The 288,358-nt window shown below is 39.4% G+C and overlaps 3 protein-coding genes across 6 annotated transcripts; 1 reads left to right on the forward strand and 2 right to left on the reverse strand.

Moving 5' to 3' along the window:
- The first annotated feature begins 18,994 nt into the window (after window positions 1-18,994).
- Window positions 18,995-39,222, forward strand: CDCA7L (cell division cycle associated 7 like). Of its 3 annotated transcripts, XM_042801902.1 has the most exons (10): window positions 18,998-19,036; window positions 25,663-25,809; window positions 29,067-29,198; window positions 29,667-30,026; window positions 31,937-32,011; window positions 33,455-33,640; window positions 35,114-35,248; window positions 36,116-36,265; window positions 37,421-37,557; window positions 37,913-39,222. In XM_042801902.1, the coding sequence occupies exons 4-10, from the start codon at window positions 29,670-29,672 to the stop codon at window positions 37,941-37,943; spliced, it is 1,071 nt and encodes a 356-aa protein (XP_042657836.1). In that variant the 5' UTR covers window positions 18,998-19,036; window positions 25,663-25,809; window positions 29,067-29,198; window positions 29,667-29,669; the 3' UTR covers window positions 37,944-39,222. The 3 variants fall into 3 exon arrangements, with proteins under 3 accessions (XP_042657837.1, XP_042657836.1, XP_032847404.2); XM_042801903.1 differs by lacking the exon at window positions 25,663-25,809 and having other exon boundaries at window positions 18,995-19,036; XM_032991513.2 differs by lacking the exons at window positions 18,998-19,036; window positions 25,663-25,809; window positions 29,067-29,198 and having other exon boundaries at window positions 35,117-35,248.
- On the reverse strand, window positions 38,231-194,930 carry DNAH11 (dynein axonemal heavy chain 11). Its single transcript, XM_042802166.1, is given in 99 exon segments — window positions 38,231-39,290; window positions 39,293-39,335; window positions 40,010-40,080; window positions 41,937-42,074; window positions 43,344-43,456; window positions 44,273-44,388; window positions 44,520-44,702; window positions 46,521-46,763; window positions 50,349-50,447; window positions 50,449-50,472; window positions 53,706-53,779; window positions 53,782-53,848; window positions 53,850-53,897; window positions 56,233-56,466; window positions 59,122-59,255; window positions 60,322-60,464; window positions 61,406-61,601; window positions 62,152-62,212; window positions 62,214-62,279; window positions 64,157-64,325; window positions 64,951-65,093; window positions 65,582-65,639; window positions 65,641-65,744; window positions 67,062-67,247; window positions 67,249-67,267; window positions 74,516-74,638; window positions 75,929-76,044; window positions 76,046-76,165; window positions 79,499-79,672; window positions 83,839-83,973; window positions 90,398-90,499; window positions 91,318-91,502; window positions 91,981-92,123; window positions 92,506-92,588; window positions 93,536-93,549; window positions 95,588-95,605; window positions 99,766-99,916; window positions 101,953-102,041; window positions 102,044-102,161; window positions 102,623-102,632; window positions 105,943-105,956; window positions 108,989-109,138; window positions 118,639-118,781; window positions 119,581-119,704; window positions 121,323-121,479; window positions 123,654-123,847; window positions 125,519-125,680; window positions 127,893-127,896; window positions 128,766-128,917; window positions 133,478-133,491; window positions 133,763-133,816; window positions 133,819-133,966; window positions 135,287-135,466; window positions 137,382-137,422; window positions 137,425-137,514; window positions 138,383-138,528; window positions 140,188-140,336; window positions 141,436-141,563; window positions 142,124-142,256; window positions 142,929-142,974; window positions 142,976-143,004; window positions 144,434-144,628; window positions 144,756-144,799; window positions 144,802-144,847; window positions 147,866-147,921; window positions 147,924-148,003; window positions 151,339-151,385; window positions 151,387-151,459; window positions 152,236-152,383; window positions 152,498-152,652; window positions 153,464-153,624; window positions 154,581-154,631; window positions 154,633-154,713; window positions 156,969-157,000; window positions 157,003-157,109; window positions 157,111-157,195; window positions 158,417-158,525; window positions 162,595-162,675; window positions 162,678-162,825; window positions 163,237-163,355; window positions 163,630-163,752; window positions 165,327-165,389; window positions 167,698-167,790; window positions 168,723-168,795; window positions 168,797-168,834; window positions 170,346-170,565; window positions 170,962-171,131; window positions 171,212-171,294; window positions 171,297-171,337; window positions 171,339-171,415; window positions 172,093-172,204; window positions 182,423-182,745; window positions 184,478-184,517; window positions 184,519-184,709; window positions 187,034-187,122; window positions 187,125-187,238; window positions 188,527-188,626; window positions 189,373-189,562; window positions 194,788-194,930. Coding segments are annotated over 99 exon segments (10,779 nt in total). The 3' UTR covers window positions 38,231-39,183.
- A 10,219-nt stretch (window positions 194,931-205,149) lies between these two features.
- Window positions 205,150-232,119, reverse strand: SP4 (Sp4 transcription factor). 2 transcript variants are annotated; one of them, XM_042802030.1, is made up of 6 exons: window positions 231,649-232,119; window positions 230,874-230,974; window positions 228,740-230,297; window positions 210,245-210,473; window positions 209,812-210,011; window positions 205,150-208,727 (listed from the first exon to the last, which is right to left on the reverse strand). In XM_042802030.1, exons 1-6 carry the CDS (start codon window positions 231,653-231,655, stop codon window positions 208,480-208,482), a joined length of 2,343 nt encoding a protein of 780 aa, XP_042657964.1. In that variant the 5' UTR covers window positions 231,656-232,119; the 3' UTR covers window positions 205,150-208,479. The 2 variants fall into 2 exon arrangements, with proteins under 2 accessions (XP_042657964.1, XP_042657965.1); XM_042802031.1 differs by lacking the exons at window positions 230,874-230,974; window positions 231,649-232,119 and adding an exon at window positions 231,039-231,555.
- Between the last annotated feature and the right edge of the window lie 56,239 nt (window positions 232,120-288,358).

Consider the following 288,358-nt stretch of genomic DNA (forward strand, 5'->3'; position numbering starts at 1 on the left):
TTCATGTGCCAAAATTGCCATCCAAGCAGAGTTTCAATAATACAGAAGTGTCTACAAGCTAGGCCTGAACTAACCTTCTACCTATAGATTTTGCAAACTCCAAGCCTTAGGCTGGTCTTTTGCCTCTGGCTCTGCACTACTGTTTACTTACTGCCATTACACTGAGCTGCCTTTCTCTTGTCCCCCAACACTGCTCTGCATCAAAAAGATGAGCTGGTTACCCTTCACTAAGCTTTCACAGCTCCAGGTGTCTGTCAGACATGCTCTGTCTGCAGCTGAGCTAGGTGAAGAGGCCTGAGCTGCAAGAAAAAAAAAAAACAACCAACCAACCAAAACAAAAACCACTAACACAAGCCCTTTGAAGCCCTCTGCTCTTAGAAGCAGCTGGAGTGAACCAGGATGTTTGTCTGGTCTCAGGGCATGCCAGCAGTAGCGACTGCTGTCTGGTTTCCAAAGCTTACCCCAAAAGTGTGCTGAGGTGAGCTGGGCTGAAGGCAGGAGAAGAATCTACCCCCAGTAATGAAGAGCTGAATGGGCAGAAGAGCAAGAGAGATGATTCAAACATGATGAGGAAAGGAGAGAAACATGAAAGAAAACTTCTACCCAGATTTTAAAAGCCCTTCTGACTCCAAAGGGATTTTTTTTCATGCTAGTAAGTGTGCTCTGCCATACACTTTTAATCCTTTTAGTGGACAGTGGCTTACTCATGGGTGCAGAGATGCTCATGATGACTGTAGGGAAACCCAGCATAGGTCCAACCAGACCCATGAGCTTATGTCTGAGAGTGCTGTGCAAATGCCATGGTGCTATTGCTGAAGCCAGCAGTCACCTGCAGTTGCGTGGCATCAAGCCCAAGGTAAGAAGCTTTTGCCTGGCAAGGTGGATCAGCACAGCCTCAGCACTGGCTGGGCTGGAGCCACACGGCCGTCACCACTCTGCAGTCCTGCTTCTGCCAACGGCCTTTAGCCTGGGGTCAGTGCAGAGAGCGTGCAGCTCTGCTGGTCCTGGACCTGTGCTGATGCTGTGCCTCTATCTATCTGAGCCAAAAAAGCATGAGCTCCATGGGAGAGGATGAGGAGCATCACCCAAGCTGCCAGAGCAGTGGCTCAGGTTTGTTGTGTTATGCAGGTTACTTGATTTTTCTCACTCCCTCACTTTCCCAGAGAGGTAGCAGAAAATTAACCTGAGCAAGCTGAGATTCTGTTCTCTGAGATGCTCAGTTTTATTCCTAGTTTGCCCCAGTCCTCCTAGCCTTCTTTTTTCCCCTTCTGCTCACTGTTTGCTCAAAGAAAGGAGTCTTTGCTGAAGCCAGCTTTGAAAAGCTAGTGCCAACCTGTTTTTGCTTTGAGCCTAAATGAGCAAATGAATAATATGGTTACACAAGATTGGCCGCGTGCCATCAGTCACACACAGTAGCACGGTTGTCTGGCACCCTGCAGAATTGGCAATGGTGACTGGAAAAAATAATAAAGACATTTATATTTTTATTATGGAGAGATTGGCTGAATAACATCCTGGTGATGTACCACAATGCCTTGGCTGTCAGAGAATCTCAGAAAAGTCTAGACACTGATGAAAAAAGGTTAAAACACATTAGTACTCTGCAACCAGGATGATACTGAAGCAAACAAACAAAAGCTATCTAGGACTTTAAGATATGGCCCTTTCTCTCCCTCTCTTTTTTTTAATATTAATTTCTTCCTTGATTGTCCCCACTGTTACCTGCAGAAATAGTGGAGCATTCCTGCTTTTACTTTGGTCACTTACATTGCTGAATTCTTCATCACATGTCAATAGCTAATGCAGTATATGACACACAAAGCACAAAATTAAGGACTGTTCTGAGCCATAGTATTCAAACTGGAGATACTTCAGAGCATGAAGACATTCAGGCTCAGGTTTTTAAAAACTAATCAAGCTTGAGGTAAAATGAATTAAAAAAGGCCCTGAGGATCCTTGGAGTGGAATGGTGAGTAGCCTCAGATGAACTGTGATTGGCCTCAGCAGAGCCAGAAGTGAGGTTTATGAGTCCCTCATTAGTAAGAGTCCCCTGGGTTTTCCATGCTTAAGGTCCAAGGCTTCAGCTGCTGCTTCCCCCAGACAGGGCATTGCCATGCCCCTGGGCCCATGTTAGCTGTTGACTGCCTCCCCTCATCCTTCCTAAGGAAGAGAGGCATGGTGGAACAGGCGGGTTCCTCTTTACGCTGCCCAAACTTCATCCTTTCTCCAACAGTTTGGAAGTGGAGGCAAAACTCCACTCTCCAAAGTATGGACAGAGGTGGGGGCCTGCTTCTTGGGCATCTCTGCCTGAGGACATGCGTCCTGCATCACACTTTACCCCTAAAGGCCCCGGTCTTGATACACACCTCAATATTCAGAGAGCCTATAATTTGGGTGGCGTGTGGGCTGGGGCATCACCTGACTGAATCTGTTATTCCTCTTGATAAGGTATCTGGAAGGCAACTGGTGAGATATAAGGTCAGGCTGAGGGAATGAAACGAAGGGGAAGGAAGGAATGGTAACCGACAAGCTTTGTATTTTTATTATGTTGTGCAGATGTTTCTCTTTGTCTTCCTAATGCTGTTGAACTGCCTTTGTCTTTTTAAACTGTAAATTCTTCAAAGCGGGGCTTATTCTTCATTCTCTGTGTGTAAAGGGGTTACATATTGTGTCTAAATAGCATGTACAATGCAGAGGAATACAAGAGTATACAATCCTCCCTGCCCTGAGATTATCCATGTTTCTATAAAACAGAATGATCTCCATTCCTTGTCCAAAGCTGTAGATTTGTTCTATACACTTTTTTCCAGGATTTACCTTAGACATCACTGCATTTGTATGTACAAACATTTTGCAAATGAAAAAATGCCAGTTTCTGCCTTGTTTTAATCTCTTGCGGGAAGTAAAATTTCCCTGTGCTACCTGGAAGTGCACAGAAACCTCTACCTTGGGCCCCCAAAAATACAATTAGGCTTGATATTTAAAAACTGAAAAGTGCATGGGGAAATCTGAATCAGAACAAACAGATAGGAAGAAAGGGTTAATTGCCATGAAGACCAGCATAATAATGACCACATTGATTGTAGTAAGGTTTTCATTAGCAAACAATTAGTAACACCTACACCAAATAAAATGAATTTCTAAACAACAGGTAGTAATAACAAAATATGCTTCTTAGCCAAGAGTCATTAGAAGGTAGAGAAGGATTATCCATAAAGAGAGGATTAGAAAAAAGAGAAACCCCTGATGTAGCAAAGGGAGCCTCAGCAGGCCAGCTGGCTAGATTGAGGTAATAATCCTGCATTTCTTCAAAGAAATAATAAAAGTAAAAAGAAAGATCAAAGCCAATAAAAGAACCCCTTCACATGATACAGTGTACTATGGATAAATGCGTGTGCCTTTTTAACAATCGTTTCTAACAGGCACACAAAGAAGAATCAGCAGTAGAGTTCAGTAATATTTAAAGAGACCCAGGAACTGATAATACTGGTTTTATACCCATGTAACTCCACTGGCTTCTTGATTTATACCAATAAAAGTAGGAGGAGAATCTGGACCCATACAGTACAGTACAGTGTGCTATAGGACAAATTGTTGCTCGCTGTTTCTTTGACTGCTGGGGGGGCAGACTGAATGAACTAATAGGTCTCTTCAGTTTTCTGCGATTTTTATTTTTTTTCTTAGGAACGTTTTAGAACCCAGTTATTTTCCTGCCTTAGCACTAATAATCACTGTTCCATCTGCTTAGCACTGGGAAAAACAGAGTGAAAGTTTGCCTAGTTTGACCGTTACTGGAAGGCTTTCCATCCTTCCCTGGAGCGGCATTGCTTTGGCAACAGGTACCTCAGGCAGGAGGGAGAAGCGGTTCAGGGACCCGAGGCCAGGTGTGAGGGATCTCTTCTCTGCCTAACCAAAGCTCTCAGCCCCAGCTGGGAAGGTTTAGCCAGATTTTCGGTGTGATAACTTAGACTCCAGTGGCCTGCTCTGGGCCTAGCTTGCCTCTCAGTTTCACAGGATGTGTTCTAGCAATGCTCAGGGCTTTACACCAGCGTGCAGCGGGGGAATTCAGCACTGCAGATTTTTCAGCTGAGCATCTCAGGTCCAAGGCTTCCTCACAGAAGTTTCCGTAAAGTTTCAGGCTGGTGAACCTAGCCGGCTCACCCCTGGGATCTGCCTTGGCTAACATTTTCTGTATGCCCCGCCCCCCCCCCCGGCCCTGCACGCTGCCGTTTCTCGCCTCCCCGTCCCCAGGCCGTGCCCCTGGGCCGGGCTGTGCCCGGCGCCCCCCGAGACCCCCGCCCCGGCCTCTCGCGGGCCGGTTCTCCGCACACCGGGTGCTGTGGCAGCCGGGACAAACCTCCGGCCCCACTCACCCACCCCGCGCAGCCCGGGCCAGGCCCTGCTCTTCGGGCCTCTTCCAGGAGATGGCACCATTGCAGCACCCAAGCGCCCGCGGCCCGCCCCAGGGCGGCGGGTGGTGTGCTTCCCCCTCACCCGCCGCAAGCACAGGGCGGGAAACAACCCCCCCCAGGAAAACCCAGCTTGTCTTTTTCCTCCGCCCTGGGGGGTTTTTTTTCAGGTGAGTCTGAAGACCGAAGAGGTGAACCAAAAAGCAGGCACCAGGAAATTTCACCCTGCGTGGGGAGGTGTAAATTTACCTGGGTGTACCTGAGAGGGAGGTTTCACGGGGAAAAGGTTAAGGAATGTCTGTGGAAAAAGTGGTTGAATCTTCTGGGTTTTGTACCACACCTCCAAACCACAAATGTGGCTTTGACTTAGAAGAGCAGGTTTGCATCTGACATAGGTCACTCCATAAGGCATGAGGAGGACGAATGGATTATCTCCTGCCTCGCAATATCCTCCCAACAAGCCCAGCTTTGTCTGCCTGTGTCTGCTTTCTGTAGTGTCCTCAATCGCACGGCAGTCTGAGAAGGCAGAAGCAGCTTAAAACATTATTGTCTCTGCCAGCTTGTTACTGCGTTGCTGCTGGAGGTTGTCATCCGAGCAGCCAGGGTCGCAGAGCCTGTGTGCGCTCCCAGCTGGGTCCAGGGCAGAGCCATCCCAAAAGCTGCAGCAGCTTATGGGAGCTGGCGTGGCCTGTAGCTGTTGCAGCGTCTCACCTGTGGGGAAACCACTTCTGGACCAGAGGTGGGAGATGAAGAGCTACCCTGCAAGCCAGTGCCGCACTGCACCCTGCGACTTCTGCTTGCAGGAGGAACTCTGCCCGAGCATATGCTCAGAATTAGGAAAAGATCTACCAGATTCCCTCAGCTTCTATCATACCAAATTGCAGGAGGCTGAACTTCACCTGCTCTCAGAGCTCTCGTTTAAAATGAGTTCCTAAATTAACAAAAAGTGTTAGTGAGAACAAGTCACCTAGAACACTGAGTTGATCCGTGGCATAGGGAACCACAAAACTGTGCTCTAGAAATGGACAGGTTACTAACACTAAAGTCAAAACAGGGTCCCTGTCCTACCAGAGAGCCTGGGCTATGGCCCCAGAGCCAAAAGGATGCACGGCACGGCCATCAAATGCCACGACCCCCGTAAAGATAACTGGACATTGCTGTAGTAGTGATGCTGTGCTTCAAGCTTGTCCTTTCTGCGTGCCCAATGAACCCCAAGCACAAAAGCCGTGCCAAGAACAGCCCACCTATCTTCTCCTGGCCCACCTGAGACCCTCATCAAAATCTATTCCAGGTGGAGTGAGTGTCTTTTTACACCTCGATTCACATGAGTGGGAGGAGAGGGCAACCTAGGGAATGAGCAACTCCACTCTCATGCAAAAGCTTAGGCACAGTCTGGACAAGGCAAAACTTCTTGGAGACTTCCTCCCACTCTGCTCCTTCCTGTGGTTTCTCCTGGAGGAGGGGGCAACCAGGCCCATTATTTATTTAACACCAGATTGCTCAAAAAGAGGTTTGAGCTGGATGTATAAAGAAAAGTAGGTTTCATTACCTATAGCGCTTCACATTTCAGAGGAGCTTGTATTGTTACACAGTTTGAATTGTTTGACAATATAATTATTATTATTAGTCCATAATGTACACTAACAGGTCTGGTGGTGAAAGGCTGTATATTAAGGCACAGTAACTATGTTTCACTGGAGGGGGTTAAACAAAACTGTAACTAGGGTCAAAGCTATGCCTTTGACTCCATCTGCTAGAAACCAGACGTACTTGCTTAAATGTTAATTACAAATTAATCGAACAAAAAGATGGTACATTTTGCACTGGAGGGGTAAATGTTAATTTTGCAGCTAATCAAGAAATATCTAACATGGGAACAGTCTTAATGCTAAAGGTTACTGTACTTTGCATTTGAAAATACACCTGATAAGATCCTTGAATTGGAACTGAACAGTAAAAATCAGGAAAGAATGGCATAGCCCAGTGAACTAATTTTTACACCTTCTCTATTTCTGAAGGTTCAGATAATTTCCTGGCAAGGGCTGTTAAACCAATATTTTTTTCTTAGTAAAGACTGACAAGTTTCTGGAGCTCTTCTATAGCTGCACTAGTTTCTGGGAAGGAGAGATAAGCCCTTTCCTATTTGCCAAACAATGATGGCAAACAAAGTGGTATTCTACAGGAAGCAAAAGGCTTTTTAAAAAATGTGGTTTATTTGTTTGGCTCAAGGTAGTCTCCTGCTAGACCAAACAAGCAAATACATTTTACTCACATTTCTCTGTAACACATGTTCCAGTGCAAAGTACAGTCATTAAAGTACAGGTACAGCACTGGTTTCAGGGTGACTGGTCTGTTTTTTTTCACAGGAAAAGGTTTGTGTGATAACAGTGCTGGAGATAGAGCACGCTAGTAAGAGCCTGGAAGGTAGTCTTCCTACCTAGGCCCCTACCAGTGGAGAAGCTGACAAAACGGTTGTCTCTGGGAAGGATGGAGATGCAAAGGATGACTGCAATGCGCCATCCCTTCTTCTGGATTATTGAAAGCACATAAAACATGATGCTTCCTGAAGAGAAGCAGTACCCTTCGACAAACTAGTGAAATTCACCCAGAAATGGGCAGGAGGCAGAAGATGGAGATGGAGGCTTGAAGATGTGAGTCCAAGAGACAGACAGTCAGATAGACTCTTGAAGGATCTCTTACAAAATACTAGTGAAACTTTACTTTTATCTACATGCTTATGTTTAGGCCGACACTAATTTTCATGCCTCCTAATCTATTCAATATTCTGCTAAATGCACCTTTTGCTTCCCTACATTCAGTGGGCTGCACACACACAACCTGGTTCTTCTGCTACAGCAGAGCTGGAACTCACATTTCTGTGCCGAATGTCTTAGGCAGCCACGACATAGCTATGCCACTGAGGAGCACCTTGTGCCCTCATTGCTCGACAAGCTTTGCTGTAAATCCACCTTATCACTGCAACGACCAGGGGAAAGCATATGCACTATGTTATGGTTGCTTCATCTCCCAGTTATCTTGAAGGAATTTTCCCTCCTGATGGGGTCTCCTTTGAGCAAGGACAACCCCAGTAGACAAATTTGAAAAATGTGAATTTCCTCAAATCACGGTTTTGCTGGTGCCAAGCCATTTTGAGGAGATATATTACTTCTGCTGTGGCTGTCACCACCTCCTCTTTTCTGGGGTGTGAGAACTCAGCTGCTTTTTGGTCTACCAAAGTCCCACTTTCCCAGTCCAGCTGTATTGGTTACCCTCCCAATGGCAAATGGAGAATTGGCACAAAGAACCCATGAGAGAAGAAAGGGAAGGGACACTGGGCTGATACATTTCTGTAGGGGGAAGAGGCCATCAGTGGTGAGAGGAAGGAAAAACCAGCTAGGCTAGGCCAGCCTCCACTTTCTTCACATCCTACCAAGGGAGAGAGCTAGTGCCCTGCCAGCCACACAGAGGAGGGCAAGCCAAACTGGAGTCAGACCAAAGCTGCGTAAGGAAAGGAGGGAAAGTCAGAGAGCTAGTGCTCATGCAAACCTGCTCCCATTCTTGCGTTCTCTATGTGACTACAGGGAAATTGTCAGCCTTTCTTTTCTTTGTGTTTCTGCCTGTTTCCAATGGAGGTAATATTTGAGAATAAGTATTTGACATGTTTGCGTTCCACAAAGACAGTAGAAGTGTTTGTTCCTCAGCCATCACCTGGGTCCTTGCATTCTTCAAGCAGAGTAGGTGTAGAGCCTGTCCTGGAGATCAGCCAAGCCTTTTCATGGCATGCTTCCCCATGGAAAAATTTCAGGCTCTCGTTACTGTTCACTGTGGCATGTTAGCAAAGGGCTCATCTGCACTGAGTGATTTAGTGGTTTCGGTGACTGATTTGCCACTTTTGTAACAGGAGCTTCCCAAAAGAAATCTAAGCATAGTGATCTGTCTCTCCACAGTCTGTCAATCAACCTGGATATACGGTTTCTAACTGTGTTGCCAGTTGCCTTGAGGCCTTATGTTGTCAGGCTCTGTTTAAACACGTAGGAGGTATTGTCCCTGTCACAAGGAGCTCTCTAACTAACCTGACATATGTAATGCTACAACACATAGGCAAAGCACGAGCCAACCACTAAGGATACATAACAGTTCTCTTCAGATTTCTGCTTGTGTTTTAATTTCCCTCGAACTGTTCTCCTACCTGACTTTTCCTCTCTATACTAGACTCAGTTAGTACCTGCTGCCTTATGAGTTGCTCAAAAATACATTCAGTGTAATATGAGTGCATAAGGGAGAAGGGCCACTGAAGACAATTGAGCGTTATTAATGTTGGAAGAAGATTGGCAGTATCAAAAGGCTTCCCTTGTTGTGTGCATTCATCTCATGCTCCTATGGGGGAAAACTGTGGTTTGAGAGCATAAATATTCCTAGTTCTTATTGCATCTTTTATTACATCTCCTCCAGAGAAGGGCATGTACTTTTTTCAAACTGTGGGTGACAACTGCTCAACAGAAGACACAAGGAAGAAGTGATGCTACAACAGCACAGGGAGTCCTGGAACCAAGGTTTTGTCCCCCAGCAGCGTGCAGGAGCTTCTGTCTGTCTGTGGGGGACGTGGCTTTCCCTCACCAATCCTTCAAACTATACTTTTGGTGAGGACAGGTGAGAGGTGTGTGCAATTCACTTAATTACTACCTTATCCTCCTCTGCAGTGTGGAGCAAGCTTTATTTGTAATGAGTTCACTCCTATAACAACTGAAAAAAAAATAAAAAAAAAGAGAGCACGATCTTAACAAATGACATAAAGACTCTTAAATATAGAGTACTCTCCTAATTGTATGGTAGTACAAACCTATCTCTCTTTAATAGATATGCCTGTAAGTCCTCAGACTAATGAATTAACTGTTTACATTTACTAAAGATAGGGTTTGATCCAGAGCATCTTTGCACTGATACAATGGAGAGGATAATTCTAGTTATCAATACATAAAAATAAAAAGGAAAGGGGTTATTCCTATACTAGACTCTATTTTTCCTTCTTGACTTTCTTGAGCCACCCTGCTCTACTGATTGGGCAGGAAAAGATTTTTAAAACACAACAAATTGTAGGGAGTTTGCTTTTGTGCTTTATAAGACAAGGTGGAGAGTCTCACTGCACTCCCTTGTTTCGGTGAAAGAAAGCACCCACAAAGTTTCACACAAGATCCTGCCCACCAGTGAAGTCAGCAGTGTGAGCAACAGTTGTGCCCCAGGTTAGGTACCTAGTGCTCAGGATCAAAAGAAAGTCAGATGCAACGTGATAAATGTATTGAAAGATTCCCCTTGTGCCACGCATCCTCTCCTTGCCCCAGAAAGGAAATCATGGTGGTTTGAGAACAGGAATACAGGACATCTCTTGAATCTGTGACTATTCCTCTTATTCCCACTTATTCATTATTGCATCTATATATTCCTTTTCTTAGACCGTGAGGGACAGAATTACCCCCCAGCACCCAGCACCGGGTACTGATTAGGTACTGTGCAGGCTCTTGCAGGCGTTCGGTCTTCTCACATTCAGTGCTGTTAGTACCTTTCAAAACTTACACCTCAAACGTTAGAATAACAAAGAACTTTGATGTATTTTTGCAAGAATTATTTGGTTTCACTTTAAAGTTATTTGAAGTGATCACTGAAGGCACTTACACCTCTATGGGCTGGATTTAAGCTGGATTTAAATTAATTTGCATAGTAGACAACATTTTCCAGGTTTTCTGTAGTAGAACATAAATCCTCTTGACCTGTGCCACTTTTAAATGCAAAGGATAAAATCTCTAACATGCTCCTTCCCATAAAAAGCTATGAGATTTTGAAACTATTCTAGGAAGACAGTGTTGAAAATCCTTTTATGGTGGAGTTCAATCAGCACATTGGAAGAGGGAGTATGACACGGTTGACTATAAAAGCAGGGAACAGGACACCTACTTCCCAAACCCTGCATTTCTAATGAAATGCACTGCTTTATGATAATTTTTCCCATGTGTTGCGAGAAGACTTATCTGCTCCTTTAGAAGCTGAAGGGTGGATAAAGCCCAGGAAAAAAAATCATTCAAATAAGCTAATTCCACTGGGGCACTCTCCAGCCCTGTGTTTACAATCTGTGCTCCAGCCAGTGACAAAACATAGACAGTGCCAACACAGGCAGTCGTGTCTACCAGATGCTGAGTACTGGCACAAGTCTCATTCTCTCCACTGATATGGCACAAGAGATAGTGGCAAACATTTTTTTTCTGGGCTATGGCTCTAGATAACTCTTCCTGATGGACGGCGTAGGGTTCCTTGCTGAGCTGGAGATGTAGGCAAACACTCCTCGCTGATGGGAAAGGCCATCACACCGCAGTCACAGACTGCACCCTCAGCAAGACATGGGATGCCTAGCAACGAGCCTAGACATTTTGCATGAGTAGATGGTACTTCTGGAGTTGTGTGAGGAGCTTGTTTTGGCCCACACAGTTCTAACAGACTCAGGTGGAAAGGGCCAGAAGTAGAAGATGCTTGGTCAGATAGTTAAAGGTCCCTGGCTAATGTGTTTGGAAGTGGTGGCTAACCCACTAAACCCATAGCTACAGGTGCTTGCTGGGGGAGATACTGCTTTGGTTCATTTGCAGGCGGCAAAAGAAGGGCAGTGTTCCCAAAATAATTGCAGGCTTTCAGTGAGCTGCAGTAGGGCCACTGAGGGTACATGGGACCCTGTTATCTGCTTCTCTCTGGGAGTATGTCAGCAGGAAAGGACCTCATGCAGATGCTGTACAAGTACTGGGAGAGGGTTGAGAGAAGTCTATGGACACTTACTCATCAGCAGCTTCTAAGTGCCACAAAATAATACCCGAGACACAGCTTCTCTGCAAGCTGGTAGTCTTCTATCATTTAATTCTTTGGGGCATAATGATCAGCTTGAATTGCAGACATCTGGCCAAAGGTTTTATGATGCCTCCAGCAGACGCGTAGTGCTGTCAGAACGTCACTTGATGATCCTGTTCAATCTATGGGAGGAAAAGGGGAAAGTGTTAGCAATGCTGCTTTCATAGACTAGTGCCAGCAGGCTATGAATGCACCTCAAGAGTTTAGACTACATCCAGGAGAACTGGGGAAACTGTTCCCAGAAGACTGGGCTATGAGGAATCATAGAATACCAGGTTGGAAGGGACCTCAAGGATCACCTGGTCCACCCCTCCTTGGCAAAAAAGGAGAAGGTGCCTTTGCATAAGTACTGATTCTGTGCTCCGTGTGAATTAATTCTGGAAGCGTATGAAAAGTTGGGTGAGGGTCAGAGTTTGTTACTATTTAGTATAGTCACCTTAGTCCCAGTTGCTAGAATTAAATGTGAGCCAATAATTAAACAGTTTCTCTAAGAGACTCTCGCACACAGAGGCATTTACTGAGGCATAGCCCAGCTGCCAGAAAATAAAGCTCAGGCAAATGGGCAAAAGCAATGCATTGCCTAAGCCATTTGAGGCCTGGGACGGTACAGTGCCGTGGCCCATGGCTATTGCAGACTGTCAGTGTAACTGGTCACCCTTCGCTCCCACTGGCAGGGGAAGGTGGGAGTCCTGGGAGCCTCTCACCTCCTACCATCCCCTCTGAGACAGGGCAGCACAGCCTCTAGTGTGAGTTTCTAGCTGGCTGCCCTAGAAAGGCAGAAAGGTGGTGGCATGAGCAGGGCTAGTCTTCAGTCCTCTTTAGATATCCCAAGGGATGTGTCGCTTTGGGTGCCAGAGAGGAGGAGAAGCAAAGGCTGCAGGAGCCTATTCTCTGCTTCTGTGCTTCCAGCTCCCAGTTCTCCTCACCTCCAGATTCGCGTTACTGTGGCCCAATTTTCCAGCCTCAGTTTGTGCTTTGTCCAGTCCACTCTGGCATGTTGTCCTGGCTCCTTTTCCCCCTGCTGCAAAGATTTAGTACATGGTGCACTGTTAGCAACACCTGGTAATAAGTTAATTCCACTTTCAGTTTAGTGGCTGTGGAAAACAGTAAGACACTATATCATTTGGATTTTGGGGAGAATCCAGGTGGCATAATGCTCTGTGTCACGGGAAGGCAAAACCCAACACTTCTACCTCATAGTGCTTTACACTTTGTCTTTGCCTCCTCTACCCTTGTGGCTCCAGACATCCATGATATACCTGTTTAATATATATTAATTAATGTGCCGTGCCATTCATAGTATTACACTGCAGCTTGTGTACTTTAGATTTTTTTCCTGTGTGAGTTCCCAAAGCAGGTCAGGAGAAGGAAAGGTGCAGACTGCAGAATGGAGACACTGCCTCCTTCACCTGAAATTTAGATTACCTGGAGAGGAAAAAAAATTGTTCCTTTTTCCTTTCACTATATTCTCAGCAGTAGTGTAGAGATGGGATATTCATAGCAAACACACATAGCAAGTGACACCATATGTGATGCTGAAACATACTATTAGCTGCTAATAAGTGTGTCTAATACGGGTTGAAGCTGATGGGTCCGCTATACAGATTCTAGGCATACTATGTAAAAGAAGTGATTAAGCCTTTTGTGGATTAAATGAGCTAACACAATGGAGGCCACCTGCCAAAGTGTTGGCCATATGAAACGCCAGTGCAAAAATTATCTCAGAGGAAAGAAGGGAGGCTTTCCCAGGCATTTGAATACAAACACAGGACTGAGATGTTGAGTGTTTTCAGAAGCAGAAAGCAGTGAGGACACATGGCCTGAATGGAAGCTAAAAGATAGAAAGTGAACTCTAGTTTGGGGCAGATAAGACAACTGGATGGGACGGATGAACTGGAATGGTGCAGAATAAAATAATCTGTTTTTTTTCTTTTTCCTGTTTTATTGCAGAAAAGGGTCTTTAAGCACACTGTAAGTAAAATGAAACACACTGAAGAAATATCTAGCACATATCTTAATTTTCTACTTCTAAATGAAAGAAGATGTGATTCCCTGTGCTTTCAACTCATCACCTAAGTCATGCAGGTGATTTCTAAGGCAGATCCAGAAGCCCAGGAGAAATACCCATTGAGTCAAGATGTAACTGAGTTGAAGGAACTCTTATATCAGGTGGTAGAAGTACCTGCAAAACTCAAATATTGAATTTGAAATTTAAACTGAACTTGCCAAAAGCAATGAAAATTGCAGCCTGAAGCATCCCAAGAAGTCATGAAGAGTGACCTTTCATACAAGAGAAGAGCTTTGATGCAAAGACTTTTTTGGGTACAAGAAGTCAGAGCAGATTGCTCTCCTAGCTTCGGATGTCAAAGTGAACTGGCAATTAGTAGGGACACTGCAGATTTTTTGAGGCAAACTTTGGTGAATCTGGAGTTTTCTAATGATGATGACCTTCAGCAGGATTTACAGAACTGACAAATTGGCCTCATAAAGAAATTAAAAGGGTGACATAGGAGGAAGAATTGGGAAGTGAATCACCCAGGGAATGTGGATGAAACGGGCCATTGCCATACGTTCCTAGCCTTTTTTCAATCCATGGAAAGCAGGAGGAGAAAGGTCAGGATTTTGTATCATATAATGCTTCCTCTGAAGGGAGAGTCCAAAGCTTGTTTCTTGGAAAGAGCAAGGTTCATTTGTCCCAGATGAATGGCTAGAAAGGTAGGGGAGAGAAAGGCATGTCCCATATCCAACTGAAATAGCCCAGCTCTGTTGATGCTGCAGAATTTACACAAGGAGGAATTAGCTAAAACTAACACAGTCCCCTCACAGGCAGTTTAGAAGCAGCCATCCATCAGAGTGAGCTGAAATACAGCTAAGAATTAATAAAAACACATGACACTTCCAAATACCAACAAAGAATTTCAGGATGAATTAGCAAAGCAGACTGGTGTTCACCTTGACCTGAGACTTGCAGAATTAGATCAAGAAAAGAAAGCCAAGGATCCTCTCAGAAATTTAGAGTGTGGATTTTTTGCTGTAGCAGTAGTGTACCAGAAAGGAAAATACCCCCTGTGAGGAAGCTGGAAGCTGGTGTTCTTCCGGCTTTTAAGTACGGCTTGCTGTCTAGTAAGCGTAATGGAAAGGGGGAAGAAACACTTAGCCTGGTTCATCTACTTTATGAATGACTGGAAACTAAATATCAGTTTGCAATATGAAGCAAGAAAATGAAACTTTCAGCGAGGCAAGCTTTATTGGTACACCGTTCCCACCCCCCGGCCCTTTCAGCTCTTTTAACGTAACTATGAGAGAGCACAGGGAAGACACTCTTAGGCACCATTTAGGCCACTATTGCAAGAGCATAACCTGAGGCTTCATCTTCAGTTGGTAGCATAAGGTCACCCAAACTTTGCCCTCAGACTCACCCATAATCCAGTATGTTGCAACAGCCACCACGTGTGAGGACAGGTTTTGAGATGGGTGGGTGGAAATCAAGGTAGTAGGAACATTTGTGCTTTTGTTGTTGTGTTGGGTACCACTGTCACCCCACCCTCAGAGCACAAACGATCACCACCACTACCAGCATCTTTGGCGCCGGCTTTTGAAAATTGTCACCAAATTGACCTCAGGCAGTTTAAAAAAACACTAGTTTTTGTATATAAGTTAAAAGTATGTTTCTGGGGTTTGTTAACAGAATACTTAATATTAAAAACTGGGTTCAAGTTAAGGCAATTCAGTATCTGTAGCTCTTTGTAGATACTTTTGAGAGAAGTGTTTTGTCCTGACCATCATACACATAGCAATTGCGTGTGTATTCATACAGCTATTAGAAAATAAAACAGAAGATATCAAAGCACCAAAACCAGTGATGGAAGATGCCAATGAGTTAATAGTCAGGGACACAGCTCCTGGACAAGCGTGACCACAAGTAAATCTTAGATTTGTTATTTTCTTCTATACCTTCTGAGATGGTGATTTGCCCTGCACAGCAGAACAGATCTTGGCCTTTCTTTTTCACTTACTAGAGGATTTGCAGAGCAGGAAAAGAGGATTACAATTCCTCTCAGCAGAAAGTAATCCTTTTAAGTTAGGTATGTCAGCATTCATTGAGAAGTGTGGGAAAGTGCGTGCTACTTAAAATGCTTGACAGGTCTCAGAGAAACGTGGTGGCAGGAAGATGGGAGCAAAGCCCCTGGTCGTGATTACAATGGCCCCCAAATTAGAAATTGTTGGAGGGAGCAGTGAAAACAGAGCTCAGGAGCCAGGATTGATTTTGATGTTTATCCAGCTCGGTAAATTCACAGCATTAAAGTCCAGAATTATAACCTAGAATGGTATTTGTTCATTCAAAACTATTGGTGAACAAATTTTCCATTTACAAGGCCACTTCAGAGTGACGGGAGTCCCGTCCTGTAATTTTACTGTGTATCAGCATGTTAGCAAGATGGTCCCTATAAATTGATGGATCTGCTATACCTGATATGTATTCTGAGCAGCTCATAATTCCTTCAGTACACATTTCTTCTGTTCAGAAAGTTATTGTCTGATTATAATTGTCACACCAAGACCAAGACAGAACTTATGCGTTTCATTGTATAGCTTAGGAGTCCAAAGACCTGGACTGAAACATCATCAGCAACGCTCTCATGGGGCAATGAGCACGGTCAGAAACTATTCTGGACCCAGTTGCTGCAAAGTAATTCAGGCTTAATAGATAAGGCTGAAGTTGAAGAGTACCTGGAATCCTGCTGAACCTCATCTGAGCAGCTGATGAGATCCTACTGACAAAGCAATAGCACAAAAGCTATTGGGGGCTAGGAAAACAAACTCTGAAGTGATATCAAAAGAGGTAAAGAAAACGGGCAGGAATTCAGTGATGGAAAGTCCATACTGAGATGTATCTGAGGTAAAGCTGCAGACAAGTTAAACTAACAGAATTAAAAAAAGAACCCAACCCAACCCAACACTTCTAATAGAGCAACATAAAAAGCAATAACTGACATGAAGGGCTTGAAAACTCTGGAAGGAGAATTATTATCAAAGTAAAAAATGAAGTGGAAAGTTCACAGAAAAAAAAAGAAACAAAGCAAGAAATTGCATAAAATAACAGAAGGTATTACCAGGCAGTTCATAATGTATTTGTAACAACATAATAGCTGCACATCTCTATTGTAACAAAATGCAATTTTATTCACTCTAATTTAGCCCAGGATAGTCAACACAGTAATTTCAAATGTGCTGTTCAAGATAGCATCTTGACAGCTTTTAACAAACAAAGTGCTTCACAACGTAGACTGTTGAGGACAAGTGAAAGAACCAAACCCAGGGTGAGCAGTGGAATACAAAAAATACATGTCTTTCAGGAAGGTATCACACAAGAGATCTTCATTCTTTCGTATTTTAAGAAGTCTGCATTTCAATTTTGCTGATATTATACATAATTCCTGCGTTTTGTCTTCTACTGAATTCCCTCCTCCCCACCTCATCCCCAAAGCTTCTTATTTCTGCAGCCTGAGTGACAACTGCAGGTGCCTCTATAGTGGATATTGCAATGCAAACCAGTATTTAAATGGCCTGCTTTGGCTAAACCGTTCTTTGTTTGCATGTAACTACTTTCCTTACATTCCCTCCTAACAAATACTCTCCATATGGATGGAATATAAAGGCTTGGAAGTACTTAAATGGGTAGTCCATCATGTGTTACACTGAGGATCAGATACCATAGTACACGGAGAGGCTCTTCTTCCCCATTTTAGAGTGGCTGTTCAGAGAGGGACAGAAGACAACCGTTTCTCATCTGTACTTCACTTTCCTACAAAAACATTACTTTTCTCTGACTTTTATTTTAAGTCAACATTTACAGTACATTATTTAAAATATCCAGTCAGGCCTGGAAACTCATTGTAGTAGGCAGACTTTACAATGCATTTTGGAGCCCCTCCCTAAATTAAAACATATATATAACATTTAATCTGTTGGCATCCAGAAAGTATTAAAAGTCAAAAAAATCTGAATTTATTTTTAGCGTGGCAATTCACAATTGGGTTTGAAGGCAAGCTACAGAGGAACACAGTTCATCTGATTTGCTCTTATCAATGCGAAAACTGTAAAGGCGGTTATCATGGGTTTATTTCAGCCGGATTATGTGGTCAAGTGAATTTCTTGCTGTCCTGGTCCAACTATCCAGATTAGACGACTTGGGGAAGCTCACCCACGTGCCGCTGGACAGAAACCTGGGTGTGGAATGTGCCCCCAGACCTTATCCTGACATCCCCCAGTTCAGACATAGCCATCGAGTGTTCCGTTTTCTCAAATCCCAGAGAGAGACCGGTAAAGACACACATTTATTTCATGGCACTGCACACACTGAAGGTCCTTCAGAGCTCTTTACTGGGGAGCCACCTGCAGCTGAGGTGGATGATGAGCAGTTGGCAAGAGCCCCGTCAGAGGCAGCATGCACCAGCAATGCTGCCAAGGTGGAGGACGCTGCTCAGGCCCACCAAGGGAGAAACACTCAGACATAAGAAGGGGAAAAGGGAAGGAAACTTTATAAAACATGCCGTAATCACAAGAGTGAATTTAATTCCAACCATATAGGAAAGTACACCATTCCGTTACTGAAGCTGCAGCTTAAAAACACCATCTCAACAGGTTTCTGACAGACCTGCTTCACATTGCATCGAAGAAGTGAACATTCAGTGTCAGCCAGACCCCGCAAAGCTGTGCATGGACCTCCACCCCACCCCATCAGCCATCCTTGGGAGCTCAAAGTCTCTGCTCAAAGGGCTGCTTTTCTCACTGAATTACTGAGTAATCATACAGTGCCTAATCTAGTACCACCCCCCTTGGTTAATAAAGGGACACACATAATGTTGTGCATTTTTAATAAACAGGAATACATATTCTTCAGAGGAAAGTAGAAAAATAGTTTCCATGTCTGTGTGCATTTATCCTCCGGCTAGCTTTAGATAGGAAGAATATAACAAAGTAGGAGATTGCTCGTAGGAAAAATGCTTTAAAAATTATATATGCCCCTTTTTCCAATTAGCTTTCTCTAATCTGACTTACTTTCCACCGCCTGTGGTATTTTGAAATTTGAACTCTCTACTTGCTGTTGAAAGAAACCCGCTTTGCTGCCCACAGCTTTACGCCTTTAGGTTCCACTGGCACGGTTAGGTCAACCTAAAGTTGACTCGGGGAGCTGGGGAAGGCTCACAGAAAGCGTTTAAAGCTACATCGTCTCCATTCCCCCCCCCCCCCCCCCCCCCCTTTTATTTTTATTTTTTTAAAGAGTTTTTCAAAAGGCTTATGCTTCACGCCTGTAAACATTTTAAATTATTTGGAGGATGAAAGCCTATTCCCCCAGACAAGGCCGCTCCTTTCGGACTAATGGCCGCTGCCGTGTGAGGGAAGAACCGAGGGCGCCGGGGGCCAGCGGGGCTTCACCCGCGCGGCCCAGCGGGCCCGCAGCTCCCGCAGAGCCCCCTCACGGCCCCCCGCCGTCCCCCCCCAGGCCGCGCTGGGTGCCCAGTCCCCCATCCCGCCTTTCCCGCCGTCCCCGGGCGGCTCCACCCCGCCACCGCCTCCTGCTCCTCCTTCCTCTTCCTCCTCCTCCTCCTCCTCCTCCTCCTCCCGCCGCAGCGCGGGCGGCTCCGTGCGCCATGGCGCGGCGCGGCCGGCGGCGACGGCGGCGGCGGGGGGCGGCGGCGGCGGCAACGGCGACAGGCCCGGCGGCGAGCCGCGGCAAGGTGAGGCGGCCCGGTGGCTGCGCGGAGCGGGGCGGGCGGGGGGAGGAAGGGCGCCGGTTCGGCTGTTTTCCGCCTTCCCGGGGTAGCGGCGTCCCTTTGTCCGCTCCTCCGCGGCGCGGGGAGGGTGGGAAGAGCTGCCCGCCGCTGGCGGCGGCGCCATCGCGCCGCCGCCAGCGGCGGGCAGCTCTTCCCACCCTCCCCGCGCTGCCGGCGCGGTTCCCCGCCCGGTACACGCGGGGCACGGCGGCCCACGGTCCCGCCGGGCGCCCTCCACGTGGCGCGGCAGCGCCGGGGAGGGGGTGGGAGCCGGTTTTGGGGCGGCCCCGGCGCGTGGGGAAACCCCACGGGTCCAGCAGCGTCTCGGAGAAAGGCTGATGGGCTTGGGCGTCGCGTATTGGGGAGGAGCGGTGTTAATTAATTAGTCTCTGTAAGCCTGGGCATGTCACTTTGGAAATAGCTTTTTTTTTTTTTTTTTTTTTTTTTTTTTTCCAAACATGTCCTTTTTTTTTTTTTTTTTTTTTCAAAATGCCTCAATACCCCAAACGCATATTTGAGTCGCCTGAATACATGTGAGCATTGATAAAGCTGGAGGGTTTAGGGACAAACCTGGGCGCACTTCGGTCAGCGCACCTGACTGCGGTCCAGTCCAAGCCCAGCGTTTGGATGCATCAGTCAGGATGTTTGTGGGGTTCAGGTCTTGAGAGGCGATATGGTGAGTCTCCCAGGTGGTGGGATGGAGGAGAAAGTCAGCATCTCCATCAGCTCTTGCTGACGGAAGGCTAAGGAGTTACATGAGTTTTGGTGGAACAGGAGGCTTGCAGGAACACTGAAATGTTTGTTAGGACCTCTGCCCTCTCAGGGGCTTTGTAAACCTGCCACCTCTATGGCTTTAGGCTCTCGGGTGTCAGAGTGGAGATAAGGGTGCTGTAGAACAGTTGGGGAGAAACCTGTTTGACATGGATGGCACGCACTTCTCAGCTCTGGTGCTATAAGGAGAGGCTCTTACTGTCTACCAGGCACCTTTCTACTGCACAGCTAGAAGGCTAGCCGTGGTGTTTCTTTTGAAGGGGAGAAGGATGCAGTCTGTACTCAGTGCTCTCCTGTTTCTGGTGGGAGCTTGTTTTTGTCAGAGCAAGGCCTTCTGATGCCTCTCGCTCCTCCTTGCAGCAGGCTGTCAGTGGATTCGGCCCTGGCTGAGCCAGAAGGATGTGGTGGCCAAGGTTTCCTTGTCTCGGAAGTCACAGGTCGTCCACTGACTGGTAAATTAGCTTATGAGTGCATGCCCCCATCGCCAGGGAAGTCAGCATCACGAAATGGTTTTGAATCACAAGACCTGCAGTTCCGTTTCCCATCCCAGGGTCTAATTTAACAGGCCCTTGCACAGTGGCTTTAGTACACAGAGCTTGTTGAAGGGGTGCTGGCTGACAAAGCTTTAGCACCCAAAAAGTGTGGGCGCTAGCAGTCCAGACATGAAGAGGGGATGCGTTGCGTTCCTGTGGTGTTGTGCAGAAGTGTTTTGCTTGGAATGCCAGGGCTCGGAAAGTAATTAGGCATCACCACAGATGAAAGGGATGCTCTTTGAATTATGCAGAATTCATTCAGAAATAGCTGTTACTACTGTTTGGATCAGTGAGAGATTAGATATTACAAAAGAAGAGATAGTAGCAGTTGACAGAGTGTTTGGGCTGCGTTCATATGCTGGCGTGCTGGTGTTCACATTATTATCAGTGTTTTTGAAGACTACGGGATAGTTTCCAGGTAGATGTTGCCTATGGAGAGTAACACCTTAAATGACATGCTGTGTGATTATGCTGGTTGGACGTTCTTTATTTTAGATGAAGTAGCTTGATGGGTTTTAGCTCATTTAATTAGTTTAAATAAAGCAATGTAGAAACCATACTCTACTGTTCTGAAAATAGCTAAATTTACTAAAATGTCATGGAGTACTTGGCTTTATCAGTAGGTTGACTGGGGTGATAATTACCGTAACTTTTTGTGGAGGCAGGGCGAACCACCCTGTGACAGATTTTTACAGGTTTAGGCATAATCCATCTTCACCCTGGTGGAATCAAAGTATCTCTGCAAAGATTGTAAAGCTGTGATGACTGCTTATTTTATCACTTATTCCTTCTTCTCTCTGAACACTCACTTGCCTTTTACCCTGCTGCCAATTGTGCCAGGAATGCACTTCACCATCCAGAAGGTTTCAGGTTTTTGCCCTCTGATGCTGTTGAGAAATTGTGGAGGTTATCTGGGATCTTCCTTGCCTTCCTAGATTTCGTTTTTGTCCTTAAGTCTCTGGTTGGATGGCACTGACAGTCCTGTTGATCATGCATCTAGCTGTGTGATTCTTCTGCACCGTAATATATGACTTTGCCTCTCTTTGCCTTCCAAGACTTTCATGTGTTTGTATTAAGCTTTCACACAATGCTGTTAGCCTTTATGATTCCAGCAGAAAGACCAGGATCTTGACTTCTAAATAGTTTTGGGTTTTTGGTTTGGCACTTATCGGCGTTCTGGCTGGGGCCCTCTATTCTTGTAGCACTGCCCGTAATTGTCAGTCTTGGAGTGCTTCCCTGTTCGGTTGTTACTTTGGGGCTATGAGCCAAACCCAGTGCCTGTAACCCATGGGTGGCGTGCTTTGGGCTTGCCTCCATACTGAGCCTGGGGCAAGTCAAGAGGTTTTCCAGCGTGTGTTGAAGGTGTGACTTTGCACAAGTTTGGTTTGTGTGAGTATGCATTTGAGATTAAACTGGGATTATTTCAGTTTGATGTGAGTTTGAATGTTACTGAAATTATCTGTCCTCTGCTTAAAGTAGGAATGTCCATACATTGTGCAAGCTTGAAGGAAGGGAACACGGCCCAACTGACTCTTTTTCATGGTAGCAGCAAAAATAGAGAATTATATCTAGCCCTGCTTTCTCACACAGTATGTTCTCCTGATACATCATTGTCAGAGAAGAATGCGCTAGTGTGACAACTGGCAATGAAAGCGATAAGAGCAAATACCTCTTGAAAAAATTAAATATGGTTGATAGTGGTGTAGAAATAACTCTGATGCTTCCCACCGAAGCTGAGGGGGTGTGTGCAGGCAAGCGTTCTCTCTTGTAGCTTGCCAGGGCTCTGCCTTGCAGAAGGACAAGTTGCATCTGTTTTGGCTTTGGTATCAGGAAAATTGCTTTTTCACTTGAGACACCAGGATTACTCTTGTTGATGTAGAAAGTAAAACAGATCACCCCGAGCTTTTATTTTTCTCCTTGCCTAACAGGGCCGGTGGAATTTGTGGGGATGGCACTTGGAGAAATGTTGTTTTGACTGGTGGGGACCTCAGGTGCCTTACTTTGCCCATCGCTCATGTGGTGAATGTGGGAGCATCACCGAATCAGGTCTGACATCCCTCCGGGCCTTCTTTCTCAATACTTGTTGCCCTTGGCCCTTGGTGACAGATCTGCCAGCCCCCACGGGCAGACAGGAGCTGCCTGCTCCCAGTTCTGTGGGAGCTCCTCCGCGCAGCCCGACAAACCTGGGTGCGCCTCCGGGTGTACCGGTGGTATTTTGTCAAATTTAGAGAGGGGAAACTGAGAGATGGGGATGTCTTGTTGAATAAACATAGTTAGGTCTGGTTATTCTGGTAGCTGTTGGATTGTGTGCTGTTTTGCTGCTTTTGAAAAGTACCTTTTGGGTGTTTTAAACAAGCAAGTGTATTTTATGTGCAAAAATAACTACGCTCAATAGGAATAAAATTTCCTATTGGAAATAAGACTGACTTTTTCAGCAGCTGTGAATTATTTTCAGCTTTTACTAGATTTTCGGTACTTTGCTTTTTGTAGCTGGTATTTGTAAAAGACAGTATTTCTCACGTCTCTGCAGCATTTCAGCAGACCACTGTGTCTGAACCTGTGGTTTGTTCATGTTGAAATATTTTCCCTGAGCAAGCCTGAAACTTTCATCATCTCTCTGCCATCCTGCTTTTTTTAGGGGTTTAGTGGCAAGAAGATCCTCTCTTGAAGTGCCTGCAGCTTTCAAGTGTTTAGAATAGATTAATAGTTTGACATTTGTGTTTAAGGCAAATATGTATTTTCTTTCTTGGTATATGCTACTTTGTTGACAGAGTTAAAATGCTAGGCTCTGATGCCGATTATAAATCAGTTTATGAGTGTATTTTAATTGAAAGCTAGAAATGGAAATGCCTGTGGCTTCCACAGCAAATAACAGCGAACCAACCCATCACGTCAAAGGTGTTTGGTGCAAGCTCGTCTTTGATGTCTGTCTGCTGAGGGCAATGGACCTCTGCTGCGAGTAAACTCGACCTGTGATTTCGGGTGTAGGAGTACTGGCAGTGAGTAAGCTTGGTTGTGAGGGTGCTCCTCTTAAACCCCCAAAGTATGCCCACCCTGTGTGTGTCAGGTGTTGCCTGTTAGCAATCCAAGGCCTTTTGGTGAAAATGGAACTCACGGGTGGCTAAATAGGATTCTTCAAAGTCAGGCTACAGGGAAGAAGTCACAAACTAAAAATCTTTGAAGTTCTGGAGTAAGTTACTGAAATCAGTACCTTCTTATTTGGGAATCCATAAAGATCAGAAAAGATCTTCTACTGGGAAATAATTTTTTGTTGTTGTTCAGAATCAGTAATTACACCCCCATAACGTCTCCTCGGGTGCAGATGCAGAAGTAACAGGTGAAGAAGAAGAAATTAGTTAGGCATACAGTAATCTCAGCAGTGACTAACTCGGCTGTACAATAGCACAAGAACTAATGCAGTGGCTCCTGGAAGCAATTTTTTCACAGCAACGAGCCTCACAGCTCCTTGTATGTTTTTTTCCATTCAAGTGCATAATGCTTCATTTTTAACACCGCTCTGTACTGCGTGAATTCTGTCACAGCAACGGAGGCGGATTCTGGCTGTTTGTTGTGAGAGGTGGGGGTGAGGGAATATCCAAAGCGGTTCAAACGCGGACAGCACAACTTCTGCAGCAGTGCATTGGGTCGTGCTGTTAGTGCCTGCAAGGGTCAGTTGTTCAGAGGTGAGTTCTGCTCTCGCTCAAGCAACAGTAAATCAGTTTTGCATCAGTCTACATCAGCTTCATAAAAGCAGAGCAAGAATAAAATTAAGCCTATGTATGCCCATTACTGCAGCTTATTTCAGAGAGTGAAGCATTGGTCAAGGTGCTCTTGTTCTTTTAATGAAAGTGGAATTTTGTCAGCAATGTTATTTTTGGAGAATAAGCTTCCTTTGGGCCATTTGCCATGGCACAAATAACTTTTTTTTTTTTTTTTTTTAGTAATTTTAAAAATCATTATGTGGGGCCCTGTGTAAGCAACCTTGGTTGTCTGTGACAGCAGACAGGGGCAGGCTGCTCTCCGTTCTGGAGTTCACCTCGGGGATGTTCTCTTGAACGTTCAGGGCTGGAGACCTCCTTTGGTCAAGGAACTGGCCCCTTTCACCAGGCGGCTGTTGATCTCACGCTCCTGAGAGTTAATGAGAGAAGTGGGAAATCCACATGCGGCTTTAGCACACGGCAAACAGCAGAAAGGCTTGCTTCAAGTACGAGTAGCGTGCGTGATGTGTACATGTGGTCCTGGGGACATAGAAGATAAATGTCTGGGTGCTGGTGAGCGAGGTGGACACTTTTCTCCTTGAGCGTTTCTGTGAGAGGCAGCATGGTTTTGCAAATGATACTGGGACATGTAAAACTGTGTTCTGAAACTTGGCAAAATGCCTTCTGTCTCAGTTTTTAAGGTTGGGTCTGTCCATCCCGTCCTTCCGCACACCAACTCCTAAAGCAGCCTAGGTGGGAGCTGTCTGAAGGCTTCCTTTGGCCTGTTACATGGAGAGGCTTCTCCAAAGTGCTTGGTGAAATACGTGGCCAGGAGGAATGGTTGGATGTGGTGGAACCAGGTCTCCTTCCGTGCTGGCGCTGGACTTCTCAAACTCTGAAGTTGTGACCTTGGTCAGCTCAGAAAGTGCCGCTGCCTGCCCTTGGCAGTGCTTCCTCCTGGCAGACTACATCCCGGGCTTCTAGTAAATGAGAAACGTTCTCAGTTAAAATGTGTTTTCACTTTAGTACCGAGTGTTGCGGAAAAAGCTCTGCAGCAGTACTGACAAAGAGAATGAGCTGCATTGATTTTATTTTTGGAGTTGGCTAAGTGTCTGCTAAAATATGTAACGTTGCTGTTATTGCTCTAATTGGTAAGGTTTATTTGTACTGGTTTAGCATTACTTTAAATATAAATGTGTGTTCCTCACCTCTGAACCATCATTGCTCTGTAAGTGGAGGAGCGGTGGTGGGTTTCACTATGAATAAAGGGTGCCCCGAGCATGTGCTTACAAAATGAGACGCACATGTATTTTTACGTCAGAGAAGTACTGTTCTGTGAAGTTAAACACCCTGCATATCGCATACTCTCCCTAGCCCCAAATCTGGAGTCCGTATTGAGGGATTAAAACAGTCTGTAGAGAATTTTCCTGGAGCTTAGCTAAATGAGGTACAGTTTACGCATAGCATATTTTGCGATACATATTTGTACTTGCATAGGAGTGTAAAAATAAGTTGTACTGCTGCCAGTTTGAGTTTTCCTATTAAGTTGGCGTGTCTGACTCGTATCTTCCGTCTCGTTTTGAATCAGAAACAGATATCCAAGGATGTGGCTGACATTTTTAATGCCCCCAGTGACAATGAAGATTTTCTGGGGTTCCACGATGATGATTCGAGACAGAGGTTGTTGTCAAAGGACAGCTGTGCTAGTTTTGATTCCCTGGAGTCAGGAAAAAAGGTAGGAATGGATTGCCGTGGTCCACTTACGCTCTTTGGGTGCAATAGTACTCTGAGCCTCTGTCAAAGCTGTGCAAGCTATAACTCACAGCAAAACCCATAACCTACAGTCCTCATGTTAAAAATAAATGTAAACAAACTTGCTATCCTTTTTAGGGTTTAATGATTGCTTTTAAAAACTCTTTCATAATATAGAAAGGAAAATGGCTTTCATTAGAAGATGGGTTTAAGTGAAGTAGGTAAGTATAGCAAACAGGAAAGAGACAGTTGCCATCCTGGGCTGGTGTGCTCTGGATACATAAGACAGTGGAAATGTGTGATAGTAGGTGGGCATTTGTGAGTATGCAGACCTCAAGGCATTTCTACCAGAAATTTATCTCAGTGCAGTTTCTGCACTAAAAACATGTTTTAGTGGTGGTGACCCACAGAAACCATCAGCTGCTGCTGTAATTATGAGATTTGCTGGTTCTCTGCTTTCTTAATGATGAAGTAGCTTGGGTCAGCATAACCATTTGATATTTTTCATTCTCTGATCTGGCAGCTGGAATTACCAGCTGAATTCACAAGAAAGGAAGAGAACTTGTGTGCTGTCGTGGCTGCCAGAAAATTTAGTTTTTAGTCTTTTAGAAGCTTTATATACTTGATAGGTAATGTGCTAAAAGATACCATTGTCAGTTGTGCTCTCAGAAAGGTCCCTCTGTTCCGTTAATAGAAAAATCGAAAAATGCTTTTTTTTCCCTTTTCTTTTCCTAGTCCATCAGGTCAGTACCCAGTTAAGAAGTGCTGAAGACATGGAAGATGACTAGTGTTAGCAAGGGAAACAGAATGAGGCTTGTACAAATGCATGCTGTTTCTGAGCCTTGGTAGGCAAATGGCCTCAGGAGAGTGCAGAAGCTGTTTGGGGATAAAGCCACAGTCTGGGATGTGGAGAAAAACAGTGGCTAAAACATAGTGAAATACACCGGGCTCTCAATCACTTTGTATTCTTGTTGCTAGACAGCAGTACTGGTGACTTCAGAAAACCAGGCGGTAGCTTGTTCTTGTATTTGTGGTTCTGTGTGGAGCATGAAGAAGAATTTACAAGGAGAGGTGGTGGTAGCAGTGGTGGAGGAGGAGCCTTGTGTGAGAGAGAGCCTGAGCTTCTGCTGCTGCGAGGCGACTGCGGGCACCTTACTTTACTTCTCTCTGCCTTGGTTTCCCAACTTGTCAGATGGAGATTATGATAATGATCTTTGCTGCAAAGCATTTTAAAATCCTCTGATGAAAAATGCTGTAGAATAGCTAGGTAGTTCTAGTTTAATATGCGTTACTGGGAATCCCAGTGAGACTTGTTCCAAATTTACAGCTGGCAGTGCAGCCTTCCTCACCGTTCCTGTGTTTCCCTTGGGCTGAGAATTATTTAAAACCATCAGTATTGAGTTTACCTCCTTTACCACTAAACGGTACAATAAAACCACATTTTTTTTTATCCTGAGTTCCACCCATTCATGATGCCAAACACCACTGTTGCTGAGAAAGACCATAGGTACTTGTGGTGCAGGAAACTAAAAGGCTTTGGTGTGAAGAGCCAAATGTGATGGGAAGTTCAGAAAAATTCTGCAGTTGTTGGGAGAGGAGGCAAGGCCCTGCCAGGGTGGTGAATGAGACATTGATACATCAGGTGTTCCCTTGGATGCTGATGTGCAAATGCATTAACAGGTGACCCCTCCATGTCTGCTTTTCCTCAGGGCTTTCTGCAATCCTACTCCCATAACCTCTGCACTTCTGCTGAGTTTTGGCCATTTTTTCCTATAGGTATCCCCGATGCGTGTTTTACCTTGTATAGACCATTATTCCTAGGTGTGACAGCATAGCTCTAGGTGTGTTATTTTTAGCCACTTTAGCTGTTTTATGCACACAGAATGCATAAAAACTTCAGTTTCCCTCCAAGAAATCCAATTTAACTTTAAAGTAACTTCCCTATTGTGTTTGTTCCTTTCGCAAGCAGCTGCACTGCAGCTATCAACAAAAGAGTAAAGTAATTTTGCTCAGATAAAACTCACTCCAGTTACCCATAATAATTTGTAGGAGATGTTTAAGTGTAAACAAACAACATATGCAGTAGCTCCCCCTCCAATTCCCCTATAAGTTTTTGCACTCATCTATTGTATCTGTTTTTCACCACATATTAACGTAAAGAAGTGTGTAATTAAAGTCAGGGGCGGGAGGAAATTGAAAGGAAGAATAAAGATATTTAGCAAGTGCATCATATGAAAGGTCATTTTTGTATCTCATTTGGGAGGAAGAAATAGCAGAGGAAGATTGGGGAAACAAACTGAAGTGAGTGTTGCTGACTTTAGAGAGGCAAGTGTGGTGTGAACATGGGTTATGTTCCTACTATGAACAAGTTTTTCAGGAGACTAACAGGGACAAGTTGACAGATGGTCTTCTAATTCTGATTGGAAGCATGGAAATACATTGCTGATTTAGTAAATGCGTAGAGTTTAATTGGTATGTAATGTGCGTATTGTGAAGAGTGTTTTAATGAGATCTTAGTTTATTTTCCATGGACTGACTTTTTACATCCTAGCCTATGGGCAGAAAATTGGGGTCTGTTTACTCTAAAACATGTTTGAATGACAAAAACTGCACCATTAAAACAGAGAGAGTTGAGCAGTTGGAAGGTGGAGGGATGTTAGTCAGGCTGTTCAAAGTGTTGTGGTTTTATATTGGTATTTGTCACTTCAGTGGTGGTGTAACAGCGTGAGAAGGAGCAGACTCGATCTCCAGGAGCCTTGTGTATTGCTGTAGCAAGCCCAGAGGAGAGTGTTGTTTCTACTGCTAAGTGGAAAAAGGAGGACTCTTTCTTACTGTGGTCATGGTTTATATTTTCTTCCATTCAAGATGTTTTTTTACATCCAGAAGAAAACATACAAAACAACATGATAATTTACACAGAAGAAAACTGGTAGTTTATTTTTGTTGGGTAGTAGTGAAGAGGAGGAGGAAGAGGGGGAGAGTTTCCCCCACAAGGAGCAGCTCAGTTAAAGCCCTGTGCTCAAAATGCTGAAAAAAATTTCTTCTAAGTTAAACTAACTCAGTGCTGAAACTCTGAATGTGTTCTGCTTTTTTCTTTTAGCAGGCTTTGCCTGCAAAGTGCTTTCACAGTATATGCCATCTAGTTGGTACCTGCTTGAGCCTCAGAACTGGTTTATTGTGACTGTGTGACTATTTCTGCATCTGACTGTCTCTCACAGCTACTGGCTGGTATTTTTACAGGAGGTTCCATTTCAGTCCAGATACCTCACTGAAGAACTGCGGAGGATTTTCACTGAAGACACTGACTCTGAAACGGAAGCGTTTGAAGGCTTTGCTTCAAGCGAGGTGGATGTGAACAAAAAAGGAGTTCTGGTAAAGACAGTCACCTACACGAGAATGTATATGTTGGCTTGGTTTTTTCTGTCTCTTCTGTGTAAACCTCATGATCTAGTAGAACTGTTTCTGATACACCATGATGTTCTTTCTTTATGCTGAAGAAAAACGTGTTATCTTAAAAGAGAAAAAAAGCTTTATTTATTATAACATCACATATTAGAAATGAGAACTTCTTCCCCTGCTTGTGGATGGGCTGTGCTGGCCAATATTGTTCCTCTGAAGACAGCCATGTCTGTGTTTCAGACAATGTTAATATGTAAATAATGTGTTGGTCTCAGCACAGGGAGAAGTCATGTACTGTGAACTTTTAAAAATTTCTTCACTTAGGTGAATTTATGACAGGGCCTTCAGGTGGTGAGACTGCTGCCTAGAATTAGTGATTTTAAAAATGACCTTTCTTGTGTCACAGCCAATAATGTAACACGGGATTCTTCCTGCCTCTAGGCAATGGAGTCAGACTTGAGTGGTGAAGAACGTGAGAATTTATTGGGTAGTGAGGAAGAAGAGGAGGAAGAGGCAAAGAAGAAAGTTTCCCCCAAGAGAAGAAGTTTTGGCCTTCGTGTTGCCTTGCAGTTTCCTACCAGAAAGTCATCTGAGAAGAAAGTGCCTGAACAGGATTTTTCTAGCTTACCTCTAAAGGACAATGAATCCCTCACACCTCTTTCAAAAGAAATAAGCTGCAAGCGGTGGGACAAACTAGAGGGCTCTGCTTCAGAGTCTGAAGAAGACATTAAAGAAACACAGGAGGAAAGTTCCAGTGCTCTGCTTAAGAGAGCCATGAATATTAAAGAAAATAAAGCCATGGTAAGACTTAGGAGCAGTGCTTTGTTCTCTGACATTCCCATCCGAGTACTTAGCTTTTGCACGCTTAGATTTTGGGGTCCTGCTGGTGCTGTGCGGGGATTTAGGAAAAATCTCATGGTGGTTTGTGTTTGAATTTTTCTACTTAGGAAAAACCCTAGAGGACCATCAGGGCTCAGACATTTATGCCTAAAATAGCTTCAAGTAGGACTAGCCTGCTCCAGTTTAAAACTGGAGTTGAGCCAAGCATTTTGTATGCGGATGTGAACAAAGTTACAGGTGCCCAAATGGCAGTCTTCTACTCAGAACATGTTGGAAAACCAGCTGGTCCCTTCAGGTAGTTCATGGTGTCATTTGCACAACGGAGTTTCTACTTTTCATTTGTCTGACAGATCTGCTGCAAATACTGATGGGAAAGCCAACTAAAAACTGCGAAGGATGATAAATGTAATTTTTCACTTGTGTGGGATGTGATGTTTACAGTTATGCTTTACTATGTAACTACTGAGAGCGCGTGCGTGCCTGTGAGTGTAGGTGTAGGTTCAGAAAAGAGAGACATTGATCATTCCCTAATGCTTTTTCCTCTTGTCCAAAATGCCACCAGCTGTCGTTTAATTACCACGCTGCTCTGCAAATTGGAGATGATGATGGGTCCTCAGTGGCTCCTTCAGTTTTACTGTATTGCAGGAAAAGTTGCAGCTTCCAAACAGTCTTGGGGCTCAAGTACACCTCTTGGGTGTGTGAGCTTGCATCTCCCACATAAAAACTTGATTTAGTTTTGTACCTGTGTTTCTAATCTGTCTTGTATCCTCACTGCTGTTCTGTTGGTCTTGCTGCTCTTCCACCCTTCTCACCTTACACTCTTCCTTCTAGTTCAACCATTGCAAAATTGATTGGCATCCTAGTTGCAGTACTGTCATGACATTAAAAAACTCTTAAGAAATGCCACACTGAAGTATTTACTGAGAAATGCTGTATCCAGCTTTTAATCTCCTGATTGGTATGATGGTCTCAGAGAAAGCTAGCAGCCTGGCTCATCCCTGCTACTGCTGGCTTTTTCAGAAGATATCCTTATCCTGGCCTTCCAGAACAGGTCAGTATTTTTTTTGGACCTGTCAGCCACTGCTTTTCTTGAAATGTACCCCCAGAACATCTCCTACATGGTGCAGCAGATCATCCTGCTGAAGTGCTTCTGATACTGCATGGTTAGGGGAACTGCCAGTCAGGCTTGTTTTGTGACTTGCAAATGAGCATGTACCCATGTTGCTGTGTGTATCTGCACAAAGCAATGGGTATTTAAATTACTTGGCTGTGGTTTGCAGCATTTGTGAAATCAGCACTAGCTGTCATTATTGAAAAAGGGATGTTGCTAGTCATTGCTACTAAGGACCACTGAGAAGTGGGGAGCAAGGTTTCCCTGCTGCAACGTCGCTGCTTAAGGGGAGACACTTGAGTTCCCTGGCAAAAAACACAGGTGTATCAGTAGTCATTCAGTAAAACAGCCCAGAGGGAACATCTTACAGTCTTCTGACCAAGGGCACCCTGCCTTCCTTTTCTCCCTCCTGCCATATGAACTGTGAATTTCTCGTTATCAGTTGTAGATATCATAACCATGTTGTAATGTGCTGCTACAGTGCTGTTTCGACAAGATTGGATGTAATTCTAGCTAATTCTAATTCCCAGTAACAATGGGAGCGGTGAAGTTAGTACTGCCCACAGAATTTTGCTCATTCAGGGGTAAATGAACCCCTTTTATGAGCCCCAGTTAAATAAAGTGCCTCCAAAAAGATTTCATGCACTGAAACTTCATGTGTTTAGATGTAATTCGGGGTGCATGTGAAGAGTGGATGACAGGTGTTGCTTATTTGCAAGTTTGCAGTGAGTTTTCAACGTGGCATCACTGTTGATTTCAGCTTGCCCAGCTCCTGGCAGAACTGAATTCCATACCTGAACTGTTCCCGGTGAAAACACCCACTTCACCTCCCTCGGTAAGTCTCTGGTACAGGCTAGAGGTGACAGTCAGTTTTGCTAGACTTCATGTGTTTCCCAATGAAATGCTCTCACCAAGTTTGTTCTGGTTTTCTTTGGTTTTAGTCACCTTATGTGCAGATTTGCTATTTCTCTGTATTTAAGTACTAGAGGTTATGTGAGGAAATGGAATATTATAAGATAATTTATGAAGCAGTATGGAGACCAAGGTGAGATGCTGCTTTATCATTTTTGCTCCAGAAATACTGTTAGGATGCTAGACAAATGTTTGTGTATGTGGGAATAAGGAAGAATAGTAGCTTTCCTTTGGGTTTAGATCCTGGTAACTTTTCTCTTGCAGGCTTTTCTTTTAAAATCCACACATCCCAGTAGAGCTATGCTGATGAAATTGAACCGCTTCAATATGAACCCAGAATGATACTGTAGTTATTTCAACTGACTTCTCTTGGCTAGAAACAGAGAACTGTTAAACCTTCTAGGTTCTCTACATAGTATTGTTTTTCCACATATATTATAAACTGAAGAGATTTGATGGAAAAATTGAAGAGCCATGTCTTTGGGAAGGCTGTGTGGAAATGCTGTTGTGGTGGTTGTCGGGTGAAAAAGTGAAGCCAAATTATACAGTCTTTGAAAGGCCAGAACCTTTTTACCTCTAGTTTAATGCTACAGAAACTTAGACATCCTCAGAATACATACATAAGCCTACTACTTCTATTTAATACCTTTACTTGAGGAAGGGGGAAGGCATCAGGAGTAGGCTAGTTACCTCATCTGCTTAGTTTTTGACTTCCAGGCTGTCTCCTTGTAATGTGCCTTTCACTTCTTTTGAAGGAAATAATGAAAGTGTATGGCAGCAAGCAGACTTGCTTCCTACATCTTGTTTATACTGTCCGATTTAGTAGCTGCCTTTATGGTAGGTGTCCATGCATGAATTCAGTCACGCAGTAGTTGGCAGATGTGACAGTCTTGGCCTCCTAGAAGTTTGCAGGTCTTAGGAATATGGAAGTAGGAGAAGCAGCTTATCAATTCTCTTTCAATTTAAAAAATCTAAAAGAAAATTACCTAGAATTTGGATTATTCCTTGAAGGTGTATTCAGATTGTAGAAAATCTGAACACTTAACTACTGAAGAATAGTGAGAGCTAGCTTCTACGTTAATATGCTGCACATAAAATTTTGATATGGTTCTGTGATGTTAATTGGAATAGAATTTGAATGTGAAGATGTGGTGTTTAAAAAGGAGCAAAAAGATACAGTGTGTAGGGAGAAGACTTAAGAATGCTAGAAATCGGTGAGGTTTGACTTAAAAAATAAGGAGTGGGAGAGGAACAGATCAATACATGATAGAACAAGTGTGGTACAGATATTTTCAGATCACTTTCAGTGTTTATCACTGCAAACATAACTGAAACGACAGTTACTGGAATCTTCTTCTCTTTTTAGAAACAGAAGAAAATCCCAAGGAGGACGTTTTCTGAAGGCCAGATAGTACGTCGCATGAACCCAACCAGGAATGCTCGTCCACCAGAAAAATTTGCCTTGGAAAAATTTACTATGTCAGCTGTCAAATTTGCAGAACACTTGCACAGCTATAGACAACAAAACCTCTTGAAGAAGAGACTCAGTATGGTATTTGCAAGACTTCGATATCTCCAGTAGTCAGGGATTAGGAAACATTTAAATTGTTGGCCAGTTTTTAGAGCAGGCATCACATCCTACAGAAAGTTAATGAGAAACTTTGGTTGGGATTAGCCACAGAAGAAGTTATCTTCAGGCCTTCCTGCCTCATCTTTCTCCTGTTAACTGGGCTCTATTTGTGACCTGTGTTGTTGAAACACAACAAGGCAGTTTACTTATGGTCAGTAATTTATTATCTGAAAATTACTAGAGCCCACAATGTCGAAGGCCTTTAAGTGGCAAGGTGGGGGGGCTGGTGGAGGTGACAGAGCAGATCTTCTCTATCTTCAGATTCAGAAGAAATTAGCTAAACCCATTCTCTGGAAATAGCAGAGGGGAATAGAGGAGTTATAGCTTAACTGGTGTGACGGATGCACTTGACACCCTCCCCATGCCCCCCGCCGCCCCATTCTTCACACTCCAGTGTGAATGAAGGGAATCTGCATCAACAAACCACTGTTTTACTGGCTAGCCATTCAAAAATTGCAAGTTTCATTTTTCCCCATTTTTTTTTTAAATCTGTTTAACTCCCTTAGTTTATGGTGGCCATTTGTCTTGATTACATTTACTGTATAGCCTTTATGAGGAAGACTCCTGAAGTCTGCATCTGCACAGGCTGGACCCCAGTTTTGCTTGTAGGAGTGAGTGCTGGGCATAGTTGAAGCATTACAGAGGGAACTTGGCTGTTAAAAACAGTGGAGTGGCGCTGTGTGAAAACCTGGGCTGGTAAATGACTATTTTGGAGAGAACAGAGCCGATCTAGGGTGAAGGACAAATGAGGTGTTAAGAGTGGGGTAGGAGGAAGGCTGATGACACTTGTACATGAATAGGGGTCAAAGAGAATGATAATTGCAAGGAAAAAAATACTTCTGCATAGTGGATGGAAGACTTTGTTCCAAATACCAAAGAAGATAGTAAGAAAGGGCTGGGTATGGCAGGACTAACCTAAAAAATTAGTAAAGGTTTTTTGTAGAACATTAGAGATTGTCAGTGGAGAAAGCACTTGGGAGAGTGTGCTAGGAGATTGAAAGAGCAAAGCATGGGGAGGCAGATGGTCACAGTTCCTTATTTTGAGAGGGAAGAAATGGAGTTACAGGGGAGGTGTGCGGGGAATGCAAAGAAAAAGAAGTAGCAGAAAAACATGATAGGGATTTGTGGAAATTGAAATAACAATGATAGGAAGGAAAGAAGAACATATAAATAGAATAAATAATAAATGGAGTAGAGAAAAGATACGGGAGGAGATGGAGGGAAAGAGGTGGTGAAGATTTGAGAACTCTATTCCCTGTTCTTCCAGTGGTCCATGAGCCTTTAGTCCACCCCCTCTAGACTGCATACACTTTATAAATGAAAGAATTTGTCACCAAGTGTGGTGACAGAATCTTCATGACACCAGACAAAAGGTGTTGAGATGAGTTTGTTTAGCAGGAGGATTGTGGAGTGCGCAAAAGGAGGAGATCATCAAAGTATTCATCTCACCGCCCAGTAGAGGATATTACTGAGGAGGACTTGGACAACATTGCAATCACTGTTAAGGACAAAATCTATGACAAAGTTCTAGTAAGTGGCTGCTGTATTCTTTAGCCTGTCTGTGTGCTTGAAATTGAAAGGCTTTTAATAGTTCACTGGCGTTTGCTAAAAGGTATGCTTTCCTGAGGTGCTGGAGAGTGCAGCTTGGCATTCTTATATTACACAAGCACAACTTTGAAAGCTTTGCCAGGCTTCTGTGGGCTTGCCTGTGCTGGTTGACACGCCCCACCAGCTTTTTGCCTCTGCAAAGAAATGCTTTTTTGCCACAGAGCTGTTAAGTGGAATTTGCTATAGCTATGACTCACCACTGATAAGATCTGACATCCCTTTTATCTCTCATTCTCACTTAATATAAATGTGGTGGTGGTGGTGGTGGTTGTACCATTAAATAATAGTGATCCTGGCTGTTCCTTGTACCCTCTGGAAATTACATTTCTGTATGGGCTGGGTAGTTTCCAAGCTCTTGATGGAAATCCTCCCTCCTTTCCTTCACTGGATTTGGCTATTATTAATTGTCATAAAGATCTAGATGATCAGCTTACTGTATATTTCATGCTTCATTGTATTTGCAGACGTGAGCCACAAGGTCATTTTCTGACTAGTTTTTAGCTTTTTCCTAGATAGAGGAAAGGATCAGAACTGTGACATGAGGCTCATGTAGTTTGAGACTCCCATTGCAACTGGGGCTGGGCATTGTCTCTAAAATTCCTAGTATCTCTCCGGAAAACTGTATGATTTACCATAGTAACAGAATATGGTTCTGGCTAAGATTTTCATTGCTGAATTTGATGTTGGTTTGAAGTCTGTGCTTTGCTATCAGCAGATATATTAGGAAAGTTCAGCAGCGAGCGTTTCAGAAGTCCTTCATACATACGTGTTTCTCCTTTCAAACTTCAGGGTAGTACTTGCCACCAGTGTCGACAAAAGACAATTGATACAAAGACAATCTGTCGCAACCAGGGCTGTGGAGGAGTAAGGGGGCAGTTTTGTGGACCATGTCTTCGAAATCGATACGGGGAAGATGTGAAATCAGCACTGCTTGATCCAGTAAGTGTAATTTCTTGGGCCTAGAAAGAAAGTGTAATGAATACGGTTTTGTTAGTAAGCTGTGATGAGTATATATGCTCATGATAACATGGTGTTTAAAGTGTTTTGCCATGAGAAGATCTGTAGTACAGTTAGGACCGACGCTGATCTTGTTGGAATTCGAGTGGAAGGTGCTGGACCTGGGTTACAATCCACCGATCTTTGGGCTTGGAAGCTCCACTTGCCTACCAGATAGTGGAGGGAAAGCATGAGAGCTTTTAAGGAAATGAATCCGAGCCCTTTCAGAAAGATGCCAAAATGTACCCTTTTTTTTTTTTTTTTTGGATGCTCTCAGTAACATGGCATGCAAAGCGGGCTCTGTGTTTTAGATTCTGATTTTTAAATAAGAGGGGAAAAAAAAAAAGAGAAGGATACCTAAGAGTCTTAGGGTTGGTTCCCTTTTCTCTGTTGAGCAAGGAGAGAGCACAGGCTGCTGCCAGAGAATAAGGCACTGCTACACAAAGACCTCTCAGCAGAATAGTGTGCTCTGTGGTCAGCTTGTTCTGGGACTTCCTCTCCCCCACCTCTGCTTTAGAGATGGGCTTCTGGGCTGGTCTGAAGGACAGTGAAGAACTAACAGCTCTGATGTGTTGGCCCATATGGCAATGGCTGCTGTTCTGTAAAGCAGGCTGCGAGTACCTATGCCTCTATGTTCAGTTGCTGAGCAGCTGGGAGATGCCTGACTTGATGTACACACTGGGTAGTTGAGTCCCAGGAATTGTGCTACACCACCAGGCAGAGCCAAACTTGTCGTAGTGGGTACCTGTCTTTTCCTGGGGAGTTCATTATGGTCAGCCTAGCCCAGGATGAGTTATCATTAGGCCTTACAGCTGCCTTCAGTCTATTTGAAAATGAATATTGAGCACATCAGAGAACCCGAGTCTTCAGAGCAAGAAGTATTCAAGCAAACAGGGTAGTACTTGATTATTTCTTTAATCCTGCAGAATTTGGGAAGTGTTAACAAGGTTGGCTGGCTGATAACAGGCTTTTAAAATCTTGCCTTGAACAATCACAGGGTAGGGAAGCCATACTCATGTCTGTCTGAACAAATGGAAGGCGAATATAACCTTACTCACGGCTTGCCTTTCCCCTGCTCCCACATTCACCCCCTTTCAGGCCTGGGTCTGTCCTCCCTGTCGTGGGGTCTGCAACTGCAGCTACTGCCGCCGGCGGGACGGGCGCTGTGCCACGGGCATGCTCATCCACTTGGCCAAGTTCTATGGCTACAACAACGTCAAGGAGTACCTGGAAAGGTGAGGGCTGTGCCCTGTGGTCATTCATTTTTAAACCATTGTAGCCCTTTAAATAACTATTGACTTCTGTGGCCTGGAGCAGATCCTGGACCTATGCAAAAGAAGTCTCTTGGACTTCAGGTTTCTCTTAGGCTGAAATCAGCTTCATTAAAGAGAGTCATAATGTCTGTGTAAAACAACTAATTTGCTTAAGAAATTGAAATGCTTTTGCCTATTTTGAAATCTGTACTGATTGCTTGAAGCATATAGAAGTGCTGTTTTGGAAGTTGTCATCTTCAGCAATGGAAATTGTCTGTTGATGGGGAACCTGAGTTTCCTAAAAAGCACTAACACTGTTTTCTCACATGTCTTCTAGTTTACAAAAACAACTGTCGGATGACAATTGAGAACACTGAACCCAAGCTGTGCCCGCAACTGGTTAATATGTTGACAAATTTTAACTTCAAAAGGTTATTACTATGTTTTATATAAGATAGAATTGTAGAGTATAGTATATACATTTCTGTGTTGGGAACTTTTTGATTGATGTGGTCTTATGCAAAAGATCTCTCAGGAAAATGTTTTGGTAGAGAAATCTACATGCACAGACCTATACATTAACTTAAATGGCACTCTTGAACCTTGAGTGGTTAATTCTTAATAGAGCTACACAACCACATAATGGAGAACTAGGTCAATTTTAGCAATATTTTTATTTATGTAATTGTTAAAGTTTGCAGAAAGAGTGTTTAACAACTATCTGTAAAGCCTACCCCATCTTTAAAGAAACAAAAAACCCTTTGTGTTCCAGCTTGACAATAAAGATTCAGTTTTCTAGCCCTTGCTTTCTGAAACTACAAGTGGAGGAATAGGTTATGGAACTTGTCCCTGCAAAGAAGGGAAGGCTACTTCTATCTGAATGCCATTATATTCCAGCCAAAGCTGATTCAGTCTACCTATGGGAGGATGACTCTTACTTCTATTCCGAAGTGCAATTAATCACTGAAACATGAAAGTGGAAGAGTGTTTTGTAAAACAAACAAAAAAAAATTTAAAGAATTTCAAATACCATTCCAATAAGGAAAAAGAATTGCTCACCAGCCATTTTTGTGAGATGCACCTGCTCCCTGATCCAGCTATCTTACAGCATATCGTATAACTGGTTAACTGTCACAAATTCAGGATTACTTTTTTTCATACAGTTCATACTTAGATGTTTTTTCATATGTACAACCAAGCTTTCAAACACCTTTGTTTAAATGCACGATGTTTGTACTGCAGTAAGATTATGTTAAAATTCTTGTAAGATACTCATTTCATTTTATGTAGAGAAAATAAAAATAAAAATAATGAAGAGGAGTATTTTGTGAGTCAAGCTACACCCAGATGCTGCTGTTTCCCATTTACTTTCCTGTAGCTGGTGTAATGAAGGAATGCTTGCAGATCAGTAATCATTATGTGGAGAAAGACATGAACAGAGCACTGACAGATGAGGAAATAACACCAGGCCATGTAAGTGTTGCACTAAGGATTGTGATTCTGTGAGGCAAATCTCCTGCTCCAGCTCACTCTGAAAAATATTTATCTCCTTTTGCTTTAACTAGGAGGCAGATTGAGAAAGCAGCAGGTAATATTGAAAGCTTAGTACTACACTGCCAAGAGTAAAGCTACTCCTGCCAGAACCCATTTAGCTGGCTTCTCCTTGTTTTTCACATTGAAAGTGAAAACTCTGCTTTTGGTTTTATAAACTGGTTAGTTTCCCTTTGATCCACTGGAATAGCCCTTTGTTACAACCTGGACTGGGAGCCCAGGGACTTGTAAAAGTTCTGTGGTCCCCTCTGGTTAAATTAAGGTGAAAGGAAAGGAGAAGAGTTCAGTCACCACCCCAGGTTCCAGCGTTGTCTCAGGTCTGGAAATCTTGGGTGGTGGGTACACACATAGCAAAGTTTTCTGTCGCCTTTTAAGTTCATCTTTATCATCTGATTAGCATAGTAAACAAACAGGCAGGTATTCCAGGAACTCAGTTCTGTGAGAGATGAGGGAAGGGTAGAGCATGGGATCTGCACGTGCATGGAAGGGGAATGGGGTGCACCAACTCCCTTATCCAATTGAGTTGGTGGTCATGCTCCCCCCTACCACCTTTACTTCCTCAGTTTTTGCTTCTCGGTTAATTGTCCAGCCTCTAGCTTAGCAGTCTTTTTAGCCCTTCTTCAAGGATACAGTCATAAATTAAAGTGTAGGCGTTAACCCAATATCTGCTTTCATTCAGTCTGTGTCTCCCCTTCTTTGGGGCTTATCTAGGGAATTTGGCAATACAACCACAAGGGAGCGAAGCCGTGCACCCTTTGATACGCTCTGCACTTCCTTGGGCAGTGTTTTTTAGACTAGTCACAAAGACCACAGCTCATCCTCGAGGCTTTCTGTGTCGATGAATGTTTGAGGCATCAATTCCTTCCATTCCTTACACACTTACAAAAATTGCTGGAGTTAATTCCTTGACCTGGGCTTCAGCTATGGCCCCCAGCTGGATGTCCCACCAGGCACCTGCAATAAACAGGCACAGGGTTTACATGGTGTTCTGTAGTGCAAGACCAGAATAATTTGGGCTTAAGTAGTTCCTTATTGATAAATACATAAAGCTACATTTTAACATACAGATTTAGCATAGACTGTTGTTGGCCTGTTTTGCATCCTCTCTTTGTATGAATGAGGAGGTAAGTATGTACCATCTGCCTGGACTGGACTTCATCAGCATGCCCTTCTACTGAAGGCAGGGACTGGAAACGACTTACAGTTGGGACTTCGAGTATGCCCATGACTGAATGTGCTTGTCAAAGTCAAGTGCTCAGATTTTGTCCTAATTCTCCACTAGTTTATGGTCAAGTATTCCAAAAGGCGGAGAACTATACTGGAATATCTAGCATATGTTTGTATAGGGAGATACCAAAGCGGGTACTTAGGTGTCGTTAAAACAGATGAGTTCTATGCTCCTGAAGGGCCATGCACTGTCTGAAAGCTGCTGGATTTGTTGAGTTTATTGTGTGTTCTAACATAAACTAGCATATAAAAGGTTGCAGATGTCTGTTGTGGATTTTAGGAGTGTTTATGTAGCAACAGGAAAGTCTGTATCTGCCAATACCAACACAAACACAGAAACCACAGCTCACAAGGTTCTTTGATACCTTCCTCATGCCCAGAGGAAGAAGGAAGAGTGTTGCCCTTTGAGTGACATGTTTAAAAAAAAATCCTCTGAAAAATTCAGGCTGTTGTTTCAAAAAGCAAGTTAAATGACATGCTCATCATCGTTCCAGGCCCCCACCCAGACTCACCCCTTGGGGCTTACCTGCTGTAGTAGCAACTCCCCAAAGAGTTGCTTTCCTTCAGATCTGGTAAAGAATATGAGTGGTTATGATGTTTCCTCTAATTAGCTGTAACTTAGTTGACAGCCTTTCTAAGTTAAAACTAAAATCTCATTTTGACTGTGGGCCTTAGCTGTCATTCCTAAACTAGGTGCTTCAGACTCAGGAAAATACAATTCCAAAAGAGCAAGGTACAATGTTTATCCTCTGAAAGTTGTTAAAAGAGGGGTTGCAGCTCAAAAGATGATTTCCATTCAGGGACAGCCTACAATTGTATTACATCTACTGCAATATTTGACTGCTTGGAAACCCAGATGAAAAATCTACTGTCATACTTACACATCACCCACTTATGTGTGTCATTATACTTCATGCTAATACAGGGGTTCTCAAGTATTTCCTTGCTTCTTGGTATGTCTCCCCAGTGGCCTATAAGTATTTTAGCCTCGTAAATTAAAAATTCAGAATTCTTCAGCTGTTTATTTAGGACTGACAACTTTCTGCCAAGCTGAAAGGAAAAATGGGAGAAAGATGATTTTGAAAACAGCTTTTTTGTGGTGTGGATTTTTTTTTGGGGGGGGGAGGGGGTTGGGGTTTGTTTTGGTTTTTTTTTTTAACTGCAACTGTGTAGATGGTACCAACATCTGCTAACTACTAACCCTATTCTGCACCTCCAAGAGCTGCAGAAAATTTCTAGGTGATCAGTATCAGGGTGATATTTAAAGTCTCTGGAATAGTCTTTAAGCTTCTGGACCGCAACTAGATTAGAGCTGCTGCTTTACAATGCCGACCTTGTTCAGACTCAGTGAACATTTAAGTTCATGAAGTATAGTCAGTGATTAGGACACCAAGCTGGTATGAAATTTAAAGTCACAGTGGACCAATGCCAACAATCCACCACCACTCCCAAACTTCCTTGGTGCTGTTGATAGGATCACAACACTTTAACCCAATTTCTGATGGAATTTACCTACCTAATGAAGGAAGCTAGAGTCCCTGAATTAGGCTACTGAGATAAAGCAATTTAAGTTTATTTCTTACCTTCCATGAAAAGTCAACAAATATAGTCTCCTTCCCTTCATAGGTGGCCGTAATCTTTGGTCTTTTTGGTAACATCTGCAGTCAAGCACACCTTATCCAAAGGCCAGTTGTTCTTTTATGCCATGCTTTGCATTACAGCTTTAAAAAACAGTACTTGCAACAATTCAATATCCAGACAGTAATTTTAATGTCAGAACTGTTAACATGCCCCTCTTAGGCCAGTTGTGCTCAGGCCTGAGACTGACTGGGGTTGGGTTGGGTTGGTTTACTTTCTTTTCTTTTTTTTTTTTTCCTTTGCCATTATTCGAAGTAAGGCAAAAAAAAAGCTGCATGAATGCAACTGTTTGGAAACAAAACATTCTGCACACTACAAAACAAACCATGCCCACTCCCCCGCCCCAGCAGGGAAGCAAGTCTGCTTTGCTCTCTGCACTCAGAGACACTGCTGCTCTTCTGCCACGTCCCTGTTCAGAACAAGCCCGTGCTAACATCTATTCTAGCCTGCGTGGTCCTTATGTCCCCCCAGCCCTTGACGGGAACAAGTGCCCAGAAGAGAAAGATTAAAGAGAGGTAGTAAAAGGCGTGAAGAATACAGTGGGGTTTCCCTATGCCTGTGGCACAAAATGAGCATCAGCTGGGGGCCCTGACCTGGGCGGAGAGAAGAGGAGCTGCCCGCCCGGCCTCATGCTGCCATCCCCGTCTGCTTCCAAGCACGGGGCGAGGCGCTTCGGCGTCCAGGCTGCAAACACTCCCGGGCTCCCACTGCCCATCTCCAGGGAACGGTGGCAGCCTGGCCAAAGTATCCTGCGAGGAGCTCCTGGCCACCTCTCTGCTAGGCTAGCGGAGGGTTATCTCAGTGCCACTGGTGGCCATGCGGAATTTGGGGTACAATGTTCCTGGGCTTTCATGGGACTTCACCGGGGTCTTCAGAATAAACACAGGCATGTGTGCTGCAGTCATGGCAAGAAGTGAGACATTAATACACTGCTGAAGATTTTTCATCACCTACTGTGGCAACAACTACACAAAGAGGACCAGGAGACTGATTTATTTTTTCTACTTAGCCTGGTAACTGCATTAATACTAAGAAATAAACCAGAATGGTACCGTGACATATGCATTGAATTGGTTAAATAAGAATGGTAGGAAAACTTTCACTCTTAACCCTTTTTTAATCTATGAAATTCAAGCTTTTATTTCCTCAGCTGCTTTGTCTTCACACTTCTGAGTAGACCGAAGACAAGTTTGGATTGTTCCCCTGCTTTCAGGAGACGGTTATTCCGATATTTGGCTGATTTTTAATCTTTAAACCATGCTTAACTCTCCAAACAGCTAGCACCAATGTTAAAAACTAAATGTCAGACAGTGAAACCATATGCCTGGTTCCTTACAACTATCACTGCTTACCTGTCAGAAAGGACTGAGGATTGAACAAGCCAGAAAGCCACACCGCTGCTGGCAACACAAGGTTCTGTGTCCAGATGTCAAGTTCTCCATACTGCATGAGAAGATTGGTAATCCTAGAAAGAGAAGCAGTGATAGTTTCTGCCTTAATCTATATGCATGGCATTTTTTAGACAAAATAAATTGCAGCCTTCAAGTGTAAAAGTCCATTTGTACAGGTAAAGTACATGGCTGAAGTAACCTGAAAGTATATGCTTATGTAGGTATAAGGTCATCGTTTTAGTGGAATTTGTTCCTTCCCTGATGTAGGTATGCACAAAACCAGCTGTAGAAGGTGATCAACATGAGACAGGTTGCTGGCAACAGAGAACATGAGTATGCTCAATCCTGTAAAACTTCTTGTCTTGGGGAGAAACCTGGATATCACCATTAGTCATGTTGACACACCTTCAGAAACTGCCAAAAATTGGTAGCAACAGTTGATGGTTTCTTAAATGCAAATTGTCTGATACTATTTAAACTTCCAGTAAGCCAAAGCAAAATACAAATCAGGAGCACGAGGGAGTTTGACACAGACTCTGAATAATGGCATACAGTAGCATACATCGCCATGACATATCAGAGGAATTTCCAAAAACACTGCCTATTTTATCCATATCTAACTGCAGGTGGGTATTACTGGCAGCAGGGTAGGGGAAAAGGGAACCCTGCAAGATGCTGAACACCCCTAGTATTTATGACAAAGGGAGGCGACAGAGCCTTCACTTTAGCAAAGTGCTCAGCATTTATGCAAAACTCTCTTCAAAGTAAAACTGACTTGCATTAGGACAAATTTTGGACAAAAAAAAATAAATGGAACAGAGCTGCTCATTTTAGATCACTGGAATAGCTCTGTGCATAGTAGCTAAACCCTGTTGCTGTAGGGTACTTACCAGTGGGCAAGGCTGTATGTGGATGGATATGCCAGTTTAGTCCATGTGTCTGGCACAGCCTCATAGGAAAGTGCAGATTACAGCGTTTCCACGTGAGGAGAAAACATCAACTCCTCCTTTGTCTGAGAAAAATAAAAAGCACACTGGCATCATAAAGAATAGCTATTCTTTCATTTCCAAAAAAAGCAACAAAACCCCCCAAAATACATAGAAGATCAAGAGTACTGTTAATAAAAAAGTCACTCGCCTTTAGACTGAGGTCCAGCTGTTTAAGAGATCTGCGGATCTCTGAAAGGAAGGGGTTCATCCTCTCACACTCTTGAAGGCAAACAAGGGCATAGGGGCTCCAGGCAGTAGTCTTCTGCATGATTTCTGTCATGTTAAACTCCTCAGGAAGCATCTTCAGAATATCACCCAGAACATTCTTAACCTGTCCACACCAATACAAACAGAGCCATCAGAAACCACTGCAACAAATTCTTTTTGACTCTTCTACTTCCAAGTCTGATTTCTTCTCTAGGAAAGGACAATCATCCCATTTTAGGCAGATAAAACCCAGAGATGCTACCCCACCTTTGCTGTCTCTTTGGCAACAATATTGAGAGAAATGACTGCAAACCAGTTAACATGTAGCAGCTTCTATTTAGCTTTACATTTTCAAGTAACATTGACCCCCAAAGCCCACCAATACATCGTCCATGGGCTTGGGATGATTGCTGTTACAAGGATGTACCCTGACATTGCCTTGTTTCTCAGTCAAGCATGATTAACAGTTTGTATTTCTATAATACCTAATAGATTCCATCACCCTTTCCACTACCCACAGTCCTGACTGGCTCAGACATTAGGCAAAATACAGCACAGGCATACACATATCTGACCCCCAAAATGAGGCTCTCTCCCTGCCTGCAGTCCTGCTCTGGAACTGAGACAGAACATAAATGAAGAGCAATACGTAACAGTACTAATGAGCAGGAACAGAAATCACAACATTAACACAGCTCAGTCTCCATTTCAGCCCTAGCTTTGGCAGAATTAATGATGAACGCCATATATAACTGTCCACACTCCCTAAAGTAGATCGGAACTGAATGTGAAAAGCACAAGCTCCCCCTGGGAGATGAAGACTTGTTCGGCTACTTGCATGCAGAGCTGTCATACTCCCTCCTGCAAAACCTCTGATCTGATGGTGATAAAAAAAAAAAAAAAAAAAAAAAAAAAGAGTGCCCAGAGGAAAAGGAGGGAGTAAAGAAAAGGATGTAGAGTTGCAGAACAAAAGTGACAGTCATGGGGCAATTTAATTAACTCTGGTAAAGATGAGGAGCTGAAGGCTTGGTCTCATGATATGCCAGTTTTTGGGGCATCTGGACATAGTTTCTCAGGTCTACACTCAGAAAGGAAGGTGCAGAAGACAGCAGGATCTGATAACAGAACTAGCAGAGATTTCTGATTACATTTTCCTTTCCTGCTCATCCTTTATTCATTTAATCTATTAAGCACAGCACCAGTGCTGTTCCATGCTTGAAACCCAGTCTCTTACATTTTTTTGGAATCGGTTTGGCTGTACTAAGATATCTGGCTGTCTGAGACATCTTGACTATGAACAGAACTACAGTGCCCCAGTTAACTCCATATGAAATGACAAAGCTTATATTCGTATTAGAGTTTGTCTCTTTAACCCAGCATCTGACAGCTTATAGGAATTAACGTTATTCTCCTAAACTCCAGATTTGGTACAAGAGAGGTGCTGAGGCTAGGAGATAGTCAGCCTCCTTGCCCAGATTTCACCTCTTCAGACTACCAGAAAATGAAAAATCCTTGAAAACCTCCTCCTCAGTTGCTGCCTGTAAGGGAAATCTCTTGCATCAGCCACAAGGCTCTAAGATCAGCCACATGCCCAGATCAACGAACAGTAACTTTTTTTAGTAAACTACAGTTGCTGTACTTGTTTATAAAATCACACAAGAAAAGCAGGATAGATTCATACCTTGTTTCCCAACCCACATTAAACCCAAATTGAAAAAGAAATGGTCTGCATACCAGGTTAGATGTTTCTCTGGCCCAGATTCCTCCTTAGTGCAGCACAGGATGGCCCATTATCATCATTACTATTAACACTCAGATGATCCTTGATAATTTGATGCATATTTTTTTTTTCCAAGAAATTAAGTCTCTTGCTGAAATATCGCAGTACGGTATTCCACATATCATTAGCAGCACTGAAAATGCACCAGTGGAAGAACTTTACCTTTTCCTCTGCAAACTGGGCTGCTCCCTCTCCTACAAATAAATTCACAGGTTGCATTTCCAAAAGAGTTTTGAAGAGATTATCTGACATTGTTGTCAAGTATCCCATCTCAGCATTTTGGTGCAGTCCATATAGTACAGGACTTTCAGATGGTAGCATTTCATCTATGTATTTATGATATGCAGCATAATCCAAATTTGGTGGGGCCAAGAAACCTGCTGCCACAGCCAATTCCCCTTCAAGCTTCAGTAAAAGAATCAATAACGTTATTGACAATGCTGTCACCAGTTCTTGAAATAGTCTTCTGCATCTACAAAGTTTCAGAAATTTGTCTGGGGTCTATGAACATGACACCTACATGTTCTGGTACAGTGGAACAGGGTTGCCAAACTATTTTTAGCACAGTTACTATTTGCACACTTTTCCAACGTTCCTGTTTTCTGCAGTATTGAAATACTGTTGCTGCTTCCTTCGTGAGGATGCTCTGAGTTTATTTTAAGAACAGTCACTACTGAGGCGAGTATATTTTAAGTAGTGAATTTCTGCATCCCCTCAGCAGACGAGCAAGGATTATTATGCCATTTTGCAAATAAGAGTCTGAGACCCACAGGACAAAGTCACACAGGACACCTGTGGGAGAGGCAGGACTGGAACCTCAACTCACCCGAACCCCCATCGTAATACATGAGCCATAACATTAATCCTATTTAGTGTGTCATTAATTAGGGGCTTTGCACAAACACACTGCATTCATAATAACCTTAAAGAGGTCACAGGGAGAGACAGGTAGATGAGACAGGTGAGTGTGGAAATGGGATAGCACACGTCAGTTTATGAGCAATCTTAGCTTCTCAGAAACAGCGATCACATTCCACTTTCCACAGAAATGGTTGCCAGTTAGGACATGTGTTGATGTCCCTTCCTTTCTCTTCTGCCTGGCTGTTAATACCCAGGAGCTGGAACAGAAAAGAAAAACAAGCTACTTCACTACATGTCTGCAAATACAGGAGTCTTGCTGCAGGGTTTTGTACTGCTGCTTTGGCGTCAATGAGACAGACAACGCTAATTTTCACAGCCAAAAAAATTAAAGTCTCAATCAGCTTAATATTGAACCAAATACTATTAACTGCACCGTTCCTATAGAACAGGCAGGCCCTACCCCTGTCAGGATATTAAAGATAAGACTCAGGACTTTGGAGCAGGTCAGGAATTAAATAGGTAGACAAAGGGTGAGATGTACTCTTGGTGGGTTGCCCTCCTGCTCATGACAGGACAAAGTAAAAGCTGTATCAATCACATTTATTTTTTCAGGCTCCCCCAGCTCCTGTGATGTAAGGACTTCACTGGATTCAAAGAGTTTCTCTGAATGTATTGTCATAGAGCTGTCTGGGATTAAAAACAGACTTGCAAGTTGTTTTTGCTGAAAAATATTTCTAGCTCTAAGTGGTACTTTTCACAGGAGCTATTTCTTCCTAATGCAGGGTCCAGTCCACAAAATCACAATAAAATTCACCGGCTTGTGGCATTTAGAACAGTCAACAACAAGCTGCTGCTCACAATAACACCACTAAGCACTTATTTCTCAAGTCATTTTGGTTCTGCAACCAGCCATTTACCTGCGCCTGAGCCTGCACCACTAACCTCACCCACAATAAGCTGTGTCTTAAGACGCCACTTTGAAGTAGTGCCGAGGTTTAGAAAAAAGCCCTGTTATTCACCTCGAGTGGAAGATCAATTCTGTCAGACAATTTGTACTTACCAGTCTCTCTGCTGGCACTTAAATCGGGTTTTACTGTATTCCTGGGAGTCATGCAGGTTATGAGGCTTCATAGCGGGAACTTGCCACTCTTCTGTCCTTGCAACAGATCCCAGAGGAGGTAGAGCAAAGCTGATGTAGAGTGGTTTATTCTAACGCACCCAGTGGAATGAACTCACAGCTAGAACTCATCAGTAATGTGAGTAGGTAAAAGAGAAGACAATCTCTCCAGCGAACACAAAACACCAGTGCTAGGAAAGGCGTCGCCATCCTGTTTGCATTCATTTGGTCATCAAAAGATCTTCTGGTTTTGCTGGTAATTTGGGGCTCTCATGTTTTCCAATTATGGCAAAAATCTTGGAAAGATATCTCACTGGTTAAAATACTAGTGGAGCCACGCTCGGGGTTGGGTCCCTAAACTTTTCAAAGGCCATACAAATAGCAGTGATTCTGCTCAGGTTTCACCACCTATACTTATTTTACAATTATTTGAATGAAAGTTCAGGCTTGTGAAGGTTAATGGACTGCCTAAACTGGAAGCAGTAATTCTTTACTTATCCATAGGCTAGAGGCAGAGCCGGAGCCAGCAGGATGAGCTTCCCACCATGCCCCTGCGACCTCAGCTGTCATTTGGAGAAATCAGCCTCTGCCAAGGTCAGGAGTACAGTGGTGTTTAGCCTTTCCATCTCCATGGCAACTTACTCTTGGGCACCTTCTTCAGAGCAGTTACTTCCAATTGCCTTCATCTGAGTGTGGCTCTTTGACATATGAAAACCCACTCGTTAGGGACCGAGGAGGCACCAGCAAGCTCATCTTGCTCACAACCCAAAGGCTTTAGCCACACCGCCAAGGGCGAAAAGTGCACTTTCCCCAAGTTAGCCAGGCTCTGCAAATGGCCTACTCACACGTAACATGCTAATTTTATTTTTTTTTTTTCCTCCCCAAAAAAGCTTTTTACCTTTGGACAAGGAAAAATAACAAATCTGGAAAGGTCACGTGAAAAACCTCTTGTCTGTTTTTAGTAAATTGTGTACAATCAGTTCTCTAAAGTGACTAGTTCAGCAGCTTAGGAGAAGAAGCAAGTTAGGTTTTGAAATTTTTTTATACACATATATATATATATACACACACATACATACACCTATATATGCATACACATTTTATATAAATGTATGTATATGAAAATAGATTAAAGTAGTTTCCATGCAAGACTTTTTAGAACTAAGGTTAAAGCAACATTTTCTTCTTGTATCCTCAAAAATTCTAACTTTTGTTTCTGATTAGAAACATCTTTGGCAACCTTGCACCTTGGACTCATGGATGTTCCACATACACTGCTGTTCTGGACCAAAACTCAATAGGGAAATTTGAATAATTCAGTATATATCAGCCGCTGATAATCTGACAAAGCTACAGAAACAGACGTGTGAGAAGGTGGTGGAAAATGAGAAACAGTCTTACAAACTGTTGTCCCTATTTTAGAAATGGGAAAATGCAAGGAAATGTGCAACTTTTGCATTATATTATTTTTCCAGAGAAGAAAACATACTAACAGTAAATGTAAGCTTTGAGGATAGTGCCATTCTGGACTGCTGTAACTGGTGAGTCTATCAGTCACATTGGTTGAAGTGCCGTTCCATAAGAGACACTTTCCTACACCCACCCAGCCCTTTCTGAACAAGCAGCACCTTAAAAGCGAGTGGGTTTATTAGGAAAATGTAAACCTAAATGTACTATGCCCTAATGTCATTAAGCTGGCTATACAAGTGGTGTTATAAAACACTGAATTCAAGTGGCCAAGTAAGGGTGCTTGCAAAAGTATTTAAACAAGCAATACACCAAGTCACAAACCCCTGCAGACAAAATCTGCTCACGATGACTCGCGGTACTCATTAAAAGTTGGAGAATTTATTCGCCCACAGACAGACAAGACCTGGCTACAGATGGGGCTGCACAGATGAGAAAGCTTGTGGTCTTCTCCGCAAGACTCCAGTTCTGAAAGATGGCATTTTCTTAGGCTGAACGTGCTAGATACATGTTCAATGGCTCTAGGCATATATTAAAGTTCTTACCACAGGTGGGCTGATGAATTCGTGCAGATATATACAGCAGAGCCTGCGGTCCCAGGCGTCAGTGAAGTGGCCACTGTACATGATCTGACTAAAGAGGTAACTAATGCAAGTCTTCCGCTGGAACCTGCCCGGGGGGAACAGAATGCATCACTGAATAAAACAAATCAGCCTTCTAAAGGACAAACCAAAGCTGCTCAGAATAAAGGCTGTTAAAGAAACAAAAGAAATTCAAATACTTCATTTCAGAAAGCTTCATGGTTATGTATTCACATTGGTGGTTTTGTTTGTTTAGCTAATAGCTACATTAAAACACAGATTTCTTTTATTTCAATCCAGTGAGAGGTATCTATAAATACCTGAGTAAAAATATCAACTTTGTGACTAAAATTCAGTAACGGTGTAAAGTGTATCATCTGAGCCTTATGTCATGTTTTCTACCTTATCCCTTATAAAAAGCTTTTAAGAGAAAAGTACATTTTTGGAACACCGCATGATATAAGAGAGCATAACTCATTAACAAGTGCATGTATTTTCCCATACAGATCTTTAAAAACATAATCCTCATGAGTGACAGGAAGGTAACCTACTGTGCCTTTCTTAGAGGAGAAATAAAAAACTTGTATCTGATTGCAGTCTTTTATATCTCCTCACTAGGAAACACTCAGTAAGTGAAATTCTACATTATTTGAATTTGGGATGTATTCAAGAACTTTGGTAAAAATTGAATTAATATTAATCCCATTACTGCCACATCATGTAAGCATTATGTTTATTGTAGAACTCTAGTCATAATGCCACTGTTATAGCATGTGATTAACAGTGGTAACACATTTTATTCAAAGAACTACTGTCTTTCTCTTTTATTTGGCTTCACAGAGTTTGTAGCTTCTTTTTGCTACCCTTTGGTTTGCAAAATATGTCAGTTTGTGATGAAGACTTTCCAGACAGGAACCTTTACCACCTTGGGGGCAGTATTTTCCTCCCAACAGTTAAAGTAAAAACTTAATTATAGGCTTTAAATATTGTATGATGTGATAGAACAGAACAAGTGAAATAGCTGCAGCTATTCCAGCCTGCTTGCTACAAGTTTATTTCAATTTGAATATGTGAAACTCTAATCCATCTTTCTTTTAAACTGGTTTGAAGAAAATGAAAAAAAAAAAGAGAAAAAAAGGCCACTAGAATATAATATACAGTGCTGCATGCTGGTGATGAGAAACCTGAACAGAGAATCCCTGTGAAAAATGTCAACAACTTGGATTTAGAATGAAACATTCTTGCAGTTAGAATAAACCTGCTTTTCTCTTTTTTGGCAACAGAAACACATTTAATGTTTTTCCCATTTCATATATATTTATCTCAAGAAATGGCTTTTTCCTCTGTCTTTTAGAAGAGTGTATCAATATTCTAACTCAGTACAAGCTCATTCAGCTGCATACTTCTGGGGCATTGATTACACCAGGATAATCAAAGCTTGTGATATAAAAGGGACCATTTTTGCTAGTGAGGGAAAACTGGGGGGTTTGCATTAGAAATATTTGGGGCTGTCAGGTTTGCATAACTGCCATTTTACTCTATAGAAAACTGGTCTGTTGTACTCAAAAAACAACTGAGCCATTGCTCAGTGGATGGATATGGTGAGGACAGAGTCCACATCCCCCTCACAACACCGAACAACAACTCCAGTAACGTGTGTATGGGGATCAGAAAGCAGAGGGGAAGAGCTGGACAATGAGGCAGGATCAGGCATCCTGCACTTCACCTGAGGAGCCCTTAACTATCAAAGGTTAGCGTGGTGCAGTTTGTCTTAGCAAAAATGGGTTAAGTCAAACTGAGATGCTAGAAGATTAAATATTCACAGAGAAGCACCATAAACTGGTACAAGTGATGGTGGAATTAGAGCAATTTCCACTAGCTGATGAGCTAGCTCAAGTTTCCCAGTGTATGCCTTCTGGTCAATCCCTAGTTGTCTTAAACAAAGTTGTCCCCAAAGGACACTCAGTTGGGAGATTTTTTAGATATATAGATAGGTAGACACATACAAACTCATACATCTGTATATATACACATAAAGTCACATTTTAAAAAACGATTATCTCTTTCTCCAATTATCTGTGTTAAAAAAAATGCTTATAAAGCCACAGGGTAATGAATCAATAACCAATACAATGAGAAGGGCCAATAAGCAATATTATCAAGAGAAGAGAAGAAATAATTCTAGCTCTTACAGACCTTTCTAGTCCTCCCTGTCATTAGAATCATCCCTCTCATTAATTAGCAAAATTAATTATCAAGCTTATGAACTGTGGTTTGAAAAAAACCCAGAGCTTAAAGCAGCAAGATTTATTAGTAAATAAAACTAAGGGTTGGAATAAGCTGATTTTATAGACTTGTTTTCCAAATGGGAAGCATTATTAAATCATCACTATAAAATTAAGCAATTATTTCACTATACCACCAAGTACCACAGAAAGAAGAAAGAGTTTCATGTCCTATTAGCTAAATAAAGGTCAGTAGGGGTAAAAAGAAAAAAAGAAAATTAATTTCTAAGGGTAAATACAAGTTGGGAGATATGGAGAAAACCATGTCATCAAGGGGTGACATTTCCCTCTCTTTTTTTCTTCATAAATATCTCTTAAATTTCTTTAAATTACCAAAATGGGAGGATCTATTCAGTACTATCCTATATAATTCAGTAATAAATAATTATTGCTTTCGTTTAGGCATTTCATATACAGAACTTACACAAACGACCTCAACTGAGTATTTAAACTATACAAGTGTGAAATATGCTGTAGCTCAGAAATAAAATCACTCATCTACCCTTAACTTTGACTCAAGGGGAACATTACTGAGAAAGTCACAACAAGGTGGCATCCTTAATACATAATAATGACACATGCAGGAAATGCACCATTATTTATACATGTGACGTGCTGTAAATTGCTTCCATCATCAGAACTAATTGTAGTGATTATTAATGCAGTGTTATGAACTGTCAGAATTGCTGTATGTAATTACATTTGTGCAAATGCTTCATTACCTGCCTAATGAATTTGGCATATATGCACATGTAAACCACTGTTTTTGTTAACATAATGAAGGACATTTTTTTCTCCCTTAGCTACTGATGTGGAACTGGTTTGACCTATATTACAAAGTTCAAACAGCCACTGCCAGAAAAAAACCTCACAGCTCCCCCCCAGTCTTTGATCTGCTTTATTTTCATACTCAGCAACAGCAACATCTAATGCCAGTTACTTAAACAACACCTTCAGAGAAAGAACTTAGTCAGTATAAATGTCTGACTGAGTTGAAATGACCTTGGTGTGTGGTTACGTGACCACTGCTCCTTACCTTCGTATGGGTCTCTAAGGATTTGCAGAGGACAGTGATGGAGACGGCGAGATCTCTAGCACTGAGCAGGTACCTTCCATGCAGCCCTGAGGGCCAAACTTCAGTCTCCCAGCAACAGAAGCGTGAAAATAGCACAGAGAAAAAAAGGATGCTTTTAAATTCCCCTCCTCTGGTACGCAGTTCAAGGGTATCCTGTTAAAGAAAAAAGGATTACATTTATCCAGCTAATAACGGCAGAGTTATCCATAGCTGTGCCTGCCTTGGCTGCCGAAAGGGAGCACTCACAAGCTTGGACTTTGCAGGAGAGTGAGAAACAGGTTTCTTAGTGGTCAGTGACTGTTAGGCAGTATTTTTTGCAGTAATTCTCAAATGCAAAAAGTGTTGATGGTTACCTTTTTATTTCTAAATGTCCCTTAGGGAAGGAGAACTGTTGTGCTACTGAAATTAATAAAAATAGAGACTTTAACTACAACTCTATAAATATTACTCAGATAACTGCTATAGTTTGTTAGCATGTATCATTCAGAGACTTTACCCCAAGCAGAAAATTTGCCAGGTTAACATTTATTAAAAAGCAAACTATTCCTTCAAATTTTACACTGCTTCCCAAGGAGTCATGTTTGAAATTGAAATTTAATATTTTTTTTTTTTTTTTTGCCTCCTTTGTTTATAGTGTTAGAGAATCTCGGCAAGATGAGAGTCTGTCCAGCGCTTCACCTGTTTTTTAAATTACTGAGGTAAACTATTTGGCATTTTCCTATAAAATCTGCAAAAATTAATTCTTAGTTCTCAGACAGTTTTCTATATTCTATCTTTTAGCTTAAGAAGTAGTTGACATAACAAAATGACTTTTGATATCCATAAAAACATAGATGTGTGGAAGGAACTTCAGAGGGATAAACTCTTCTCTGTCAAAAGGAAATAGGTCATGCTGAACTGAACAACAGGTATCAAAGTCTAAGCAAAGGTGGAAGTCTGACAAAAAACCCTCCTTAAGTCCTGAGTTTAACCATGAAAAATGCAACACAAGCTTCTATCCTGAAGAAAACCACAAAACATTAAATTTATTCTACCTGGATTAGGCAGTTTGTTTTTGTTGTTGGTTTTGTTTTGTTTTGTTTTGTTTTTTAATTAAAATATCTTCACCAGAAATGTATTAAGGACAGTGTCTGCACAGGAATTTGTAGAATGCTACAGACACTCAAGGCTCAAAATAATGAAGGAGAAAAGAAAGTTTTCTAAAGTACCAAGCTTAGAAATTAGCTAATTAAAATACATAGATATATATGTATATTTCTTGAACTGAACACAGTCTGAAGTGGAAAAACAATGCACGTAAATTATCTTGATTAAAAACTTTGCCTAGCCTTTTCAGCTTTCCACTAAAAATGTCATTATAATAACTTATTAAAAAAAAAAGAAAAAAAAGATTGCTGCATTAATAGTTGTCTGTTTAGCTAAAAACCCACAACCATTCTTCCTTTCTCACAAGTACCTTTCCAAATCACCTAATACCATTCAAAATCAATCCATTTGTAGCCAAGGTAGCTTGACACAGATCTTTTAGTGCAGGGCTCTTTTCTTCTAGGCACTGGTTAGCAGAGTTCCCTTTAAAAGAAACTTTTACCCTTTTCACATCCAAGCTCTTCATGTGTCCTGTGCTCACATACATACATGCTAGTACCTTGCTGGAAGGCTAAAGTGTACAGTTAAGTTGCCTTCACCATGGGCTGCTTTGCTGACATGAATAATTTTGCTGCTCCATCGCTTTCTCCACTGTGGGGAAGCTGACTTGCACTGAGCTTGAATATCTGTCTGCAAGTTCCTCGGGATAACAGACGGGGATAAACAGGGACCTGGAGGGAAGGAGGCTACGCATGTCCAGTGACATCCCTGTCCCCCACATTCTCACGTCTTCCTTCTCCTACTTCTCCCTACCTACCAAGAGGCTCTGCAGAACCTCACACAGAGAAGGAGCAAAAGGCAAAACAACAAACGGCACACAATCCTTCCCCACGAATTCCTTTCTTTATGCCTGATTACAGGAATTCATACACAGGGTACCGAGCCATTGCCTGAACATCTGGGTATGTAAATCCACTCTGTGGGAGAATGGACATGGTGAAATCAAATTTAGAGCTGAGCAAAGTTCTCAAGTAAATCGAATGGAAGAGCTCTAACTTCAGAGCACAGACAGGTTTTTTTGTAAGACCACACCACTGGGTAAAGCTGGTGCGATAAATGCATTTCTTTCTATCTTTGTAAGCATACCTATGCATGTCTATATTGAATAATACCAAAGCACTCATTATTGTCACGCCTTGCCTCCTGCCCAGCATTGGTGGGAAACACGGAGGCAGCGCAGGGCACGAGAGGGCTGGCACCCCGCAGCTGCCAGGTTATTTTGGAAGCACAAAGATCCCAAAGTTCGGGTCTCCTACAAAGCGGTCACCAATGTTACCATTTCTCCCCACAGGGGAAACAGTAATTAAAACAAATGCAACAACAACAAAAGAGTACATCTTGCTTTTGTCTGGTCAAAACTGTAGAAAGAATCATGCAAATTAGCCATTATCCCTGTAGGAGGCTCACTGGTAATTTTAATCAAGTTTTCTAGAATTCCTTGAGAAATTATGTGCTTTTCTGGACTCGGAGTTGGTTCAGCACTGATAAAGACATGGAGATCATGGTGACTTTCTTCACTGTATTGCTCAAGGACTTCTTCCAAGGTTCCTAGCCACTTGGCTACTAGATGAATATTGTGTGGAAGAACAGCCAATACCGTTATTGTGAGAAAACAATTTTTTTATCCTTAAGACACTGTTATTGTGACTTTATAATGGAAAATAGTTAAGTTACTCATTTCAGAGCATCATTTTATTATTAAATAAATTGATAATTACAAAGAATAAACTTGAAGATTCTTAGCTACTGACATTTTTTGGTATGTGTTGAAATAGAAGAGGTTTCACCATTAGTCTCTAAAGTTTCAGGCCTTGATTCTGAAGCTAAGAAAAATATTATAAACTCAGGGTTAAGTGATCCGGGGGTGTGGATGTTCTCACATGTAAAGACAAGCATAACTCAGCAGACACCTGGACTCTACTTAAATTCCCTGTAGAATTGGAACCTGAGACAAAACATGTCCAATGCATACCAGAAGCAAGACTGAAGAAGTGCCAGACAAAGAAAAAATGTTTACACGTATCCTCCTACTTAAAAAATATGTTTCAAACCATTCCAGACCTAACAGTCTTTAAGGTTCTTTATATAGGAAGAGAGTGGAAAGTCATTGGCAGATGAGAGAAGTGAGATATAATGGAAAAGTATCTGCTGCCAAAGCACCTACTGGTGAAATATAGGAGTTTGAAGGGAAAGGTTTAAAATGTGGCTGAGCTACAGCTGTTTTCACCCCTCCATTGGCCTATACTCCACTTCTTTTTTGGTACAGTACTAGCATTTCAACTGAAATTGCAGATGAGGCATGCAGCTTCTCCCTGGCCCTTCAGTGCTGTGTTAGAACCCGCTGATTGCACTGGCTTCCATCTCTGTGCAGCGCAAGAGGAATTACAACTCCACACATCAGCCAAGGAATATGACATGTCAGTCACGCTCTGGCTGCTGTATCACTTTATCACAGAACCTGCTGAGAGGATATTCCCAAATTGTCCCTTGACATGTGGAAAAAAGAATAGGGGAATGGAAAGACTGGGAGGCTTTCATATCACATTACATGATTGCAGCCCGGTGGCACCTGCATTTTCATATAGGCTACATCCATCCACTCCAAAATAACCATTCAATATATCAGATGTCCGGGTCTGAAAAATTAATTGAGTGACAGAAGAGTTAAACCTGTCACCAAAAAATTTCAAGTCAGTCTTTCTTCTGCCAGTTTACCAACCACTGTGTCAACTATTTTTGCTAGATCTGAAGCCAAAACAATTTAAAAAGTATTTCCTAGGTCAGTCAGAATAGCAGGGTTTTTTTTATATCTAATTATACACCCCCTAGCCTCCAACAAATGCATCATCTTTTTGCTCCAGGATTTGTTTTAAACATAAACCCAGAAGAATTAAGCTTGAGAAGCACTGAGTACATTGAAATCCCACTAGCCCTAGCTAGATTTACACCATTTGGGATTTGGTCCAACATCTTTATGTAGTCTCCTTTTGGACTCTCCCCAATCCTTCACCACTAAAAATCTTCACAGCAAAATCGTCACCTCCCTCCTCCCTCAGAAGCCAGGCATAATGGGCTGGAAAATGGAGCAGGCCTGTCACACGAGAAGCGTCTCAGATGTTTCCAATTTATCTCTGTGGCTTCAGACAAACAACACTGCTGATTTAAGGCCTCTGCCATCTCCCATTTTCTCACCCTGTCCCCAGAGCAGCTGAGAGACCCGAAATTCCCCTGAAAACCAGCTCCACTCTTTCCTTCGTAAAGACATTCCTATACTTACTAGCAGAAAATTAGGGTTATTTTCAGACTAGCATGACTAGCTTACTTGTGTGGAATCTAGTTTAAGAATTCTTCTGGTTTCACTGTTGACGAAGGGGTCAATCTGTGCGTGTTTGCAGAGTGCCTAGCACGCCAAGGCCCCTCGCTAATCCCATGGTGATTTTATTTCAGCCGGCAGACAACACAGAGCCTAGCCCATCTCTTCATTTGTTGCAGGCAACCTGACTGACAGACAAACGTTGCTGAGGTGAAAACCAGAGGGGCAGGGAATCACCCCGTCCCCATGACCTCCTTAATATCAAGGCCTGGAACATGCGTTTCCTTGTCTGGTTTCAGGGCAAGGTGGTTGTTACAAATATATCCATTGGCTATTTAACAGAAAATGGCGGGAGAGGAGCGCCTTCTTTCAGTAGCATTAACAATTGCAGTGCTCCTGGCCACCCCGTTATTGTGCTGGGAGCCGCAGCTCACCAGGGGATGATGGCACAGAGCTTTTTGTGTGCTGCAGAGTGGGTTCTCAGCCCATACAATGCCGGCCAAATCTGCGGCTGCTATCGCAGAACAGCAGCTCTCCACGGCTAATTGTACAGCTTCCCACAGGGGAGTCAGACCCATTTCATTAAAGTCTCCATTATGGCCCACTGAAGGAAAGGGATGCTCTTAATTACGCCGGGGATGCGTATGCCTGAGGGCAGCACTATCTACCCACCTGAGGCTTTCTGTTTTCTCTCTCCCGTTCCTCCTGGGAGGGTGAGGACAGTGTTCAGCAAAACATGACACACATTCTCTATTAATATGATGTTTATCCTGTTAAGCAAAATCAAAAGCAAAAAGGAACAAGATTATTAGCTGTTTAAAACTTTTGCTGTAACCCACTGCGCAATTTGTTTGTGTTCTAGGAATATCCCCCCAACTGAGGAGATGGTCCCCATCAGTGGGGCTGTTTGACACTCAGTTGGAAAAGAACCTGAAGGCCATGTCTGGCAGCCTTCTTGAGTGCTGCCTCTGCAACCGTCTCCTGCCCCTGTCCAAGAGAGATGTTATGAAATCTTCCACAGTCTTTAGTGAACCCAAGCTTTTTGCCTGTAAAAGAAATAATTGGGGAAGGGTGAGTGACAGAGGGGGAGGAGACAGGAAAATTAGCAGAGCAGAAAGGAAAAAGAATGATAATGCCCCCATTAATTTCACTATCACTTGTGCAATGCATATTACTTCTTCTGAAGCACTTCACTAAACCCTTACAATTTCAACAAGCAAAATTGCGAGCTCTCAACAGTGGCCTTATTGCTAGTATTAGAAAAAGCCTGCAGAAATCTGTTCCCTTGGTTTTAAGATAATGAACCTTTTGACATTTTGATAGATGCTCGGCATTGTTACTGAGCTTTAGAAACTCTTACAGGGGGTACAGAGCAATTCCCTTATGAAAAAGGGAGCAACATGTGGTAGATATCACATCAGTTTTTTAACTGATTGGTTCAGTGGGTAAATGCACAAGCCTCTCACCTTGTGAGGCCTGAGTTTAAATTGAGCACCGTGAGGTCACAGCTGTATTAACCTGGTATTCTCACTATTGTCTGTGGGGAATAGTAATCCTAAGTATAAAGCCACAGAACCCTATACAATTGAATATAGTTTGTATAATGACCATTATTTAGTCACAGGGGGCACAAGATTACATGAGCATGGAGAAAATTGCCCTCTGGCCCTCATCTAGTCAAAAGGTAGAAAACAGTACAAAGGAAACCTGCATTATGCCAAGCAGAGGAATGCTCAGTCTAAAAATTTCTTCATACCGTAGTGCTTATGGCCTTACACTTTTCATCCACCCCATTTAGCAGGAATATAGTGGGGGTGGAAGAAACTTTAGAACTTGAATCTTCTGCTGAAAATAAACCGTGCCCAACTTTCGCACAGTAATGCATACTCCACTGTAGTGACAGATGATTCCAGAAGGCTTTGTTCTGTTTAGTAAAAATACACCCACACACGTATGTGTGTACAGGCACATACACACAAGTGTATAACCAGATATTGATTTATCTACGTTTCTAGACCTGCATGCTCCATTTCACTTTCAAGCTCAATTTTTCTTTCTTTAATGAGAAGACAGCTAAGTGATCCTTGCACCAGAAGCAAATAAGAGGCATTCCTAGTGTCTCAATATCTTCAAGTGGATCTGCTCCCAGAGACAAAATGAAAATCACAGGAGTGGCTGGACTGCTTTCTTCATATGATTTTGCTAAGTCCATTCTTGTGCTTTCCACATAACTTGAGCCAAGCTTTTCTCCCACAAAGTTCCTATACATATGAGAAAACATGTACTAAATACCAAAAACGTTCCCTGATACAGGCTCCAAGCCTGCACCATTCTCAGACCCAATCAGCCAACAGCAATGGTCTAACAGTCATTTGTTTCATCAAAGAAATTGTCAGGGAAGTAAACTGAGGACAGGAAGGGTAGGCAGGTGGTGAAGGAAGACAGAAGACAATCATTCCCATTTCTCTGTGGGATAAGGATCATGTGACAGAAAACAGCAATTTCTGAATGAAAAGGACCTGTTCAATAACTGAATCCAAGAAGTCATCATATGCAAGCAATACTGTCACATAAAGCCAGGGCAGTTGGGCAGAATAAACACCCAGTACACAAAACGTGCATTCTCAGAAGGCATGTAAATGGGTTAAAGCTGTGATGGTGGGGTGTGGAAGATCGGGTCTTTGAGACCATCACTTGGGATCAAAAGATTAGAACAGTGCAACTGGAAAGCACCTGGGAGAAGACTGGTAAATATCCACAACTGAATCTTTCTTGGTATCACAGAATTTTGAAGAAGGGAGACCTGAAAAATTGTCATCCCATGGGGTTAGCTACCAGCCCTAATCCACAATGAGAACTAACACTGAGAAATAGACTTTTAGCTATTAACAACATAGCTTACTATATTTCCATTTATTAGTGAGCACTCTCCTCAGGGTACCTATATGCAATCTAAAAGAAATCACAAGCATAGCTCTCCAAATATGTCGTGGCTCATGTCTCACAACACTACTTCTTTATAAACTCTTTACCAGAAGAACAGGCTTTGAAGGACCACAGTTATTGATTTCAAATTCTGGTTGATCACCCAGTTTTAGAAGTTGTTTGACTGCATTTTAAGATCTGAGTTTTCTGCGTGCTGACACATACAAGCCACCCTCACACACACTTGCCCCAAAAGACATACTCTCAGGTTTCATACCTAAAAGCGTACGTCATTCTGTCTTGATGGAGTGCCCTTAGTATGATTAATTTCTGAAGGGAGCTTTTGTTTGTCCATTCCTGGGAGACATTTTCCTTTTCTGGACATTCTGAGCCCACCCACTTCTTCCACCTCTTGGTGGATCTTTCAGTATCTTTATTTAACCCCCTGAACACATTAATCACTTCCATAGCCTGGAAGCATGCCAAAGACATAAATACAGATTATGTACATTCTGAGTCAAGACTGAAACAGGAAGAAAAATACCGATACTTATGAGGATATGCAAAAAACCCGTAATTTAACCAATTACAATGGACTCATGACTTACTTTAAAATACTAAATTATATATATATACACACACACACATAAACATAGCACTATTAATAAGTTTACTTTGGTCAGTATTGCCATACTCTCTGCTTATTGTTAAACATCAAGATATGAAAAACTGGAAACCCTGTGTGGGTCATTTACTATAGTAAGGAGTGGTATGAAGATCAAAATCGTATTTCTAGGAGACCAGACAAATTATGGTAAAACAGAATTTCCTTACAAAGCACAGTAGGTGATGTCTAAGGAAAATACACTCAAAAAGCAGAGGCAACTCCTCTCTGAAAGCATTACTAGTTCTACTAAAAAATACGGTGGAATGTATGGCTTTGAAATTGTCTAGTTGTAGCATGCCTCCAGAAATAACATCGAAATAGATTTAGAATTGAAAAGCAATTTTCCCAACCTATCCTAATGGCACTCCATGACTGAGTAGTTAAGAAGTCAACAGTAGTCTTGTAAGTGTGTTCAACTCTTTGCACTCAATTGAAGAGGGAAGTCCAATTCAAAGAGTTCTATCTCCTTACTTCTTAGAAGAATCTTGACAGCATACAAAATTGAAAAAGGTCATCAGACTTCCTTCAGACCAACTTCTGCTTTAAAGTATTCACCCGGTATTCATGTATTACTGAGTAGGGAGCTCAAAGTGACAAGAATTGCTACAGTTGCAGTTTTCGAAACTCTGATATAAGAATTTACATCTTGTTTTAACAATATATAAAAATATTTATTTGCAATCTATTGCAAATGGAATGACATTCTTGGATACTGGTCACTAAAGGGTGTGACAAATTTTTTCAAAATCATCCTACACACACAGAGCTGAACTTTACCTGTTAAAAAAAGACACTATGAAACCAAACACAACCTGTCAGTCAAAACTTTTTGCAGATAATATAACTGCTTTTATAAACATAATTTATATATATAATAAAAGTTATATATAAATATGATATAGATAATAAAATTATGTACTGAAAGACAAACTCACCCGAATTTTGGAGTGAGCTAACCAACAGCAGTTATTTTTCTTTAGCTTGTGGGAACATGAACAAACAAAAATCTAAGTCTTGCACGCTGAAGTTAACCTTAGACAAACTTGGCCACATATTATTTTATACTAACACTACCAAAAAAGTACAGGTTTCTCAATTCCATTTAATTAACTTTATGTGTCCTTTTTATGTCTCAGAAGATAGAGAGAAGAACAAATAGTACACAGTTCCAAGCTCTCTTCAGACTGCAAGCTCTCACAAGGCTTTGGGAAATTTGCAAATCCAGCATGGGTTTTGTTTTTGTTTTTTGTTTGGGTTTTTTTCAGGGGTTGTTTTACACTGAATCAGTTCTGGCATATGAGCTATACATATACTGAAGAAAACTCCTCATGTTCTGTGAGGGTTTTTCCTAGTTCTTTCATCACTTTAACCACATGTAGTGGGAAAAAGAAACACCTTTGCCATGATACCATATATTCTCTGTCCTTTCTGATATAAATACATCTTTCTTCCTCCATTAAAAGCCCTCTCTCTTTCCATCTAAAAATGCATTTAATAAATCAGAAGTTTATTGTGACCTTTCCTCTGGTTTACGTCTACTCTGTAATTGTGATTAAGCTTATTTTTTAGTTGCTGTACGGATTTCCACTCTTCAATATCAATCCCAGTACCGCTGCTACAAAAAAGACAAAAGTTAAGCAACACAGTGCTAGAAACCTGTGTGATAAGAGTAAATCGATCTGCACCATGACACAGAGAGATCATCACCAGTTTTCTTCCCTCCTTTTTTCTCCTTTCTCTTCCATACATTTATGCCTGCTTTTTACTCTCATTTACACACTGCATAGAGTGATTTATGTTTTTCTATCCCCCCTCAAATTAGCTTCCTCAATTTATGATTTTTTACCTTCTTCCTAAACTGTTGGTTTCTACTTTAATGTGTACCTCTGTTACTGACTAGTTCTGTGATACAACCTCTTTTGGAGCAAGCTCTTCAGGGCAAAACCTGCCACCCAGAACAACTGAGACCTGATTTTTTACCAGGGCATACAGATGCTAAAATTAAAAGGAAAAATAACAGCCTGAATGTGATATGTATATATATTATTTTCTGAATTTTTACTTTACATACCACATCAATTTCAACCCTAATTATCCAACCACAAGCAGCTAAGTCATGCTATTTATCCTCAGTGTAGCTTCATGAAGTCACTGAAGCATTTTAAATTATAAGAATTACATAAAAGCATCTTTGGAATTTCTGCAATTATTATTGATGCTGAAGCAGCAGTCACACTGTGTGAGAAAATGCACAGCCTTAAGGTAACAAGATAATCTGTTTGGGCAGAGGCATCACCTTCTAGCAAAGAAATAGCAAACCCAGTAAATATCAGCATCACCGATCTGAAAATTTTTCCTCACCTGAAAAGCTGTTTGGGCCAAGAAAATGAGCTTATCCTTTTCAAAAAGTCCTTGGCTTGTGAAAAGAAAGCTTGAATATGTGACGGCTTCTGTCAGCTTTGAGATACAACACTGAATATGCCCTGATTTTTCAGCCTGCTTAATAGCTCTGTGGAAGACCGCATTGAAGTCGTGAAAATAAATACAATTACTTTTATTTATTTGAATTCTGCTTTTTTGCTTTTCTACTCATAAGATAATCAGTTTATGACTGTAGGTTTCTCAGAAGAGCTGCCCTAAGCAGTCTAAAATGCAAGGCACTTCTGCCAAGAGGCTTTTAAGGAAGCTTTCCGCAAAACAGGGGTGAGGGCTGCCAACAGCAAATGCTCTATCTGCTTCCTTATTTAACTCAGCAGGCAGAACGTCTCACTTAAGCAAGCGGGTAATTTTGCAGTGGGTGATCTCCCTTCCTCATAGCATTAGAACATTTGGTAGATTTGCCACAGCAAATTGTTTACACAGAATCCCTCAAAACTCTTCCTACCTGACCCTGTGGGATGGCTTAACACAAGGAAGGCAAACTTTGCAAGCACAGTCAGAAAATACCATCAGAATGGAGACAGCCGACAGAGACACCTGTGGGAATGTACCGTGTGATGGACCAGCAGGAGATCACATCGCGTTCTCCTTTCTCAGACACACAGCCCTGCAAATGTAAACATCTGGTACAAGTCATTGCTAACATATTGGGCATCACTGCTGGAGGCAGAATTCTGTTCCTTGCGTTCTGAAACCAAATCAGCAAGATAAATTTTACCTTCATTGAAAACTGGTAGATGGGGTTGATGCTGCCCAGACTGCTACTAACGAAGTAAAGATTGGATGCTCTTATGGGTGTTGGTCTGTAATGCTCTCTTGTCACGTTAATCTGAGCTTCGTTTTCTTTGGCTTCAGCTATCTATAGGATGACAGTTGTCTCAATTATTTTTTAATGCATGATGATTATCCCACACAATTACCAAAACATTTCTAACCGCACAAAAAAAGAATATGGATATACTCTAGAAAACTGACTATTTCAGACAGTAGCAAATATTTAAGGTAAGCAAACTTATCTTAGACAAACATTAGGGAATGACTGTTCTCTGCAGCAATATGCCTGTTGACCTGTGAAAACATGGCAATCATATATGAATACATTTGTTCATATTTCATGCTGATACTTATTTCTTTTACAAGTACTAGCTCAAGCACCTAAATTAAAAGGAAAAAAAAATAATGTAACAACTACATACTATAGATATGAATCAGAATATGCGGGTGGACAGCCCTTGCTGGACAGACAGGAAATGCTCCTAGCTCATAGAAATGTTTCACTAAAAATAATGAATAATACATATTTTACCGGTGACTTTAAGCTGTTAAAAATAGTTAAATTGTTATTACCTTGTGCCATGTTTCTGCTGCAGTTGACTTTGTTGATATGAGTTTCTCTACAAGTTCAGTCATCTAAGAAACTGCCCTGAGCAGCTGACAGGCTGAGCAGCATGTCATCCTCCAGCTGCCTGGGCTCAGTCTTGAAACGGTTCCACTGCTTGGCCAGGACTGACTAGCAGAGGGGATGAAAACACTGTATTTAAACAACCACAGCAAGAAATACTGGTTTATAGCATTTGTGAGCTATATTTTCTGTTTAATTACATCAACTGTTTTAATTTAATTTCTGAAAGAAACAGTTTATCTTCTGTTGCATTATACTAGAACAGGGGTTCTGGGATACCCGAAGTGAGAAGGTCAAGACCACCATGGACCAGAACTTTATCTCTCTCCTGGCCTCCTTCCTCAGACTACAGAAAAGGACTGGGATCTTGCCAGAGATGACAAGTGGCAATCTACATGCCAGCTGAGAAAACCAACAGTAGCACAAGGCTGGAGAACTCCACTTTGGCAACAAGGGGTGTGGGAAAGCACGGTCGTAGTCCGTGCTGCTGGACTGACCTTCTGACAGTGGAACAGCTTGACTAGTCTTATGGGGAGCGCTCCACCAGAATCTGACCCTTGCACCAAAAAACCCTAGGAGATACAGGCACTGTAAGCATACAGCCCCACGTGGAACAATGTGCAGATGCAGAGGAAAATGGCCAGCTGTTTGCAGACTGTGTTCCCAAGTATACAGCTTTCACTCTTCAAGGGGTAATTAAACTCTCTGACCCAGTTTGCCCTTGCGTGAAGCAGCAGTACCTCAAAGAGGGGCAGCAAAACTTTCTGGATGTAGTTAGTAAATTACATGAGATAACTGGAAAGACACACTAGAGGAACAGGAAGTATTCTTATTATTAATTTCACACCCCTAAGTATTTTTTTCATTTTTTAGCTCATAGATCACAGTCTGCTCAAAGTCCTTTCTACAACTAGCTATAAAAGTGTTTCTCTTTAGAAGTTACTATACACTAGTATGACTGTGACAGCCACAGAACTGCATCTCTACAGGAATAAATTATGATTCATTAACCAAATGCCCCAGGTCCTAACAGTGCCATCATATCCTCTTATGGACTGGCATGAAATCTTATTCACACTTATTGGCTCAAGATCACTGAAGCATAAAGCACTGCGGAGGGCTTTAATCCTGCACTGTAAATTAAATGCAATGCACAGAGCAAACCAAGCAGTAGAGAGAAGTATGGGAATAAGATCACAATAAATTTAATTTCTAGCAGAGCTTTAGGTCAAGACCAGCCCTCTGGGAGCACAGATTTGAGCAAATCAGCAGAAGTACTTTCTACACTTTGCAGAATCTGACCCTTAAAATCTTTCTAATATATGGGTTACTAACAATTACTGTACAGCAGATTAAAACAGACACATTTATGCTAGCCTTAAAATCTCAGAAGGGGCAACTGACTGATCAAAAGATAGTCTTTACCTCACTTTTTTCTAAGTCTGGCCTCTCAGCATTAACAACCTCAGCCAACAGCTGGTCCTCCAGCCTGTCCCTGGTGACAGTGAAATTAATGAGGGTGGTCTGAGCCTGCAGTTCTGGCTTGTAGTGAGGGGCAGCCAGTTCAGTGTGAAGGATGTGATGGAGATTCTTGTTGAATTCACATTCCTTTGTCTTTAATCTTGATATATCTGAGCAGGACTAAAATGCAGAAGAACGGGGATTTCACAGAATTAAAAAAACACGTAATATCTTAGACTGCAAAAGATGAGGACTGCGTGATCTTGGCAGCATAGCAAATGGATACAAAGCAAACTTTAGGTGCCTGCAGCTTAAGAAAAAAAAAAAGAAAGAATGATTGAGCACACCAAAATTATATGAAGAATACACAGAGCATTTCTTAATTGGCATAGTTTCATTTGCATATACAGCAGGCACCAGTAGATTATTCACTGCTGTACTGGAGTCTGTGGCTTAGGGGTATATGCCCATCTTCGTTACTTACCACAAACTTAGAAAAGTTTTCAAACAACCCTTAATGAAACAAGAGTTGTTATTATACCTGTTACTAATGAGATGAGCAATAATTTCCTTAAATATAGCTCACTTTTCCATCTTTTGAAATAGCTTAGCAGTAAATCATAAAAAACTAAGCTGATGCATATATCTATAACAAACTGATAGTGACCAGAGGAGAGAGAAGGGTTGGTGACGGAAGTAACAAAAGTAATTTTTAAAGGCAACCTACTAAATGTTTTCCTCCAAATCCATCATTTGCTGGGTGAAAGAATAAGCGATACTAGGTTCACCTTTTATTCACTGAGTAAGATCCCTTACTCAAAAGATATAATTTCTTGACCCCCTGTCTTCAACGAGAGGTGCCAGCCTGTCCCACTCAGCATCACTACTACTGCCAAAGTACCATTTTGGAGCCCAGCAGTGAGGCAACATAAAGTTCACCTTCCTACTTCTATGGCACAGCACCAAAAAATACCAGAAAGACTGCTTATAGACTACAGTGTGTGCTCTGCGTCTGGTCTGGCGTGAGTAGGTGCCACAACTTTGTGTCATCTACTTGCACAGTATGTCAATCTTCAGCCATCACCTAGACACTAGAGAAGTCAGTAGAACATTTATACAGTGGAACATAGGTAGACACAAACTCTTTTCACAAAATTCAAGTTGATATATGTTAAGCCAAATAAATCTTCAAAGTGATTGCAGTAGTATAGATGCTAAACGCTTAAAATCTAATTAATGAAAGCCACATCAGACCATGAATAAAACAAGTACCTTCTATACAAATTTTAACATCACTTTCTTTCTAGGGTATCACAGGGCATTGCCAGAGTCAGGGACATAAATTTCAGCTCTTAGAAGCCTTGCCTGCTTCTGACATCCCCTTAGCCAGAAGGCGTAGGCTAAATGAAACGGTGTGCTGGAAGCATTTCTGCATTTCACCAAGTATCAGAAAGAAAAGACAGTCACTTGTGATACACTGCAAGTGAATTCCTAAAAATAACCTAGTATGTCTAGTGCTAGGAAACCAATGACTCTACAAAATTCAACATCAGACGTGTATGTTTCATACGACTGCCATGCACGCAAACTACTGGAGATTAGTTTTCCTGGCTTACGCTTGTATAATAGTGAAATAATTTAGCCATACAGTCATGTCTTTCAGATAATACAACCTTTCTTAGGTGGACATGAATTCACCTTCCAGTTCTGCAACATGGATTTCGATTCTGATACTGTGATCTCTCCACAGCCTTCAAAACTGGCTACAGCTGGAGGGTACAAAACAGTAGAGCTTGACAGAGAGAGCACAATTTTGCTTCACTTTCAGTACAGACACACAGAGACAAGAGAGAAACAGAGATCTGACATAAGACAACTTTTCCAGTTTGTTTTGTCAGTGGAAAAACCTCTGTTATGGGAGTCACACTCCATGTCAGAAGGTCTGTGTGTTGATATACTAAGCGTCAGAGTTCTGGATTCAAGTACTAACTTTATGGGTTCTCAATTCACAGCAGCAATAAATTACCAATTTCTGTGATTATCACCTATGAAAGGCAAAACCTACATAATGACTCAGTGGGTTTTATTACTGCAGCTGTTCTAGGTTTTCTGTTAATTACAGATCTGGGAAAAATAAATGTTTTGTTATTGCTCTCACACGGTTCAAGGAGTATAAGTAACAACGATAAACACAGAGGTGGGGAAACCCAGTAGAGTTGCTTATTTTTATTCAATGAAATGTATCTGTTTAGAGGTTAATTCTGGATGCTGAAGAAATGTAGCAGATATAGGCACTATTTATGGACGTCCATGATAGAAGGCATATAAAAAAATGGTTGCCAAAGAAATTACTAAAGACAAGTTCTAGTTTTGGTAATTCTTCCTTCACCATCTCCTATTCCACTAGCACTAGAGCAGACTGAATTAATGCACCATTCTACCCAGGAACAGACAGAGCATCTTTCATGTGAGCTCCAGCTCCCTGTTACTGAAGAACATACAAGTAAATTAAAGAGAGATTGTTCTCCACTAGTTTTTTTCTGTTTAAATTTTTGTAGATCTTGAAATAAAGTCGATTAAGGAATTCAAAAGGGATTCTCAAAGCACTTTAAAATTCCTGTATGCAATTTGAGGAATAACTGATTTTTAGCAAAAGCAAGTATAAAAACAAATAAATTTCAAAAGCTAACACGAGCACTAAAGTCTCAGCTATGAGAAGCCTAGGAATAGTGCAACTTCTGATCTGATCTGTCAAAATTTCACCTATTGTCACAAAGACCTGCTTTTCCCTTGCATACGTGTTACCTAAGGAAACAATGCCCAAGTGTTTCAAATATAGGATCTCATGAAGGCAAAAAAAATCTTGAGTATAGGAGCATGACTTCATATTGTGAAATGGCTCAAGTGTTTATGTAAAAACTTTTCTTAGCATAAACTTTCATGCAACTCAAAATTAAAAAGAGTACTTTCCAGGGCAGATGTTCTCCAAAACATGCCGTAACTCTAAATGGCAGAAAGTAGGATCGCTTCCTGTAGCTAAACGTTTTGGATCAGCTCAGCAAGAATGAAAAGAAGTGATAAATTCTTGGACAGGAAAGGAAAGGGAAACAATATTTTTCAGTGTGGAGAAAGAGGGATAAGCACATTTTCTGAAGGAGCCTTCTTTCAGTTCCCGCTGATAAAAATTAAAAGCTTCTGGAACCGACTTGCAAACGCCAACAAGTAATGCAGAGAATGAAGTTGAATAAATCAGGTGAAAACAAGTGCAGAATGGAGCTGTTACTAAGCAATCTCAGTAGTCAAACTGTGCAAGTTGGTCAAACTATGTTCAGTGGGGAAAGAACTGCCTTAAAGTTGCACAGCTGGCAAAACGTTCAAGGCAAGGAAAGCTTCTCCCTGTGGAGAAACTGAGTGAATTGTCTTGCTGTTTCATGAATAATAGTCATGCTTCATAAGAATGGAAACTTGTTCATACAAGCTACATTTGCACATAAATCAAATTTCAAGACATCTTAAAGAATCTTGTAATAACCTAATCTTGCAACTGAGGAGACATGATTACTGCTTTGTGAATGTGCAAAGGATTTGAGCAGGTGTAACAGCTCACGTGAATGCAAACAGGGGCCTTATGAACAATGAATTTATTCCTCTATCTTCTCTCCTATGAGACAAAATGACATTGTTCCTATTATAGTTAATGCTCATATCCAGTGATCTCCAAAACAGTGGTGCTGGGAAGACAGGATAGGAAACACACAGATAAAACTCAAATATTAAAGCTTATCCATACCAAACCTATTCAGTGGCATCACTCCTCTTATAGCAGGCAAGGGACAAAACCCAACACCATATAGAATTGGCATCTGTTTACTTTTATGACTTGATTTACTTGCTCCAGAAAATCTAAGTACATGCATTTTGAATAATTTTTGCACACATTGCTAATAAGTTGCACCCGAATTTTACTTACTGTTTTTTTCTTGTGCCTTTCATGCTTACATAAAGCTATGCAATACAACAGATATTTTTTGGAAATTATTTTATTCTCTTTTCTCCCTCTTCTTAAAGAAAACATCTGAGAATATTTTAATAAAAATCTTAGCATTTTGAAGCCATTTTGAACATAATGTCACAATGTAAAGTGTACTAAGACCCACTGAGCAGGTTTGGATCTCCAAAATTAAAATTAAAAAAATATCCAAACTTGAACACCTAAAATTGTTAGACTTCTAAATATATACTAATATATACTTAAGCAAGAAGTCTGATTTGCAGAGATAACAAATGCCTGTAGTTCACCCTATAATCACACATGTTTTGAGGAAAATATAAATTTATACATATATGAAGTTCCTTGAAACTGAGACTTTATTTTGCAGGCTTCATTCAGAAACAATACCAGAAGCTGGTGTTACAGAATATTCAAGAGTCCAACACAAGAACAATCTTGGTAAACAAGAAACGGGAGAGATACTTTTATGAAGCTGCTTCACAGATCAGCAAGTTCTCTAATATGTAGGCTAGTAAATTTGCTTTGGAAGGAGTACAAGTTGATAAATTTCCCTTGCTATGCTTTCTGTCGATTGATATGATAAGATATATTTTACTTAAAATTAGGATTGTCTGAAGCTCAGTGGATTTAATTATTTGTAATTATCCAGTTGTTGTCAGTATGTGGCCATTTTATGACAGTGGTATCTACTGTGTGGGTCAGGTTCAACTGTATATCTTTTCAAACACAGAATTAATGTACTATTGATGAAACCATTACTAGAACCAAATTAAAGTCTGGGCTGATGTATTGGTCCACAGGGTGCTGTCAGACATGAAAGGAGTAATTAGTATTCATTACTTCATACTCTGCAACATTCCAATTATTAATGAACTTCAACTGCTGGACTACACCATATCTATCACAAATATCTTTCTAGTCTTTCTTTATTAGGAAAAAAAAATTCAAAGCACCTGACACAACTACTAAAATAAACAAATAACAGAAATCAACGCAGAATTACGGAAACTCTGCTTATTTGGTAATAAAGGGGAATATATATTACCAGTGCCCCACAAAGGAGACTTGCCACATCTTCAGTGAGCCACAGAATGCTAGGTCGTGCAACACTGCATAAAATATTCACCAGAAGAACATATATGTGAATAGCTTCATATATTTGCATTTGTGACTGTGTGTAGAGTTATGCTGTGCTACATGGAAACCTTTGCTAAATAAATGCAAAACTATATTGCTGTGACCCTTGTCCTTTTCAATCCAATTTCTTTCTATTGTTTTACATCCATGTGCAATTTCTGACCTCTCTTTTAGACCAGTATAATTCTCAGTACAGTTTCTTCACTACAGATTCTAAAAAGCAAGCTATATGGTTCTACTCTAAAGTACTTCAAATACCACTGCAGAAAAATGTAACGAAGAGGAATCATTTCAGGATCTCACAGTGTAAGACAAGAGTGCATCCTCCAGGAGCTTTGTGTATGCAAGCAGATTTAAGCTTATGTATTGCTTAGATTTACTGTGCATGCACCAATGCCTGAAATATGGAGGGAAGGAGGGAGAAAGACCTTGGGTAATTTGTCCAAAACTAGATACCATTTTTATTTAACCTTTCTTTCATATTTTCTCTTTTAATAACCTGAAACTGTGCAAGCACTCTAAACACTCTTTGAGTAACATTTGAAACCCATGAAGAAACGCTTCAGGGGTATCTCTGACTATTTTATGAGAATAAACAACATATTCTTCAACATGAAAAATCTAGCTTGTTGACGTGTTGTTTGAAAACAGGAATAGAAGAAAGGAACACATTTGGGCTTAAAAATAAATCCACATTTAAGCAGAGACAATAATATGGCATTTCAGTTGACCAGGTGAAACATTTAATGAGCTTTACTGAGTTTACTCTCATGCCACTGCAAATTAACGTTATTCTTTCGGTTGACAGCCGCACTGAAGACTCCACAGCCACGTTGGAAGTTTTCATGAAAAGTGATGGAAGACATAACAGACTGAAATTCTCTTGCACAAAGTACAAGCTCCTTTATTTTTGCTGTTATCATTCTGCAAATGTGCGTTTAAAGATATCTCAATTAGATCTTAGGAAATATTTTTGAGTACTTTCTGAATTTGACAATAATTTTTCAAAATCTAGGGAAAAAGGGGGCATGGGAATGAAAGATTCACAGACATCCTCTACAAAAAGTCAGAACATAAGGTTACCTCCCTTGTACTAACTACCACTCCTGCCACTGCCGTTTCAGAACAGGGAGAACATATTAACTCAGCCTTGTGTTACGCAGTTTGAATTTCAATCTCCTACTGGAATGACCAGCTACAGACCTCAGGGGTGGAGCTCACACAGCTGACAGAGCTGTAGCCCTTTCATTAGGTGAGAGAGGTCAGAAAAGTCCCTGTACTCAAGTATTTGGAGCACTCACATGAGAAATAGGGCATGTGAGTTTTGGTGGTGGCAGACTAGGTTTCTGGGTAAAACTGAAAAGACAGTAACGAAAATACAGTAACACCCCCACTACATTGGCCTCAGTGGATCTGTAAACACTATCAACTGGACTGGTTTGATGCACGGGACGTTGCAATCATGTAATGATGTAAAGAGTCCTCATCTCTGTCTTGCTTATTTCTACCCCATGTTGTACCATATCAGTTTTCCCTCGTTAGCCTTACCCTTTTAAAAATTTTATTTTCTTTTTAAACAAGTTCATTGATTTGTTTCATGGGATGGCCCAACAAACAGTTATGACAACACACTGCAAAGTGGTTTTCTTAAGCTGATACTGCAGCTGGAAAACCCTACACTGTTAAATCCAAATCTAACCTGTAATTTCCAATGCTCTCCCCTTTGCTATAGATGCCTAACATGAAAATGCAGTATTTTCTTTTATTTTGAGCCACATTATAATATATGCCTGCTGTGGAAACTCCCAAACAAACAAACAGACAACAAAAAAAATATTTTTATACACAATTACTCAACACTCCGCAAACATACAAATAGCAGGTTCAAATGTCTGTGAGAGGAGAACAAACTATCACCACACAAGCTTTTGGGGTTTAACAACAACCCAAAACGCTATCCCCACCCCTCCTTGTTTCGTTCCTTTTTTGAAGTAAAAAAAGTAAAGATTTTCACATTGGGTTGAGAAACTCACACATGTCTATACCGTATTTCAAGTCCAATTTGTGAACTGAGAAGAGAATTTTGTTACCTAATCAGATGCATATACGAACATTTTAATACCCACTCATCATCAGTTTTTATCCATTGCATTTTAAAAAGAATTAAGTAACTTCACGAAGGGTGATGAAGTAGTAAGCAAAATGTGGCAATCAAAGCAATATAGATCCAGTTATCATAGCAAAATTCTGATTACTCAAGTATACTTACTTTCCATTTTTAACAGTATGTCTTCCACGCAGGGGATCAAGTATGAGATCAATAGATTCATCCATGTTTTTGATTAGTACAGTCTCTCCACAAGCCAAAGCTCTTTCAGTGGTCTTCAGAAAACTTAACATGAAAAATAAAAAAATAAGCCCTCAAATATTAGATAAATGATGGTTTTAGAACTATTTCTTTTACAGAATAGAATTGGAGAAGATTTTCTAAAATATCATGGTTAAACCATGCAAAACTGTTCACAAAGAATTTCCCAATGGTTAAGAGTTCGACAGTTTTGAATTCAACATCTTTCTACCTATGCTCTTGCTAGTCCTCATATTAAACAAAAATATATATTGCTAGGGCTTTTCTTATAAGGAAATATGAGGATATAGCCCCACACTAAAGACACTGGAATTGACATAGTGAAGTTGGGGGAGCACATATATATTTTAGCTTTTGTTATTCTTTTAATTTTACATTTTTGTGTTATAGCTTTTGATATATCCTCATCTAAATGATAAACACTTTCGTGAAGGGTTAGAATCTGAATGACTTGGGAGAACTCCATTTCATCAGGCACTGAGAAGAGCGTAGATAATAGTGGAAGGATAAGTAAACAGAAAATATAGCTTCACACAGAAGGATACTACAGGGTATGAATGAAAAATCACAATTATTTGCGAGGGTTGGAAGAAGAATTAAAAAAAAAAAACAGAGCAGGTGAGGGAAAAGAGCTTATTCAGAGGAGCAGACAGGTTAAATTATTAACACTTATTTTAAAAATGAGGCATTATTGTGACCACTTACTGTGCTGTATAATTGTGTGTTATATCTGGAATTCAGCAAAATAAACTCAGATAGCCCTTTGAAATGGAGCAGTTAAATCTTGTCTAGTTGTCTCCCTAAATCAAAGTAAACATGAGAAAAGATGTGAACAGATAATTATATATGAGTGCTATCAACTTACATATAATTCAGTAATAGCAATAAGAATTAAAACCATGTTTGTTTACCATCAAAAGACCTGATACTGGCTTCTTCCTTGAATGCTGTACCCTGGATTGAATCTATCCCTCTGTAAGGTGCATGTTCTGTGTTCTGCTGACTAAACCGTACAGTATAAATAAGTTCATATCATCAGGCTTTGCACCTTATCTATTGAAAAAGTGATTTGCCCTCACAAGAAGCGCACCTCAACTTCCACTTTATTTCCTCCTCATACTTGAAAACAGCATAAAAAGGTCCCCTTTCAAGCACCATTTTAAATGGAAAGTGATGCTATGGATAAATAAGCAGCAGTGTTGTAATATTTAAAATCTTCAAGTAAGCACATTCCAATAAACACCAATCCTTTACAAAAATGAGGGGAACTTGAGGGCAGTAAATGTGAAAGCCAATTCTTCAGCATGCACATACCCTTTTTGTCCTAGACGTACGACTTTAAGGTCAGCTCCATATTTATTCTTTATCCATTTAATTCCCTGTTGCTGGGGATCTATCATCAGAGGCCAGCACTCGCAGTTTGTTAGAATAAGTGGCATTTTCTGTTGACATCCCATCACCGGGCAGTCCCTCGTTACTCCATGCCGCAATCGTAGCATCATCCGTCAACATGGCAATTGAGTCCAGGCCCTCCGTCACAGGAATAGGAACCTTTGAATCAGAGTGGAATATAATCTTCCAGCAAGGTTACCAAGCAGCAAGACATGACTCAGTGCAATGCACAAGATAACTGGGCTGATATAAATTCAGGCTTTCTAGGCAGAAAAGTAAGAAGGAAGCCTGTGGAGTTTCAGATGCAAAAGAATATACTAGGAAATGTGACGAGAAGCAGTTTATCCTATTTATAACATTTTTTAAAAAAAGTGTTTTCATTTAAGACATTTAGTTCATAAAAAATGTTTATAGTTCGATAAATTTAAAAAACCATCATCTATTACAAATTTCAGTGTATACAGACTCTGATATTGCAAATTCAATGGTCACATATGCTCTTGAGCAGGTATTTCTGGAGCATAAACCAGTATTTATCCACAGAAAAAAATATAAAGTCAGTATTCCCATGATATCTTATTAATATAGTACCGCTGTGTCTTAACAAGCTCAAAAGCCAGAGAATGGGACCATCTCCAGGGGCAGAGGCAGCCTTGGAGCTCCTGCATGGCACCAGCTGTGGCAACACTCCTGCGAGTGCCCATGATTTCCACATACCCCCCCAAGCAGCTGCCAGACTGCCACCCTTGCTGGACACTCTCTCGTTGCAGGCATTTACAAGGAGATGGATGCAAAAAGAAATGGAACATCTGAAATCAGTGCTTCCCAAATGGGTAGGGGTGGGGAGGGAAATGCCTAACAGAGCACAACAGAGTAAGAGAGAGAGAATAACTAAGTTTTTGGGAAAAAATAAAGTGGAAGCATAAAAGAAGATCTATACTGGATGCCTGGAATTAAATTTTTCCTTACTAAAGCAAAAGGCAAACCCCCACCAATTCCTTCATGATGTTATCCCAAGCCTCCTTACTTGCGATTTCTGAACTGAATTCTAAACCCATAAATTAAAGTACAGCATCATCAGTATTTAGCCTGAACTATCTTTTACGCTATTCACAAGTGTTTTAAAACCTCTTCCATCGAATTTTCCTCCTCCCTAGACATGTATAGACCTTAGTGCAGGCCTGTAGACTGGAGATTCTTTTAGAAGTGCACACTGAAATAAAAAAACCATGTAAATCTGGTGGTTATTTACAAAGCAAATCATTACATACATTTAAGTTGAGCCAAATTTGCACAATTATTAGTAAGAATGGCACCATACCTCTAGTGCAGTTTCTGTGGCACAATGTCATTGTTACCATATTGTTACAAAATACATACCACCTTAAAATTGTCTGACCCCTGATTCTAATCATAGAGCCCAAAATAAACCTAAATTTTGATGAACTTGCTGAAAATACACTCACAAAAGGACCAACATGCATATACTCCCCTCTCCAAGCATGCAATGTATTTATCTCCTATGTGCAACACATTTATCTAAATACACCGGAAGACCAAAAATATGATTGTTTTATCTCTGGGCTGTAAGGCAAGCAATACAATAATTTTCACAAGCTGAAATACTTCCTTGTGGAGAACACAAGCATTGGGGTATTATCAGGCTTTCTAGTACAAATTTCCACACAATGCAAGAAAAATATTTTAATATATAGATACATCTGTTGTTCCCATATCTGCACAAAGCTGAGACTTCATTGCATGGAACTACTTGCTTTTCCTTCTGATGAGGACTATTAATAGACATCTATTTTTAACATCAGTTCCCAAATACTTTTCTCTCATCTTTTCCACTCTTCCACACTTGCAGGAAAACAATCAAAACTGAAATGAGGTATTTTATCTCACTGCTGTTCAGTGAAAGCATCTTAAAAAGTAAAAAGTTACAGTATGAATTATTTTTATTTATAAAAATGTCCAATCCATTTCAGAGGATTCCTAAAAGAGTTAAGAATGACATTTATTTCCAGGGTTCCACTACTGAAAACAAATATACAGTGGTAATTTTTTCTACATAACAGCATTAGGCTGCAAGGTTTTTGAGGCTTTTGAGAAAGAACTTTATCTACAGACAAATTTTTGATGGAAAATGACAGGAAAGTGTTCCAGGCAAAACAAAGCTCCACACAAATTAGTGACTGCTAAGCTCTTGCACAAAGCAGATGTCTACAAAAGATGGTCCCTCAGTTCTGAGGGCTGACCTAGGGAAGCTTGGATTTGGCTTTAACTGTATCTCCAGAGTGTCCTCAGGCAATTCATCTTGCCTGCTGTGCCTCAGCTTTGTGATTTAAAATGGGGCGCGAGTTCCACATGTCATATGTTTCAGAGAGCAAACTACATTAATTGTGATATAAAGCTGTGATTTGTGGCATGTGAGAAATAGGAAACAAGTAGGAAGAGGCGAGGAGCATTTGCAGCAGTAAGGAAGAAGAGAATGGTCCAAAGCTTCTGTCCCGGTTTTGGTTGGGATAGAGCTAATTTTCCTTCTTAGTAGCTAGAATAGTGCTGTGGTTTGGATTCAGTATGGGATTTGGTATGGGAAGAATGTTGGTAATACACTGACATTTTTATACGTTGCTAAGAAATCAAAGATTTTTCCACTTCTCATGTCCTGCTGGTGCGCAGGTGCACAAAAAGCTGGGAGGGAGCAGAGCCAGAGCAATGAACCCAAACTGGCCAATGGAATATTCCCTATCATGTAACGGCATGCTCGGTTTATAGATGAAGGTGGGCTAGGAAGCTCTCTCTCTTCCAGGATTGCAGTTTGGGGATTTTCTCTTCTCTGGGATTTCTGGGCATTGGTTGGCAGGTAGTGAGCAACTGCATTGTATATTACTCCTATCTATATTCTATCATTACTATCATTATTATAGTTATTATTTTATTTCTATTATTAAACAGTTTATCTCAACCAATGAGTATCTTTACTTTTACCCCTCCAATTCTCTCCCCCATTCCCTGGGCAGTGGAGAGTGAGCGCGCAGCTGCGTGGTGTTTGGCTGCCAGCTGGGTTTAAACCACGACAACTTCACAAGGAAGGATGGAGAAACCTTTTGAGAGACAACTGTAAGGGTTAGAGCCTCTATACATTTATTGAGTATTATCACAGTTTCCTCTGTGTACAGAGAAATAGGGAGTATCATAACTACATGCTCTTCCTGGAGCTGAAAAGCTAGGCAGAATAGGTTTCTGTACAGCTCTACCACTATTTCCAGCATTTGCCTCTTACACAGGTGTCACAAAGGACAGAACATGGCACTGAGAACTGGAAAGGGAAGAGATTTGCTTTTTGCCAAAGAGAACTTAACCTCTCTCTCCCATTGCAAAGAGCCACATCTAAATACAGATCCGTAATTCAAATATTTGAAAGATGGCAAGTTTAACAAACCAGACTATTCACTGGAGACTCCCATTTTTAACAGCAAATTTTACCTTCTGTAACTTTAGAAAGGGAATCCAGAAATGTTCCATCAGTACCTGGTGCTAATGTTTTGTGAAGGATCCAAAGTAAGACACACATGATGCTGTTAATAAGATGTCACCACATAAAGCTTCCTTTTGTGCTTTGAGGATTTCAATGGACTGGCTCCAACGCATGTTTTCAGACTGCAAAGCAAAATTAGAAAGTGTTATCTCCTGAACAACTTGGAAGTGACAGAACGTTTAATCTCCACATTAGAAAACAGAAGCACACAAAAGTACAGCAGGAAAGGTACCCTGTCAGCAACAGATACACTTCCTAAGACTGCAGGGCTGGAAACAATCCATACTTTCTGGTGGTAATTTGAAGGCTTTGAAGCTGAAAAAAAATAGGATGGAGCTCTTCATCAAGCATTCTATGTCCTTCCCTCATCTGTTTTTTTTTTTTCAGTAATCGCTGCTTTTGTCTAGACCAGATACAGTATGGCAGACATATGGCAATACTGGCAGCATCTGGCATACTACTGCCAGGTACAGCATGGCACCGCTGCCTTGTGCAAAGTGCAGTCATTTCCAGCAAGATTCAGAAAAGGCAAGGCAACAAGAATATTAGAAGAAAAAAAAAATTAATAAAAAAGAAAAAGCTGCTTCAACCTCAAAAAGACTTATTTTTTTTTCTCACACTTTTTTCCAAGGGAAAGGGCAAGGCAGAAGAGTTGCAGGGTTTTTATCCTCTTCTTTGTCTGGCTTGTATTACCTATTAGTTACAGAAATTTTACTGAGTTAAGAGCTGTAGTCATCTGGAATTTCAACAGGAGGAAAACACACAGATTGCCCAGAGAGGTTGTAGAGTTTCCATCCTGGGAGATATTCAAAACCTGACTGGACATGTTCCGGGGCAATCTGGTCTAACCAACCCAGTTTGAGCAGTGGGGGTAGACTAGATGATCTTGGAAGGTTCCTTCCAGCCACAATGATTCTGTCAAAGTTTAATTTTTTTTAATTTTCCCCTCTCCCCCCCCAAGAGATTCCCAATTTCTGGAATCCCTTATGCACTTTGCAAAGTTCATCTTAACCAAACTTATCCTGGGATATTTTGGATGATTCAGGAATAGTCTCAGATATTGATGATTTCTAATCAGTAGCTATATGGAAAGCTGTTGTTTTATTCCAGTTACATTGTAAAGACAGCCCCTGGTCTATTTAAAATGTGGAAATGGTGACTAAAGAATTCCAGGGGAATTGAAATATCTTCTTTAAAGAAAGTTAACGTTTAAGATATGGATCAAATCATCATCTCCTTTTCAAGTGGAATTTATAACATGTTATAAAACCCAAACTATCAGTATTTGGCACATTATACTTTGATTGTTCTGTGTATATCATTCCCAGCAAAGGAATGAATGTATGCTCAAATAGTTTCAGCATGGAAAGGAAGGTAAAAATTGATCATCCATTAGAGTACTATTCAACTGATGAAAATCTGAATGTAAAATTGGAATAGACTGCCATAATCTTTCTTCCTTGTTTTTATTGTTTGTAATATTCACGATAAAATAAAAGTTGTTTCATGGTTTGTTCACTTGCATCACGAAAACCTCAGGAAATCATTCTCCAGGGAGCAGAGGGACTGAAGCAAAGGAAGAGCCAGAATGAGAGAAAGAAAGCGTACTGCTGAACAACTTATAAAGACTGCCCTTTACCCACTGTCCATACAGACATTTATTTTTCAGAGCAATGACAGTAATCAAAACCCAGTCCTTTACATGATGTAATCAAAATCAATGAAAATCACTGAATATAAAGTATCCTCCATACTGCAAATAATTTCATATAAAATGCTTGAATTTTGCTGGTGCTAGCTGCTCGACAGCTTAAAAGAATACTCTTAGATGTGCACATTCTTGAAAGCCTTAAAAATGTATAAAATCAATCTCATATAACAACTCACTCTCATATTAAAAATAAATTTCTATGTGTACAAAAACAAAGTAACAAAATAATTGTTAAATTTTATATTCATTAAGTATTTTCCATCTATACTGTTCAGAAAAATCAGAAATATTTACTGAAGTGGCTAAACGTCCTATCGTGCAAAGACAGACACAGAATTCTATGATAACAGAAGACTCGAACTCCTTTGTTATAAAATAGGAATAAAAAATATCCACTAAGAAAATTGAAGTATCTTTAATCAAAGAACCATGCTTAAAGGAGTTAGCATTTAAATGATTCACAGTGTAAATTCAGGAACTCAGTGTGTGAGGGCCTCCTAAACCCCAGTTATATTCATAAGAGATGCCCAACAAATGACAAGTAAAGGACTATTCCTGTTGAAAACTCTAACAGCAGTCTTTGTAATGTAGCAGTTCTCTTTTGAAGTATTTCAGACATTCATTTTTGCCTACAGAAGTCTTTGGCTTCTTCTTTAAACCACTAACTGAAGACAACAAGACAATAAATCCATTAATTTACAAGAGGGCTTTCTGATTTATCCATTCTCTCTTCTTGTTGCCACTGACTGCTAAGTCATAAACAATAAAGAGCACCCACCTCATTCTCCAAAATAGCTTTGAAATTTGAAGATTTACTAAACACAGAATGATTGTCTATTTAAATCTTCAGTAATTTTACCATACCATCCAAGCACCATAAATCACTAGTGACATTGGCTAACAAGGGTTTAAGAGTTGGAACATGCAGTGTAATAAATTTCCAGACAGTTAAAAATCACTATAATTTTATTCTAATGTATTATAGATTGCCTGTAATGTCATCCTGGCCGGGGTGACCCATTTCTAATTTTGAACAGCTGTTCAGCTCGGGAGTTAGTTAATGATTAAATATAAATTGCCTGATTTATTAGTCTGAATGGTTGAGCTTCCAGGTCAATGCTATATAGACAAAATCATCAGTCTTGATGCTTTTCAGAAGTTAACTGTCTCCTGTTCTAGTCAAAAAGAATTTATTCTCAGAGGAGAAGACCTGACGTTCTCAATTAATCCTTTAAAATATTTTCCCCTTTAACTTACATAATAGGATCACTAATAAAAATTCAAATCTTGGAGAAAAACTTCTTTTAACTATGTATAAACCTTCAAATCCAAGACTTGGAGACTACCTATAGGCAAAGACCATTGGCTTTCACAGAGCTTCCAAAAGCTTTGGAGGTCTGCAGAGTCAGGCCAACAGTGACCATCTCAGGTGTCCTGGGGAAAACAAAATTTTTCATATGCAGATAGTAACGTTGACTTCACAGTTTTTCAACCAAAGGAAAGATTATTTACATATTTTACATTTCTAGGCATATTAATTTTAGAATCAGGTATCAAAACTGGATTTATTTTAATGACACTGGAGATTTTTGGTTAGCTCTATACTCTTACAATAATTTTTCTCCAAAATGAATTAATCTTGATTTCCAGCCTTTGCTAAGAGATTTGCAGAAAAGAAAGTATTCAGTCTCTGATCTTTGAAAGCAAGGTCACAGGGATTTTATGAAATCCAACTTAAAATATTTATTCAGATTGCCTTGGGAACTCATGTAGTATTGTAAATATTCTTTGCATTTTTTAGTTCCTATCATTTACACTTTGTCAAAAAAGAATGGTTAAAATTCTAGATGATGAATTGAGACAGCACGATTTCTGTAAAGACCTAGGAGAGACTGCACAGTAATGCTGTGGCTGACTTGAATGGTTACTGACCGTTAAATAGGCAAGTGTTAGCTTTAATGATGTTTGTCTGCAAATAAAGCTAATAACCACACTGAAATATATACAATTTTAACATAAATACATTTCATTCTTATTTAAAAATTAATAGTTTCTGCAAAATGAAAAAACCAAAAGCAAACAGCAAATATCTGATTGGTGCCTTCCACTTATTTGCAATCTGAAGTGCAATGGGGGCAGATTCAGGGTGACTCCATTCTGACCTAGAGGATTATTCAATCTTTCTGCTCATTAACTAGAGGCTGCCCAGGCTGTCACAATGTGTTCACAGTTGTGTATAAATGTGGTGACTTAGTTACTGAGACTTCTCTCTAGCAATCATGCCAATATCAGTTGCTCAGCAATAGTGATTTTTAGGAAATTAAATTGTGGTGCAGCACATTTACTTCTCACTTCTTAGGATTATAACATTTTGTTTGTTTGTTTGTTTTTGTTCTGTGAGTTGTTTTGGTTTTTTTTTGACATTTAAATGATTTCTAGTAAGTGTTGTCATCTGACCCCCCTAGCCTTTTTTCCTCACACGATCCTCAGAAATTTACATCTAACCTCGTGCTCAACAAAACATTTCAAATATTTCAAAACTCACACTAGGATAACATTCAGGCAAAATCTTCTTACCTCAAATCCCTTGACCAACCTATTAGCCAGGTCAATAGTTTTGTTTGGTTGGCTCACATCACCTTAATGTTGGACTTTCTCTGCAACTGCTTTCTTGAGTGAAGCTGTGAGGTTACACAGATTGCTGTTCAGAACCTCCTCAGAAAAAGGATGGGCAAATATTATAGCTCAAGGTTTGGTTTTGGTTTTCTTTCTGTTTGTTTGGTTTGTTTTTTTGTTGTTGTTGGAGTTTTTTGTTTGCTTTTATTTTATTTTATTTTAAATAATGTATTTTAATAACAATAATTGTAGACATTAAGTCTGAAGGATGCAAACTTCAGAGGAAAGGTTTTGTTATACTCTACATTCTCTCTACAGCTCCCAGCACAACATAAGTTAACTAACAACAGTTTAGAACAAAACCATCATAAGAATCACTTACCAAGTATCCATTTAAATGGTGGAGATCATGTGCCTGAAGATAATAATAGGAGGAGAAATGTTTCTGATTGATGACAATGGCCTGTATTGCAATGGCCAGATCTGGAGGTCACAGACAAAAGTGCATTTCTTGTGCTAGATTCAGTAACAAACATCCTGTAACACTGTAACTATGTCCAGTGCATTCTGGAGCATTTAAAATTGTAACAGAGAGAAAAAAAAATACAAGAACAAAATTATTATTTTCATTTTGTATATGAGCTTGGTGCCATAAGAAGATCCAGCAATTTGCTCTTGGCCAGACAAGATGGTTCCACTAGCATCAGAAAACAAGCAGATCTACATGCTGATCCACACTTTCACCAAAGATCTTTAACCACATGTTTATGCACTCTGCTCAAAAGGCAGCAACATGACCTCTCTCTGCTTTCAGGGGTTTCATACTGAACGTACCTCAACTTGGTAGCAGCCACTGCCCACCCTCAGTCAGCCCCTGCAAATTCCGTCTTTTACACTGCTCAGACCCTTTATTTTCTTCAGTCTCCATCACTCCTGCCTTGTAACTGGTAATTCACTGAGATGCAGCGTTTTCTCCAGATTCTCTTAACTGAGCAGCCAGGATACCATGGAATTTTTAGATACAACCATGTAAAATTGCTTCTCTTAATGCCTACTTAACTAAAACAGCTGAAGGACGCTTGGATGAGGAGCTGTATTGTTATCGTTGTTGGAGCTACAACACCCTGTCTTTCTGAAAAAGTCAGAGAAACATGGTCACAAACAGTCAAGAATTGTTGGTCACCAAAACTGGGGGGAAAAAATGTAAATCACAAGCTTCTTCTGGTTGTAAAAACAAAAACTCTGAACTACTGCATTAGTTCATCAAAAAGAACCAAGAAGATAAAATCCACCCACAATATGTTTATCACAGTTTTCCATTTCATCAGGAAGGTAAACACATTCTTTCCCACTCTATCAGAAAAAAAAGAGAATCCTTTTCAGCTCAGCAAACTAAGAAAAAATAATGAAAGTGTTAAAACAGTCAGATAGTTTTATGATAAAAGCTAAGATGTTAACACCTTGAAAAGTACTATTTTACATATAATCATGTGAGGCAAAATTTGAATACAAGAATAGGGCTTGAAAGATCATTTTGATAAAAGAAAAGGCAAGACAACAGAGGCTGCAGCAGGCAAGTTGCCTGAAACTGTTTTACTTCTCTAGAGTGACTACAGACCTAATAACACTGAGTTCCACTTTAGAACAAAATTTTCCTATTTCAGGTTTAATGGAAGAACCGTAACAGGAACAGAGAGTGCATACCTCCACAAAAGCCTGGTGGTTTTGCAAGATCAAAGATTTAGAATTCTTCTGCCAAGTTTAGTGCTTGAATCGGTGGTGTGCAATCATGAAATTTAAAAATAATATATAAATTAAAAATAAGAAATTAATTGTCAAAGGGGGAAAGACGAAATTACAATTTACAGCTTAAAGAAGGTTGGCTTGATTTCTTAGGAATAGTGAGGCAGCCAATCTGCTTTTCAGTGGTGATGGATCTTAAATTGAGAGACTAATGAGGACTTCTGCTCAATAAGGGCATCTCACAGAGATGGGCTATAAGTAGTTTCATCAGTTTAACATGCAAGGCTTAAGAATGAACACAGAAACAGTTCTCTACTCTTTGTTTTTTTTTTTTTTTTTTTTTAGGAGAGACTTATGTTCTAGACATCTCAAGTTTGCCTGCATGATAACATAGATCTGACCATAGTTCAAGTACACTCATCCATCAAAGGCTACATCCTAAAGATGGCAAGAACATTCTTCTGCAGTGAGACAAACAGTAAGGAATGCCCCAACATTTCTGTGGGGTTTTATCTGGTACAAAATAGCCTCCTTTATCAGAGGACTTCCCCACCTCATGACTTTTGAACAGGAAAGCTGTCACTACAAAACATGCCATTCTCTTTTGTAATTCCTTCATAGGATGTAACAGAAATAAAGTAAAAGCCTAGCAACAGCAGGATTACATATCACATTTTATACCCCAGTACTTTAAATTCTATGGGATAAATCACATGTTTTACAAATGCTTGTTATTGAGAAAGTTAGTGCCATGGAACTATGCTCCACAAGTCACAGCAAAAAGATATTTCTCCCCATAGCAAGTCTGCTGGACTGTGCCCTTGTATAATCCTTTTCAATCACAGAGTGTATTTTCACTGTATTTAAGTGCTCTCATATGTTAATGACTATAATGATGAATGATACAAATCGCACCATATCTGCCAAAAGGATGAACTTGGCCCAGCTTTTTAGCCTTAACACTAATAAACAAAGTACCGTCCTGTCTCTTTTTTTTTTTTTTCATATTAAAGACATGCTTATTGTAATAGATATATATGTGAACATAAAATTATAATGTTCACAGATATTTTTATCAAATAACTGTAGTCTCTTTAAGGAGGGAAATCTGATTTCACTGATTTAATTTACTGGCCTTCTTGGCCACCTGGGCACACTGCTGTCTCGTATCCAGCTGGCTGTCAACCAACTCCCCCAGGTCCTTTCCCACCACGCAGCTTTTCAGCCACTCTGCCCCAAGCCTGTAGCATTGCACGGGGTGGTTGTGACCCAAGTGCAGGACCCAAAACTCAGCCTTGTTGAACCTCATACAATTGGCCTCAGCCCATCAATCCAGCCTGTCCAGATCCCTCTGTAGAGCCTTCCTCCAGATGAACACTCCCACCTAACCTGGTGTCTGCATTTATGAGGGTGCAGTTGATCCCCTTGTCACTTCTCACTTAAAGTTACATTCTGGAAGCCATGAAAAGTGAAAGGAGGTTAGTTTAACTGTACTGTCTAGGCTGAAGATGTATTATTGATTACTAACAGCTGCACCAGTTATCATCACTGAGAATTGCTGGCCACAAAGACTTCCATATGAAAAATATGAGTAACTTTCATTCTCTCTCTCTTTGCCAACAGAAAGAAGTGAATTATGAGTCAGGGATCACAGAACATCCGTGAATGAGGGAGCAGACATCACTAACAACTGATGTTCTGCCTTCAAGTTTATTCTTTAGAAAATTGGATAGAGGAAGATGGGAAAGAGACAAGCAAATAAATGACAAGAAGGGAAAAGGGCAAGAAATTAAGTGAAGGATAGGGGGCAACTGAATGTGTGGACTGATGCTTGGATAATGATGAGAAAAACTCTAATGCCACTTCAAAGGCATTTAAAAGAGACTAGATAGAAGACTAACTGCTTTATTGCTCTTACTGAATTTGTTTAACTCCAAATGGAGAGAACTACTGGAAGGCTAGCATTCATAAATGACATACAAAATATATCTCTCTTCTATACTGCTTGATTTCATGCAGATTCAGATGAATTTGCACTGGTGGAGTACCTTCTTCTTGTAGGCTCTACATACTGGCCTTGTGCAAGCTTAAAAGAAATTTGGCTCTTCAGAGGATGACAAATAGGGTTGCACAGCACTTCTACTACTCCTGAAGAAGAGGTGGTGGGTGAGGTAAAAACTTCCTGCAGACTCGATACAGTCAGCAGGCTGTCTGGAGAGACAGATATAGAAAAATGTCCATATATCGAGATTGAGCGGCTTTCAACATTAGAAGAATTCTTGTTTTTATGGACTATGGATGCATACAACTCAAGTAAGGAATAAGAGCTTTCTACAGGCTGATGGGGTACAGAAGGTTATCAGCATCTAAGGTAAATAAAATCTAGGTACTTGTCCCTGAGAAGTACCTGCATTGATCATTTTTTTTTTCTACAGACAAAATGCAAGTTTGCCTTCTCTTTATACCCATTTCACAGACGCCCTTGCACAGTGAATCACAGCTTTAAAAGGCCTGACATGAGCCAGCTGGAACCAGTTGCATAAGGCAGGGGTGCACATTACAAAATACTGAATGCAAACATTAAATGAAGCAGATCGAGAAGCCACCATAGTTGTAAAAATGGATCTGATGAAATTTTGCTCAATGTAAAACTCTCTGGAAATGTGGAAGACAACTGGTGAATATTTGTACAGCACTTCACTCTAAAAATGCATGCCAGCAAAAAGTCAGTGTTTCTCTCTGAATTTGCATCTTTTGATCAGCTAATCCTGGTTAATGCTACTGCTGTATGTAACAGTCCTCCCCATGGGACAGCATGTTGAATATCATGTCCTTTAACATATGGATTGATACAAGTTTCCAACTGAGGACCTGAAGCTGATTTTAAATTAAGATTGAACAGCACAGTTCAGGATCATTGAATAGTGTCGAAAATCTACAAAGTTATTCACTGTTGGCCGTGTTGTGCATGTTTAGGAGAAAAAAGCTGAGCCCAGAAAGCTAAACAGAGGCTCTCTGAAATGCCAGCTGTAGCTGTGTTTAAAACAAAACCAAGCAAAGTGGTGGATTTCATGGAATTAGTGAGTGTCAATCCTGTCAAAAAGCATAAATGCAAAGATAGGAAAGGATCCTGTTCTGTACCCACCAGTGTGAAGAGCACATTCTAGCTACTGAACCTTACTAATGAACTCCACCTGTCCTCGTCCTCTAACACTTCACAGGTAGGAAACTGAGCACTAATGATCAGAGGAAGTGCACCTCTCAGCCATACAGTTTGCTATAGTAGAAACTTCTTGGATCAATGTTTTATAAAGCAGGTGTCACATCCCCAATTTGTTATAATTCTTGAAACTTAAACTTCCTTCTAAGATTCCTAGATTGTTTGAAGTTCTGGTACATGCTAACTTGCAATATTTTTCTCTCTATATTGGTATAGATGTGTGAAATAAAAAACTTGATTCTTTAGTAAAGCTATCTTTAGTGTAAATACAAGCTTCACTATGGCAGATGCACTTTGTTTTGAATGGGCAACTTCAAGGTCACAAATCTAAAGCTGTATCACATGGAGGCAAAATACATGCTGTAGCAGCTGATGGGGTTTTTTCAGTGGCAGCAGAGGGGCCGGAAGAGTAAGAGAGATGGCAAAAGTTATCTTTGTTTACCCGTTAAATCTGCATCTCCTTCAGAACAATAGAAAAACATACTATAACAGCAGGAGGAAAACTAAGAAATTGCTGAAATAAAGAATTAAATTCTCAGATACCATAACTCACACATTCCTAAGAGTTTTGGTAAAAGTTCTCTTAAACTGTTAATTTAAGAGAAAACAGTGAGAATAACTCATCCCCACATTACAGACCTGCTCAACCTTCATTTATTGCTTGATATCTTAACTTGTGAGATTTCAGATCTAAATATTACCAACAAAAAAGTCTTAAGTCAAAGCCTTCTGAACCTAATTAATGCCATATTTTTTGAACTATTTGAAGCCTTCTTTGCTAAGTAAGGGTAATTAGCTGGCAGCAGAGAAACTCCTTCCACCCACCATCTCCCAAGATACCATGAGATGTCTTTGCTTCAAGAGTACTTTGTGTTGCAGTTGCTCCATTAAATGAATACTCAATAAACAACAAACAATCCCTCTCAAAAGTTCAATAGACACTTTGTGGCAAATGTGGTCTTCGATTCAATCATTAAGTCAAAAGATTTTTGTCAGTAAAAGACTAATCAAAGTTTCCACTTCTATGTGCATGTGTGCACACATGTGCACATGTGTTCGGAGGTCTTTCAAAAAATCAAAGGAGATTTCAGGTCAATTTTATGATATGTTTAATGACAAACATAAACACAGACGAGAATGAGATTACAAAGCCCTTTCAGAGAGTTATTCCTACATTCCAACAGATCATTACTCAGAGAAACACTTGGCATATATTCCTTGTAAAAATCATAGCCAGTTATTTATATCAACTGTCATTTCAGTTTACTAATCTGTTGGTTAGAATGTGCCTAGATGGTTTTGAGGAAATTCAGTCATTTCTGATAAACAGATTCATGTGCTACCACCCAAATTATGGAATGTTCTTCAGTAAATTTGCAGGAAAAATAGTGATAATCTCTAATGAAAACATACCTTTAATACTTGAACTAGGAAGTAATAAAGTGAATAAAAGTAAAATTAATTAACAAAATGAAATAAATAAATAAAATAAAACTAGTAAAATTAAGTGGGCTCAAGATATTAAACAAAAATGCTTATTAATCAAGCAGTACTTACAATAAACTTTTTCCTGATGGCTCCTAGTTTTTCGGTAGCTGCTGTTAATTCAGCATTTGCCTGGACCAATGCACAACATTTTGGCTCTACCTCACAATATACCTTAAAATAGAGATACAACATAGATAAATTAAACAAGAATTTGGTTTCACATTCATTATAAAAATTACAAATGACTCCTGATGAAATACTTTCAGATAATTCTAGTAGTCTCTTATTACATATATTTGCTGTAGAGCCATCTTTCTACACATAAGTAAGACATAAGTAGATTTCTTTCATTATTGGCCTTAAGACTACATGAGATTTGATTATAGCCTATATAAGGAGATCTTAAGCAAAACTGAATGCATCCTTAGTGGGTCTACTCTCCAACTAAAATTAATTTATATGTATCACTTTCTTGGTTTTAGAATACATGTGGAAATCAGACAGGCATTAAGCTTGAGTAGATTTCAACTAAAATTGATTAGTTTTTTACTATTTTGGAATTAAATGATAACATACTATAATAGTAGGATGAATGGAGGAATCCTGCTGCCAGGTGCTCAAGGGAAAAACAAGTGATAAACTGTTTTACACTCCAAACAGCCAGACTCAGATGGATGTTTCAAGTGAAATGTACATCTGGGGAGGGATATTTCCCAACTGTTGCATCATAATGACAATTGAAAAGTCCTGTACAGCCACATTATTTTTTACCACATTGTACTACAAATAAATACATGTGTACATCCTGTTAAGCACTGAATACTTCCCACTTTATCTGTGCTTGCTGTTATATTCTCCCCAGAACACTAAACTGAGTTTACCAAAATAATAAACTACTTTAATAACAGAAATTCCCTCCATCAGGGCTAGGCAGTAGAGGAACTTATATATATATATATATATATATGTGTATATATATATACACACACACACAACTCATCAAATTTTAATATATTGATGACCCAGTCACAGAGACCAGCTGCTGCAAAGGATTTTGTACAAACATAATTTGGGTTGAAATCTGGATCCTTTGAGTAACGTTCCTTGACAACTTTCAGACAATTCTGAGGAGTATGTTCCTTATCATAACCCATTAAAGCTTCTAAGAAGTCACCAAGAGGAGAAGTTCCAGTGCATCAATGCTTTTCTATTTCAGAGAATCAGAAGCTAATTCCTATTTTCATCACAAATGTAAAATTGGAATCCTGCACTAGCTTACTGTTTTGGAAACATAATGCAGTACAAAGCAAAAATATTATTTCCCCCAAAAGCCTGAAGTATTCACCATCACAAACACATTTTGTGATTTTATGATTCACTTGAGGAATTTGGCAGAGATTAAATAAATATCATTAAATGCTCTCCCTTTGACTTTTCTTCTGTTGTTACAATTAATAAATCCCGGTGGCACTTAGGCTGGCTTGAGTCTGTCACCAAAGTTACACAGAAAAGAACAATGCAGGGTCGTATCTTATCCCCCTAAATTCAACCTGTAAGAAAATGTTGTGATTTAGTTTCTCCTTCTCTGGCTCTCACTTTTAACTATTATTTTCCTCTCTCATCTCACATGTTATATGATGTCTCATCGATCATTACCTTTCTCATAAAGACTTCTGCAGCTTTCCAGCTTTGGTCTTTGGCCACCTTCCCTTTATATGCCAGTAAAACCATTACTGCAGCAATAACATTGATTACAGCCATTGGTGGGTTGGTGAAGTTTTTCAGTTCTGTAAGACTAACCTGAAAAAAGGATAGAGGAACACGTACAGAATTGTGCCACAATAGTGGATTTGTTCCACAAAAGCTTTCTGATTACCAATATACAACTCTCAGCTCTTTGAAGATTATCGCTAGTAATTTTATGTGGCAAAAATACTCATGATCACAGCCCTTTCCTTGCTCTGCAATCCTATGTGCAACTTGGTCAAGTACAGTGATGGGAAGTGTACTGCCAGGTCAGGTACAGCAGTTGCCAACCTGTTGTTTTGGAGCATGATGCCCAGAGAAGATGGAAATTTGATTATGCTTGGCAGCTTGGCACCGGAATGACCATTTAATAGCCCTGAACTATTTGGATGATAAACAAATTTTTTTTGCAGACATCAAACTGTATGAACTTTACCATATTGAATGTACCTAAGGATGCTGCAGCAGCAGCAAGAGCAGGTTCAGCTTTCGGCAGGTCATCCTCACATTCTTTCTCAGATATACTTCTCATTAGATTGGTGCTACCTATTAAAACAATGAATCTTAAGACTGATATTGAAAACTAAGGCTGCAAATCAAATCAGAGCTGCTTAAGCACTCACATTTGCAGTGTAATATCTGTATATGCAAACAGATTTTAAAATCCATTATTTTATGTTACACATAAAAAAGACCTCCACAACTGACATGCAAGCAGATTTGTGCTCAGCTCTAGACTACATCTGTTCTGCATGGTGAGAATTACCATCTCCTTTTTATACCACAATACTGCAGAAGAGTCAGCCTCACCTGTGTGCCTGGAAAGATCATGAAACAGATCTTCCTAAAAGCTATGGTAAGGCACATGGAGGACATGAAGGTGATTCCACACAGCCAGCAAGGCTTCACCAAGGGCAAGTCTTTCCTGACCAACTTAGTGGACTTCCACAATGGAGTGACTACATCAGTGCACAAGGGAAGAGCTACAGATGTCATCTATCTGGACTTCCGTAAGGTCTTTGACACGGTCTTTCTAAATTGGAGAAAGATGGATTTGATGGGTGGACTGTTCAGTGGATAAGGAATTGGTCAGGTGGTTGCATCCAGAGAGTAGTGGTCAACAGGCTCAATATCTAGATGGAGATCTGTGATGAGTGGTGTCCCTCAGGGGTCCATAGGGGGACCAGTACTGTTCAATATCTTTATTAATGACATAAAGAGTGGGATTGAGTGTACCCTCATCAAATTTGCAGATGACATCAATCTGAGTGGTGCAGTTGACATGCCTAAGGGAAAGGGATGGCCATCCAGAGGGACCTTGATAGGCTTGAGAAGTGGGCCCATGAGGTTCAACAAGGCCAAGTACAAGGTCCTGCACATGGGTTGGGCAACCCCTGGTATTGATACAGTCTGGGGATGAAGGGATTGAGAGCAGACCTGCAGAGAGGGGCTTGGGAATACTTGTGGATAAAAAACTGGACATGAGCCGACAACGTGCACTTGCAGCCCAGAAAGCCAACTGTATCCTGGGCTGCATCAAAAGTGTGTCCAGCAGGTCAAGGGAGGGGATTCTGCCTCTGCTTCGCTCTGGTGAGACCCCACCCAGGGTGCTGCATCCAGCTCTGGAGTCCTCAGTACAGCAAAGAAATGGACCTGTTGGACTAGATCCAGAGCGGAGCCACAAAAAAGATCAGAGGGATGGGACACCTCTCCTATGAGGACAGGCTGAGAGAGTTGGGTTTGTTCAGCTAGGAGAAGAGAAGGCTCTGGGGAGACCTTATTGCAGCCTTTCTGTACTTAAACAGGGCTTATAAGAAAGATGCAGACAGACCTTTTACCAGAGCCTGTTGCAATAGGACAAGAAGTGGTGGTTTTAAACGAAAAGATGGTAGATTCAAACCAGATATAAGGAAGAAATTTTCTATGATGAGAGTCTGAAACACTGGAACAGGTTGCCAAGAGAGGTGGTAGATGCCCCATCCCTGGAAACATTCAAGGTCAGCCTGGATCAGGCTCTGAGCAACCTCATCTAGTTGAAGATGTCCCTGCTCATTGAAGGGGGGTTGGACTAGATGACCTTTAAAGGTCCCTTCCAACCTAAACTATTCTATGACCCAACGATTCTAAGAGCTGGTGGGCTAGATCCTCAATGACAGCTGAGTTTTGCAGTGCCAGGACTCCCATAAGGCAGCCAATGCACACTTCAGTAAAGCTCCTGTATGCTCTACATTAGCTAGCTCATGTAGCTGCTCAGGAGTGAAGCCCTGTACACAGGGAGGATAATGTGATAAAGAGCCAGAGACAGAGGGATGTGCTGGTAAATCAGCTATCTACAATCATTAGAAGCTAACAGGCTTCTCAGTGACTTATGACCTCATACTGTATCTGCTAGTTCTACTAAAGCAGTAGTTAACCTCTGGGTAGCTAGATCACATTTACCCTCATTGCTCCAGAGAGAAAATTTGGTATACAAAGTTCCTTTCTTCCCTGCTGCTCTGAATCATGAAGCATCCCTGCATGTTGCTCTGCCCTTTTCAGGACAATAGTATGAGACAGGAGATGGAAACCTGCTGACTACCCCCTTTGTGGAGGAAACACACTGAGACTAAAAGAGATGAATAGGAAACAGAATAGCTTTGGATTGGCATACCAGAAACCAGTTTTGTTTGTACTTAATGGACAAATGTCTGTATCATCACAAAGAATCTTTATCTGGGTTATTATAACAACTGGATAGTCTTCATCATCCTCTGCTGCTCAGTTTTGCAAACTTAAAAGTAAGAAACAGGTATTGATGCTTTATCTGCTAAAAATAGTTTATAATTGAAATATTCACTTTTCAAATTCTCTTCTTCACAGGTTGATCTGATTCTGGCCTCAACAACTTTACCTTACTCTCATTATAATGTTGAATATATGTGCACTTAACCTGATTAAAAAAAAAAAGGTTTTACCTTTGGGTTACTAAAGAAAATATGACACTTCCACACAATTTTGGTAGCATTCACCAGATTGACGGTGAAAGGAATATGGGTGTCTCAAAGACCAGTTCAGCATTTGTAAGACTAAACCCCTCAGGTTAATTATCTAACTAGCACAGCCTCCTTTCCTTCAGGGTAATGAAGAACAAATCACTACTACCATAGTGTTAGGGGAGGACTACACAACAGCCTTATAGTTTTTGTTAATTTTTGTGAGACTATAAAAAAACACATACACTTTTCAAATGGGTACTGGATTGATAGATTTTGTGTGATGCTCAATTTCTTTCTTGCATAGGACACTACAACACGAAACATTGCAAGTAATGCTTTCTTTGACATCTTGATATCTAAGGACATAAAAGAGAGGTACAGCTGTAAGAAGGGTAATACATATTTATGTATATATTTTTTTTCTTCTAGGTAAGGTTTTAATATCTCTTGCTGAAAAATTGCTAGTATGAAGACTACCCTAGTAGATATACCTGCCTACCCGACTATGATCAAGCATGTCTGTGTGGATGTGAAATACCACCTACCTGTATGGATGCTTTTGAAAAAAGAAGCCTGTAAGCTTGTGAAGACACATCAGACAGTGAATGTTCCTGGTTGCCAACAGAAACCTGGAGATCAGTGAGATACAAAAATTTAGAAGGACTCGTGTTTTTAGGACTCTATATAGTACTGTAGGATGCAAAGGTGAGAGGTTTTGTAATGCAGGATGGGAGACCAGGTAAGGTATCTGTACAAAAAGCTGGGTGGTATTAGGGCAGTCTGTTACTTCTGAGGAGTTATCAAACACAGGGGAGAACTTAGTAACTTACAACATTTCAGTAAGTAAGCTGAAAGCATTTAATGATCTATGTTCAAATGCAGAAGCTGGAGCTAAATAAGAGATGTGTGACAGAGAGAAAGTGAAGATTTTTCACTAAGATATTAAAATCCATGGCCTTTATTTCCTCGCTTCCCCATTTTTCCCTTTTAAAGGGCTCCCTTTTAGAAAAGCAGAGAAAATACCAGGGATCCAATGGTCAGTTCCAGTGATGTACTGGGGGTTTCCCTAGCCAGTAAAAAATTCACTGCATTTTGGGGCTACAGGTAAATATATCACATTTGTTAAACCAGTTTCCATCTGTTGGTAAATTTGCCTTTTCCTTTTAATTCCTCAGTTCCAAGACTGAAACCACAGGCCTCAACAAGGGAGAGAAAAGGAGAAAAGGAAATATCCTATATGAAAACACTGTACTTACTTAATTTCAGGTTTGGAAATTAAACAGATACCTATCCAAGCAGATTTGTCAAAATGTTTATTTTGGCTTAACAGTGGCTTAGATCAGTGGCCTTACATCAGCCAGCATTGGTTTTAAGTGAAATCTGAGCACCTCCACAACTTTCTGCAATGATTTAATTATCTGTTTAAAAGCTGATTATGATTTCATTGGTGTAAATTTATCTGGTAGAGTAACCCTGGAGGGTGTCCTGTATCATCTGCAATTGCCTATTTGGAAGAATACCATACACATTTTTAAGGATACATTGCCTAGGGCTGAAATTAGTTATATTTGATTCATCTTTATCCTTGTACCTCATGCTCATCTCACAGGCTCGTTTCCTGTCAGGTCTTGCTAAAACAAAGTCTAATTACAGAGAAAGAGGATATTACAGTGATCAAGATGTTAATACTTAGATCAAGCACTATGCATTGACAGCAACAAGCCTCTAAGAATTTAATATCCTAACAAAACATGTTTCTACAATTGTTGGGGTCACTTTCCATGTATACACATTACATAGGATGCAAACAGACACTGTCTGTGGAAATAACAAAGATTAAAAGTCAATATACATTACATTAAAAATGACAAGTTACTAATAAAGTTAAATGCTTCCCCTATCTCTTGTGATGTAGCTTTTAGGATTAAATTCCCCATGTTTATTGATTTGTATCTAAGCCACAACATATTTTTGAAATTAAATACTTCATATACAGTTGTGGTTTTGGTTTCTTTTATATTTTCTCTAACATGGTTTGAGACATATGTTACTGAAATTATAGTGAAAAGTTTAGAACAGCCACTTGCTCCTTCTGCTAAAGCTTTTAAGGATGCAACCAGGTGAAGAAGAATTACATTTACAGTACACAGTGCTTCTAACATGACATGGTATTTTCCATCAAAACAAACAACTAATTTAAGTCCCACAAGTTGCATTATAGTTCTGTCTCTTTTTTCTTATGCTTAGTTATTCTTTGCTTGCTGATGTCCAAAGAAAATAAGGGGCAACATAATTATTTTTTTTAAGGGAGGAAAAATTAAACAGAGCAGATTGCAGATAAGCCTTAGGACAGTACTTCTCAACTCTACTTTCCCTCACAAAGAGATGAAGGAGCTTTTCATCCCTGTCTCCAGAAGTTTAGTCCCCTTCATGTCAATAACTTCTACAGTATAGAACTCTTCAAGGATGGCTAAATTGTTAGAAAGGCTGGAAGCAGTGGGCCCTTAGCAATCAGACCATGAACAGAGTGGCTCAAATATACCATGTAAATAAAGAAAGCACTTCAGCTGAGGGAGGTAAATCAAAAAAGCTGGTCAGTCTGGATCCAACTTTGCTCCTACTCCTCAGCTAGTGTCACTATCTCCCATATACCTACACCATGCTCTGCATGTTTTCTTCCTTTGACGGGGTAGGTCCCATTTTAAAAAGCAATGGCATATGCATCTTCATCTGTAAACCACTCTGGCTGGCACCACTCAGAGAACACAAATGGCCAGTAAAATGACAGCAGTGTTACTGCCCACTATTTCAAAACCTCAGCAGTGTTATGTTCATACTCAGTCCCTTGTCGATTACTATACAGATATGTAGCTCTGCCACATTTATGGGGCATTCAGACTGACCCCACTTTTCCTGATGAGTCTGATCTAAAGTGATTTCCACTCTTCACCTTTCCTTAAGTAAGGCTTCACTCTAAGGCAATACATCCAAAGTATTTACTGGCTTAATGCTGTAAAACTCAAAAAACCTTTATAAATTCCAGCTTGAAATCTACAGAACAGGAAAGCCAAAATAATTTTCTAAAGGGTGACAAATTTTAATCAATTATAAAGAGTATTCACAAATAACTTAGCTGGAAGATGTGTTCTCATTTGTTGGTTTGCTATTTTTTTTTTTTTGGTAACCAAAATTACAGAAAATTAATGTTTAGAAACCATCACCAGCCTTATGAAATAGTTTTAGATTAATGTAGCACTTTCACTGCCAGTGAAAATATTTCAGAAGTGTAATAAAGCAATGAACAGGAGAGTAGTACAGTAATCATTACTGTCATGCACTGAACTTTATCCCTGAAACAAAGTGGCCCAAAGATGTGATTATCCCACGATAATCACTCTGTGTGTTTCACCTAATTGCTTAATGAAGTAATTACAGTTGTGTTAAGGGTGTATTTCGATCATCCAAATCCATCAGAAGCATATGGAACCAATACAGGAAAAGCACCACTGAAAAGTGGTTGGTAGGATGTTGAGCTGTTGGATCCAATTTGTGCAAGTTTAATTAATTACACTATTTGGACTTCAAACTTCATAGCAATTTTTAAGTCCTATATAAGGTATGGATGAGCAAAAGGCTGAAGTCCATAATTAGAATAATCCAAAGAAATATAAAGGTCCTGATCGAGTCTTCACTTATGTCAGAGTCAAAAATCACTTTTCCCTCAATAAAATTAGGATGAGACACAAGATCATTAGAAAAGTATTAAGTATCACCTAATAATAATAAGCCTTTAAGAAACAAAACAGAAGAGAATGAAAGACCACTTTGATTGCTCAGACAGTATAGTCTTCCCTGTTGATCAGTATCTGAAAACTACTTACAAAGTTCTTGGTCACCTGAAGTTTCCATAGCTCAAAATCAGGTGTTAGCATCTATAATGAGTCAATTAAAATTTTTTCTCTGTAGTATTGATAAATGACACAGTATACATCAGATCTCATAGCAAAATGACAGAGTTGAATGAATCCTTCAGACTTTAAAGGCAGAGGAACTTCAGGTTATAGCATTCCATACTGCTGGTGTTTCATTTAAAAAACTGCTGGTAACAGTAGATGAAAATTTTAGAGTCCAGATGAAATTATGCATTTCTATGCATTCTGTGGTGGTGACTAATGCATGAACTTCTATGTCTCCAACATGGATATTGATAAGTAATGTTAATAGGCTGAACTGAGAGCAAAAAGAAGATTCAACACTGATGACACATATTATTATGAATGCTATTATAATCTTAAAATTCAAAGTTTGCACCTTGTAATATTGTGAGATACTGGAATGAACTTCTGTATCAATTGAGTTGTTCAATTTAGTTAGAGCCTCAAAGCCTTTAGAAATCTGAAGAGCTCTGAGATGACTCTCTGACCTTTACTGTATAACAAACAGGTCTGATTCTCAAGATCCACATCCATTAAATGCTTGAATGAGCTCAGTATTTATTGTTCTTTCATCTCATTAAAACAGCTAAAAGGTTGGGAAAAGGCATAATGTAAAGAAAGGTCAAGTGGTAATCATGGTGTGAAATGCTGTTACATGTGTAAGTATAATAATTCTTTAGACTTTATGCTCCCTGGAGAGGAAGTTGTTCAAAACTGTTCACCTAAAAAGGTTTATTTTGTGCTAAATATAGCTCAACAGCAGTAAATGGGGGAATTAGACTGACCTTTTGCTCCTCTGCATCTGCAGTGGCCTTTTCTTGGCTCACTTTCTCAGTCTGAAACCCTATCTGAGCAATCAAAGCTTCAGCATCTTGATTTCTCAGTTGCAGTTCTGCCTCTTGAGAAGTAAGTTCGGATTTTAGATCTTCTACCTATGAGGCAAAAGGTATCGTGTTATTCAGGAGCAAGGATCATTAGGCATGGTTCTGGAAAGATTATACCACATGGGCCCCAAAAAGCTGAACTGAAAATAAAAACAATGTTTCGTGGGTCTCAGTACTAAAAGTGTTTTCCTCTTTTTAAAATTTTGTTTCCATTTGACAGCTCCTTGTTTGTACCTCACAGAATTTCTTTGACATAAAGAATTTACTAAGAGCAGCCTAACTTCTCCCACCAGGGACCCCACAGCTCCCCTGACATGCTCAGATGTCTGTCCATCTGCTGAGGTTGTGTTTGGAACCAGGTGTCTCAGCAGTGCACCAAGGCCCAGCTGCAGCACCTAGCAAAGATGCCAATGTAAAAGCAAAAGGACATTATGGAAAATGCTTAGTAATCACTCTGAGCAGATAATTCCCGCAGAGGTTTGCTGAAAGGTTAAGACAGACTCAGAGAGTGATGAACAAAGACTACCTGTTAGTTTGCTGGAACAGCAATTTATTGCCTGCCAGGTGAGAAACCCATATCAAAACATCCAGCGACAATATCTTTCCACACATAAAGGAATTGTTTCAAATACTAGGTTTTTAATTCCTTTCCCCGCTTCCCTCCAATCATTTTATCTGGAAGCTATTAATGATAAAAGGTTGCATTTTAACCAGAGGGGGCTCTTGTTAACCTGATCTGGATAGGGGTGATAAGACAAGGAGGAAGACAAATATTAGAGGGCTTGAACTTTTATCACATGGAAAGTCTTGAGGGATTTTCTTTGGTGGGCTCCTGAAATCTTACAAAACTTACAAAATCTACCTTTCCAAAATTTGACCATTTTGAAATGAGAAGACAAAGCTCTAATACTGAGTTGTAACAGATGACTGTAAAGATCCCAAATCTCTCCACTCTATTTTTCAATTTATTTGAGATGACTTTATGTCTTTTACTTTCTGAAAAAAATAAACAGGGCTGCATTTGATATTCTTGTGTAGAGCTCCAGCGTGCAGGATAAAAATGGCTCCCTGTTCAAGCACCTGGCTAGATAGGAGCTGTGGCTCTGCTAACACAGCGTGCAGGACTTGAAATTGTCAAATTACCTTTTGGTCATCATCAAATTAGAATTCAGAGAAAAAGAGCAATTTTATAACTTACTACCACAGGACACTGTACTAAAGATAGATTTTAAAAAAGCAGTTACCCTTTCTGTTGAACATTTATTTTTGCAGGTCTTCAGCTGGCAAAATGGGAATAAGCCAGCTGGCTCCCATTATTAATCTCATGCAGTAGCGCCAAGATGCATCATGACGCAAAGACTGCAACTGAGCATTTAATTTGCATTTTTTTATAAAAACATGCAGAGTTTTTATTTTTAATAAAGAAATCACTGGATTACGGCTTGTCTTCAGCACTTGCAAAAGGGATTATGGAACACGTGTGGGGGTGGGGGAAAGATTTCAAGCCAGTTTCACCTTCCTTCTGTGCTGACCAGGCACAAATGAACAGGCAGAAGCACTGACTGGGGGTGAAGTGGCACTAGCCCCGCAGGAGGTGACAGCAGCTGATGGAAAGGTTCCACACTTGTTCCTCCTGCTTTCATTGCCCTGCAGCTGGTCACTGGCCACGCAAAAATTCCCTGTGTACAGCCCTGCATCTTCTCTCTCCATGGTCTGGCTTTTACTGTGGCACTTGCTTCCTGTCCCACTCTTTTACTGTGGCCCCACTACACTCCCCTTCCCTCCAGACTTTGTCCTTGCTCAAAGGGATGGGACCCTGTTTCCAAAGACAGCTAAAGAGCTCATTGAGCTTCTATGCTAAAAAAAAAAAAAAAAAAAACCAAACCAAACCAAACCAAAACCAAACCAAAACCAAACAACAAACCTCAGTTTCCAAAATCAGGTTATTTCAATGAAACACAAAAATGTCAACCCACAACTAATCAGTCTAATGAAAAGGTGTTGTGGCAACTTTGTTTTATTTGCAGTAAATCCAAGGTTATTTATAAAGAATGAAAGAAAAGGTTGTGACTTGCACAGTTTACCTGGAAAACTGATGCCTTCAGCTTCTGCATGCCATTCACCAAGTTCTCCATGTGTCCTGACATCTTGCTTTTCTTCTCTAGGAGAGCATGATTTGCTCCAGAAAAGTCTTCGAAGTGGTGTATTTGTATCGCCTCTCATTATGATTATATTTGGCACTGAGCATATTCACACTGGTGAAGGCATAAGCCATGAAATCACAGATGGAGTCCTGGATGAGCGAGTGAACATACCCAAGGAAGAAGAGCAAATGTAAACACAGGAGCAAAGAAATGTTTCCAAAATTAAGTGTAGCTATACAAGTTAGAAAAGGTTATGTTTCTAAGGATGGCTCATTCACAAAACTATTCTTCAGTCTACCCTAATCATAATTTTGCCAGCATGTAATAAACATTAAAGCAAAATGATCCTTCCCCAACTTTTTTGCATATAAACTAATTAATTCTATGCTGACATTCATTAAGTCTTCATCACCACAGAAGCTCAGTGTTTCAACATACTTTCTTTCTTTTTTTTTTTTAAACAAATATTTGTAAAAGCTAAAAACAGAGATTAAATCACTGACCATACTGCTATATGCAGAGTTATTACTATACCAATCTTCTTTTTCACCTCTGGAAATTGTGTTTAAGAAAAATCCTGTATAGGTTAAAGAAATACAATAGTGGTTACTCTGTTCACACTGATCCCCACATACCTCATATATCATCAATCTCTGGTTGATGTGCATTTATGCCACTAGCTTCAGATTGAACAGAACTGGACTGCACGATTTAGATTTTTGAAGATGTACAAGTCCTTGCTTATCTGTGCTTGTCAAAGTCGGTGATAAACTAACATAACCTGTTATGAGGACAAGATTAGTCTGCTGTGGAGTGCTTCTGAAGTGGACTCTCTACATACCATAAAATGTCAGAACATCAGCAACATTTCTGCGCTGAAGAGACCTTCTATCAGTTTCAAGGGTTATTTGACCAGAAAAGTAGTTACCACTTAATTGAGTTCAGAGTCCCTCCGAGCTGTGACAGCTGACACCCTTCCCTACACATGCCACCCAGGCATCAAACCACAAAGTATGCCTCCAGCTCCAAGCAAACCTCAGCACGCCGCAGAGAGGACCCAGAGCAGTCCTGTGGCTGCTGGGGGCTGTGCTGGGCACCGCACAGCACTGCAGGGGCCTTCTCTCTCATCACAGGGAGGAAAATGCAGTTGTGAGACTGGAAAGCGCTTTTCATATACTACATGGTAACCAAAACAGGTTAGACATATTGAAAACAGCTCCAGATGGTCGTTTAGTCATGTATTTCTGAGTCAAATGCAGAAGTAAAATGCCTGTCTTTATTCACCTCTCACAACAAGAGGAGAGGTGGTTCCAGGACAAAAGCTCAAAGATCCTTTTTCTAAATTTATTGAAAACTGAACTAGCAAATACAATATACTGCTACACTACATTGAATTAGAGTATACTTCCCCAGGATAAAGGTGAAATAAGAACCCCCCCAAATTCATTTTTATTTGTTTTAAAGGACCCTACCTACTTCTATTACTAGAATATATGCATATACATGTCTAAGCAAGAGTACTGTATGCAAAATTACATGTCTAAGCAAGAGTACTGTATGCAAAATTAACAGGCAAATACTAAGAAAACCCATTTAACTCCATCACTGTAACTAACTTCCATTTTGTCCTCTGTGACTTCTAGCATACTTAAACTTTATAATTTGTGGAGTCACATCTCCCTCATTTTAATGATTATTTATTGCATTCTGTACAAGACGAACCCAGTTCAATTAATCAAGGGAAGCCTAAAAATCAATTAATATGAATTAAATGAGCTACACCAACTCTTAGGAAAGTCACACATAATTTACCAAAGCATTGTCAATAATGCTTAGGGAACTTTGGGAAAATTGCTCATGAGTGGCTGTTGATGCAGTTAAATGTTTTAAGCCTACATCATTAATATTACAATCAGGTTGATGCAGAAAGACTTGCCATTTTTCTCAGTAAGAAACCTCATTATTTTCTTGTGACTTTTAAAAGCTAGTTTAGAAGAATACTTATTTCATCTATGATTACAAAAACAGAAATTAAAACAAGGACTAAATAAAGAATGATTTGCATTCAGGGAAAGCAGAAATAAATTGCTTTACAAATAAAAAAAAATCAGAACATCATTAGTCAAGGCAAAGCTAGCATAAATTCGTCTTAAAAAATTGTTTGTAAAAGCAAGGCTAGTCAGCAGGAATGGACATTTTATGCAGATTTGAGCAGCGCTTGGCTTCCAACTGAAATGCATTTCAGCTTTTTTCTCCTTTTTTCATTGTTTGTGACATACATGCACCCTGCAGTACAGCTCTTCCTAGCGAAAGACAACCTCCTTACACATGATCCTTATGAGAGGTCTCTACTCAGCAGCCCTGAAAAGCCCTCTAACAACAGTTTCATTTGTAAATCAGTGAGGGAAGAAGTGGGTTCCGGTAGAGCTGGAAGTGGCCCGAGACAACTTATCTCAATGGGGCAAAATAACTATTGTTATCGAGCTTAACAAAATGGCACAGCATGGGAGACTCGCCGAGCCAGAGAGCAGCTGGTTGTAATTCACACTGGTTTTCAGAAAACACTAATCGTTCCCGAACAGACCTCTTTGAGGATTGGTCTTCCCTGCATTTTCAATTTGTCACTTTCTCTTATGATAAGGTCAGCAGTGACAGCACTTCCTGACGTTAACAGCTGTGGCTTTTAAAAGGGTCATTGTGGAACTACTAATTGCAGTAATTTCATTAGCATAAATTATTTATTCTGCCATTCATTTATCTCCAGGTTTTGGTGTTTGTTTTTTTTTTTTTTTTTTTTAATACTACATTGTACTTTTCAATATATGCCCATTCAAGGTTGTAGGCAAAGGAAATTATTATTGCTAATTTAGCCTTAAAAAAAAAAAAGGCAAACAAAGAAGAGTTGATACAGTAACAAAATCTGATTTAACTGTAGTTCACTAGAAAGCATAAAGTAGCTTGAAGCCAATAATGAAGATTAGGCTGGTAGAAATCAAAACCATTAAATAGTCCTAAAGATGACTGAGCTTTAAGTCCATACACAATCCAAAAGAAAATATAAGGGTAAAGTCTGTTCATTCTTATGCAGCCTCTCTATTCTAGGTCTTGGCTGACTGACTTGCATGTATGTAAAACAACCCCAATGCAAGTTGTAAATAGAGTTTAGACAGGAGTTTTGCCTGCATCCTCCCTACAACCTTCCTCAGGATGGAGAATACTCACACCAGATTGATAAATCTTAACTCCTTGCAGTTAAGCTGAGCTAGCTGAAACATGCCAAGCAGAGAGCAAAAAAGACCAATGTCACTGCACCTGAATGCATCCCGCAGTCAGTTATCAAAACTGAGAATAAACCCAAGCCAACATTTGTCTGAAGGAAGAGGCAATCTGGAAGTGTGTGTGTGTGGGGGGGCATTGGGGAGTTTAAGAGGCAAGGGGAGAAGGTAATAACATTACTTCAGGCTGCTCTTTGCCTTACCACATGTTGTAAAATACTTTGGAGTACAATAAACTAAGAGCATAATGAATTTACCCTTGGTATGCTTAACAGTATGTGCTGTTTGGTGCTAAGCAGGGGAGTAGCAGCACACAAGACAGCAAGAGCAAAACACACAAAGGAGATGGCAGAGGTGTACATTGCTGTTATTTTCAAAGGGATGTATTAAACAATCCTGATTCTTTTATTCTGTACTCGGTGCTGATCTGCGACACCAGCTCAAAGTAAGGAAGAAAGATTGCCTGTCATGTTGAGTTTGGAGACAGAGACATTATTTTAAAATACTCTAGATCATGTTTTATAGCAAATGAGGTATAAAGGCACTTTTCTAAGTTTGTTAAGCTCAGTACATGGATTTCAGAACTGCTGCACAGTGTTCTCGTTTGTGCTCTTTTAAAATTAAGTTTAGCAATTTGGGTACTGAAACAGAAGACGGTTCTTTTCCTTTCTTTTTTTCCCAAGAAATCAAAACTGGTTAAATCTCCCTCCAAACACAAGACCAATGTCCTTCTGAGTGAAAAGAGGCTCATGGGACTTATTTTCAACAGGAACCATAATTAGGCAGGATCACTTGTTCTTTCTGTTCAGATACTTTTGCACAGGGCAGAAGGTATTTTCACAGCATCCTCCAGAGCACATACTGACACTGCAGCTCACCATGATCTCCCTGATGAGCTCAGTCTGCCCCTCTTAGTTCCCTGGATAAACTGTGTCTTCCAGAAAAGTACCTAGATGTGGTTTGAAGATAGAGAGATGGAGAATCTAAGACTTTCTTCTCGACTCCCACAATTACTGTCAATTTTTTATGGACTTCTCCCACCATTTAAAAACAGAAATTTTTCAGGTTTTGTTAAAGCAACATAGGTATGTTGACATATTTATATTGAACTTTTAAGAGGGGAAAAAAAAGAAAGGTCATTAGTTTAACTTCAAGCTACCCTAATTAAAAATAACCTGTAATATTGTTATACAGTGATGAACAAAAATATATCAATTACTATTGCTGTATTTTTGGAAACTCTGAAGAAGGACAATTAGGAGCTAATTGTCAATTATGCCAAAATAATCACTCAGTAATAGGCCTTGCACTGCTCATCATAAGGGACAGCATGGTTACAGTATGTTTCAGAAGTACAAGCATACATGAGCCCTGGTTAACAATATTTCCCTACTAAGAACAAACAAAAGGCTTTCCTGAAATATCTAAAATGGAGCAAGTGAAATGACATATTAGCACACCAGGACTAGAGATGAGAGAAGGAGGAGGAGACCACCTCCCATAAATCTTAGATGGAGAGGGGATGGCAGTTAAGATTCCCTCTTCTTCAGGGTGGTCCTTTTCTACCCAGCCCCTCTCATTCTTCTGATGTCCTAATATACCTCTGCAATTCTTCTGTCCTCCCTCCGTTTACTATTTTTCTGTGATCATTCTCCTTTCACCTCCCTCTTACTCCTCCTCAGACTCTTTGCTGTACACCTCTCCTACCTTCCTGGTTCAGTTTTGGTTTTCTTCTGTCTCTCTTGGTTGAGTTCCCTTTCTTCCCCCTCATACACTGTCACAGTTGCTGTTTTTGCAACACCTCTGTTCTGGATTCACTTTTTCCATCACTTTCAAATCCTTCCCCTGTCTCCCTGTCTCCTCCTAATATTTTTTGCATTCTGCTGTCTTGTCTGTTGGTTTTCTCATCGGCTGCACACGCAGGCATGACTCAGGCACCCACTACTGCTTTATGTATATTGATGACAGAAACCTTGACTCACTGTCAATAAAGTGTCATGTTATTTTGTTAGTTGCCATTTATTTCACTTGCTGGGAACTGAACAGAAAAGATATTTACCAGGAGCAGTTAACACCAGTGTGAAAAAGAGACTCATCAATGGTTGCTTGGATGAGTGAAATCTTTGCTAAATAAGCAAAAAAAATAATTGTATAGGAACATAATGTTTAAATTAAAAGGAAAAAGTTTAAAAACCCCACAAAACAGTTTCAATATTAAAAGTTTAAATTCTGATGACCAGATGTGTTTTCAAAGGAGAAAAATATAATTAGTTAAGGATTTGAAAAAATAATGTATTTAAGTCAAAATAGATTCTATTCTCTTTTCTCCACATAATGCTATCAGTTTATTTCAAATAAATGGGAATCTGTAAGTTGGTATCACATTAAAAATTAATGCAAGTGGATATCACATCCCCACAGCTCACCAGATAACTATTCTAATAACACTTTAAATCTCTCATGAGCTGTTAAAATAAAGCAGGAGAAGCTGATGGAAAATATAAACGACGGGGAATTGCAAACACCTCCCTTTCCCTTGCAGCCCTATAGGAGGCATCCGCATGCCACTGGAGCGCAGGCACAGCTCCCCACAGCCCCTCGCACAAGCCCCGGGGAGGGAAAGGCCCGTGGGGTAGCCTGGAAGCAGCCCCCAGCATCCCTGCAGGCTTCCTCCCTCCTTCACCTTAATTTCACAATGACTCCCGTGTATTTTATATGGGCCTGAATGGAGGACAAATGCTGTAAATGCATCAATCTCTTGCACAGAGATTTGCTCGGGGACTAAAGCCAGACAGGCTCTTCCTTGGGCATTCCTGAAATCCTCAGTTGGTCATGATTAAAAATCCCCCCATACAAATAAATGGGCCCAAATATAATAGCACCCCAGAATGAAACTACTGCAATCGCAATCACTGAAGGAAAGTAAATCTTTTCTAGATCTATGTGATTTAATCCACCAGCAAATTCCTGAGCAGTCTCACCGCCAGCACAACAGTGTCCTAGCCATGCTGGGTGGGGTGGGACAACAGAAGCTGCTTGTTAGAACTCTCAAGAAAAATATGAGAAAATTCCTTTTCCCTGAAAGGAAACTCACTAATGCATGATTTATTTTTTTTTTTTCTGAAAACAAACAGCTCACACTCCAGATTGATCAGAAACAAAAGAAATAATTGCCCAGATACTAAAACTCTAAATGCATTTGCCATTTGGTTAGAAAGGAAATTTTCACCTGCTTAGTTGCTGAACAGAGGGAAAACTCTTCTTTAGTTAGCCTGGACTGTGCGCTGCAGTATTTCAGCCTTGCCTGCTACAGCATTAGTGAATATATTTAACTGTATCGAAAAGGGTTAAATAAATTCTGTATCTATAAGATCCAAAAAAACGTAGAACTGAAGGACTCTGCAAAGACAGTGCTATGAACTACATGCCTCTCTCCTCTTCCCTCACTTCTCTGCCTGTGCTAGACAGCTTCTAAACTCTGCCAAAGGAACTGGGCAGCGACACAACATAAAAATTCAGCTTTTAGCAGGGGTGAGCTTGAACAAGTCTGAAGGCAACAAGTATGCAAGGAGTAAAAAGAGCATTGTTGTGTTTTTTTTTTTTTTTTTTTTTCCAGCTTATTCAGTTATAGATCTTTCAGTGATCTCCGTTGCTTTCTTAGAAGACTAACAAGCTCAAAACTCTGTACCTTGACCCCCCACGGATTCCTCAACGAACCTCCTGCTGACGGAGCACAGGGCCTCCCACGGCCACCCGTGGAACCAGTCAATAGTGGTTCAGCTAACGATGGCTGGGAACTCCCGAGCGTGCGCCCGCAGCCTGGCACCGGCAGGAGAGAAACACAGAATGGTCTGTGGAGAGGAGGGAAGGAAAAGGGGAGGGAAAAGAATCACAGGACGAGTTGAGGCAATCAAAGACAGGCAATGCAATGAAGCATTGCCCAGCGCTGGCACCGACCAGCGCACTGCTGAGGCTTCAAAACAAATTTGGCAGCTGATAAACTTTGTCAGCTAGGATATCGCCTCGGGCAAACAGGTTTTACTCCTTTTCCACAGTACAAATGTAGCACACTTGCAGCTTTCTTCCCCTCTCTCCACCTTGGTATCACCTACTCAGTTTGATAGCTATAAATAATAATGCAGCCACAGGGACTGGCTGGCACGCAGACAGCCAGAAGGTGCACGTTCAGCTGGTCATGGTGACACAAACCCAGTTCTTGAGTTGTTAAATCTATTCAAGCCACTTCCTGACATTTGAATACTCACTGCGACCCCATTAAAAGAACAGGAAGAAAAGGAGATCTGGATCTTAGATTGTACGTGAATTTTTAGGGACTGTTCTTTAAAAGAGTGGAAAGGGATGTCCAAAACAAGGGTAGGCTAAAATATTCAAAGGAAAAATAAATCTGTGATTTGCTGTTAGTATCACTAGGCCTACCCAAAACACACATTTGAGAAGGAACAGTTATTCTAGTCTCTCAGTTTTGTCTGTGGACCTACTTACTGCAGTTAGTATGTATTTTGACCATTGTATTTGGTTTTGGTTAATTAGCAAAATGACAGACATCAGGCTGTCAAGACAGGACTGGAGTCTCTCCTATATGCTTCCTATGAAATGAGCTATTTTTGCTGCACAGGGCTTCTCAAACCATATGGCATTGATATTGTTAATTCCGATGGAAAACATCCAAATGGTACTAGAAGAGTTTATCACTTCACCAACAGCCACAAAAGTCAGGACAGAGCCCAGTCAGGCATACCAGGGAAGTGACAGGTTTATTCTGCCTCTGGATAAATCGGGAATTGACTTTACCTATTAAGGGAAAACTGGATGAAAAAAGAAGAGCAGAAAGAAAAGAAGGAAAAAAGGAGTGAAGAAAGCAGGAGGTTGACCTGGTACAACACTTCACTGGCTTTTAAAGCAGTCAAGGAGGAGAGAAAAAGTGCTGAGTGGATAGTAACAGTAGAAAAAGCTTCTATGGTATCTGGAAAGAAGACTACACAGAAAATGGAAAAGACTTGCTACTATCTCACAGTTTCTAAAAATACACCTCTGCACTGGAAAACACAAGACAACAACTCCAATTATCATTTAGTTATGAGCAAAGATGAGTAAGTTTCAGTAGAACTAAGTCAAAACAAGAAAATCTTTTACTGATATTCAGAAAACCCTCTCCAAGAGAAACTGTTTCCTAGGACATTTATACATTTTGTAAAGCTTGGATTTTATGCTGAATTAGAGAGTATGTTCTTTTTTCATTCCCAATGCTTTTAGCAAAATTAATTAAGAAACGGCCTCTGGCCACAAGCACTGGTCAGGGCTGTATCTCACAAAAACCTTCTCTCTCATGGCTATACAAACTGAGTGGGATTTTGAGATTACTGAAGGCTTCAGATCAGTGACACCATTTTCAGGAGGGTGTGATATCGCCAAGTGTAACAGCAAGGAAAGCACAAGTGGTCCTTTCTGTTGGGAGCCATGGTGGAAACAGGAGGTAAAAGGCAGAAGATGTGTGAAATTCTTACAAGAAAAAAAAAAAAAAAGACCCGAAAAAGGGTAAAAGGCAGAAGCACGGAAGGCAAACAGAAGCAATGATAGCCTCACATGTTGCAACAGACAGGAAAAGAAATTACGCAGACTAAAATACTAAATGAGGCATAAAAAGAGAGAAGAATTCACTGAAATCTTTACTGGTAAGTGAAACATAAATATTCAATAAATTAGAGCCCCCAAGCCCATGTTTTAGACTGCACTGCGCAGTAACTGCATGTTCCAGCATTTTTTAGTCCATTTACTTATTTCTATTTCTAAATGGAGGGTGTTCATTAGTACATAATTCTATTTTCAACATGCTTATCAGCTTCCCAGAGATACAAGATCTCATAGTACGTTTTTCCTCTGTCTTGTGGCACAGGATGCAAAGAACTACTTGATGTTAAAACAGGGTGTTGAATTGCTGTAGTTATTTGGGTCCCCCTAATGATCTCCTTTATTATCAAACAGAGAAAAATACCTCTCTCACATGAACCTAAACATTCTTCTATCCACAGGTGATTTGCACATTTGTCTAGGGAGTAGTTGAGAATGTGTCAGCAAAAGAAACCACCGGTTTTAAATCACTTGTGACCTTTGACTCGTGAAAGAATTACCAACAGCAGTGTATGTTCTCATATTTGCAAGAAAGTAGTATTTTCCCCAATCTTCAAGAATTTAGGCAGAAATGTAGAGACCCATGCAAAATCACAATGGAGTCCAGGTTGTCCAAGGATATTGCAAAGACAGGCTGATCAGCAAGTTGGTCTACGGCACAGAAGAAAATGCCATCTACTTCAAATATGTTCAGCACAAAGAGGCAAATGGCAGAAACATCCATGTAGAAATCCATTCTAGCCAAGTGATAAAAATGACACTAAAACTGTACAAAGACCACAGAAAATCTTGGCATTTACAGCAAAATTTTATCAGGCTGATAAGAAAGAAGGGAAAACATGGAAGAAACAATCAAAAAGATGCAAGAATAAATGGTCTCCACCCCAAAACTCTGAGTCACAGAAGAAACATACATGAAGAATCTGCTAGGTCTGTTTTGCGATTCTCAGAGACCTTGGGTACTTGTGTGAGTTTTCTGACATTTCTTCTGTACTATACCATGTATCATTCAATAAGACATTGTCTCTCCCTCTTATTCATGTCACCTCATTATCTGATAAAATTACATGTTCAGTTATAATACCTCCTTTCTTATACCTCTAGTAGCCACCTTCTCAGATCTGTATACCATCCCTATTATGGTAGCAGTAGTAACGGAGAGCCTAGAGATATCTGTTCCCCCTCTGATGGGCTTCTCACAAGTGTCCTTGATATAGCAGTGATGCAAAACTGCATCTATCACACCTCCAAAGCTGGAAACCATACACTGTCTTGCTACAAGTTGCATCTTCTACACCCTCCTACACTGTTCCCATTTCTCATATTTGGACTCAACTCTCTAAGGACTGGACTTTAAGAAGAGTCCAAATCAACGTCTTGGACCATTTGCCAAACACGAATCAGAATGTAGTGTTTTCTTTAGTCTTGTACCCTAAGTAATATTTTATCCTCCCTAAATAGGAAACATTTGTTTGTATGGAATAATTACTATTTATGCCCTATTTATATCGATATTATGTTGAACTTTAGGGAAAGCACCTTCTCCCCTATCCAATGTAATTTGTTAGGAGTGATATAAAAGAGCTACTTGTATCTGTAAGGAGCTGCATTAGTTTATATGAACTGCAGATCCAGAGAAGATAATACTGACTTTTCAGGATTGTTTACTTTCTAATTTTACCCTAGCATATAAATTCTAGATTTACTAAGTCATACCCACAACTCATCTGTTTCCTCCTTGCCCTTGGCCACCTCTTAAAAAAAATTCTGAAAGTTTTAAAGTGTACATTATAGTTGTATGTTCTAATCTTTATTCTAATCTCGTTCTTATTCAACACAGTACTTCTTGCACTCATGTGGATAACCACAGGACACAAAAGACTCTCAACAGTTAACTTCCATAGCAAAAGAGTAAGGAACAGGAGGCAGAGTGGTGAGTGAAGGCAAACAGGAGAGAAACAGTTGAAGCAACAGTGCATCCAGTGTAAGTTGCTAAACATGGTAAGCAAATCCAAGTGAAAGTCTTTGCAAGGAATACCAGACACACACTTGTCCTACGAGGATTATTTAGCTGGAAAGCCCAAGCAAGAAAAAGGAAATATACCTAAGTAAGTATCCCAGGCTCAGCTGTCATGACTATACTGTGAACATCCCTGAAAACATCTAGTTTAAAGGCAGGTGAACTTAGTATACATGAAATACAGATATACCAATCTTGCTTACAGTGCAGACATATTCAAATATGTAGCTGAAATTTTATAAGAGCAGATTACAAAGCAGAAGATAACAACTGGAAAGAACTGCTATGAAGGCTAAGAAGAGAGGGACTAGATGAGAGGATCTGCAAAAGCCAATAATAAAGAGAACAGCAGCAGGAGATCTGAATTCTAGAATCCTTGCAGAGAATGAACAGAGGAAATTAAATTCAATAAAAAAATAACAATAGGAAAATTAGTTACCTACACACAAATGTTGTAGATTATCATGTCAGGATGAAGTTTAGAAGAACAATTTCTCAAGCCTTTAATAAATTACTTAATGGAATAGCTAGTTCTAGAGCTCAAATTCAAACACAATATTTATAATTTCCACTACTTTTCTCTAAAACACAAATTTACACTTGAGTGATTTATACTATACTGTATTGTTAGGCAGGAAATTCAAGCACAGCTCTAGCTATAATATAACTCCCTGATTAGATAACTGTGTCTTTGCTAATAATTTTTTGTGGACAATAAAAATATAGGTTAGAGCATATACTTGAAAATGTAATCATAAAAAGAAGGTAACCAGATCCTCATCATGTCATAACCTTCATATCCCCTTTAGCTTTAGTGAAGTTTGGTAAAGTCACACAAGGCATGGATTTGATGTGGCAAGTATTCAGGGTTCATTTGCATGCACCCTTAGTGGATTCCCAATATTGTAAAGGACTTTGTGCACTGCTTGTGTTGCATGCAGAATAATGAAGATGCCATGTGATCTGATAATAAGAGATTTGTGAGGAAAAATGAGTAATTATTACTGACTACAGTTTGAACAATCTTTGCTTAGTCAAGGTCATATTTTGAAAACATTTATCTTCTTCCCAGGCCATAAATGACAGTCTAATTTCACAGAGGGGAAAAAAAAAAAAAAAAAAAGAAAAAAGATAGGAAATGCTCCATGTAAGAAATGCTTCACTTTTTGCAAGATAACCAAGATATAAATATTACAGAGAGGGTATTCCATATAGTAAAAGAAAAATTTAGGAAGTTCTCCAAGATAGATCCATCCCTTTGTTGGAAAGAAATATAGATTGAGAGGGACTATGCAAGAGTCTTTCATCTGACATTTTTAAGATTCAAATTTGCACAACTGAGTAATGAGGACAATCAGTGTGGACAAAAAAAAATGGTATGATATGAAATTAATATCAACTTTCATGTAGCATTCACCACTCCTAAGAACACAAAACCCCCTCTTTTCTCAAATATCCCATGAGCCCCACACTCAAAGGTCACTCTCACAACAGATGTGTCTCTTACACTGTATTTTTTGGTTCAACCTCCTCCTGCTTATCTCAGATATACAAACTCTCTAGGTTCACTAAGTGCTTCAAACAGAGCAAGGCAGACAATGGCATATCTTAATACTAATGAACTAAAGAACGCCTTGGCACATGCTTGACCACTGGTCTGACAGAGCCCATCCTATTTAAGCGTTAGCACACTCACTTGCATGGTTTTCCCATGTGAAACTAAGCAGTGCTGCAGCAGGAGTAAGGAGCTGTACAGACCAGGAATCATTCACAACCAGCTCTATGCTGCCACTGTCATGTTGTGAGCAGAGGAAGGAAAAAGCTAAGCCACGTGGACACCAGCCTTGTCATGCTACTAGTCCTCAGGACCACAAAATACACCTCAAATTTACTCATATAGATGTATCCTTAAAAAATCAGCTCTCTAAGTACTCAAGAAGAGATGGCTGACATCCAAATGAGAAAAGCCTGGAGCTTTTCATAGAGAAACAGGAACTCTGTAAGAGCCTGCCAACTGCAGAAGCAGCTGTTTTATGTGCTACAGAACTTAGAAATTCTCAATAGCTTCTTGGCTGTCTAATAACACAACTGAGCCTTCATTTGGTAGGGGGTAGTAACTGTGTCTGTCTGTCCCTGATCCACCTTCCTCCTTAGTGGCAGCTGGTTGGTGAGTTCAGAAATTATTTGGGAGGTGAGACTGATCAAGTGATTGACAGCATGATCTTTTGAACCCTTATTTCCCATCGAATCAAACAAATATGATCACATCTGGGATTAGTATTAGTTTAACGTAGAACCAGAAACCCTAAAAACTTGGTTCTCTTGGCTGGGACTAAAGCAGTCAAGCTGACAGGTACATGTATTTGTGTCCTCAAAGGGAAAAACTGTGAGAGCTGGCCAAAAGCTGAGCTGTGATGGGGCTGCACAAGTTCCTCTGAGATTCACAGATAAAAAAGATGTTCTATCAGTGGTGAAACAGACTACAAGAAAAATGCTGACGTGTCCTGATGAAAAAAAGGATTTGGAAATTGAAGTAATAGCAATAATATGGACAAGATTGCCTGTGGTGACGCAGAGCACCTGCCCTGCCTATGTCTGACATTAATTCTGGTTGAAGCATGAAACTGCTCTACTGCTGAGTTCCTTAGAAAATTGGGAGCCAGCTAAATACTGACAGGAGTATGCAAGGAGAACACCACTATCAGGATGTATTGACTGAAGTAGTCCAGCCAAGTCTGCCTCTTGGAAGGGAAACTGGAGAAATAGTATTCCCTAAACTGAGCAGATTTAGTTCTTAATGCTGGGACTTCACAATAGCCACTGAGGGATTGTAAACTTTGAAACATAAGGAAAATACACGATGAGGAAACTTGTTCAAGAGATGGGAGCAAATATTTGTAGTAGAGATCCACCACTCATGAAGAAAACTGTCTGCACAGGGACCAAATAACAGATTCAGTTCAGAAGGAAAGGCATATAACACATACAGCTTTAGAATACATAGTAATGTTTAAGAGCACTGAGGAAACTGAGATGATCTATTAGAAAATGTAGAACTTGGAAAACAAGCAAAGATTAAATGCTGTAAAAAGTATGTTTACTGGAAAGAGTACATTTAAGAGTATGTTTGTGTAGGAAGTAGGTTGTGAGGCATTTAGGCACAGTGTTCCCACTTTTGTGAAAAATGCTGAAAGGTTGCCATGACCAAAAGAATAAAATAAAATCACATGGAGTTGAAGAGAAGCAGGACTGACGGGCCACACCTCATATACATGCTTTCATTAAATAGTTGCTTCTTCTGGCCTTTACTTTTATAAAAAATGATGATAATGTGAAGAGTATTTAAGAGTGATTACTGGACAGATATGTGGGATACTGAAAAAATTCTGGAGCTCCAGCAAATCACTGTTAGCCTTAAACTTCTCAGCCTATGCAATGATGTGCCTTAGCACTGTCAGCACATTACCACTCACAGTGTTTGGCTATCAGCTTTGTTCACTTAAGCACCATTCTTTTTTAATTTATTTCACCATTCATCACAAAAGCTTCTGAAATCCTGAGGTGCATAATGTCCTCGCACACACTTCAGTTGTGGGCCCATATTTTATAAATGGTGCGATCCACTGTTTTTAATTGACATACTTCCAACTTAACACTGACATAAATTTGCACATACATACGTGGCATGTTCTCAGTACGTTAACAGCAGAATTGATTACAAGTTCCAGACTGAAAACAATCTAAACAAAACAACACAAAACCAAAGAGCTATGGTGGTTCAAAGAACTACACTGTGTAGTCTGGGTTCCTGAACTACAGATTCCTCATCATAAACAGAACTGTAAGGTATAAGATGATGGGTGAGCTCAAGGGAAATGTAGCTTAATGTAGAATGTTGAGGTTTCAAAATGAAATTGAAAAAGGAGTCTTCACTAAGCTTTAACATTCTCAAACTGTCTAAATTATCTTTTTTGTTCTCTTTCATATTTTATTAATCTTTTATTCCTCAAATCTAGGGAAAGGAGGAGGTGATAGGTCACCCAGCACTAACTAAAAGCCCATACAGATAACTGCCAGTGTGTTAACTCATGAAATTTATGTCTCCTTCAGTACTATAATGTCCCTACTTTGCTTCCCTGCAACATGAATAGATATCTCCTGTTCTTGCCGCCAGAAGTGCTAATTTGCACAGTGGGGGACTGGTGAAATTGTTGCAAGGTAAAAGGCATTCGAAAACTGGCTTTCAAAAAGCTCTTAGAAAAAAAAGAAAAGAAAAAGAAGAAATTGTTGGGGGAGTAAGGAAAACACAAAGGGAAAGAAATGGGAAAGATGAAAATGAAGAGAGATATTGGACATAATATTTTTTTTTCCTGTCTTTTCTTAAAAAAATGTACACAAATGCAATAGGCATGAAACAGAGACAAATAGAACTGACCAGAAATAGATACACAGTGGGTGAGCACCAACATTGACCATGTCACTCAAGTCTGAAAAAGCAAAACCAATACAGAATATTACTAGATAATACACTAGATCCCGTAACAAGTCTCCACTGGCTTTTAAGTTACAGAAGAAATTTGAGGAGGGACAGAAGTGATGACAACACAAATAGCGATAGGAAGGAACATCAGCAAAACTAAAGCAGGAGTGGAAAAAGAGAGAGGATGAGAAAAAAATTTAGGGAGTGGCATGTTATGAAGTGTAAGAACTTGAAAAAAATCTCAGAACCAAATAGGAATGGTCTTTAGGTCAACGGTGGTTAAACACTTCAGAAGATGCAGAAAAAAACCACACAGAAGACTATTGTGGAATAACCTGTTCAGGGAAGGCTCTTCTTGTCACCAATCAAACAGATCAGTTGAATAAAGAAAATACAAAATAATAAACAAAAACCAAAATATATTCCTCTCAAAACACTCTCTAAAGGATTAACGGTTTTCAGACTTTTACTTTTCTTATCAGCTACATACATATTTCAGATGATGTATAAAATTGAAGCCTGCATAGACCAAAATTTTCTAAAGATTACACTTCAAAACCAGTGTTCCCAGCTTCTGCTTTCTAGCTTTCAAAAGAAAACTACAGTCTGCCCCAGCAACATCGCCTCTAAAATGGAGTTTAAGAGAGACACTTGTAATTGTTGTATTGTATTAATGTGTATTGGTAAACAACTTTTGACCTGAAAACAGCCACATGGATATTTTATTTTTCCAGTTTTAAATAAAGTAAGAAAAGTATAAAGAATTAACATTTACTGTGAAATTTCAATTATTTGAGCAAATGTTTAAGGGTTGACTACACATACAGAATTACTATACGTATAACTAGGAAACATATTTACAATTGCACTACTTGCACCACTAACTCCTCACCAGCACCTCACTTCCCTCTGAAATGCATTATTATATTCAAAACATAGCCGCAGCGTGGCTATGTGACTTTCCTATGAGCAAGCAGGAAGTCAATAACCAGATCTAGGAGTAAAATTTGGTGTACACCAAGCCTCCACAGAGAGAAGGCTATTACAGGGGTAACATGAGAGGGGAAAATTCGACATCACATGTCAGCGAGCAAGCCTTTCAAGAGCAGTATGCCAATATATGCTGGGTTGTAACTGAAATTGAAATGTGCTGGTATTTTGACCAGCTCAGCACTGCCTCTTGTCCCTGAAATATGCCTTACTTTTATCTGCAGCCGCACTCTCCTCGAGAGGAACCTCCAGCAGCTTTCTCTGTTGTCCATCAGGCCCAGGGCTCAGACTTCTTTTCTGACTCCTGTAACTATGCCCTCCACATCTTCATCACTGAACAGACCTGGAACCTCTCCTGTGAAAAGACAAAGAGGTAGTCAGGAGAAGCCTTATGCAATACAACCTGAGAAATAATCTTCTACATGGTATTTAGCACAATGGTGTTTAGGTGCCTAACTAGAACTATTCTACGATAATAGACAGATCAAGTTTCTTCCTGTTCCCCACACCTTTTTACCTAAAAAGAACATTTTTTTTTTAAGGGAGAGGAAAAAACATTGGTTTAAAAAGAGAAAAATATTTGCCCTTATAAGTTCACTCATAAATTAGGTATCCCTCAGAAGAGTGGTTCCTTTTTTTACAGGCTGTTAGAAAATTTTTTTCCAGTCTGGTTAATAAATAATAATGATTAATAAATAATATTAAAAAAAAATAATATTTTGAGATGCTCTCCAACTGTACAGCATGGTATTATTCCCATTTTATCTCCAGATCCCCACATTCAGAATCCAGATTCTCCGATTTCCAAAACATGGGTAAAACTGCGTTGCCGTCTGTTACACTTGTGCAGTCACGAAGATGTTGCTTGAAGTCAGTGAAAGCATAACAAAGCAAACAGCATTAAGTCAAAGACAGATTCTCATCTCTCTCCAGATCAGCACTTATGCAAGATAAGCCTTAGCAATTCATCTCCTTGGTGGGCAACGCTTTCTTAAGCAAGACTCAATGCTCAAGTTGGAGAGGTTGACTTGGCCTCTCTAAAAGCTCTCCCTACAAATACCTGAAATAGAAAAAAAATCCCTTTAAAGTTCAATGAAAGCACAGATCATTTGTCATTGGAAAACATCTTTCAAGAAATGTGTTGGTTTAATCACCTGATGCCAACAAGTCATTAATCAGCACAAGAAAGCGTTCATCTGGAACCTGGGCATCTGTCAACAAAAACACTGTGGGCATGTTCTTGGCACCAGTCTTGACATACAAACTGGCAAGATCTACCTGTAAGGAAAGGAGGCAATCACTCATATCCTGTTAAAACATTGATACAGAAAAAGTGTGAAATGCGTGTCAGCAGATGGCAATACATTGATGACTTCTTACTTTTTTCAGTTTACTTACATATCACTAATTTGCTGCATAACATCCAAAGGGAAAAGCAGATTAGCTTTGTTTTCCATATCAAACACTGAGGTTTTGACACAACCTACTGGTAAAGATCAAAATGGACTACTAATCAAGAACATTCCCTCATAAACGTACTAAAAAAGGGATACTGCAGTCATGAAAATTCTCATCAAGAACAGCCATAACCACATCAATAATGTCTGGGAATTACACTGAAGAGTCAGATCCATTTTAAACCCTCTTATTTCTGCAAAACTTCTTTTTATTTTTTTTTTTTTTTTTAGTGAATGTATTTAGGAGAGCTTTCTCATAAGGAAAAAAAAATGTAGTAGAAGAAGAAGAAAAGAAGAAGAGGAGGAGTAGAGCACTGGTACACTTTTACTTTTGGTGTCACACATGGGTGGCCCAGAAAGAGACATAGCATGGGACCATTGTGCTAGCAGCCATGCAAACATGGAATGCTTTTTGGCATGGGGTTCCAGAAAAAAACCCAAACAACCCACATCGGTTGCATTTGAGTGTGGTCACATTTGAAATACAGAATAAGGTGAATGCTGGCTGATATGAACAAGGTGCCACACAACCTAATAGAAAGAAAATCCTCAGGCTTGTTAACAGAGGCTTAGAAGTTTCCCGGCTTGGAAACAGCGTGGGGGAAATGGCCACCTGATCCCACATCTTACACTGCCCAGGGAAGGAGGGTACAAGAAGTCAGACACCATGTAAGACACTGAAGAACACACAGCACTTTTCCAAAAACGAACAGCATATACCTCCCTCTGAAAACTGATGCCTTAGGCTGCACGCACTGTGGTAGTTTAGCCACGGCCCAAGGCTAACAAAAGGGCTTTTTGGGAACCACCATCCACCGAATTTGGCCATACTCAGATCCTTATTTAGCCACATCTGAGTTTCAGAAGCATCTCTTGTTGTCTGCATGGAGTGAAGAAAATGTTTCTTCTTTCCCTGTTTGCTCACATAGATAGGGCTCAACCTTGCAAGGTCCTGAAGTCTGTAAGCCTGACAGAGCACCTCACTCAACTATATTCCTTATCTTTGCTTATAATCAGCTTAAGTGATTAAATCACTTGTATGTAACAAAGACAAAATTTTGTCCTGTGTTCACTCACATCAATTTTATTCCACTAAATCAATACACGTGCAATGACATGCAAAAATTTGTAACAAACATCTAACTTTAAATACCAGAACTCCAAACACATCTTTGTAGTGTGTGAAGTAGCCACTTTGGAAGAAGTGAAGAAACTACCGAAATTCTGTGAAGCATATAAAAAGACACTAAAATACCTTTTGACCACCCATTTTTCAGAGATAATGAAAATAAGTACAGCTGGAAACCACAGGAACCACAGGGGTTGTTAATGTAAATTACACTGTTTCGCCTGTGATTTTATCAAGCCCGTGCAACAACAAAACAACACATTCTTGAAGTAGTGAACTCAACAGACTCAAATAATATCTATTAGTTTACCCTCAGGTGCTGGATCCTGTAGTCTTTCTTCACTGTGATTTGGAAAACCTCCAGGGAGCAGATGTGTGCTGCCAGCCCTGACAAGCTGTGTTTACCACTACCACCTACTCCAGTCAGAAGTGCATCACCCCTAGGGGCTTCTAGGATACGACTGGATCTGGCACCTGATGACAAAAAAACAATAATGTAACATAGACTTCAACAACCAAGCTGCCAAGTAGCCAAGTTTTTAAAATTCTTTTTATTGCACCAAGCTTTCTTTTTCTCCTCTCCTCCTTTCTTTTTAGTCTGCTTTCATAGTAATGCACTCCTGACACCTAAAGGTACATTATCTTCACATCAGCATTTTGTTTCTTTCCAATATTTGAGCAAGTGGAAAGAAAAGCTGTTTTCCTTCGTCAAATATTGAAGGTCTGCACTGATCTCTACATTGACCAGAGCTGTCTGCTTGCTCATCATTTACACTGAGCTGCTCCAAAGCATCATTCCAAGATCCTGATGGACCCCAACTGGACTCAGAATAAAGACCTACTTAACTTGAAGTGGGGTTGACTGTGCCCTAGGAACACATGAGAATTTCCAGTCTAGCAGTTTGAACCACAAAGGCTAAAGGATGATGAATCACTTCACGAAAAATATGCATCAAACTTTAAATTACTCTTGGAATATCTAACCCCCTCATTCTCTTTCTGTCTCATGCCACTGAAAAAATTATGCCTGAAGAAACACCCATGAGAACCTTCTTAAATAAAGGGATAATGTGTCTCATCTGCTTGTATCTAATAAATAGGTAGAAACCTGTTCAACCAAAACATTACTGGAAGCCAGTTCTCTTTGACCTCACTATAGAACTTTGTCAGCCTTATTCATGATTTCGCAATGGATCCATAAAAAAAAAAAAAAAACAAACAAACAAAAAAAAAAAAACATAAAAGGTGAGGAAAAAATGTACAGGATTTAATTTCACATACGCTTTTCCAGGACTGCCAAATTGTAAGGCAAAGACACCCTGCCACTTTGCTTGCCAAACTGGGATACTACTCTCAGTCACTAGACTTCAGAGAGAATATAATGGCTAACCAACAGTTTCAAGCAAAACGAGCGATACCTGAGAAGGCTTCTGTCTGCAATTCTGATGATTATCCCATCAACCTCTAAATCAGCAGAACAAAATCTACAGTCCCTATGAAAGATCCATATGATTATCTTTGTAATTTAAGCTTTTATTTAATCCTCTTGGAGAGAAACTTCTACAATAGACTGCTTTGTCAAGGGTGCCTTCTCTTATATAGCTCCTGATTGAATATGTGCAAAGTGAAAAACGATGACACTGAAATCCTAGTCCAACTCAATGAGAAGAAAAGGTTCCGTGTTAAATGATTTGACACTGCAAATAATAGAAACTGCTTTAACAAAACTAAGCTCTGCCAGCATGGGCCTCTCTCTCTTTCTGGAAATCACTGATATTATCCATGACCAGAATGACGGTATATGTTGAAGAAAGATTACAAATAATGACAAGGAGCAACAATGAAGTCTGTGCCTCACTTATTCAGCAAAATCTTCACTTCATCTTCTGAAAACTGTCTGGTTTTCTTCCATGCAGGAAAACAAATGTAGTTAATCAGATTTCAGAAACAGAAACTGAAGTTTTGGGCCATGATGGATATTAAGTTATTGCCCAACATGAGAAAAACAAATTACATTAAACTGAGATAATGTAAGAATACATATGAAAAAACCTACGGAAAAAAATAAAATAAAATAGATCTATGATGACACTTAGAAATCTGGGCTGGTTTAGATTTTAAAAAGTACAAGCCTATGCAGCAAAGCAACGAAGTCTGGCATGCAGTGGCATCATTTAGTACATGCTTAAGGTATTACTTGCCCTTGTTTTGAATTAATCAAATTTTAAAAGCATTTTCCCTTTCTTGGAAACAAAAGATAAATATTACCTCTCTTATAAAGGCCTGTTATATCATTAACTACTTAAAAAATAGGGCAGACTATCTACAGCAATATAGATTATCTTTTCAGCCTCAGAGAATAAGTGGTGTTAATTTCTGTGCAGTGCCAAAAAGGATGAATCTCTGTTTAAACAAACAAAATGGAGGTTAGCTTTAACACTGAGACACAATCTACTTTCCTGTAATGGCACCAATAAAGATATTTGACAGTTCTATTGCTGCATGGTGCCCTCACATAAGCCTTCCATTAAGAGTGTTATGAGTCTGCAACAACCTCCAAACAGTACAAAGAAACAACTTCATGCAAACATTGGTAGCATCATGATTAATTTCTTGCTCCCCTTATAGATATCCCACTGACATGTGCTGCATGGCACCCTCAAATAAGACTAGGTTCACAAAGGCCTGCATTTCATTATAGCTTTCTAGGGACTCCTCAAGTATTTTCCTCAGTGGTCCCCACCCTTTCACTGGCTTGTAGCAAGGGTCTGCTCTGCTGTTTGCAAAATGGCAACAGAAGAGCAGAGATGGCAGAAACACTTGGTCTTCCATATTCTACCACAAAGCAAGAGAGAAAAAGAGTAGGTAAAAAATGCTTCGAACACAGCACATGAAAAATGTTCTAATGAAAAAACAGTTCATTAGTATAGTGATTGATTTACCCATGCACTATGCACTGAAGACTAAAAGTAGGTGCAAGCATGGGCACAAAGCATTTGCAGAGAACATCCAAACATACAGGATCCAAACTACTATTAAAGTTGTCTGCATCTTTAATTGTTCATGTATAAATTACTTAAAATTAAGCAAAAATAATTTATTTGTGACAGGAAGTTGCTCTCAATCTACATTCAAACATTCCCGAATAATTGAAATTTTATGTTTGGGTGCCCTCATTCCTATACTTATTCTATTTCTTTTCACCCCCTTTTTACTGGCAAATAGAAATTATAAAGGAAGGGAAATAAGGCCTAGTAAACAAAGATTATGTTTTCCAGTTTCCATTTTTTGTCAATTAAATTAAACCATCAGGAAAACGGTTTTCTTTTTCAAAAATCAAATATACATGAATTTAACATGTTCATTTCAGTTCATGTTTCTGCTCCTTTGCCTGCTGCAAAATGGGTATGCTTTTATGTGAAGAGTTTTTGAAGGACAAGCAGAAATGGTATTGTGGTCCTCACTAGTTAATTGGCACCAACACACATAAATTCCAGAAGATACTGTATATGCAATAGTACTGTATGTGACATTATTTTGTCTTCCTTGTGCCATGTCGGATACAATGAACAATATTGAGAGGTACTATATTTTATTACCTATGACAGGTTAAGGAAACAAGAGGCATACATAGCAAAACTTAAACTGAGAATATCAAGGCAAAGGAACCTACTTGTATCCTGTCTTACAGTCACAGCATTTTTACCTTGGAAGTCAGAGGTTGTATTGTCCCTCATCTCCATACAGCGGAAAGACTAAAATGAAACCTGTATATCTATTTTATGTCTTCCAATTTACAGTGTCTTAACTCTTTAATAGTTTGATTCTGACAACAGGTACTTTTATTTGGATAACCAACAGTACTCACAGCTCAAAAAGTACATGCTGTTTTACTGACGTGCTCTGAAGCTCAAAGAGAGATTGCAATTTAAAATTATTTGAAGAATAACATATATATGAATAAATATATATGCACATATATACACACACTTACTATTCAAATTAAACTATTCAGGGAAAGAAAACTAATACAAAAGGAACATTTAGTCAAGGGGAAAAAAAAGTATATTATTCTTGTGCTTTGATGCACAGAATTAGGAAGCAGAAAAAGAAGACTGCAATCTGTTTCCACATATCCAGCGAAGGACATGAAGAGTCATGTCCACAGGCAGGTTGCTACTTTCCCATTCTAGTGAAGGATCAAGTCTTTGCTTTAAGTTACTAACAACATTGCAACAGAGATACTTGACAGCCCTCTGCCAGTCAAACATTACATTCAAAGTAAGAATAACCACCTTTAAATATTCTCAACGGAGAAGCTTCTTTGGTTTCCCCTTTTCACTCTCCTCTGGCACCTGGTTTTCCTCAGTAAGGAAGATGCTTGCATTGGGGGCTGAGAATTAAAAGATAGCATGCTACTGATACAGTTCCAGTAAATAAAACCTTTCACTACCCAGTTTTTAGCTTGATGGCAATAGGCAAAATACTTTCAAGCTACCAATGTACCTCAAAATCCTTGTGCACGCTGTCCATCATAATTTTATAAAGGAAATTACAGTCTTTGTTTTCCACCCATTTATCCCCACAGACATGTTCTGATTCATGAAGCCAGAGACACTGAAGAACATTTGGTTGCTGTAAACACTTGGGTGCAGTAAACAGAATGCCCTAAAGATAAGACAATATTGTTTTGGTTTGTTTTTTTAATGCTGTCATGTGGCATCAAAATAAGCCACCCTTAAGGGAGACTAACTGATACTCTGCAAAGACAATTATACTGAGTAGATACGCAACACACATTGTGCTTGAAACTATATATTCTTTAACATGAACCAGAACTCTAAATTAGCAACTTCTCCAGCCAACTGAGCATGCAAAATATAATTAAAACAAATGTCTGCTCTCTACTGACTGGTACACTTAGGTGACTCATTATGGTTTGAGGCCTTGAAGGAGTACAGGACACACGAAAATATCAGCACTGCCAGGATCTTACACGTTCACTAGTCGTGTTTTGCAATACCACTCAAGAAAACAGGACACAGTTTATCACGACAAAATTAGCACTTTCTCAACTGTCACCACAAACTTCCTTCCTTAACAAATTACATGCCAGGATGGGTGCAAACACGAGTGATGGGCCAGTGCATCCTCATCAAACCAAGGTATGTGTTATAATAGCAGACCTGACAAAACTCTGCCTCCTTGCTAACAGTTCACAATGATCCATGGGGTGGGCAGGTAAGAAAAAAATATTCTGGAAAAGAACAGAGCTGCACACCAAGGAACAGAAAAGCAGGTAAAACCAAACCAGGATTGGATTTACCCCATTTTACAAGAGGGACCAGGATTTGCTGACCCTATTATATCCTTCTCTCATTTCTTCTTTCCAGTCCCTGCTCTGGTGTTTGGCTACTGGTTTTAGCCCCTGTTTCAGAGCTTCTTCAATCTCTGTTTTGTTGTACCTAGTCCCCAGAAAGTTGTTCTTCCTTCCAAACAAATGTTGACCTTCTCTTCTCAAAATAATAAGCATAGCAAACTTTGAAAACTATTGTTCTATTTCCACCAAGTATCTTTTCTTTCTCAGCTTTTTATCCCTTTCATCTACCTGTCCATAATTACCTCAAGGCAGGGACTATCTTGTACTATGCACAAAGGGCATCTGTTCTGCATTAGTCCACAGGCAAATGGACATCATTAAGCAATAAAATCCAAACAAACCTGGATGAGTACATCGTCAAAGGAAGTTCAAATCAGTTTGAGAATGCACACAACCATCATACATAAGAGCAGACAAAATTAACAAATCTCAGTAAGAAAAAAAAAAAAAAAAAAAAAAAAACAGCAAAGATCATCATAGAGTATGAGGTGGCATGCTTAAAAGACCACTTTTTTTCAGCATCATCCAATAGATACTGTTTCTGGCCTTCCAGATGGCAAAGCTCCAGGTGAATTAACAGGAAGCCGCTTAAAAATACAATATGAAAAATTTGAGGCTTTCAGTAGCTGGCAATTTGAGTTCTGACTACCGAAATCTGAAGACAGAGTCTTGTTTCTTTAGAAGTTAGTGTACAACTGAACTAGGCCAAGCAGGTACCATCTTTAAAAAACACACTGTAAAAATAAAACTCCTAGATAATGCAGACATTCCCTGCTTAAATCAACAAATCCTTCCCAGAACTTCATAGTATAATACATTCTCTTTCCTTCCATGCTTTTGCAACAAATTTTTCTGTATTTTAGAGATCTCAAATGTTTATATTTAAAATTCCTGAATAGCATGGTCAACTGTTTTCTTAATTTGATTTGTTTTGTAAAATGAAGATTTTTAACTTGTGGTTTGGTTTTGTTTCAAAAGAAACAATTCAAAACAATTCAAAAGAAATAAGCATCAACAGTTTTAATCAGCAGGGGCTTTTAAGATCTGAACTTTGAAATCTTTGTAAGAAACAAAAAGATTCCTGGCTAGAATAGCATATAGCTCTGAGAAGAAAACAGAAGGACATTAAGAATTGAGCTTTTCATGCCACTGAATTAGATCTGATTGATTTCTCTGAGCTACAGATACTTCAGATTTGAGCAGTCACTTCCTTTTTTCTGTCTTTACATCTTGTTCCTTAACAACATATTCAACTGACACCCAGTATCATTCCCCCGTGAGCTGAAGTAGTGAAAAGCTTATACAATCCAATTGAAACTGTATTAAAACTTTCAAGAATAGTATAGATGTTACTGCCTCACCTTGGTCACAATTATAGTCAGGATCACAGTGTATATGCCAGTGAAAAGAAGAAACTTTTATGAAACAAAAGTTTTAAGGGTATGGGTAAAATCCTTAGGCATATGCTGAAGAAGCAGAGAACAGAGTAGGTACACTCACCGTCCTAATACCACCACAGTATGGCTGGTTTTGTGTGTGGAGTGCCTACTATCTCCTTTTGACAATCCAGACAGATAGCTACCCATATTTAACTTTTTTTTTTTTCTTCTTAATGTCTGATCATGTCTCTCCTTGACTCACCAGATCATTCACAATGTATTCTTTGTATGTTACGTTTTCTTCATGTCACATCAAAGTGACACACTTGTATATGAACAAGAATCTAATATGCATTTATAATAACAATGAAGTATTTACACAAAATATCGATCCTCCTGTAACAGAATGGAATGAAACACTACTCAGTTGATTTTAGACTGAATACTTCTTTCCACCGACTCCGGTGAAATGATACTAATATATTTTAGCTCCCAAAAAATTAAATTTTCATTTGGAAAGTAAGATGGAAATTACCTTACTTGCCAAAATCAGCTTAATTATCCTTCAATGGTCATTTTCTGTGGTTTCCTTCTCATGGCAGAAAAAGAGTATCCATTCTAAACCAGTACCATAACATTTATGTGGATTTTATCTGTTATCTTTTCAGGGTGACGAAAAGATAGAGGGTGGTAGCAGCTAATCATCTGGCAAGCTGCATTTTAGGGAATCAATCTGTATCTCAGACATCTGTGTTCTCATCAGGTCAATCAATGGGGCCAACATCAGGAGCAGCTGAAGGATACTTTTATTCCAAGATTCTCTTCCTTCAACTTTCTGATTCTCTTTTCTAAAACTGTCCATAACCTCCAGGGAGAATATGCCTTTTTGTTTAAGCAATTCCCCTTGAAGTTTTCTGTTTCTGTGTGGCTTAGGGATCCCATCATGGACCACAATACGAAAATTATAGCATAACATTAAGAAGTAAATGCTTACCAGTGTCCATAATCTATATGCTGGCAAATCAGCGCATGAGGCTGAACCACTCCATATCTATCCACTTCAGGCATATTCAAATCATCAATAAAATAGATAAATTTCTTATTTCCTACTGGACCATAGTTGTGACCCTTTTTTTTCAGGCATCTCTGAAATGTAACACAACATACATAAAAATTATTACCATACTAAGAAATAGTGAAACTAAACAAAATCAAGAATTCAAAATCATGCTGGCTAAAATTTTTGAAACATTTCACTACCTACAAGGGTTTTTGAACTACTAATCAGTGAAACACATGGAGTGCCTTTGAAAAAATATCACACTGGGATTCTGAATTCCAGAAGAACCTTATTGATTTAGTTGGTTGACTGCTTCACAGCTTTTGAAAAATCTCATTGAATATCCATCTGCATCCTTTGGAACTGAAATGCTTTGAAATTGAAATCCCCAGGTATACTGATACTCAACAAGTTTATCAGTGAAGTAGAATATTTTCTCCTTCTCCTGGGAAGGATTAAACAAGGATTTTACCATACGTAAAGTGTAAAAATGTGAATGATAACTATCATTTAATCAGGAAACTAGTGTGGCATCTCCAATACTAATGAATATTAAACTGATTAAATTGAATTTCAGCCTATTCCCCAAAATGAGGTGCTTACATGATGCTGAATGAAGACCATCAGATAACAAAATTTTTACAACAGTGAACATATTAATTCAAGTACTCATGTATTCAGCAGAACTGTAAAATCTTGTGACATAAATTTTCAGTTTATACAATTTTTATCCAACTGCATTTCTTCCCTTACAGGTATAAGGGAAAGAATAACTACAGAAAGCCGCTAAGTCATCTTGAATATACAGAAGAAAACAACTTGTATTGAATATTATTAAAATACTGAACTTTGGTATTATGTGATCCTCAACTTTTACCACTTAGTGAAATATTCCACAGATTCACAAGAAAGGATTCATTGTTCACGGAAGTTTGACTTCTAATTGCACTGTTTCTGTTTTTTTGCATGGAAATAAGAACCTGCAGAAATCATTAAGAATTTATTAAAGCAGGACCAGACTAACAATCTCATCTCTCTTTCTTCCTGGGTCATATATTTTTGTTGTCTAAACAATCACATAAATGTTTTGCACAAAATGAAATCACAGCAGTAAGTGGACTTCATGGAAAACTTTTCAGCATGTCCCAGTGACTGGGGCTGTCACCTTTGGTGAGCAGCCTCATTTCAAAAGCTCTCTGCCTTATTCAGAGCAATATCTGAACCAAAGGTGATTATGAAACATTTATGGAAGAGGGTGGTTACAATCCTTACAACACAGGAGATAATTTATTTCAGATTTTGTATGCATGAGATTTCTCACTCAACACTTCTGGGCAAGATGAAAAAAGATTTCTCCAAAATTTTGTGCATCTAGCCCAGATTTTTTTTGTCCAATCAGTAGTGTAATGAATTTGGGATACACCTGCTATTGGTTTTGAGATGACCAAATCCACATTTTTGAATACTTTAATACTTGTCAAAAAAAAAAAAAAGGAAGGTGAGAAAGGAAAAAAAAAAAAAATATCAGTACCATGTATAAGTAGAATAGGAAAAAACATGCAGACTACTGACTTCTTTTATTCTTTGTGTTCATCTGTATGTTAAAATCCTTTGGGTTAGATAAAAAAGGTAAAATGTAAGCATATGGTTTTGAACTTTTGTAAAAACTGGGAAACACATTCATGAGAGCTTGTAGGAAATGGAAACTGAACTTGCATAGTGACAGCTGAATGTTGTACGTCACAGCACTGCCATGGTTCTGACTTGCAGCAGACTTATTTCCTAGGCAAAGCAGTATAAACAAATACATCACTGCAAGCAGTTCCCATTAGGACAAAAGAAGCATTACGTTGTCATCTTAGATTCTTCAAACAGTGAAATAAATAATCTGCAAACCTCAACAATGACTTTTCTGGCCAATTCAAGAAAGGTAACAAATATTTCCAAGGACATTTCCATCTAGTGACAGTCAGCTAAAAAGATGGTTGCTGACTGGAGAAGAAAAGCAAATAATTAAAAAGTGAAGGTGTGCTGGAGGACAGGACAGAAATGTAGAACCTCAACGTATTTGCAACTGGATGATCATAAATTTAGGGGGAAAAAAGCCTTTATTTCACTTATCCTGCTTTTCTACCACAAAAGGGAAAAAAAAATTTGCAGGAACTATGTGCATATCAAAGGTTTAAAGTATCTTAATTACCTTAAAATCTTAGGTAAAAGTAGATATTCTTTTAGTTGAGGTACGTATATACCTGTACTTTTAAACCCAAAATTAGAAATACTCCTTGATCTTTAACCTTATCTAAATGTTTTAATAAGGTCCACAATTATAATCTATTACTCATATTTTTATAAAAAATACTGCATTATTACAATATGTTAAGGAAAAATATTTTGCACAATTCCATTGTACATAAATGTTTATGAAAATGTCTTCTCTGTGGCACTGTTCCAGACTTCTGTACTACTAAAGACCCCAAACTTAATATACCAGTATTAGTTCCCATCAGAACCTGCCTCCATCAAGTAACATTTTGAAATTTTCTGCTCTTCTAGAGGCAGAGCGGGTGAGTCATATGCCTTCAGGGAATGCTAAATAAAACCCAACACTACATGTTAATCTCACCCACTCTAAGCAGATACCTCAAAAAAAATTATGTGGATACAGATAAAATGGAAGCTGGCATAAAATACTGCAAATTAAAAGTGATATGATCTGTAAGAAAAATCTTTTAACCTCTCAACTGTGGAAGGAACATGGCAATGTAGTGAATAACTGCACTTCAACAAGTTTAGCTCTTAAACTGTTCTTTTTGAACTGAGACTTAATTCAAATTGCTCATTTATGTAATTTGATATGAATGTCTCTTTCCATTAAAAAATAATCAAACAATTTGATTATTCCAAGAAATGTCTTGAAGTGGCAGCCTAAAACATATAAGGAAGGCATTTCAGTGTATCACTTGAAACGTATTCTATAGGAAGAAGCATTGGTACACACAAACACAAAAATAACATAAGAAGCAGCAATCACTTTGAGCTATACATGACAGTACAAAAATCATTCAGTCATGGCTTACCAAAAAAATATTGTGTAAACAATGGTAAGTGAACATAGTATTTTTTTGCACAGTTCTTCACCCTCTGTGATTAGCAGAGTGAGTTGCTAGCAGAGAATTTAACAAGAGGGATTGGCTGAAGAGCAGTGGACAGACGGAAGAGCTGCAGACAACCAAAAGGAAGACACTTCTTTGTTCACCTCTCAGTATTTCTTAGAAGGAGCAGTGGAGGTTTTAAGTCAATATTGTAAAATCTGAAGGAATACTACTAACATTTCACCACAAATCCTTAAAAGTTCATAAACTCTCAAATTTTATGCCACAGTACAGTTGGTGGGTGTGATACACTTGCAGAGAAAGCTCCTGTGGTGCTGACTTCACCTATTTGGTTTATTTAGGAAGTTTCCTGCAAAAATAATACACCACATTTGCTGCCTCGGAGCTCCTTTCATCAGCTTGTGTTTGCAATGAAAAGTGTTATGCCTTTGTGCTCTAGTGCCTTGGTCATGGTTGCTGCTGGAATGGCAATCATTAGCTAAAAAATCCCTCTCTGATCAGAAGAATACCTGAAAACTTTTTAAGGCTGATTCACCACTAAAAGAGCTATGACAGTTTACAACAGCTCATGATCTCATTCTGACGCACAGCATATTTCTTTTCTCCTAATCCCTCCGTTCATTTTGAGGGGCAAAAAGGCAATAGAGCTCTGTTAATGCAGGATTCTATATTAACATGAATTCGGAAATACTTCAAAGAATAAACTAAGGAGGTACAAAGTAAACTGAAAGCGGTATTTGCTTATCTGACCTGAATACAGAAGAAATCAACATGACATAGGGAAGAAAAAAACAGGGTAAAAACTGTGGAGATTTGTGGATTTATGCTTATTTTGTTAAGCCTAGTGACAATTTAATCCTTCAGCAGCAATGTAGATTGGCTAGAAAATTAAAAAATTGATCACACAAGTAGTTAAATTAAGCGCCAGGAAAACTTAAATGCTTCTAAAGATTTTATCTGAATATTCTTAAATTTTGAAAAGTTTTTAAAAGTGAGAAATTTTTTTCTGTATCTTTTCCCAGATATATGAGAGGATAAGCCAGTTTATTAACTTATTTCTCCAGTGTTTTTTACAGCTGTGAAAACCTACACAGTGTAAAGGGCATGTCATTTTTTCTGTATAGTTGTATAAGTTCAAATTACCATAGGGAATTACTATTAAAAAAAAAAAGGCGGCAAAGAGGGCTAAGAGCAGCTGGGCTCTACCTTGATTATGTTGTTCAGTCAAAGCAGAAGAGACAAAGAGCTTTTATAAGCCTATTTTACTTCAACTGATTGACTCCTCCTGTTCCAAAACCTACCCCCCAGTGTAATGTTTTCAGCCAACATACAGTCCCCCTCTGCTTGTGTGTTATATTAACATTTCATTTGTTCTGTATCCATCTCATCTATGGAGGCTCCAAACTTCTCCAGACAGGGGCTGTGCCTCCTCGGGGATTGTATGGTACCTAGCAAAAGCAAGCCCAGCTCCTGACTGTCCTTTTTGGTACATCTCCAGGCACAGTGCAGACACACCTAGGCTAGCCAAACCTTGCTCAAGGTTTCTTGTTAACAGAGGTACAGCCAAATTTTCTCTTGTTCACAAGCACGGAACAACCTGTGGGAGCATGGTGTCAGTGCTAGTATGCCCCAAACAGTTTGATCCTCCTCTTTTCCTCTTGCCAGCCCCAATTTCACTAAGTTTCCCACTTCACAAAGCAATGAGCTTGCCAAGACGCAGGCAATGGCAGTAGCCAACAGCTCTAACGAGACCGTAATATTTTTCACCTTTGCTGTTGAGGGATGATAGGTTTCTTGCATCTGTACAGAACTTACTCTGGAGCACTGCTGATGTTGTGTAATAGTTGAGAGGGATGTTAGCCAGGAGGAGTCTGCAGTGAGAGCAGCAAGCCTATCACCTACAAACACTGTTTTTCCTACTCTGGTATTTCCAACATGCATGATTGGTTTGCCTTTTGTTAAGAGCAAATCAATAAAATATTTGAGACATGCAGTCTCAGATGTGTGAACGAAGATTGCCTGAAATTAAAAAAGGAAGAAAAACATCAAACACTTGTACAACGCAGCTTAGTTTTAAAAGCAAGCAGCAATTTCTGTCTCTCCCTCTCTTTGGCTAGGACTGAATTCTAAAAAGCCATGAAATGGGATACACTGTTCTCATTCTCAAACATAATTACTAGAACAAAATACTCTACTGGATTACTTTTTAAACAGCATTTCTACTTGAAAATTTGTATTCAACTTCTCCTAGTAGGAAGATTTTGAAACTGGGTTGTAGCTGAAATGCATCGGTTCCATTTCAACCTTTACAGAATGCCAGTCTCCCCAAAACTGGTAGAGAAACAAAGGCTGGTGCACAACAGGCAGTTGGTTTAATTTTTCAATTAGTATTTCCATTTACTTTTTAGCCTGGCTTTCAGCATGCCTAAAGCTGTTTGGGCAAATGATTGGCAATACATTAGCTTTACTTCCTGTGAGCACCTAAAACCTTCATTGCCTGATAAAGCTTTCTTTTCCATGCTCTGCATTTTCCTACAAAATATTAACACTCAAAGAGAACTTGTTACAGGATAGCTGATAATGGATAAATTATTTTGATCATCAGCTCCATGCTTCTATGCCCACAAATTTCTAATCTCCCTGGGAGGATTCCTACTCATCTAAGCATTTAAAAAGAAAAAAAACCCTACAAGTTAATGCAATCAAACCACCATGAATCATTTGAAAATATTCTATGTAAAACACACTGAAAAAAGAGCAAAAACAACTCCCCCCCCAAACTGAGGCAATTACAACTGATAGCTCATGCTTTCTATTTCTCAACTGCGAGGTATATATCATACTATCATAACTTCTACAATTTTTACTCAACAAATATAACAAGGTGATAAAGTGATTTTCTTCCCCTAGAACTCACACACTTCTGTTAGTATGAAGGCAATTTAGCTGGCAAAAGAATACCTGTGCATAGAGCTGGCAAAAGAAAAATGTTAAGGCTTCACTTTGTGGCATACAGTTGCTGTGGGCATTATTTTCAATGATTAAACGGATTTGGAGACTGAGTTTCTCCTACTGTGGAAAGAGGGTATAAACCACTAACAAAATGAATATGGTATGTCTTCAGGCGTGCATTAATAATATAAAAATCAATAAAACCATCACTTTATTGTTAACCCTCAACTCTCAACTAAAGGCATGCTGCCCAGATAGCAGGGATTTACCCAAACACATCTAGAGAGTGTATTTTCCAGGACATCTAAGAAGACATCAGAAATCATGACAAGACCCTAAAATGTTCTTGCAACTAGCAATGCTCAGTATGTGGTCACCTGTGTGCACTGTACCTGCCAGGGGTGCATCTGGATCCACATCAGGACTCAGGACCTTATCTACCCAGGGCAGGGAATTCCTTGTCTCTGGATCAAGGTAATAATCGAACACCACATGCAGGGATGGAAACTTCACTGCTTTCATCTTCTTAAGCCACCAGCAGCTGAATTCAGCTTGGTAATTTGAAAGCTACAAAATGGTACATTATTTGTTTACAGTATGTTTTCCATGTCTAGACATTCATGTGAAGCACATATGAAAAACAGACCTACAAATAAATCTTGTTTTTAAATGCATACAGATGTAGACTGTGATGAAATAACTAAGAAAACCAAAGCAGTATCTTAGTGTTCCTGCTGTTTAAGGGGCTAAAGACAGGCCACCTTCTGCTGACATCCTGGATTGTGTGCAGGTGTCAGGATGCTGGCAGCGGAGGGCTGCAGGGTGGCCTCTGTGAGGAGAGGATGGGGGCTGCCCCGTGCTGGACATGGCTGGTTCCTGCCAGCTCCAGCAATCCACTGCAGCACACTGCTGAGCCCCTCAGCCAAGCTGGTGCTGCCTCAGGGAAAACACATTCAAGAAAGGGCGGAAAGACTGAGAAACAGCAGAACACCAAGGTCAGAGGAGGAGCTCCACGTTGCTGGAACAGATACCCGCACTGCAGCCCCCTGAGGACCCTATGCTGGAGCAAGTGAATATGCCCTGAAGGACTGCAGCCCATGGAGAGCCCATGCTGGAGCAAGGGTAAGGTGTGAGAAGGAAGCAATGGCAGAGAGAAACCCCTGTGTACTGACCATAACCCCCCACCCACCTACACCACTGGGAGCGGGGGAATAGAAAAGTCAGGAGTGACGGAGTGAGGCTGAGCTTGGGGGGCAGGAGGGGAAAAGGTTTTCTTTTAATGTTTGCCTTTGTTTCTCACTATCCAAATAAATTTTATTTGGCAACAAATTAAATTAATTTTCCTCAAATCAAGTTTGTTTTGCCCGTGAGAGTAACTTCTTACTGTCTTCATCTCAATCCACAAGCTTTTTCAGCCTATTTTCTCCCCCTACCCTGCTGAGGAGGGGAAGTGAGCGAGTGGCTGGGTAAGTGTTTGGCTGTTCACCAAGTATAACCCACCACACATCCAGCCCAAATATTTTATTTCCTAAAACTCCTAAATTCAGTTTAAATTTATATAGCTATGAGACCACAGAGATGACTTGATTCAGACAAGACCTTCCTGAGTATGTCCACAGAACAGCAAGTCCTTTTGAAGGATAGGAAAACGGATGTTAATATGACCAAAAAGAACTTCCCTCTCTCAATGCAATATTGTGTTGCTTCTGATTCTTCAACTTACGCAAGGTGCTCTCTTTACCTAGGGATGACATATGTATAAATTTGTTCCTTCACAAGGGCTTCATCTAATTCAAACAGTAATAAAAGACAACTGTAATATTTTAGCTTTTAATAGGCAAGTAAGACTAGGTGTTTCTCAAGAAATCAAGGTCTATCTAAGCAAAACACTGACAAGTATTTATAGAGTTTTAGAACTTTCTTCTTCAAACCTTCTGTAGCATCACAACAACAACAACAACAACAACATCTCACTAAGGGGAATGCATTATAATGCCTTGCTTATATCTAAATTTCTCAGTATAAATCCAGGTGAGATTAAACATACCTCTGTCCAGCCCTTTACTAAATGCTTTAATTCTGGAAGGCATGACCCTCACGTCACTTTTTGTTGCTTGCCAGAGACTTTAGTACAGGTAAAGTACAGCCAGTAACACTTCTGTAAGTAAACACAGCTTCTCTTTGTATGGTAAATGACTCTGCACACAGTCTTGCACTGTAGGCAGTCAGCTCCCTCCAGTCAAATTAGCTCATTTACAGATGAGCTCTGATAGCTAAAGTACACAGTAGTATAGGCCAACAAATCAAATGCATGGGCCATTGCTCTGCACTCCCTGTCCGTATTAGCGAGAAGAAACTCACGTATATGTATAAACACACACATAGGTATTTATATCTATTTAAATACGAAAGTAGGTGTGTATATATATTATATCTGTATTTCAAGCACAGTGAGGTACTGTGGTCATTTTCATTAATTTACCTGATCTTGAGAGAGTGCCCCACCAAATTCCCAAATACAAAGACAAAATACATTTCATGGAGCTCTCTGGGGCAATCCATTGGCACATTTTCAGGGGTCAGAAAACAATTCAGCAGAGAACAGAGTGTTTGCAAAAAATAAATATGTGAAGAGTGACCTGTGAGTCTTTCTCCATAGAAAGGTGGCAGTGACCTCTAAAAGGTATTCAAATTCTAAGTAGTGAGACTGCCACTACTTGCTGTGCTTCCTTATTGTCTAGGAGATCCTAGGGGGTCAAAGGCATGAAAAGGTCTTCTGATAAGATGTATCAAAATACCTTCATTCTATACTATTTAAAGCAAGGTATATAAAGAAGATGATGCAGTTCAGGTGCATATGTTATGGCAAATTCTTAACACTCCTACTCAATAATTAGTTTTCTGTCATATTGACTTACTTAAAAGCAGACACTCAGAGGAGTTTAGAATAACAAGACATATTACGCAAAGTTAAAATGTCAACAGAAGGATGTGCAGTATCCGTTCATTTATATACAAAACAGAACTCAGCTCCATTCTTTAGTAACATTTAATAATGTAGGGCCTCATTATCAGAGTATGAGAGTATCTAACGCTAATGAATTCAGTGAGCATTTAATTAGAGAGAAGCAGAATGCTTGTACATAGAGATGAAACGGCTAGCCCTAAGCTACCTACGACATTACTAACAGAAGCAACACAAGAACTGAGAAGTCAGGGAATTACGTGCAGTACCATAAATACACCACGTTTCTTCTTGTTACAGTGGACTGCTGCAATATGAAACCTTTGAATCCCTGCAGGTCTCCAAAACAAGGGTCCGGGTTCAATATATAAAAGCATCTCAATTTCACCTCACATACGCTTCAGATACACAGTAATTTTAAGCATTTTTACACCTGCATAATACCACATGCTCAGTGAATGTTTCAGAAATACTGTTTCTTAAAATATAAACAGTTTTAATCCTAATGCATACCCGAACCATACTATTCTCAAGAATAGGAGTAACAGTTTCAAATCTTGTTCTGAGTCGTTCAAAGCAAGGAGGCACACATTTAACAAAGAGAACAGTCAAGTTAGCCTTTTCAGATTAGTATCTCCTTGTTTCTTTCCAGCTGGCAACATAACTACAAAACAAATTGGAAAGAAACCTATTTTTTATCAGAGAAAAGTTGAAAAATTACAAAATTTCTTCCCTCTAGCTTTGAAATGCAAACTTTTGTTGACTTTTGAGAACTGTTTGTGACTGCCTCTAGTGCAATTCACAAATACTACTGCACTGGCTCCAAATCAGACATAAGTGCTGCCAGTCTTACATTTTTATTTGCTCACAAAAAGGTCATCATGCTGCTACATTTCTTTATTCATTTTCCTCGACTGCATCCTTTATTTCAGGAAGGGCAGGGAGAGAGAACCAAGACGATAGTTTGCTCACACTTTCAGAGGGCCTCACCACCAAAAAACAGGTGGGAGCAAGGATTCTGCAGTTGTTTTACTTTGCTTGAGAACAGACTCCTTAAAATACCAGTGTGTAAACTGTACACAAGACCAAGGATTATGTGACACCCAAGTTCAACAGAACTTGCATTGCAGGTATCTATAGTAGTATACATAACTCAGTGTAGCTATATGTAATTGAAGACAAAAAAATAACCCTTCTGCTAGTTCCTATCACAACCACATCTAAAATTTGCTGTCATTATGCTATTGCACATGCTTCAGGTTAGCAGCCATGTGCCTAACTGTCCATATTCCAAAGGATTAGTCAATTTTATCCCCTGTTTATGTTCACACACTATTAGTCAAGCACCGTCTAAACTGATATTTACTCATTCACAGCTATTCTATTTGGACAGTTTGTTGCCTACTGTTTCCATCTCCCCACTCCTCTGTTTGCTGTGAGAGATCATACTGCCTCTCTCTGTCCTCACCAGTCCTCTGATCCTCAGCACCCTAGGTGGGCAGCTTGTACAGATTCATGCTGTTTAATTAAATTCTCCTACTGACAAGATTTCTCTTGGAAATATGGGACAAGAAGCCTTCAGTGCACAACAGCATACAACTCTAACACAGACAGCAGTGACTGAAATGTTAATGATGTATTAGAATGCTGCAAAACTGAATTTTGACATGAAACATCAGTAATGCTGCTTGAAAATAAAAACACTGACTGACAAATGTTAAAAGATTCACTTAAATTCGTAAGAACTGTTTTGGATCAGCTCAACAAATGCAAAATGAAAAGATCACACTGGACTGCTTCAATTTAATGCACTGAGCCTTGACCAACTAAATTCTCTTTTATACATGGAAACCCATATTCTTCAGAAAACACTATTCTCATAATTAATTTACATGAAGCACAGATATAAAACAAGGTCAAAGAAAAGTACTGTGATCCAATGGTGTAAGCGAAACAAAAAGCCAAGCTGATACAAACCAGTGTCCTTAACAGTATCAAAGACGGTGACAGTTATTAAAATGCTGTCAGAGAACAGTTGCCAAGTTATTAACTTCTTGCTACTGCCAAATTTGCATTACCAAAAGCAGTCAGTTCACTAATGCTTTGATTAAGCAGTATGCATAAAAAGGAAAAACAAAACACTTAACTGCTGGTGAAATTTTGCACAGTGTACACCTGAGAATATACATGGTCACCAACTAAATCATCCCCTTATTATCAGAGTTAAAACTAGAAGGAAGAATTAATATAAACAACAGAGCCTACTCCCATTAATCTTCAAGATGTATTTTAAAAATGCTAACTAATATCATCAGATACTCACAGATTGCACCCCAGGTCCTGGCTGTTCAGGTAGAAAATACCAGCTATGAATACTGTAGCTGGGGTGGCAGCTGTTAAATGGTGTACTTCAAACAGCAGTCGCATTGACGAAGTCATAGGCACACATTCATTGCTTGTAAGGGTCAGAACCTAGGAATCACCAGTAAATTTTTCAGCAAAAGCAAGCTTAGACACACTAACAAGAAATTGATGAGGGCAAGCATGTGTTTATTATAGCCCCACAAAGGAGCAAGGATAATCTGCAAGACCATGCACAAACACTATTTCTTGTATTTATCTAAACAAACTTTATTTCGAGAGGGCTAGAAGATTTTTTTTTTACTGTAGAAACACAGAGGAGGACAAATTCAAAAGTTTCTACTTGATCTTGTATGAGATTTTCACAGTTTGATTAATACAAAAGATGACTAGCCTGCTTCACCAATGTAAGTACTCCTGAAAGCTGCTAAAAGCAGGGGAGTAGTCTCTCTAAATGTCAATGGAAATAAACAGAAAATGGTTTAGAGCACGTGCCTAAAACTTAAGTCCTCTGAAATGTTCCTTGAAAAAGCCACTTTCTGTTCATTACCTAAATTTAGGCTATATGGATAGCCCCAGACAGGCACTTTGCTGAGTAATCAGAGACCATGTCCCTAGATAGGTTTAAATTTTTAAAAGGGGAAATCTTAACAGAATGCCCTAAACCACAATCATCTTCCTAAGGTTACATTCTGATTTTAGATTTGGATTTCATTACATTACAGCATTTCAGACAGCCAACAAAACTGCTTTAACTGTGTAATTAATAAGAAGGGAATAAGAAGTCCAGATACTACTGCTAGTTCTTAAACTGACTCATATTTCCTAACGTTAGCCTTCCTTACACTACAGTGATGTAAGGACTTCATTCATGGAATCTTAAATCTATTTTACTAAGAGGCTTTCCAAATGCCAGTTTCAATAATCTTATGATTGACATCTTGAATTACATCAACTCGTACACTAGGAGGCACAATCACCCTTACAGGATATGTAGGCTACTTTAAGTCTTTTTGTTGTACCAAATAGGCAAGACATAATGCATTCATCAGATGCTAAAATATTACCTAGCAATAGTGAAACCCAAAGAAATTGTAAGAATGGAAGAAAGAATGGATGCACACTGAAAAACTATCTCCAGAAAAAAATGAGAGGAAAATGTGAAAACAGGTAGAGGTGAAGCCCCTGTACCTGCTTCTCAACTGCTCACCTTATTACCACCCATAACAGTGTTGAGCAACTCAATCCACATAGGACCTGAGTTCCCATCTAAAACTAACCATTCTGACCCCTCATGGGTGCTATTACCTTTGTCTCTCAGAGGAGATGACAGGAGACCTGCAAATTATATTTCAGTAGAATCCCATCACTTTAGTGCTTAAATAACAAAACTACATAACAATTAAGACTTCAGAAGACTTAATGCATCACTGAAACAAAAAGCTTTTGTAGCATTGAAAGCCTGCTTTTTTCCTTTGCTTGTTTATTAGGTGGCTATTCAAAGTAAAAATCAAAAATATTTTCAGTAAGCACTTGATACAGCAAAATTACTGCATTTTATGTCATAATGACCTCTTTTTGTTTTGATTACAGGATAGTGTGTCATTAGTCTTAATGATATGGGTGAGATACGGGAGGTTTGGGGAGACGGCAACTTTCCCCTGAAGGCAGCAGAACCAGCAATCATTCAGGCTAGTACTTTTCTGTCCACGAGCATCCTGCCCTGCCTCCAGTCCTTCCATGACCACCAGTGCTCTGCATTCACATCTCACATCAAAACACAGAAAAGCACAGGCATTTGGTCTCTAACACCTTTTCCAAATTCTGGCACTGTCCATTTCTGATGGAGAACGATGCCTCCAGGAACAGGTCCTAGCAAGAACACGTGTGCTATTTGCCACCTTTCCATTCTCAGGGTGCGTGGAGTATAAAACCGAACAGCTCAGCAGCTGTCAGAGCTTTTGAGTTAAGGTCATTCCAGACAGGTTTTTGTTTCATGTTGATGTAAGTGTGATGCATAACTTCCAGCACCTGAAGGAGGCACAGGCTGCATGTTAGTGACAGAGTTTTGATGCAACAGGAATCTTTGACTTTCTCCCTGAACTGGGTCTCTGACTGCAAAACCCTGCACAGAGTCAACTGTTCACCTTGACTTATTCCTGCTTCTGTGCTAGTTTAGCCCCAAATTTCCATTAAGCCTAAGGGTAGGAAAGAAGAATCCTATTCTGAAATGGCTGTACTCTGCAGCTGATCTTCTCTAATAGAAAGTGTTGAATGGGGAAGAAAAATCCATGCAGCTGCCAACATTTAGTAGCAGAAATGGGCAAGCATGATCTGTTAGAAGTATTTGTCTAGTGTTTTGGCAATATATTTCACTATTTCTGTCTAGAAGCCTAATTAAACCCTCCTGCTTCTCTTTACTGAATGAAGTATTACTTAGCCTATGTGTCAAATTGTATGCTTATTTCCTGGTGCCACAATTAATCTTCCCTTGGGACATGAAAACAACACATAAAATGTAGAATTTGCTCATAACGTTTGAGCTTTGCCGTTGCACATCATGTGGCTGACTGGATGGCCTGAACAGCGTGTTATTACACTACAACCTAAGGTAAAGACAACACACAGACTGTTTTCTGCAAGAACCAAGGCAAATTCTTTGCAATGTAAGATAGCAAACACATGGCATAGGTAGGCAGGTACCTTATTCTTTCCAGTCCCTGCATTTCCAGCGAAAAACACAGAGTGACACTGCCAGCATCTCCTTCAGCTGAAAAACCTACGACACAGAAGGGTTACACAGCGAGCTCCTTTCCTCTCCTACTGTCCTTATTAGAAAAACACAATTATTCACTAATTCCCTTTAACAAGAAAATCTAATTCCCTTTAACAAGAAAAAAAATGAACTTACGCTTTCTCAGGAGATTTGCTTCAGCTGAGCTCATGATGCAACAAGCAACATTGTTTGTCTCCCAAAAATGGGAAGAGAATTGACTTAAATTAATGACTGCAGTCACCTCAACAAGTGAGAACAAATTTTATTCTGTTAGCTACACAGTCCAGTAGAACTGTACTAACCCAGGGATACAGAACAGTTATCACAATTTTGCCATCACTTTACAGAGTGAATTCCACACTCAGAACAGTTGTGCAGCTGTAACTCGGTAGAATATAAAATCAGCCCACTAACATAATACAGTTCTTCCAAATAAATAGTTCTGTGTGTCACAGAATGAACAGTTTGGCTACTTACGTGTTTCTGTCTTAGAAAAGAGCATCCACACTGATTTTCTAAAGCCTAATAGGAACACGTCCATATTCCTCACTGGTCACCATCTGATTCACACAGTATAGCAGGAATCAAAATACTCTACAGAAGGCTGATTACAAAGTTCATAATACTCCAAGGTATGGCTTATTGTCTTTCACCCTTCTGTCAGGATAATGGGACAAGACAGACAAGAGAAGAAAATCCTTTGTAAATCCTGAGATCAGTCACATTTAACCAGCTTTATTATTTCAGTTTCCAATATACCCTAATAAAGGTAAGGACTGTGCTACTGCATTCAGTCCACGTAGTTGTTCCCTGAAGGAGGGTGCGAATATACTTTCTTAGTTGTCCAAATAAGCACACTTTTTATTTGGTCCACATACTAACCAGTGTTTCTAAGTTTCACCTTTTGACCCTGTAATTAAAACTAAAGTTAGTGTTTAAATTTAGCTTATAGACAACGAGTATGCATGCATACATACATGCACATGCATATTTTCAATGTGTATAGCCCAACGTGCATTATATCATACAGAAATACCAGAACACACAAAAGTCACATGTAGCCACTCACATTCCAAATCCAAACCTTCTTATTTATATGTTTTTGCTCCCTTACTCTTCTTTCCTCCCTATAGATAATCACCAACAATTACTTCGCTACTGAGTACAAATGCTTAGTACTGTACACAAACAAACAGGTTTGTCACTGTAGACAGTGCTTTTGACCAGGACACGCGTTTCCTTATGGACTTATTTATCATACTGAGGAGCATTACTGCCATGACAAAATGCCTTTGAAATACTGAGACATTGAGGACACCTTATCAATACTGTAACATACTCAAAAATAACCTTCATGTCTAATACAACCCATTTGCAATTATTTTGATTGAAACTCTTAAGGGGAGTAATTAAAGGCAATTAATTGTTTTACTTGAAGAATAAAGCTCTCTTCAGGCTGCAAGAGAAGCTCCAGGGTAGATTGTTCAACCATCTGTTCAAATTGCAGGTTCCTCTTCCTTGGAACATCCTCAGCTGGAAACAGGTCATTGATCAGGCCTGTGAAAGTTGGGATATCATCTGTCACTATTTTAGGCAAACTGAAGTCTCTTAAGGCTCGCATAAGCACCTGGAAAAGTATGGTAAACCACGTACTGCAAGAGCATTAAAACCTCATTTTAGGATTCTGCTTTTATTCGAAGGCAAAACACCAGAAACTGTACCTACTCTTAGATGCTTTTATGTGAAGATTTTACCTGATCCACAGGTATGTTCTTGTCTCCTCGTTTCAGTGAGCCGCAACTACCAAAACTGACTTGGTAACACAAAGTCTCCAGTCATAATGGTTCTGTGAAAACATTTTAACTAGTCATGCTGGCATAGGAAATAAAACTAAGTGGTAGTGTTCATGAATATAACAATTGGTTTACACACAGAGTAAAATTACACCTTTTTATTCCCTTGTATTCTTGCAGTGGCTTTAAGCCAGTGTTGGAAGTCTAATAAACAAATGACAAAAAGGGTGAAACGTATATCTATCTAATTTTTAGTATTCCACCACCTTGTTCCCTATTTTTAAATGGCAAAATTTGCACCGTCAAGCATTATTGTATTGCAACTATACCTCCTTGATGAAACAAGGCAAGCAAAAAACTGCTGCCAAACTTCTCCTAATTTGACCTGATGCTAGCAATACCTTTCTGTTTCCAAAAGAAAAGATTGAACAGACTGTCAACATATTTTGCAACCAGCAACAACACCCCCAAACTAAAGGAAAAGAGAAACAGATAGGTATTGAACCTATAGAAAAAGCCTAGAAACATTTGGTGAGTGAAGGGCAGAGAAACAGCCTATATCCTCCCCTCAGCCCTGCCAGTGGGAAGGCAGATATCCAATGCAGAAGACATAACTTTTTCCATAACACATGTGCTCTTCAATCCCTCCTTCTCCTTTTTCGAGGGCTGTGTAACACTCACCTCTTTCCCTCTCCTTCCTAGGGACACAGAAGTAGGAAAAGGAGGAGTTTTAACCATTTTGGACATTTAAACAATTTGAACAACAGCAGGTTATATGATTGAAGGGAGTACCAACAGTCAATTTTGCAATTTGAAGCGGTCTACCATGAAGCTACAGCTCTCTAAGGCTACACCTGCACTTAAAGGTGTTCTTGCAGCTCATGCAGAGATCCCAGATGATCAACTTTGGCATAACCAGCAGTGGGACAAGCTACTGTAAGAGCAGCTGGCTAAGCACATGGATTATCCATCAACTCCTCTCTAACCTCCATGCTGCTGCAGCCAACAGTTACACAGCCACCATCTCTTTATGTTAGCATACATCACACCCCTCTGGGTGGTCTAGTTTCCTTAGTGCATGCACACAAATTCTCCATCAATTAAAAAAAAAAAAAAAAACAACAATTTAAAAAATTAAAAAAAAAAAAAAAATCTATCTGGGATTGCAACTACTCTGCTGTCAGCACCCAAACTGGCTACCAGTCAGGTAGAATTTGAGAACATTTGCTGCAACCACACCTATGACTTCAATATAAATGTAGCCTAGTCGATATTATCACCCACACCAACAGAAAGAAAAAATAAAAATAAAAAAAAACCAAACCAAAACCAGAAACTAGTAGCAAACGCACAACTTAACAATATACAATTTTTAAAGTTAACAGATGTCACTGTCCCCTTCCATGATAGTGCCACTCCATAACTACAAATCAAATGCACTAAGAAAAAAATAAAAAGCAATTTTCAACTTTAGAACAGTTCACCATCAGCAAGAAAAGCTGCCTTTTTTTTTTTTTTTTCTCCTGAGGTAGTAAAGATGCTAAGCATCTGCAATGAAAATAAGTCTCCACATTTTAGAAATGGTACACCTAGGCGAAGAAGTTAAACACAGATATCATTAGGAAAATGGGAAATTTAGGAATCTACTGGGCTTAATAAGCTTTAGCTTAGATTTAGGTAAGATTTTTTTTTTCCCCAAAAAAATGTTTGTTGGTTTGCTGTCTGATGGCTTGTTAAAGAGCAGGCTGTGCATCTTTACAGCAGGCTGCTGTGTAGCTTGTCCAGTGTACAAGGACTTTAAGACATCCAGGCTACTTGCCATGGCATGACAGGACCAGAAGTCCATTCTTCACAGCCTGTGCCCTGAAAGTCCTGATGACCCTGTTCTGAAGCAGTTTTCATAGGCATAGGGCCCAAAAAAGGTATATTGAAAGTCCTAAAAGCCCCAACACTGGACCAATACTTTCAGAGCTCTATGAACCACTGTTCTGCAGCAGCCCAGAATTTTTGTCAGAGAGATTCGATTTCTTCCATTTCCATTAAAAATAAAACAAATAAGATTTAAAAATTAAACAAACAAAAATATTCTAGCTTTTGCTTCAAATGTTAATAATATTATTATTACTATTATTAATATTGAAGTGGCAAGAAATGATATAAATTATTTTTCTGAATTCAGAAAATTACTCCAGGACAAAGGAATCAGAATTGATGAATCCCTGTTCTAGTAAAGCAGACAATATTGATATCTTAAGATATTCAAGGTTGAAATTCATTATCTCTAGAAACATGGCAAGAATATGTCAGGAAAACTTCAGGACATTTAGAGATAATTTCAAAATTATGCAGGCATGAAAATAAAGATGCTTTTGCTTTCATAATGGCCCTGCTTGCTAGAGTTTATGGCTTAAGGTTGAAGGGTTCTTTGAGTTTTTACTCGACTAATAAAACTGAGTATTAAGAACATCTTGCGAAAAATTATACAGCTAGAAATGAGTAAACAGCATACATACAGGGAAGAAATGATAAACTTTCCAAGTCTTATAAGTCATAGATTTTTAAGATAACTATTCTGAATACGAATTCTTCCTAGTATAATAATTACATTTTCAGCAATGTTTTATTTTCAAACAATCCTCCACTGCATTTACAGGGGAAAGCTTAAAAAAAAAAAACATTCACTCAAACAGAATACATTATTTGTTATTCATAATAAAACCACCTTTCCTTTAAGCTTTTTCTCTTCTCCAACAGATAGTTTTACCTCTAATACAGATACTACACAACAGCCTGATGTAGGTCAGCCATCCCAGGAATGAAGCAGTGACACACAATTACCTAATGCAAAATTAACGCACTGCAAATGTCCCAAGACCAGAGGAAAGGAGACTTCATTCTAAATTGATATCTGACAACCTAATATGGATAGACATGATTTAAAGTGTCTTCAGAATAAAAGATAAGACTATATATATTAAAATCCCCCTATATTATACAATGTCCAGCCACACTGGTATAGAGTGTGTGCTAATTAACATGTATCAAACCCAGAAGCCCAAAGAGACCCTCACCTGTTTAGAAAGCAGCTCCCTGCAGAGAACATACAAGGTAATAAACTTCCTGGCTTCAGATGTGCATCAATAAACCCTTCAGCAACCAACATAATTTCAGAGATCAATTCAAGGTCAGGGACAGCCATGGTATGGGGTCTAAAGGAAGAAAACAAACCTCATAATCCAAATACACACAGATTAGGATTTAAATGTGGTAAGAATAAGTCACTTAAATCAAATGACTGATGTGTGCAAACATTTTTAAAAACAGAGCTTGAGAAAGTCACAATTAAGAGTGTCAGTCAAAGCTAACAAGGACCTTCAAAGTAAAAGGAGCTAATTAGGCACTGTTGATTGTTAGCATTCAGTAACATTGCTGAACACAAAGGAAGCAGCTGAGAAAAGCAGGGCTCACAAGACAGGTAGTACCGAAACTTAGTGGGCACAGTCTGCAGTGGCACCACTTGCCACCACGAGCCAGAAGACGCTGCCAGCAGCTATACAGGGTCTGGAAGTCAAGCGGAACACCCTGCCATTGCTGAAAATGCCATCATTTTTTAAAGGACTTTGATTTTTTTTTTTTTTTTTTTTTTGAGGGCTTTCATGCTTTTATATGAAGTTATGGTTGCCTTTAGAGGTTTCATGTTTTGTTTTCTTGGGGTATTTTGTTTGTTTGTTTGTTTTTAAATATAACCTTTAGTTCAAACTTTTAGAACAAAACCACAGGCATTTTAATGATATGAGAAAAATCTCCAATTAAAAAAATGTAGTACAAAGCAATATTGCAAAGGCTAAACAATTTCATCATTAAAAATCACTACTTAAGTTACATAGTAACAGAGAAGAGATCTAGAATTTTATGTTCAGGTCACCTATAAACCAGAAAATTTGTTCCTCAGAGCACTCTCCTCACTACTGACGAATACAAAGATTTCTTTTGTTCCCCATTCATATTTAAATACGACAAAATTAAGACCAGTGGTTTAAGTACAGCAGTATATTTCTGATAGAAATCAGTAACATATAGTCTAGAAAAAGAGCAAGCACTCTGTTAAACAATTTTAACTATTCCCCAAGAAGCATTTCTTCTTAACTCCAAACAAGGGCTGCTATATGCATTGCAGTCAATTATAAAAAACTATATGCTCTTCTACCATAACCAATACCCTTCCTGCAAACAGAATAACTGCCTACACAAGAAATATCAGGCTCATAGCATTTAATATATCTTCTCTTCCTTGTGAGATTTCATTAGGTGGCAAATATGTGGAGTTAATGCTTTACCAGCAGTTACCTCCTGCCTTTCCTGTGCATGGTACAATGGATAAGAGCTACCACAGACACCAGCTACAGGGCAGAATTCCTGAGTCCCAAGTGCAACAGCTCATACTTTAATTCCCAAGGCTTTTTATTTTATGTGACAACTAAGTAAAGGTAACACGCTGGCTCTATGTAGCAAGTACATTTTGAAAATTAAAAAACAACAAAGAAAAGCATAATAGAAAGCACATAAAATAAAGCAATAATTTAAACTTTATCTTTCAATAGAGATATTGTTAATTAATATTATTTCATATCCCTTACTCTTTTTCTTCCCAAAAGAAAAAAAAGAAAAAAAAAAGAAAAAAAACCCCACTAAACAAAAATAAATCACATGCATTTTCCACTCTCTAGTAGTCCACCGAGAGATGAAACACCTGGGAGCAACAGGGAGTGATCCTTCCTGCTCTCCTGTCAAGCACCACATCTAGCTGAGTGCGGGAGGGGCGGCCGCACAGACACGGGTGGAGGGGGGTCCCCATCACCCTGTCCTCCCTCACGCGAGGGGCTGCATTGGGGGGCTGCCCAACGTCCTTCCCTCAGTGCACGCTAACCCGGCTTTGCCTTGAAGAGTTCTTCAGCAGCAATTAATGAGAAGGCTTAGTAAAGCAACAGCTAAGTTGTGAAACATTAAAAAAAAAAAAAACAAACACTTATGGGGAAGCGGGATGCATTTCTCAGGGTCTCCTTCCAATGTTGCTAAGACCCAACTATAGGGTCTTATTCAGTGACAGTCTTTGCAGAGGCACATGAATTCAAATCCTAACCTCCTCCTTGTAAACAGATGTTACTTACTGCTTGTTACAAATGACTAATTTAGGCGCAAAGAACAAGAAAGCTAATTGCTGCTGCCGCCCAGTTCTGCCATCTGAAGCAGGATCTTTGGTTGGCAAGAGGATGAGATGCGCCTGAGCAAACATCTTTCTAACTTTAGCAGACTTTGTGTCTTTCTGCAGCAAAAGCAAGAAGGAGTACAGTGTCAGGAATTCCATGGCTAAAGCAGAAATAATAAAACACACCAAAATCTTGATGTACTTTTAATACAGAAGAAAACAATACCTGTGTTTCAACCTGCTCACAGAAGCAACAGGGATGCCTGGTTCTGCCCTAAGTTTCTATCTTTTAAAAATCAAAGGGATTTACCGCTCAGAGAAGCAGATCCCAGACAGCACGCCTATACTTGTACCTCCCCAGACAGCCTGGCAATGCCTTGCAGCTTGCCCCATTGAACTTCCGTAAGTGGAGAAGAAATGAAATCCCAGAATCTTTTTTTTTTTTTTTCTCCAAGTCTTGATTAAATCAGTCCAAAGTGTTAATGCAATGAAAAGGATTTCAAGTGACAATTCTTTTTTTTTAAGCAAACCCTGCACCATTTATATCAGAGGCCATTACCACGTAGTTCAAAGTGCAGCTCCATCACTTTGTCAGAATAAATTGGCATCATTTTACTACCTGTCATGCCAGAGCAACCACTTGTGGAATTAATTCACTCTCAGAAACACCATTTTGATACAAATTCACCAAGTGCAGCACGCAAAATACAGTCAGATCTTTTCAATTCAAAACCTTCTTCCTTCAAACATTAGTGTTAAGAGATAAAGCACAAGTATGTACTTTAAGAAAAGGATAATGGGCTGTCCTATAGCATCCAAAAGCATATGATTTTTTTTGCTGTGCACTATACTTTTAACAGCTTCTCAACAATCACATATTCAATATCTTACTAGGTAAGAGTATGTGGCTTCTTTTTCAACTGGAAGTTGCGAAACATTATGAACGCTTGCATGCCTACACCCGTGGAAGAATGTGATAGCTAGACACTTTTCAAATGATCATTTTACTAGGTTAAGCCACCTCTGAGGATTCCTATTTACTATAAAACAGCAAATATTCTTGCACATATTTAGGTACATTCTATGTGTTCACAAGTACCTTTAAAATTGTAAGTAAATTTTAAAGAAAGAAGACAAGGTATACATTTAATTTTCCTTGTCATTACTCTGGTACAGGCAGGCACAACATGAATACTGATTTTTTTTCACAGAAATCCTGAAGCAAACAGAAATTGCACTTCACTGCAAACCAAGGCTAGTAACATTAGGCACGATGTGCACTCTAAATGTAGACTTGATATACTAGTATACCATAAAAGTACACTATAGCACACTTGCCTGAACAGAGCTTTGAGGTTTTCAGGTAGTTCTGTCTGACCTGCATATCTATCCTGGGTTCATGGTAATAAATATTCCAACTGACGACATCGATGTAATGTTTTCACCAATGAATAAAAATCTGTTATAAGAAAGATAATGACAAAAAACTTACAGTTGGATTAGATGTGAACAACTGCATTATACAAAACCAGCCATCAGGGGTCAAATGACAAAGTTGCCTCTGGGCCTGCATCTCATCTCTCACAACGGCCAAAAGCAAATGCCGAGGAAAGTTTATTAGAGCTGAGCAAACAGAGACGCCTGGTAGGCACCAGCTTTGAGTTAACACATGGCTCCTCTGGCCAGCACTGATTTTGGAAGGAAAAGACTGAAATGTTAGAGCAACAAACAATGCATATGGCTGAAGTATGTCTATAGGAGGAATTATCTTTTGAAACCTGTAGAATAAATGGGACCGGTAGGGATTTGGTGGTCTTGAAAAGGCCAGGAGACAGGACTGAATAAAGGAAGCAGAGGAAAGAAAACACAGGACAGTGGAAACACAAGGCATGTCTCAAAGGCACTGGGAAACCCTGGAACCCCTAGGACTTCTTAAAAAATTGAATCCCACCAAACTTCTCACCATATGATGCAATGACTTCACATGGTGGGACCTAAACAGGACCAGAGTTTCAATAGCAACACTTTAGTTGGATTCCTGTAGGGCCAGGAGTTTACTCGCATTTATTGCTACATTTTTAGGATAAAGTTATTTTAAGGTAGTATATTACACAGGTGATTTAGTGTTACCATCTACTCCCTCACTGCATTTACAAAGGGTTTCAGATGAACATTGGAAGATTTTACTGGCATTTATAGCCTGCAAAGGACAATAAAGGAGCATTGTTAAAATACTCTTTTCTCTTGTTCCTAATTGCATTGTGGATAGACTTTACTTGTACTGCCATCACTGACAGAACTTCTACTGAAATGTGACTGAATTCATCAGACCATTCCCAAGCTCCTGTCTGGACCAAACCTTTATAGATACTCCCTACAGATTAAAATCAGAAGTAAAAGATTTAGCATCTTTTTCTTGAAAGCAACAATTTCCAATATACTTCATATGAAAATGAAACTAAACAATTTATATCCTGCTTAGCAGGACATCTCACCTTGTAATCCATTTGCTCAGAACAGCTGAAGACATACACCATCACACCAAGGGCATGGCCTAGGTCTTTGGTGGTCTCTCTTGTACCTGCGCCAGCTGGTCCTGCAGCAGCACCTCTCGTTGCTAAGTGGAGAGACTAGGTTAGAGTAACCTAACACCTTAACACAAGAAAAGTGATTGTTACCATTGCAAGAAACATCTACAATGTTGGAAGGTGTTGTTTGGGGTTTTTTTTCCAGACCTTATGTTTCATGAGTGATTTATTCTGAGTCCATTTTCTCATTATAATTTAATATCCTAAACCAGACATGTACCTCTTTCATGTTAATGTAAAATTATGATAGGTCACTACTTGGAAAATGCTTATTTCAGAGATGAAAATCAACCACCATCAACATTTTTTAGCAAGAAGGAATCAGTGGTCACACAGGACAGGAAACAGGAGGCTGTAGTTGCCACTTTGCCTACATCAAAGACTTGAGCCCCAGAACTGTCCCTGCTATGAAGCCAGCAAGGATTGCTGGGTGCATCTTTCTGGATCACTGAATATGACAATAAATTCCATTCTGAAGCCAAGAAAATGACAGAAAACCAGCTTCATCATATGTTGTGTGAAAAATAGTACTGGGGTTTGGACTTCAACACACACACAAAAAGTATTCTTTTGCTGAAAACTCCCGATTAACCTTGGTACATATCCACTCATACTCTTCTTCAGACTAGACACCGAGTGTATATATAAAGTTATGCAAGAAATATTTCAGTTATTTGAAAAGTAATGGACGTTAAAATCATACCATTCCTTAAGCATGCACACCTACCTGCACACACATGCTCAGAGATATTGTGTCTTAATAACCTTATAAAATACCTATGAGGTATGAAAGAACAACAAACTTCTAAGAAACATTTAACTTTTTATTCAGTGAAACAGATAAAGCAGACACTGTTATTAGGAACAGTCATTACCTGTCAGTCAAAGGTGTAATAATTAGCCGAGGGGTATTTCCCAAGTACTCATAAAACTACTGAAACTGAGCATCACAAATGTTGGCAAAACAGTGTTTCTGGGTTTCATCCCATCTATGGTGTAGCTGTGACAGACAAGCAAAAACTCAGGAACTGGTGATCTAAAAAGCTCTTCAGGTGGAAGACATGAGACCCATCACAAAGCTACAGCTGTCATCAGTAGGTCTCCCACCTCATTCCTGGCCACTCATGAATAAGAACTACTACAACCAATTATAAAGGATTAGATGCACCTCGAGGCATTTGTGCTTTTATACAGATGTAAGTGTAACACAAGATCTTTTTAATAGAGCTATTATAGCAGAACACATTGCCACTTATTAAACTAAGACCTCTCCTTACAAACAATGCAGTCTTTGCATGGGAGCAGTCATTATTTTGACCACAATGAGTTTCATTTTACTCCTCAAGCCTTGTTTCTTCTTGTCTTAATGCTACCTTAGAAACCCATTTTATTTCTGAGGCTCAGAGGGAAAATGAGAATTCCTTCCTATTTCAATCTCCATTCAGTGAAACATTTTGTGCATTCAAACCAGCAACATGTGCCAGCCACCTTTGTTTTGCCTGAACAAAGTTATGCACAGAGTGAACACTGGTTTAAATTAACACTCAAAATTGTAATCGCATTCATTTACAAGGATTTGCCAGAGCAGGAGTGTCCTTCTCTAGAGATGCACATGTATGCCTCTAAAAGGAGAGCAAAACACACCGTGAACAGTTGAAGATGGAATACTTAGAAGCAGAGTAACTAAAGACACTTCGAAAAACTGCTCAAATTGCCCAAGGATTGTCTACACAGTTTTGTGATCTGAAAAGAAATATCTTGCTGCTCACAGAAAACCTACTAAAGTTTTGAAGGGTTCCTAAAAGCAGGGTAAAAGTTGATACCTGACTTTTTTTTTCAGGTAACACTTAAATTCAGAGGCAGTAGCCCATAAAAACACAGGCACAGCACACAGCTCTGAAGCAGGTTGTCTTCGTGATTAAAGTACTATTAATTCCTGTCAAAACCGCTAAAACTGTGCATGTAAAATATAGCTGACCCAAACACACCAACTTTCTGAGCTACAAGGCTTGCAACAACATGTTTACTGTGAACACCTACAGTGGCAAATGGTCATGATTTTCTGTCAATTGCCCAAGGAAAGTTTGCCAAGCAGCACAGTAATAAGAGCATTTAGCTATGCGACCTGAAAAGATTTAGGTAACCCTCTAAGACCAGGTGTATCCCGGTAGCATCTACCATTATTGTTACCAGAAATCATTTCTGCCTACATCATTTAATTAATCACGACAAAAATTGGCTTGCATGTTAAACATGAGGTGCCAGAAGAAATCCTGGTTTAAACAGACATTTGAACCACCTCTGAAGAAACAACAATCCAGATGAGCACAAATACAGAACGTGGTCAGCTAGGCGGGGTAGGAGGAATGGATGGATAAGAAAGTGTTCATGAAGTTGAAGTATAAATTTTGTGGTTACAATCTCCATAGAGTATGCACCAGAATCTGCAGAAATGGTACTAATTGCATGGGAACATTTATTGGCAAACTGTTCGAAAAATAGTCTTTAGGAAAGATCAGTGACTTAATGTTTTAAAAATAAGCAAAGCAATGAAGGGAAGATCACAAAATAGGATATAAATGATTATGCAGAGTTACACAGTAGAAAGATCCAATGGTATTTTTCAGCTTCCATATTAATAAGAAAATCATACACAGCTACTGCATGAAATGCTAAGGAGGCAAATGTAACTTTATCAGAAAGACATAACTTATTCAGTAGCTAGTGTGAGACAGAACTATGCTTGTACATGTTTTAAAATTCCAGCTTAAAACCAGACTGAAATAGTGAGACCTTAAACACTACACTTTCTGTATTGTTTTTACACAATATACAAAAACACTTACTGGTGCTCTTTTCACTGAGACACAGTTAAAGGTCCAGAAGGTAATATTCCATGCAAAAAAAAAAAAAAAAAAAAAATCATTTGATAATCAGTCTAAAGCCCTAATACATTTTTAAAATGCTTACAGAAATAAAATCAGGAGGTAATTTCACTGAGCTCCCTATGTTTGCTGTATCACATTATTAAGGAGATATCAATAGCAGTGTTTGGAATGAAATTCTCTAGCATCCTGAAATATTTCTGGCATCTTCCTTTAACCACACCCAAAACTCCACTTCTCCATGGCAGTGAGCTGCCATCTGCAGAGAGGTTCAGATGATCTTTTTAGTCCACTCTTTTTAGAGCAGAACCTCTCCAAAGTCCTCACTGCAGGTTCAGGAAGCAGCAACAGCATGAGACAGTGCTGTGCTTTGCTCTACACCTGGAAAGTGACCACAGGAACAGCCTGGGTCCCACACAGGTTCATCATGGATCGGTCTCTGCCTTTCACAGAAGCTAGCAGAGGTTGTTTTAAAAAATACAAAAGGAAAATAAAAAAAGCAAGTCCAGGAGAAGCATATCCTGGGAAGATGTGCCATAATTTGCCACAGACACAGCAGCCAGAATTTACAAAACAAACAAAAAAGAATCAAGACAAAAAACCCAAACCCCCAAAATTATGTTACCTATTTTATCATCATATTTAATAGCCATAAACTAGACCGAAATTTGGTTAACCCTTCATTTGACCTTTTTTATACTTTCATCATTCTGTAGCCAAAAGTTCCCTATTTTGAACTGTACACTGTGTGAAAATAATTCTTTTGTTTAATGTCTGCTACCTAATAGCTTCAGGTAGTGCCTATTAGCTTTTGTATTATGAGAAATGGCAAACAAAGATTAATCTTTATCCAGCTTGTCTATTACAGGGATAATTTTAGACACCTCTGTCAGATTTCCACCCCCACTTTAAAGTGTATTTCATACTTCACGTTTCCCTTTTCCAACCTAGAAAAGCTGCCAAAGAAAACCAAAACTGCTTAAAGTTTTCGCAAGAAACAATACTCACAGCAGGACAAAAACATTCAAAAGAAGCTGGAGGTAAACAAGGGCAAGGCAAAAATCAAACTGCAGAAGGTACCCTTCTGAAGTGGGACTACAACTAATAATATGAGAATTAGTTTGTTTGATTTGACACAAATAAAAACAACAGTTTTGGCTTCCTTACACAAATGTAGGCGTCTAATATTTGTAGATGTACTGGTTGTGTACTCTGTTCTTGCCACACTATCATGGTTGATGTTTGAGTATCTTTGCTTTTTCCTTTCATCTCAGTTCAGAATAATCCTACAGAAACCCCAATAATTAAGGTGTGCTAACAATGCTCATGAGATAACAGAAATGGAAGCAAAAATTGTATTTCTTTTTTCAGTAGGTGCTAATAGTAATTAATTTACTACAATTGAAATTACTAGATATGCCACTCACCTCTTTTTGAGACCATTTTCACACTGTGCTTATTTTCACTGAATTAAGCAAAAAGCAGATATCCATACCTGCTTCTTGTGGCAACCCTTCAAGGCTGAACCAAGCCCTCTTCCAGTCTACTGAATGCCATTTCAACATCTGAAACCCACCAGATTTGTGAACCAGTAAGTGCAACCTGGGCTGGATAGTCAAAAAAAACCACCATTCTGCTTCTCCTCCTAGGCCAGCATCACATCTGTGATGCAGAGACGCACTGTTTTGTGTACAATTTCCTCAAGGTGCTGCAACCAAGACTCTATTTTTTGAAGAAAAAAAAAAAAACAAAACACATATAGATTTATGCATGTAACATAAATGGTTATTGTACCATAAATGGCACAATATAGGAAGCTCATCTCATTAATCTTTACAAAGGATTTTCTTTAGATCAACATTCTTTACAAACTTAAAATGAGAGTGGGTTTCTCCTTCCATTTCCTCTCTCCTACTGCCTCTTCAGTAGAACCTACCTCAGAGGAGCCCTTCCCAGTTAATGTGATACCAGATATTGCTTTGTTTTACATATCTCTTTGACTTGAACACACAGGCATACTGTCTTAGAGCTCCAAATATGAAAGTCTGAAGTTACTCTGTGTCTGTGAATAGAAAAAACACAGACAAGACAGTCTTTCCTATGTTTCCATGCACTCATACGTAGCTGTATCTTGGAGAAACTCTCTCTACGAGGCAAGCTGCATGTATTTGTCCATTCAGCCTGGGGCCTCCCTGCTGAGATGATCAATCATTAGAACCACATGCAACATTGATTTTATGCAATGTGAATGCTTATCCATTCAGCACTGTTCTGAGAACAATAAGTTATTGTCTCAGAAGCTGCTGATCTTTCTTTCTGACCTACCACTAACAGTTAGCACATGCTGGCTGGCCAATTAGCAAATATGAATCTCAAAACCTGCTAAAACCCTGTTCAGCTGATAGGGGACATGGGAGAGAGCTGGAAGTCAGGAGAGGTGTGTGCTAAAGGATAAGAGAAAGGGATCTGAAAGTATAATGGAAGATGAAATAAAAAGGCAGAAGAAGAGAGGAAGTATGAGAAATGCAACATTCAACCATAGGCTTCATCAGTTCTGGGGCTTTTAGTACACTTTTTTTTTTTTTTTGCCCCCCATTGCTCCTAAACACAGCTCTTTACACTTCTTAAAAAAAAACAAAACAAAACAAAACAAAACCAAAAACCCAACCCCAGAACTTATCTACAAGGGGCACCTAGACAATATATTAAATATTTAGTTTCTTACACAGTTTTGAGCCACAAAATGTTTTGAAATTTGGAAAAAAATAGTTGTAAGGAGGTTTTTTAAATTATTTTTTCTAAATTTACATTTTTAAAAGCATCATTCCATGCCATTGAAAGTGTCTAATCTACAACACAAAGTGGGCAAAATCCATAAAGGAAATTTCGCATAATTCAACATACCTGACCACTGCATCCACACCCTTCATAAACAGAACATACTCCTTTTCTCTGTTGTACATCCAAGGGCAGTATTTACAGATTCCTCTATATTGTCTTGAAATTTAACATCAGCAATGTTGTCAAAAAGTTTGGCAAGATGATGGGCTACCTGCACCCAAAAAATACCAGACATATAAGGAAATAATTTACCTTAGATTTGTGTCAATCACTCTAATGCATATTTCTCTTAAAGTGGATGAATACCACGTTAACATTTGTTATACACATTAAGATTTTGTGGTTCAACAAAATTTAACACAATTTTTAGCAACTAACTGGATAACGCGAAGTCCTTACACTAATCTTACAACTGTGTTTCTTATTCTAATGCTTTCAGCACAGTGCTTATATTGATCTTAGCAAGTAAGATGCACTGAGTGACCAGGTGATTAATCAACATTTCATTCTTAAATTTTAAAGACAATCAAAAAATGAAAAACCATTTTTTTCACAGTATTAGAACACTTATGTCAACTGAACAAATAAGAAGAGTACTTCTGACTCCCCTGGTGCTGCAGACTGACAAGGCAATGCTATCTGACTATCTGTTCCATGATCACTACATAGGAGGTTTTTATGGGAAAAGCTGGGGTTAATTACACTATTGTCAGTCATCAGAAGAATCTCAAGGACAAAGACAGCTCAATATAAAACCGGAAGACTTGAAATTGTTATTAATTATGGTTAGTGCTTATTTCACAAATTGTTGACTCGGGTCTAAACGCCTTGTATAACTACTCTGCACCTCTCCAAAGACCTTGGAGTTTGAAGATCACTGTCTACACACCAGCACGCTCTATGCCTGATAACCACAACAGATTTGTTTGGTTGTTCTCCTTATATACGGTGCAGAGCAATGACTGAATGAAACCAGCCACTGAGAGTTACGCGAAGAACCTACAAGTCACTGGCGTCACCTTTGGAAAGGCTCAGTGCTCAAGCCTCACAATCCCTTCATCCTCTTGCAAAGTACCCGTTCTTTTGTTACATGTCACCGCACCTATAAAGGCTTTGCCTGTGAGACACACCAATAACCACAACTCAGAGGATTAATGGCCATGGCTGGATAGTCACCGAGGCCAGGAGTATCATCTGGCATTTAGATAACATAGTATAAAGCTTCTGAAATACATCAAAGTGCCTGTGCTTTTACATAAATTGGTCTCAAAGTGTCACAAAACCTAGGAGATTATTGTTCAAGGCAGGAAAACAGAAGAATAGCTACAAAAACATTCCTTGTACAATGGTCAGCAGCTCAGTCAGTAACAGCCTGACAGACACCATAGATCTTTCAGTCTTACTTATCATCACTATGCATAGTGTGCCTGAAATTTGATCAATCTGTGCCAGAAGGAGAATAGATTTGATGATCTCATTGACCTTTTCCATTTCTAATTCCTTCAAATCTACAATACAAAAATCCAAATAAATGCAAATTGCACGTGGCTAAATTTCCAGCAAGAGACAGCACAGGATTTGTAACACTTCTCCTCAATGATGGTTTGATATGTCCTTGCCGAACACCTTGTGCTTGTCCTAGCTGAGGGGAAAATGTTTCCTTATACAAAGTGTTCAGATTTGTAAAGTAAATCAACACTCAGGATCATAGAACTGCACCTTTGTTTCCATCTCTTTACATGGTTAACTGGAAAATGTGCCTTTCTGTACACAAAATGAAGCACAATAATATCCAAGGAGGTTCACCTGTTCTGGTTGTGTTCCTTTTGAAAGGACATCTAGCAAGTCTGCTGAAGAAACAATACAGAAGTGAAGTAAAGCTATGTGCTTCGATTCTAAATATTCAGCCAGATCTTAGAGCTTTTTCACAAAGTCTGAAAAGAAGACACAGATTTTAACGATATGTGCTTTTAATCACACTAAAGCCAAGAATTTCCTCCCAGCTAAGGAAGAAATCAGACCAAAGAGTAAACCAGAACAATACAATCCACTTTTAATTTAAAATAACAACAATGGATACAGCTGTAAGGAACAGATAAGGTGGTAAACCTTATATGCTTCCTTTCCAGAAACCAAAAGAGAACATGCTCTTTTTACTCATTCATACCAAGGAACCCAAGAGAATGGAATGGTGCCAGAAAAGTCCCTGAAAAGGTAAGTTTGGCTCAGCAGAAACTCCCCTTCAACCTTTCAAACAGTCCAGCCTTAGAAAGTAAGGGAGAAGAACTAAATTTCATGCTTGGCAGGGCAGTTATTTGCACATAAGTTTAAAAAAAAAATAATAATAAAATGGGGGAGCAAAGTAACCACTTTTCTTAAGATGCATATATTTTTTTATGTATGAAGGATAACAAACATGAAAATATATGTTGGTATTGACACAAAAAGTACTGAGAATCAAAATACTCGATTACATGCCTATCTGGAGAGGAAAACACATTTATTTTGTGTGACTGATGTACTTTAGCCATTAGCTTGGTATCTCTCATAACAAAAGTGATATCTCAAAAAACAGGTTTGTGTTTTGGTTTTTTTTAACTTCTCATTATGACTTTTTCCTGCAAAGAGAAACAGGCTGTGACTCCAAACATCACTGTCTCTACAGGTAGGAAGAGCAAACATCAGTGGGAAGTTCAAGGCATACCTTTAAGGGTGCTGAAGGAGGAACTTTGCTGAACACAATTCACAGTCTCCTGCTGTAAACGTGAAAAGACTCCCAGCTCCCAGGTTGTGGATGGGCAAAAATTAATTTGATCCAAACTGAACATATTTTTAAGACCTTTGACAATTTTTACATTATGCAATCCATAAATAATGAACCAATGTCTCAAATGTAATTGATCATATAAAAAGCAGTAAAAATCCAGTATGTCAAATAGAAACAAATGACAAAAATATCACCATTAGATCGTCTTACAACTGCACAAAAAGCAAGTGCAACCTGACAGCTCTCACTTCTTGACTGTTCCAGAATTGCACTTTAGAACAATTCATAATCATGCTGGAAATTTTACCTGTGCCACAAAGCTTCACATTTTTCATATAGCTTTGGCTTGGTTGTAGCTTCCATCACATTTTTGAACTTGCTGTGTCAGTCACCAACCCTTGTACAGAAGCGTAAGGAAATTATTGCAACATGTGGAATTCCCCTCAGTTTTTTTTCTACTTCATACGGTTTACTATACTGGGACAAGAAAAGCACTAGGGAAAAGAGGTGGAAGAAGGCACCTCATCAGATTGTTTTAGGTTCTATTTCTTACATGGCAAAATAAAAAAAATAATCCACAAATACCTATTTTGACAGTGTTTAGACTGAACACAAAGGAAATGTAAGATGAACAGAGAACTGCACTGGAGGAAAGCAAATACTGCTGATTATACTACTAGAACCTCTTCTAACAAAATAAAAATGACAGATCATAACAGAAGCCTTAACTTGTACAATAAGTCTTCTTATACATGCAAGCCCAGTGCCTTTTCACCATGCACCATTAAGAAACTTAGGCATGTTAAATGCCATGAATAGTTTCATTGTTCTTAACAGGGTTCTTAACTTGTACAAAGGTGTGAATATAGATTTCTATTTTTGGCATAGAGTTAACATGCAAATTATTCTCTTTACTAAGTGAGTGTTCAGTGACTTTTTTTGGTCAGAATGAACAATTAAGACACAATAGTTTGTGTAAGTTCAACTGTTTAGGTTGATTGTTGTAATTACCTTTGGCCAATAATAAATAGTAGACCATTAACTTACATTTCAACTATCACTGTCCTAAATGATACGAAGTTTGGTAGAGGGATATCTGTAATTCAGAAGTATCTTATCTCTATGGGATTCCAGGAGGTTAAAGAGCTAACTAAGAGTAATAAAAAAAGATATTAAAGCCCTGTGAAAAAATGGCCTGCAGAACTTTGTCACAAACCACGATCTGTGACAATGTGTCAACCAGCTGCTGCCAGTCCATGTGAAAGGAAAACAAGGCAAATAATTACTTTGATTTTAATAATAAAGAATGCAAAATCTACTTCTGACATTCTCCCAAGTAAGCCTGAGACTCTCATATTTATTAATTCAGTGGTTTAGAAACAAGCCTATCAAAGTAGTACTCAAACTAAACTGTCAAATAGTATTGTTAGTTTTAAAAATATCTATTTAATTACCCATTCTAACTCATTCAAATACAAGATATAAATGGACATCAACCACTAACTCTACTAACTTTGAAATCTCTGTTTATTTCATCAAATCTGTTTGCATCCTCTGGAAGCTGGCTTCTGACATCTTCAGAGACAGTGAAGATAAGGTATCTACATAAGACCATGTGTGTTGAACTTCCATCCAAATGGAAATGACAGAATCTGCCATGTTTAATTTATTTTGCCAACCTTTCACTTGTTCAGTGAAATATGCCACATATTTACTTTTCAGAATCATTGGCAGCTGAATCTGGAAGAAAAATAATCCAGAAAAAGAACGGCACTAATCAAAATAATTTAATCAAACTGGAACTAGGGATAATAAAAGTTTAACAAATTCTCCTGTAACTTGTTACTATCTTATATCAGAAGACATTTTTAAACACTGAAAATGGACAGCATATTATTAAATGATTTTTTTTTTAAAAATCTAAGAAAATATAAGTTTAGAAAGCAGTAATTTTGTTAGCTCCTACATGGAGACAGGAATTTTTCTAGCATATATGTAGTTACATAGCATACATATAATTTCCCAGGATTAACATCTGGAGAAAACATAACTGTCTGCAATAAAGAGTCAGGAAAATAGTTTTAACTATCCAAGTGTACCAAGGGAGTGAATAATATCGATATATTAATAGTATTTCTATTAATTAAATCCTTACTTGTTATCTAAAGTTTCAAGCAGCTGTTTACTTGACTTTAATAAAGGAGCTCTGTTCCTGTGACACTCTTTATAAGAAAACTCCGTGGCAGACTATGTTCACCTGATTTCTGCCAAAATCTGGGAACAAGATAACTAGTAATAACAGCTGTCTATACATATCATTTCATATTTTGAGTTGAGAACTTTAATTAAATTATATTTAATTCACCATGATGGTAAACTACACCACAGACAGGAAGTTAGTTTCACGGGGCAGTGAATTTTGCTCCCTAGGTAAGTCACGTGAAACTATTCAATTCTATCATTAATTTCTTGAAACAAAACTTAATCAAACAAATAGTTTGTTACACACAACTCTGCAAAAACAGAAGTAATAATGGACACCTTTCACCTTTCCAGTACTCAACTCTTTCACAGTGTTGTCAGCTATACTTTGGACTTCATCTTCTACTTTATGAAGCTGGATCCCCAGAAGGTCTGTCAAGGTAGTATCTTCTGCTACTAAAAGCCTGACCTATAAGGCAGAAAGACAGCAGAGAGCAAAATAAGTATACATACAAGTAAAATCAGACGTAAACATATAACGATGTGTTCAAATGGAATCCAAGTAAAAAAACAGTAAGTTATATGTACTCTAAATACTGGATATATTTTCAGATTTGCACCAAACTTTGAACCTAATCAGCCTAGATTAAGTATTTCCTGATGCTGTTACTGTACTTTTTTGTTTTGAAACAGTCTGTCAAGAGACAATCTGCATGTTCTTGTACTGTGATACACTATATGTTGTAACATTAAAAGGCAAGTTTATTTGCACAGCTGCCATCGAAGCTGATATAAGCTACAGACACAGTACTTGCACACTAGAAATCTTGGGGGCTGGTGGCGGTATTTGCCCTGTTTTGTTAGTACTATGTAAGATATTAATTAAAAAAAAAAAAAAAAAAACAACTTCAAATTTTAATTAAGGCTTTGAAAAGACGTACCATAGTCAATCTTTTTTTTACTTTTTGTCAAAAAAAGAAAAAAAAAAACACAAAGATTTTGTGCTAGGCTTGTTTAGGAGCTTTCTGAATTAAAAGGAATTTAAAATGTCTTTTTATTAAAACCATAGTGAAAAACGCTTGGTATGTTGGAATAGAAACATTCTATATGCTCACTCTCTTCTGTGTTCTTCTTTCAGCTTTCTTCATTCTAAAAATCATCAAAATCTGAAATTTTTCAAAATAGTTAAAAAAAAAAAAAATTCAAATTTTTAAAACCAAAAACTGGTCCATGTTATACCCAAGGAACCAAAGCCACTGGGATTCTTTTTGAGAAACTGGAATAACTTTTTTTGGTTCATATAAACTTCTTTGGTTTTTCAGCTATATGATCAACAGTTGGCTAAAACGTATGTATCTCTTCCCCCATTCTGGCACCTCCTTTTTTTTGTTTGTTTTTTTTTTTCCCCCCCTTTTTTTCTACTGTCAGGTCAACAGTCTCCCTAAAAACTAATTCTTAAAAATAAGTTACTAGTAGACTGGTATTTCAGGTGGCCTTTCTTTCCTTGCCTTCCATTTCCCTCTGCCCTTCATTTCCTCTGTTCATTATTAAGAAACTTTCTCTTTTGCTATCCAAGAAAGTTTCTATCCACATTGCTGGGTTTTCTATGAATATTTAATAGAAATTATTACTGTAGAATATTTCCCTGTCCCAAACAAGACAGAGAAGCTTTCAGGCTTACTGCAATTTTCAGGCTGAGCAGGAAGATAACCTGCATGAGGTATGGAAGAACCCTCCAATTTAGCAGGCCAGGTCTGCCTGCAGAGTCTTGGGTCCGTTCATCTGAGCAGAGACGACAAATTCAATTCTCAGCCCACGAGATGCCTCTGTCTGAAAGCTAAATCTCTGCTCCACTTACACGTTGAATAGTTGGCAGCCTGACAGTACTGCTGCATCTATGTGTAGAGAAGAAAGACCACCACCAAGGTCTCTCTGGCTGAAATACTCGCTCCTGTCACATTCATGACCTGGTACCAGTGTCATTCTGAGTTCATGAATTTGCAAGTTCAGCATTACTCTCAGTGATGACATCAGATTCCTCACCTTTAACTCCAAGCCTCTATATACATCCCATGAATGAACTTCTTTATCCAAAAACTGTATTCCCTAAAGAATACAATAATTGCAACAATTACTTACCATTAACAGCCACCTTGTTGATAACTTTAGGAAAAGTTTAGGTTTGTCACAAAGATCTACTTTCCTGGTTCATGTGCAGGTATGTGGGACAGTTGTTAGCACAAGACCAGGGAAGATTTTTTGGGGGTCATAGGTTTATGTGGCAGATAAAGCAAAGGCTCTGAAAATGTACTTTCCAGTATGTTACTTAAACTAATGGAACTGTATTAACACTGAATTTACACAGTGATTTTATGATTCCAGTTGGATCAGAGCCATTTACTTAACCACAGCCCTGATGATTTAGGTCTAATTTTCTTATTGATTATTTCACTGCAGATAAAAGTAACCATAAATTTAATACATTCAAAAGAACCATTCAGAGGGGTAAGGGAGACTCATATGCACACTGAAGCGTGATGAACATGACAGAAGTGATCAGCTCACAGGCAGTGATCAGCATCTTCTCTGTTCCAGGACATGGCATATGTGCCACAGTGAAGGATGCAAAAGCAGAAGGAGAATGCTGTTATCTCAACCCTCTCCTTCCTTTTACCACCCCTATCACAGCATGACAAACACCAGCATCGGAACTGGTTAGGTGGAGTCCACGATTTTGAAGCAATTTAAGCCAAGACATCAGCCATAAAGTCTGATTCTTCTCTTGCACTACTAAATGCACATGCAGTTAAACTTATTAATTCCTGAATGAGACAAAATGTGTAATGAAGAAAGTTATACCCATTAGGTTCAAGACTTTCTTCCTTCTATACTCAACTACTGTACTCTCTATTAACCACAGCTATTCCTCTAATGTCCTGCAAATAGTCTGAGGGCCTTTGTTGCTATTTTTGCTTCGCAGTTTCCTTGTCCCATTGGAACTGTCTTCTCCAGGGCTACTATCAACACACATTGTAAATACTTCAAACAAAGAAAGTTCCCTCCCTTTAAAATGGAGCATCTTTGCTGAAACTCCCAACACTCTGGAGCTATGCCTAAAAGCAGAACAGATAAACCTCTGCAAATTTCACCTGTCTCTAAAATAATGACTTCCATCTGGCGGGGCCTGTCATAAACCCCCACCCTCTTTATTCTTTCACATACTGCCTCAGTTCAGAGAAGTGACAGCCCAGTTTTACTGTGTACCTCCACAGGGACTGGAAACTCATCCAGAAGAACAAAGTTTTAAAGGAAAACCCCTAAAACAAAACATGTTCCAGAACATCCAGTCTGGACGTGAGTAACAAATCCACTGAAACATCAAAGTGGGTGGGAAGCGTGAGGAAGGGGTGGCACCGAGACAGCTAAATTGCAGAAAGAGACAGCTATGGAACCTGCCTTGGCAAACCTTCTGAGCTGCACATCCATCTGTTCCACATTAATCTGTCTCCACTGGGTTTTAGTCCAATCATCAATTCTGCTCTGCATCAGAAAGTATAGATAAAAGCGTCAACAACATTTGGTAAAAACAAGCTTCTGCTACGTAACAGATAAATGGATGCAGGGGAAAGCCCATCACACATCTTGGACCTTATTTTTTTTCCAACCCTACACCACCACTACCTAGAGAGCACACAAAATAATCTATCTACTCAAAATTCAACCCAAACATATACATACCTTCCCGTGCTATTGAACACACACCTACATCCACTGACAACATACAGGTGCACCTGAGAGATGGGGGGGAAAACTGCCCCGCATCCCCTCCTGGCAATACAAATGCTACACACAAAGTTACAGAAAGAAAGTCTAGTACACATATTTTTAACTCTGCCTATGAAAAATAACTTCTGGAGAGAAACAGGACTTTGTAAGGCTGATTTCCCATACAGGTCTGTACACTGACTTTTCTGGACTCTTCCAGCCTTCTACAGATTTCTAATGTACAATCCTCAGAATTGAAGTGGAATTTTTTGGCTTTCAGAATTTTTATTCAATGATTTTAACTATTCAAGGAACTTACTGTTATTAAAAAAGCTTGAAATGAAATTATAAAGGTTGTTCTGCTTTGGGATTACCTTGAAATCCATTAACTTGAGAACAGAGATATTTTTACACTGAGTTTCCTAAAACATATCTATAATTTCAAAACCAAAAGAAATATGAAAATCTTCAGTATTTTATACTTTTTTTTTTTTCCTAATCAAAACTATAACACTTCTAGGACCAAATTAAAAGTATAACATTCAAAATATATTCTAACTTTATAATTAAAAAAAAATCTTAGATTAATACAAGTACTAATATCCCAATCTATCTTGAGCAACTGAACTTAATTTTGACATTGTTTCACTTGCTTGTAGTCTAGAATAGCTACTTCATATAGTTTTGCAGATTCCTGAATTGGTGACATTTCTCTTTCCAACATCTCAAATTCTTGATTTGCCTTGAAGAAGAAAAGAGCACTCACAGAATGGTTATAGAGTATACTGAACTTACCTAAATCTGCAGTGAAATCTACAGAACCTGTATATATGATTCAATATAAGAAAAGCTGAGAACAATTATTGCAAAGATGTTAAAAAGCTGCATTTGGATTGTCTATGAATGCACCCAAAAGGCATACAGAGGACTCTATATTTGAACCATAAAAAGAAAAGCCACATAGAAAACAGTTAATTTGTACTCTTGTAATAAATTTCTTAACTTATAAAGCCAATTCTCCTTACTTTAAAGTTGTATAAATGTTTAAAAAGTCCCTTCACGATGTTTTAAAAAGATCCACTAAATAGTCCACTTTGGACTACTATATTCAAAGAGCACAATATGCTGAATTTTTAAAGGAACATGATAAAGAATATGAGCAAGTATTCTGAATTTTTTTATTTTATCAGTGAGTACATGCAGCACTGGACAAGAAACAAGAAAAACCTAGATTTGGTGGTGCTAGGATTATACCAGCTTCTTGGAAAAAAACAACCAACCAAACAACAAACCAAAACAAACAAAAAAGAAAACAACACAAAAAATCCACAGAAAAACCCAACCAAACAAAAAAAAACCCAAACCCAAACAACCTCCCCAAAACTCTGACCCACAAACCACAAGTATTTTAATAGGTATATCAAAATATCATTAGATTTAGTATTGAAAAATTACAAGCAAATATGTTCTTCTGAGATTCCCCATTACCTTATCAAGATGAGCATATGCATTTTTGCATCACACTGAAAGGGAGCTTCCATTTTAAATCTTCCTCTGAATTCCATCTGCTTCCCCTGATGAAACACAGGTAATGTCACCTATCACTGATCATGTTCTCATAAAAAAAAAAAAAAAAAAGATATAAAGAAAGACTAATCCCGGAATTCAACATACATCAAGTAAAGTGAATTTTCTTCTGGTAACTGCAGCCTCAGATACCTGAAGAGGAGCTACTTTGTGCTTTACCAGCACATCTCTCAAGGGCATTCCATTTTCCAGGCAATTCCTACTTAACAGAGTAATATTATCTTGAAGGAAAAAATATGACACAGTGCAGAAATACGTCAGTAAAATTTGTCTATTAACAGTGAGGATACCCCAACACCTGCCTATGAATAAGAAAATATAGTGGAGGATTTATTTAACCACAAGCTATAGTCTATATTGCAGCTTTTACTAGAATTCTTGTCAACCATAAAATAATTAATTTTATGGATCATCAGTAATCATAAACTACTTCAGCTTAATGAACTCAGTTATTTTACATATAATCACGTGAAACTTCATTCAAAAATATGTCTGGAATCTTCCAGACAGTAAAACAGAGAGCTCTGCTCCTGCTGCTTTAACACATGTTCAAATATATGAAGCTGATCCAGAAATAGCTTTCTCATTCTAGAAATCTCCCCAAGATCTCTAGAAAAACCATTCAGTAAACCATGTGGAAAAAAAAAAAAAACATTCCATGAGGGTGAAAAAAAAAATACCCTGACAGGTTTTTTGACTGTGTCAAAAGAAAGTACAAGAAAGAAAAGCCTGAATCCAAGTCACTTCAGAATAACTAGAAGACTAGTTTAAGGTACAGATCAAAAATCCTACATTTATTTTCCTAGTCATCCCCTCCATCTGGTTTGGACCAGATTGACACACAAATAGAAATTTCACTAACTGGAAAACTCACTGAAACTGATGAGACGCTTTCATTTTGACTAATTAGATTATCTGATGAAAACATTAGTTGAACTTCTACCCAATTCTATTTAACAGTATTTACAGTGTAGTGTATCTCCCAAAACAGACCAAATAAAGGTCTCTCATATGCAGATGCTGATCTTAAAGCCATGGCTTAATTAGCTCATCTTTTAGACTCATTAGGAAACGTAGCAGTTGTAAGTGCTTTCCCACCTATTCTTCCTGCTGAGTTTTGCTTAATTCTGGTAACTCCCCCCGATTTCACTTGCCACCCAAAATAATTATAACTGGGATGGGTGTGGGGCAGAATATACACTGAAACAAGTGGCTGAGGTTGTCTGAAAAACAGCATCACCTGACAGGCATCAGATCCCATCTTTTGTGTCCGTAATTGAACAGAGCCCAAAACTACTGCTGGATTCAGGAAAGCAAAGCAACATAGGAGACACTCATTAGAGTTTCTATATGGCTCAGCTTCTAGAAGGAGGCTTACAAATGTGAATATGAGTTGGTCATTATTAAAAAAGGAAAAAAAAAAAAAAAGGCGAGGAGGGGGCAAAAAATAATCACAGACCTCATCAGCACAAAATGTAACATCTCTTTTTGAATTGCTTTTCCGTTGTCCTGGGTTGCCTAAACCACGACATCCATCATTCACATAAAACAAGTCTTTTAAAGAACATAAGAAAAGCTACCTGGTTTTACTGCTGGTAGTTGAGAAGGGACAAGGGGAGTAGAATTATTTTACATCACTGAGATCAAATACTGCTATTTTAGGACCATATACACATATGTAAACATGAAATATTACTTTTTCTACAGTACCTCTAACTGGGCATGAACTTGGCATGGTATCTTCTGTCCACAGTTTTCTAACAATGGAATCATCTTTTTTTAAAGGTTCAAAGAGTTCATCAGCAGTTGTCTGTTCTTCACAGCCAAGAGATGGACCATGATTTCTACCAGCACACAGTAATCTCCCTCGGTCACCTCTCTTCAGATTCCAGCATCTGCGACTTTTATAAATTATTCTAAGTCAGTTAGACTACCAAAGAGAGGCAGGTATGATGACAAACAGAGCAAACATGCCTTATCATAGTGAATAAACACATAAGCAAGCCCTACTGATACTACTTACATTGTTTTACAAAATAGATATAGTTATTTATAAAACAAAACCAATACAGTTTTACTATTATTTTAAGACTTTCTGGGCCTGATTTCCAGAGGTGACAAGTGCTACAATTAACAATTAATCAACAGGATATACAAGTACACTATCTGGGAAAGAAAAACAAAAAACCTACACTAAAAAAATCACTAAGAAAATAAAAATAAAAACTGCAAACCCAGTTTATTGAAGTATTATGTGTAGAAAGACCCTAAGCTTATAGCTATTCCTTTAGTGCATGAGAACATGCACACACACACTCCATTTTACCTAGCAACAACAAATCTCAGGAGATACTCCTTAAACATCCAGCTCCATTTGTTAATAATGTTTAGCAAGCTCATTTTGAAAGGCTTCGTATCCACTTTAAACCAACTTTCAAAAACTTTTCAGTCTTCAAAGTTGCTTACCTGAGCATAAATATTTTCATAGATGTCAATCTGGAGCAGAAGAGAAATACACCCTTCCATTTTTTCCCCTGAACTAAATAGTCGATTACTAAGACCAGCTGCTTTCTTGCTAGCTCTTTAAACAGTTTAATAGTGAAAGACTGTTGAGAGACTTCATCAGTAAGAGGAATCTCTGTGGATGATAAACCATGACATGGAGAAGGAACTGCTTCATAAACTCTGATCGGTACTCCAGTCAGAGACGTGTAGCTAGCAAGAGAAATTCTGTAATCCAGGGCTTCATTGGTAACATTTATCACTCTCTCCATAATCTCCTGGTGATTTCAGACAGAATATGTTGCCTATATATTTCTAGGTATCAAAGAAAAGTTTTGTTATTTCAGTAAGTGAGACAGAAATACCAGTCAGTCAAATTTACATGCAGATGTAAGACTGGAATACTGCCCCTTTTCCCCAGAGATCTATTAACAATCAGAACTACAATTCACTCAGCTGTTCTTATTTTGGGTTTACATTTCATTATATGAACACATAAAAACAAACTAAATACATATCCTTTGCAAGTTTTTCAAAGCTGAACTTTTCATGGACTATATATATAATTCTGATCACCAGTTTACCGTATAATTCCTTACTTGGCTAAGAGATGAATTTTCCACTATGTGCAGATTTACAGACTTCAACATGGCACCCAAGGTGGAAGCTCACAGCATAGGAGCAGAGAGATAGATATTCAGCTAATCTAAATCAGTTTTGCATAAAATGGGTAACTTCATTCTGCTGCTCACAGCTGCAGAAGTGGGTGAAAGCATGAGTAATCCTTTGGAGATGAATGGGACTGTGCCTCTATAAACTGCGTAACTGAGAACAGATGAGGCTCAGGATTTGAAGACTGGATGATATTAAATGAGTTTGCAAATAAAAATAAAACTTATTGCATCTTACAATTAATTGGATTAATTATTTCCAAACACAAGAGGAGAAGCTGTACCTGGTAGTGTTCTGATCCCAGCTGTGCTGCTACCCTTTTCACCTGGGCAGACATTCGGAAAACATCACCCAGGAGCTCATCTACTAGGTCATAAAAGCCATCACCAGCCTCTCTATTTAGAGAAGGTCTAAACTGAGTATCTCAGCCAGTAAGGGATCATTTGTGCTTGAAAAAGCAGAGCTTGCTTCAAACTGTCTTCCATGTTTTCCAAAAGGAACTCTAAAGAACGAGTTACAGTGTTATATAAACCACTGACCAAAACATCAATGTACTCTATATAAATCTTCCAAGAGGCTGAGCAAAAATCTGCTTTGAAGAGCTTTAAATTTCCCTAAATAAGCAAAGAAAAAACAGTTGCAAAGTACTTTAATATGTGGTTGCAATAATGTACATCTTCATTCTGTATACCTCCTTGTTTCAGTATAATTTTATATAATTTATGTATATTGCAAAACAACACTGCCTAATATTTCTTATTGATATCTATTGATATTTGCATCAAGTGTGTTCCTGGACCATACTCTGGTCAGGGTAGAATACTCCTGAACCTCCCTGGAATTGCATTTACAATAGCTAAACTCAGTGCAAGGGTGAAGGTATCCCTGCATTGAAAAGACTACAGGTTGGTAGAAAACTATCACACAATACAGCAACTTTGATGGAATATGCATGTTCCGTAAGGATACTTCTTCATGTTTGCTCATACTGCAACCCTTGTTATATTTAACTAAATGCTAAAAAGAGACTTTTGTTTTGACCTTTTAAAATAAATATCAATACTATAAAGGCAATAATACAGGTAAAATTAAGTCTGGAATGGAACTAAAAGGTACTCCAGATAGTAACACTAATATTAATGTTGCTAACAGACATAAAAATTTCTTGCAGTAAACACAGCAGGTCCCTCAAAAAATTAGCAAAAATGGGGCAGAGACAAAAAACCCGCATCTATATTCACACCTTATTCAAGTTAAGTTCTCCGACTCAGTCACTGTACAACATATCACTTGTAGTCACGTAATCCAGCAGTTCCTATTTAAGGATATTATAATCTGATTTAGCATTCGAAAGTAAACCAGGGAATTGTCTGTTGTGTATTTTTAATTACACATATAAGGAAGGAATATTCACATTTCCAATCAAGATAATTTCACAACATATCTAGTGCAATAAAGTGCTTCTGGACAATTTCTCCAGCTGCAGAAATTACTCTGCCTGTGGAGATCACAGGAACAACAGAGCTCAGGTACAAAAATGAGACCACAGCACTACCATGACTGCAGCTTGCCAGTCATTCCCAATTTACCAACTTTTACAAGCACTAATGTTCTTTTCAAATGCTGCCCAGAATTATTCCCTCTTCTCCCTATTTGTCTTCAAACATCAGTCTCGAACTTTTCTGCAATTTGTGCTATTACACAAATAACTGAACAAAAGTATTAATAACCAAATATTTAACACCCATATCACCACATCAAAATACAGCTCACTTGGCCATTACCTCAACAAGAGGATGGATCTGGTGGCTACCTTCTTGCAGTATTTTGTATATTTTAGCAAGTCTTTCTCCTTTGTCATCCAGGTATAAGAGAGCTTTTTTTTCCTTTCCTGAAAAAGAGAGCGTGTTCCATCCAAGCATTCATAATTCCCTGGACTGATCTAATATTTTCCTTTGATTGCTGAACTCTCTGCTCCAAATCACACATTGAGATTTTCACTTGTTTGATGCAGTCCCAGCAGGCTGTTGCCTGCCACATGCATCCTTCCTCTGCTTTTTTTAGCTGATCATCAATAGTTCTCAGCCCCTTTCCAATCAGAGGATATTCAAACTCCAGAGTAGTCTGCATTAGTCTCTTGTGCAGCTGAACAAGCCCAAGGTTTCCAATACACTGTTCAGGGGAAAGACACAGACAGGATGAAATCCCTCTAATGTCCCACACGCGATACGATGCACTTTGCTGGGCCAAACAGTTCTTTGAGGGAGCTCTACAGAGCATGACAGGGAAACCACGCAGACCTGGAATGCCATCAAAAGGAACAGGCTGCTGGGCAGAAGGCAAGCCAAGGGAAGGCAACTGGACCCACACCCTGGGAGATCCAGGCTGGGGGTGCCTGCTGGTATCTAACGCTCAGCGGTGGCCACTTGCAAGCTGAAGCGTAAGCTGCGGGTGGGATTCTGTTAGACAGAGATGTGGGGTTTCCTTCCAGCAACAGGACAGTTAGAGCCATGCACGTGCTCACACGCATGCATACAAGCTGCAAAGGATGGGGGAAGAAAAAAAAAAAAAACCAAAAAACCAAAACACCCTTTGCTAACATATCCCACCATCACAAACCTTTGCAAAATTATTCCTTTCCTCGTATACAGCTGAAGCAGAACCTGGAATGCTGGGTTGGCTCAACATCGAGCGGTATTTCAGCTCTCAGTGAAGCCACTAGCTTAGAAGGAAGAAAGAAAGAGTTTAGTTTATATTTATCCTTTCAGAAGCCTCAACATCATAACTTTTTGTTTATTTTGTATTTAATCCCAGATATGAAGGCATTAGAATATTTATTTGATGACTGGATATAAGAAAGTATACAGGAGACATATTTTAATTAGTATTCAGCAACTTAAGAGTAGGAATTTAAGGGCTTTTTGAAGCTTGATAACTTAAAAAGCCACTGCATCTTACAGGGTAAGAGGTAACTGTCTTTATTATATTCCTCTATGTGTCTCTGAGGAAACCATTTACTACTGTAATAACCTTCTTTACCGTTTAAAGTAAGAACTGTCCCCCGAGCAAGTATAGGGCAACTAGATTTCCCAGCTGGAAAATGAAGACAACAAAATAAGTATGATTTAAGATTTACTCAGACCCTAGAATATTACTGTCATTTTATGACTAGGAAGTCAAGGAAAAAGATCAGATACAGATTAATTACAATATACATACATAGCTTAGGATCAAAATTCACACTCAGGAGGCCATTTTTAGGATTGCACTTAAATAATTAGATAATTGGTCTAAATTAAAGTGACAAATTTAATCCACATGAACTTTCCATTCACAGTAGGTCTGATCTTTGTACTAGTCAAGGAATTTCAACATCTCCACATATTTCTGAGAAATAAAAGCAGCATCTGGACCTTCTAAGACTCTGCAAGGAAAAAAACATGCCTCATTAATTTTCTTTATTTAACGACAGCAATTCACAATGAAATTATGGTGAAAAGTTTTAGTTTCCCATATAATTCATTTTTAGATGAAGTTCTATATATGCTGGCCATTTTTAAGCTAGCCATAGCCTTACCAAACAGAACCGGAGGGGAAAAGATGCATAAAGCAAGTAGTGAGAATGCTGGGAACAATACAATTCTGGGAAAAGAAGGAGGATATGCCCCTTATATCTTAGTAGCTATGTCAGTGGTCAACAGTTGGAGAGGTTGTTACTCAATAATTTAATTCAGGTGGGTCCAATTCTCTCACAGGAGCTCTCTGTCCTTTGTGCTGCCACTGAAAAGCATGTTTACTGAAGGATCATGAAAGAGAAGGAGAAACAAGGCACAATTTTCAAATACCTTCGATGTCTAGGTCCCACATGGGTATCTCTGACAGTGCTGTCACCATAGAACAATAATGCTGTTTACATGGGATACATTAGTGTTGTCCTAAAGCAGCGAAATTCCCGGTTTTGTTAGTTATTGGCTCATCCAAAAACTCCTCAAACAAATCTCTTACAGTTCTTACAAAGCAGTTCTGAGCGTATTATTGAGCGCGCTTCACTGCAGAAACAGGTAGTTTCCAGAAGATACCACAAAACTTGAACTGTACACATGCATAACATAGATGTATAATTCACATGTAAGGGACCATACAATGCAGATCATACTTTTCAGTGATTAGCAGTGCCTTTTTTAAAGGCTGCTAACTTTCCACTGAATTAGTGACTACAAACACTTACAGGTGAGGCAGAGATGAGAAGCGGGACTAAAATGTCTGTATTCGCTCCTTCCATTCTTTGAACTATCTAAGATTTCCTGAAGTAACCAGCACATTTTTGTTAATTATTTAATTCCCTTCTTACACCTGCTTATTAGAACAGAAATTAAGCCATTATGAACTAACAAGAAAATCCCTGATTTTTGCATTGTACAATACCTTATTGTGTTCATCACTTATACCTTTGCAGTTATCTAGCTCTTCAAACATTTCCAATAACATATTGTAATTTGGGCTAAATATCTCCATAATGACAGGGGTTTTTTTTTAGAAAGCTTCCAAAGATTATTAAAAGCTTAGAAAGCAAATAAGGAAAAAAAAAAAAAAAAAGAAAACAAACAGCAAAGTAAGCATTAGAATTCTCTTTCTGTACTACTCAACTTGAAATCTCATCCAAAATGTTTCTGAAGTACAAAGATTGGAATCGTACCAAGCTCTACTGTCAGTATGTGCCATGTGGGGATAAACAGACCACATATTTCCAAATATGCTCTTAAACTGTGCTAAACAGATGAATTTTAGAATGCTATAGAAAGTATGGAACTAGGATTTCCAGATCCAGGCATATACTGCGCACTCCAGATACTTTTTAAGTCCTACCCTGCACATTTTCTCCCCTTTTTCCAGATATATTCTCTCTAAATCACTAGCCTCTTCTTCCAGTGTCTCACACAAATTCAAAGTCTTAATAGTATGTTAATGAGTTTTTTTGAGAAAAAAAGCTTACTGCTGTAAAAAATTAACAAAAAAGAGACAAGCAGAAGTGACTTCTCTGAGGATAAGCATTCTTCCATTCTCCTTGCTATGTTTAAATATAAGACAAGTTATCTGCCTTTTGAAAGAGCAGATTTAATACTGTACGTATTCTCTGAATTCAGTGAGAAAATATGTTTGGAAATAAACAGGGTAAATGCCAGCATTAAATGAAGGATACTAATTTGAACTGCTAACGATGCTGAAAGTCACACCCTAAGGAAAATTAATTTACTCAAAATTTGTAGTTAACTATTAATTATTACTGCCTTATACTTACCACAACTAATTTGCAATACTTTGACACAGTTTGAGCATGATGCATACAATGTCATAGAAAAGTATGTCTAAAAGGGACTTCAAGAGTAATTAGTCTGTGTTCCCACCCTCAGACAAGGTCTTCTGTATCTATGCCATTTCCAAGAGATGTTTTTCTAGCCCTCCTTAAAAGATGATTGAATAATGAAGAGCCTGTCACCTCCCCTAGCAATCTATTCTAGCAATTCATTACACTTGGCATAAAGTGGTTTTCCCAGTCACCATTGAACCTTCTGCACTTTCATTATGTTCATTATGTCCTGGATGCAGAGAACAGACTCCTTCCTTCCTGTACGCAGAAGTTTTTAATGCATTCGAAGATTTATGTCTGTTCTCTGTTTTTTCTTCTTCAGCCTCAATAACCATCAACAGATGATCTTTACTGAAATGTAATGCTTATTATACCTGGGCACAATACTCCATTGGAGGCCTCATCGGGGGTGATTAAAATGTGAGAATTCTCCTTGTGCCTTTCAGGACAATCACCCATTTGAACATCTTACATACTTACCTCTTTCTTAATAACATGACATCACATACTCAGGTTCTACGTAGGACAACTCCTAAATCGTATTTTGAAGAACTGTTTCTAATCAGTTGTTCCCTATCTTACATTTTAATTATTCCTGCTTAAAAATAATACGTACTGATGCAGAAACACACTCCAACTACCCAGGCTAACTATATGCTACACTGGATGGAGAGCCTGGATACATCTGCCATCCAGGAGACTCTCTGTGCTTTGTGCAGTCAAGTGCAAATACAGATTGCTAGTCATCAGGGAATCTCTCAGTTTCTTTGAATTTAGTTTTAGATCTGGCCTTAGCTATGGGTTAACTTCCAAAAAGGACCAGATCATCATTAAAATGAGAACAGAATCCAAGAACTCAGTTTGGTTCTGCAGCTGAAATACATGTTAGTCAGTATTCCGAGGCATTCAATTCACAAATAGCTTACCTAGATATAAAGTATAATTTAAGTAATGCACAAAACTATTTTTCTAATAATAAATGAAGAACAGTTTCATGTGTATGGGTAGTGACCTTGAACAGTCATGAAATCTTACACAAAGAACTGAGGCAAGACATCTGTTCAGATCCAGGGGGTTCGGCTTTAAATTAAGTATAATCATCTTCAAACTCCTGTAATGTTAAAAAACAAAACAAAACAAAACAAAACAACCAACACACCCACAACTGTACAAAATGCATGTATTTCCAATGGGAAGAAAAGCTAATGGGCAACATATGGTTATGCTAAACACAGCTCAGATCTCTCACTGAACAAACTGTATTTCAGGTTTTTCAGTCCTACTTTAACTGATGAACTATGATCTATGCAATCTAACTGTGATGCTTTTGGTTTGTTTCTTTTACAGAAACCGAGTTAACGACTGAAGCACTTGCTGTGCACTACAGATTATTTTTAAATAACATTGTAAGATCTGTGCGTGTGTGTACTAGTGCAAGATCAATACATGTACATACTAGTGATACAGATATTCAAGGAAAGAAATTATTACAATATTTTGTTTAGGTAAGAGCCTAATGCCTATCTGGCACAGCCATCTATGCCATATAATATTACTCCTTACTTTTATGCTGTTTCACTCTGTTAACCCTTGCATTAAACAAAGAACTTCTCAACAAGTTTTTACAAGCCCAAATTATTTCTGCGTATTATCATTAAAGAGGATATTGTGAGCATCAAACTTCAGCTACTCAAATACTTAAGCTCACTATGTAAACACTATCTTTTGACTCTGACCCACTGTTACATTTGATTAGATTATCTTAAGAATCTGCAGCTACCACATGTATTAGATAACAGAACGACGGTCATTTCCTATAGCGCAGCTGTACTTTATTAATACGCAAAGTAATTAACCATGGTCACAGATGAGGACTTTTGGAAAAATCATACCAGAGCAGAAAATACAGGTGCATATTAATGCTGGCTCTAAAGGGAGATCTCCCACACGTTCTGCTTTGTCCTTTTAGCAACACAAACAGTAACGTGTACACGTAAAACAACACTTGTTCCTTTGTTAAATATATTAAACATTGATCATCTCTGAGGAAATCTTTTTTTCTTTACAGCTTGGCTGCATCTCTTTTCTGATGCAAGCCACTTGAAAAATAGATTAAAATAGAAGTACCAGTAGTCAAGGTGGGCATTTAAATAAAATCCAGAATCTTTGGAAATGGCATATGAAATTAACTTCTTTATTTAACAGTCTTCTTTTCTAGCCCCCTCTCCCCTCAACTAATGTGTTTTTTGTTTGTTTGGGTTTCTTTTTAAACACTCTGTACAAACCCACACATATACACCCAAAACACATGACTGGATGAACTACATGCACTTCTCCTTAGCAGAGAAATTCAGATTTAGTTCTGTGACTGCATGTGATATGTATTTAAAAATATATACATTTAACACATCAAGGATCCATTTCAGACAACCAGTCTGAGAAGCCCGCATTTGTGCCCTGAAAGCTAAGCATCCTTTGTCAGGGGTCAGAATCCTTTGTCATGCCACAAACCAGACCACTGCTCTGTTCTGGATTTTGGGCAATTCCACCCACCTATTAACCAAACACATATCACATATTGTCTATTCAGAAGCATGTAAAACTTGTTCCTGGAAATACGTGGACACTATTCATATGTCATACAGTGAATAGCATGAACCTTGAAGCTTCTGACAAAGGAATTAAAGATAAGATGACAGCTATTGTTTGAAAAAGCTCCTGAATAGTACTGTCAAACCCAAAGGCAAATAGTTTGTGATGAACCTGGGGAAAAAAAAAAAAAAAAAAAATTAGCGATGACAGCTTGGTATCCCACTTTTACTTCTTCTGTCAACACTAAGCCAGCATACCTGGGTGAGAGTGGCTCAAACTGAAAATAATACCCATTGACTATGCTTCACTTGGCAATAAGCTGCAAAGTCAACAAGCTTACAATGCAGAATTATTGTTCAGAAGTACGCTAGAAAGGTTGCTTTTGTCCTAAGTCGGTAAAGTCATCAAGGATTCACTGCCTTAAAAACAGATCAGCTCAAACCATCTTTCAATCTAGTCTGGCCAAATACAGTAATTGCTGTATTTTAACTAGCAGCTTAAAACAGTCATTCAAACATCTCACCACCATTTGCCTTCATATAAACAAGTATGCAGGGAAAACTTCACAGAAGTAAAGGCAAAATGAGGCAAACTATACACAAACCTGAGAAAAGGTGTCTTGAAACCACATCTTGCACAGACAAAGACTCTTCAGAGCACCCTGCTGCCTCAGAAGGAAAAAAAGGTAAAAAAAAAAAAAAAAGACAGCATCACTAGGTCTCTACTGCCACTCACCTCTCCCTTTGGAGGCTGCTTTGTAGCTTTGTGCAGGGATTAGCAGGAATTTAGTGTGAATCATAAGGGATTTTATCAGGAGCAATGAAATTTAGAAGTACAGGATTACAGCATAGCAAATCCTGACCTTAAGACATGGGAAACTTTGTTACGGATTTTAAAGCAGTACCAGGATTTTATCCCAAAGACATTAACAACTTTGCAAGACTTCTGCATGAAGGAAACCTGTGCCATTCATTTATTTCAAATCTGGTTTACAACCATTCCTCTGGGGTTTTAATTACCTAGATCAAGCCATGTATTTGCAAGAAAAAAAAAATCAGTGTGCATACACACAGAATATATTTCCTACCCCATCTAGCAGAACAGTAAATTTCTATGTTCTGCTAATTAATATATATTATTTTAATAATAACAACTTCAAGATTTGGGTCTGCTTCAGAAAATTTGCCTCTTAAATCTTACCCAATTTATGTGTTCCTTGCACACGCAGAGCTCTCTCTCATTAATGCACTGCCAGAAATACCATGCAGTAGGCCCAAGCTCCTGAAGGCCAGCAAAGCTTGCACCCCCAGGGAGGCTGAGCCCACCCCCCCAGTTGTCTGTGCAAACCCAGTATGGCTTGTGGGTACACAGGTGTCAGGAGCACAGGGAAATGGCAGGGACACACCTAGAAGATTCAGCTGGCCTGAGGTGTTTTGTGGGGGGGAGGAATGTGTGGGTGTAAATGTAAAAAAAAATGTAAAAAAAAAAAAAAAAATTAAAAAAATTGGTCGTCCAATAGAGAAGAATTTCATTTAAATGAAGTTCAGTCAGCAAACAGGTTAGAAAAAGTATGTTTTAAAATGTAGATTGTTTGGGGTGATTGAATCCCGCTAGTGATGGTGATCTTTTGGACCAGGACAGAAAAGAAGAGTCATCATGGGGCACCCATTAAATCTGCAGGGGTGGTGCCTCGCCCCCCGCCCCACTGCTGCCTTTCCTCCCCCTGGCTGGGACACACACCCGCGAGGGGCCAGACCTGGGTTCTCCAGCCTCCTCCCTTCTACAGGAATTTAATCAATACCTCTTCACTCTCAGAAACGATGCCCTGCTCCACAAAGCCACAGGGTATAAAGGCAGGAGAAGAGCAGGAATTTTGGTGCCGTCCTGCCAGGCTGAGCAGCTGGGGCTCTGCCTTCCCCCCTGTGCTGGGCTGCCCAAGGCTAAGGCTGGAAGCATCCTGGGCACTGGGACCGGAGCCCGTGCCGAAGGCAGCCGAGTGCTCCAGCCAGCACGCAGCAAAGCCAGCTACATGACATGATAAGGTACTTCTTTATTTGCACTTATGCTAAAAATGGATTAAATTCTTCAGAAAACGCCATCTTCCAAGCTTACTGATACTTACAGCTATGAATTAACAATGAAGTCTTGAAAATTACAAAAAAAAAAAAAAAAACCAAAAAAACACACCAAACTATGAAAAGAACAGTAATAAACATTCTTTATTTTATTACTTGTTTTATATATGTACCATGATTGTTAGCGATCACAGTGTTAGGAATTATTTTAGTTTTTATTGTGAGACATCAGTATATACCAACATTTTAAAAACCTCTTTCTTTCAAGTAGTGTTGATTTATTATTTACATGAGAACTGTATATAAATTACATCCTAACACTCAGGAAAAAAAGCTTATAGAACTGACTGCCAGTTCTGTATACTGTATGTCAATAATTAACTTTTTTTCTTTTTTTTTAAATTTTGGACAATGTTGGTGGGGGATTTTATTCCTCTTTGTACAAATTTATTTTATTCACTCAAATTCTTTGGTGAGAGCAATCTGAATGCTTCTCCACATGTGGCACTTCTAAATAATTCAGCCATCTGATCAGGAGAAAGCATCCAGAAATCTTTTCTTAAGAAAATTAATTCCTGGTTTGAAGAAGAACTGGTAGACACTGAACCCAGCTGTGCTGGAAGTCTATCTCATGCCTAGTTCCATTCAGCACTATAAAATTCCCAGTTTCACAGCCTCCAAGTTCACAGATACTTTTAAATAAACAAGGAAATAACAGCACAAACGCCTGTGTGCAGGGTACAATGTTACCACGATCATATGTTCTCTTTCTGAAAACCTCACAGCTTTCCAGAAACTCTTCATTCATTTTGCAGATCTGCTCACGTAAAATTTTCCCCTTGATTCCACCAAGCTCCAGCTTTTTCAGCTTTTGAAATTCCAACATGATAATGAAAATTTCCTAGGTCAAATAAATAAAAACTAATTAACAGTATTCCTCTACAAAAACCTGTAACAAACCTGATATTTGAGGTGGTTTTTTGCTTCACTTGACCCCCTCTCTTCCAGTCTGGCAGAATGAGAGGTTGAAATCTCTGCCATCTCAAAATAATTAATAGGAAAAAAAAAAAGTGAAGGAGCAACAGGTAATTCCAGCAAGGCTTTATCCTGGTTGAGTCACAGGATTAAAACACAAGTGGAAACGAATTGTCCCATTGAACATACAAATTTAACTCCATTTTAATTTTATCAGATTAAGTTAAAAAAGGCCTAGATAAAAAAAGAGCAAACACTACTAAGCACATACTTTCATGTATAAACACAAGATTTATTACTATAGCACAAAATGTTGCTATGAAAATTAAACATAAATCTTTCTCAGAGGAGTGGAACTGAACCCACTTTAACCTCCTTTGTAACACGTGCCAGATTAATTTCTATGGTCTCTGATTTCACTTGAATGAAGTAATTGTCTCATGCCCCAAAGGGAGGAAAATAACCGGTTCCTTGTCTGTTTAGAAACACGCAGCACCTCTTCTCCTCAGCGGAGCAGACCAGCGGCGGGGTCCCCGGGCAGGCTCCCGGTGGACTGCAGACCCCTCTGCTCAGGAGTACGACCTACGGGGGGTTCGCCCGGCTGCCCCCTCACCCGGCAGGGACCCGCTTGCCCAGGGCAGGGCTCCCAGCGGGCCCCTCCGCTTGCCAAGAGCTGGGGCTGTCAGCGACAGTCAGTTCACGTGCCGTGGCCGTACGTGATGCTGCTGATGGGCACCAGCAGCCGCGCTTGCGAAAACTGCTGGCACAGCGGGCGGCTGCCCCCCCAGCACCTCCAGCTACCCCCCCAGCCAGAGCGCCTCGACCTGCCCGACAGCCACGAGCCGCTGCATCCACCCCAAATCCCCGTCAGGGATTGCTCTGGTGGGCACTGTCAGGCACCGCAAGACTGGATTTCTGACTCTCATCCTATTTGAAAGGGGTGGGATGGAGAAGCACGCTAGCTAAGTAACTGCGGAGCTAAAGTACATAATTCTCCAGCTCGGATCCCCAGAATGAATCTCCCACTTCCCAGAAGGGCCCCCGAAGCAGCAGCCAGTCTAGACTCCTACTGCAACTGCTTCCAGGCTCAGGAAACCATAAAAAACAGGCCCCAGGAGCAGGAACCAGAAGCCATGACTGCTCCCATCCTACAGAACTAACCTCACCACAATATTAGAAAAATATGCTACACTCCTCTCCTGACCTCAGATTTTTCATCTTCCCTTTCTTGTTGGCACAGATTTAAAAGGGGAGGTGAAGATTATTCTGCCTCATCCAAGAACTAGCCCAAACCACCACATTTTTAATAGCTATAAACAGATGACTCCCCAGTTCTTAGGAGAAAACAGAGGCAGGTGCCATGCTCAGGAGAAAGCCCCAGTCATGGGCTGCATGTGAAGAGTAGCATTTTACTCCAGCAACTTTCAAAACCCTGGGAAGGGCTGGATTTAGGAAAAACATTTGTCATTTTTCTTACTGCTAGTACTAGTTTGCTCCTTGCACAGCATGCAATATTTTCATCCCATTCAACACTCCTAATTCTTCCTATGCAGGAATTCTGAATATTAGAAACCTGAGTTTTGCTGTCTGTATAACTGAGAATAGCCTGTATTTCTCAGATACTATATTTGTCCAGCAACATAGATGATGAGGAATACGTCAGTCTTCAGTAAGATGTTGAGGAACATAAAAAATCTGGAAAACCATTTCAGATCTGAAATCTCATGGTTTAAATCCCTTGCCAAAGGCGAAGTAACTCTCCAGTCTGTTTCTGTGACGAAAGAATGAAGCCTTAAAGTTTTTTAAGGCAGTTTTAGCTATTTTCACATGCCTTAGTGCTTCTTCAGTTTCTCCCTTGAAAACATTTTCTGGTGAAAGATACAACTTAGACTAGAATGTAAATAAATGAACAGCAGAAGAAAAAAGTTTTTAAAAGTAACTTTTTAAAATGCAGTCATGACATCAGTCATTTTTACTTTCTCCTTTATATATGAACACAAAAAATACATATTATTTTTAAAAATTATCTCTAACTGTTCTAGTTTGTCAATTACCTCATAATGCAACTCTCAATTTTGAGATGCTCCCAAAGTATGTTTAACCTGTTACAAATCCCTCCAGCTAGGCTGACCCTTACGTATCACTTTTCGTATAGTGAACATTCAGGAAATAGAGTAAATGGACTTCTTCCTGCCCAATAAAAATGATACTGGAAATTTATTCACCTGTTTGCCATAACACCTCCATAGCCTTTGGGCAGTAATTCTCATGTAGCATATGCTGTGCCAGCACATACAGAATTGACAACATGAGTCCTCCTTACTTCTTCCATTTAGTAAATTAGCGGAAGAGGGCTTCCCCCAAACCCAGAATCAAACCTAGAACACATGCATACCTAATGTAAAATCCTGGACAGTAACATGAATAACCTGAAAGGGAGAACCAGGATCCATGGATAACAGGGTCTGCATGTAGTAAGGTGGGGTGGGGGGAGCAGTGATGAGGATGGGACTATAGGTTTTCTGTTCTTCTTGTTTCATCAGTTTATCCAGAACTGGCATAATTTACATTTATTGCAGATTTGCATCAAACACATGATGTTAATTTCTTTACTTAATGCAATACAAACACATTTGGCTGGAGAAGGGTGTGTGGGGAAACAAAAACCTCTACCTGGTCACAGTTTTCATTCTGTTCCCCTCCCCCCTGCCATAGTCTTCTACTTCACATTGCCACCCCTCCTAGGTACTTCTCGACCTCTCTTTCTCCAAACCTTGCAAACTAAGAAATATATGGCTCTGTCCAAACCTTTTGGCACCACTTCGAAACCTCCTATTTTGGGATGACATCAGAATGCACAGGCTCTGTCATTCATCAGTACTTGCCTTCTAACAGACAGCAATAATTTGCCAGGCATTCAGATTAATTTCAGTGAAAACTTTATGTCAGCCTGTTAATGCCCAGCTTAAACACAGGAGGAAGGAGATGGTGTGAAGTCAAAGAAATGGCAAATGGGGCCTTGCCGTATAGAACAGATGTTTGACAAAATGAAAATAAATGGAAAATCTGCTAGTGTAGCAATGTGTGACACGGGAAACAATGATTTCTTCAGAACAAGTTTTCTTCCCAAGCAAACCTAAGCACTTCTAAGTACAAATTTAAGTAAATCTAAGCACATATCTAAGCATCCAGTTCCCATCCTGCCAGAAAGAGGATGCCTCCAGCACACAAATGTTCACACCACAGTTTTTTCCCCTGAAAAAAGAGTGAGGCACCCCGTACCCTCTCACCACTTCGATACCGCTGTAAGCTTGTAACAGAGAAAGCGGATTTAATCCTCCAGGTGCACGCAGGGGGCTCCTGTCCAGCCACAGCCCTGCCAAGCCTCCTCCTACTTCCATAAACATGACCCATGAGTTGTTTCTTTCAGGAGAAAAGAACCAGGTGTCTCCTCTCACTCCCTGGTCACAGGTCACCCTGGAAGCTGCACACTCGTCCCCGCTGGCAGGGGACGTCAGGGAGCCTGGCTGCCTGCTCTTCCCGAAGGAGGACTGTGGTCACCATTTAGGAAATACAACAGGCTGGCTTTGAAGGGAATTCTCCTGTTCCTTGGCCCACAGGAGTGCCTCCACAAGTGAATCCTACAGAATGGCCTTGCTTGCCAACATTTAAAAGTTCTCATACTCCCACCAAAACAGCGAGTTTCAGTGGAAGCATCAGGAAAGCTTACTGATGACAGGAAGACAGAAAAATGCATCAAGGCAGTTCATTCACAGCTTGTTTGCAACCCCCCTATTTTCTTGATTTGAGTAGCTCCTACCAGCATTTTGAAATTCATGAAAGGAAATACCTACCAAGAAACATGGTAAGAAAAGAGGCAGCAAACTTACCTACCACCTGTTGCTGTAAGAAACAACAACCCAACCCGAAAAGATTATATGACTTCTGAAGAATATTTTTCTTTCACTAGACAAGAAGCATATTTCATTCTTAAATACAAAGTATGTGAATGATACAGCTGATGAGCAATTATTCAGCTCGACTTCTAATTTAATAATCTAATACTCGTTGAAAGTATCTATAATGTAATTATGGTGTTTATTAGACAACTAACAGACAGATTAATTCAATGTCTTTGCTATTGGTGTACTCTATATCAATTAACATGTATTTATTAGGTACTTATGTGGTTTACTACCCTTACTTGAAGCTACCTGGTCAATAAGCAAGTTGCAAAACTCCTGTAGCAGAACTACTATTCACACAGGCATGCTGTAGAACTCTGAGTGGCTCCATATCAGGAGTGAAATAAAGGTGGGATTAAATTACAGATCTCTGGGAATTCATTCTCTCGAAACAGCTGAATGTATTTTCCCCATGGTCTCAGATGCAGATCAATATCTTTCACTTCTACAAGTGCTGTAAAAATATAAAAGGGAAAAATGCTACAGTTTAAGAGATGATAGTTTCCAAACTAGCCTAGCCCTGATGAGGAATGCAAAGTCATGCTTCATTTATTTAAAAGAGAAAGATATGTAGGTTTTCACAGCATGTTTCAGCCAAAGATTTCTCATGAAAGTGCATGGAGGCTCGTCAAGTGACTAGAATGGTTCCCATTCCACTTCTGGTAGTTAAGGATGCTTAACACCTTTCCATAACGAGCCTGTTGTTCCTCTCACTGCTGCCAAACAGACCAAGGAGAAGCAGGAATCATTGCAGATACCCAGGTCACGGAGATGTGCAATTCTAGCTTGGAATGAAAGAAAAATATTCTCAATTCTTCAATCATTTTAAGGAGGATGTACGTTGGACAGGCCAGATCTGATCACAAAAGGTCAAATGGTATCAGTTAATACTCCTGACTAATCTGGCACCGAGAGGCAAGTGCATCTTGACATTCTGAAAAGGGCTGTGTGCTCCACTGCACCTTCCAGTGCTGTGTTCAATGGCTCGGTGGTTTTCATCAGAGAGAAAGAGGCCTCCACATTTGCTTTAAGCTGGATGTTTAACAAACACTGACAACTCATTTCTTTTCATGGACTGCAGAAGCTTGTGGTATTTTGCCCTTCAGCAGAAGGCACAACAGGCCTGCTCTGGGCTGCTGCACGGGATGACACAGGGAGGATTCAGACTCACACGAGCAGTTAGGTTGCAGTTAGGCAAGACTGTACTTGTGAGTGTAAGCTGTTTGCAGAGATAGTTTATCATAAACGGAATAACATTACAGAAGCTGTCATTTCACTACATTCCATTAAAATTTAATTTTATATAGGAAGTAATATATTAGCTAAATATTTCTTTATTGCTAACTGCCTTATTTAATTTCTTTTAGCAGTAGAATTTATCTGTCTACAGATTTACTGCAGCTAAAGAATCTGGAGCGATGCTGAAAAAATGCACATACTAATTGATTTTGCTACTGCTGTATCTCTCACCTATTTTTATGACAGGAAATGTATCCACATAAAGTTTAAAAAACACAAACAAACAAACAAACAACAACAACAACAAAAAAACAACCAACCAAACAAAAAAACCCAAATAATGAAGCAGCTCAGCACACAAAGGATCCTGACTTAATATGTGTATGCCCTGGAAGCCCTGATATATCTTACCATCATGTTATGTCAAGACAAATTACAGATTATTCTGTAACACACACATATAAACATAGGCAAAATATACATCTCATTCACTCTATCCTTACCGTCTTCTACTTCCTTGAAAATGCCCTGAGAAGCAGGATAATAGATGCTTTCTTTGGCTTTTGAGATCTTAATCATTTTTTGAACAACAGGACTCTGAAGCTATAATTTAACAAAGTAGAAAGAATGCAATTAAAGATCATGGTCACCTGTCAAACAAGTAGAAGGGCAAACTCAAGCAACTTACAACCGCACTCAGAGAATTAATGAATAAATATGTCTCAAGCAGAAAGAGGATGATCTATGCCAGCTGAAATCCATGGAAAGGCCCCAAAAGCTTTTAGTGGTGAATGAACTGGCCTGTACATAATATTCACTTACCTGATATCACAACATTGCTAATAACAAGCATGGAAGGAGTAGAGAGGATTAAACACAGCTCCCAACAACACTTTATATTTCAAAAGTAAATAACCTTGCATATCTTTTTCAATTAAAAAGAGCTGTTTCACTTATAACAAGCTATGATTATTATAATTAAACAGTAGTATCAGTTTCATAGCCAAATTTGGCAATAATTTCCCAAATATAAACTTTGTTCTCAACCTCATTTTCTCCACAGTTTGAGAAATGTCATGGGAAGAAATTTAGAAAACATGGACAAGAAGAACAGAATTCCTTACAGCTACACAGCCCTTCATCACTGACTTTCACTGGCCTCTAATGTTTAACTCTGTTTTAATTTGGTACCATATGTAAAGTCTGCCTACTTTGGGAAACCACTATAAGCTATCTGCAAAAATAAAACCACAAAAAATAATTTTGGCATCTCATTTTTCAGAGTGCATAGAGAAAGGCAAGCCAAAAGCATGCTCTTCTTGTCTACCGTAACACCTGAAATCACTAACTTGCTTACTTATATATAAAAGACTGTCTTTTCTTGCTTTCCAGAAGTTCAGCTCAGTTTGGGGGTCTAGATGACGGCCATGCAGAAGAGGTTCAGCAGAATCCCTACACACAGTGTGATGAATCTGATGTGACCACCCAATAACTATTGATTCAATGGCATGTAGTGCTGCCCTGGAATTAGAAACTTGTCTGAAAAATAGGAAAAAAGCCCCTGAATTTCAAAGCAAGTACTGTACCATGATAGTACAGAGCTTTTCTCCCCCCATTCCCCTTTACATTCAAGGATGAACACCACAAATTTGGAATTTAGTTCTGAAAAGAGGAAAATCATATGAACAAACCCTCAAGACAGAGCTAAAAGGCTGTTTATGAAGACACAGATCACACTTCCATATATATTTACTAAACAAAACTATGGCCAAACACCCTCTCAGAAATTACTGGCAGCAGATCCTTTGAATGGTTCCTTGCAATTATTCCAAGTGTGAAAAATCTGCACTTTACTGTTTAATTTCCTAATGAGTAAGTTACATGGTAATTTGGTGTTTGAATGAATGCTGATAGTTAACGTCAAATAGACTTTATTTAATGTAATGTATTTTTTATTACACTTTGTCAGTGTTTACAAAAAAAGTCACTAATAATACACAGCAAAGCATTCTAATAAAATATTAATGGCACATTAAAGTTTACATTCTCCCTTTCACACTATTTTTCCCCATTCAGTCCTTTCAAGCAAATTCATCTGTTCTGCCTCAGTTTTAGCTCCATACTTGCCTGGCATACCTGCTTCAGTGCCATGACGTACAGCAAGGAGCTGACCCCAACCAGGGCCTTCAAAATCATTTATTATTGACAGGATTATAAACCTTCACTTATCCATGAACTGATTATCAATCTTCTCTGTATACAGTCAGTCCTAAACTGAAATCAAGCCTTTGGTTTACTTAAACTGTGAGTTCCCTGGGACATAGTTCCTATTGTTGGTGTTTCTACAGGTAACAGATGCACATCCCAATGATTAGTGCCATACTCATTTTTGATGCCATCTTTTGAGATTAGTACTAGTCTCAGAAAACAGTAAGACGCCTTTTATGAAAAGAGTTCAGTTCACATTAAATACTCAAGGCAACAGAGAAGTGCAATCTATTGGAAACACATTTAAAAGGTAACTCAACAGAATAACCTTATTTTGTACTCTGGAAACATACCTTCATGTGATTCCAGATTCTGGTGACTCTATGGACATCTTAAGTCTTGCCTTTGAAATTAATAAACCCAAAATATAAAGTCATTGAAATTCATGTTTTCATATGATAGAGCATTTACAGTGTTTAAAATATATCAATTGCACAGAAAACACTTTAAAACACCTTCTAATGCTTAGAAAAAATGGATTAATAAAAATATTATGTTTGGAACACTAAGAATTTAATTACTTTCTCAATTCAATTTACTATGTTTACATCTCAAATTAAAAAAAAAAAGAAAAAATCACCAAAATGCAGCCCGCTGCTTTTTTTTTTTTTTTCTCCCCTCCTACATTGCATAGGTCACACAGTAGTCTTTCCTCACTTATTTTCGGCACGTATTTGATGCAAGGCAGTCTTTGCTGCAACTGTGGGAATGGGAAGATGAGTTCTTTCTGACATCAGTCTTTTCATAATTTGTGTTTTCTTTTTCATGATTTCTACATGATGCTCTAAGTCTTGGGAAATGAAACCTGGCTAGGATGTATGGTTTCCCTTATTGCTTAGGATAGGTACTAACACCTAGAGGAGAAGTGGGAGAAGTGACATTACAAATCAGTAATAACAGTAACTTGGCTGTTGGTGACATACTGCAAACTGCTTCTTTAAATCTGAGAAGAACAAGCTAACCCAAGCCACACTTCTCAAAGTCATGACTATTTGAATCAAAAGCAGCTTTTTATTTTCTTTTTCTATCAACATGAATATGTACTTGAATCTCAGTCAAACTGATCTGTAGATGGAAATTATGTTTGGGACAGTATTACTTCTCTAGTCAGCTGAAAATGAATACTGAGCAGCTTTAGAAACGCAGAAGTTTACACCACTTTTATTATTTCTATCCTCCTTCCCTCAGAAAATAGAAACAGATGGGGAGTAGAGGGAGAGGGGAGGAGCCATAGTGCTAGACCCCCTCTACCCAGCATCTTTCTAACAGGAGAAACAAATCCTATTAGTAGCACAAATCTCCATGGTTTAATAGCCACTAATACATACCAGTTACATCAAGTGTACTTGCAGGCTATAAGCTCATGTTTAAATTACTTCCTAGAAACAGGCACCTCTGATATCCTTTGGAAAGATAGTTTTTCTGTGGTGCAAATGCATAATGCCGATTATGAATTTTGCTCCAGTTCACACATTTATTTTAAATCCATCTTCTTTCACTACATAAACGTTTCCTAACTTCTCTCCACATTGCTTCTTAAACCGTGTCAGTCCAGAGTTCCACTCAGGAAAGCGTATGAGAACTTGAAGTATGTCACTATTTGTCATGACAAAATTAAGCACATGCTCAAATCAAAGTGCTTTGCTGAATCAGGTCCACGCCATAACAGACTTATTAAAACTTCACACCAGTATCCCAAGTGAGCTTCCTGGAGCAACGTCTTCAACAGCGTATGGACTTCAGTCACTTCAGGCCCTCGGAAGGCTCGAAGTGTTTTATTGCCAAACATCAAAATCGATAAGCAACATTTTAGTTACAGAATTCAGGGAGCTGGGCCCTTGGTATGAACTCAGTTTTAGGGCCTAGTGCAGCTAAAGATGTGCTGCTACATCCGTACCGCGTCCCATTTACTCTGCTGGAGTGATTTACAAACAAGAAACTGAGAAGTAACAGAAAGGGAAGTAATAAGGAAAATAGTGATGCAAATCTGCTCTTGCACAAGGAGTTACAAGCTCCAGGTTCATTTTTAGGGTTCAGTTTTCCTTGTTTTGACAGCAAAGACATGAATAGCACAAGAGCAGCCTCAGCATTCCTGTCGCTTTGCAAACATTACTCAACTGTGATGTGTAAGCAAGTGGGCAAAAAAAAAAAAAATGAGGTAGAGAAGCTAGGATGAGCAGCACAGTGCTTCCGTTTATCTGTTTTAACCATCATCCCCCTCCCAAGATGTAGTTTATGAGGCCCTGATAGAGTACCAAACGGTTTCTTGAGCACTCTGAAGCTCACGCTCCCTCCAAGCCTGCAGCTGAGCGCTGCCAGCTCCGGCAGCAGCCTGGCCTCCCCTCCCCAAACCCTCCCCTCGGACCTGGCACTCAGGCCAGTTCCCAGCTCATCCATGAAGAGGGCATGTCTTACACTGCGTGCATGCTCCCCAGAGACTCGTAAGGCAGACATTCATCTAATGAGTTCATTTGTGGCTTTAAGATGGAAGTTATGCTCCCTTAACATAATAAACCCCTTAAACTTCCCAAAATTCATAATTCTGCTAAGGTTCGAGTTTGCTCCAGTATGGAAAAGAGAAACAAAACTGACATTTCGGGATATTTTTCCGTTGTTGAACATTCAAGTCAGGATATGAGGTGTCACTGGAGTTTAGAGGCTAGATTTAAATATCAAGACTACAAATGAAACTCCTGGTGTATATACTAAGCGAGCACTAAATTCATGTCAAAATCTCTAAACCTTCATTTCTCATTTAGTCTCTCATTTGCAAAAGGTTTTAAAATATTTTAATTTTAAAATAAAATTTTACACACTTCTTGTTGAAGACTATTTTTTTTCATAACACAGATGAGCAACACACAGAGACTGGAAGTTCTGAAATATTTAAGTTAAAAACTTTTAGCAGGTGCTGTTGCTGGGAAATTTTGGCTTCTCTCTACAGAATATGCTAGTTAAGTAAACAGCCACAATAGTGCTATACTGTATGTGACAACCAAATCTTAGATATTTGTTTCCACAACATCAAAACAAAGCAAAAATAATCCCATTCTCATTTTAAACAGAAATACCCAAGCCAGCTGAATGCCTAAATTAGCTTTCACAAAATCACCTTCCTTAATAAACACAGATTTAGCAACAAACTGTGAACTTAGCTGTCAACTTCCTCTTCTCTTTTGCTAGTCACGATTTGTTCTCATTCTTTTTCTCTTCCTTTACTAATCTTTAAAAAAACCCTTGACCTTTCCAAACCGCCCAACAGTGGATTTCAGATGCATTCAGGTTGCTGTGCTTGAAATCCTTCTCCTTTGAAGTTGATGGGAGTTTTGTTATGGGCTTCAATCAGGAAGAGATTTCCTTCTCGGCAGGAGAGTTGCAGTTCTATCCCTACCCCTATTCATAACTGCTGTCTCTCAAGATCAAACCGCCAAGATAATGACCAGCCTGAAACCAGAATGCTGCTAACAAAGTACTAAAAGACAGGAAGATGAAAACTATTCTTTTTGTTATTGCCATCAGTATTTATACACAGTATCTGTAATACTGTGACATAAATGGCACACATTTATTCTTGGAACATCAATTTTTCGTAGAAATGCAGGAATAACAACTAAAACTGTTCTGTGAAACCTGTTTGGCTGTCCTGGTCTTAAATTTGGGTTTCCTGAATCCCAACTACAGACATGAACCACCACATTGGTCTCTTCCTCAATCCAAAATTTGATCTCGGATCTGTAATTACAAAAATTTACTCAGAACTAGGGTGTTTCCTCTTAAAAACGTGTTATACTGATGAGCCAACACTTCTCAAAAATTTGGGAAAGAGTCTCAGATAATCAGGGTCAGGACCTCAGGCATGACTCAGGACCTGGAGAGAACAGTATAACACCTTCACATCCACGACATCGCCATTTTGTACCAAGCGTAGATCCACCACCAGTTTAATGCAGAGCTTCAAATGCAATTTTAAGGGAATTTTTATTGCAAAGGTAGGAGTCTGATCTGGATTACAGGCTGTCTACTTCTTCTTTAAGATATTCCCATAAACTCAACTATACTTCACAATGAAATATTCCATGTTATTCCCAGAAATTTTACAAGACAAAAAAACCCAAACAAACAAACAACCATTTTGCATCTAGCACTAATTCTGAGTGTCTTTTATGTGGTGTTGTTAATAAAACAAGAGGTTTCTATGCAACTTTAAGACATGTACACTAGAAGAAATTGCACATACATGATTGTAAATATGCCTTATTCTTTAAGAAAATCTTATGTAAGCACTTGTTTTTATAGCTTAATCCTCATAACTCTTATAAGACAAGTTTTGAAACCTTGTATACAAATCTCTTCTGATTTACATTTCAGAAGCAGCACAACTTTGGGAAAACTGGTGGAAAACTAAATACTTCTGTTTCTTATTACCTTCTTACAAGCCTTCCTCCCTTATGAGCCATAAAAGCCTTTAATCACATGACTTAATAAATTGTTTTTACATCATGTAGTCAGCAGATAGCGGATTTGAGGTGATGACTCCCTGCGTGCCTAACGGCTGGTGCGGTAGCTTCAGCGTGTCATTGCTCCCGAAGGAGAAGCGGTTAGTCATCACTGCCGGCGAGGGAAGTGACTCATCCCCCATCTCTCGCAATGACATAACACTGGACAAGAAGTACACCACCTATCACTGCATCGAGGGTGGCTCCAGAGACCCGAGCACAGGACAGAATATCTATTTCGTGCTGTAAACAATTCAGATGACAGCAGTCACATCCATTATATGAAAAGCAAAGAAAAGAAAGCAAGAGTGACACGCCACACAGACCTAAGCCTCCAGCAACAAGCCATCTCTGATGAGCCTACAGAGAGTGGAGTAGCTTTGTGTTCTAAAGAGTGACTTTTTTTACTTTCATAAGAATTATTTTGCATCAGTTGTCTCTGCTGCCTGTTAAAACCTCACCCCTGTTTTTGCTGCTTTATTACAAGTATTTGGCTATAAATTCCGCTTCTGTGAATGCTACTGTGTGCTTGGGGGGTGTTTGAGACAGCGTCCCAAACTGAAGGTCTTTTCTGTTGTTCTCCATTCCAAGCCATTCATGTAGCACCTGAAGCAAGTAAGATGCAGGTCATCAGTCTGACAATGTCACTGCTGCACTACTGTTCAGACAGAATAAAGAAGATGAGGAGAGCCTCAGATACCCGTCAGAGCTCTCCAACAACTGATGCATCAGAGAAGTAAAAATCTCAGCATGTTTTGTTGGGACTGAATGGAGAAAGCAAGGTATATAAACAGGCAAGTTGCAAATCCAAAGAATGTTTTCCAGAACACCCATATTACGTGAACACACATATACACCTTATTCTTCCTCCTAAACCTGTTTTCCAGCTTTCCTATGGATATGCACTGACCTTTTCCAAGCCTCTGGCCTTGGAAATATGACCATGTAAATCATCTTTTGAAAATCATCCTTGCATACTTCATACCACCTTTCATTGATGCCGTATTTCAATATACATAATTGCATTTAGTCACCTATACTATGATCTGTCAATAAGTTGTATATTCTCATCTTCCAGAGAGCCTGCATCGTAACTAACAGGTACAGAATCAGGGTCACACTTCCAGATACCAGCGAGGTTGTGCTTTAGGACATGAAATGAGACTGCCACAGACCTAACTCTGTTCAACTCTATGCATGATTCCTTAAATTAGTGACAGCCAAAAGAATATTTCCAACAGCGTAATCTCACCATAAAGCATGTATCCATGTCCAAACCCACCGTAACTCTTCACAATCTTGTTTGCCAGGGCTCTGTATTTCATGACTTGGCAGCTGTGCAAGTTACTGTGAATTTCACTGCTAGCTCAGAAATACAAAATCTGAACTTTCATTGAAGCAAAATACTTTTTACCTACCTGAAAAAGTTAAAAGCCATGACGTGCACAGTCTGAACTGGATGCAGCCTGGGGCCATGCCAACAAGAGGTTAGTCCACTCCGCCACGCCAACAAGCACAGAGAGGATTAAGTAACCCTTACAGTTAGGTTGTAGCCCACCAAATGGTATCAGGCAGAGCACTAAGAAGGACTGAGGCAGCTCCTCAGCAGAGGAATAATCCCCTCAGAGAAGGCGAGCATGCTCCTGGCATGGACCAGCAACTAGAGGTAAGAAACAGCAAGAGTCCTGGCCATGGCACAAGCATAAAACTCCATCAGCAGAAGGAGAGGGGGGAGAAGGGGAGCTGTGCTATGAAGTTTTCACAGATTTTCCAGTCAAACATTACACTCATGAAAACAACTCATTTGCCACAAAGAGTTTTAACCAGGACTTAACTTGACACAGTTCTCAGATTTCTAGTTCTGAACACAGATGCCACAGAGCCAGTACAGCGGAGGAGAAATCCATGACCTTTGTCAAAGTAAATGGCACAGAAGATTCAAGGGAGGAGAAGGAAGGAGAGGAAGATTGACACTATAAAGCATCAGGATTTCTACCCCTTGATTTCTATCAAAAAGTTAAACTATTCTTAAAATGTATTCCGTTTATTTGAGAAGAGATACATGTGCAGCCTCACGGTGATGCACAGAAGTTACATGAACAGTTAATTTTTGAGCCTGCTGGTCAAACCAGGAATTTGGAATCAGCTTGAGGCTTTGTCCATCCCCCATCCCCTCCAAAAAAAAAAAAAAAAAAAAAAAAAAAAAAGAACAACTTTTTTGTCTTGGGCTAAAACTGAATTTCCTTGAGCCAACATTTTCACTGCCTTCGCTGCAGGTCGCTACACCCTTTACACCCTTCAGACTTGCAGAACAACACAACCCTCCGCATTAAAAACAAACAAGCAAGCAAAAAAAAAAACCACCCCCCCCACACACAAAAAAACAAACAAACAACAAAACAAACAAACAAACAAACAAACAAACAAAAACCACAAAAGAGAAGGAGAGAAAACAAAAAGAAACACAATCCCGCTGCTTTTTCCCCACTATTCATCCCGGGGGCGGGGGGGATGCCACACAAACCTCAATTCCGCGGAAAAAGCCCACGAAGATCCCGCCGCGACCCCGCGCGGGCCGGCAGGAGGCACCCGCGGCGGCTGCCAGCGCGGCCCCCGCGGAACACCGGCGCGGGTGGGTGGGTGGGTGTGGGACACTCGCCCGCGGAGTGGCGGGGGGGGGGGTGTCCTCCGCGCCCGGGAGCGCCCCACGGCCCCGCGGGGAAGGCACCGAGCGCTGCTCCGCTGCCTCCGCCGCGGCCATTTATCCCGCCCCCCCCCCCCCCCCCCCCCCACGTCTCACGCCCCCCCACGCCGCCCCGTGTCCCCCCCTCCCCGCCCCGCACTTACCGCCCACCGCGCCCCGGGGGCGGGGGGAGGAGGGCAGGGCCGGCGCGGCCGGATTTCGGAGGAATTCGTGATTCGGTTAGAGCATCGGGTCCTTACGGAGCAGCACCGAGACGTCGCCGCCTTCCCCGCCGCCGGGAAGGTGGGGAATACGGGTCCCTGTCTCGGCACCCCCCTTCGCAAATGTTTGCAAAACTGCCGTCGGTTAACTGTTTGCTGTCTGCCCGTGCTTGCTCCCCAGCACCTGCAGCCGCCCCGCAGAGGGAAGGTGTCAGAAATAAAGCACACCATAAACGTCCGGTTCCCACCCGCGGCCCAGCGCCACCGCCACCCGTGGGACGTGTCCTGCTGGGCCGCCGGTGCAGGGACGCACAGGGACAGAGGCTTGGAAGCAAGCGTTGCAGCTATCATGATTTTATTTGGGCAGCTCTTTTTAAAACTTCGGGTTATGAGAAGAGTAACTGCCTCTTCCACAGCGGTGTGAGGCCAGCTGCTTTCTGAAGTTACTGCATAATAAATCTTTCCTACTGCGATTTAAAACTGCTCCTTCGTTTCCTTTTTTCCAGAAGAAAGAAGAAACAGGTCGCTGGTGTTTGCCTTCCCAACTTCACAGCTGCTAGAGCTGCCTAATTGTATCTGATTAAGAACAAAAAAAAAAAAAATACAGATATTTGCAGAATATGTTTTCAACCCAGTGAAAGCAAAAAATCTGTAGATGTTTGAGAAAAACATCCATTATGTCAGCTGCAAAAAAAAGCCAGTTTCATTTGGTGTGTGATGGGTTTCTCTGTGAAGTTTCTTCAGTTTGGTACTTAAAGGCTGTTCATTCCTCTATCAGCCCATGGCTGTCAGTGAAATCGCTGCTCAGCCAAGCTGCAGAGCACCTCTGTAGATGGCCAGCTCAGAAAAAGTTGTTTTCCTTTGTGTGACTAATGCAATAACATCCTTATAAAATACGTGCATGCTCTGGGCACAGACATCGAGAAGACCTCTGTGATCATGGAGGGTTTTTTTTTTTCCAGAAAACCAGGTTGTATCTAGGAAAAACTAAATGGTGACTGTGAGTTGAGCTCTTCTACCAACGTACCCTAGAAACGGGTACCTGTGGGTGGGCGAAGCGCTGACTGGTGGAAAGCTCTCTCAAAAGTTGGGCACAAATAGTGAGGTGGTGCCTAGGGACAGCGATCCCCCGCATGCCAGGCTGCTGCCCAACAGACGTTTGGAGCTGGCTTGCCTTCTCACTTTGTGCAAGAAACTGCTCCTTGATGAATTCTTCTCTCATTCTTCTGCAGCACAGGGGACATTTCCTCCCCTGGTTTCTTTTCTGTAAGCACATTTGTCCTTATATTCTTAGAAAAGGGAATTACTTCCCCCTTAGCAGGGGCCAGCCGGAGTTCAGCACTGTTGCCAGGGCTTGGAGTTTGGCTCTCTTGTCAGTGCCATCCGTTTGCTTTTCGTGCTTCATTTGGTCAACATTTAGCACGTAACCATTTTCCACCTCTCTCAAGGAAACAGCAAGAGAACTAGGTAACTGTTTTCTTTCAACTTCACTTATTTTTTGGAGCCATTGATCTGTGCAATATAGCTCCTCACTGCTGGGCTTGATCCACTTCTCTTTTCTGGGATCAGAAAAAGAGTGGCAGAGAAAATAGCTGTCCTGGTATAAACACAGGGGTTTTTCAAGGCTTCACCACAGACAAACAAACCTACTTCTTGGGTCACCTCCAGAGCAGTCTATGATCTTAAATGGGCACTGGTGAAAGTCTCATCCATCCATCCATCCATCTATCTATCTATAGAAGGCAAGTAACTTCCCCATGTCCTCGGGGGAAAACCAAGTGCACTATTCTTTAAAGAAAATAAAATAATTCTACCATTAAACAAGGGCTAAGAATCCCAAAGATTAAGCCTAAGTATCTTACTGATGATTTCTGTAACCTTGGTGACTGACATAAATTAGTAAGTTTTATTTGCCTTATTCTTTTCTGATAATCCTTTTGTTTCTTTAAATCTTGTCTCAAATATTTAGCAAAACAGAAGGTCTTCTAGCAGTCAACATAAATTTTGTAGCTAGCTGTTGCAGATGTAGCACAATGGATAGACACATTCAACGAGATATGTAGAGTGGATATTTGAATCTCCTAGTTGGCCACTCAGAAGGACAATTAACAGATGGTTAACGGCCAAATTCAACAGCAATTTGAAATCATAATCTTAAATCTTGAGGGACATAAGGTGAGAGTTGATTAGATGTACATGGAGTAGATATCGATCCCTAAGATCTCAGTGAAATAGTTGAATAGAAGCTTTTGTTCTCTGAAATGAAAAGGGTTGGCACCTTCAAAAAGTAATTTTCTGATTGTTATTTTAAACTCCTGTTTGTAAAATCTCTGGAAAGCTTTGGCTAGCTAATTCATCTGAGGGATTACCTGGGACATTCTGTGAAGTCATTTAAATGAAAGGATTCATACATATTATTGTGATACATGAATTTTCACTTCTTCAATATGACAAAAAGGTAATCCCCAAAATTCCATCTCTGAACCTGCGACACATGTGAAATCTGTTATAATTTCTCCCAATAAATGTCACTTTTGATTTTCCTCAGCATATTGCTGTCCAGCTGGCAGGGTTTGGTTGCAATAATTATTTGTCTCAACCAACTTTTTTTACTGCGTGTGTTCGTGTGTATTAAATTTAGCATTTTTGCAAGTAATGCCTCTTTACATATTGGCTTGTTACATACTCCTTTGCTTTCCAGCTCTCTGCTGTTGACATGCATGCTACTGGGTGATCAGTTAAATAACAATGTAATACAGAAGAGAGTTCTTAAAAGTCTAAGAAATTTTATTCTTACAGTGTGCTAACAGACTACCGTGCTGAAACCAACAGAAGATAGAGGCTACCAAACAGTTATAGCTAAAGGAAGAACGAAGGTGCAATCACTCATTATTCCTGGCTAAACAGCAATAATAAATAGCAATCAGAGTGGTTTCTAGGTGATCCACAATAGAAAACTCATTTTGAAAGCTTAAAGTGTAAAAAGAGAAGGCTACCCAAAGGTTTCCATATTAGTTTCAGAAGAGACTTCAGGCATATAGTTCAACAGAAGTGAAATTCATAAATATTATTGTAGATGTGTGGACTGTGTTTAATGCAAAAGCCGTAACAACCATAGTACATCTGAATGACGTCATTTGAACTTTTTCAGTAAGTTGATGTTGGAAGACAGTGAAATCAGTTCGGCTCATGTTTAAAAGCAGGAGTTTAAGTGTATTGCTATTTCATGTCTTAAGCTCTTGCCATTTAAACCAGAGTTTTTTCTGCATAGTTTCATGCTGCTAGAAAAGAGGAGAGAAAAAAAAAGCTCAGAGAAAATGATTTTATTTCTATATAAGTAGAAAATTCCTTCTGTTTTATGACAGCCTGTAAAAATTAATTGCTTGTCCTAATGTAAACAGATGGTGACAGATCCAGGATGACTGACATTTACTACATCCATGCACAGCTCCCAGGGGACTCTGCTTTTAACATCTTCCACTGTGCCTACAAATCCAGCATTTTCGAAAAATAAACACTAACAAGTGTTTCCACTTCTAAGGAACTTTTACTAGTGAGTCTACTGAGTACTCAGTGACTTCTGCTTCTCATCAAGATTGAACGTAGCTGCCTGCATCATGTGCATGACCAGTGTTGTTTCAAAAGTGAAAAGCATATATAAAAAAAAAAAGGTATTTGCAAAGGGACAGTCCTACCTATTCTCCACCCCCTTCTAGCTCAAAATGGGTACTCCTTTTCCTACTCCTCTATCATCGTTTTAGATCCCATTCAGGTTTGTTTCTGTTCTTGCCTCCTGTTTTGTAATGTACTCTTTTACATCACCCTCTTTTCTGCTAATTATATATTATATCATCCCTCTCATCCCACTCTCAAGTAATTCTTGCCTCCTTCAATTTTTATGACTTCTTTTCCCATTACCAGCTGCAGCAAGCTTTAATGACAGCTGTCAATAAAAACCTAAAACTTTAGAGGGGAAAAGGTATACCAGCCACAATCCTGTTTATGCTTTAGTTACCTTTTTTTTTTTCATTGAAATAAACACTTCTTCCGCATCTAGTTATGGAATTTTCCTGTTAGGAACTGAAAAATTCAGGTGATGAAAATCTCACATGCCTGAGTAAAAAATATAACAGGATAAAAGTAAAATACGTGCCTAGAAAATGTTCATTCACTTGGTTTAGTTTTCACTTTCTTGGCTTTGTTCCACGTACCTCTGTAATTTTATGTATGAGTTCCTTAGATTTTTAAAACTGCAAGCAGAGGATGTGTATCTGTAGCACTGAAGTAGGACTGACTAAAAGGAATCGGAAAGAGGATAGTGTTTTATATACTCGATGGACAAACTCAGAAATCTTTCAAGTAACTCCTGAAAGATGCATATGTATCACTTAGCAGACACACACCTTAGCTGATAGTTTGTTAGTAAATTGAGCTATGAAAATAAATCAATACCTCATTAATTCAATTACATTTTTTAAAACTCTGAACACACCTAGGTCTATGGAGAGCATACTTCTCTTAATGCTTGTTTTTAATTGTTTTTAAAATATCCTACAACTTTGATAAATATATCAACACCAAAAGGTCAGCCTGCTTTCAGATTAGGTTCTTCCTGGAATTTGTCCCAAGACTTCCCTTTAAAATACATACAAGCGACACAAAGCTATGCATTGAACTTAAAACAGCTTAAAAACTAACACAACAGAATTTTAGACCAGCAGTGCAAACATTTTTTGAGAAACACTCCCTGCCCTACAAACTTATACTCCATTTTAAACTCTACCCTGGACTACGCTTCCGTAATATGTGGAGATGGAACAGAGACCTCATTCAACTCAAATACTTTCCAAAAGAGTTTTCCAATACAAATATTTGAGTCAGAGTACTTCTTTTGTCCAGTTCATGTGTTTCTGCAAAGGAGAGCATTAAGATAAAAAGCTGTAGCATCCGAGAACACAGTAAGAAAGGTCTTAATGGAAACCTAAGCTAGGATACAGCATAGGGGACAGGTGCAAGAAAGTGAAAAATTCTAGAAATGATGTAAAATATATCGCTGGTAAAGAAACCTCTGAATATTTATGGGCTCCAATACACTTCATTTTAGAACAGAAAGGTTTTCTTCTCAGGGGAAACTAAAGGTTGGCGTTAACTTCTGCTGCCTTTTTTTACATGAAGAAGTGATGCTAAAAAACCTTCTTATAAGAAATTATTGAATGGTTCAAGGCTAGGCATTTTCCATACATAGAAGTATAAATGATAGGCAAAGCTTGGAATCTACATATTATGAATTTTACATTGCACAGCGCTGCTCATATAAGTGAAAGAAATGCAAATGTTCCTTGATCTGGCAATTTAGAAGTAGGTAATTTCTGATCCTTACTAAAAAAACCACCCAACAAACTAAAATAAAACTAGACAGAAAAATACCTCAGCAATGCTAGTGGAATTTGAAGAAACATTTCACTTGAACAATTCCCAAATATCAGAGCCTGTTCAACCTCCCTTGCAAACTATAAATCGCCTATCCCAAATGCTTCCGGAGAAGAGACAAACAATTCCACAGTGAAATAAGGGACCTTTCAACATTTCTGCTAATGGCAAATGACTTGCATTAGGGAATGGGCGCGTGGAGTCACAAACCCCCTGTGCGCGGTGGTTTACTGTCTAGCTGAGTTGAAGAAAGTGCCTTTAGTGACCTTCACATCCGTTGACCACATCGCCAGTCCAGCTGTGAGTAATAACATCTAGCCATTTATAGAGTGAGGCAGCTCTGCTAGAAAAGGTATCTTCTTGTCCTCTCCGTGCAAGAGCTATTCGAGCAAGCAAAGGCAGCGTACGCGAGCTCACGGGCCCCGCAGCATTTCCGTGTGCACTGACAAGCTTCAGAGCAGCGGGGAAATGATGCGAGTAGCTTTGGGGAATGGAAAGGGAATGGGAAGCAGGGACATGGGAAGCATAAGGAAGTGAAGGTGCCAGCAGGAAGCTCAAGATTAATTAAATAGGAGTATTACACATAGAAAAAACCACCCTGGTATTCGCTACCTAGCTGGATATAAAATTAAGCTAATGGGATAAACATAAAATGTAATATCAGAAAATTACAGCAATGGCACTGAATCTCAAGTTGCAGAAGAAATGACTCAATTCGGTATTACACTTTCAGAGTAGAATGATCACATTTAAAGGACTAAAAAGGTAAATTTCAACATGCATATTTGTCCTTAATGTCTTTGTGCTAGATTTTGTTATATTTTTGTTAATACTGTACAACTGTGATTGTGTAAACAGAATACTACCCTCTCATCAATAATCTAGAAATTTTTTTCAAAATCCCCTATATTTATCAACAATAAAAATGCCAGTGCCCCAATACTGAAGAATTGCCCACTAAAGACACATTAGTTGGTCAGCCACAGTTACTCTGAATTATGACATAGTTTAACTTCAGTTAATAAATTTGTCTGCCATTAGAATCACTGCATTCAAAGAGAGGTTAATAAGACTTAAACAGGTATTTCATCAAACATACAATAAAGATAAGTGACTTTAGCTCTCAATTAGGAAAGAGGAAAGATGATTCTGTCTTGCAGTACAACCCTAGAAGCCACATCTTTTAAGTATCATCTTCTAAAGATGGAACAAGCAACTGGTCTTCTTACATGTGGATGTGGCACTGGGGGACATGGTTTAGTGGTGGACATGGCAGTGTTAGATTAACAGTTGGACTCAATGATCTTAAGGGTCTTTTCCAACCTAAATGATTCTGTGATTCTGTATTTCTTCCTTTGTGAAATACTACTGCTTGTTCACTGCAAACGTATAGTACGGCTTACCATAAAAATCCTGTTACTATTAAAAAAAAATTAGCATACCATTATAATTAGCACTTTAGTATACCATCAAAGTTATCTTAGTATAACACAATGCAGGAGCCTGTTTATATTTCACTAAGAAAAGCTCAGTATATTTTATATGATTTGAAGTCAGTATTTTTTAGGTTCCCATTTGCTTTTACTCTTCATTCCCTGTCTGCAATACAATGGTGACACTTCTATTATTTCTCTCTCTCAAACCGAATTACCTTTTCTTAAAAAAAGAAATAATTATTTACATGTGTGTGTGTGTGTGTACACATACTCCTTACCTTAGAAAAGTTTTTCTTTTGGTTATCCCTTTGGTATGTTCAGGAATAACTGTAACCTCCATTCGCACGAGCAGAACAAACCCCACAGAATTCATGCTGAGCTAGAATCTGCTGGTTTAATTCCCTGCTGGGAGTCTGCCAGTTGGGAAACGCTGACCAGCAAGTACAGGTCTTAATTACACAAATCCAGAAGCTGCTGCCAACCTTTCCCCATTGAGAAGCATTTGCTTTCTAGTGTTCTTCTTGATGAACAGATTATCACTCAAACATAATTTATTGCTGCTTTATAGTCTAAGTAATTAAATGAAGAAACCTTTTAAACTCAAGGGAATTTTAATAGGTTACTTGCAAAATGTTATTGCAGGCAACAACTTGTACATGATTTTAGTTCCAAACCCACCAAAAAATTATACAAATCAGCATTGTAAAAGTGTCAAATTAATGCCTTACAGGCTTTGCTGGCAGAATTAATTTCTAAATTCTAGATGCGGGGAAATGTTACTCTCATTTTTTTCCTTTTCCATTTTTTTTTAGAAAAATTTACAAGTGAAATATTACTACAAAACTTTTTTATAAGGAATTTTTGCAAAACATTTACATTTTTACCATCAACTATTTTTCTGTTTCAAAATCATTATGTAGATTTAATACCCTATGCTGCACATCAATTCTTGCGGGATGACAATTCAGTGACATGCATAAAAAAACACCACAAGGCATTAAAATGAAGACTTAAATACAAATATTGTTGCAATAAAACAGTTATAAAATTGAAAAATAGGACCTAAACATCATGCTTACTTAACTTTGACAAATTAACTTTTTCTCCTAGATTACACACTTTTATTACTGCTCTCGTGAAAGAATGTGATAAATAATGACTTAACACCAATTTCTAATGTAATCGGCAACACATACACGAACCTAACCAAAGAAAGTATATTGTAAGAAAAAAACTATTCTAACACTGGAGTTCTACCATGGTAAATACACTTTGCACTGATAATTACAATAAAGCAAAATTTTTAACGGTGGCAAAGGGAATGAACAGTGAAATGCCATTAAACAAGATACTACTGCACATCTGTGCCCTATTACTTACAACAGCTATATCCCACTGAGTCAAATAAAGGACATTGAAATTTACGATCCTTTTAAGACAGAAAAGTGGATTCAGAATGGTATGCAGAACAGACTGTCAAAATGTTTCTAATTCCAGCGGTAAAATGTGCACCTGCTAACACAAGTTAATGTACTTGAGATGCTATGAAGCCAACCAGATTTAGATTTTGATACATCTATAATAGGGATTCATTGCAGATTAAAAATGACTTCAGTTTCCTATCTGCATACATACGTATGCATGAAAAAATTATATATGAAATGGTTGTGCAGAATGATCGTAACTTCAGTTTACAAAAATTGTTAACTTCTAGGAAACATGGTATTAACATTAGGAAAGTTCTTCTTTGCATAAAGAAATTTATAGCACTGATTGTGAAGCATAATGATAAAATATATATTTGACGTTTCATTTCCTATATAATAAAATTAACAGTTAGTACTACCTAATGTTCATCTGTATTAAATGTAACATCTAATCGAGTCTGATGTTTTAAATCCAGATACATCAGTTAAGAGTACTTTAAATAAAATATACAAAATAATGTACAAAACCCAACTAAAATTTAAAGACTCTGTTACAAGTCTACAAAAGCTTTAAGAAACTTGAAATTTATAACCACAGTGTAAAATTGTTTTTCTTTAATCTCAAAGCTTTTTATGTAAACTGAAAGTATAAAATACCTTCAGCTTAGTATTTTGCTACAAAGGGCTGGCCTAAAGTGTACACAGTGTAAACAATGATTGGTATTTCTTTTGCTTCAAAAATACAGAAAACACCACAAGATTGATAAAGTATTCAGATGAGAAGTATATGTTTTGTGAGGGAATGCACAAGGTATCTGTTACACCTCTCATACCAACAGCTACCAAACACATTCTTCCTTTTGTAATTTTCAGGGAAAAAAAAATCTTATCCTTCTTGCACTGTACTTGCACTGTACTTCCTTTAGTTACATCAAAAATATTTTGGTGTATAAATTTTTTAAAAAACTGGTCATGAGAACTACTACCAAATGACTGTTATGTGTAAAAGGTTACATCTATGCCCATGGGAAGTAATTAAAAATCCTGAGTATGAAATATTTGGCCATCTTTCCTCCTTGTACGTAGTGGAGTTTTCACACAGAAAAGAGTTTGTTTTTGTTGTTGTTTTTCATTTCCTCTATATTCCTATTCAACTGGCACATCTGAAAATGTAACCACACCTTTGAAATCAAAAGTTGTGTAGTAAAAAGATAACTATATTCCTCTTTCCCCCGTTTGTTTTGTGATTAGAGGCTCAATGTAAGATTTGACAGGTAACAGATATTTATTACCAGCCCACAGATTATTCCTGAAGAGCAAATGAAGACAGTAATATTTAGGGGAAAAGAGAGAAAATGTTTACTTTCAATACCTTTTTTTTTTTTTTTTTTGGTTAAAATGTGATAATTAATTCTTTTCTTTGGCTATTAAGTCAAAGCAGAAAGAACTCAGCACATTAACCACAATATAATAAACTAGTATTTACAGAGAGAATATACTGGAGAATGAGCTACAACACTCAATTGTCTGATTAATTTCCATGGATTCTAACAAAATTAAAACATTTAAATACTTTAAATTTAGTTTTTATGATTCATGTTACCTGTGAGTTAGAAATGGACCACGAACGCTTTAAAATATAATGAAATGAAATACCAAAAATTGACACAAAAGTTGCCATATTCATTTTTCATTCTACATAAAGATACCATTACTTTTGTAAAATCTTACATTAATAGCTTTCTATGGTTTTATCTTTCCTACTGTATACACTAATTCTACATAACTTTAGCTCTCCAAACAAAGAGAGGAACCAGAACTTACTGATTGTCATTTATACACACTACTATAATGTAGTGGTCAAAATTAATCTGAGGTCCATCTCAGAACCACTTCGCAGCATGCATCATCCAGCTGCTATTTAAGTAATTCCAAAACTTGAGAAAAGACGGCCAAAATCAACTGACATGTTCTATGGACTCAGAAAAACCTAATATATTTCCAGTATCGTTCAATCGGTATTCAGTTTTGCTGTGCCTTATGGGAAAATGATATTCTCATGAAAATATTACAAATTTATTTTAAAAACAAAGTACCTTCATCAAATGATATTAATCCTAGTCAAGGTCCACCCTGGTATACATTGATATCTGATTTTATAAACACATTAACATACAACACTAAAATAGGGGGGGAAGTTCATTTAAAATTATTACATGATATACAGACATATAACTAAAAAAGTACAGTATGGAAATAATATTCCCCCATCTGTTAATCCAGTACATCAATTTGCGCTGTTTGTATTTTTGAAATTTTTGTCTTGTTGCACCGGTGTACACTTCCCATGCTGACCCTCCAACCTGGAACATTTACAGAAGTCACGACTGAAAACATGATTTCCTGCTCTGTAATCCACTTTACCAGCCCACTTCCATATCCTGAAAGGTATGTAAACTTAAGTGCAGCACTAGGCGTCCGTATAAATGATCCTTTCAGAATTCTTCCATGTTTGTTGAAACATTAGGGGTTGCTGGGTTTGAATCTTGAGAAATGGCAGCAACAGTGACAATTCTTGGAGAACCAAGAACCTCAGTAACTGAAGAGTCCAGTTCTCCTGAGGTAACAATAGCAAGGGCTGTTCCACCACCCTTCTTGTTCTGATGAGTTTTGACATGTTTCGAGAGATGGTCACTTCGCATAAACCTTTTAGAACATTCTGGGCACTCAAATCTCTTTTCACCTTTTTTAAAAGAAGAACAAAACCAAAATGTTACTGAAAGAGAGCACTGAACCCTGCTTGATCATTTGAATCTGACCCTTTCCCATTCAACATTTGAAGTGTCCTTAAAAGGATACAGTGTTTTCTTCTCTACCTGTCTGATTTCCAAGGGTGTTATGTACAGTCACAGGCTTTTGGCAATCTACTCTTCACTACTAAAACGTTCTCAACAAGTATTTGCTATGCTGTGATTAGCGGGTGAGAAGTTTGAATTTCAGGTCACAAGAGACTTTTCATGAACTTCCACAAACCTGACAGAGTAGGAGAGGTAAAAGCCCTGAAAGAATGACTTGATAGCATTTTTTAAGAATACTTTTGTTGTGCAGAATACAGGGATGAGAAGGGCATTTGGAAATGAGAATCCCAAAGCTCCATAAGGATGTATGAAATCTATCAAGAGAGATAAATTCAACATACTAAAAAGTCCCGTCACTGTTTAAATGCAATTAGGGCTTAGAATTCAAGTGCTATCTTCTGATGCTGTAAATGGGGGGAGAGGGTGGGGGGGCACCTTCTTGGGGCTAGAAATACAAAGGCTGGTAAAATCTTCATTTTCTATAAGGTCCACCTTTCTAATACGAACTGTTAAGAGAACTTGCTTTATCAGTTCTCACTTGGAACTTCAAGAAACTTCCCAAGAAGACCAAATCTGACGTATGTGTGAGGTTAATAAAGTTCTTAAGGATTGAGCTAATCCGAGTGAGGAAATTGTGACCCTGGTCCATGGCCAATCCTACATGTTTGATCTAAATTTATCAAATTTAATTTGATACCTAGTGTACATCAGCTATCTGTGATGAAAAGGTAATCCTTTTCTAGCACAGGTACAGAAGAACAGTTTGCACAGATCTTGTTTTATTTAATTGATACAGTCAGCTTGAATTGATGAAAACTGAAATCTACCACTTCCTCTGTTTTGAAGCTACTTTACATTTAAAAGTAGTTTTCAGAGGTTCTAATAAGTGAGAACTTTGATATTGCTGTTTGACCATGGCCACTATGGTTCAGACTTGCCGTACTACGCATGCAGAGAGGGCTGACCAACCTGTGTGGGTTCTTCTATGTCTTTGTAACTCATCACTCCTTGTAAATCGCTTGCCACAAAAAATCCAGTTGCATACAAATGGTCTTTCACCAGTATGCCAGCGCAGATGCGCTCGAAGATGAGATGTCTTGCCATAAACTTTCCCACATCCTTCAATATGGCAGATATGTTGTTTCTTTTTTCCTGGCTCATTGCTTCCTCTAAAAAGATCAAATTTAACAGTAAGTTAACTACTTTTTAAAATATTTTTAGCTATTAGGAAAAGTACTTCATGCCACTAGAGACAATTATAATCCTGTCTAAAAAGAAATACATAAAACATACTTTCTAATAGAAGACATTAAAAATGTAGGCAATATAAGAAAATCTCGTGCCCAAATAAGGCAAGCTGTGATAAGATGCCTAAATACATACTGATAAAATTTACATTTACCTTCCTTCTCCCTCTCTGCAATTAGGACATGAGCAGGCAACTCTTCTCAATCTCTTGCCAGGTTGCACTTCCTGGTCAGAAGCTTGTTGAGCTTGTTGCAGCTGCACTTGTGTTATCTGATCAGGACTAACAGCACCAATTGCTGCATTAGCAATGCCACCTACTGCTACAGTAACAGGAGCTATGGTGGCTTGCTGTACTTTTACTCCATCCTGTCCTTGCTGTTGACCTGTAAAATAAGAAAGTGTTTGTACTTCTTATTAGTCACTTCAAAAATTAAATGCAGAAATAAACTCTACATGTTTCATAGAACAAAAATCCACCTATCATTAAGGGAAGCCACAAAACAAGTATTAAATCCGGCCATTTTCCTGAAGCACTACCAGAGTACTTACCTGCTAGCCTAGATAGCCCTGTTTAATTTATTAGAACTGTACAAGACTACAAATTATTAAGAAATGTGAATCAGTTTAACAAGTATTTTCTTTTTCACAAAAGCTGAGATGAGAAACCATTAGACAAAACCTTACAGAGAAATACTGTTAAATCTATTGCCAATTAACGTGTCTCTAATAACCTTTGAAAACATATCTACATTCAGAAAACTATAATTAGCTAACTTTAAAAGTTGCTTTATGGCACGTACAGAATTGCCACTTCTACAATCTGTCTTGGATCAACACTGAGCCACAAAGGAAGTTTCATAAAAAAAATAAATGTTGTAGAACTAGGTTTGAACAAGCTAGCACACCAGAGCTTTGTTGGGGTTTTTCTGTAGCATCCTCTACCTGGGATGGGGTAATCCTGACTATATGTACAAACTGGGGCACAAGAGGCTGGCGAGCAAACCTGTGGAAAGATCCAGAGGTTTGGGTTCATGTCAAGTTGAATATGAGTCAACAGCACGTCCTGGCAGCCAAAAGGGCCAACTGTGCCCTGGGGTGCATCCAGCACAGCATAGCTCGCCAGTCGAGGGAGGTGATTGTCCCACTCTACGCTGCACTGGTGTGGCCCCACCTCGAGTACTCCGTGCAGTTTTGGGTGCCTCAATATAAGAAGGACATCGAACTATTAGAGTGTGTCCAGAGGAGGGCGACCAGAATGGTGAAAGGCTTTGAGGCCAAGACTTACAAGGAGCGGCTGAGGTCACTTGGTTTGTTCAGCTTGGAGAAGAGAAGGCTGAGGGGTGACCTCACCGCAGTCTACACCTTCCTCAAGGGGGACAGCAGAGGGAGAGGTGCTGATCTCCTCTCTCTGGTGACCAGCCACAGGACACAGGGAAATGAAATGAAGCTGCATCAGGGGAAATTCAGATTGGATGTTAGGAAAAGGCTCTTCACTGCAAGGGTGGTCGGTCACTGGAACAGGCTCCCTCGGGAAGCGGTCATGGCACCAAGCCTGTCAGAGTTCAAGGAGTGTCTGGACAATGCTTTTAGTCATGTGATTTAGTTTTAGGTAGTCCCTGCGAGGAACACGGGGTTGGACTCAATGACCCTTAAGGGTCCCTTCCAACTCAAGATACTCTATGATTCTATGAATTTGTTTTGGAGAAGAGAGTATGTTTCCAAAACGACTGGAAAAGCTGCTTGACTGAATCAAATCGAATTCTAAGACTGATTTAATGAAATAAGAATTCAGTTTCACTGCAGAAGTTCATTGATCTCATTGGCTTACTTGATGAAGAGAAATCAGAATTACTGTCTGGATATTAAAGCAAAATAAAGACTATTCCAATATAGGTAAGAAGTGTAGTTTCTTGAGCAGCAGGGTAACAATATGCTTGCTTAGAAAGTTAGTACTATACAGTTTAAGAAAATAATATGAGAATTTAAATCTGACACAGAGATATGACTTCCAGCAACAACCTGAAAACACTGAATACCAGTCCTGCCATTAACAGGAATGGGACCAAGTATCATTAGATGCTGCCATTTTCAAAAATTCAGTGCCTTCATACAAATGGGAAATAAGAGGAAATACTTCCTATTTACCGAAAGAGTATAATGACCAACCCGAATTCCTTAGAATAGACTACAATATTTTAAGACTTGAAAGTCCTCAATATTGAAGCATTAATTTAAAACTTAGAAATCCCTTGGAGGTAACGTGATTCAGAGAGATCCAAATGGGTACTCCAACTTACTTCCCATGCATCTGTAACAGACACCATCAGTGGGGATAAGACTAAGAACACCCTCTCAGAAGTCTAAACTGTCTAGCTACCAAGTGAGTTCATACACAGTGCAGCACAAGATAATGACTACTTCATTCACATGATTGCTGAGGAGCAATATATGATTAGACAGGCTATCTCATACAACACCATGATAACAGAGATAGATGAAACCTAACATACACCACCTAACACCACCACATACATGCAGATAGGTTAGGACTAAACACAATACACAGAGAACCTCCTGAAGTAACCTGACTGTTCTTCAACGGGCCACTGTTGGCTACAGGAAATGGAATAAATCTGTCTGGTGCCTAGGTCAGTACCAGACTATTTTCACCAGAAGCACTGATGAAATTTTCCCAGTTATCTCTTTTGGTTTCCATCTGGAACTTACACCTGATTTGCCTAGATATGTTTTCTTAAGAAGGCCACAAGTATTGACAGTTGTTGATTACTTTTGGTTCTCTGCAGAGAACAAGGACAAACCCAGAAGAGATGTTTGAATCCCACTTGCTGTTGGGCAGACAGATAGTAAAACAAACAAAATCTAAAAGAGTCTGGTATTTGCAGCAGAGAAGCCATAGAAAAAGAATTGCAGGCTTAATCTTGAGTGCAGAGTCTCCATGCGTCTAGGACAGAACAAAGTTTTTCTTTTCAGAATAGCAATGTACTGGAAATAAATTTATTTCCCATCTTCTAATGGGAAATAAAAGCATTTATGACAATCCTTGAGAGACAATATGGTAGGGTATGGAGAACATTGGTCTAAATGCAAATAATAATATCTAGTACTTGGGTCTAACTGTGGCAGAAGAGGACACAAGAGCTTCCAAAGAAAGTGCTAGTCCAGGGGCAATTCCTTGTCAGGCTCTTAAGCTGCTGAAGTGCTGGCCCAGTGCTATAAATAGCCAGAGTCAAAAAAGGCCAATCATTTTTGTTATATTCAGTGTTCATCTTAGCATGATAATGTGATTGCTTGTGTTGAAAACCAGCTGCAGTTTTTGGTTAGCCAAAGGTAAATAAATTAACAGGAAAAACTTGCTCGGCTTGTAGTCTCTCAGAGCATGGACCGCTCTGTCTGTTAAACATACTCAAGAAACTCCTTTAATTCACAGATCAGCACTATGAATAAGTCTATGAATGGTCACTGCAAAAGTTACATATGTAACAAATATTATGGCCTGCAGCCTCTTATGCTATTTTCACTATCAGTCACATCTTCAATTACATTAATAAAAATTATCCTTTGTCCTTACAGTTTCTTAGAGGGATGACTTCATCCATGTCACAAGTCCTATTTGGGCAAAAAGTGGGGACCTAACCAGTCTGTGGTCAGAACACAGGTGAAGAGCATAATTTCCTCTCAATTTTCCCTTTCTCTCTTATTTTCTTGAATTTGATATTAAAGTTTCAATGCAACTTCCCTACCAGGCTGCCAAACAAAGGCTTTCCAAGTGGGATGTGAATTGAGGCACCTGAACCCTTAAGAGGACAACTAATTTTTTGACTCCATGACTAGTGCTGCAGGGATGAATGTCTAGCACATAACTCTTGCTGGATCTGACCAACACAGATTTATGTGGAAGCCTGTTCAGAACTTTTAAAAATCTGGTATGTTGTGCTGATTCGATATAAACCAGTTTTCAGTCTTTAAGTCATGAAACGACCAACCACACAAGAGTCTTCTGGTACTTCTTCAGAATATCAAGTACCACTGCTGACACATACTTTATCTGCTCTGAACTTTCCCTCCCTCATGTGAGGGCCATGTGTACCTTGGAGTATAGGATACACAATACTGAGCTACAACCTTAATCTATTTATTAAACATAATACAGGGATACACATGAGTAGAAATTTTTCACATTAACTGTAAAAGTGACAATAAAAATACAAAAGAGAAAATGCCAGAAGTAAGGTTGCTTAGGCAAACAGTTACATTATCCATATTATTTCAGCTAACCAGTAATTAAATGACTGCTCTTTAGATGGCATTAACAAAGTTATTACATTTTTTAATGTGAATGTTGATTTTCTTCTTTAAATTAATCTCACAGAGTTGTTATTTTAAACTCCCTTCCCTTGGATTCTGCTTACTAAATTCAGAACAGAACGTTCTGAAACTCTCAAAATATCACACAAATAGCCTTATTTAAAGATCCAGGCCACAACATTAAATAAGAAAATCTCTACTTTTTGAGGTAAAGAGTAACTGAAGGAAGCACACATATCTGATAAATATTCTTTTCCAGAGATTTGCATAGTTAGCAGAAAACACTGGGAAGTTCAACAATGTACTTCCTGGACTTAATTTTTGTTTTGAACTCCTGAAAGAGCATCCTAGAAAGCTAGCACACTAGTGGTATACAGGATAGAAAGAAATGTGTCTATTCTCATTTTAAAGTTATTAAAAAGAACATGCCCCTGTCTAAATCTCAAAATGAGCCTGCTATAGACTTGAGTTGTATGAGATTTTGATTTTTTTAAACTTTATATTAGAATCCAATATGGATCACTAAAGGCTTTAACTTTTACATTATATATACTTATTCAGGAAAGATAAAGGAATTTCAGTATTTCTTAAATCAGGTTTACTGAAGAAAAGATACTGAGAAAACTTAACTGTTGATATGAGTTTGTCAGCAGCCTACAAAAATAAATCAGGGCAATTTCTAAAAGTTTATAAAAATTAAGATTTTTTCAACAGAGAGGATCTAAATATAAATGAGCTTTTACTTGAAACAAACCCTGCTTATTCTAAGAACAGGCAGCTGAGATAATTATCCATACCAGAAAAGAATGATCTTCTGACACTTTCTAAATGGAGGAAAAAAAGACCTATTATAAAAAATCCATACGACTTCTTACTAGGGGCATTAAAATACCATTTAAGGCCTTCCACAAATTCTGCTACAATCATGAGATCAATTGACATTGCTTCGTCCTAACATACTCCAAACCACAAGACCTGGTATCACTGTGCGTCAACATTCATACTCAAACCTTTCAGTAACAAGAGTTCTCATGTTTCAGCACAGATTTCAGAAGAAGTCTAACACATCACCACATGAGGGAACAAAGTCACACTTCAGTTCATCTATGTTATTGCATATAAGTTGTCAAAGCAGTCATTGCACATTTACACCTGCTTTTAGAAGAGAAAAAGTCATTCTCAAGTTCCCATGATTTCGTTAATAGTGATTTCCTGAAACTGTGAAACATTCTTTATTAACACAATCCTCACTGAACTTGTGTATGACCGCACTTTATTGTACACGCTGCCAGGTTACAACAAAACGTTAGTGCACAAAATAACACTGATACCAACTACTCCATTGCGTTTCATTTTCTCTCAAGTCTAAGTTCTCTTTCTTTGGATAGTAACCATTTATTTGACAGGACAACATGCAAATAAGGCTACCTGATACAGTATTTATTTTGCAAATCAAGTGCAATAAGACACACTCAGTGCAATATTGCATATATAATTATGACTGAATATAATTAAGAACAACATTATAGAAATTTTTAAAGCTTCTCAAACAGAAGAACCTGCATTATTTCAGTCACTAATCTTTCCCATTTAAGCAGTTAAGTAAATGCATTAATTATGACAAGATAAAGGATTGTACATCCTTTGTTCTTCAGCATCACTTAGCTTTCCAATTTTGCAGTAAACGTGCATCTTAACAGCTACAACTCATATACACTTTCACGCAAGAAAACTCAGTGATTTTAAGTAATTCCTATGAAGCCAAGTATATACACACACACACACTTCAATCCATTTTAGGCTTCAAAGTTAATTTGCAGAATAATAACACCCATAACACCACCTGGATGATTAAAGAAAGCTAATGCATGGTACCTAGGAAGTACTTTCCTACTGAGTGACTGACCACTGAAGATCATGGTTATTAGGCTTGGCCATCCCTCATTAGTCAAAACAAGTCTCCTTTTACTACGTATTGCACCTGCATTCCTATTCTTGTTCACCTGAAGTAGCAAGCATTAAAAACTATTCTTTGAGGAAAACAGGGCAGAAAAGGAAGAAAATGACTTAACTTTAACGATCCACAGAAATGACAGGAGTCAAGCTTTAAAAAAATGGAATTTGGATGTAAGAGAAATTTAAGACTAAGAAATAAGAAAAGGACAGTTCTAGTTTCTGGTACTTTGTTCCCCAGAACAATTCGATAGATTTCCTGTTGCTGTTGTACAACCAGCATTCAGCAGTCAAAAAGATGACAGCATTAATGAGAGAGTTATGTGAGTAGTGTGCACCTTACAGCATAATCTGAGGAACACTTTGCAAAATGTACCTAGAGCCTGAGTAGCTAGTGTTGTAAAAAAGAAAATTTATTCAACTGCATATTCTAAAAATGAAAAAGAAGGTTGCAATTGACATTCATAATTCAATGTAAATTATTACAGGACAGCTAAGTAAAGTTAATGACAGACTGCAGAGTTCCAAAACTCTGCAAGCATCACAGCTGATGCAGCAACTCACCCATTCAACAACTTACTGATACAAAGTAATGGGGGAAAAGAGGTTTCTCGTCTCCTCTTCCCCTCCATGCACCAAGTACAGTCAGCTTGCAAACATCCTTTACTCTAATATTCTTTTTCCACAATGACATATAGATAATTTATAATATTTATATATATTGACATATATTTATATTTGTGTACAGAATAAAAGATAATACTTTGATTAAGATATAGCCAAGTTTTTAAAATAAAAAAAAAAAAATCTGTGACAATAGTTTACAGTCAGAGATTTTTTTTTCCAATCAAAATCAACTAGGAAGGAGGTTTCGTGCTGAAGAATTAAATGCTAACCATATTGTAAAATTAAATATATGTGAAGACAACACCAAGTTTCAGTATTTACAGAAGATGATGCAATTCCGTGCTACTTAAATGGTGCACAGACAATTCTGCCTTCTCTTCTACCCTGGAGCACTGGTTTATGAAGGTTTATGAAAAAGCAATGTCACAGAGGAAGAATTCCCCAGAACAGAAACTGTACAAGGGCAGATGCAAGGGACCCACACATGCTTTAGAGAAAATTTGGTGTAGAGAGAAGAACTGGATCCACCCAAATACTACAAGAAATTTGGGTCAGCACAGTACTGTGTCCAGATGCTACTAAAAGCAGAAAGTTTCCAGGGCTAACTGCATCATCAACTAGACATCTGACTTTTTTACCTCCTACAGAGGCATTTGCAGTAAGTTTCTACCTTTTGATCGCTTGCCTGTTGCTGACTTTGACAAGATTTGTAAGAGCTTGTTATCCTCTTCTCCAAAAGCTCCCTATATCAAATGTCTCCATGTGTTCAGAAATTGCTGAACAGCATCATAATTGAGCTTGTGTGAAAAATATCACCTAAAAGCATGAGATTTTAAGTCAGTAAAAAATAAGTTTGAGTGTTTTAAACACCTTGAAAATACTGAAGTCTTCCTCCTTTTGTGAAAGATTCTTACTGGTAATACAAAGACAAAACAGCGCCCCAGAAGTTTCATAAAGGTACTTTAATGACTTTTCAAAAATGTAAGGCTTTATCCAAGTGCTTTAGGACAACCTGAAGTTGCTTCAGTACCTTGAGACAGAAAAGAAGTTTTCCCAGCTGGTAGCATCTTTCATTAAACTGAAAGCCAGTTTTCTTTTTGTTAACTTCATTTAGTCATAGGAAAGAGCTACCACTAAATACAACCCAGAAATACCTACAGAGAAACAACATAAAAATCAACCACAGAGCTACAGTTTCACAAAATTTAGTCTTGCACAACCAAGTAGAGATTTTGGTCAAAGCAAGGCAATGCCTCTGGTTGTTGTGGATGCTGTGGCTTCAAATGGAAAGAAAATAGAGTCAATTCATTAGGTATTCTAAAGAAGGAGCTGGACTCAGCAGTAGTATAACAAGTTATTTTTCTAAGTCAAGAGACCCTTCCAAAAATCCCTGATTTTCATCATCATTGAAAAAACAGTCAAAAAGAAAAGTGTATTTATGATGAGTGTTCAAGAACACTTCTCTCTGCAAATGAACACAAGTGCATACTGAACCTTAGAGCAAAGAGGTAACTGAAAACCCAAGTACCAACTGTGCTGCAGAATATCAGATGCACTGCCTGAAAACTAGTAGTAGATATAAGAAATGGAGGTTAAGTTTACTTTTATGGAACATCTCCCTCAACCCCATCACCCCTCCCCAACTCTTAGGTTATTCTACAGCTTATAGCCACAACAGAACGTGGCCCAGTTGTTCTTTCCAACACTTCCCCTTAACTCTGAAATAGGGGTATGATTAGAGAGAAACCTGTTGACTGTTAGTCTCTACAGTCTGACTAGAAGAGCTCATTACCTGACAAACTGTAACAAAAAAACCCAAACAAACAAAATCAAACGCCCATCTTGCGCACTTCTGCCACATGGAAACTAAAATCTTGGTCTCAGGAAGTGTGTTTTTTAGCATGTCTGTTCAATTTCTGTATATTACCATGGAAATACTAATAGCCTAATCTTGAAAGGACAGAATGAAGCTGACATGAAAAAATGAAAGCTAAGTTTCCAGTACTCTGTTTTTTCGGGGGTAGGGGGGTGTGGGGTTTTTGGTTGGAATTTTTGAGGTTTTTTGACTACAGCTTAGCTAGCTTACATATTTTACACTGGACTAGAAGGTTCATGAATATCCTTGAAGTAAAGATTTTGGCTATGAAATATTGTCTTTATACTGATCAAGATTAAATTAAATATGCCTCTGTGCACAGGAGGGATTAGTTAACAGGTACATACATGGAAGATCTTTTCAATAGAAGGGAAGATAGCTGACTTTAAAACTAGGTTAAGTTGTATAGCAGTTGATAATTTATTGAGAATAAAAAATACATTGGCAAGATAATTAAAAATTATCAGGACAAACAAGATTAATGAAACATTTTTAAAGACTTTTCACAGTAAGACTAAATATGAGACACAAGCCTTGGTTATATAACAGCCTATGGGTATATCGGCTAACCAATACAATGACTAATTTCTTTAATAAAGATGTAAAAACTGTAACTTTGTTACAGCCTTCATCAGGCAAGGATCAACAAAGCTATATATTACAGAATGACAAAAGAAGGGCCATGTAAATCTAAGATCCAAACTCTGAGAAATTTTGCCATCTTCTGTAACATTGTTATCCCTTTAAAACTGTATGCTTAGTCTTCCTTTTTGGTTCAGAACAAACTGAAGAGCTTGATATTTTCATCAGTTACTTCCTGATGAACAAAGAAACAGGACAATCAAGGCCCACATTTCTTAAACTTTGGTATTTTGCTCAAGGGAAAAGTGGTCACATCATCACTTGAAACTACTCTGTAATTAAGGAAAGTCAGACGTACCTAACACGTATTTCAAGTGGGGTTTTTTTGGCAGGAGGATATTAACTGATCATTTTCTCTTTATGACAAAATGATACTAGTCTGCCAATCTATTAAGACTAAATACGCATGTTAGGATAACACGGTTCACCAATAACCAGCTGATCAAGGTATATGACTGTTATCCACTGGCAGTACTATTAAAAATCACCAGAAACTTCATCCTAAGAATGGATGCATACAGAAATCCATATAACTATATCCCAAACTAATCTAAGTGTGTGATAAGATGCTACATTTCTCAAGAGACTGCAGATGTCCAGAACTATTATTTTGGTTAAAGTGTCATGACAAGAGCAAAATATTAATTATAAAAGTTAAATTTTGTTATGCAGTCCTGACTACTTCCAAAGTTACTATGCTACAGCATATAAATAAAACAACTTTTATTAACTACATTATCCATTAAAATCACTGACCATTGAAAAACATAGCTGTTTTTCAATAATAACATTGTTTATACTTGAAATTAACATTCCCCTTAGAACATGACACACCATTACATATATAGCTAGATTTTTCCAATAATCACCATTGCCATTAAATATTTTTACTATATTAAACCAGTAAGAATTTATCTATCTTAGCCTCATATGATTTTGCTACTGGTAGATAGGTATTCCAGAAATTAAGTTACACTGAGGAGGCTACTGAAATCAGATGTTGAATATGCTTCTTGCTTTCACTACCACCTGGGGTGGAAGGACAGAACAAGAAGGTTGGTTTAGTGCAGATCTAATCACCCCTAAAAAAAAAAAAAAAAAAAAAAGACAAAACAAAAAACAAACAGGCTGATGAAGATGTGCAGTATCACTGTTTGCTTGCTTGACATTTTCCGAACAAGCTCAGCCAATTAATTTCCTTCTCTATATGCTCTGATTTCTGACAATAGGGAATGAGAGGGGGAACAGCAAAACCTGGTATTCTCAGAGTGCACCTGTATTGATAAAAAATTTTTGTAAGACCACATACACTAATAGGGAAGTACAGTTTTACTCACATTCTTCTCTGAAGACTTAAGAACTTGCATTTAATTCTTGAAGCTAATAGCATAGAGATGGCTCATTAGAAACCTATTTCACCTGGCAATTTTAAGCAAAGTTGGTACTCGAAATGCTTCCCTTTCCCACTATCCAGAGGTAATGATGAAGTCATGCCTTGCCACTCACAGGTCAGGCAGAAAAGGCATGTTTTACCAAGGCATTTTTACCAGGTTATTCTCTGTAGGCAATTTTGCTGAACAAGTAGATTGTACATTCCTTAAAAAAGCTCAGGAACAGTATACTGATACTTTATTTTTAAGCTACCATTGCCAAGGCAAACGCTTGTTTTCACCAGCATAGTTTATTGTTAAAATGTTTCTGCCACTATTTTGAATTTCTGTTTAAGAAAATCCCACAACCAAAGCAATTTTATCATTAGAAGACTAAATTCTTCTCCTGTAATTACTCTGAAACATTTGACAAGGATGCCAATGCTATAATATTTAGAACACTGTGGTTCTGCAACAATTCTCAGCTCAAGGCAACCTGAGAAGAGTTGTAAGTGATCTTTCATGACACTGGAAAAAGTATGCTAAATTTCTATACTCCTCCCAGATACACCCTCAGAATGACAAGCAACACCCTATTAAGTAAAAAACTAAGAAAACCACCTGCATTTTTTCTGGAAAATAGCTCAGTTTTTTCCATTTTTGTGGAAAATAGCTCAGTTCTTTGTACTTATCTTCTTACTGCAGATTCCATCACTTGCAGCTTGTTTCTTTCATGGTGTTTACTGTAGCTTGCTCACCAATGAGCATCCAGGGAAACACTGGATGTTATTCAAAAAAGATCATGCAACCACCATGCTTCAGCTCCTTGATATTTATATTTGCCAGTTTGCTTGTATATATGGTGGCTATTTTAAACCCTTCTCCCTTGTTACCACCTAACAGGCATCCCTCCTTGCTTAACCACACTAATCACTAAGTTCTGCTTCTACACATACTTACCATTACATTAACACAAGCAAGGACACCCACAGGTTATGTGTCGTCATGAAAATGCATTTCCTTTTGTTCAGCAACACAAGTATAATATTCTAGAACTTCAGACTAAACACTTTCCCCTCCCTCAGTAACTGCCATATGTGATAGAGATAATAGAAGACCATGAGTGGTATATAAAGGTGAATCAGATAATTTAATTTTTGATAAATACAGGAGATTGAGAACATTAAATGTGTCTTGTACAACAATTAAGACACAAGTTATTGCAGACATGTAATGAACATGTAAAAAATTTACGCAGACTTAAAGACAAATTCATGGAAGAAAAGAAATCCATCAAGTATTATTAAATATATTTAAAAAATAAAATAAAAAAAAAAAATCCCACTCCCGGCTCAGGAAGACCTGAGCTGCAGATCACTAAATGGTGGGAAGAGTGTCTGAACAGATTATTCTTGTATGCATCACCTGCAGTTAGCATCAGACAGGGTCAGAAACACCTTTGACTCTCATATTCATAGCATCACAGAATAGTTTGGGTTAGAAGGGACCTTAAAGATCACCTAGTTCCAACCCCCCTGCCACAGTCAGGGACACCTTGATCAGGTTGCTCAAGCCCCGTCCAACCTGGCCTTGCACACTTCCAGGGAGGGGGCAGCCACACCCTCTCTGCGCAACTTGTTCCAGTATCTCAGCACCTTCATAGTAAAGAATTTCTTCCTTATGTTCAATCTAAACCTACTTTTTTTCAGTTTAAAGCTGCTGCCCCTTGTCCTGTGACTACAGGCTGGCCTTGATAAAAAAATCTCTCTCAGTCTTTCTTATAAGTTCCCTCTGTACACGAAAGGGCTGCAATAAGGTCTCCATAGAACCTTCTCTTCACCAGTCTGAACAACCCCAATGCTCTCGGCCTGTCTTCACAGAGACATGTTCCAGTCCTCTGATCATCTTTGTGGCCCTCCTCTGGACTCACTAACAGGTCCATGTCTGTCTTCTACCGGGACCCCAGAGCTGGACACAGTACTACAGATGAGGTCTCACAAGAACAGATAAGAGGGAGAGAGTCACATCCCTTGACCCGCTGACCTTGCTTCTTTTTATGCAGCCCTGTATACAATTGGCTTTCTGGGATGGAAGTGCACACTGTTGGATCACATCCAATTTTTCATCTACCAATATCCCCAAGGCTTTGTCCACAGGGCTGCTCCCCATCCACTCATCACCTAGTTTGTACTGATACTGGTGATTGCCCCAACCCAGGTGCAGGACCTTGCACTTGGCCTTGTTGAACTTCATGAGGTTCACACTGGCCCACTTCTCTAGCTTGTCAAGGTTTCTCTGAATGGCATCCCTCCCCTCAAGCATATCAACTGCACCACTCAGCTTGGAGTCATCTGCCAGCTTGCTAAGGGTGCACTCAATCCCATTATGTCATTAATAAAGATATTGAACAGTACTGGTCCCAATACAGACCTGTGAGGGACACCACTGATTACTGATCTCCACTTGGAGATTGAGCCATTGATGGCAACTCTTCAAATGTGGCCATCCAGCCAATTCCTTACCCATCAAATTGTTCATCCATAAACCCCGTATCTCTCCAAGGCTATTGCATGGGACCATGTAAAGGCCTTACATAAGTCATGGTAGATGATAATCAGCTGCTCTTCCCTTACCTACCAGAGTCACTCCATCATAAAAGGCTGTCAGATTAGTCAGGAATGATTTGCCCTTTGGGAAACCACGTCGGCTGTCTGTAATCACCTCTGTCGCCCATAAGCCTTGACATAGCTTCCAAGAGGATCTCTTCCATGATCTTACCAGGCACAGAGGTGAGGCTGACTGGCTGGTAGTTCCCAGAGTCCTCCTTTTTATGCTTTTTGAAAATGGGTGTGATTTTTCCTTTTTTTCCAGTAACTATTCTTGAGCTACGTGCATTTAATCTTATGCATCATTTTATTCCTGTTTAAAGAATTTGATAGAATGTTTCAAACTCCTCTGCAAAGTTTGAACCAGAGTGATAGTAATAACTCAACGTCTTCAGTCTTTGAACAGCAAGTCATAAAACTACTGACTGTCGCACAAGAAGAGTTAATAAAGGATAGGGAAGATAAAGCCTTGAAGACAGGCTGAAGATGGATGCAGACAAATCAGAAAAGGCATGAAAATGCAGGACAAGACCACGAGGTACTGACAAACTGTACAACTGCCAATAGCAGTGCAATGAAACTAGCTGGTCAAAGAGAAAAATGCCTTAGTAACTCACATTACTACAGGGTATGAAACAGAAAGGCAATGTTCACTCCATTTTTAAAGTGCTCCAATAAGAACACTTGGTATTGGACTTCACTGTCATTAACTGGTTTAGAGTCCACAGCACATCTCTGCAAAAGCCTTAAAACTCTCCAGTTCCAGTACTTCCAGGCAACAGACTGTTCCACTGAACAGAAGTCATTCCTCCGGGTTATTTTGATGGATAAACTCCAACTTCCCCGTGATTCAGGCTGTGTCACCACTCATCTTAAAATGGCTTGAACTTGAATTGCAAGGTGATGAGATCTGGTGATTTGTGCCTAAATCAACTAACATAGCTTGGACTAAATATACATAAAATATAAGTAATGTTTTTCACTATTTTTAAAACAAAAGTGTCTCATATACTTTTGTATGGGACAAACACCTTCATCATCATGTAAGAAAATTACTTCAAGATGCATAATTAGAGTAGATATGAGTAGAGACAAATCTGACCTATTACTTTTTTTTTTTTCCATAAGCAGGGAATTATTCTGAAAAGACATCATCTCCACCACCATCACTAGACTCCTACTGTCAGCAAAAACAATGAACAAGTGCCGAAAAAGCTTGCAGCATCTTCTGAAAGCTCCAGTGAAAAAAGTACTACAGGAAGAACACAGAACTTTTACAGGGAAGCCATTAATAATCTGTAATGAAATGCTGAGTAACAGGTCTGTTTTATCTCACCCCATATTCTTCAGCATCCACAAATATTCACATTTTGTGCTGTTCCTAGAACAAAAACACTCCAAAGCTGAATGTGTTGAAGAACAATAACAAAAAAAAACCCCAACATCAACAAAAAACCCAAACCACAAACAAAAAAAAAAACTTAAAACCATTTCTTTTTGGTGGGCTATGAACTATATATTTTCCTTAGAATCATCCAGTACTAAACCAAGTTCCTTCTACATAGTCACTTATATTGTCAATTAACACATCTGGACAAATAAAAGGGCCTGAAAATAAGCTTTAAAAAGACAAATGATACCTTATTTTAAGAAGGGGATGGGGGCCAGAAGGACAGGAACTTGCATCTACAGCTATCACAGCAGAAGCCTTGAAAAAAGGCAAGGAAACTGTGCAGTACCTGCTTGTCCCCAAGCTCATAAGGGCTAAATTCTGGAAGTCACCACCTGTTAAAATTAAAGCTTATCCCGTTCCACAGGGAATCATGTGTAAAACAACAACAATTCATACAGCACAGAAGTACAGTTTACCTTGTACAGAACTAGCTTGTTTAAAGGCCATAACAGGTACTGATCTCATAGCAAGGCATGTATTTGTAGATCCCTGCATGTTCAAGTAAACTCAGTTGCTTTTCTGTAATCTGTTGTTTGATTAGCTCATAATTAAATAATTGTTTAAAGATTTGTTTTTAAGGTTCAGGTACTTAGTTTCTACCTTCTCATCCAGCTTTCTAATGTATATTTAATTACTCCTTTGATTGACACTTTGTACATCTCAGCAAAATTTCACAGAATCACAGAGTGGTGTCGAGTGGAAGGGACCTCTGAAGGTTATCTGGTCCAACCACGCTGCTCAAGCAGGGTCACCTACAGCACATTATCCATGACCACATCGAGACAACTTCTGAATATTGTCAAAGACGGAGAGTCCACAACCTCTCTGGGCAACCTGTGTCAGTGCCCAGCCTCTCTCACAGTAAAAAAGTAATTTTCCTCTACATCACTGATATCGAATGAGTTTTCCCTCAGGCCAGAAAGTAAAAAGATGTGAGAACTACTCTGCTTTGCCCTGCCTTTTGACCACACATGACATACAACCCAAAGTGTGATACTTACCTACCAAGAACAACATTTGAACTTTTAATTGAAAAACACAACAAAAAAAAAAACCCAACACATTTACTCATCTTACTTGGTTTACAAGAGAGCCTACATACATTGGGCCCAGAGGAAAACTAATGTTCATGGAACAGAAATACAACACAAATAAAAGAACAGTTATTTTGGACAAATACTTATTGTGATTTGATTTTTTTCTTCCTGAAACTCTCAGCTGGCTTGATCAGTTGTGTTTGCTTGAAGAACAAAGTGACTTTTTTTTCTTTCCCAACAAAGTTAGAGCACCTGAATCAATGCATGGGATGAATCCTTCATTCCTTCTTTTACTTGACTTTTTCTAGAAATCCTCCATACAGGTCATTTCTAACACCTATTACTGCTTATTTGTAGCAAATGATCCACTTCTGGAGAGTTCAACTAATGTACAAGAGTTCACACCAACAAGCTTAGGTACTGCAGAAAAAGAATGGAAATACTGCAGATATTGAGGTAACAGAGTTGTTTATTTTTTTAAAAGGTTTCCTGTAACAGTGATGGGAAAAACCATTTCAAATATAAACCAGTAAGTCTGAGGAAGTTAATAGCCCTGATCAAGACAGCTTATTCCTTATAAGTGGCAAGCAAAGTTTAGACTTTAGCATGTTTGTAATTTGTTATTTCATAACCGTTCTTTCCTTGAATACTTAATACAGCATTAAAGACTGCACATCATGTACTTTGATCTCCTTTTCATGCTACCGTGTCTTCCATTCCCAGAGTGTAGCATCAGGAAGTTTCACAGGAGAAAAGTAGAGATAAATAAGAGAAGGAAACGATAACTAATCTCTCACGTTCTCCAACGTTGTTCTTTCTCCAGAACCTCAAGCCTCGGGGAACAGAAATAGTACCTTATATAAAAGGAATGGAGAAAAGGTCGGAGGATTCACTGATGCTAGCATAAAATTAAAAGTGCTATGGAAACAGCCACAAGGCCTATCTGAAAGGGAAAAAAAAAAATGTGAAGGGGAATTCAGTGGTCACAAAGCTTAAGTTTAGTTAACATATGAAGCCTGTATGACTAAGGCTTGGCTTCTCCAGGACCATACTTGTGACTCATTCCCCTTCTTTCATCCTCAGTTATAAATCTCAATCCCTTTACTTTCCAGAAGACATCACATACAATCAGAGGTACAGTCAAGATAACTGAACGATATTCAGAATATTTTGTCCTAATATCTATTAGTGTGTACTAAACAGTTGTACACCGTTAGTAAGCAGGAAAAGAACTGCATGCAGCAAGGTTCTTACTCCACCCCCTAATCCAGGCTGTTCCTAAAGCAGGCTTTCTAAGAAGAGTCCCCTACCAAAGTAGGAACTTCTGTTTAACAGTAATTAACCAGCACCTTTCCCATCAAGAAAAAAAAATTTTCCAAGACAAACTTGGACTGCAAGATATTGTTGCAGCTGGTCAGCTCCAGGTAACTGAAACTTCTTTTTGAACCATCACAGCTAAACACAATGTCAAGATTTTAATTCTGATTACCCAGATTAACATTTCTGTAACACTCCTTAGGTAAATCACATTCAGTGCAGCCAACCCAGCTCTTAGTATTTCAGTGGGCCACCAAGTGCCAAAGACTATCATAACAGATGAAATTCTTCCAATAGCAAATTTCTTAAACTATGTTTAGTCTTCTCAAAAGTCTTTCAATTAAAGGAAACAATCCTTTGCCCAGTTAAGTATTTCTCATCTTAGCGTATGATTATAAAAAAAACAGATTAAGAATCAATATGATACTAACATTTGTTTATGCAGACTGGACAGCAGTTAAACATTAATTTTTTCTTACAGTTTTATGCTAAAAAACTGTGTCTATAGTTGGGTTGCTCTTAAGACAAGAGTTTATTGTAACTACTACAATAGAAAACTTTTACTTGTATGAAATAAAACCAAGCTCATGTAAGCAGTTCTCAAACTGGCAGAGAGAACACCTAAATCAAGTTTTATATGAAACATTAAAAGTTTGCAAGTTTAACATATAGATCTGTCCTTGTGGGACACCGCAGAGACCTTGCAAAGGATTTACTTTAGAACTAAGCTCTGTTATCCAGCCCAAAGCCTTTTAATAGCTCCTCTCTCAACTATTAAACCAGCATAACCAAACAGGCATTTCATAATACATATCAAAACTTCACCACCGAGTACTGAGGTACAGTTACCAGTTGTTTTTAAAGACAAGTCACAGGAACTATGCTGTGCACAAGGATACCCTATTCCACTCAATCTCCTTGCAGAACTCAAACTTTTAAGGGAACAACTTTAGGAGCTAGTGAAGAATACAATGGTTTCATACAAATGCATGCCACAACACAAAATATCCCAGTTCACACACTGTCACTTTTCTCATCCTACAACCCCCATGCAGAGGTTAGGAATACTGCCTGGCTCGAAAAAGCTTTTTGTTGTTGTTTTTTAAACATATCAAAGCTCTAATAGTAAAGTCTCATGTTCGTTCCTGAAACCTGTAAATCTTTAAGATGGAGAACAGGATTATCTAAGTATGGTTTATCAAATACAAACAGGTCCTTTTCAATTGACACAACTGGTAAGATTAGCTCAATGTTTAGGAGAAGCATCAGCTCTCAAAATCTAGATTTTACTGAGAAGGTATTTCTTCACAGTTAAGGGTTTAACACTTATTATAGAGCATCTGGAAAAATGTATTGATTTAAAACTGTCTAGTATTCTTGCAATAATTAAAAAGACACACCACCAAAGCAAACCAAACCCAAAACTTTGTCAGACAACTCACCCGCAACACTGGTAATGGTAACAGGAACTCCTTGAACTTGAACACCTGCAGCACTCAGGTTGGCTACACTTACTGTTTGAAGATTAGGTACTGAAGCAAGCTGGGCAGCGTTCAGAGTGATGGGGGTACCAGCAACAGCCACTGGTGCAATCTGGGCAATGGTTGTGCCACCACTTGAAGACACAGGGGTAATGGTTAGTTGTTGGGGTAACCCAGCATTTTGAACTTGAAGATTTGAAAGGCTTTGCAGGTTCTGAACCTGTACAGTTTGCCAGCTGATCTGTCCTGATGGCGTTAAAGTTGGAGCCCTGATGAGCACCTGAGTTGGGCTCACTGCCTGCAGCTGAACGTTCTGCAAAGGCTGCTGCTGGATGGTCTGTATAGTCTGCCCTGACTGGAGCTGAAATGACTGCGGAGGGATGGCCTGAATAATCTGCTGTTGAGGCTGCTGGATCTGTATCTGCTGCAAAATAGGCTGACCTACGATTTGGACCTGCTGAAGGGAACCTGACTGATCCTGGACGTTCTGTAGTCCGTTGGACTGAAGCTGACTGGAGCTCTGGGCTTCAGAGTCTGTAGCAGTTGTTTGAGGTTCTTCAGTCGTCTGCTCTGAAGTGCTGCCTGCTGTGCTTGTGTACTGGCCTGTTTCTGCAGAGCTTACTAGTGTGTCACTGCTAGTTAGAGATGTTGAGGCAGTGGTTGTAGAGGTGGAAGATGAGGAAGGAGACTCTGGCATTGTACTAACAGAGGCAGAAGTGACAGGTGTAGACGATAGCTGATTTCCGTTGGAAACTCCGCTCTCAGTAGACTGGCCAACTTGACCTGAACCTCCTCCAGTTGCCACGTTGTTTATCACAGGCAACGCTAGAGTTACCCCACCAATGTTTATAGGTAATGTTGTTACAACTTGCGCCTGAGTACCAGGAATAGTCTGCAGTTGCAGTGGTATGGAAACACCGGGCCTAATTTGGACTGGAACTGTCTGATTTGCTAGGTTTTGAGCAATAACATTCCCCGAAGCTGTCCTATTTGCAGTGGTGAGGATAGCTTGATTATTCCCTGCAGGAATAAGCTGAATTTGACCCTGTACGTCTTGTAGACCAGTAGCATTAGATGGATTGATTTGAAGTTGTTGCCCTTCTGTTGTCTGAATCTGTGGGATCACTTGGTATTGGACACTACCACCTGGATTCTGTACTTGAATGACCTGGAATTGTCCAGGGGTTGTTGCAGAAGAATTGCCCGGTTTGGTTTTTGAAGGAGATGTACTTCCATTGTTACTGCTGGAGGGACTCGCTGCTCTCGAGGCAACAGATGATCCTTGTTGAGCAACATTATTTTCTTTTGAAGCAGAAGGAGCAGCAGCAACAAGCTGCCAAGCGTTTCCAGCAAGCTGAGTCGTTACCAATTCTAACTGCTGTGGCTGATTCTGAAGCTGCACCAAACCTTGATTTGGATCTATAATAATCTGCTGCTGTCCAGTTCCTTGATTTTCACCAGGAGTTCCTATTTTGCTGCAAGTGGCTGCTAGCAAAGCAAGAGGTGAAGGCTGAGAATCCTATCCGTAAAGAGAGAAAACAGGATTCAGGAGAAGACCATGAGTATGTACCGTCAGAAGTAAGCACTAAGGTTTACAGAGGAAACAGAAAAAAAAAAAAAAATTCATCTGCATAGAGACCAACGATACATCTCTGAATAAGGAAGTATGTATTTCTGTAAGTAATCTTTAAACATATAGCCCTCAATTATCAATGAATATATGAGAGCCAGGACCTCAGCCTCAAAACGTTTGTTTTTTTTTTGTTGTTTTTTTTTTTTTTGTTGTTGTTTTGGTTTTGTTTTTGTTTTTTTTTTGTTGTTGTTGTTTTTTTTGTTTTGTTTTGTTTTTGTTGTTTTTTTTTTTCCCTAAAATAAAAGAAAAATGTTAAAAATGCTTCTATTACATGGAAAGCAGCTGATCACTGCAAAATGCAATCAAAAAAACATGTCCAGGCAGTAAAAATATTGCACCCAACCAACTACATTTCATCCAACCCAAAGAAAGATGCCCTGAGCAGGAAATGCTGTTAGCTGAACATTTAATTTTAAATGTTAATAGTTTGGGCTCTTCCCTATTCGGGTGTGTGTGCTTTACCTGTGAGCCTCCAGTTTTCCCTTTTTTATTATTATTGTTGTTATTCTCTGCCTCGGGAGATTTCTCTCCCTCTGTGGGCATAGTTTCCTCCTTCTTTTGATCTGCAAAAATATCAAGTGTAACAGGTTAATTATTCACCTTCATTTATACAATAACAAAACCTACGAGCATATCCTTTTCGGTTCCCAGCTTGTCGCCTTTTACTTCTCCATAAAAACAACAGTGCAAATCATTATTACAAAAGAACGAGACCTAAGAAACGTGGTTTGAAACCCAACCCATGGGGGCTGGAGAGTTAACACCCAGAAAGGGGAGGTTTGGTTTCCTCTCCCAGAGACAGCAGGAAAAAACCACCCACAACCCTCCTCCTCCTCCTGCCCCCTAAAGCATCGACGGCCACTGAGTGGCCGTCGATGCTTTAGGGGGCAGGAGGAGGGTTGTGCATGGGAGGGAAAGAGGGAGGAAAAGAGGAATGAAGGAGGGAGGGATGTGCACAGGAGGGAGGGTTAGCGAAGAAAGGGGGAATGGAGGAGGGAGGTACGGAGGAGGCAAGTCGGAGGGGCAGGCAGGGGAGGAAGAGAAGAAAGGGGGCATAAGAGGAAGCAGTGCGGATGGGTGGAGGGGCAGCAAGAGGGGCGCGGGGCGAGGAGGGGGAGAAGCAGGGGAGAAATGGGGGAACCCGGGAGGGCGGGATAGAGGGGGGATGAAGGGTGGAGGGAGGAGCGGAGGGAGGGAGGGGTGTGCACAGGAGGGAGAGAGGGAGGGGGTTACATACCGCTCATCCCGCATTAATGCCCCGCTGAGGCGCCGCTCTAGGGGGGAGGAGAAGGAGGAGGAGGAGGCGGAGGGTGGGGTGGGGGTAGCGGGGAGAAGGCCGGTCGCAGCCGGAGCTGGGAGGAGCGGGACGGCCTATTTTTCCACGAATGGCCGCCGCTGGGCTGTGGCGTAGCTGCCTCTCTCTCCGCCCGCCGCCGCCGCCGGCCTCAGCCCGCCGCCTTGAGTGACAGCTGCGGGCCGGCGGGCGGGAGGGGGCGGGCAGGCGAGCGGCGGCGGGGGCGGGGCCCGCCGGGGCCTCGCTGACGCCCACTGAGCAGGAAACCGAGCCCCGCCGCCAGCCCCTCGGCCGCCCCGCGCCGCCTCAGCCCGGCTCCTCACGCCGCAGGCACAGAGGAGGCGGGGCGGGGGCGGGACGCGGCGCCGCGGGAGCCCGGCCCCGGCAGGCAGCGGGGCAGACGAAGGGCCCTCGTCTTCCTCCTCCTCCTCCTCCTCGTCTTCTGGCCGCCCGTGCCGCGCGCGAGGGGGCGTGGCTGCCGCGGCGCGCGCGCTGCGGGGTGGGCGCTGGGGCGGGGGCTACCCTCGGCGCGGGGCTCCCGCGCTCGCGCCGCTCTTGACAGCGCGCGGGGAGGCGAGGCGGAGGGGGCGGGGCCCGGCCGCCCGCGGGGCGGGGCCCGGCCCGGCCCGGCACCTCGCGCTGCTCCGCCGCGGCTCGGGCGCGGATGGACGGTGGCGGCGGGGGGGGAAGGGAGCGGAGGGGGGGCGCGCGCGCCCGCCCGCGCCGGCCAATCCGGCGAGGGGCGGGGCGGGGCCGCGCGCGGCGCGGGCCAACCCGGTGGCACCTGCTGGCCTCGCGCGCTCGTAACTGACAGCGCGCGGGAAGCCGCGCCGCCGCTGCCCCTGAGGCGCGGCCCGCTCCCGCCGCTCAGCACCCCGCTGCCGGCCGCCCCTTCCTCGGCCGCGGACGGGGGGAAGGAGGAGGAGAGACCCCTGTGGTTGCCATAAGGAAGCCAGGGCTCACTGAGCTCCCTCCCCCGCTCCGCTACGACAGCCTTCCGCGCCAGCCCTCTGCCTGCGCGCCCGGCGCGGAGGGTGGCGGGGAAAGGGCGACCCGGGGAGGGGGGGGGGGGGGGGTTGTCCTCCACACCTGCCAGGGGACGTTTCCAGCAGCCGGGGGCGAGGGGGCGGGGGGACTGGCGTCCCCCCTCCCTATTGGCTGGGCCGCGGCGGCGGGCGCGCACTGCACACCGGGATATGTAGTTCTGGGTGGCGGCCGCGCCGACGGGCGCCGGCGCATGCGCAGAGAGGGTGGCGGGAGTTGGAGGTGGGGGGGATGGCTCTGTCCGGCAGGTGCCGTTCGGTGCCGCACGCCGGCGCCGGCTTCTAGGCCGGGAGCGGGGTCGGGGCTCCGCCCAGGGCTTTGCGTAGCCTCCCTGCAGATCTACAAGCGCGGGAGTCAGCCCCCATGCAGCCTGCGGTGGGCCAGGCTGGCCGTCGTTGCGTTAAATCCAGCCAAACTGCGGGTGTGCTGTTGGTTTCCGCCAGTTGTTGAGCTGCCCGTTGGCTGGGGGAGCAGGCCCCCGTGTGCGCGCAGGCGGGATGGTGGCGTTGGCCGCTTGACTGGATCGGTTTGGAAAGGGGTCTGCGTACCCAGAAGCTGGTTGTGGTAACAGTGTGGTGCAAGAAATGGTGGATCTGCAAAATCTGGTGGCATGGCAAAACCTGTTAACCCCATACTAATTTGGAAGAAATTTGATTGTACTGCAACACAGGTGCAGCTCTGTCAGTTTTAAGTTTTCCATACTACATGCCCAAATTCTTTGTTAAGTCATACAGAGCACCTAACCACAAGTTGGTGACTAAAGTGATGAATTTCTTCACCAGCTGTCCAACAGTTTCATCCTTCAGAGGGATGGGGATGCTCTCAGTGTCCATTCTGGGCCTCCAGCACACCCTCTGGAAAACGGGAAGTGTAGAAAGATCAAGCTTGTCCGTCACAGAGTAAGAAGATGGTAGAAATAAAGATGGCGCAGGCTGTTACCAGGCATCATACACAGTCAGAATACACAGGTCACGAGGAGATGCATCAGCAAATGACCATACAAATACTAAATAGATTGTGTTCAGATAAGCAGAGGGTAATATCTCACAGTTTACAGCTCAGCCAAATCCCAGTGCCTTCTAGGCAGTGCGGGGACACAGGAAGAGTGGTGCTGCCCCAGGAGGGAGAAGGCTGCTGGCTGAGCCCGGCCTGGCAGGGCAGAGTTGGAATGGTGACAGGACCTGCCAACGGTCTGGTGGTCACCAGAGGAGCAGGAGACGGGGCCACCTCCACCCCAGGGCTGGGTCTGGGGCCAGGGCTGAGCTCTGGCAGAGCTGCGGCCCCTGGGCAGCGGGCCAGGGTCCTGGGCACTGCAGCCTGCCTGTGCGGTCAGGGCCCCGAGAAGCAGAGCACGGAGCTCCTCCTAAATTACCGATTGCATGAAGAATGGGCAAATGTATTAGCATGGCCACTCTTTTTTTGTTTTGTTTTTATTGGTGAGAGACATGTGTTTTCAGTCCTATGGAAGCTTTTACATTTTCACTAGATCCAATCTACGGCTGTAGATACAGTGCTTTCGAAAATCTGTCTCTAGGGTGCAAAGAGTAAAAGCTCTGTCTCAGCGAATGACTGAGGCAACAGATAGAAGATGGTGGTGTAGGTGGTTTCAGTAGGGGCATCATGATTTTTATATATTTTTACCATCCACAGTTACTCCTATACCACCTACTCTTTCCCAAATTCCAAATGTCACTCTTGCTCAGATTCTTTCTGCCAAGTTTTCTAAGACTGTCTCTTTCAGCATTGTTCTCACATGAACCAGTACCTACCCTCTGCACCTTGATACTGGTTGTTCTCTGCAGGATCTCACAGAAGTTAGATGTAGTCAACTGTTGAGTTACGTGGAAGTAGGATTAGGTCTGAGGATATTTATTTGTTGACATAGGAGTCCCAACTGCTAATGGAATAGATGAAAGCAAAAATATCAGAAATGGGAAAAAATCAAACAAAAGTTTTCATCACCACTTTATCAGGCTGAGAACTTTAAAAGTGTGTTGACACACAGAAAGGGAGCACAGCATGGAAATACGGGGTTGAGCAGAGACCCACTGAAATGACATGTACCTGGCAAGGTGCAGCTCAGGCATAGTTTCACATGAGGGTGGCTGGTTTGCACAACTGCCCAAACTAAGAAAAAACACTTAGTGCTGAGTCTTTACTGCTTGACATCTCTCACAGTGTATATTTACTTCGTTTAGCTTCTTGTTTTTAAATTTTTAATCCTTTCTCTGTATCATTATATGCAGTTTTCTGTCTCTATCAGTTCTTCTATATTTTGTTTCTGTTTTTCCGATCTTGTGATGACATGCCTTACTACCCTGGTTTGGTTTTCTTTATTTTCTCCAACTTCTTCTTCTGTGAAGCTACTTCCTTTGATCTTGATTTTCCCATTATTTTTTGCTACTTTCTTTCCTTTTGCTACTTTCTGGTTCTAATACCCACTGTTTTCTCCACCTCAGAAATATTCCTTCACCCAAATTTCACCCGTGTTTCGCAATTTATTTATTTATTTATGTGTGTATTTATTTATTTATTTTTCACTTTAAACTCCCAGATTATCTTGTATCTTCTTTTATGTCACTTCTGGCTTGCTCTCTAAGCTGTCCTTAGTGTTCATTGATTTTTCACCTAACACAGACTGACTGATATTTTTGAACCTATTTAGGCATTGCTCTAGAGAGAACAGTGAGGCTTGTAATGCTGAACAGAGCAACACCTAAATATCTTTAGAAATAAAAAAAAAAAAAAGGGGGGTGTGGGGGGGACGTGAAAGGGGAAGGAGAGACAGCTGGCTGTGTGCTCCTGTTTCATTGGTTACCCTCTCTGTCATCTGCCAGCACTTTCATAGGCTGCGTTTGGACAGAGAGACGAGCAGCCAGCAGCTGTAAACAGCAGAGACGGTAATGAGACAGTGGCTTCACAAAACTGTAAATCCAGTTGTAGGGTAGCCAGTATTAGATTAAAAATGCTGCAGCCCTTAGACACAAGATGCTGAACTAGTACAGTACTATGCTGTTTAAGTGAAGGTGGGGTGGTGGTGAGAATATTTAAATAAATGAAGGAGTAATTCTTATCTAGCAGGATTATGCAAGTTCAGGTATCAGATAACCCCATTTCTGAATTAACCTTCTTTTGCCAATTCTTTCATGCTCCCTTTCTGCTTCTGATGCTGCTTTGTCACAGAACACAAATGTTTCCAAGAAATCGCTTTCCCTGTATATATGCAGGGTTGGGTGCATATTTTTCCATTTTTTTGGCGGCCCTTGCTGGAATCTGGTGTTCTGTTGTAGACTATCTTGGCTCCAACAACAGCAGCTTTGAAGAATTTGGTGATGGCATCACATTACTGATCAGACAGAGCCTGGACCAGAGCCGCAGTGGAAACAGTGTACTTCACAAGCATGCTCCTTAGGCATTGTTCCACATGATCCCACGTGGACCAGGTGAGAGGTATTTGACCTGCTTGGATTCTGTAGAAAGCATCTATTGACAACACCGTGGGAACTTAAGGCATGAATTCTCTGTAGTGCCCTTTCTTTGCAAGTGAAACAGCCTGGGGGACCTCAAACAGTGCAGGACTGGGCTAAGAATCCCACCTCCAGGAAGACCAATGGTAAAAATTAATGCTCCAGTTCTGCCTGCCACAGTTCTAACTTGTCTATGCCTGAAACACAAAGCTCTCTTTCTCTTCAACTGCATCTGTACCCATTTCACCTGCTTCTCACTCACCTGAGGTTCTCCTAGGATCTTCTCAATGTCATAACTATGTGGCGGTATGTCTCAGACACTAAGTCAAGCCTTTATTTATTCCAAACAGAATTTATGCAATAATGTGACACTGGACAGGGCCCGTGCATTGTATTACCATATCAGCTCTGACCACTGAATGACATTACATCAGACATTGTAAAAGTGAGCTTCTAGCGTTGGACAGAAAAGTGGAATCCACCTGACATTACTCAAGACATGAGACTTTATCCCTTGTCGCAGTAACAGGTCACAGCTGTGATCCAGGACTTCAGCATGTCCAAGGACACAGTATGGGCATCAACTTCAGGATATTCATTGATGGGTTTCCTCTGACTTAGTCAAAGATGTGCTTTTTCATCACCCAGAACCACATCACTCAGTATGAAGGTGAAGTACATACCTTAAGGGAGTGATCATTCTCTTGCATATACTTTTCTATACCTGACCAATTGCAAGTTTGAAGACTAAATAAAGCCTTGCCCAAAATCTGTTTGAACTCAAGGAACTATTTGACTCTACTTGTTATGAGTGGTCTTTGGCTTCTCTCCTCCCGTCCCTAACTTCTGACATATCTAAGTCTCTGCAGATATCTTGCCTTCTCCTTTCTCTCAAGCCAGAGAGCCCCCATTGCCAAGTATGTGACATAATTTACCATCATCAGTGCTAAATTAAGTAGGGAGGGAACAACCTTGGGATGCACATCCTCGTGACTAGGAGAGAGATACTGTTAAATATGTAAAAAGAATGTAGAAAAGCTATGGGCAGAATCAAGTCTGACAGAAGATCAATGATTTTTCTTAGAGCTGGACAAGCACACGCATACAGCTACCGTCTGACAGCAACTTAAGCAGTGATTAAAAAGGTCTCAGTGGAGATTGCCAATGAACGAGCTCATGAGCTTGGATGTCAGGGTGCAGGCACAGTTACCAATGCTCTTGATGGGTTAGTCCATTGATCTCACTGTGCTGGGAACTTGGGGGGTCATAGCCTGCTTCTGTCAGCATGGCTGGGAGGGAGCTGTGGGACACCCAGACATCATGCACTTTGCTAAATCACCTGACAGTGGCTTTGTCTTCTGTGGTTATCTACAACAGCTTGCAACACAATTACTGCTTCCTTTTGATGTAGAGCATGGAGATCTGAATATGTGGAGAGTATTTTTTCCCCTTCAGTGACCCTGATGCAGCTGAGAAAATATCCAAGACAAGTCTACTACCACTTCTTATCAAAATGGTTGTTTCCTTTTCCTAAATAACCTTGCTTGCTGTTGATTTTCCAGTCCCAGTATGCTGCCACATCACTTATATAGTGGAATTATGCTTTGGGCCTCCACATGACTAGTTATCCTCCTCTACTTGTTCAACAACATGTTTATACTGGTCATTATCTCGACAAACAAGGGCTGAACTTATCACTAGTCAACCATTAATATTGTACTTCCCATTCTAGAAATTTCTGTTCACTGCTGAGCCGCCCCACCTGCGTTTGCAGAACTCTTCTCACGGAGCAAGACATGACGCTCAAAGGGATCCTGTCTTTGTCATCAGTGACAACATCTGACTACACAGAAAGTCGTGCCCAATGTAACACCAACTTTGCAGCCTCGTTTTTATGTGGCCCGTTGTGTGCAGGAAACAACATTTCTGGCTCAGGAAGTCTGCATGCATCTGCACTGCCACTGAAAGCACTGCTGCTGTGCCCAAAGACATGCTTCTTGCTCAGTTCGTCTTGCAAAAATGGAGAGGCTCTGATGGTGAGTGTGGTGACAGGTCTGTGGCATTTTATATGAGTTTTTTTAAGTTGTTGAGTACTTGAAAGACAGAAGCATGATCCTTCTCCCCTCCTCCATGCAGTGAAACCATGCTGGCAGCTTACAAAGTACTGGAGGATGGGAAAGTGGGATGCAACTCAAGCCAGGATACCAGTTAACATGCCTATAATACACATAAACATAGACAGGATATCCTACCCTCTGTGTAATTTGCAATTTGTGATCCAAATTTTATACATGCTACCAGTCACCCAGTTCTGCACAAATCTTGTATTAATGTAAAAAATGCTGCATGAGAGACGTGTCAATAACACCACCAGTTCTTGTTTGAGAAAATCAATGACTATACCATGGCTGCAGTGACCAAAAAATGCTGGAGTTCAAGATCCTTAGGGCAGCGAGGAGTGTGCACAGCAAGCTCGCTACCTTGGTCTTTGGGAGAGCAGACTTTGGCCTCTTCAGGAATCTGCTTGGCAGAGTATCATGGAAGAAAGCCCTGGAGGGAAGAGGGGCCCAAAAATGCTGGTTAATATTCAAGGATCACCTCCTTCAAGCTCGGGAGCGATGCATCCTGACAAAGAAGAAATCAGGTAAGAATGCCAGGAGGCCTGCATGGATGAACAAGGAGCCCCTGGACAAGCTCAAACACAAAAATGAAGCCTACAAAGGCTTGAGAGGTGGGCCCATGAAAACCTCATGAAGTTCAACAAGGCCAAGTGCAAGGTCCTGCACATGGGTTGGGGCGATCCCCAGTACGAATACAGACTAGGTGATGAATGGATTGAGAGCAGCCCAGCAGACAAAGACTTGGGAGTATTGGTAGGTGAAAAATTTGGTATAAGCCAGCAGTGTGCACTTGCATCCCAGAGGGCCATTTGTATACAGGGCTGCATAAAAAGAAGCGAGTCCAACGGGTCAAGGGATGTGATTCTCTCCCTCTTACCTGCTCTTGTATGAGACCCCAACTGCAGCGCTGTCTCCAGGTGTGGAGCCCTCAACATAAGAAGCATATACACCTGCTCCAGCAGGTCCAGAGGAGGCCACAAAAATGATCAGGGGGCTCGAGCACCTCCCTTATGAGGCCAGGCTGTGAGAGTTGGGGTTGTTCAGCCTGGAGAAGGGAAGGCTCTGGGGAGACCTTATAGTGGTCTTCCAGTACTTTAAGGGGGCAACAGGAAAGGTGGGGAGGGACTCTTTATCAGGGAGTGTAGTGACAGGATGAGGGTTAACTATTTTAAACTGAAAGAGGGCAGATTTAGATTAGATATAAGGAAGAAATTATTTAATGTGAGGGTGGTGAGATCCTGAAGTATTGGCAGGGGGTTGGAACTAGATGATCTGTAAGGTCCCTTCCAACCCAAACCATTCTGTGATACCTGGAAATGCAAGTCTAGATGTATGTCAGGTGTATGGGAGAATGTGAGGAAGAGTTTTTACCCCTGGACTCTAATAAAGAAGAAAACTGACAAAAGAAGCACAGCCCGTGGTCTCAAATATATTTTCTGATCTCAGCTCTTCAATATGATACAGTTTTACTTTAGTGAAGTTTATGAGGTGAGAGAACTGGAAACATGAGCCATAAATTCCATTTTTATCTAGATCCAAGTCTCAGTGCATTTTGTGGTAGAAGAATGACCCTTGTAAAAGAAGTACACAAAGAAGGGTACAAAGGGAAGTAAACTAGTAGTAACAGATCATTTCAAGTACCTGGGATTAGTGACTCAAATGCCACTGGAGGATGAAGGATGAAGAGTGGCAAATTCTTGTTACCACAAATGACTGCTTTAAGCAGTAGTACCTTTTCTGGTGCACGAGAGATTTAGTCCTAAGTAACAAATGGGATCTGATTTAAGAAGTAATTATAGCTGACTCCCTCTGTCACAGTAGCTGCAAGATAGTAAAGATTGGTGTAGTGATGTTAACTGCAGAAAGTGTCCAAAGGCATAAAGCCATGAAACCAAAGGCAAAATGTTTAAGAAGATAAAATCCTTAAAATGAGCTTGATAAATATTTGAGCATACTGCAGGAGAATGGTAAAAACAATTGCATTAGATAATTTATTTGAGTAATAAATAAGCCTACCAAGAGTTAACAGCAGCCCCAGTGATGCCAGGAGGAAGCATCATGAATAGTGGCAGCTGAATTCTGTAGCTGATGTGTGTATCAAGAGGGGCTTTGTGGGGAAACATAAAATTCAAGTGGCCAGAAATAAATCCAAAAGAAGATAAATATTTGGAATCAAAGACCTGTAGGCATCAAGAGACACATTAAGCTGTCTTGAGAGAATGGATCAAAGTCAGCAGCAGATCTAACCTCTCTGCCGATGTTACTACTTACAAGGAGCAGACCACCAGGTCATGAATTTCTTTTTGCAGATAAGAAAGGCAAGTCACAGTCAGAAACTGTCATGAAAATATTTAATATTGAAATAAAAAAAGCTAATTTAAGTTACAAGTTTCTGTTTCTTTGATACTGTAACAACAGTAGCTAGAATGAAAAAAAAAAAAACTGCAGGAGCTCATGCTGTTTGCCTCTTGCTCCAAGGAATGGAGAATCTCTGATGAGTATTTTTCTAACCTCTTTTTAGAAAGCTGAATGGTGGAGATTTACCACATCTTTAGGTGACCTATTTCTCTTCATAGCTATCCTTAGAAGTTTTTCCTGTCTTAGCCAAAATGTTTCCTGCTATAGCTGAAGCCAGTTAGGTTTTGTCCTCAGTGTCTTGAAGAACAATCAATGGGATCCCTGCTTATGAGAACCTTTTACACATTGGAAGGTTGTTATCATATCACCTCCACACCTCCAATCAGTCTTTATTTTTTAGAGCAAATACATCCTTTCCTTTTTTCAACCATTCTCCATCTTTTAAACATATATATTTTTTTTAACTCCTTTTTACTATCCTATTAAACTAAGACTTATGAGAAGTGAGTTAAGAAAAACAAATACTAACCCTGTCTTGCATATGACACATCTATTAAAATGTCCCAGGATGAGTTTTTCTATTTTTGCATCAGCATAATATTGTGACTCATATTCAATATGTGGTTTACTGTAACACCCAGGTCTCTTTCTACAGTGCTGTTATTATTCTCCTTTTTGTATTTATGCATTTGATTTTTTCTTGCCTCAATATAGTACTTGGTACTTGTGTTTATTGAGTTTCATCTTATTGATTACAGACCACCTCTCCCATTTATCAAAGTCATTTTGAATTCTAATCCTTCAGCTCCCTTGCAGTCCCTTCTGCTTTGGCATCATGTAAGTGTGCTCTCTGGTCTATCAGCCAAGTCATGAATGAAAATATTGCTTTGTATCAGATCTTGGCTAGAGCCCAGCAGAATTCTATATTATGTATCCTTTTTGTTTGAAAACACAATATAAGTATTTCTTGGAGTATTTTGTTCACCTACTGTGTAGCAATTTAGCCCAGAACAAAATATTTCTGTACACTGTCTATGAGAATGTCCTGTAAGGTAGTGCCCCAAAATTCCCTAAAGTCAATACACATAGCTTCTACTGCCTCTTTCACTGCAGGCCAGATACTCTGTTAAAGAAGGAAAACACAGCAGTTTAGCAAACTTCTGTTTGCAAAAAATACTTGCTGGCTGTTTCTTTTTCACTGACCCTCCAGGTGCTTTTAATGTGGCTGTTTAATAATTTATAAGAGTATTGTTCTTGATGTTGAAATGATGTTGACTGCTGATTCCTCCTTTCTTTCTGAAGATAATATTATGTTCTCCTGGAGTCAGTCTTACCTTTCACGAATTCTTGAAGACAGTGATGGCAATAAGAAGTTATGAATGTTTTAACCCTAGAACCACTGCACAGAAAATTTCTGAGGTAGATATTTAGATAATGAGTGAATGTGGAAATGATGACTCTCTGCTTTGACTCTTGGTTTAAGAAGAAGTAAATTAGGTAAATATTGTTAAAGGCAAAATTTACAAACCAGAAAAGAATAAAGGAGAATAACTTATCAGGAAGAAAATTGTGTGACCAGTGTATTAGTATTCTTTGTAACTTTAACAGACTTTTCCTTCTAAATAATGTCAAAGCTTATTATAAGAAACTATTTAAATACTTATTAATTTTCTTTACTAAAACTACATTATCATAAATTGCTGGTTGCACAAATTGCAACTGTTACTTGAAAGTTGACTGTCAATAAGTCAGTGGTCAAAAGAAGCTAAGAAGGTGAACAAAATGTTAGGATACAGGTAGTGAGATATAGATATATTTACACGTGACCAGCCCTTTTTATCCCCTTGCCTCACAATTTGTCCACTCTTGTTCCTCTCCAAATCACCTAAACTTCTCCTGTTTCCGACCCTCGGTTCCTCCCCTAAACATCCCACAGTAAATCCTGCTTTCTGCTTTTCTCCTGCATCCTATGATGTATCCCACCCCTGGGCAGCATCCCGCCTTGGTGTGGAAGGCGCTGCTCGCAGCCCCTTGTCGTGATGGACACTGGGGCTGAGGCTCTGTGGGGACACCCTGGGGAGGGGCCTGGACAAGCTGTTTGTTCCTCAATGGTTCTTGGATCAGGTTCTTGCTTGCCACTCTGTGTTGTGTCTCTGTGCTCCTCTGAGCTTGGGGAGGTGGGCCTTCAGTGAGCTGATGGCCCCTGTGATGGGCCCGAGGGTAGCCTGGCAGGGTAGTTTTTGGGTTCCCCCTCCTGCCACCATCTCTCTAAGCATGTTTGTGGGTGTGCAGGTGAGCTTTGTCACACAACCGAGCACAGAATAGCTCTTCTGCCACAGGTGTGACTCCAGATACTAAAACAAACAACAACAACAAAAATAGACATTTGGAACCTTTCAAATGTAACCGATCTTGGTTAGTGAAATTTAAACCTTTCCGGAATGCACTCATTTGCTGTTGGCCTTGTAGGCAAAGCTATCTCCTCTTGATGGTATGGGTTGTGGAAGGTCCAATGATTACTTGAATCTGTTCTTTCACCTGTTTTAAGGAAAAAGAGGTCAACCAACCTGTGAAGGATATGTGCCATTTTACATTGGTTGTATTTCATTTTGGTATTTTTTTACCTTGTTTTTGAGTTGAATTATAATGGAAATGTAAAAAGTGCTTTCTGTTTTATAAAGGGCTTCTTGGAGATTGCCAAGACTCACCTCCAAAGTGTTAAAAGTCACATTCTAAATCATAAAAAAAGTCTCTTTTCATCAAGTTTTAGTTATTATGTGAGAGAAAAACGGAGATTGTTTTTGGATACTCCTTGGAATTATGTGATGCTATAAGAAGCTATTGCTAAGAAATAGGAGAGTTCAGGCTTTTCTGCTTGGCAAAAGAATGTGACCATGAACAGCTCTCCATCTGACTTAGAAGGGCGCCTTGATTTATAGCTGTATCTTTAAATTTTTATTTTAGAACATGGGCACAGTTGCCCAACATCAAAGGCAGCTTTTCTAGGCTGCAGATTTATCGTACTTTGCTGTCTCAGTGGCTGCACATTGCAACAAGCAGCTCACGGAAGTGGACAGAGCCAGTGTGACACCATCTAGCCCATTCACGTTAGTCTTCAGATGAAGAACAACTGAAGAGTTTTAATGTCAGAGCTGTATCTCCTGTAAGGGTAGATAACAACCCTGAACTAGCTAGATGCATCAATAGCCTTCTGCTACTCTCTAGGCTGAACAGGAAACCTAATTCATCTCATGTGGTTTCCTGCTGAAATACATATTTGCAATGACAAATGTATGAGCACTGCAAAATTCAGTTACTAGATAGTGAAAGATATCTTTCATATTTTGGTACTTTTTCTACAATGAAACATTAAACTTGCCAAGTAGGTGACTAAGCTCAACATAAAATATAACATGGAAATAGTTTCTCTCTTTACCTACTTGAAAAATAATAATTAAAATATAATTAAGAGAAAGATATATAAGCTTTCTGTTTTAATGTGTATATTTTACATATTAAAAAATGGAAGATACTGTCACTGGAGTGAAGTCTGCCCTGAAGCTTTACAAGGGCAGCTCACAGCGCTGGAGTAAGCACTGCACTGCTGCCTAGCTGAGATGACTAAAGAGCATTCACGGGGAGCCAGACTCTTTGGGTGCCATCAAGTCTTCCTCTGTGGGAATGTATGCAATCACTAGGGAGAGCTAAGGGCAGAAAACAGCTGGGCAATGGCTGCTGTAATCGCACGGTGGTACAGATGGAAGATGCGGCTTTGAGCAGCTAAACTCTTTTGTCAGATTGACAGCAAATTATACCATAGGTAGAATTCCTTCATCCCCATTCCTACACTGACACTATCTATTTTTCCTGTTTCGAACAGAGAGTGAGAAGGGGAATGACAGGGATATCCAAAGTCAAACCTGACACCGTCTGTTTCATGTGACCAGCACATGCTTTGTGCAGAGTTCCTGCAGTCTCTCTGTAAAGCTGAGATGACCTTCTAACACAAGAAAGCAGGAAGCATCTCTGGAAGTAGAAACCTGGCACACTGGAGTTTATGCCAGTTTGATCCTTCTGTATCAGCTCCTGTATCAGAGGACATATTTGGGATTCCTTAGTTTCAACTCTTATTTAGAAATTATTCTTGTTTCGCCAGAGTTTATAATCTCCCATTATTAGAATCACCTACCGTTAAAAAGACTTCAGAAACATTCAACGTTTATGTCTTCTCTCAGTTTGCTTGCTCATGACAACACTCCTGTCATAGTCAGAAAAGCTATGATCTTGCAAATCACAGTGAGCTATACCAATCTCGCTGGTTATTGCAGCACTAGTCATTACCAACTGCAGTGCTACAGTAACATTAGTCTAATTAAAGTCTTCTGGGTTCAGCATTTAGTTTTATGTGCTGATTCACAGCCACATACTTACCTGCGCCGGGTGCATATTCAGCCGTGTGGTTTCACAGCTACCTTTAGCCCATTTGAGGAGGTGTTCTTCCAAAAAGAACGATTCTCCTCCTCGCCCCGGTGTGCGTCACCACTGACTCCCTCGTGGTACTACTGACGCTTGTGTGGCCATGCAGTGACTCAGTAACTCACTTAACCCAGCTGGAAAAAACAATCACAAAAAAAGGTATTTTCTCAGCTAGGTCAGCAACCTGTTTCATCTGCCTGTGCTGACAAAGCAGCGCAGCCCCAGCACAAAGGGAAGGTGAGCTGATGTGGCCAGGCAGAGACTGGAATTGCACCTTTCAGCAGCAGTGGAGATCAGCTACAAGAGATGTGAAACCACACCTTCACCGTGGGGTTAGCAGAATACCTCTGCACCAATTTTCCTTACTATCATGAGGTCTCTTCTTCTCTCCCTCCTTCATAATAGGCTCAGCCGTGCTGTGAGACTGTACTTGTAGCATAGCTGAAAAGAGATGCATGTGCTGTTTGGACTCTTGAGCTGCCTTTGCTGACAGCATGAGCCACACAAGTACCTTATTGCTGCTACTTTAGCTCAAGTTCCAGGCCCAAACTCCACATTTATCCACGCTGGTTTTCAATTCAACTTGTATATAAGGACAAATTGACTGATGTGCTAGGAAAGGAAATACAAGTAGGAGTTGTGGACCAAAAAAATTAGTCTGACCTTCCAAAACCACGTGGGGAAGAGCTAGCTTAAGTTACACAAAGAATTAAGCCCAGAATGAGGGATGCCTCACAAGGACTCTGCATGAGACATGGTATACCAGCAGCATCAGGGCATGAGACATGGTATACCAGCAGCATCAGGACGTGTGATGGCCTCATAGAGATTTTAAAGGATATTATTTGGATTTCATACAGTATGTGGATGAACCTAGAAATAAATAATAGGGATGAAACAATTATCATTGCTTCTCGAAATGCTTTTGAAAGTTGATCCTCTGTCTACCATGTTGCTGATACAAATATTTACAAGGAGAGGATAATTCTGCTTTAACTAATACAACACAGTAACATTCCCCGGAGAGCTGCTATGGCATGTGAGAATAGCAGGTCTAGTATGCTCTTTGGCCTTACTCCCAGCCATTTCTCTTATGCCAGCATTGGAACTGAGTGATCATGCACTGGTATTCCAATGGCTTTACAAGTCTCAAGGTATTCTGTAATTTGGAGAAGCTCCCTGGCTGGAAATTTTGTATTGTTTAAAAACTTTAGGTCTAAAGTCTGTCAGCTTTTTTTTTTTTTTTTTTTAAATTACAGACACTTCGTTATTTGTTTTCAAGAAAAAAACAGTTCGTGATCAGCCCAGTACCTCCCAGCCACACACACAGGTTAAGGACTATCATTGCTACATCGTGGTGTTTGGCTTTTGTGGAAGGGATACTTGTGCCATTAGCTGTGCCTGCAGTTTGGGGAGAACCTGTCAAGGTTGCTGTTAGCCTAAGTGTCTGATCTTCTAGTCCACCAGAAGAAGACCCCAAAATGTGTCTGGGATGTGACTCATCAGCAGATATGGTACACACTCCAGAAGAGAACCACTGAAAGTATCACTTTAGCATGAACAAACCTGCCCTGCCTTCTGATATTTTTAGTCTGTAGTTACTATTAGTAAAGGAACATGATAAAGACAAGAGCGAGCAGTGAATTGAAGTGAGCTCAGCGACCAAGAAAGCCTTACTCCCCAGTCCCTTGCTCCCACTCTTCCTCATGCATGTGTCCCTGTCCCCTCAAGCCCCCTCCCTTCCTTGTTCCAGCCCTGACAGTACGCAGGCTTTGCTGTAAGCTGACCTGACTCACCGCTGGGTTGCTGCACTTGATTTCTGCTGTTTTAGTGACTGAAACTGGCTCCCAGAAGTACCTCGCTAGCTCTGGAGCTGGCGTGCTGTGAACAGCGGGAGTGAGTGGTTAGCGCTGGGGCAGAAGGGGAGGGTGGGAAGGGCAGGGGGCAGAGCGTGCATCAGCCGTGGTGGGGTGTTAATTCAGCTCAGCAGAGCTGTGAAACCCTTCCTCGAAGCTCAGCAATCTGTCTTGCAAGCAAAGGCAATGAAAACACCTATCAGTAAGGTTCTATAAACCGTGGTTAACAGGGTGGCTACAATTACTAATGAAGGCAAAAACTGGAAGATAATGTTATTCAAGTCTTTATTCACTACAGATGTACCACTGATAATAGAGTTATATGCAGTTGAAACATAATTGGAACACTGAGGAAAGCTTAAGCTATTTATAGTATTTAATAATTAATTATTAGTAAAAAGTGCACTGATTGTAGTATTAATTTTCCTATTTCATTAATGCTTCTATTTCTTAATTAATAATGCAATAGCTTTTTTTTTTTTTGTAGAGCACCTTTTTTTTGCATAACTCCCATTTTGCATCAGAATTTAATCAAGATCTTTCTCTTGTTCATAAAAAATGCATACATACCCACATACATACATTCTGAACAATTACTTGAGACTCTACATGTTGTAATCTACCGGACCCCCTCATAAAGGGGATCTTATCCCTAAATGCTTGTTCCAGGATGTGTGAGACACCTCTAATTTTTTACATTCTTATGCTCATAACACTCTGGTAAAATCAGAGAGATTTATTACCCCAGTACAGCTGGGATATCACAGAACAGAGGTGTTAAAATCTGTATTCAGGAAAGATATTTAAGTGCATGGATCTCACTATCTGACTTGCCTACAGTGGTAAGAAAAGCCTTTGTGGAACAGGTGCTGAGCTGCCAGACCTAAGAGGATCTTCCTTACTACTGGACTTTATTGTCTCATTAAGATTGCATCAAAGAGTTCATTTAAAGCTAGGTTTAGAGTACTTTGTTGAATGTGTAGAAAAATTTTCATCCAAGGCGAGTTTTGGATATAGGTCATGGGAGGGCAGAAAGGATGTAAAATAGCTGCTGATGCATATGATGCCTTTTATGACTAAGGAAAATGAAAGCTGTAAAGTTTTGAAAAAAATAATATGCATGACATCAAAACCAGGCTTAAATTAAGGAATACTGGATTATGCTGAAGCCCTGAGGGACCAAAGTCAGGAGAGCTGAGACATTCCTCAGGGAGAAAAAAAAAAAAAAAAGAGAGAGAGGCTCCATAGATAAATTTAGTATTGCTTTAGAACAAATTGTTGTTGCTACTCGGAAAGCCAGTGTGGTGACAGCCTTTTCACCTATTTGGAATGTATAGCATGAAAAAAAAAAAAAAAAGTCAGTTTTAAGGTTAAATCTAAACTATTAAGAAACAGGATGCTGTTATCTTTGTGTTATAGGCTTGCTTTGCTATATTAATATAACAGTTCTCAGTGTTTCGTATCATTTATGAATATAATCACAGCTCTAAATTTTGTAGCTTTATTTTATATGAAATCAGTTTGATGGAGATATTTAGAAGGAGTTTGCATGCATTTGTTATGGCTAAGAAAGGAAATTTAAAATGGAAGTACATAAAGAGTGAAGCAAATAGTTTTTAAAGAAATTTTCCCTGACATGAACAGAATTCTTGATGGGACTAATTTCCTATGCTGGCTGTAGGAGACCAGCCTTAAGGAACAAATAAGTTGAATTCCTAACAGATGACATACAAAAAATGTAGATAGAAGATACTTTATTCTGATGTGCCTTGTTCTGAGACTTTTAAATATCACCGGTAACAGAATAGGACCTCAGAGCTGTGCATCATGTTCCCCAGGCTTATCTGTGGTGTGCAGATACACACATGGCTATGTTGACGTAGCCTCCTGGGAATGGTCCTAAGGTTGACCTCATGGTCTGCTCTCAGGATGCTCAGAAGTGCTGCCCACTGGTAGCCCACAGAAGTTGTCAGGCTTTGCATGAACCAGCTTCAGGCACAGCAAGGTAGAAAGAGGTGAAGAATGCTATACTTACAGCCTGCTGTAAGTCACTTTCAGACTGGTGTATAGCTGGTTGCCCTGTGGATCTTCAAAATCATGTAATTATTTGTTACTATTTTTATCTAAGCATTAAGGTTGTTAAACCTGGACAAAATGGACAACACGCAGCAGTCTCACATTACAGAATACAGTTTTAGCTCAACAAATCTTTATATTTTCATAGCATAGTAACAGGCTTTTTATTTTAATTTTTATTAACAAAATTTTATTAATAAACTGGTTTTATGAAATGCAGGGTGTATAGAAAGTCAATATTTAAATGTTGTTATTTCAACAGTCCTATGGGTAATGTGTTTTCTATTCAAAATATTTTGGTTTTATTTGGTGCTATAATAATAAATTATTCTTTTCATGACGTCTGGAGTATTTGATTTAATAAGTGAGAACTAGATTTAAATGCCAGAATTTAAAACAGATAGTATTAGGTAGCCTTGAAACAGCACAAAATACTAAATACATAAAAATGGTCAGAAAGCAGCAATATATTATAAAAAGGAAAAACATGTGCTGAACATATGCAGTGGGTTTTGTTTGGTCTTATATGTGTCCAGGTTAATACCATTCCAGCGATTTTACAAATACAATCTGTTTTCACTGTATTTCATCTTTCTTCCTTCTCATCACTATTATTACTGGCAATACTCACACAGGTAAACACTGACACGTTTGGGAAAAACAGAGGATGAATTTTTCCAAGGTATGTTTCCAGAAGTCTCTGGGCTTTTTTAACGTCTCATTGCCCGCTGAGAATGGGAGGTCTTGTTCCTCCTGTGCCCAGAGGGCCTCCTTGCAAGTCTCTCTTCTATAATCACTGGCTGTGACCACACAGTCCTTTCTCCTTCTCTTCTTACTCTAATACTCATCAGTCCCATTCCCAAGCCAACTAACACAGAGTATGTTGCTTTTTTCTTTTTTTTTTTTTTTTTTTTTTTTTTTTTTTCCCCTGGGCTTGTGTGCTGGGTTCCTGAGCTGCACAGGGTCACAGAGAGGCCTCTGGTGCTACTTACATGGTGGGACCAGGTGGTGGGGAGCATGGAGGAGGAGAAAGACAAGGAGGCATTTTCCTTTTCAGTGGAAGCGAGTGGTTTCAACAACTCACCCTGTTTAAAGTAACTTGACCTTCCAAGTAGATTTAGTGAAAAAAGGAAAAGGCTTTTTTTGCTAAGTCAATTAGGGTGAAGACAGAGAGGGAGGGGAGCTGCTGGTGGGACTCGTTCTCTGCAATTCTGTCAATGTTCACACTATCAGTGCCAGCTCTTCACAGCAGCCTAGCAAAGTTTTGAGGGCTGAGCAAGTCTTCTCCCAGCAGTCTCATGACCTACTGAGGTTATAGTTCAAAGCACACCGAGCACCTATTGAGCTGTATGTCTAGTCTCTGTGTATTACATAGTGTTCAGAGCAAGTGGGAAAGTGAAATGACAAGAAAGCAGAACTATTTTTCAGCTTCTCAGGCTTCTGTTCCAGATGGGATAACATGGCTTGTTCCTTCCACCAAGCATGCTAGAAACTGCAGCTCCTCCACTTCCTCATGAACTAGCCTCTCACGGTTCAGGGTGAAGGTATGTATGGCTGCAGGCAGTGATAAGGGTCAGATGTAGGTCAGTAAAGGCATGAAAACAAGCTAAAGCAGAGCCAAAGGCTTCCTCGAGAGGTGGTCAATGTCCCAAGCCTGTCAGGGTTTAATAGGCATTTGGACAATGCCCTTAATAATATGCTTTAACTTGTGGTCAGCCCTGAAGTAATCAGGCGGTTGGGCTGAATGATCCTTGTAGGTTCCTTCCAACTGAACAAAGAAACAGAAAATAAATAAAATAAAACTTTAGGGTGCCTGATCGTCCAAGGCATGTTGGGCCAACTGGGGACACTCTTGCACACTGGGCTGTGTAAAGATGACCTCTCAGGTCAGCCCACTGGCCCCTTCCAGTTAGCTCCCCTGCCAACTTCAGAGGAGGTACAAGAAGGGATTAGGTTTATAGACAACTCTTTCAGATGCAAAAACATTAATTTTGCCCTAATGAAGTACTGTTTAAAAAATGGGCAGTTTTCTCTTTTAAAGGAAAATAACAAGTAACTTAATAAGTTATTTAAATGGATATTAATGCTATCAAGAAGCACAAGTTTCAAGAGGCTGTAAGCAATGTCACTTGTAGCTATCAGACACCTTAAATATGTGTGATTAGGCTTGAAGAGGAAGAATAACAAGTGTGACTTTTTAAAGTAAAAAAGCCAATGGCTTTTCTTTTCAGCACTGAAAAGATGGGATCCAGTACTTTGGCATTTAACAACAGTTATTTTTCTCTGTGCTGGGTTGAAAGGAAGAGTAAATGAGAGAATGACAAGCTCAGAACCCAGATCCTTCTGTTAGCTTATTGAGGTGGGAAAAAAAAGAATGGTTATTATGAAGAAGAGATAAGTTACATGTGTATCAGATTGCAAGCACAAAAGATTATTTTCTAATGGCAGATAGCAAAGCCAATTTACCAATATTTTCTGGAAGCATTGTATTTTCATTTTATGAGTCAGGTGCTTCCAGAGAATATCAGAAATTATTTCAGTTGTTTCTTCAGTGTCTATACATAGACAGATTGGCCTAACCGCGTTAAAAAAGCACAAGCCCTGATTCCTTGAGCTGCATTCAGTTTCTGACTGCACTATTTGCATAAGGCAAATATGAAGACTTTTTACTTAATTTAAAGTCATTCTTAATGTTGCAATTTTGTTAGTGCTTCTCTGCTTTACTCAAGCTAGGATGAACTCTCCAAAGCAGCCTGGGCTTAGACTGATCGGAAGTTCTGATCACGGCACAGATATTGGGATAGGCTCCGGTTTGCCACGTAAGTAAAAACCTGTTTAGTTAGTAGGAGTGTACAGCTTTCTTGTGGCTTCCTCTTGTAACCTGTCTGTACCAGTCAGGCCAAATGCAAAGCAGCAACAGAAGTCATAGTCATTTGGGGTAATGATAGTCTTGAGTGGGGAGAGGGAGGTGGAGGAAGCTGAAGGATGTGGAAGTGATCAGGAGAGAATGAGGCACAGAAAGGCTGTGGTGACATGGCCCTGCAAAACTCCCACTGACGCAAACTCACCAAAGGACTCTTGGTAACCACGTTCTGCCCTTGGGCTCTCCAGCTTTCTCTCAGCAAGGTGGTCTGTCCAGTCTTTCCTTAGCCACAGCTCTGTATTTGTTACCACTGTAAGGAAAGGAAACCTAAACCTGCTCCTTTAAATACCCAGAACCAGGACAAACAACCCCTTGGGAGGATGTGCCCTAACATTTCCATCTACTTCAGAGTGAAAACAGGTGTCTCCTGAAGAAATTTCCAGGCAGATGAGGAAAAGAGACTGAAGATAGATAAACAATGGATTATTCTCCTTTAACTGTGTAGTAGCATAGAAATACCAGAAATTATTTGGCATTTCCACAGTCACGGGCACCATGTGGCCACAGATCAGAATAACTCCTTTCCAACCAATTTTTGCGACAGCATTGTCTCAGCTGACAAAAGAGCTAATAAGCTGATGGCAAAACAGGAATAATTTGGTGTATATAAATACATCATTGTAGCATGGCTATATCCTGGAACACTATATGTCACAAACAGATGATGCATACGTGAGAGATGACGGATAACACTACTGCAAACATTTGTTGGCTCTGCAGAAGCCATCTCATCATTTTCTATATTTTTCTTGAGTGTCAGCAACATAAACATTGCAGGAGTTTTGTTCTAAAATTATTAGAATTATTGTTATTAAGCATCCCATTTTGCATGCTGTCTTATACTTGACAGTTCACTACAGACACCTCTGCATAAACTTCACTAGGTTTTATCTCAAATTTTCGTATTTTTAACCCTCTTTGCAAATTAAATTTTCCACTTATTCAGGTAAGAGAAAGATTGTTTTTTCTTTTTAAGGGATAGCACAGTTGCTGGCACTGTTTTAATCCAAGTAGAGCAAACTTGCCTAATAAAAAATAGAAAGATCATGTTTTCTATCAGTGTTAGGTCTGTACATATCTTTGTACAACTCAACTGTATATGAAGCCAATACGTTTACATACTTGGGCCTTTTATTGCTAGTATTTACTATGTGATAACTATTTGGGATAAGATCCTGACCAGCATGTGAAAACGTAGATACACAAAGAGGTTGACTATGTAGCTGTAATTGATTGATTGAACTTACAAAAGCTTTTCAAATGTACTTTAAAAAAATTTAGTAGCAGTGGGATTAATTTCTATAGGAAGTTTGTAAGGAAATAAAAGATTTTTTTGTCTTAAAAGTTGCTGCATAAGTGTTACCTGTTGTTTGACATAAAATCTGTGACATACTTTATAAATTTCTAATGTCTTCTTCAAAGAGTTACTATCTTCTAGTAGCCTGGATCAAAGATTCTACATTTGACTGTAAGACTGGGAAAGGCAGTCACCAAAACTCATGTGTGTATCCTTTCCTTTGCTGAAAAAAAATCTATTCAATTTGCTATTGTGCTATTTTGCTGACAAACAGAATCACATTTGGAAGATAATTTCCTTCAAAATAGAAACATTGATCCATTACCTAAAATAGACCACATTTTTAGATTCAGTCCTCCTCCCCATTTTAATTTTAGAGTTTATTATTGGTACTAGTGGTTTTAAATAGGTTGGTTTTGTGGCAGAATCCCACATACACGTGACTTCTGGCAAAAATAGCTCTGGGCAAAAAAATTGCAAAAATGAAGACCAGCATAAAGCTAGGGTGAAAATATCTTCTGTGTACAGACACTAAGTGCAGAGAGTGAGTCAGTCTGGAGAGGGAAATTTAGGGAGAAAGGAAGGCAGTTTTCAAAAAGATGACATCGTAGTCTCTAGAAATCATTTTCTAGTGCATCTGTGGCAGTGACTCAGTAGAAGAGAATGAGCAGTAACCATCACTTATGGCTTCTGGACTTTCCTCATAACCTTGACTCTAGAAATAGATTGTACTTGCTCTAATATGTACCCACCAGCAGCCATCCCACCTACTGAAGACAGGAACAGCAGATCACCCGCCATTCCAGTGCAAATACCGAGAAGGATATGTCACACCCATCTTGGGCAAAATCCCCTAATTGTCTGCTAAAAGCATTTACACTTGTTCACTCTGTGGTTTTCCATGTTTGAATTACTCTTCTAGTGAGGGAGCTACAAGTATGTGCAATTATTATGCTGTATCTGTGGTGACAATTTGAATACTTTTTAACCAGTTATTTTCTCAAATTTTGGTGACTGGCCTTTTCAGAAACTGTGTTAAGCAAACTAACCATTTCTGAGTCAGAATTAACATAATGAGATCATGAAGCAGTTCAACTGTGCATGCAGAAGGACTGGTAATAGTGGGATGGTAGTACACAGATACCGAATTCAGGGCTTCAGGTTCTTGGAAGCAAATAGAAGCTATTGATTTCTTCATTGAATCTACTCTTTCCTTTTTCTGCAACCTACCAGTCATTATCAAGGTCTGAAGGCAAATGAATGAGCCGGCTTCCTTCAGGCTCTAGCAGGAGAGTGACAGCTTTTTCCAACAACCGTCCCTCCTAGTCTTAGAGGTCATGTTACTGACTAACAGCCCATATGCATTAGGTTCAGTTTAGTCATCTAAATTATTCCGAGTCTTTATCATGCGTCTTAGACTTTACTGTAATTGCCTAATTTAATGTAATTAAAGCATTTGTCTCCAATATCAATGTAAATAGCAACATCTTGCTGAAAAATAACCAGATGATGTTGATAACCAGATGGCCTGTGAACCCCTGACTGCGCAGGGCAGCAGAAGAGGGGTAGGAGAAGGAATTAAGGGTGGGAAAATCATAGAAAGCCCTTGAAAAGAAGAAGAAGAAGAAGATATGAAGTGGATATGATAAAAATTCTGCCACTATTTTTTTCCAGAAAATTCACCAGGTAAATGGAAAACAGGGCCAGGACAGTGGTAGACATGTCTGAGCACTGGCACTTTCCTTAGCAGCCCATGGGACGAGTTTTGTGAAGAAGCAGGTAGTTGGTCAATGGTGCCTGTTTTACCTGATCTGTCATTTCTAGCAGGGGAGAAGATGAGGTTTACTGAAAGTATGCATTACCTCTGCTTTTCAAAAACCAGATTGCAGCATGAAAGTCATACAGGTCCCTGGAAGATCTGTCTCCACCTACGGATATACAGGTGATAAGTACTTACTCCAACTGTATAGCTGCCTGGTCTTCAACGCTGGTTACGTGGTGTCTCTGTATGCATGAGAGAAAATATGGCTGAAGACTTGTACAGACTAATATGACAGCTCTAGAGAGCAGTTATTGTACCCCAGGAAATTCTCCCAAACTAGGAGCATCCTGATCCATTTCAGAACGTTCCTAAGCACAGATCAGGAACTGGGCACCAGAAGCCTTTTAACAACTGAGAGTACTGTGAAACAGGGCTTTTTGCCTGTGTGTTTGTTTAGAAACTACTTTTCTAAAGGTAATCAAGATATTTTCTACCTTGAAGTATGTGGGTTCTGATCCAAACCCCAGCCAGATTACAGAGTTCATCGCGAAATGCAGTGTTTTCTTCCCTTCTATATCATTCCAGCACAGAGATAAGCACCATGGGTTCCCATTTAATCCAATACATTAAATCCAATACAACAACAATGGCAGTTGAGACCACTCAGTTGAGAATTGTCCCTCTTAAAGTAGATAAATGGTAAGTTGTAACATAATGTTCATAAAATCTTTAGTACTTAGTAAAGCTGCAAATAATGTCTTCTTTTCTGAAGTGGCTCTAGTCCTAGAGGCATTATTTGACAGTCTAGTAATAAAAAGTCTTATTAACATGCCTGTGAAAGAAAGGTATACAGAAAGAGCTTAAATGCACTTTGCCATAGGAAAATTTACTAGCTGTGTACCTTCATGAGTCACATATGTTGAATATAGTATTTACGATGAGGTTAAGAACCAAGATATATTAATAAGTAAATGAAAATTACTTATGCTGTCTTTTTGCAATTAATCTCTGGCATAAATCTGGAATAAGATTCATAGAAATTTCAACACGAAAACCTGAAATATAAGATTAATAGCCTGAAATTGTGTACTGCTGTTGAATTGTAGGTAGAAATATTGTATCTTTAAATGTAATTAATTTAATTCAAATTCTACATACATAAATAATGAATGTTCTGCAGAACAGTATTAAGAAAAAATAAATGGATTAACACATACTGCAGGCCTTGGAACACAACATTAGTATTGCTGTAACAAACATAGGTGTAGGGAGATTCTAACTGAGGGAAGGTTTGCTGTAACAAACATAGGTGTAGGGAGATTCTAACTTCCCTTTAAAAAGAAGTCATCACACTATAATTTTTTACTTTTTTTAAAAAATCCTTGCAAAAAAAAGTAAAATCTTTACTTTAAAGCACACCTAATTAATTTCCATCCTTGACTATGTTTTATTACTCGTTTCTGAATAATGAAAGCACTGCATAGTGAAAGCACTTTTGAGAAGCAGGAAGAGGAAATGTGTGTCATGCCAGCATATTTCCATGATTTAAAAACCCCTAAGAGACCGTGAACCACATTACAGCCTATACTGGTATTTTAAAATGTTATTGTTTGAATTTTTTTCAGTGATGATGGGACAGGTCATGTTTGTTTCATATGCTGTTGTTTCTATTAAAATAAACCTATAGAAGCAGATACAACCAACCAATTGATTAACAAAGGGCAGTGCTACAGAAGGATACTTTGGGTCTCAGGCAGGATGTCAGTTTGCCAGACTGAGCCTTTCTTCACAGTGTAAAGAGGGAGGTGAAGATGCTTCTCTCTTTTATTACAATGTTGCTGTGATAAATGGCTATTTAGAAACACCTGGGTTTCATGCACTCAATGTATTTGTCCCAATATGGTGCTGTTTTGAAAGACGCTTTGGTAAAGGTGGGCTGCTCTTCTACTGTCTTGCATATTGTCTTGGATGGAAGTGACCATCGTGAGGATCCTAAATAACAGAGTCCTCAGGCTTCCTCAGATGACTCCCTTAGACTCTCAATATTTCTCTGAAACTTATTTTCTTGGCAGGTATTGATATTGATTAGGAAGAGTTAAGTGAAGCCTTCAGACTCCCTTTGGCAGGTTGCTCATAACTTCACTCAAATAGAAGGTTCAAACAATGAAATGAGAATGAAGTTGTAGATAGAAGAGGCCTAAGAAAGTATTTGCAGGAAAAAAACAGACATGGGGAAAGAGTGGCCTCTGCATCTTTGCTAATTTACAACTTCATGAATTAAGTTCCAGAGAGAGGGTTAGTTTGGACTGTATGCAGTGTGCAGCCTTTGATCTGGCCATACTAGCAAAGAAATTCACTCTACAAAACCTAAATAAGCCTTCACTGATTCCCAAAACCTAATCAAACTTTCTAGATATAGCTGTCTTCAAAAATTGCCTCAGAATTGGATCTAAATGCCCTTTTATCTCTAGAAGAGCGTATTGAGCTAGTTTTAATTTCCTCTGGATGCAATTTTTTAGGCCGTGTTTTTTAATACTTAGTTTATGTCTTGCCATTTTTAGCACTATTACATTTGAAACTGGATGGCTGAAAACTTGTTCTTGGCTGGCTTTATTTTAGCTTTTCTGTAGACGAAAAAGTTATTCTACAACATGTTGTAGATAGGTCCATACTGAGAAAGTCTGCTGAAGTTTTTTTTTCTAAAGTTTAATATAGGAGTAATTTTTGATTGCTATTTCACGTAATTTAAGCTTCATGTCTGGCAAGATGACAGATGAAAACCACAAGCTCTCCTATTAATTAGAGGGAGGTACCAGCAATCTCACTTTCCTGATTTGTACCTGCCCCTTTCTGGCAAGTGTTGTCCTATGATGGAGAAGAACGCATGCAAATATTAGCATAAGGTATCATGGAGACCTGCTACTTGATAAACATTGTTCATCAATATCATAATTATTTAATATAGGAACGGGAGAAATAGGGCTAGAAGGGAGTTCCAGGGTAATTTTACTTGTCTCAACACCTGATGAAACAAACTGCCACTGCACAGCTGTTTCCATGATCTGTTTCAGGGCCACCAGTTGTTCAGAGAGAGTTGACCAGAGGAGATTTTGTCTATAAATGCCAGGGGTGTTTCTTGTTGATGCTTTTGGAGGAGGAGCTTCTCAAAGGACAGCTGGGAAGTAAGTGACTATACAGGCTGGAAGGAAATTAAGCAAGTGGATCTGAAGAAAAAGGGAGGACAAGCGCATTGGAAGACTATGGTTAGTCTGGGAATATCATTTGGGGGCAGGATCATGAGACAGGAGTGGTCGCAGAGTATTGAAACAGCAGTGATCAGGATGGAAATGCATGAGAATGGTGAATTAGCACATACCAGGAATGGAGAAAGGGTCAAATGTGGCCCTTTTTTTCAGGCTAAATTTTCAAACTGACATAACCTCCACACTATTTGGGGTGAAAGAACTTCATCAAAAGTTTAGAACTTTAGAGACAGATATCATAGAATCATAGAATGGTTTGGGTTGGAAAGGACCTTAAAGATCCTCTAGTCCAACCCCCCTGCCCCGGGCAGGGCCCCCTTCCCCCAGCCCAGGGTGCTCCCAGCCCCGTCCAACCTGGCCTTGAACCCTTCCAGGGAGGGGGCAGCCACAGCTGCTCTGGGCACCCTCAGCCAGCACCTCAACATTTTCACAGCAAAGAATTCCCTCCTTACATGTAATCTAAATCTACCCTCTTTCTGTTTAAAGCCATTGTCCCTTGTCTTATCACTGCATGCCCTTGTAAAAAGTTCCTCTCTACCTACTCATAATGCCACCGACTCATTTAAATGTTGCTATTTTAAGCATAGAGGGGAAAGAATTATTTAATTCCCACATACGGTAATATTGGCAATGTTGTTGGAATGCTGATGATAAATAAAGGTAGTACTTATTCTCTCATCTACATTAGGAATCCATAGGGTTAAAAATCTAGGATGAAAGTCTCTACAGTAACAGGTGGCAACTGTAAGTCAGCATGTGAGCCAACTAATGGGCAGTGGACATATGGAGAGGACAAAGTGCAGGAATGATGTTTTAATTGTCTTTGGTAGCCAGTACGGTGCGTTGGTACAGAACAAGCTTTCCTTGTTGCAACATTTGGTAAAAATTTTCACAAAACCATTTTCAGTGGAGGCTGAGGTCGGTATTTTATTCCCATGATAGGTTGAAACTCCTGCATCAGCCTGGTAGATGGCAGATAATAATTGTACATAAAGCAGAAGGATGAAGTTCAAGTTGCCATGTCAAAAATCTAGTATATATGTGGAAAAGTAATGGGCTGTTGACGAAAATGTCTTCTTTTGGCTTAGTACCCACCAAGGTTCCCCGCTGAGGAACTTTTAATCAGCGACAAGAGGATTACCTCAATTGCACCCTAGTAAGAGAACATGCAGGAGTAAATTACTGTACTGCATAGTTTCAGAGTTAAAAGATATTTACAGGGAGAGTGCTGGAGAGGAATAATGCCAAAATACAAAGAAAAGCAAAACAATTTCAGAAGTTTTCTAGTAAAGACTAGTCTTCTTGCTTGTGTTGCACCTTGTTCAAAGGCAAAGTTACAGGTTTGGGTTTTTTTCTGTTAAACTTTTCACCTCTTACAGTCCCAGGAGAAAGTGGCCTTTTGAAGCAATTGAGATGATTCTCCAAAGTGTGTTGATCTGCCTGTGTTTCACAGGCAGGAGAGCCAGTATTTGTGGATAACCAGACGCTCAAAATAGGAAGTCCTTCCTGTGGGTTTACAAAGCACAGATATAAACTGTGCTTACCCAAGTTTGCGTGTGTACATGCATGTACTGAAAGCTGTAAACCTGGACTGTACTGTACTTTGGCAGCAAGTGTTGTTTTTCTCATATGTAAAACTATGATACCAAAATAATTAAATTAATTAATTTTAAAAAGTGAGAGGTACTGTAGGCAGTGCTTACAACTTGCAAATACTATTTGTTCAGAAAGAAATGGAAGTACAAAGAAGTGCCTAGAGAGAAAATTTATAACTGCTAAGAAGAAGAGTAGTTATATTCTAGACATAGGTCTTAGTATGTCAAAGAAGAGTCAGACTGATTTTGCAGGTATTTCAGAGTAAAAACCAACCGGAATTAATAGGAGATTTTACATAAAACAAACAAACAAACAAACAAACAAACAAACAAACAAACAAACAAACAAAAAACAGGAAAAAAAGGAGCTAGATATGTTACTTATTAGGATGCCACTTGTTCCAGAAGCAGACAAGGTTACACAAGAGCAGAGTAACTATAGAGATAAATAGAAGTATGCACCTGTTCACCATATATGAAATATTGCAATACCACCAAGTAAATGAGGTGTATATTTCCCTGTCATGTTTCACCAGTCCCAGAACAGATATTTCAGTGAGTCTTAACATGTCCCAGACTTTATCTATATCCATAAATCAAGAGAAAGTAAAAACAGATTCATAGAATAATTTTCATTTTTGGAGGGCTTAGTCTTGTGTTTCTCTGTGAGCTAAATGGCTGCACTGAGTTCAATGCATTGTCATATTGACTTGTACAGTTGTGTTTACCCCTTCAAGTCAGCACCAACATCTTCTGCATCTTTTAATACATCTTATTTTCTGTTTTCTGGGACAGCTGACTCAAAAATACTGGTTTGGGGGGATGAGCCTATATATCCTACAAGTTTATGGCATCACTTGCTTGGGAATTATGTATGATAATATACACCTAAGTAAAGCTGAGTCAACAGCTCAGAAAAAATAAACTTTATTCGTGATATACATGCTAAATCAAGCATCTGTATGAATAAATAAAGTGAGAACCTTTGTGCTCTCTCTCTTCTATGTAGATTGTCTTTACAAGGGGGAAAAATTATATCTGTGCCTTCTCATTGAACTCAGTAAATGCCCGCTGGGTCAGTTATCAAAGAAGAAGGGGACTTCTTTACAGTCATCTTACTAAAGGAATTATAGACCTCTTCAAGAAGGTGACATGCTTTTGGGTACAATAACACCCACATCAATAATATTAAATAGCAGTTGCTATTAAAGAGGATCCTGTTACAAATGAATTTCTGGTCTGAAACTCAGATTCCATCTAATCTTTTAGTTGGTTTCATTCCTTTGAGACAGTCTTGAATAGAAGCATTAGATTTGCTCAAGCTGTATAGCATTTCTTTAATGCCAGCAACTACAAAGAAGTTTTTGCTCAAGACCTTAGAAAAGGATCTGGAATTTCAGGTATTCTTTTGGAACTTTTTCAAATCTGTTGTTTTCTAGTACTATAAAATGTTCTCTTTTTTCTCTTAAGAAATCAAAAAAATCTTTGCAGCTGTCCTGAGTCCAGTTTTACACCTTTTCTTTCAAATCACTAATAACCTGTAACTAAATACCTGTCTTGTCATAACCTTCGTTGACAAGAATGTTTTATGCATGGATGTGTGCACTCACACACAGAGAATCACAGAGGAGGAATGTTGGAGTGGATGTAAAATGACCATCTGGTCAGTCCTTCGTCCACATGCTGATTTATATATAAAATGTGTGTTTTCATGTGCACTGTATTTATTTTCCATGTTCAAGAAGATGTATTTTTTTTTCAGATTTGCTGTGTTTCTGCTCACTTTTTTTGTAGCAGCCTTTTGAGATTGGTGGTTTCTTTGTGTGTAAATACTCAGCCGTTTGACACCTAATTAGTAAACTGATTTTATTCTCCTCCAAGTTCTTTTTCTTCAGGAATCTTATCTACTAGAATATAAATTGTATGGCAGGTATGAGACAAAAACCCAACTAAGTATTCAAAAAACCTGTCAGTTAAGAGAATACATCAGCTCTTGAACATTTCTCCCTTTCCTTTTGTTTCTCTTGATAACTACAATCTCTTTTATGAGAATGCCTCAAGCAATTTCAGTTCTATGTGTTGGTGAGGAATAACACCTCTGATAAGAACTAGTGTGGTTTTGTTTTCTGATTAGATATTGAAAGGAATTCCATTGTACATTCTTGGCTCTGCATAGTTTATTCTTGTAAGTCATTGAAAAGCAGGAGACACTTCAGCTCTCCCAGCTGATCATTGCAATGGAACTGTGAGATGAAAAGTGATCTGAATTATACATTTCAATTTAAAACTGATTGTGCATTGCCAAACACATATACCAGCACACACTCACTGCCTGGTTTTAGGACTCTATCAAGACATTCCAATGTTGAGATTTTTAGTAAAACCACTATCAGGAAAACTGCTTGGGAAAAGAATCCCCCAAAATGGAATAGATTCCAAAGTTCATCTTCAGAGATAATTATACTCATTAATATTAAAAACAAAAGTTTTCATGCTGGGATCTACAGAGTGTTTCTACCAATCCTCAGAGAGGAGGCTTGTCCAGTGTAGCTGCCAGGTAAAAACACATTATACTTCCTGTAAAACTCTGCTCATGTGTGTAGTTGCTATTGTTGCCACAAGAAAGTTATGTGGCCATAAATGAGGCATGTAAACAACACAAGCAAAGGTAAACGACAGGTAAAGTGTCTCTATGCAAATGACAGGTAAAGTGTCTCTATGCAGTTCTCAGTCAGAGGAAAGTACTCAAAGACCTTTCTCTGCTACCAAAAGATTTAAAAGTCCTATTTCAGGATACCACTTCAAAACTCCATAAAAGCTGGTCTGTCTAACAAAATCTCCTCAAGCAAACTATTTTCCCATTGCAGGCAAAGACTAACAGGCATGAAGTGTGGAGTGTGTCGTGAACTGAGAAAAAGTAAACATTCCCTGAGGGCAATTTCACCCGTAAATTACCAGCACATATATCTGCCTTCTCTCCACCTTAACAGGATGGGTACCCATACACTTCCTCCCACCCCCCCTGCCCCCCTTTCTGAAAATGCTTATTTTCTTGAAATATGCCCCACTAAGCGCTGGGAGCGGAGGGACACCCCTCGGGGCGGGTCAGGGCCCTCTCCATGGTCCTGGAAGGAAAGCGCCAGCCACGCAACTGACCGGAGCATTCTGGGAAAGACCATTGATCTGACTTGTAAGTAAATGGTAGCAGAAAGTAAGAGGCTTTCATGCAAAGAGCCCTCCTCTCTATTTATGCTCTTCTAGTTAGTAAGCAGAGTTAGTAATTTAGGGGGGCATATGGCTCGATTCTTATCAGTTGTGCATTGGCTCTATTGTAAACAGGTTCTCTCCCCGCAAAAAAGGCTTTATGAGATCTGAATTGCACATAAGGAAAACTAGCCAAAGAATGCTGTAACAAATGAAAACAGACAAAGCAGTGGATCTGCTGTGCAAGCGTGTGAAATGGGAGTTCAAACTACATTTGTAGAATTTAGCAGAGAAAACAAGGTCACCCTCTCCCTCTCACTGAGGAAGTGAGCAGCGATTTGGGCAGTAATGTACTAATTTTCTCCCCTGCACACCATATTGGAGACTGTCACTGTATTTCTTCTTTGCCTGACAAAAAAAAAGATACCTAGAAGAACCAATACTTGTCATATCCCAAGGTAGGTGAGCACTTTCTCATATGACTGATTGCTGTGGATGGAAAATTGAGTTGTGAAGAAATCATTAGCTGCTGCAAATGAGCTGAAACCTGCTCTGAAAATGAGCTGAAATCTGAAAAAAAAAAAAAAAAAAAAAAAAAAAAAAAAAAAGATGGACCCATTTAGGAAAATAGTTACCAAAATTATACCAGGAAAGAAAGTGAGTGAATGAAACGCTCTCTTTCTTACACAGATTGGTTGTGTGTCATGTCAGTTCTCCAAAGGCACTGTCTTTTTTCATTTTATGAATATAAATTCTGTGTCCAGAATACTGTGTCCAGTCTTCTCTGCTGATCTCTGTTGCCATCAACTTTGCTTAAGTTGATCTTTATTCTTATGGTAAGGAAACTTTAAAAAGAATGTTATAAGATCATGATGGAAGGTACAAGATAAGATTGAGATTTGGGAAGAATATTTATATGATGATCCTGTAATGAGTTTACTACATTTTTGAGTATACAAGGTGAGTTCTTCTTCTTCTTCTGGGCTAGTGTTTGTGAGAACAATGATAGAAAGACAAAATGAATTACCTGAAAGCCATTTCTAGATTAGGACATACAAATGCTATTCTAATGAACTTTGAACTTGGAATCTAATTTTCCCAAAGACATTCTCCTCCCTCCTCTCCCACCACTGTTTCTCTGAGATTTCTTCCTCAGTATTTGTGCAAATCTTGGAGGGGAAGGTTGAGAAAATAGAGCATGAATTATCCCTTTGTTTGCATGGTGGTTGATGTGGTCCCTGACCTTTGTCACTGGTTATCTGACATTACTTTCTCGAGCCCACTGACTGACAGTCTCTTCAGTACACTTAATTCTGAGGGTCCCAAATTCCCAAAGAACTGCATCAGATTCACCAAGCAGATGATTGAGATGCTTATTGTTAAGCATCATGAAAGAGTCATTTACAATTTCTGTCTATGTGAAGTGTTTTATAACTAGAGGAGAATGTGAGGCAATATTTTTAAAGCCTTAACTGTCATAAATTGTAAATGCTGACATACCCCATGTTGTATAAAGTTTTTGCATTTATTTAATGTCATTAATTGCTCAGGAAATAAAAATCAAGCAATTAGCATCTCTAAAAAGGATATGTACATATAAAAGTAAGACTTGCCAACACAGCTGGAAAGCTAGAAAGGAGGGTATGAAATAACTTAGCTCTATGCCATCTTTTTATAGCACATTCTGTACCACTGGCCAATCAAGGTATTTCACAACACAAGTGGTAAATCACATCTACCGTAGTGTGTCACACATGACAGATTGAAGAGAAGTCCTGTTTTCATTCCAATTGCACTTTAAAATCATCATTAGCAGCTATGATCCATTACTGGGAAACTACTGTCAAATGATATAGTAAATCAATAATAAATAGAAGCATTCAGTACTCTGCATGCACATCACACTTGCACTTTTTATAAATGATCTTTTGTACACTGTAACTTGTAGATAAATACAGATGAGTCTCTTCATGGAGTTCATTGTCTGGTAGCTCCCTCTGTCCTGGTCTTTTATCACAAAAATCTTTCAGCTTTTGGCCCTTGTTTTCATAGTCTCCTTTCAACATAATGTGCAGGTTGCCTAGCACAAATTATATTCCGTGTCCTGCATTAGGAAGATCAGAGCAAATTCCTTTTTGGCAGTACAGTACCTGGCAGTAGGACTGGAGAGCATTTGCCATAGACTCAGGGTAGTTCAGAATGCTTTCCAAATGCACAGCTGAATGGGACCACTCCAGACCAAAAGTGAGGAAAACCTGGACGAAGGAGAATCATGGCTTGATCAGACAATGCTGATTCTGAATATTTTTACTATGATTCCTTCAAATGGGACAAAACCCACAGAAACCAATTGTTTTTTCTGCATATAACATGCTGATTATTCTCTACACATGAAGCATATCCTTACACCAGATAGCTGGCTTAGGTCTTGCATGGATGTATGCCAGATAGAGAAAAAATGGAATCAAACAAGTACTTCTGCGACACACAAGTGCTTCCTCCAAAGGCCAGCAGTGCACAGCGAGAGCGTGTAAGGATGTCACTCACCTGGTTATGGGCACTGTGCAGTTTTAGTGTAATGCAGCTCTATTGCACCAAAGTGAGAAGGCAACTTGTTCTTTTACATTCAAGAAGCATCTTCTCCACTTTGTGGGCTGTCAATGGGTGCTGTGTGCTTGAAAACAGTGTAGGAGGAATTTGCAGCAGCGGACTTTAGGTTGCATGTGAATAAATGAAGCCCTGTGGTTAAGAAATGTAAGAGGAGGCAGTCTACAGAGGAAAACCAAAACAAAATATATACTACCTGTGTGTTAAAATATAGCCACATAATGAGTTCCTCCGGTCTTCCAAGGCTTCATGACCATGAGCAAAGTTAGGTTCTAGATGAAGACCAGGAACTTCTTTTCAGTTCACAAGAGGTTCTGTGATGAATAGGTATGTTGAGTAAGATTCAGCCCAGTTGACCTGGATCAACTGGTGACCTCACCTAGCAGCATGGACAGCAGTTCAAATGCTAAGTTGTTGTCGCAACTTGTTCACATCATCCCCTAAATAAATAATTGAGAATAACTGAAAATGGCAAGGAGGGGAAATTATTTACCTTTGCTCTCTTTTTTTTTTTTTTTTTTTTTTGTTTAAATTTTAGGAGCCACTATACATGCAAATCTGACGGTTCCTTGTTTTATCCCTTCTGGTATGTTAGGCAAGGTTTCCATACCATCTGATGAAAAATTCTGTATAGGATTTCTTTCCAAAGCGACTGTTCTCTTCAATCCTAAGCACATCATAAAGTTAACATTCAGAAAATTTTAGAAATAAAAATGAGGACTATATCTGCTGGTCAGGCTGGGACCCTGTATTTTCACTGTTCCAGGGAATTTACTTTTATCCTTCTAGACTGCAGAAGAGAAGCATTGAGAAATACCTACAGTGGATCATTCTTATAACATTTTACATTCTGTTATGATCATTTATCTCTCCTTTAAAGGTCTGTACAGTTGAATTTATGACAGTAAGCCAGACTGGTGGGAGAAAGAATATGAAAAAGAGAACCTTGCACATTTTTTTTCCTTATTCTTTAGGACATTTACTAAAATATTACTTCCTATGAAATGTGAACTGAACATAACTTTTGATGATGTGCTCTGGGATGAAGAACTTTTTTGTTCTAGATTTTACTGATGTGGAACTCATTCATGAATTTACGGTTCCTATGAATGGCAACTATTCATGTGTATGTATACATATGTAAAATTTCCTTTAAAATAAAATAAACATATCTTTAAAAAAACCCAGAACAGCATAACTGAGTTCTTCTGCCAAGATAAGCATGCCCTTCAGTGCAAAGGTGTGACAGTGGTGACACTACAGGTCAGAGTATGTAAAGTAATGCTCATTATTCTGTAATTTTTCCCCAAAGACTATGACCTTCAGTGAAAATAAATAACATTTTGAAAGCAAAGGTAATGCAATTATTCATAGACTGTTTTGGATTAGTTGGCAGAAAAGCAAATATTTCAGTTTCAGCTTGAAAATCAAGCCATTATTTAACTTTCAATGTGCAGTTCCCATAGTAAATTCATTTTTAATGGGATGGTGTACCTGGTTTGTGCTTGGTAATTCAGCTATAAGAAATCTGAGCTGTGCCCATAAATCAATCTGAATGGTATGCCATAAGACTGCAATAAATTTATGAGCTGCCTTAAAAAAAAAAAACAGAGCATGTACTAAGTATTTTATGTGTTGTACAGATCATAAGTCAAATCTTTGACTCTGGAAATATATCTCTGAAAGGTTTTAAAATGGTAAAATCTCATTTGGGGTCACCTCGAATCTTTTGTATTTAGTATATCCCCAGTCTGAAAATGATCTGTGGGATCCCTTTAAGATTTACTGGAAGATCTGGCTGTGAGTCACTTCCAGGAAGTCTTGCTGAGGTGCCTTAAAGATAATGTATATTTGTGCTACTGGAAAGTCTTTACTAATGGGAATGTGTAGCTGTGTATGTGACAACTCTGTTTGTCTCTGCAGGTCATTCATTTCATGGATGATAGTAGGGTCCAGAGTTGCATGACAGCAGCCCCTCACAGAGGCTTTTTCTTCTATATCTTACTGATTAATATGTGATGCACACAGTAGTCAAAATGATGAGAAAGGTGTAGAAGGCTAGATAGGTGGAATAACCTTTTGCTAGTATTTATAACAAGCAATAACATAAAAGTATAGAAAATAAGAACTTACGCAGTTGCTTAAATTCAAAATTATTATGACTTTTTAGTACTCTCTATAGACATATTCTAAATTAAACTTGAAGGATTTACAATCTCTACAGGAGACGAGGAGGTTAGGATATTCCAGGTAGCGGTGATGAGACTGCTCACAGCAGCTCAATTCCAGCAGGAGCAATGCCGAGTTGAAACTTGTACGCTTGCCCAGACCTAGCACAACTGCTGCCCGGTGCCTCCGCACTCTGGTGGCACCTTTATTAACTGAGGGTTAGCAGAGGCTCCCAGGCGTGTGCTTCGATGAATGCCAGGCTCCCGCACTGAGGCATTTGGGCTGGCTCTGCCGTTGGCTGGCCAGAGGCTGGGGGTGCCGGCGGCTCAGCCCCTCGGTCCTGCAGAGCTGCCAGCCCCCGCGCGCCGTGCGGGAGGGGTGCAGGGGAGCACTGCCCGGCCACGGCGCCCCGAGCTTGGAAACCTCGTGTCCGAAGCCTGGCCGGAGCCCTTATCAATTGCCATTGAGTAGCTGACAGCAAACGTGCCAAAGGTTCCAAATTGTCCGAAGCGTGGGATCGGCGATGGCACTGGGTGAGCACGTGGAGCCCCAACTTTGCTGAGACACCGAGCCGGCTTCGGACAGCCCCAGCCTCTCCCATGGAAACAGGGGGGCATATTAGACTGGGACGATTTAATAACACGCTCATGCAAAGCTGAAAATCTGTCAGAGCAAGGAGTAATAATGTCATTATCCTCTTCCTACCTACAGAAACAAAAAACCAAGATGGAATTTACTAATTCTAAAATCCTGAAGGACATGCTGAAAAAGGGACTTCTCAATTACATGATGCTTGATTTGATAAATCAGAGAACAATATGCTGTGTTGTACCGAACTCTTCCTTCTCTCCTCTTGTATATGCATGCCTTGAGTTAATTATCACAGGTTCTGTTTGGGGTAATTTTATAGTGAAACCTAATTTTCATGCAGGTACAGTTGATCCAAACCATAGTAAAAAAACAAACAAAAAAAAGTCATCCCTTATTCAGTAAAAAGTTAAAATATAAAAATTAGGAATGTGAATTAACATGTTAGATATATGATAATTTAAAGAAATATTCATTTACATACAGTATCTGATACTATTGTATAACAAAGAAACAAGTAAGGTAAACAAATTGAAATTTTTTTTACTTTTCATGTTCTTGACAGTATCATGAGCAACACTAGCGGTGTAAGTGAATTTTATATGAATCAGTTTATTCAGGATGATGTATGCAGGCTAGACTTAAAGGAGAAAATTATGAACTGAAATCTTGGATGCAAGACAGTTAAGAATCCAATCCCATTATTTATGTTTCCAATGAGTGATTCATGGGTTAATGTTTCAGTTTTTCAGTATGCAAAGAGATGTCTCTTTTTTTCAGCATCTGTATGGCAGACTTTACTCACTATCAAGATTACTCAGGATTGGTCTGCATGTTATGCTTCCTGCATGTTACTAACCTCCAGATATTCTGAATCTATTTCCCTCCAGAAAACAAGAATTTAGAAGAGATTATAATACATCATACTTAAATTTTCGTGCAAGTTACTGAACATCTGCTTTAAATCATGTAGAAATGTTGACAGATATTTCAGTGAAATGAAATTTCCTTATTAAGAACTGCAGTTCATTTAGTTATTTAGCACACTGACTAAAATGCAAAAATGCAAAAATCTGGAAATGCACAATTGGTTCTGCTGTATACCTGTATTTTGCATCATCAATTTCTCCAAATTAAATGTTTTTTATTTTTTATATATTATATTTTTTATGTTTTATAAATTTAAAGAATTAACAGATATTATGAAAAAGCTCATCTTAGAAATGAGTGATCTAAAGATAGAGAGGAATTCATTGTGTGGCATACATTTTAGGTGCTGTGAGACAACAAAGAATAGAATAGAATAGAATAGAATAGAATAGAATAGAATAGAATAGAATAGAATAGAATAGAATAGAATAGAATAGAATAGAATAGAATAGAATAGAATAGAATAGAATAGAATAGAATAGAATAGAATAGAATAGAATAGAATAGAATAGAATAGAATAGAATAGAATAGAATAGAATAGAATAGAATAGAACAGAACGGAATAGAATAGAATAGAAATAGAAAGAAATAGAAAGAAATAGAAAGAAATAGAAATAGAAATAGAAATAAATAGAAATAGAAATAGAAATAGAAATAGAAATAAATAGAAATAGAAATAGAAATAGAAATAGAAATAGAAATAGAAATAGAAATAGAAATAGAAATAGAAATAGAAATAGAAATAGAAATAGAAATAGAAATAGAAATAGAAATAGAAATAGAAATAGAAATAGAAATAGAAATAGAAATAGAAATAGAAATAGAAATAGAAATAGAAATAGAAATAGAAATAGAACATTTCAGTTGGGAAGGACCTAGACAATCATCTAGTTCAACTGCCACTCACAACCTTCAGAAAACCTTCAGATAATGAGACTATGTGACTTCATTCACAGCATGCAGAGTTTAAATGTAAAATCCTACTGGGTACCACTACTTGGAGCTGAGCAACCTGGTATATTGGTTTTGAGTTGATGTTATTTGGCACAGTCATCTAATTTTTGGTCAGTTAAGAGAGCGAGCAGTGAGGGTTTGTGTCTGGCATTTGATAAAATTTAGATATAGCTTCACAGATTTTTTGAAGGTTAGAATGGTCTAGTTCCAAGAAATATACTTTTAATGCTGTGAAAAAGATAATATCAAAGTCAAATGAGAGTTGCTATAAGCAGATTGTATCTTCCAGTTGAAAAACAAAGCCTTGCCCGTTTCATGTTGACTTTGCCATGCAGACAGGTCTTAAGGAAGACCAATAAAAATAATTTTAAAAAAATAAAATTGGTTCAAATGGTGAGTGAGACTCATGTTCTCAGCAGCAGTAGCGAGGCACTAGGTGAGATTCAGAAGCCAGCCATCTAAACAAGTATAAACCATACTGTCAGCTGTTTCCCACCATCTGCCTCTGTGCATACAGCTACAGATGTGGTAATGACAAGGTAAACAACAGTCTCCTGTCACTGAGGACAACCCTTTGTAGGGCTCTGCTTTTCCCCTGGTGATAGACCCAGGTGCCTTATACACAGCCTATGAGAAAATAGTGAGTTTGGCTGATCATTACCAGTCTCTGCTAGTATTCCTCCTTCCCTTGCTCTCTCTTCCACAAATATTTCTTTACCCACAGGCAAAGAAGATAAATTCTGAAAAGATCTGAGTAAAAATCAAATCTTTGTCTGATTCGTGTATTAAAGGGAGCACTCACAACTGCAAGACATGGCTTTTCCAAACTCCACCTCTTCCTTACAAATCTGGCAAAACCTTGTCTTCCATGCATCCTCCTAGGACTTTTGCTACCTTTGAAATGTAGGTAGTTGGCTATACCTCCTGAAGTGGAGGTGAAAGTTGTAATTAATATTTTAAAAAGTCTTGTTTGACAGAGAACAGCACTATTTACTTCTAATCTCTTAATGTCTTTAAAACAGAATTTTGATATCTGCAGATTTCCTGTCCTATTCCTCTCCAAAAACTTTTTATAAGTGTGGAAACATTTTTTAAAAAGAAATCACTAAAACCTGTTACTTTCCTCAGTTGTTTTGAAGACTAGCCAAAGAAATGCCTCTAGAAACACCCCAAATTTTTAACATCTTTCCAATTTTGCTTTCCTCAGTAACTTGGTGTTTTAATGCATGGTACTGGCCAGATACCTTACATTCTTCTGAAAAGACACTTCCGAAGGTAAACATACTGGATGTTGTGAAGAAACTGTTTTTCGTTAAGTATAGCCTTAACATAGAAACATAGATCTGATCTGGCAGAAACAGCAGCAGAAGACATTCTCCACACTATGAAAAACCTCCTCTGAAATCTGTGGTAGAGCAGACCTCGAGTCATTTGGGTGCTTCAATCTCATATTTCCTAATTGAGTAAGTTTGGATTTCTTTTAAACTGAACTTTCACTAACTGAATTTCATGAGGTTTTGCTAGATATACAATTTTTGCTTTTGAAAATAACAGCAACCTCTCCTAGTCGCTCCATGCTACTTTACAAACATTTCTCACCAATCCTACTTCTATTTTAATATACTTCTAGAATTCAGTGCATTTTTGAAATTTTAGGAATTCATATTTTTAATGTAAAATTTCCTAATATTATAGAGGATAGAAAAATAGTGAAGTTATCCTCTTGAAATAAAAAATATAAATATTTGTTCCCTTTTTTCTCAGGGGATATGACCAAGCTTCATTGCAAACCACATAGAAAATACAGTTTTTATAAGTAGGATTAACATGCAAAGATTAAGGCCAAAGCCCATTTTAATATTGTTAGATGGTAAGGTTACACTCTTGCTGTAAATACCACCTTAATCTTGAAGTTTTGATCTAGACTTGTATGATTCCCACTTAAATAAATGTACATTATTAAAGTGCAATAGCCATGAGTTGGTTAAGGTGGTTGTTTAATCAGATGGACCTACAGGACTTTATATGTGTACTGTCACATTCCTTTGCTTGATGCTGTGAGTGGTAAAGATATTTGGTAAAGACTGTGTTAAATTGGATCCAGTACTTAGTTGAATTAGATCCAGCGTATTACAGTGATTTTCAACTATTTTCAGTGTGCAGCCTTGTGTCTTCTCTGAAGAGGTAGCTGTCTGCAAAATGAATCCTAATTTCATGGCAATGACTTTCCTTTCTGTTATTTAGCTTTTCTGGAAGTCTTAGAAATAGTCCATCTATGCTTAGGTTTCCTCAGACCACATGTTGAAAACTGCAGCTAGAGTCAGTTGAAAACAATAAGTAATGAAGGTACACAGAATGGAATTCACTAACTGGAGATGAGGTCGGCACAGGAAAGTTATACCTGTATTATCAGACTTAAAACCATCTCTAGATTTTTATGAATGTCCATGAGTGATGTCAATATTTCAGTTCTATAGCCTGGCCAAAACAATGCATCTCAAATACAGGTTTGTCATGTAAGCTGTGCAGCACTACCTTGGTGTTACTGGGAAAAGAAGATAGCATTGACTGAGAAAGAGAAGATCATGCAGTTCCCAACAGAACATTCTCTACTGCAGTAACAAGTGTTTTGATGGAGCTACCTAATCCTGCATCCAAGCCAGACCTATTGTGTTTAATGGAAGAGCTGAAAAAAAATCAGCTCTTGAGGTAATAGAAATGTAGATACTCTAGTTTGGTTTTTCTTCTATCACAATATACACAGACATGAGATGTTACTGCATACAGCTGACAGAGGAATTTTAAATGAAGAACAATAACCATGTGCAAGTTAAATTAAATGATTTCTCATTGTGTAACTGTCATAGATGTCACATGATTTTTTCTATGTGTGAGGATTGATTGCTGGCAAATTTTGCAAATGGAAAGAGATCTTAATTGCAAAATATTCTATTCCTTTCTTTATTTTCAATGGAAACATGAATTTAAATTATTTTTATTTAAACATTATGATTTCCAGGCACAATAACAAAAAAGAGAGAGGAAAAAAAGCTTCTCTAGTATTTTGCTGACATCAGCAAGGTTCTCAAAGCATTTTGCAAGACTGAGTGAAATAAAACTCATCAGACCAATGTGTTAGGTTCATAATATGATCACTTGCATATTACAGCTAGAGGAACTATAAAATAGAGATACCAAGCAGAATATATGAAAGTCAGAAGAACCAACATCTGTTTCAACTTTGTGTGGTTTTCCAACTCTTCTGTGTTTTTCAATTAGCTTTCTCTCCCTTTAAAAAACAAAGCAACAAGACATTGTTGCGTAAGGATTATCTACTCTTCTCCAAAATCTGGAGTGAGGAAACTTGGCATGTGCCATATATGGTTGGTAGCAGCAATCTAGATGAAGATTGTTGCCATATATATATATGTAAAAAAAAAAAAAATGTAGTCTACCTAGTTGTGCAAAGCATACACAACTTTTCATTGCAAAACTATAATATACAGGTGGAAATATTAAGGTTTCCACTGGTAGATGTTTTTCTAAGCTTTAGTGTCCCTTTACAACAGTCAGATTCATTTTGTCAAAAATCTTTGCACCCATTATTCTGACAGTGTATAACATTCACTTTGACAACTTTAAAAGCAGGCACAAGATAAGAGGGTATAGGTTAGACAGTGGCGTGAAATTAGCTGGAGACTCTGAGATCATCAGCTGAAGGGTTTAAAGACAAGAATTATTCGTATAAATCTTTTTTCCATAACATTAAATATATTTGCAGTATTTTATGTTTCACATAAGAAATACCTGCATCATAAATTAGCCTGACTCTAATGTCTGCATAATACCCTCACTCTGAAGGGGAGAGTAAACCGAATAGCAACAGATGCAGACATTATCTGGGAGGGCCTGCAAATCCCCAGGGAGTTGGTGGATTATTTTTAAGAAATCTGCTAGAAATAGTGTTAAAATGCAATTATACAACCAGTGGCTCACAATGCAGCATGCAACAGTGGGGGCAGTGCCCATCCTTGAAGTGTATTTGAAAGAACACAAATACGTGTTACCAAGTGCAAAGCCTGCTGGCATTAGCCGAACCTCTGGACGAGTGCTGTGGTGGGTCCAAAGCATCAGGTGAATGCAAGAAGGAAAGCTGTGTTTTTACCCTGAGAGGTGATGCGTGTAGATCGGAGGCAGACCTGCATTTCAAGGCTGCCATTCAAGGTGAGGAGTTACTGCTGAGCTGTATCGTGGCCACCACCACCATCTGCCTGCTGGGAAGGACTACCTAGAACTTGCAGGGCTGGGCCCTTCACAGGTAGCTACGTGATAACATCTCTGCCTGCTCACTTTAAAAGCGCCCAGAACTCCTTCTTGTATTAAATAAGGACCTCTCCAAGAGGCAGGAGGGGAGCGAGGGGATTAGAGCGGAGGAAGGAGTGTCTGACACATCCAGCCTCTGCCCAGGTGCACTGTTGAGTTCCCGAACATAACATAACGGCTAGATTCACAGGGTTTACATGAAAGCCATTTCCAGGAAGGATCTTCCCTTCTTTCCTCTTTCACTGCTTTAGGGGTGATTAACAGTGCTTGTACTTTCACTGCTGCACCTGCAGGTAGTGAAGAGATGTATTCACAACAGCAAGCAATTTCACAGCATGAGCACTCAGAAGCATTATTTATTACTACCGTTCTAGCTAAAAAGTCTGAGACGGCAAAACAGTAGCACATACAAGATCTCATCACTCATCTGTAATTTGCATTTTTCATGGATACAAACCTGGCTGGCTAATTGGTAAGTCATTTGACTTGAGACTTAATATACTTTTACCTTTTGATGGATTCGGCATGAAGAGAATATATTGTGTTTTCATTACTTAGAGCCAGGAGCAATTTTCAACTTTGTGTTTTCTAGTTTCAAACAAGAGAAAAGATTTATCTGCCAGAGTAATGGATTGGTCCATTTAATTCAACATACTTCCAGCAGTTGCCACCAATGCTGTGGCTGTTGCTGAGAGCCTGTCCGTTCCTGATAATTTTGCTATCAAATACAAAATTATACAAAAGCATGCAGTGGTAGTAGAGCAGGGGAAATTCCTTTCTGTTCAAACAGCACAGGTGATGAGCATTGCAATGAAGGAAATCAGACCTCCAGTTGTTATATCTTCTATGATCAGGGTGAAGGAAAGGGGATTCAAGCTTGAACATGGCCTTTTGACAGATCAGATCAACTCCTATTCCCTCTCCAAGCACTGGTTGTCTTTATTTCCAGAGTTGCTCATATTTAAATACACATAAGCAGATTGCTCTTTCTTTTTTGTCCATAACTCATGAGAAGGGTCAGTTTTGAAACGAGAGGAACACAGATACCAGTCCGGGACAACAGCTGGTTAAAGGTATGCTGCCGACATGAAATATAACAATATGACCCAACATACAGCTGCTGACTCTCATGGGGGGTGGAGAGTCTCCATCTCTGCCGCTACTGCCAATGGAGGCATTGGACTCACGTCATCTCCTGTCATGGCTGACTCCCTGGGTGGAGAGTGACCACAAGTAATTACAGAAAAATAGAGAGGAACATCTGGATGAATCGAGTCTCACCCAGCAACCACTGACATGATTTGACTTTCTAACAGCTATGGTGTTGTAAATAGGTTTACCCCTCTAAATCACCCTCAAACCAAATCAAACCCATAATTCATTTTCTCCTCCCCCTCCAGAGGGTAAGGAATGACATAGTTTATTTTGCCAATTACATGATCAACATCTAACTGAAACGCTTTACAAAAATAGTGGCCTGATGCACATCTGCAAAGACTGGCAGTAAGGTCATGGGATGGAGATAATCAAGTGATACCTGCCCAGGCCATACAGGGAAACATACCACTCAGCTATATTAAGCATGTCTTGTTGCTTTGATTGTGTCTCACTTCCTTCAAGAAACCGAAGTTATTAAGACTAAGAAAAGAAAAATCAGTGTTATGCAATCTACCTCTTTTCATTCCAGTTTGAGTGACTGTGCTTTTAATTCTTTATCTCTTACAACTTGGTTGATCACAGGTATCATACTGTGATATTACTATAATATCCCAGACTTCTTAATAGCTTTTATTTCATTCATACAATGAACACTCCAACCCTTGTGGGAGCTGTGAAAGTGTCATAGTTATGTTTCAATAGTCTATGAACACCTGACATCTCTGGTCTCATTCTAGCAGCACACCAGGGATGTTGCCAAACAGAAAACACCAGTTATGTTATAAAATTTATGTTTCTTGGGCGCTTGTCTTTGTTTTACAAAACCCTATCCTATACTTCTGGATTTCCATAGGATGCTATTCTAGCAGTTTGTGCTAGAAATTATTTCATGCAGAATCCACCTAATTCAGCTGCGTGACTTAAGACTGAAATTTTAGAAATTTGAGGTTAAAAAAGCAGTGCCTGAGATTCTCAGTCAGCATGGAGAAGGAAATGTCTTTGAAGGTTTCCAGAGGGAAGGTTTCCATGGGGGGAAATCCCATCTACTTTCTTGAGCCTCTGAGCTGAAGTTTGGTGGAAAGATGGTTAACTTCTAAAACATGGCATAGATAAACCACAAATAGAGAGTGAATATTATCCATCTTTCTGTGTGACACCATATACCAGGACCCAGTATGTGTCTGATAAAGGGAAAAAGCTTACTTGTGGTTTTGGTAATGCCAAAGCGTGGAGAAAGGTCTTCCAGACGGAGACAGACTGTCAAAAGGCTGAAAAGGTGGAAGACACCGGCATCCCTCCCCTCACTGTGGTGCAGCTCTCAGGGAAAAGCACCCTGTACTTCTGAAAAGCAGTGATGCGTGAGCACAAAAAGGACAGCCCTGTGCCTTTCCTAGATAGCTTTCTTCCTGGAAAGTTTACTTAGAAATCTAGTTAGAAGATTAGTCTTGCATGATCTAAAGCTATATATAGTCTAGGATACCAAAAAAGCAAGGCAGCCTTCTTTGTCTAGCTTGGAGATATGACTATTAAATTTTGTTAATATTCATTACTTATTATGTACAGCAGAAAATATTATATATTACAATAGGAAATATATATTGGAAAAAAATTACATATTTGGGCTGCTACGTATCACATTTAAAATTACTAATAAAATAGATATTTCAGAGACAGATACAAGGAGTACATCCTACAACTAGCTGTTGGCTGTATAATATTTTGCAGTCAGGGCATAGCCTGACAGCAAAAATGAGATTTTATGGAGATGTCATTACAGCCACACCATCTTCCTTCAGTGTAGTCCCTCTTCTCAGGTACAGCAGAAGGTCTGCAGCTGCTTCCTATGTGACTCAGAAGAGCGAGTCCTGCTTCTGTTTAATGCTGTCCCAGAGTTCAATCTCTCCGTGAAGCAAACCTCATCAGTGGTGGGTTTGGGTGTATCATGTATGCTCAACACAACAAAACACGTTTGTGAGAGCTCCAGCAGTGCTATTGCGAGAGGGATACATCAATCAAGTGAGCCAAGTTGTAAAAGTATAGTGACTCATTAAGGATTTTTGATCCTATCATTTCATCAGTTCATTATATACAGTGGTGAAATATCCAATCTTTAAGATGGGAAGAAAAAGGAAAAAAAAAAATATTACTTGTAAAACAGCATATCCATAAACTTAGATAGTAGTTGAACCAAGTTACACACAAAAGCAGAGTGCCCTCTTGTGGCTACTAGGACAGGTAAAAAACACGGGATTATAACAAATTGTGTTGTCATGGGAATATTCTGCAATTAGAGTCTTCTCTACTGGAAGTGATTTCTATGTATTAATTCCATTATTTTTGATGGAATTTGTGAAAACTATTCTGGTAAGCCAAAGGAAACATTTTAAATGTACACACTCCAAAACATTTTTTTTTTCCTTCCAGTTTGGCAATAAAATACTATATTATTTTTCATGAATGTGAGACTTTCCTTTAAAATAAAATGCAAGGGGTATTAACTTGGTTACTATTTTTTTTTTGGCTGTTTGTTATTAAATATTATTTTTTAAATTTAGTTTACTTTTTAGTAGTAGTTACCAAAAATGTGTATGAAACTATAGAATCATTAAGATTTCAAAGAAAATAAATTACAATCAGTATTAATGTTAATCTATATTGTTAATTTTCCAAAACACTCTTGTGTTTTTCTTTTGATATTTATTCTGGCTTTTTTTTTTTTCCTCCACAAAAAATGTGTTTGAGATATTTCGTGTCACAGCTGAAATGGGTTTAATCTATGGACCTGACAAAAAGAAGATTATATTCTGAAATAGTACTGATGAATGTACTTTAAAAATTTTTGCATTACCATATTCTCAATTTAATAAAACCTCAGTTTCAGGTATGTATGTCTTAATTATAGCATTAGAAAAAAAAAAATCACATTTGGAGAACAAATACAATGCAAGCAAAAGGGAGGATCGTTGAAGAACAGAATTTCTGTAGTTTTCTTTTTTAATTTCCAGACCTGTGTCTTAAGTCTATATGTTTTATATTAGGAAATTAATGTCAATTTACTCTATTTACTAGCGATTTATCCTGATTCAGAAGGTGAATTGTCTGTATGTTTTTATAGTTATGAATACACAGACATTCAGCATTAGAACATGTTTCTTCAACACTTCTTACTGAAGTCTTAATACAATAAAAGAAAATAAACTACACAACTCCTTTTTTTTACTACATCTGCAGTTGTCTACAGAAGAATGGAAATTGGTCTTCCTTTATTACAAAATAGCACAGAACAATTACTTCTACAAATGAATCATTAGCCGTACAATGATACAAACACAAGATAAATCGAACTATTTAATTAACTAACATATTAAGTATACACTATTTTTTATCTCAACATTCACCATGAAGTGTGAGTCTGTTCTCAGCATTTCAATAAAATATGTAAGAGGATACATTATTTTATAAGATTTTTTAATAGAAATCAATCACTTTCAGTGTTGACATCCTCAATCAATTAACATATGAAACAGTCCCAAATATAACAATGCTTTCACTCAGCCAACTAACAGATGAGAAAGGAAATAAAATTAAAAAAAAAAAAAAAAAAAGAAAAAAAGAACTATTCTCATCTTCCTATGAATTCCTGCTCAGAAATTGGAATAAAATTTACTGTCTTATCAAGGCTTGCTGGAACTTAGTTTCAAAGAGTCAACCAGCAAGCCAGGCCATCAATTTTTCTGTGTCGTGCAGAGACAACATGGGAGCTGAAAGCTGCACTCAGCTGCTTTGCTTTTTGGGAGAACATGGTAGGGTTAAGTAATCACCATTTACAGCACATTTGTCGCGCACTGTATTCTGTGGCATTTAGCATCTGTGTTTGCACCAAGTTTTTTAAAATACTACTTTTCATTATATAAATAGAAATGTGTATAACTATGTCTGGGACGGCAGGCACCAGTGGACAGACATGTGCATACCCATGAACACGCGGGGAAAGAAACTGCTTTCAGCTGGCATTGCCAGGTATGTATCCTTCTAATAGTATTATGTGTACATATTTAGTAATGCAATAGGTTGTGATTTGGGTCTTTTTGTTGGTTTTATTGTTGTTTTGTTTTGTTTTGTTTTTATATTTCTGTATTCTAACACCAATCTTTAAGTGAATACCTTTGCATTTGCAAAACGAGCAGGTTTTTTTTAACTGAAGCATTGGGAAAGATGAAACTGTAACATTGTGTGAGAGCTTTAATATATTAAAGGAGTATGTTTTGATCAACAGAGGGCACTCTGTGGTTTTCAAAGGAGTCTAATAGAAGCTTAAAAGGGCTGAGTAGGAGATAACTGCGTATGGTTTTCGAAGAGTCTTTAGTACTGGTCAATCTATAATTTATTGGAAATGCTACTGATTTCCACAATAACATAGAGCACAGGAATGAAAGAGAACCCCATCATTTGATAAAGTCAGATACTAGGATTAAGCCTGCGATGTACATAGTCAGCTCTTAGTTACCTCTTCAGAATCGTAAATTATGTGTAAAAGTTGTAACATACTCTGAGTTAAAAGTGTACTTACTCAGTAATGGTGACTTTTGCCCTTGCTGGTTGTTTAAAAATGGTAAGATTGAATATCGTAAGTGTAGATAGGTCAGACACCACTGCTGTTCCATACAGGATATTTCTTCCAGTTCATAAATAGGTTAGTTTCCTGGCACCAATTTAACTTGTGTTATTGATTTTACTGACCATTTTGAATTCTGTTGTTCACTTACTGTCAAAGCAAAATCATTGCATTTAAATCTAGAACTTGAAGGGGAATTTCTTTAGAGAAATGTAGGTATTTTCAGCCTATCTGTCTAGAATGCACAGAAGTAAATTGGAGTAATCTAATGAAGATGTAGATCAATATAATGTAAAACTTCACAAATTACTTAAAATTAAACTGAGATTTTAAGATAGAAGCCAAACTATGTGAGCTTGGCAGGAGTACTGCACGCAGAACTGTGGTACGTTAAGGTAGCATGCATGCATTTGTATAAAGTAGACTGATCCTGCTAAAAACCCTAAAACTCCAATTGGGAAAGTGATGCTGCATGCTCACCCTAGAGAACTTTAAATATGTGCTTGATTCTTTTTAACAAACCCTGCAAGCGTGCAATCGACGTGTGAAGGTGGGTGCACATGCATTAGGCAGTATAGGCATCTCTAGCTAGAGATAGGATGCTAACAGTTAAGGCAGAGAAAAGTGCAGTAAGTCCTCATTTTGTCAATTCATCTATATTAATCCCCTAGAGAATTACTGTATAATATGTGTTTGTAATTAGAGACAATAAGAAAGGCAGTGAAGAACTACTCAAAATCTAGAGGGCAAATTCTTATCTCTTTGCCGTGCCGATGAGTGTGGCATGAATTGAGGGATTTCAGTGGAGCTGCTGGAAGTGCATATGGATCAGAGCCTAGCCCTCACAAGGGACGAGGATTTCTTTATTGCAAACCTGATGAGTAGAAGTTAAGAGCTGTTTTTCTTGCTTTAACATTTACATTTGCCAACAGCTGTTTGAACATTTATAAACACAATTCCCACTGGCTGCCAAATAACCATAAATTCATTTCTGCGTATTTTTGAGTAGTAGGCATAAAAATAATTACATCTGATTAAATCCATTTATGCTTTCACATCTTATAAATCTATAACAGATATGAATTGTTGCAATATATTATATCTAAACAAAAATTTCACGACGTGTTCGAGGCAGGCTATCTTCAGAAGGTTATGAAGCAATAATTTACTAGGTACAGTCAGGTTGTTGTATTTCACAGTTTCATTCCAGCTAGAGTCCACAGTGTCTGGTAAGTGACAGCATGACTCGGGGCTGGAGGAGACTCAGGTGTTCAGCTTCCTGACAGTGGACTGTTTTCACATTATAGATACCCAGAAATATTCTGTGTGTAGGAGAAAGAGACCTTCAGAGTGCTGTTACAAAACAACCCTTCTCTACAGGGTACGTTTTCTCCCCCTGGAAAGTTAAACTGTGGCTAGTGTTGCTGAACACTTGTTCCTGCAAGAAAATGTGTATTTGAATACGAAGCGTGCGTGCTGCTAGCGCACACCGTGCTTGCAAGTGTGGGGCTACAGAGACTGAGTTTGCTTCCTCCCGGTGACTGCATAATGCCTCTCGTCACGTAATATTTAACCTTGCATGTTCTACCACAGTCCTGTGTAACACTTCATTTTAGGTGTGCCAGCATTATTAATTCATTTCGTAGTCACTGTAATAACACTGATCATAATTAACTCATTCTGTAGCCTGGTGAATGTTGTAAGTACTCGCATGGAATTCCACTGCAATTCAGCACCAATTAAGGTACCACCTAATTTTCACAGAGAAACAAGCGTGTGATCTGTCTCATGAAGTAACTCCCTTAACATCTCAGAGTGGTCCAAATATTTGGAGTGTATGGGTGTTGTGAATATGTTGGATATATTGCCTCTCTGAGGAAAATTGTGTATGCTGTGTTATTATGCAACAAAATCATTGTCTAAAATACAATACACATGTGCCTACTCTGTATCTAATTATGTAAACTATATTGCACTGCATTTAAAACTGATAAATGTATTTCTTTCTACTTTACAAAAAAATGAAAATAGCCAAGCTGCTTTCCTAGAACTTAAAAGCAAAGCTATACAAGAAATACCTTTAAATTAAAAAAAAAAAAAAACAAAACAAAACAAAACACCTCCTTTTCATTTGATAAAACTATAGTCCATATATACATATTAATACACAGCACCTGAAGTAATCTTTTCATATCAAATGCCATGTAGTAGCAGCTGGACCTACCTGCTTGCTGCAATGGCATTGTGAACTAAATAATCTCCTTTAATTGAAAATAAGCATAAATTATTATGCTCTTTTAAAAGAATATGGTGTAAAACTGAAAATTAGTACACTGTAAAATAAAAATGTATGTTCAATTTCACAGCAACTTAGTGAAGTACATATACAGATACATGATGCCAGTGCATCCCTTTAATATTTTCAGGGATTATTAACTTTGTTGGGGAAAGTGATTTTAGACAAAAACTGGGCAGGCAGGGTCTCAACATGCAAACTGATTTTCTGTGCTACAGTTTCTTGAACATTCTTTCAAAATTACCCACTTTTGCTCATTTTCTAATGATAGAAAGGGCAGATATATGTAAATTACATCTATATATTGTCTGTTCACAGAAAACCATGTCATTATCAACAAAATCTCTGGGACGTCTGTTTTAGCTTGTTTGATATTCCTAGGTTTGTGTGGGAGTGTATGTGAGTTTTTCATTTTGCTATGCTAAAAACCATGTTGTTTATAAAAGGGAAATTTGAAAACTGAAAGCAATGCTATAAGATTTAGGTTGTTGCCTCATGTCTAAATCATATTTATTAAACTATCAGTCCACAAAGTACTCTGAATGAATTTCTCTTGGTCTACATGAAGGAACCAAGGGAATTAAAAATAAACAGAATTCAGCCAGTAAATGTCTTAAAATAATATTGATTTCTTTTACAGTCCAAACCTGTACTGTGGAACACTCTCACCATTGGAAATCAATGGCAAAATTTTAATTGACTTCAACAGGGCCAGCATATCATCTATGAAATTTAAGGTTGACACTGTACTATATTTTTTAATCCACTGCACTGTAAACCACAGTTTGAATAGGGATCTACTCTTCTTTTATAAGTAACTGTGATTCCCATTAGCACTAACAGGTGTTATGTACTAAGTGGAAGAGGAACCCCAATACTCTGTACAATATTAATTAGTGAGACAGCATATATGAGACATTTAGACACAGCATAGTGAGTTTCAGGTTTATATTTCTTAGAATTTACAACATTTTTAGAATTTTGAAAGGCAAATATTTTATTTTTGAACACAGAAAAATTGAGGAAGTATGATCTTACTTTAGAGAAAAAACCCACAATATTCAATTTATAACTTTTTAGATAGATCTATCACCTTGGCTACTGTGTGGGATAATGTCCTGCTTCAGGGAGTGCTGACAAAAGTGTTTAGGTGCCCATCATAGCCACAAGTGAGTTTTTCATTATTATTAAAGTTAAACCATTAATTCAGCTCCCTAATCTGAACAGATATGCCTTTCACTCTATGCTTTCTGCTTTCAGAGTTTGGGGTCTTCATTTTCTAGGAGCACTTAAATTCGTGTCTCGCAGTCTTGCTGGATTATGTAGTCTGAATTTATTTAGGCATCAGCCTCCTAGGAGGGAAATTTACTTTGAGAGCCTTGCTGTTGCAAGAAATGTTTTTTAGCTTGTCTAGTGATTGTCACCTCCTGATAAGTCCCAGAGCAAGAACTTTGAAAACACATTCAGTTGAGTCACTAGGAAAGCATATTTCAATTAGTCTTGAATTTCTGTAGTGTTACTTATGTGGAAAGAGAAGTGGATGCTGAATCATGCAGCTCAGCTCTCAGTTTGACCTTCCCAAGGGCCGTTTGGATATTCATCACATGGAGCTAGTGCTAGTCGTCACCTCCTTAGAAATACTCTAGATGCAATTTCTATATTGGTATATTTGGTATTTTCTTATTATTTAGGTGAGCAAATCCATTTCCTTTCTCTCAAAGTTCTCTAACCCCCCAAAATAGGAAATATTTTGTCAATCTCAAAAAGATTCAAAGGAACACTTTAAATACATGAGAGAGATCCAGATGCTCCTTCCCTAGGTGTTTTCTGTTATGTAGTGGTACAGCAAAAAGGAGCAGAGGGTCGTTAGGTATCTCTCCTTTTGCCCCTTGCTTATGAAAAGCAAGCTGCAACAAGAATTAGTTACACCACATATTTTGGAAAACATGGCAGAGTACTCCTGCAAATAAAAGAAACCTGTAGTTAAGACAGAATTAGATACTACAATCAGAAAATGCTACTTTCTTTTAATACTCTAAAACAGATTAATAATTGAAAGCTTACAATAACTATAAAGTTGAAAGAATCAAAATAATGGAAAGAATGTTAAACAGGTAGGGTTGGTATGAAAAGAGTAGAGTTAGAGTGAATACCATAGAACTGATCATCCATGCAAAAGTCTTGTACTAAGGTAGTGTTTACCATAGTGGTCTAGTCCCATGCTAATACAACATTTAATTATAATACTTACAACCTCAGTATCAGCACAAAAGGGTCGTTCTTTCAAATTAAATAGAAGGAACATGAATACAACATTGTCATTTGGTTTTGCTTTATTTCTGATTTGTTTAGTTTCTCTTCTTCCACTGGAAAGAACTAATTTTTATTCCAAGTATGTACTGTTGTTTATTAAGGTGTTAATAACTAAAATAATAATAATAATAAATGATGATACCAGAATACAGACTAGAACTCAAGATTATTGGGAGCATGAACTACAACATCATGTAAGCACTATCTCTAATATTTTTAAAATCATGGAGAAGTTCCTCATTTGGATTATACCAATTGCCAGTGATGCATAGGATGTAACCAGATATTAATAAGTCATAATATATTTAAATCAGATCATAAAATAATAAAATACAGATCCCCAAAATTGCTTTTGCATACCTTGATTCATATACACAACTTAAATAGATTGCTCTCTAAATCAAAATGAAAATACTATTAAAATAAATATCATCTTTGAAGACCCCAATTAGTAACTGAATGTATACTATGGTCTTTACCTTTTAGCAACCATAAGGCTTTCTCACTTCCTCTTGGCTTCAACCACATGACATCTGAGTTCAGGATACTGACATACACCAGTAACATCTCTTAGCATCTGATCTCCTCATCCATGTTAGGTGAAGCAGGTCTCTGAATTCAGATCTTGGCAGACCAGAAAGAGATTCTTGGCAGACCAGAAAGATATTCTTGCCATTGTAGTATTTAAGGATGTCACTTTGCATGCATAAGTACACGTATTTCCTATTAGGCAGTGAATTTAGGCTCCATATGAACCCCTAGGAAGATGAATTATTTGATATTTGTATCTGTGTGACTTTCAAGAGTCCAAAGCTATAGCCTCAACACACCGCTGGTGAGTGATGCATGGCATTTTCAGATTTTAAAAACCCAGAATAAAGGATTGATAGATCTTTATCACATTTTCTTCCAGAATTATAAAGCCTGTGAGTGAAATGCAGATCAGAGAAAAAAAGTGGAACTGTGGCAGAATCACCAAGTAGTTGAGGTTGGAAGAGTTCTCTGGAGATCATCTAGTCCAACCTCCTTCTCAGGCCAGGGTCAGCCCTAACAGGCTGCTCAGGAAGACAAAACATCAGTTCTGGACACAAGGATAGTAGGTTTTCATGACCAGGTCCCCTCAGCTGCTGCATGACATCAACCTACTCTTTAACTACTTTCTACCTCAGAGGCTCCACCTGTGACAGTAAGATGCTAAATTCTAGCAAAATTCCCAAACTTTCCCATAATTTCTACAAAAACTTCTTTCCCATAGCAGTAGGAGATTCTCCTATGATTATTTAAAAACCCGCTTTAAGACTTTAAGACTATCTAAAGCACTTGCATGCTACACTTTAATACTGTTCTAACTCCTGTCTTCACAGGGCCTGTCAATATAGTCTCATCCATCCATCACCATTGGAGGAGGCTTGAACGCATCCTGCTGACTCCTGGCAACTAGTTGTAGTGCTGAGTGTGGGGCAGCAGCTTACCAGGCAAAAACTGAAATGTCTTCCATGGATGTTGTGATCAACACTTCAACAGCATTGATGTCAGCCAACATTCATTATGATCCCACAATAATTACTCATTTAAGTACCATGCAAAGAGTAATGGAAGATGATAAATCCTGTTGGACACTTCCAACATGCCCCCTGTCCTAGAAGCATGTGCTCTAATTTGCACTGAAATGCATACTAAAAAAAAAAAAAAAAAAAAAAAGGAAAAAAAAAGAAAAAAGAAAAAAATCATTAAGGTACCATATATCCACTTGAGAAAAGGCCTCTTAGATGTAAGGCCAATGTTTAAGCTTCAGCTCCCCAGGAATGCAAGGCCAACACTCAGATGAATTCTGGTATTTTGAATACCACACACAATCAAACTTCTCCGAATGGAGGTCATGAGCAGGAGGCCTTTCCAACTGTGCAGTAGGTCAGGGAGTGTTACACTGGCACTTTACCTGGGATTTGCAGTGTGACTGTGTAGCAGATATTCTCACTGTCCTCAGTCAGTGAGTCTTTGCTTCCCTGCAGGGTGCAATCTCTGCATACCAAATTCCTTTTGTAGTGGACAGGCGGACCACAGGACCAGTCTAGAACATGTCAGAGGTGAAAAAAACCCTGAACTCTATATAATGAGATCTTCAGGTCCTCTGCACCAACTGTTCCACTCCATGTAGCCACTCTTCTTGGCCCCACACTCCTTGTGGCTATAGCCCCTAGCAGCTGTCTCCATTAATGCCACTTCCAAGAGGGAATGAATCAAATAATTTTCTATTGCAATAATTTCTTACGTCTCCTCCTCAAGCCACTACATAGGATCAGAACAGAAATTGAGTTAAAATACTTGTAGGTAGTCCTACTCTTTCCACCACAGCAGCTATGACATCAGTGGGTGAGAAAGCTTATAGTTAGCACAATGTTTCAGATGCCATTTTTTTTTCTGAGGACTTGTTATTGAAAATATTTAATCATTGTGCCTTTAAAGACCAGGAGGGAAATGTGCAAAAAAAAAAAGGGGAAAGAGAAGTGGATGATAAACCGCTCCCTGCCTGAAGAAAAAAAAAACAAACCAAAACCAAACAGGGCGATAGGGCATGTTTAACCTGAAATTTTGAAAACAAATTCATAACTTTGGGTCTTGGCCTCAAGCACTGCTTATGCATACTACGAAATACATGCAATAAACAAGAACTGTTTCTTTTTATATGTTGCCATTGGTGATTACTTTAAAGGTTTCAAAGATAGAGATTAGCCTTTCATAGGATTCCAACAAGAAATTCAGCCAAACTCAATGACTGTCTGACCCCAGTTAGTCATATGTCCTCTCTTTAGCAACTTACTAATAGATGCTTGTAGGAAGAATGTCAGACAAGATTACATGTCACTACCATTAGTAACTGTGGATCATCTTTCTTGTTCTGTGGTTAGATAAGAAATGTTTTGTCACTTTCAGGAGCCACGCAGAAGTGAATTTCATACTCCTTTGCACTGCTTAGCAGAGATAACATGGCAAGTAGCAATTGGATCATCATTTCAACTTTGAGCTCCTGAGGGTTCATTTATAAGAATTTCTACCACCAAGCATGCAGTCACATCCCATTAATTTTCTGGTTTTCATATGAACTTAAAGTCTGCCCCATGAAGCCCAAATTCCTCATCTTATATTGTATTCCCCACTTTTCCTTCTATACCATCTCAAATTCTCCATTATTAATTCAGTCCTTCAGTATCTCCCGGCAAAGGGTGAGTGGGGGATTGCAAGTTCCCTGTTGCAATT

Source organism: Tyto alba, unplaced genomic scaffold (assembly GCF_018691265.1).
Source record: "Tyto alba isolate M040663 unplaced genomic scaffold, T.alba_DEE_v4.0 Super-Scaffold_38, whole genome shotgun sequence".
NCBI lineage: Eukaryota > Metazoa > Chordata > Aves > Strigiformes > Tytonidae > Tyto > Tyto alba.

Bases quoted from the DNA above. Each gene is read 5' to 3' on its own strand.
- CDCA7L (XM_042801903.1), top strand. From the start codon at position 29,670: ATGGAGTCAGACTTGAGTGGTGAAGAACGTGAGAATTTATTGGGTAGT. The intron at 30,027-31,936 runs GTAAGACTTAGG...TGTTGATTTCAG, and splicing joins TTAAAGAAAATAAAGCCATG to CTTGCCCAGCTCCTGGCAGA. The intron at 35,249-36,115 runs GTAAGTGGCTGC...TTCAAACTTCAG, and splicing joins AAATCTATGACAAAGTTCTA to GGTAGTACTTGCCACCAGTG.
- SP4 (XM_042802030.1), bottom strand. The intron at 230,298-230,873 runs GTAAAGCACACA...CTTTACGGATAG, and splicing joins GGAAAACTGGAGGCTCACAG to GATTCTCAGCCTTCACCTCT. The intron at 210,474-228,739 runs GTGAGTTGTCTG...CTTATTTTACAG, and splicing joins TACCATTACCAGTGTTGCGG to GTCAACAGCAAGGACAGGAT.